The sequence below is a fragment of the Pangasianodon hypophthalmus genome, chromosome 17 (genome assembly GCF_027358585.1).
Source record: "Pangasianodon hypophthalmus isolate fPanHyp1 chromosome 17, fPanHyp1.pri, whole genome shotgun sequence".
Classification (NCBI taxonomy): domain Eukaryota; kingdom Metazoa; phylum Chordata; class Actinopteri; order Siluriformes; family Pangasiidae; genus Pangasianodon; species Pangasianodon hypophthalmus.
Genome location: NC_069726.1, coordinates 8,166,509 through 8,454,866, shown reverse-complemented (window position 1 = coordinate 8,454,866; position 288,358 = coordinate 8,166,509). Strand labels below are relative to the sequence as shown.

The following is a 288,358-nucleotide window of genomic DNA, read 5'->3' as shown; positions in this document are numbered from 1 at the left end:
AATCTGGGATGATGCTCATGAGGTCAGAGATGCCAAGGATAAATTAGTCCTAGAGTTCACATTCACAAAGCCAGTTCTGTCGGTGCGCATGAGGCATGACAAGTAAGAACAAATCAAGTCTGTTTTATGTGGGATGTTTTATGTGGGATGTCTGATGTAAGACTTTATTTCAGTGTACAATGATGTGGACATATGGTTAAATTTCTTTATCTGATTTTATGTAAAGAATCATCATTGTCTTGAAGAACAGGATCTATGTATATAGTTTCCCAGACAACCCTGTGAAACTCTTTGAATTTGACACTCGAGATAATCCAAAAGGTATTTTTCTTTTTTTATTATAATTCATGCTTGCATTTAAACCAATCTTGGGTAGCTTTGGGTAGCTTTTATATCTAAAGCATCCAATGTTAACTTCTCTTAGGTCTATGTGATATGTGTCCAAGTTTGGAGAAGCAATTACTGGTCTTCCCTGGACACAAATGTGGTAGTTTACAGTTGGTGGTAAGTACTCTGTGTTCTGGACCATATTTCATGGATTAAAATACATGTGTTATCTGTTGTGTGTTTGAAGTAGTGATGGGTGATAAAAATTTTTATTAATGATAATCAGCTTAGGGTATTCAAATTGAATAGCTTAGTTTCTATTTTCCCATCAGACTTACAATGAAATAGGTAACAAAGTCTGATTATGCGGCATGTAGGTCTAGCATAAAACCAGCAAGTAACAGCTTCTTGTTGCATGCTCACTTGGAGGAATCACATTTTGACAATGACTGTCAAAGTCTAATCAAGTCTGATCAAGCGCAGTTAAGCCCAGATGGCAAACTGTTGCTGCTCAATGCTGACAAAGTCTGGAAAATCTACTAGGTTGTTCCACAGTTTGAAAAGAACACCACAGAACAGGGGTGAACAAATCAGTAGCATGAGCACCCAGAACAATATTTGGACATTAACAAAGTTATTGTTATTTTAGCTGTCTACCACAGTATATTGGATTTGAGCTTAAATAATGAATATGAGCTCAAAGTTTTAGCTTTAATTTGAGGGTATTTACATCCCAATTGGGTGAACAGTGTAGGAATTAGAGTACTTTTCATATCTGTACTTTTCTTATCTTCTTTTTAAGGAACCAAAAGAAATTTGACAATTGAATGCCCATCTATTCCATGGGCTGGAGCATGTATGGCTGCCAGTGGCACTGGTTCCCTTGTATTTATTGATGAAATAACTGTTGCCAAAAGCAGGAGGATGAATTCAGAAGTGTATAGGGATCTATTATTTGTTCAGATTCAGCCAAATGCTTCAAAACTCATTTTTGGTGCTCCACTCTGCAAATGGGCAATGAGCCCATGCATACAACAAAAGCATGCCAAGACCTTTTTAAAGCGAAGAAGTGGAATTTTCTGCAATGTAATGTTAATCACTTGACCTGAATCCAATTGAGCATGTACTTCATGCTGAATTCAAAACTGAAGGCTGAGCCCCCAAGAACAAACATGAACTGAAGACAGCTGCAGTAAAGGCCTGGCAGAGCATAAGGAGGGAAAAAACCCAGCATCTGGTGATGTTTATGGATTCCAGAATTAAGGCGGTCATTGAATGCAAATGATTTGCAACAAAGTATTAAAAATGACAATTTAATGTATTAATGTATTAATATTTGTATTCTTCTGAATTCATTCTGCTGCTTAGCTTACATCATCAATAAAGATTAGTGAGTCCATTCCAGAGGCAGACATGCAAGCCCATGCCATGACACGACCTCCACCGAGCTTGACCTCCACTGAGCTTGACTTATATGTTTTGCATCATTAGCAGATCCTTTCTTTCTCCACACTTTGGCCTTCCATCAGTTTTGGTAGAGGTTAATCGTGGTTCCAGAACTTTTGTGGCTCATCTCTGTATCTTCTCATCTTCTTTGTGAATTCCAATCTGGCCTTCCAGTTTTTACTGCTGATTAGTGGTATGGTATCTTGTGGTATGGCCTCTATAGACCATTTCAGCGGCTATTCGTTGGTTTAAGGAAGTGACGTCTTTGTTCTTTGGGCGTTTCTGGTTAGTTGTCGAGCACATTCAAAACAACATCGGGAGGTGCTTTATGCACAGTAAGATTGCAATAATCGTGCGATTAAAAATGTCAACATTTGAGTTCCATAGAACTCACCTACCTTTGGAAATTAAAGTGTTTATATTCCCAAAAGACAAAACACAATGTGACGCCTGGATTGCAGCAGTGAAGTGAAGGCTGGATACTGACTAGCAACTCTAGGATATGTATCACACATTTTATCTCTGGTAAATAGGTTTCTGAATGGGAAGATCTTTAAACCTAGCAAATGTTCTCCTTATCTTCAAGGACCTAAAAAGCTTGCTTGGTGAGACTGGTGTCACTAGAGTAGAAGTGATGGGCTCCCTACTATGAACTGCTCTCTGTCTGACAGGCTTGTTAAAGTCAATGCCTGCCACATGGGTTTTTGCATTAGAATTATACAAATAAAAGACACTGTAGCCAGCACTGAATTGCATGCACCTCTTTTTGTTTGTTCATGACCACACACAGGGCTCATATGTCACAGATGGAGCGTTCAAACCCTCTCTCACACACTATTCCACAGCAACAAGGATCGCAGCAACATGGCTACAAACTTCACCTAACCTAACCACAAACATTTCAAAACGTATGAAATAATGATGTATATCATATGTAATAATGGCACATCGCATGTAGTTTACTAGCATAGTTAGCAATGTAATTTATTATTTGCATAAATAGAGACTGACACAGCCACGCAGTGCAGTGCAGTGTCCACTAATAGCCTCCCCAGTCATCTTAGTGACGAACCATGCAGAGTACGTTTTTGACACTGTTTGACTCGCTCCAGCTTCACCAAACAGAAGACAAATGTCGTCCACATTGTACCGCCAAGGAAATAATTGTAAGCATTCAGACTGCGATACGCACTTACCGCATCTCTCGTGTAGATGCACTCAAACAGATAATGGTAAACATCTGAACAAGTTACTTCAGGTAAACGTTTAATGTTCTCTGTGAAAATCTGTCGCCTCAAAGTCTTATTTAAGGGGTCCGGTAATGGCACTACATTGTTTATTTTCAGCTTTTGTAAATACCTTAACTGTTCAGTTTTAGCTAGACCTAAAAAGTACACGCTAGTCATTTTGTTTTGAGAGGTCTCTGATCGATTTTCCTTCTTTTCTTAGCTTCAAAATAGCTTATTTTCTCCCATACAGAGCTCTCAGGTCTTCATGTTGGTTTATCCAACTCAACTGAAACGGGTCTGTCCTGGACTTGCAGCTTTTGCGCGGTCGAGATCAAGTTTAAGCCTTGCGGCCTGTGGGCGTGCATGAGTGCGTTTGTGTGTGTCTCGCAAGCTCCACCAACTATATCGCTCTCTCTGTTTGGTTATGGCAGTTACTAAATGCACAAATAGACACAAAAATAAGTAGACATGTGGTAATAAGACACAGGTGAGAATCACCATGTGTTACCTGCTGGTTCACCCCACCTCCTCTCTGTCCACTGCTGATGCTCAACCACAGTGCAGTATACTGCCTTTGCGATTTCTTTGAATGAAAGTCAATTGCATAACATTATCTGAATAAAAATAAGTCTCACAAAATAATTTCTCAAACTCCAAATTTAGACTGTATGTGCATATTTTACATGGTGGATCTTACCATAATAATTATAAGAAAAAGTAGATCTCTTGTCGTAGAAGCATGAGCACCCCTGGTTTAAACAATCAATCTAACAGGGCATACCTGGGCAACAAGAAACTCCTGTCAGTCACATGTTCCAATATTTTTGCTCACTTGAAAAATGGGTGGGTTCAAACAAAAGGTGCCATATTCTATGTTGTTTAAAACACAGATGTAAATATCAGGAAATGAAAGCTGACATTCAGATCTATCATTTCATATTCATCTTTAGATCTTAAAACAAAATATCTTCAGTGTATAGCAGTTCTTGGCCTCCAACTTTACCTGTCAATATAGCCATAGGCAGTGTTCCTTCTTTTCCACACTACTGTATGTCAATGGCTGCATTCTTTTTCAAATGATATTCTAATCATATTCCTTATATGAAAATATAAGGAATATGATTAAAATACCCTTAAAAAAGTGTTGTTTCTCTCTTCTTCATAGGACCTTTCTAACACAAAACCTGGTACATCATCTGCACCATTCACTATCAATGCTCATCAGAGTGAAATAGCCTGCTTGGCTCTGAACCAGCCTGGCAGTGTGGTAGCCTCTGCATCACAGAAGGGTACTTTGATCCGACTGTTTGACACTACTACACGCGATAAACTAGTGGAGCTACGAAGAGGAACTGATCCTGCCACATTATACTGGTGAAAGTTTTTATATAAAGATTAACAGCCGTATTCAGAGTTGTATTATATACAAGAAGAGAGGAGTTCATACAGAAATTGCACACATCGGTATTTAGATGTCAGTAGTAACTACAGACTTAAGTGCTATTCAGACAGTTGCGTGAGAGTTGAGCTTGTCGGGGGGATTTTGCCTAAAACAAAGGTATGTCTCAGTAATCCACAAGTCTGTCCTTAATTTTAATCCAATTTTCTTGCAAGAGACCAGCTTGAGGGAGGAGCAATATTATGTCTAGCATCACTGTCTGACAGGTGGATGTAACAAAAATAAGTCACAATGAAATTTATGTTTTGGGCATTGTAAAAATACACTCAAACTGTGAAATGCAATTTGAGGCCAATATTAAATACATAATACAAAGCACTTTATTAGGAACACCTGTACACCTACTCATTAATGCAATTATCTAATCATCCAATCATGTGGCAGTATGCAGATATGGGCCAGCAGCTTCGGGTAATGTTCATATCAATCATCAGAATGGGGGAAAAATTTGATCTTGGTGATTCTGACAGTGGCATGATTTTTTGTGCCAGACGAGCTGGTTTGAGAATTTCTATAACTGCTGATCTCCTTGGATTTTCATGCACAACAGTCTCAGAATGGTGCAATAAGGAAAAAAACATCCAGTGAGCAGCAATTCTGTTGACAGAAACGCCTTGTTGATGAGAGAAGTCAACAGAGAATGGCCAAACTGGTTTGAGCTGAAAGAAAGGATACAGTAAGTCAGATAACCACTCTGTACAATTGTGGTGAGCAGAAAAGCATCTCGGAATGCACAACATATCGAACCTTGAGGCAGATGGGCTTCAACAGCAGAAGACCATGTCAGGTTCCAGTTCTGTCAGCCAAGAACAGAAGGCTGAGGCTGCAGTGGGCACAGACTCAGCAAAACTAGACAGTTGAAAATTGGAAAACTGTAGCCTGTTCTTTTGAATCTTGATTTCTCAGATGGTAGGGTCAGAATTTGGTGCCAAAAGCATGAATCCTTGGATCCAACCAGTAGTCCAGGCTGGTGGAGGTGGTGTAATGGTGTGGGGGATGTTTTCTTGGCACACTTTGGGCCCCTTAATACTAATCAATCATCACTTGAATGCCACAGCCTATTTGAGTATTGTTGCTGATCATGTGTATCCCTTCATGGCCACATCTTCTAATGGCTACTTCCAGCATGATAATGAACCAAAGCAAAAGTTGTCACAAACTGGTTTCATGAACAAGACAATGAGTTCATTGTTCTTCAGTGGCCTTCCCAGTAATCGGATCTGAATCCAATAGAACACCTTTGGGAATGTGGTAGAATGGGAGATTCGCAGCATGAAAGTGCACCTGAAAAATCTGCAGGAACTGCATTCATGTCAACATGGACCAGAATCCCAAAGGAATGTTTCCAACATCTTCTGGAATCCATGCCATGAAGAATTGAGGCTGTTTTGATAGCAAAGGGAGTCCCTACCCAGGTTTAGTAGAGTATTCCTAATAAAGAGTTCGGTGAATGTAAATATGATCCCGTTAATTAATAGTATTGTCCTTTTAAATTTACAAAAAGTTCCAAAATTATATTTAATTTTTATCTGAATGTTTGCTGTCTATCTGTTCGTACATCATCATATTGGTCTTTATTTTTCCATTTTTAAATTGTCGCTTGCTTTTATTTTACACTGTGTTAATAGCTGACAGCAAAGTAAAAGAAAAAAAGAAACGAGATCTGCTTCTTTAGATTGTATATTCTTTCTCCCAATTGATTTTGGGATTAAAGGCAAGTGGTCTATATGCTGCTGATAACCCCATCTCAGACACCTCTGCTCAAGCCCTCAGAGGCATGAACTGCATGTGGGTAATCTGAACTGAGAGCCTAGAAATTTTACCTAAATATTTGATTATGGCCCAAAGGGTATATGTCAATTTCTATGTGCTGACACTGAAGTGACTTTAAATTTGATTCATACAGAAACGTATTGATTTATTATTTATTGTAATAGGATGTTTTTTTAGTAGCCTTTCTGTTGTTGAAGCCTTAAACCTTAATTTTTTTCTTTACTACTTTGTTAAATTAAATTGTTCTGTTTTGAAATATCTCAAAACACCAAAAAGATCATTTGTCCAATTTTTATTAAACATATTTTTCTTTCAGTATCTAAGCTGTTCTTGTTTTTCCATGAAAGTTAAGTGTTTTATAAAACTGCTTGGATAATAACAGTTGCCAGTTGCAAGAGGTATTGCAGTTGGTTGCCAGTTCAGTATAATAAAGTGGACTGCAAAGATGTGTATAAGGGATATGCAACATTACCAGCTTTAATGTTATGTAATTTGATACCATTTTACTATAAACAAAAATGTGGATATTGAACACAAGTGTGGTTTTCAGAATAATAGAATTTTAAGGAAAAATTAAATGTTGCTTTGTAGTGTCAGATGGTTGATTGTCTGTTTTACACTTTTTACAGCATCAACTTCAGCCATGACTCGTCCTTCCTGTGTGCTTCTAGTGACAAAGGCACTGTTCACATTTTTGCACTGAAGGATACCAGACTGAATCGGCGCTCTGCGTAAGGCCTACATTGGTTCTATACAAGTGTAAATTGTCTTTAATTAGTTACTTAACTAAATGTAAAAAAAAACAATCAAAAAAAAAAAACGTTAATTGTGACAATGGTTTCCATTTCAGTTTGGCTCGGGTAGGAAAAGTTGGGCCAGTTATTGGACAGTATGTAGACAGTCAGTGGTCTCTGGCCAGTTTTACTGTGCCAGCTGAATGTGCTTGCATTTGTGCTTTTGGGAAAAACACTTCCAAAAATGTCAACTCTGTCATTGGTGAGTCAATTATCTAAAGAGAACTCCCTTTATCTCTTTTAGTGATTATGCTGAGAAAGAAATCTCCATGTTGTTAAAGTTTCTTTCTCATCTCTTTCAGCTATCTGTGTTGATGGAACATTCCATAAATATGTCTTCACCTATGATGGAAACTGTAACCGGGAGGCTTTTGATGTGTATCTCGACATCTGTGATGATGATGATTTCTAAGGAGGAAGTTGACATTGTGTTTAATTTATTAAGCTTCAATTTTAAATGTTTAATGGTTTATATACAAAAAAGAGAAAAAAAAAAAGAAAATTGTGCTTGCTATACCTAAACTTCACTAAGCCTTAAGTATAGTTGTAGATTGTCTTTTAGGGTTACGGAAATCGACTGTGTAAGCAAATCTAAGGCATTTTGTGCAAAGTGAACAAAAATGATTTCTAAACCATTTTTCTGTGGTGAGTAATAATACAGTGCAATTATTAAACCAAAATTTTGCACCTTTTTTTTTACGCTATCCCTAGTGCAGCCATTATGCTATGCTGAGGACCATCATTTATTCAAGGAGAATACACTGTGTTCCTCTAAAAGAATATGAATCATTATATACAGTGGATATAAAAAGTCTATGTACTGTTAAAATTGCAGGTTTTTGTGATGTAAAAAAATGAAACCAAGATAAATCATGTCAGATCATTTTCTAGTTTTAATGTGATGTAGCAAGCAACAAAATTCAAGTGAAAAACAAATACAAAAGGTTTAGGGAAAAAAACTTAGAATAACCTGGTTGCACACCCTTTTATAATGGGGCTCATAATTAACCAATCATAGTCAAGCTCGTGTTCAGTAATTATCATACACCTGTCATCAGTAAAGTGATTCTGATTAAGCCCGGATAAAGATCAGCTGTTTCTGTAGGATTTTCTTGACTTCTTGGTTTCATACTACTGCTGAAGCCATGGTCAACAAAGAGCTTACAAAGAATACAGTATATGGGATCATTGTTGAAAGGTATCAGTCAGGAGAGGGGTACAAAAGAATTTCCAAAACATTAGATGTACCATGCAACATCATGAATGCCATCATCAACAAGTGGAGAAAATGGGGCACCACAGAACAGGATGCCCCTCCAAAACTGATGAAAGAACAAGAAGAAAACTTATCAGGGAGGCTGTTAAGAGACCTACAGACCTACCTTGAAGGACCTGTAGGAATATCTGGCAAGTACCGATTTTCACAATTTTGTTGGTTGCTGCATCACATTAAAGGTGGAAAAAGATCTGATATGGTTTATCTTGGTTTCATTTTATAACATAAAAAAATTGAATGTGTAAATGTATGTAGGCTTTTTATATGCTTTTTACAGCTTTGAGTCATCTTGGGTAAATCTCTACAAGCTTTGCACACCTAGATTTGGGCAATGTCTCCCATTCTTCCTGGAAGATCCTCTCAAGTTAATAAGACTGAGTGGAGAACGTCTGTGAACTGGCATCTTCAGGTCTCGCCACATCCTATTGGGTTCAAGTCTGGGTTTTGGCTGGGCCAGGGACATACTGACATTTAGGATAGTGCACTCCTGTTATTTTTGCTAATTTTATTTTTAAAATCTGCATTGTCAGATAGAATGCACACTGTGGGTGATTGTAATTCTAATATTTGACTTATTAATATTTAACCATGATTAACTTTGTCACTGAACAAGATGCATGACCTCTTATTGGCACAGGTGCAACTTCTTATGTAATTCTTATGTAAGGAATAATGTTATTCTAATATGTGGTAACATAAAATTAATCCACACTTTTTGACCAGTCACATTCGAGAATGCAACTGTGTTGTGGTATAAAATCTTATAACTTTATAACATGTTCATAAACTGTATAAATGTTTATTAAATATATAAATGGTGTGAATTTTGAGAAGTTTCCAACCCTATGTGTATTCCAGGGCAGGATGGCAAGCTGTGTTTTTTGCCAAGCCCCAATGAAGCTCGATATAATCAATGTTCAAATTGCCTGGGACCTGATCATCTGTGGCAGACACTTAATTAGCCTTGCCCTAACTGCAGCATAATGCTGTTAGTGCTAAGCAAAACATGCCTTGCAGGCTATGGAAATACTGCTACAAGTTTCTGGTGCTAAACTTGGCACTGTTGTGTGAGGAATGAAACCAGCAGCAGATATGACTGTAGAGCATGCAAAGTAAAAGGTAAGATCCTTCACCGCATAGCAGTGGCAGAAACAGAAACAGGAAGAAGTCTCATGTTACCCAGATGAGGATGGGTTCCCTTTTGAGTCTGGTTCCTCTCAAGGTTTCTTACTCTTTTTGCCTCAGGGAGTTTTTCCTTGCCACTATTGTCTCTTGCTCATTAGGGATAAATGTTTTAATTAAAATTTTATATCCGAATTTTTGTAAGCTGCTTTGTGACAATGTCTGTTGCTAAAAGTGCTATATAAATAAAGCTGAACTGAATTGAATCAGGTGATCAGTCCCATGGAAGAGGAAGAACGAGTGCCACTACTGTGTAGAGGGGTAGAAGAGCTGGCAATGAGCATGGGCTAAATGTACGAGCTCTTCCCAGTAATGGAACAGCACAATGATGTACAGAGCTTTAGGGTGCCTGGTACAGCTGCCTCACAAACCCTGATGTGCTATCAGTGGCTGCATCTCATTCTCTGGGGTTGAGGAGAGTGCTGGTAGCCCACCAGTGGAACAGTCTGAAGATAAATGTGTAGAGGAGGAGCACAGTGTACTGAACAAATACTGAACATGCTGCTCACTGGCATTAAGGCTACCTTGGCAAAATTAAAGCAGTATCCTTCATCCAATATGGCTGGACAAGTGCATTTTTTTAGTACATCCACCCAAGTGAGTGACTAGGCAATGGGCACAGAGATCCTACAGACAACACTTTCAAGCTAAGGAGAAAAGTTTGATTGGCTCAACTGCTCCGCTATAAATAAAACATTCCTTGGTTAAATTGGAGTCTCCTCCAATGTCCTCCATGAGAAAAAAAGAGGTTTTTATGGACCTTAAATTGACAATACTAATAACTAATTATTAGTCACATTGATGAATTTAATATTGGCCTCAAATGGCTTTATATAGTTTTGTCACATCCACCAAGGACATTGCATAGATTCTCACCATGAATCCTGTTCATCACAGAAGACTGCTGGAAAATGTGAATTCCAGAGATTTGAGATCTTTAATTGGCAGTGCAAGGACATCACTGGCTCATACAACAGCTTCAGAAGATTTCCTCAGTCATCAAGGAACTGTTTAGAGTCTGCCAAGGTAAGACACTGCCACTCAATAAGGCTTTTGTGAGTAGCCCAATGCAAAACACAAACTCTGCATGCTTAGACCATGTATGGCACAACCAGTTCATTTTCATGGCTCTCCAGGAAAATGCAATGGCTTTCTTATCTAGTGTTCCATCTTGTTTGTGAGCCCTCCCTAAAGCAAGGAAACCCATCTGTGGCAGATTCAGCAAAATTCCCAAACCCAGCTACAACTCAAACTGTGCAAAAAAGCCCCTTGAAACTAGCCCAAAATAGCATAGGAAAACATTTTCTTTCTTAGGAAGGAAGGAAGAGGAAAATTTTTCTTCTTTTTCTCAGTCTTTACTTGGGAAACAACAGCGCAGTTCTGAATTTAGACAGACATTATACATGGAATCTGGCAACCCTTCACTAAAAGGACAAAGACCAAGTTCATTAACTGACACGAATAGGAGGCACACAGACCCCTGTTAAATTTGCAACCAAGATAAATCAAGTCAGATCTTTTTCCACCTTTAATGTGATATAGCAACCAACCAAGAGACCTACAGCAACATTAAAGGAGCCACAGGAATACAGTATCTGGCAAGCACTGGTCACTCTCTGCATGTGACAACAAGCTCTCATATTCTTCACATATCTAGGCTCTGGGCTATGGGCTAGGGTGGCATCCAAGCCCATAAAACAATGTGACAAAATGTGTTATGGTCTGATGAGAATGTATTGGGCATAAAACTAAAAGATAGGGTTGGTGCAAAAACAAGACAGCTTAAAACCCGAAGGACACAATGCCCACGGTGAAGGATGATGGTAGCAGCATCATGCTATTGGGCTGCTTCTCTTAGGCAGGAACTGGGGCCCTAGTCAACATAAAAGGGGATCATGGATAGCTCCAAATACCAAGCTATTTTGGCACAAGACCTGTAGGCCTCTGCTAGACAGCTGAAGATGGAAATTCTTTTGGAATAGCCCAGTTAGAGCCCAGATCTATCGAAAAACTCTGAAATGATTGAAGAGGGCTGTGCACAGGATTTCTGCAATTTGATGGATCTGGAGCATTTTTGGAAGGAAGAGTGGAATAAAATTGCCAAATTAAAATGTGCTAAATTGGAAATCTCTTACCCAAAAAGACTGAGTGCTGTATTACAAGCAAAAGGTGCTTTAACAAAGTATAAGTTAAGGGGTGTACATACTTGTGCAACCAGGTTATTGTAAGTTTTTTCTTCCCTAAAATATTTCTATATCATATTAAATATGGAAAAATATCTGATATGAATTATCTTGGTAAATCATATCTTGCAAATTAACCTGGAATTTTAACAGAGGTTTGTAAACTTTTTGAATCCGATGTGTGTACAGGACTAGGACTTTAACTAACTTTATGCCTATTTAGTTACAGTAGTAGATCTTTATAAGTTTTGACTTTCATTTATCAGGCCAAAAAAATAAATGCCAAATTAAACCATCCCAACTTACCGGACTTCCCTATATACCTGAATTCACCCAAAGTTTATATGGAAGTTTTAGGTAGCACAGGACTTTTGGTTTGTTTTTTGTTTTGCTCTACTAGTTCCACAGGTTATAGCTACAGTGGCATGCAAAAGTATTTAATCCCCCCTGGAATTTATCAGATGTCTGAATTACAAATGATAAATACACATATTGTTCGTGTCAGTATTTTTATTGCAAACTCATGTTCATCTTACAGTTAATTTCAGTGAAGCCAAAATTAAGTTTTGGTTAACAGATATTTCAAAGAAAATCTGACAAATGCTGCTTGCATAAGTATTCAAACCAAGTGCCCTGGAAGCTCCATATGAAATATTAACGAGAACACAACTGATGTAAAATTGGCCTTCACCTGTGAAACATAAAAACTACTTAAATTTTTTTGATAAAAACCCCCTCAGTTGTCAAATTGATTGACAGACTGTCACCCTGAAGTCAGTCAGAGAAAATGAAGACTAAGCAGCATTCTAAGGAAGTTAATGATAACTTCAAATCGAAACAATGAATAATGAAACTCAATGAAACTCAAATAGAATTTCATAACTTGGGAATAGGGTACAAAATTATATTCAAGGGGCTGGACATCCCAATAAGCACTGTTGGATCAACAGTAAGCAAGTGGAAGCTGCATCACAACACTACCTACACAAGGCCATATCTCAAAACTGAAAGTGCTAAAACAAGATAGACTGGTGAGGGAAGCCACAGTGAGGCAAAAAAAGTCACTATGAAAGAGTTACAAAGTTCAGTGGCTGAAAGTGGACTGAAGGTGCACCAGGCACTATTTCAGACCTTTCCATAATTCTGGACTATATGGCAGGGTGACTAGAAAGAAACCATTATTCAAGAAGAGCCATATGAAAGCAAATCTGGAGCCAAAAAGCAGGAGTGTGACCAAGTGAAGATGGGTTAATGTTTCGTGGTGTGATAAAACGAAGATTGAGCTGCCTATGTGTGGCGCAAACCTAACACAGCCCATACCTCAATTAACACCATCCCTACAGTGATGCTTTTCATCCTCAGGAACTGGACATCTTGTCAAAACTGAATGGAGAATGAATAGAGCAAAATACAGGGAGAAAAAAAGGCTGAAAAATGTTGCAACTTACCATGCAATTAACAATAGTGAGCAACAAGTAGCTTGTGTTGTTTGTAGTTTGTCTATTGTGGGTGTGAAGCGAGTGCTACTGTTGTCGCTTGTGGGTGCGTACTGTCCATCCAGTGTTTTTAGTTCTGATGAGAAAGGATAGTAGCCAAAATGTACAGCCTATAGCACACAATTTACTACAGTTAATGATTACCACATTTACTTTTCTTTAAAATGTATTTAAAATGTATTCACATATTTTAATAAAGTGAAAAAAGTGTGAAAATTGGTTGTTTGATGTATGAAATGTGCCAGGCTTTGTATTAGCTTTGTTAGCAGATTAGCAGAGAAAGCTAACTGTACTAACTACAAACGCTCCATAGACACCAATGATCTCTGCTACTTCCTTCCAAGGTTTATTTTTGTTCATAATTTCTCTACACATATGTAATGAAAGGTTGTATATGACAGGATAAGATGAAACCAATAGAAAAAAACATTTTTTTTGTCTATTTTTTTCCCCAAGAAATTAAGGATGTGAAAGCGGAGATGAGAAAATGTCATTCCACACGCACTATAGAACTGATCTGAGAAATCATTCGAGCCAATCATTTGAATTTGTCACTTTACAGCATGATATATTCTGTATCTTAACTCTGTCGTCGATTCGTCTCTTGCCACTGGTGCTGAAATCGTGGTTCTGCTTTGCAGAGGTTCATAGGAAATTAATGGTCGTCTGTCACATTGTCACTCGCTAGTTTAAATGTAGAGTTATTATTATTTAGCACTTAATCCAAAAAATTTGAATTCTGAAAGAAAATACCTGATGTCACCAAATGTTCTTGTTCTTTATTCAACAGACTGGTTACGTTTTAATTTTAACTGGTAACATTTTTTTTGTCTTGGGTTGAAACAAGTATGATGAACCATATTATGAAATATTTATGTAATGTTCAAATCTCAAATGTGTTTATATGCACATATCAGTTATTTATTTATTTGTTTGCCTATTTGTATATTAAATCACATCTTGCTGGGCTTTAACTAGATGTTCATTCTAGATACTCAACTACCCCACATTGGATTGTAGAGTGCATCCACAGATTATTTTTTTTAATAGGTTGTTTTAATAGGATGTTTTTCTCCACAATTTACTTTCAATACTGGTCCAAGTAATAAGATTTTTATTACATAATCATTACAATATTTTTAAATAGCACAGATTTAAATGAATGTAATCTGGGCAAATTTTCTGTCAGCATGTTCCATTAGTTTCACGGTAGAGCTGGTTGTCCAAATGCATCCATAGTTTCCATTACAAGTGCCAGGTGATCTAAAAACGAGCCTACTGATACACGAAGACTGCGAGCCTCAACAGCATTCCATTTTCTGAAAATGCATCAGGAAGTTTCTGGTCACATGCAATAATATCCACATAAGACTACAAGTTATACATGAGTTAGCTTAACTGCATTTACAGATAAATAACCAGATGTGTTAGGACTGAAACAGAGTGACCTCCAAAATTATTGGCACCCTTCATAAAAAATTATCAAAAAATAAACATTACACACGATAATTTAAGATTTCACTCAAACATGACAAACTATAGATCTTTATCTTAAACAATTAGAACTACTATAATAATTGTATTTTCACTCCAATATTTGTGCCAAAAGTACTGACAACCCTAAGGAATATGCTAATAATTTTATATTTTATAATCCTGATTACCCACAGTAAAATAAGGCAGTGGGTCATTAATCCTTTGAGGCTATCTTGTGGCTGGTGGTTGTAAAGGTTGAGGGTATCAGGAAATTGCCAGTACCAGGATACTTCAGCACAAAATGTGTTTGCCTCTACCATGATGTTCAGATTTGGCTATACACAGAGCATTCAGAAAGCTTGTGTTCTCCTTCCTTGTGTTGCTTACCTTAGTGCAGCTTTTGACAGCACTCATCAGGCTAGTCTCCTCAGTAGACTAGAAAATGTTGTAAGCATTAAGGGAACAGCCCTCTCCTGGCTCAGGTCTTATTTGACTGATCGTTATGAGTTTATAGATGTAAATGGTGACTTTTCTACCCATGCTAAGGTGAAGTTTGGTGTTCCACAAGGCTCTGTTTTAGGTCCACTGCTCTTTTCTTTACATATGCTACCTCTGGGCAAAATTATTCGTAAACATGGTATTAGCTTCCACTGTTATGCTGATGACACACAGTTGTATGTTTCAGCAAAGCCAGATGACAGACACCAGCTTAATAAAGTTGAGGAATGTGTAAAGGACATTAGACACTGGATGATTTTTAACTTTCTTTTACTTAATTCTGACAAGACCAAAGTACTTGTATTAGGAGCACATCAGCTAGAAGTAAGCTTTCTGATTACATAATATCTCTGGATGGCCTTTCTGTTTCATGTGCAGCAGTAAAAGACTTTGTTGTGATTATTGGCTCCAGTCTTTCATTTGAAGCTCATATGGATAATAGTACTAGAATAGCTTTCTTTCATTTCAGGAATATTGCTAAGATAAATATAATGTCACTACATAATGCAGAAAAATTTGTTCATGCTTTTGCTACCTCTAGGTTGGATTGTTGTAGTGCCTTGCTGTCTGGATGTTCCAGTAGATGTATAAACAAGCTCCAGTTAGTCCAGAATGCAGCAGCGAGAGTCCTTACTAGAACCAGAAGATATGACCCTATCACCCCTGTATTATCCATGCTGCATTGGCTCCCAATCAAATTTTGTATTGATTATAAAATACTACTGTTGATCTATAAAGCACTGAATGGTCTCGTGCTGTAGTATCTGAACGAAATTCTGTTTTTTTTTTTTTTATAATCCGCCATGCCTACTTCGATCAAAAGGTTCAAGCCATTTGTTGATACCTTGAATAGTGAAGGCTACAGCAGGGGGAAGAGCTTTCTCTTACAAAGCCTCACAGTTATGGAACAGCCTTCCAATTAGTGTTCAGGGCTTAGACACTGTCTCAGTGTTTGAGTCTAGTCTGAAAAAATATTTGTTTAGTCAAGCCTTTTGTGAGTAATTTTTTTCTTTCTTAGGTAAAGGAGCAGGTCTGGAGGGTTCACAGGCACAGAGTGCTGTGGTGAACTGGGATGTCTGGATGCTGACACACACACACTCTCACGTGTTCATTCAGGTTTGTTGATGGTGGAGTGGCTGGCCGCTTTATATCCCAGGGCACCCTCATGTCTGTGTTGCCTTCTGGCTCTCCCTTTTAGTTATGCTGTCATAGCTAGTCTTGCTGGAGTCCCTGCTTGCACTCTGCACACAAAGTACATTGTCCTTTATGGGACAAAAGCTTACCTAACAATCTCTCCCTCTCTCTCTGTTGAGCTACACATGCTACTCCTGAGATACCAGTGATCCTGACCCCTTCTGGACTCCGGCACTGCAGAATCCATCCTGATGCCTTACTTCTGGTTGGAGTTCTCATCGGTTGAGATTGCTTGCTGCTGCTGGGGGTGGAGGGACCACATGGACGGACCAGAGATCATTGGGATTGCTGGGGATGGTGCCATTTGGGGGCCATGGAGATGGCTTGGGGAGTTTTACTGTGATGGCTTGGGACTGTGATTGCAGTGGTGGCTTTGGGGCTGTGGTTGCCGCGAGTGTACTCAGGTGTCCATCAGTGGATAGGTTCAACAAACGAGACTTCATGCGTAAACTGTAATGAATTTACTCGTTGCACAATTGTACTATTTGTCCACATAGTATACAGTTATAGAAGGGATTTATTTATAGTTGCACTATCCGTTATCACCCAGATGAGGATGGGTTCCCTTTTTGAGTCTTTTTCCTCTCAAGGTTTCTTCCTCATATCGTCTCAGGGAGTTTTTCCTTGCCACTCTGGCTTGCTCATTAGGGACAAATTCAGATATTTACAATTTATTTTGATTTAATTTGAATGTATTTATTTCTGTAAACCTGTTAAAAGGGCTATACAAATAAAATTTAATTGAACTGAATACAGCAAAAACATTACAATTGGCCTTGCCATTCCAATACTTTCAGAGGGGACTGCATATATAAAAATAAGTATAATCTTACCTTCATAGTTCTGTATGTACACAGTTTGTACCCTTTCAGCTTACTAGAAGGGGCTTTGCAAGTATTCTTACATATCTGACGAACATCACTAATATTCATCATCAGAAGCGCTTGCAGGCACTGACTATGAAATACCACCACTAGGAGTGTAGTGAAAGACCCGGAAACACAATACTTAAAAACAGTAGTGTTTGGGCAATGAGCCCCTAAACCAAGGGTTTTTCTCTTTTCACTATTTCCACTGTGTAGTGCTCCAGTTATGCAGGAGCTACAACCATTGCCACCTGGGCCTGGCCATTCTCAACTTGCCCAACTTCAGCAGTGACAGGCCAGGGGGATATTGGCGATATTGTTATTGGGGGCCCCCCAAACCTCAGATTTTTTTGTTGAAAACCCAGCTTTCTTTATCTTTCTCTCCTTTATTACTTTTTTTGAGACAAAGGAACTACTCATCATCATAATATACATTACCTGAACTGTTTTCATTAGGTTAAATATTTTTCCTTGTGTGTCCAATAGGTTCCAATCATCTGATAAGGACCTACCCTTTCCATTTTGATTTAATGTTGACATGTTTCTGAATTTGTGGTGTTTCTGGTTTTGATGTTGTTTCCTAATTTGCTCTTTTATTTCATGAATAAAAAAATTGAGATTTGTGAATAAAACTACATGATGTCCCTGTATGCCTGAGCTTAAAATATCAGCCATCACATATGATATGTTCATATATTCATTTCTGCTCATTTTTCTTAAGGGTGCCAATAATTCTGGAGGGCTTAATATACTTTGTATTTCATAGTTTTATAGTCAGCAGAAGCACAGTGGGCATGAAAAAAAGAGGCAAATGAAAATCTACAGGATTAGCCAGGGCCATGGGAAGGTGTTTTACACTGGGGCTGCTGGCATTTTAAGCAGCATACATGTGGAGTGAGCTATGATGTCACACTCAAATAATAGTCAAATAATTTTTTTTCTTTTAACAGAGATTTTGAATTAATTGCACCACAGTGCAATTTAAGTCTCAAATCAGAAGATTAATTTCCTATAGCAGCATGTATTTGAAATACTCCTCTGTCCTGAAGACTGTAGTCTCCAGACATTCCATAACATTAAATGTAACTATAAACAATTAAAAAGCAGTGTTCATTAATAAATTAAAAATTATCATTGACAAAATGCTGTGGTATAAGAAGAATGATATCTCTGATATACAAACTCAAAAACTTCTCAAAATACTCAACTTTAAAGTTTGTTTAGCCTATTTCTTTATTTGTTTGTCTATATTATTATTATTTTAGCAGTTACAGCTGTCCTTGCAGTTAAAGGAATCTTGAAAGTCAGGGGTGCTGCAGCACCCTCAGCACCCCAACTTCCCATGCCCTTGGGTACAGCTTCCTACAATTTTCAGTCCCAAGAAGACACTTTATAGACAATCAAGCAACACTCATTCTCTTCAACAGTAAAAAAAGAAATTGTGACATATTAATATTCAGGAATCCTTTTTGAAATGCATGCTTCAAGTCTCTGTTTGTCTGAGAAAAATAATTAAAAATAATGCCTGAGCTATGAGTTACTTCTACCTGAAATTTTGATTCTGTATTTACAACTTACACAGATAGTGCATTAGCTGAAGCACTCAGAGTTCTTATGGTACCCCCTGTCCCTGGCTCACGATCAGGGGACAAGGACTGGAGTGCAATGGACACCTCCCTCTGTGAAGGAAAGGGAACTTCTATAGTTCTGGCATACTGTAAAGGAAAAGTAATTCTTATATTATATGATTATAGATATCAAGGCTATGCTGTAAACATGGTGGCAGTTAATAATGTGAGAATATAGACCATAACAATCCCAGTCCTGGTTCTAGTTAAGATAGTTATGGTTACTTTACTCACAAATACCTTAAGCTTCCAAGAAAATTCTCATTTAAATATATTAGGGATTAAGATTTCTACAAAATATGATTAAATAAATCACCACAAGACTTAAACTCAATATTTGAAAACTTTCCCAGAAAACGATGTACCTGCTTAAACTTGAGATTCATTCAACAATTTCAAAATCTTTATGCACTGAAACAGGTGTAATAGAAGAGGGGGGAAAAACCCTGATGATAAGCTACTGAAATGTAGTCTCGTTGTACACACTGTTGTTACAATTGACCTCCTGGGATTTAACAGAATTTTTTTCATTTAAAAAAATGACGCTAAAAAGAGTGGAGGCTAATTGATTTAAACATTTCTTTCAAAAACTTTAGGACAATGTCAAATAATGTAGTCTTCCTATCTATACTATGAACCCTATTTTTTCCATTTTTGCTCTTGCAGATATTTTACAAGTAAACTATATGGCCAAAGGTATGAACACACCTGACCATAACACCCCCAAACTGTTGCCACAAAGTTGGAAACACACAACTGACTAGAAGATGAAAGGTGTAACATTAAGATGTAAGTAGCCTAGCCCAAACCTGTTCCAGGATGACAATGTCCCTGTGCACAAAGCAAGGTCGATGAAGACATGGTTTACCAAGTTTGGTGTGGAAGAACTTGAGTGGCCTGCACAGAACTGTGACCTCAACCCCACTGAACACTTTTGAGATGAATTGAAATGCTGACTGCATGTGAGGCCTTCTCGTACGACATCAGCATTAGTTCCATCACTAATACGCTCATGGCTGAATGGGCAGAAATCCCTGCAGCCATACTCCAAATTCTAGTGGAAAGCCTCCCCAGGAGATTATTATAAGAGCAGTGGTTTAAAATGGATTATTATTAGAGCAGTGGTTATTATAAGAGCAAAGGGAGACTAAATCTATAATGGGATGTTCAGCAAGCACATATGGATGCGATTGGTCGGGTGTCTACATACTTTTGGCAATATAGTGTATCGTTCCTGGCCTATTAAAAAAACTTTTCTCATGCTACTTTGGCCAAGAAGTCAGTAGTTTGCATGATATCTCGATGTGTTGAACTTGAAATGTAATTGAACTTAAATGGATCTTTTGAAGTCTGCTTGGGCACAGGGGCATTTAACGCTGGAACAGGTTTGGGCTAGGCCCCTAAGTTCGCTAAAGCATACAAAGACATTCCACACAATTGTCTTCTCAAACTTTGTGGCAACAGTTTGAGGTGGAAGGCCCACCCATATGAATGGGATGGTCAGCTGTTCATGTACCTTTGGCCATATAGTGTACACAAATATGACCGTAACTGTGTGATATAAGGTCCCCTCTATGGCCAACTCTTGTTTTTGTTATACACTGAAGACATCTGTGTTTGAGATCAAAACATGAATATGAGACAATAGACCAGAATTTCAGGTTTCATTTCTTCATATTTACCACCTAGATGTGTTAATTTTCAAGTGATCAGAAATACTGGAATATATTTTTAATCACTTGAAAATTAAGTGATCAAAATCACTTAACAAACAACCCCCAAAACAAACAACTAAAAGAAGCTGTGGTACAAGCCTAGAAAAGCATCACAAAAGAAGAATGCAACAGTTTGGTAATGTCAGTGGGTCACCAGCTTGTTGCAGTTATTGCAAGCAAGTGATATGCAACCAGATATTTGGTGTCATTTACTTTAAGACTATTTGTCCCAATACTTCGCTCACCTAAAAATTGGGTGGTCTGCCACCAAGGGTGCCATGTTCTAAGTGGTGTAACACATCTAGATGAAAATATCAGCAAATGAAACCTGAAATTCTGATCTTTCATATCATTCATCTTTTGATCTCAAACCCAAATGTCTTCAGTATATAGCAAAAACAATACAATTGGCTTTGCCATTCCAATATATTTTGAGGGGATGGTATGTGTGCCTCAGTCACTGAACCTGAACCACTTTGGCAAAAAAAATCAGTTATTCTCTCTAGTGTGTAATTTATTAATAATAAACTGTTTCTGACTCTCTGTTTTCTGATGTACCTTCTTATCTGTGGGCAAAAGATAAAAATGAATTTGCTCAGATGAGGAATGTGAAACCTCTTGAAGTTATGCCCAAATCCTCTTTTTGACCTTTCCATGCTCAATATTCTGTCTAAAGAGGCGAACAAGGACTTGATAACATCCACGCATCTTTATTGAAGTGTGGTGCTTTCATTCATTGTGATTCCTCATCTCTGAATTCTCTTAGCCATAAAAAAAAAAGAAAAAGAATTTCATTTGATCCAGGGCCTACACTTTGTTTACATTAAAGGCAAATAGTACTATAGCTTCAAGGTTATTGTGACACACATAGTATATTTTTTACTGAACACAGTTTGGAATTGTTCCAGCCGCCTCAGGGCAGTATGCTGATCGTTGACGGCAACGTCGAAGAGCAGTAAAACACTGACACCATATCTCTACTCTATTTTCAAACAGAAAATGGCAAAAAATGTTCAAAACTCAAAACTCAAATTTTCAAATGGTTACAACTTGTTCAACACCAAGTGAAATCTAGGTCATATTCTGAATGCTCATGGGTGCACCCTAGATCCATCTTGCATTTTGAGCATTTTGTCCTTACCTAAGCCCATCACACCGGCTCAGGTAATGACTCTTTTGGGTAATTTGGATGATTCTTATAGTGTCCCACTTGACTGTCTGATGGTACTTTTGCTACTAGTTTCAAATGAATACCTGACATTTCAGATTTTCCTGACCCTATTGAAACATAGGAAGGACTATGTTTCAAAAGTGGGGTTAATTCAGTACAAAAATACTTTTTTTTTTTTTATTATTTATTATTGGTGTGCAGCAGGTTTTTTGAGTTTTGCTGTACAATTTTGTTTAAAGTGTACAGTTTGCAAGTCAATGAATATAGGAAAATCTAACCCCCTTCTTTCAACCTGCCCCAGCTGCACCATTTGATCACCTGATGATGAACATCACTCAAATAATGCCATGTCAAGGTTTTAGTTATTGTTTAGTGACTGTGGACATGTTTACATGTCTAAATAACCTGAATGTTTCCCTTGCAGGACCGGATGCTCAGACCATTGCAAAATGCCTTCTTCTTTTAGACCGATACAGTCGCTGTTCAGACAATAATACATTCAGTTGACCCATCGAGATAACTATAACGATGACACCTTTCCTGATCTAATTCTGTCCACCTGGCAACACCTTCTGATTGACCATTGTAACTGGTACCATTTCTAAACTAACACAAACAAACTGAGTAAGAGACAGTTGAAGAGATATGGATCTAGACTAATATTGACTGTAGTGTACAGATTTATGGTTATTTCCCTTCACTTAAATCATTCTATTCTATTCTGGTCAACAGGTAGCTTTATAGAATCCATGACTAATGAGCAGAACACCACACTGATCGTAGTTTCCATGCGGCACATGGATGGCAAGTTTTAAGTACTGTGGAGCATGAAACTAAACTGTGGAATGGTGTTTCCCATTACACTCACAGTTTTATATTATAGTCCTTTTGATTTATGTATTAGTCATTTTGTGTTGATTCAACTTTTGGTGTCATTTTTTGATGCTGTAGATGTTAATTTGCTGTTTACCTTATTATTAGGGTTGATTTTAGGATCAAAGTGGGGAAATATAGAATAATAATTAAATGTGAATTATAATTTCATTTATGATTATAAAATGCACTATGCAAAGTACAAACACTTGACCTTTTACATAAGTCAGTCTTTCCCTGTCTTCCTGCTCTTAGAGATGGACCAAAAGCTCCAGCCTCGACTGTACAATAAGCCATGTCACTGGCGCCAGGGTTTTCTAAAAACACTGACATAGTGGACACACATATTCTCAGAGATAAACACATCCTGCAGCTGGGCAGGGTAGAAGATGGTACGTTAGGAGTAACCAATGGGCACAGAGTTCTTTGTTTGAATGTAATCAAACAAAGAGTGGGATGTCTCATTCATGTCCTATATATAAGATGTTTATAGAATCTGTTATTGGATATTGCAATAAAGGAATCACTTGATGAAGAAAAGAGTCTCTGTTTTAAAGTGCATTACCACCACAGTTGCCACCTGCAAAACAGTCTGTATAAGCAAATCACCTGCAAATCACTTTGTATAAGCATATCGCTTCCAATTTCTGATAATATGATTAATATGTGAACCCATCATTTGCAATATCTTCAAAACTGTAGTGTCAAATTACTCATAAGTGTTTGTTCATCAATAATTTTCAAAAACATGCTGATATTTATTTGGTTACCATTTATATGGATTATGTCCATGGCTCTCTTTTCATTCATTGCATGGCAGAACTTAATTTACTCAAACAGCTATAACACATGATGTATTAAGGGGATTTGCACAAAATATGAAAGGCATATTCAGGACTAGATTCTGAGGGTGTCTGCTAAGGTTGGGGTGTGGACACCCTTACAGGGTGGGATTAAATTCAGATATCTGTATCTCAGGAACCGTAAGTCTGGTCAAGTTTAGCAACCCTAGCAACTCCCTAGCAACACATTAGCAACATTAGTTAATTAATTTCGAATCAGCTTAAGTTGCTGAACAAATGGCCTCACATTTGTCTCAAGAATATTGTGGTATAACATGGAGTACATCGTTGTCTCAATGACTGCATGTTTCCCAGGTCCTGTGGCTGCAAAACAATCCCAAATCATCAATTCAGTTCAATTTTATTTGTATAGTGCTTTTAACAATGGTCACTGTCAAAAAGCAGCTGTACAGAAATATATAAATTTTGGATATAAATTTTTAATTTATAAATTGATCCCTAATGAGCAAGCCAGAGGCAACGGTGGCAAGGAAAATCTTCCTGAGACGATATGGGGAAGAAAATTTGAGAGGAACCTGACTTAAAAGGGAACACATCCTTATCTGGGTGATACCGGATAGTGCAATTGTAAATAATTTCCCTTCTATAACAGTATACTATAGTCAAAAATTGCAATTGTGCAACCAGGAACTTATAAGCTTATGTGCAACTTATGAATATGAGCATCAGAGTCATTTATGAATTCATTATAGTTTTAACTTGAGGTCTATTTTGTTGAAATTATCAATTATCCAATGATGGCATACTTGACAGTTGACATGAGGTGTTTGTGGTGATATGCTGTGTTTGGTTTTCGCTAAACATGGCGCTGTGCATGATAAACAAACAACACCTTTGTCTCATCAGTCCAAAGGATATTGTTCCAGAACCTTTGTGGTTCAGATACAATTTTGCAAACCCAATTCTTGCTGCCATATTCTTTTTGGAGAGAAGGGACTTTTTCCTTGCCACCCGTCCATGAAAGCCATACTTGTTTAGTCCTATGAGTCTCCTGTTTGACTGTGCTGTCATGAACATAAACATGTAATGTGCTTACAGAGGCCTGTAGGTCACATGATGCAGCTTGTGGGTTTTTCTTTTTATCTCTGAGCATTAAACAGTCTGACCTTGGAATGAATTTGCTGGGATGCCCACTCCTGGGAAGATTGGCAAGTGTCTTGAAGGCCCTCCTTTTGTACACAATCCTTCTCTCTGTAGAATGGTGAATTTCAAATTGTTTAGAGATGACCTCATAACCCTTCCCAGATTGATGAGCAGCAATAATTGCTTCTTTGTTGTCATGGCTGATGTCCTTTCTTCTTGGCATGATGTAGACACACACCTGAGTGCTCCAGAACACCAAACTGCCAAAAGTTCTGCTTGTATAGAGGTACTTTTTGATGACTAACTAATCTTGTGCATTTCTTCAATTGCTCTCTTAATGACTGTGGAATTAGGAAGGTCGTACATATTTTTTTTCCCCCAACTGGTTTCTGAATGTTGGTTTATTTTTTAGGAAAAAAATAACTACATATTGAGATCTGTTGTGTTTTTTTTGTTGTCACCTGAGGTTATATGATTGTTTGAAGTTGGTGAGGACTACCCCATTGGTATTTATCCTATTTATTCTATTTATTTTATGTTCCCTGACACATAAAAGACAGAATTGAAGGAGGGTGTACTTTCTTTTCCCTATGATTGTATACTGTATATACGTCCTTTGTCAACTGTATCTAGAGATATTTATGTTTTTACATCATTCATGTTTGGTTAAAAATCTGTCAAATGCTGAAATACACTCTCAATTGCTGTTTGGCACTTTCGCCATTAAATTCATTTGGTTTATGGATGGACAATCACTAGACTGAGCATGCATTCCACCTACAGAAGATGAAACTGAAGGGAGAAATCCCCCAAAAAACAAAAAATAACTGAAACAAGCTGTGCTACACACCTGGAAAAGCATCACAAAAGAAGAATGCAAAAGTGCTCATGACATGCAGATGACATCACAAAAATACCCATAACGCAATTCTTCTCACTGTGATATGTCACATATGCTGCAGTAGTTTTGATTACACTCAGTATAATGGGTGATGTACACGTGGTGCGCACATAACATCATTAGCATACCCATAATGCAATTCTCCTCATTGAGCCAAGAGTTTTAATGTATCATGTGTCTATGTTGCAGTTGTTTTGTGATTCCACTTATTTTGGGGGTTAATCTGCATGTGATGTGCACATGGCATCACTAAAATACCCATAACACAATTCTCCTCAGTCAGCCAAGTGTTTTGATATGTCACATGTTTTGTGGCGACGTGATGCCATGTAGCCCATGTTGTAACCCTGTCTTACTACTTATTTCTCAATGAGTGTGTGGGGGAAATTTGATCTGGAATTTCATGACACACATGTGGGAATGGCGAGAAAATTAATCGCACACACCTCCTGCGAATTCAGAGCAATTTGAGGTATGATCTATGGCTGTGGGTGACATGGTACGGGACTAGGTAGGTGCCGAAGATTTTCTATGGAGTAAATCTAAACAGTGTTTGCCTGTTTGCTTCTCTAGACTCATTTTACATTAGTTCCGTTCAATTAAATTTTTAAATTTATGAATTTATCCCTACAAGAGTTTATTAGTGTGTATTAAGAATCCTGACGAGAAATTCCATGCAACATGCACATGGGATCAATTCCCAAATGTGACTCCTGATTCTCTGGACCAAGCCAAACACTTGGACACGTCATTCATGTCTGTGTCATTGATGGTGTGGGAGTTAGAGGGGGTCAAAAAATTTCCCATTATTGTCTAAGTGGCTGGAACAACGCCATTTTCTGGACATTTCCGGCAAAAACTCTGAAACATGATGTGTATATGCCAGGTCTATTCCCTAAGATGTACAAGAGGATATGGGATACAAGCATGTCAGCCGAACGATGTCCAAGCTGTGACACCCGTGTTTTATTCCCCATTCATTCTTTATGGGCCTAAAGCCGCCGTTTTTGGCCACTTGCATGAAAAATGCACGTGGGAACGCTGAGAAAAGTAATAGTACACGTTTCCCAATGGGGTTGCACATTTTGAGGTATGTTTCCTTTTGGTGGGCAAAAACTGAGAGACTAGTTGTGCACCGAAAAAGTGTTCGGAAACTATAACAATAACTAGAATTTACATTTTCTGAAAAAAATGTGAGTGGTGCTTACCCGTGCAAAATTCAACATCAACATGCAGCTGCACATGCCAGTCAGTAGGGGAAGCTACATGTGTGTACATGTTTGTAGAAACATCACAAATTTGACCTACATCAGTAGTTGTAACAATTGTACTTAACTTGAGTTTTTAATATAATACTCTTTATGACAGCGAAACCCGTGTTTTATTCCCCATTCATTCTCTATGGGCCGAAAACATCATTGGGGGAGCTACACGTGTGTATGCGTTTGTTGAATCATAACTAATTTGACCTATATTGGTAGCTGTAATGATTGTATTTAAATTTGATTTTTAATATAATAGGCTTAATGGCAGTTCGAATACCCATAATGCAATTCTTCTTACTGAGCCGAGCGTTTGATATGTCACATGTCTATGTTGTGGTAATTATGTGATTCTACTTATTTGGGAGTTAACGTGCATGTGTTGTCACTATAATACTCATAATGCAATTCTCCTCATTAAGCCAAGCGTTTTGATTTGTCACATGTCTATGTTGCGGTAGTTTTGTGATCCAACTTATTTTGGGGGTTGAAGTGCACGTCGCCCATATCGCAGTTCTCCTCATTGAGCCAAGCGTTTTGATACGTCACATGTCATTGCTGTAATGTTGCTGTAATTTTGTGATTCCACTTAAAAAAAAAAGTGTCTGGTGTAATAATAACAATAACGATAACAATAATACATACATACATACATACATACATACAGTCAGGTCCATAAATATTGGGACAGTGACACAGTTTTGGTAATCTTGCCTCTGTACACCACCACAGTGGATTTGAAATGAAGCAGTCAAGATGTGACTGAAGTGTAGACTTTCAGCTTTAATTCAAGGGGTTTAACAAAAATATTGCATTAACTGTTTAGGAATTACATTTTTTACAGAGTTTCTCCATTTTCACAGGCTCAAAAGTAATGGGACAAACTAATATATTCATAAATATTAGGATTATTTTTATTACTTGGAGGTAAATCCTTTGCAGTCAATGACTACCTGAAGTCTGGACCCCACGGACATTACCAAATGCTGAGTTTCCTCCCTTGAGATGATTTGCCAGGTCTTTACTGCAGCCATCTTCAGTTGCTGCTTGTTTGTGGGTCATTCTGCCTTCAGATTTGTCTTCAGTAAGTGAAAAGCAGCTCAGTTGGGTTGAGGTCAGGTGACTGACTCGGCCATTTTAGAACATTTAATTTCCAAGCTCTTGGGCTGCTTTCACAGTATGTTTTGGGTTGTTATCCATCTGTACTGTGAAGCGCTGTCCTATCAGTTTTGCAGCATTTGACTGAATCTGAGCAGAAAGTATAGCTCTGTACACTTCAGAATTCATCCTGCTACTTCTATCAACAGTCACATTATCAATAAACCCCAGTGACCCAGTTCCATTGGCAGCAAAACATGCCCATGCCATAACACTGCCTCCACATGTTTGACGAATGATGTGGTATGCTTTGGATCATGAGCCCTTCCTTTCCTTCTCCATACTTTTCTCTTCCCATCATTCTGGTACAAGTTACTCTTGCATCAGAACTGGTCAGGCTTTTTTTAGAGGTTTTTTAGCAAAGTCTACTCTGGCCTTTGTGTTCTTGAGTGTTACCAGCGGATTGCATCTTGAGGTAAACCGTCTGTATTTACATTCATGAAGGTGGCTCTTGATTGTAGACTTTGACAATGATAGGCCTACCTCCTCCAGAGTGTTCCTGACTTGGCTAGATGTTGTGAAGGGGTTGTTCTTCAATAAGAAAAGAATTCTGCAATCATCCACTTTAGTTGTTTTCTGTGGTCTCCCGGGCCTTTTGGTGTTGCTGAGCTCGCCAGTGCATTCCTTCTTTTTAAGAATGTACCAAATTGTTGATTTGGCCCTCCTAAAGTTTCTGCTATCTCTCTGATAGGTCTGTTTTGGTTTTTCAGCCTAATGATGGCCTCCTTCACTTGCATCAACACCTCTTTGGACGGCATATTGAGAGTTCCCATGAACAGCTACCAAATGCAAATTCAACACTTGGAATCAGCTCCAGACCTTTTATCTCCTTAATTTATCATGATATAAGGAGGAAACAGGCCACAGCTGGCCGTGAAACTGCTTATCAGTCAATTGTCCCATTACTTTTGAGCATGTGAAAATGGAGGAACTCTGTAAAAAATGGCTGTAATTCCTAAACGGTTAATGCAATATTTTTGTTAAACCCCTTGAATTAAAGCTGAAAGTCTATGCTTCAGTCACATCTTGACTGCTTCATTTCAAATCCACTGTGGTGGTGTACAGAGGCAAAATTACCAAAACTGTGTCACTGTCCCAATATTTATGGACCTGACTGTAAATATAGGCAATTATATTAGTGATGCTTGCATTGCATAGCAAGTATCACTAATAAATATAGTTGCAAGCAGCAATTATGGGGCCAAGCACCACAGAGGCAAAGTAAGGTGCTAAGCAAGCATCAGAGCATGGTCATGAATTTACATATCAAGTTTCAGTGCAATAGGCAGTAGTGTTGCCCTGATAATGATCTATGTGAAAATTTGGGGAAGACTGGATAAATGGCCTAGGAGACAGAAAAGTAGGTTTTTGACATGACTCAAAGTACTGAGACGGTGCTAGTTAAAGTGGTAAATGTCTCCGATCAGGGTTGTGTCTCCTTGCTTGTTTTGCTTGACCTAAGTGCAGCATTTGACACCACAGATCCTTTTTTTTTTTTTTTTGGATAGACTAGCTCCGATCTTATTTGACTGATTGCTATTAGTTTGTAGATGTAAGTGGTGAGTCCTATATGCATACTAATTTAACATTTTAGTGATCCACAAGACTCTGTTCTTTGGCCCACTGCTCTTTTCTCTATATATTCTACCTCTGGGTAAAAATTATTCGTAAACATGGTATTAGCTTCCACTGTTATGCTGATGACACACAGTTATATGTTTCAGCAAAGCCAGATGAGAGACACCTGCTTTATAAAGTTGGGGAATGTATAAGGGACATTAGACACTAGATGCTGAGAAACATCCTCCTAATGAATTCTGACAAGACAGACTAGGACTACAGGCAGCTAGAAGCAAGCTTCTGTTTACATAGTAGGATTTTGTAGTCTCTGGATGGTCTTTCAGTTGCATCCTCTGCAGCAGTAAAAGACCCTGGTGTGATTATTAACTCCAGTTTCTCATTTGAAGCTCATGTAGATAATATTACTAGGATAGTCTAATTTAATCTCAGAAATATTGCTAAGATAAAAAATATAATGTTACTACATTATTCAAAAAACTAGTTCATACGTTTGTTACTTCTAGGTTGGATTATTGTAATGCCTTGCTGTCCAGATACTCCAGTAGGTGCATAAACAAGCTCCACTGCCAGAATGCAGCAGCCGGAGTCCTTACTAGAGTCAGAAGATATGACCACATCTTATCTACACGGCATTGGCTCCCAGTAAAATTTCACACTGATTATAAAATACTATTCTTGACTTACAAAGCATTGAATGGCCTCGTGCCAAAACACCTGAGTAATCTTTTGGTCTTTTATGACCCATCATGTCTGCTTTGATCAAACGGTGCAGACTCTTTGTTGGCAACTCGATTAATAAAGGCTACAGCAGTGGGCAGAGCTTTCCCATCCAAAGCCCCACAGATATGGAACAGGCTTTAAATATAAAAATTAATTTTGGGATTGCATAAGTGAATGCTTCAGGGGTTACGTGGGACAAATATTGAAGGTCTTATTAATGATTTGTATTGTTTTATGTGTCATGTTCTGTTGTAGTGTCCCTGTGCTAAAGCTTTCAAACACATGGTGTCATCCGCTTTTAGGAGTGATATTAAGCTATTGCCTTTGCTCACAGAGAATGAAGCTGAAGAAACTGATCAGTTTCCAGATATCTTTCCATTCCCAAGTGATTATGATCCTGTAGAGGACCACCATTAGAAATCAGTATTAGGGGATGTGAAGTTTCATGCTGTGAAGAATGACGCTCCACCAAACCCTAGTACCCTATATAAAAAAAATTATTAAAAATTAATGATCAAATGAGCGAACGTGTGGAAATAAAATATGCATTTATCTACATGGGCATTAAATGAAGATCAATAATCGTATCACAATCATAAAATAATCATTTGTATGAAAGTTGTTCTAAGTTGGTAACTAACACCCTTTTGGGTGTATAAGTGGACTTCTGTGTGTTTTGACATGGAAGGGTGTTGACTAGGAATGGACTTAGTTATGTGTGTGGAAAGATGCTAAGTGATGGGTTGCAAGCTTTTACAACTGTCTCTACAACCAGTATATAAACTGTTCAGTATATAAACTGATGGGCCTCTGCACATGTAACTGATTGGATTATGAACATAGCAGCCATGTTTTTTAAGTAATTCAGTGATGATTAAAAATCCAGTTACACATTTGCAGAACAATGCAGCAACTCCACTAGACTTTTGCTTCCTGATAAACAGCTATTTGAACTTAACTCCACCCCTTATCAATGACCATGCCCCACCCTTTGCAGACATACTGAAGAGCATGTACTGAACATCTTTCTAGTTCTTTCTAGTTCAAATCCATACATAAATTACAGTTATCTGACTAAACCAGCTCTGCCTCCAGCTGAAAACCTAGGATGAGTATGCAAAAGTAGGTTTTGCATATTATGCTAATTATATTAAAATTGGATTGGGTGGAGCTAAATGTTTCTGCAGGTGATCTGTGGAGTCCAAGCACTCTTCACGAATACAGCCCCCTGCAACCAGTTCTTGCCAAGTTATATAGAACAATAAAGAGACCATACATGAACATTGCATTTGAACTTAAAATCTTGTCCTGTACATGGCTTTTAAGTTTCGTGAGAATCCACACAAGCAATCATGAGTTACAGCTGTTTGAGTCCATTAGGTTACGCCTCGTTACAACTGATTTACTTACGATGGCCATATTATTTAAAAATGTCCATTTATTTTTGATCATTGTTGAGGGTCACACTCTGCATTTTTTACAGATTTTAGCTTGACACAAAATCTTTGAAGATAAACATATCCATCATTTTTGTCTTAGCTCAGGGATAGCTGTGTGAAGTGGCTGCTGAAAACTGATTGGCTGAAGGTGGCCATGTTTTTGAAGAATTCTGTGATTAAAAATTAAAAAAGTAGAGCAATGTAGCACACTAAATTTCAGCTCAATCGGACTTTTGGTTCCTGAGAACAAATTTATATGACTTAACTCTACCCCATTGATGACCCCAACGTATTGCAGACATCCTCAGAATATCGCAGAAGTTTAGTTCATATCCATATCACCAATCATGAGTGATTTACTCAAATAGATGCATGAAACAATTACAGTTATTTGAGCAAACTCAAAATGTTAAATTTGTTGGTTGCTGTGTGGCATTAAAGGTAGAAAAAGATCTAACATGGTTCATCTTGGTTTCATTATTTACATAGCAAAAACCTGCAATTTTAACAGAAGTGTGTAGACTTCCTATATTCACTCTAGCTAACAAGTAATGTAAGTCTTGGCCATCCAATATGTTATTCAGATATTCTGGACAGTTGTAGCAGTTACCAGATTCCATTTTCATGGAGACATACAGGTATGCTGTCCCTTTGTATTATTTTATTCAGATACAGACTGATAGATTTTTCCGATGTCATCACTGAATGGGTAAGGTTGCTTATAAAACACTCTATTTACAGTATTTTTTTAAATATTTGTTCTGGCGCATGCCTGTTACTGTGAAAGTAAAAACAATAAGTAACTGATAAAAATGCAACTGAAGTAAAATTGAGCTGAACAAATTACAACTGTATACACTGCATTTGACTGGATAAATACAAAAATTATGCTCATTATTTGTCACTACATTCAGCATTTATCATTCATAACTCAAAATATAAAATTAACATGCAGATAGTCACAGAAAGGCAGAAGTATTCTATAATAAAAAAAATGAAAAGTATGTAATTAAGAAAAAATTAATAAATCTAACAGAAATTATTTCATCATCATGTAACACTTTACTTAATTGTTTTGTTAACTCCAGGTAGGACCTGCATTACTTTGTAATAACATTTAGCATAGGTAATTTTATTTATTTTTTTTTTTTTACTTCTACCTTGTTCAACATTTGGCCTGAATTTAGGTTTATATTTAAAATCACTGTCTTGCATCAGTCACAAGTCTGTTCTGTGCACTGTTCAATTAACATTCATGGCCTAGAACATGCTTGATAAACATGGCTGTTTATCATTTCTTTTAAAATTCACTAGCAGCTCAATTTTTTTCTTTACATGCATTTTTATGAAATTCATTTCATCATTAATTAATTCATTCATTAATTATTTTTTGTTACTTTCACCTCTCATAGTCTGGATTACTGAGTCATAGACTGAGTGGTCTCTTTGCATGTTCTCTTCTCTGTTTTAACTAGCTAGTTAACATTAACCAGCTAGTTCACTACTGCTGGCTCTGTGCTCTGTACCCATGTTGTGGAACAGATCACACAATGCAAGTTCTGCTACACTGCGGTACCAGGGTTTGGGATGGGATTGTGAGTACTGGGAGGAAAATGCCAGAACAGAGCCTTTAAAAGAGCTTTTTCAAGCATTGCTATGCTCATCACACATAGCCAAAACTAATTTTTGGCATGTGTACTTTGTTCTCTGATCCATGTTTTTTGTTCTCTCTGCACAAAAAATATCAAACATGTCTTGGACTATACACCAGATTTGGAGGGAAAAGGAAAAATTGTGTTAAACTAATAGGACTATAATTAGTAGATGCCGTGGTAAACGGAACTGTTTATAAGCCAGCTTTCATCCTTCCAAAATGATAGGATTTTCATGAATAGTAAATTTCTTTTGTAAATGCTCCTGCACTCAATTTATGAGTAAATCCATCCATATATCAAGCTTGATAACTGAGACACTTTGTGGGTAAAATTAGACAGTGTAGCAACATAATGCTATAACGTGCATCACCTAAAATGAACAGCTAACATCACTTTTAAAAGATGGATAATATTTAGAATAAGATATGCCATTTTATTTTGATTTATAACCCTATTTTATGTTATCGCAAAATAAAAGTTCATAAAACTTCTTGTGCTTAGCATGAAATATGAGATTTTATTTGTGTATAAACACTGGTTTCACATTAGCATTTTGTAAACAATATACTTTATTGATACTCTATTTTTGTGTATTACTTTAATGGAATAAAAAATATTATTCTTTTTTTTATGTTTCATCTGTGCTTTTAATATCTGTGAATGTAAATATGATTTTTTTTCCCTGCAACTCCCAAAATTAAAAATATAAAAATGAGCTAAATATGTAATACAGTAAACACAACAACATAAAATTTAGATTGTACATTTGTGTACTGCGCACATAATAATGTACAAGAGTGTACGTAATACATCGCCAGTTTTAAGTGCATACTGAACCACCCTTATAGCTACCTTTAGTTTATGTACGTCGAGTCATGTGCGAAACAGGTTTCAAAACTTCGATTCAGTTAAAGAGCCACTGACTCATTTTGCTCGAACGGTTCGAACAAACCGGATCATAACTAGTTGTTAGCTAACTACGAATCTGTTAGCGAGTACGAATCTGCCGTGCCATACAAAATCACAAAACATAATAATATTGAAAGGATACAATTCGAACTGGTTGTCAGACATACCAGCTCTCACGCAGGACGCCATATTTAAGTATATAATCCTCGTTGTCGTCCTTCAGGCGATTCTTCTTCTTCTACTGGAGTTGGATTGCGATTGGCAAACAACAGTTACTGCCACTTACTGGAGGGGAGTGTCTTATTTGAGTTTTACTGGCCACCTACTGTGCTGGAGTACGGCGAGGATGAAGTCTTTAAAATATATTGTTTCCCTATATTCTATGCTTAATGCCACTATTCTTAATGATTTTCAAAATTGTTTTAATAATTTTACCATTACCTGATCTGGTATTCTATAAATTATCTACTGTGTATTCTGAACATCCTTCCACTTTTAATTCTCTTATAAATTTAATTCTTTCTTGTTCATATTTGCTAAAATTTAATAAAACATGTTCGGCAGTTTCCTTTTCCTGACAAATGTCACATAAATGCCCATTATGTGAAGTATTGAGTAAGTTTGGTATGACCCATTCTTAACCAAGCTATCATCACATCATCATTTAAATTATGAATCATATTATTTTGTCTCTATTTTGAGTGGAATGTCTTCCTTTTATCTCCCGATCTCATACAATGCTCTTTCCTTCTGAGTTTGAGAGACTAATACTTGTGTCTATGTTTTCTTTTTTGACAGCTTGTTTGGCTAGTTTGTAAATTCTATCATTACCGTTAATGCCTGTATAAGTGGAAACCTAAATGTATATGACCTTGGTATCTTGTTTCCTTATTCTGAGTGTATTAACGTTATTTCATAAAGGAAATCCTGACAATTACTGGTCATACCTGACATGAGACTGCACAAGGCAGAGAATGAATCACTACATACTAGAACTTTGTTTGGTTTGTTTTGCTCAACCCATTCTAAAGCCATCAAGATGGCATATAACTCAACAGTATATACACTTAGGTAATTTGAAGTCTGTCTACATATCTCACTGTCTATAAAACTCACTCACCAAATCTGTACTTTTATTTCTTGACTTGATTTGAAGTAGTTCCAAATCTACCACCAGAGTTTCTAGCATCCACACAGGGGTAACAGGCCATACTATAGTTGAGAAAAACTCCTTTCCATGCACTCCCAAGTCTCTTTCTGCTGCATCCCCTGTCCAGACAAAACTCTTTTGGTTGGATGATTATCTCCGTGCCCCCTCAAATTTATCCAGTAAGTTACAAGCAGCTGTTTCTGTTTCTATTTTCTTAACTATGTGTCCTACATTTCTCCCTATTTCCCACAAAGCCCCATCATCCGCAAAGTGATCTTACCATATCCATTTGAATATTAGAAATATATCATTTATCATCACATAAAATAAAGTGGGACTTACAACACTTGCCTGAGGTGTTCCATTCTCTACTACATGTTTGTAGACATGCAATGTCAAGGCTATAGGTCTGTAGTTTGTTGGCTTACTGGTATCCTTCCCAGGTTTCCTTATCGGGATAATTATTGCTTCCTTCCAGCTCTCTGGTACTCTTCCTTCTTCCCACACTTTATTAAATATCAGCAACTTCAATTCATTTCAATTCAATTCAATTCAATTTTATTTGTATAGCACTTTTAACAACGAACATTGTCACAAATCAGCTTTAAAGAAATATATAAATTTAGTATATAAATTTTAAATTTATGAATTTATCCCTTTATGAGCAAGCCAGAGGTGGTGGCAAGGAAAAACTCCCTGAGACAATATGAGGAAGAAACCTTGAGAGAAACCAGACTCAAAAGGGAACCCATCCTCAACTGGATGACACCGGATAGTGTGATTATAAATAAATCCCTTCTAAAATGTATACTGTATGGTCAAAAAATGCAATTGTGTAACCATGAAAGTTCATAATAGTTTCCACATGAAGTCTATTGTAATGATGAGTCAACAGAGTGAGGATCCATTTGCAGCTTTTAATAAAAGGTAGACACAGTTGTACAGGCGTGGTCGAGCAACAGCAAACAGGGTAATCAGAGGCAAGACAAAGCAGAGCAATCAGACAGACGGATGATCGGGGCAGGCAGCAAACAATCCAGAAACGAGAGAAAACAGTCAGGGTCAAACATAGTAATCCAATAAAGAAGGTAGTAACACTCAGTAATGTCAGCCAGGGCAAAACAAGACTTCGCAAAGAGTGAGTGTGAGACAGGGGCTTAAGTAGTCCCGGTAACAAGCTGCAGGTGAGCTCGTAATCAGTGCTAGGCAAGGGGTGATGGGAAATGGAGTTTAGAGGGAAAAGTCAATACTCGGGTGATGGTGACCTCTGGTGACGATCAGGGGGAGCCACAGAGGCTGGATTCGTTACATCTATTTTGTTGAAGTTATTAATTAATCCATTCAAACAGATTCCTTCCTCTCTCTGCCGCAGTCCAGCCTCCAGCATGCTAGTTTCTGGCTACACACTCACACCAGCAACTTCACCAGGACTGTACTTGCCACTTGGAGATCCTACCTAGCTCTGTCTCCTAACCTCCTTCTCAGTGATTAACCTGTCCTGGTGGGGCATGTGAACTGGGATGTCTTTTTAAATTTTTATTTAAATTATTCTAATATACATGAAAGAATTTACCTTTTTTTTTAACCTATTAAACAACTTAGCTGTTGTAAGACACTGGAGTATATATATCAGATGCACCGTTCAGGTAACATGTTGTTTTCTCTGAGAAATAAACTCCTTTACTTTCTGCATTGTATCTTGGTCGGGCTGGGAAACATTGCACTGTTGTAATGCTCCACTGTTTCTGCACATTCTCATTGGCCTGCACTGTGTTTCCTTGTGCTGTACTTTGCTACTGAGTGGTGTATTTCAAAAGCTCAATCTTGATATCCTCATTTCCTGTCTCCTGGATACTTCTGAAGGTCTCATTGCCTCTACTAGTTCCTGAATTTCATAAAACTACTGTCCTGTCCTTTCCTCATCTCACTGCTTTTGCCACTGTTTCTTTACCTCTATCTTAATTAAAATTTCAAATAATGTTTTAGAGAGGCAGCTCTTCATATTAATCACTTATGTCACTGCAGCAGTTTTAGTTAGTTTTAATTAATTGCTCTGCCATCTCAATCCCACCCCCCATTCTTCTATGGGCTGGTATGAGCAAAAGACCCAGTCCTATACCAGCTAAAAAAATATGTCACACGGACATCCCCCAAACCAACACTGCAAACATTCTGTGGATAATTTTTTTGTAGGTTTGCCAAAAGGTTAAGGGGACGTTCTTATAGTTCTCAAGTCCAGCGGACTTCCTTGGGGATGTTTGCGGTACATTCAACTAACCTTCAGGGGACTTATCAGTGGTGTTTGTGGTACATCCAGGGGACTATTTACGGCTATCTCTTAAATGTTGCATTTTTGACCATACAACTGCCTAGGATATTGCTGTATTATAGTACTATATTATTTGCAGCATAAAAATAAACACATAACAAGTGATAGGATAGAAACACTGATTATATATTAACACACACATAAAACATGCACTTTTGGCTCCTGCTGTTGCTAATCATTTGTTTCATTTCAAATCCAATGTGCTGAAAGACAGAGCCAAAATAACCAGAAATTGTGTCATTGTTCAAATACAGTGACCTATCTGTGTAAATACCAAACCAACTTTACACCAGTAGGCTAGACCAACACCAACAAGAATGTTTATAAATGTTATTGTATGTATGACTATGTTCTTTCGATGCCAAAATCCAATAAATATAATGTCAAAAAAAAAACTTTTACAGATCGAAGTCTTACCATTGGTTGGCTGTGCGGCATTTGGATGAACCAATCGGTCTGAAAAGGGATCCAGATGTATCGCTTTCCAAAAGATACCAACAGGAGAAAAAAAATGGTGTCCCAAGTCAGCAGAAGCAACCTGACCATCACGAGAAACAGAAAACTGTGTGCAGCAAGTCATGTTTATACTGTGTATTTGGACAATTCACTTGTGGATCAAGGTTCAGTGTGTTTTACTGGCATATGACCATGACTGCAATGAAATAGTGATAATTATGGGGTAATATCTGGAATGTGTGTGGAAATTAAACTCATAAGCCACTCTGAAGGCACATTATGAGGGACAGCAATTCACAAAAACAAATATGGCAGCTGAAATTGAGAGCTGATGCTGTTGCAACCATATTTTTCACTGTTATTAGTCACAGGGAGCCATAAACATGAGAAGTTGTGTAGCTTAAAATAATCACTGTATTCAATCTAACAGCTGTTTAAAATATGACTTCAGTTTTGTGCTTATGCACAAGCAGCTGGCCTAAGAGACTGTTTTGAATGCAAAGGAGAATGAATATATTCCACATGCCTTGGGGGATTTCAGTAACAAGACTTCTCTCCCTAGATCTGGTCCCACGACATGTGTAGCCATTTTTCTATTTCTTCCACTGCATTAATACTATCCCATGACACACACACACACACACACACAAAATGAAGACCAGTAGCTGAAAGCAAAGATGTTTAAATGCCTCTCTAGCTCAAATTAATTGTATTACATATTTGCCAAAATGTGGAAGAGAGCTTGTCTGGGTTATTGTTGGTGGGGTATGGTATTTGTACCCCACTACTTTTACAAATATACAATTTTGGTATTTCTCTGAAGCCTATAAGTATAAATACAGCCGTCAGTTTATTAGGTACACCGAGCTAAAACTAATACAGTCTAACAGTCCTGCAATAAATCCTACCTTCATGAAGGTTATATGCATCCACATGCTGACCTATGGTAAGTAAACATTTTTTTACTTTTCTGTTTCTCAAAGGATATGTTCTTTTGCAGGCTGGTTGTGAAGGAGTCTCCGCGTCACTCTCTTCAGCCTCATCTGCTTCTCCGACCTCTCTTTTTGAGAATGACACATCATCTTCTCCCCATCCTGCTCCTTGCTCATCTTCCTGCTCTGGATCTGCATCGTTCGGCATCACTGTGTCCTCTGGTTCTGACTGTAGATGCCTACTGTCGTTTCGACTCTCCCTGTCAACCGGCACTCCAACCAGGCTTCTCCAATCATCTTCACCATCTGAGCTGTCACAGTGCATCTGATTTTGCTGTGTTGATGTTTTTCCAACCTTTTTCTTGTTCTCTTTTTCAGGTCTTCCAGGAAGGTGTTCCTTTTCTACAGGTAAGTAATCACACGGGAGCAACAGATTTCTGTGCAGTATCCTTGTTTTCCCTTTCCAATTTTCAAGTTGAACTTCATATACTGGACTATCCTGGTACTTCCTCTGAGTGACAATGTAAACTTGCTCTTCCCAGAATGGTCTTCTAGAAGTTACGGACTAGTACCCTATTAACAGGGAGCAATTCAGCTCCATGCACTTTCTTGTCATACAGAGCTTTTCCTCTTTCCTTCTCTCTGTGCGACACTCTTGAGGCCAAGTTATAAGCTTCCATCATTCTCTTCCTCCAGCCCTCAGCATAGTCATGGTAAGAGGAGCCATGGTCTTTCGCTGGAACACCAAACATGATATCAATGGGCAACCTGGGCATATGACCAAAGAGGAGGTAATAGGGTGCAAACCCCGTCGCCTCATTTCTTGTACAGTTGTACGTATTCACAGCCTTTGCAAGTGATGTCTTCCAGTCGGCTTTGGCGGTCTCGGGCAAGGTCCTCAGCATTGCGAGCAAAGTTCGGTTAAACCACTCAACTTGCCCATTTCCCTGTGGGTGATACAGTGTTGTATGGAAGCCTTGCACACCACTGTACTCTTGCAACTTTGCAAACAGCTTGTTGTCGAATTCCTTGCCTTGATCATGGTGCAGCTTCGTAGGGAACGCAAATTTCAAAACAAAGTCTTGAGCGAACCGTGTAAAGTGGTCCATCACAACTAAAATGTATTCATAACCTCCTTTACATATCTCCAGATGTAAGAAATCAATGGAGACCAGCTCAAATGGATAAGTGGTGGTGATATTGGTCAGAGGAGCTCGGGTCACCCTGTTTGGACGCTTGCTTCTCAGACAACTGCAAACACGTGTGACATAGTGTTCCACTGCTCTTTGCATGTGGGGCCAATAAAATCGATCCCTGATCAAGTTCAACACTCGTTCTGCCCCTAGATGGCCCATGTCCTGATGTAACTCCTTATAAACAAGCTGGTGATATTTTTTTGGCAGGACCAGCTGATGACGGGTTGCTGTTTTACGGAACAAGAGACCATGCTCATCCAAGTATAGTCTGGCCTTTTCCCTCATCAGTCCTCGAGCCTCTTTGCCCTGGCTCCTGTTTATGTGCCGTGATTTCGATTTGAGACACATCAAGACTTCTCTGATCTCAGGGTCATCTTCTTGGGCTTTTCTCAGAACTTCCTTGGGGATCTCTGCAACTGATGTGAGCAGCTCCTCCTCCTGTTCTCCCGCCAGCACTGACTTAATGGTAAGTGGACACAACCACGGGCCTCTCTCCACATTTTGTACCATCACTGACTGAGTTATACTAACCATGACATCAGGGTGTATTTCTTCCGAGCAGGTTTCCAGGTACTGTTCCATTGACAGCGGCATGTGTGAGAGGACGTCAGCATCCCTGTTCGACTTTCCGGGACGGTACTTGATGGTAAATCGAAAATCAGCAAGTTCGGCTACCCATCTATATGTAGTGGCATTTAGCTTAACTGTTGACATCACATAGGTAAGAGGATTATTATCTGTGTACACAGTAAATGATGGCGCATGGAAAACATAATCTCTAAACCTCTCACATATGGCCCACTTCATGGCCAAAAACTCCAACTTTCCCGAATGGAGATGGTAGTTTTTCTCAGGACGGGTCAGGGCTCTGGATCCGTATGCTATCACTACTAACTTGCCTCCCTGTCTTTGATATAGCACTGCGCCGAGGCCTTCCTGTGACGCGTCACAGTGGAGTACAAAGGGTTCATTTAGATCTGGATACCCCAGCACGGGTGGATTGGATAAACAGTCAATCAACTCACAGAGGACCTTTTGATGCTCATCTGTCCACGTGACTGGATGTGACGATGCAAGCTGTCCCTGGCGACTTTTCCCCTTGCCCTTCCGCTTCAGCGGTACTCTTTCTTTTGGTGTTGTCGTTTCAGTGAGCAGCACATAAAGAGGGGCGGCCTTGCAGGAAAAGTTCTCAACGTACGACCGGTAGTAAGAGAGAAATCCTAATAACTTTCTCACCTCGCCAACTGTCTTAGGGGTCCTCTCCTTCAGTGCTTGGACTGGAGTGATGTCAGCCGGGTCCATTAGTTTAACACCATATTTCTGGTAACACTGCAACACCTTTCTAAGGTCCTGAAGATGATTATCAAATGTTTTTGAATGGACTAGGTTATCGTCTAAATAAGGTTGACATACCTCATCACACAGTTCTCTCAGACACTCCTCCATACTCCTTTGAAAGTCGGCAGGTGCATTTGACAATCCGAACGGGGCTCTCACCCATTCATATAATCCCCACGGTGATATGAACACAGTGAGAGGTCGGCTGGATTTCTCTACAAACCCCTGGTGATAGGCTTTGCCTTGATCGAGGACTGAAAACCAGGCGCTGCCCACCAAGCTGTCAAGCATGTCCTGTATACGGGGGATGGGGTGTCTATCTGGAATGGATGTCTTATTTAACTCCTGGTAGTCGCAACAGAGGCGGAGGGTTCCATCTTTCTTACGCACACAGACTACCTGCGAAGAGTATGGTGACTTTGATCTAGTAATCCATCCCTTATTCAACAAATCCTCCAGGTATTCTTTAACCTCTTTGTGCAGTGGCTTCGGGACAAACATGTATGTGTGCTTCACAGGTGTGGTATCGTGGAGGCGGATTTTTAGCTGTGTGAAGTGGAGTGAAGTGACTTGAGGCCAGGTATGGTGACCCATACTCGGAATTTGTACTCTGCATTTAACCCATCCAAGTGCACACACACAGCAGTGAATGAACACACACACACACACACACACACACACACACACGCCCGGAGGGGTGGCACCTGGGGAGCAGTTGTGGGTTTGGTGCCTTGCTCAGGGGTCTCAACTTCAGTTGTGGTATTGAGAGTGGGAGAGAGCCACTCCCCCCCACCTACAATCCCTGCCAGACCTGAGACTCGAACCCATGACCTTCAGGTTCACCTTCGGGTTGCAAGTCCGACTCTCTATCCATTAGGCCATGACTGCCCCCAAACTACTTGCATGACTTCTACGTCACCACCACTAAGCTTCTGACAACTCTTTCAAACTTTATTTTAAAAAAATCTGTTCCCTGATAAGGATCCACTGTGCTCTTTTTGTGGATGAATCTGCCTCTCACTTTTTTTGGGAATTTGACCCTGTTGCATTACTTTGGAGAAAATTCTGTTGGTTTATACATGTAGTAGATGAGTTTTCCTGTTCTGTGTGATGACATTCAATGTCCCTGACAACCTTTGTAGTCCCATTTAGCCACTTCTTAGCAGCTGCCTTTTTCAAGACACATAAAAGCTTTAAAAAACAAGTGGGGTATTACTGATGTATTTTATGTTGTAGAATAAAACATGAAAATATCTTGAGCTTGTGTTAATGACAGACCTTATTTCAGGCATTTAACCAAAAACCCATTCAAAAAAACCCATTGACTTAAGGACGATGGATACTTCATAGACTGGGAGGGCTATGGACCAGAAGAGAGGTATTAGGTCCTGACTCGGGACGTTCTTGACCCACTGCTCTGCCAAGAGTATCATACCAGGTATCCTGATAAGCCAGGTCCACGCCCAAGGGAAATTTATCCCTAATGAGCAAGCCAGAGGTGACAGTGGCAAGGAAAAACTCCCTGAGATGATATGAGGAAGAAACCTTGAGAGGAACCAAACTCAAAAGGGAACCCATCCTCATCTGGGCGACAACAGATAGTGCAACTATTAAAAAAATTCCATTATATAACTGTGTACTACATGGTCAAAAAGTGCAACTGTATAACCAGAGCATTCATTATAGTTTTTACATGAAGTCAGTTTTGTTGAAATTATAAAACTGTTCACTGATGGAGACTTCAGTGCAAAACAGTTCATGGCAAATTGCAGTCCTAAAGCTATCATAGCAATTGTAGTCCTCAGCCATCGTAGCACAACTGTTCATATCAATTGCAGTCCAAAGCCATCTTCATGGTTTCTAAGTGGTAGCATCCACAGTAATCTCATATATCTTTAAGCTTTGGTCTTGCTAAAGACTTCCTTGAGGTCCTGATACTCTGGTGTTACAGTTGGCTTCAGAATTCTCAACTGAAGTAGATGCAACCAGGAGCAATAAGGGCCTACAGTCAGTGGTTTAAACAGTGTGGGGGCGAGTGGAGATTGGTGGGTGGTGGGTATGCATCCAGGGGATCCCCAACAGCCATAGGAAAGTTCTTGGTGACTGACAAGGAGAGAGATTCTTTCCTGACGGAGGGTGCTGAGTCTGAGAAGAAGGGGTGTAGTGCAATGGGTTATGGAACCCCCTCTGAAGGGTCTCCCATGAAGGGCTTGGACATGCACGGGATTGCATAGTGGTTGGGTAGGCAGGTTCGGTTTCATGACGAGAGAACTGTCAGTGAAGTTGCCAGCTGCTCCAGAGTCAATCAGTGCTGAAACAGTAGAAAAACTCTGCACAGGTATAGCAAAATTTGGTGAGTATTAATGTTGTGGACACTCACCATTTTGGAGTGAGAGGGCTGGTTTTCTCACTCCGTGAAGTTTGAAGAAGACCTGGGTTTGGGTCAGACTGGGCATGAACTGAGTGCCGAGGAATGCCGCAGTAAAAGCACAACTTGAGATTCTGATGCCTTTGGCGTTCCACGCCTGTCAATTTATCTTTAGGCAGTCCATATGGTGCCATCCTCAGCAGCAGTGAGTGGTTTCCAAGTAATGAGAGCTCCAACCAGAAGTAGGGCATCGAGCTGAATCAGGCAGGTCCAGAGAGCAGAAGGAGTGAGGATCACTGATATAACAGGATTAGCACATGTAGCTCAACAGAGAGAGAGAGAGAAAGGGAGAGAGATAGAGAAAAACACAGATTATTAAGTAAACTACAACTCCCAGGGGACTACAACTCCCAGAACAGAGAGTGGCCTACAAACATGGCCACCGAAGACTACAACATCCAACAGCCATCACGAACACTCATTCCACCACAACAGCGCGAAGTATACACTCAGTGTTTCTTACCTGTTAATATCAAACCTTGATCTCGCCATAGTGTTTTCTGGTTACAATTCCTGCCCTGGTTATTTGTCTGGTTATATATGTCTTTGTGTTTTGCCCTGGTTACTCTGATTGCACATTGTCTGACTACTGCCTGTATCCTGAGCTTGATCTTGCCTTACATTTTGGATTTGTTTGCATGTTGTTTTAATAAAACTCTGAACCTGCAACTGTCTCTGTCACCTGACAGTCACTGATTTAATCACTCTAGAAATGTCTTGATGTTGAAAGACAGCTGCATGTCTGTGTTTGTACACCTAAAATGTGTTTGTACCAATTTGTGCTTTATATATTTACATTGCACATAGTTTATAAACAACACTATTTATTATAGGCCTACAAGATTTGTAGTTGGCAAATGAAGATGCTATGAATGGAGAAAATGAAAATCTTCAGTTAAATATAATGAACAGACATTGTAAAGATAGGCCAAAATCAGGTATGGGACACAAGACTAACAGTGTGTCAGTAGAGTTGAAGATTATTATAATATTTAATATTGTTGTCCCTAACCTTATTAAACTGTTATGACGGAGAAAGGTTATTAAGAAAGCACTGGGAAATATTTATATGAACAATGTGAACTCTGCATGCTGTATCTGAGGTGCCTACCTGGGCTGGGAAGCATAGAACTGAGAATTGTAAGCTGTCAGGTATAAAAAATGTTACATATAGTAATAACTCTGCTTATTCTACAGGGCTCAGGAAGGAGGATTGTGCCGGTGCAGCTGTTCAGTTTTTAAAGCCAAATATAATCTCTGGACATTATTTTCCATTACTTGCATAGTTTATATGTTTATATGAGTTATAGGTCTGTATATTAACTGATCTTTGTCTTGCTGGGAATTGTTATAGCAATTGTTTATAAGCTTTTGGCAAATAACCTTCTAATAATAATATTTTATTACCTTAATTGACTAATATTAGCATTGCTTTAATCACGTATGTTACGTCTTTGCATTCCAAATGGAGTTTGTTTACTGAACCCAGTCTTCTCTATATTTAAATGATTATCCTTATCCATTGTCGTGGAGAACTCTCTTAATCCAGAATAAAGAAGAAAAAACTATTCCAAAGTCAAGGGGTCTTGGATGCCAAAAATTAGACTTTATTGAAACAACCAACAAAGCCGAGATGTCTAGATCATCTGATTTACAAAGTCAAGGCCCATGCTTTTATACAATGCTAGAACAGTGAGCTCATAAGGTGGAGTTTTCTCATTTTTTTCTTTTAAACATTCCCTTGGCCTCTCGCCAGAATTGTTTCAGTAGCCCTGTACCTTCTCTTTAATTGTGGCGCAAGTTCAGCCAGTCTATTTTTTTTAATGTTTAAATTTAATAGTTTAACAATACACTGTTTAAAAGATCACAATCATGGCCACATATCACTAAGGTAAAGAGATACATACTTAATGTTGATTCACACACAGAGATACACTTGTAAAATCATATATTGTAAATGCTGATTCAACATAAAGTCTCACTTTCTCCATGATTAAAATGTACTAAATGTACTACATCTCTTATCATTTCTGATTATATCTTGTTTGGACCTGATGGATTATATAATAATCATACTTAAATCATACACTGATTAAGAAAATTCTACCATACATTCCCCCTTTGGGATTTTACCAAGTCCCACCTATCTCAAGAGAGCAATCTCACAATTCGGTTCCTTCATTTTACTCTATGATCACTTCCTTCTCTTACCAATGACCAAATCCTGAAACCTCTCTCTTGTGGAGTACAAGACCAAACCTCTCCCTCCACGTCAACATAATCAGTAGTAAAAATTCAAAGTCTCTTTTTCTCATTCTACTGGTGACATCTAACTGTTCACCTAATGCAGATAGTGCAGCATTAGTATAGTTGATGAACTGCTGTTGATTGTAGTAAATATAATTGATCCACTCTGCATTCTTATTAGGTGTTACCCAAATTAGTATGGATTCAAATACTGATTTTACTTCATACTTACTTTACTTCTAAGCCCTAAGAAACACTTCTCTTGTCAAAAATTTTATCACTGTTCCTGCAGCCTGATCTTTCAACGATACTGCCTCTACCCATCTGCTAAAACTGTCTTTTATCACCAACAGGTACCTTTTTCCTCCCACACTTCCTTTCACCATGTCCACATAATCTATTACCAAATGCTCGAAACTTCACACTCAGACAAAAAATTTTCCACCATTTCCTGTAAAAAACAATTTCAGATTTGGGGCTGTCTGGAAGTAATTCAATTCAATTTTATTTGTATAGCGCTTTTAACAATGGACATTGTCACAAAGCAGCTTTACAGAAATAAATGGATTCACAAAAAATATACTGTAAATATGTGAATTAGAATGTGAAAATAGATGACAAACACCATGGGCATAAGCAGAATCAGTATATATATTTGCAGTTTGACCTTTAGCTAATTGACACGCTGCTTTCAATTCAACTAATCGAGCAGAACATGGTTGTTCACAATGTTGTGAAATTACAGTCACGAAATCCTCATTCTGTTTTCTCACTACTGAGTACGCTGCATGATTACCCAAATGATATCTAAAACATGAGCCATCCACAAAGTAGTCAAAATCTGCTACTGGAATAGGCGTAGACTCTAAGTCTGTTTGGAGTCGAGCGAAGCCTAATGAATTTGCCACACAGTCATGAGGTTGTCCTTCATGCTCTAAAGGAACCATGTCAGCTGGATTTACTGTAGTACAACGTTTAATGGTAATGTCAGGGTACATCAAAAATGATGTGTAGGCTAAACACCTAGCCTGAGTCAAAACAAATCTCCCCTGTTCCAACAACTCCACTACCTTGTGATGTGTATAAATAATCACTGGATAGCCCATAGTCAGGGTAGATGCTTTCTCATATGCATAGTAGAGGGCAGCAAGTCCCTGTTGATAGCATGGATGATAGCCTTGTGCCACACTGTCTAGTTTAGTACTGTAGTACACAATAGGCTGTTTCTTTCTACCTCTGCATGTCTCCTGCATCAGTACTGCTGATGCATAGCCATCTAGCCTACTGGCTACATACAAGTGAAACTGCTTGGTGTAGTCTGGAGTGGCTAAGGCTGGTGCAGCCTGAAGCTCCTTTTTTAATGATTCAAAAGCTAACAATGCTTCACTGTTCCATATTAATGGTGAATGCAAGTTTTGATGTCCTGCTTGCCTCATGATTGCCTTTAAAGGAGCAGTATTAATTGCATAGTCCTCTATCCAGTCAGAGCTAAAACCTGTCATACCTAAAAAGGTCATCATTTGTCCTACCGTCTGTGGTAGTGGCGCTTTACTGATACCCCCTAGCTGGGCTGGTGCAATAGCTTTAGTCCTGTGTGCAATTAACCTCCCTAAGTACTCAACCTGTGGCTGACAATATTGTAGCTTAGTGAGTACTTTGATAGAATCTTGGTGGCATTGTTCCAAGGAGGTGGAGCAAATCACCAGATCATCTACGTATTGCAACAATGTGCTATCTATCATAAGATCTTCCAAATCAGCCTTGAGAATCTGATTGAACACATGTGGTGAATGTTTGAAGCCTTGTGGCAACCTAGTGTATGTATATTGCTTAACAGCATATGTAAAGGCAAATAAATGCCTACTTTCCTCAGCCAGAGGAAGACTGAAAAAGGCAAAACAAAGGCCAATTACAGTAAAATATTTGGCATCAGGAGGGACATTAGTCAGCTATGTGTGAGGGTTGGGAATCTCCGCTGGCCAATCTTCCACCACCTCATTAACTGCACGTAAATCATTCACCAACCGCCATTTTGATTTATCAGCTCTGATAACAAGTAATATTGGAGTGTTGCAGTAACTAACTGTCTCAGTTAGAACTCCAGCCTGGACTAACCCTTCAATGGTTTTTCTCAGGACACAATGGGTATTGTTGTTTTCACAGTAATTGAACTCCTGATCTAGTCTGGATCCTAATCGGGCTAGCAGATTTGACTAAACCTACATCAGTGACCATAACCTTGTCTCCGTCACATGTATCTGTGTTATCTCATTGATCACCACTTCCTGTGGGATTCCTGTCATGAGAGTGGTGCTCAGAATCTTAATGTATAATTTAGCAGTTAAGAAACAAGCTAGAGGATGTTTTGTAACACCCCATTTACATTTTTCTGCTTTTGCCATCATTGCACCTAAGTCTTTTGACTCCCAGTCTTTTCCCACATAACCCCAATGATTTTGTGCCTACATACTAAGGGAACCTTCTGCCCATTTGTACCATTCAACCACCTTTCTTCAATTGTTGGATCTCGTGATGGATCATATATCATTGTGCAGTGATACTTGGATTTTGGCATTTGTGCACCAGGAATCTGTGGCTCAATAAATTTTCCCCATTAATCAATTACCTGTTTTACTTCATTACTTACCTGTCCTAATCAATACACATTTGCCTTTGGCTTGGAAAGCAGCATTTGAGTTTTTATTCCCCTTGCATCTACATAAACTCCCTCTGAGGAACACCAAATTTGAAGTCCTGTTTTACACAAAGCATCACTTTCCAATAAATTAACAGGAGTCTTTCTGATACTAGAATGGGCAATGTCACCTTTTTGTTTTTGGTTTGCAGACAAACTGGAGCCATCATAGGAATTAGCTGCATTTGTCCCTAGAATCCTACTGTCTTTGCAAATTTCCCAGACATGGGAAGGTGAGAGGCATAATTTGGACTACACATGTGTAAGTGGCTCCAGTGTCTACCATCATGGATGTAGTTTTGACTTCTACTTTAACCTGCAGCATAGGTTCTTGATCAGCATCAGATGTTAAAATTGGAAGCTGACCCTCCCCGGTAGGATTCTCTGGGCACCCCTAGTACCCCTGATTTGGCCCACCCCATGGGTTCACTGGGCTTTGTGGAGGTTGTCGATAGGGCTGGGCCCATCCTTCCCATTCACCACCAGGTTGCTATTGCCATGGATTGGTGGGGCAATCATGCCTGTTATGTCCAGTCTGTCCACATCCCCAACATACTCTTCGAGGATGAGTATTGGGTCCGCCCCTTCTTCTTTGTCCTCTTAATGGTGGCCTTCTTTGCCAGTTCATGTTATTTGGATGCTGATGCAGATAATCAGTACAGCATACTGTTGTGGAACTGTGGAAGCCACTGGTGAACTTGGTGGAGGAGGCAGAGGTTCATTTAGAGGAGCCATTACTGCTGATGGTTCTTCCTCTGCTTTGTCTTTGTCTCTCACTGGAGCTTGAGTCTTTTTTTTATTTTTCAAAACTCCTTATGTGTCTTGGAATTTAGACCAACTACATCTTCTAGTTTGGCCTTGACAGGGGGCGGCATAGTGTCCACAATTGCATCTCTGCACAATGATGCCATGACAGGATCTGCTTCAGGATCCCACTCCAACTTGTTTCCACTTTTTCAATTGTCTTTGCATATAGGTAGTGGGGTTTTCTGTTTCTCTCAGTTGTTCTCCTTTCAGAGACCTGGGGTCTGTCCGGGACAGATACTCTGCTCTTAATCTTCGCCATAGTAGTGGACAGTGTCGATCAAATTGAGTTCCATCCATTGCTGAAGTATTCGCAGCCCCTTCTAGGTTAGTTGCTGTGAGGATCTCATTCATTCTTGACCCTCCTAAAACAAGGAGTGCTTTAACCAAGGAGATGGTGGTAGACTTTAGGAGGACTAAAACTTTGACTAAGCCCATAACCATCATGGGTGAGGATGTTGGAATTGTTAACAACTACAAGTATTTGGGTGTACACTTAAATGACAGACTGGACTGGAGGACCAACACTGATGCTGTGTACAAGAAGGGAATGAGCAGACTCTATTTTCTGAGGAAGCTCAGATCTTTCAATGTATGCAACAAGATGCTGGAGATCTTCTACCAGTCTGTAGTGGCGAGTGCCATTTACTGTGCTGTGGTCTGCTGGGGGGGCAGCATCAGTGCCAGGGATACCAGCAGGATTAACAAGCTTATTCGCAAGGCTGGATCTATCATTGGACACAAACTGGAGATGTTTGAGTCAGTGAGGAACAGGAGGTCACTGAACAAACTGCTCTCCATCATGGACAATCCGTCTCATCCACTCTACAACACACTACAGAGTCAGCAGAGCTCATTCTCCAAAAGACTCATTCAAATTCGTTGTCACAGAGAATGTTACAGGAGTTTATTCTTACCATTCGCAATAACATTGTACAACAGCTCACCTGTGTGTGACAGATGATAACACTTTCACATTACACTACTACAAGGAAGCTATCATTTAGGAAGCTGTCATTATATTCTACATTCTCAAGGTTCTTCATATTCATCATTATTCACTACCAGTTTTCACAAGTGTACTTATGTAAATACTGATGAAAATCTGGTTAAATCTACAACTGTGTTCCATATCTGCACTACTACATTTAATTTAACTTATTGTATTTTATATTTTATATTTTGTGTGTGTACGTGTTGTATCTTGCTACTGACCATGCTGACCATGCCAGCTCCCTCATGGATGTCAGGGAGGCAGGCAATCAGCCCATCGAGATCATGGTTTTTATAGGGTTATGCTTCTTATGCCGAAATAAGAGCTCAAGTTCCACAACAGACACAGGATTTTTGTGATATAACAGAAGAATACCTAGAGCCAGCATTTTTCTATAAGCTCTTTGTATACGGGATGTCTAGATTTCAACCGTACTACAGGTGTGGATGTCATGATTGGTCCCTGTATTCTGCTCTTTCCCATTGCCCACCTTCTTGGAGACGGTTCTCAATTATAGTCTGGAATAAAAGTCACTAAGATTTGTCTTAAAGTCAGACCCTCTACAGTCTCTTTCTTTTTGCTGAAAGCCAAGTAACCTTTCTTAAAACTATTGAGACTTCAAATTCAGTATTATTCAACTGTTTCCCAGTTACTCCTTTACCTCTTTCAAATCCCTGTTGTTCTTCCCAATCTAGGTAAATATCTACAGGCAATGGTATTATTACCCAGTGTAACTGATTTGACTCTGCTAGCTCCTCTAGTGTGTCACCTGGGATGGATGCCTTCCAATTTCTTCCCACTACTCCTTCCCAATCTACATAGGGCCACTCTTCACTTTCTTCACTCACTCATTTTCTAGATTTCTAAACTGTGTTATACTTCTCAGCAGTGAATTCTTCCTTTCCTCAGTTAAAGGATATCTTCTCCCCAATAAATCCTCATACTGATTCTCCTGTAATGTGTTCTTATTCCCTTTTGCTTCCTGCAATATATGCATTCTCCCATGATCCCTATTTTCTTCTTGAACATTCATTCACTGCACAGAAAAGATACTACTCACTATTTTTATCTTCTCTACACTCTTTTATCTTCATACTCTAGATAAAAGAGCTCTTTCCAAAAATAATTGAGTTAGTCTTCCACTCTATTACTTTTCCACTCTTATTTCTGTGTGGTTCTATAAATGGAAGAATAACGTCTCTCAAAAATGTAATGTCTCCTATCCTCGTATATACTTAATTCGCCATGATGAAGTCTATCCTCATGCCCATCAAAATAAAATAAATAAATAATTTATTAATAAAAAAAGTGACAAATATTAATTCTTTTCTCACTTCTGATCGCTTTTCTCAATATTCTACCTGTGAAAGGAAAAAATACATACACTGTGGGCTTTGTTGTGGTGTACACCAACACAAAAGGTACAAATCCTAGTGATCTTAATGAATTATGATCCTAGTAACATGGAACTGAAAAATAAAATATATGATACTTAGAGGTCATATGTATACTGTTCCCTATGTATACAGATTCATAGATTATTCAGCAGGAATCAAGTTTCCCTATCTGGGTTACAACAGCAGCAGTTAAAAAACTACCTGAACAATCTCTCACTCAGGATTAACACTCTCCTGACTGTTTCTGGCAGGACTTACACACACAGACACACACTCAGGCTCACTCACAGACACAGAGCCACACAAACTCAACCATATTTTTCTCTAAAATAATCTGCAGCCTCCCTTAAAGCACTTCTAAGAGCCAGTTACCTTTGGAGTTATTACTCTATACTGTCGTTCCGGACTTACTGCTTCATTAGTTGTCCAGATAATATGACCTCCCAAATGAAACACTATTTTGAGATTAGCTGTAATCCAGTTCCCTCTATCTTCTAGTATTGCATGAGTTTTAGCTTTTATTATCACTATACCACAGGGATATGTGAATTCCCTGTATAAGGTCAAATGAACATGTATTCTGCAGTCTGAGCTAGGAACTCCTTGTATACAGTAGATGTTATACAAAGACTTGGGGCTCTGTTTCTTTTTATGGTGATGTTTTCTTGGCATGAATGCAACTAAACATTCTTCTTATCTAAGTTACAATGACTACAATTAGGAGAATGACCAAATAATTTACAAAACCAGTTCTGTGATGAGTGATTATGCACAGGCCTTTGTTCTGGATCACAGCGGTAACAGTTGGGCAAATGTCCAAAGTATCTGCAGTACCAGTTTCTTGGCTGCTCGTTAGTTTTCAGCACAAACAGCAACTGCTGTTTTCTCTATCACATGAGAATCTTCCATATGATATTTACACACATGACAGCATATAAGTATACCTTTTTTTACTTACCTCTTTTTTCCAATAGAGAGGTTTTGATTCATACATTCACTTTTTATCTGCTCACTCTCACTCTCATCTCCTCACTCTTATTTATACAATAAAGACTAGATAACCAGATCAAAGCAAGACAGAGACAAACCAACAAATGACATGCAACAGACAAGAAATACACCTCTATTTTTTGCCTTTTTCTCTATGATTTGACACTTCTCTTAAGTGTATATGCCTCTTGCGTGACCTGCCCGTACAGACCTCCTCCCGGCACAGCGCCAACCACTAAGCTCTGCCTAGCACCTCTTTCCACTAGCACAGCAGCATACGGGCTACTGTTTTGGTGCAGTGCCAACCACTGAACTCTGCCCCGTATCACTTCTACTAGCACAGCAGTATGCGGGCTCACTATTATGTGCACCAAACCACACGGTGAGAAGTGGTATCCACAGGATTTTGCACGCTTCTTCTTTTATGCTCTTATCTCTTTTCTCTACTTGTCTTTACTCTGTTCTCTTTACCTTATTTATATATCACTGTTATCCATCAAGGCCCACTTAACAGTAATATATCCTGCATGCAGTTTACACCTTTTTGAGATCAAAAACCCCTTGCTTAATTTGGTTCTTTAATTTGGAGAAGCCTAAGAGTGCTCTTACCACCCCAGGCTGACTTACAGCGAACCACACAAACAACTTAAACTAGAAGCAAAAGCGCTTACCTTCATTGGCCGGCCTGTTTGTGCAGTCTGCCTTTGGTCAGCCTAGCTGTGGCCTTTCACACCTCCTGGCTCCTTTCAAGTCCTGCCGACTACACCAATAATTATGTCATAGAGAACTCTCTTAATCCAGAATAAAGAAGAAAAAACTATTCCAAAGTCAAGGGGTCTTGAATGCCAAAAATCAGACTTTATTGAAACAACCAACAAAACCGAGATGTCATCTGATTTACAAAGTCATGGTCCATGCTTTTATACAATGCTAGAACAGTGAGCTCATAAGGTGAAGTTTTCTCATTTTTTCTTTTTAACATTCCCCTGGCCCCTCGCCACAATTGTTTCAATAGCCCTGTACCTTCTCTTTAATTGTGGCGCAAGTTCAGCTAGTCTATTTTTTTTCTAAATGTTTAAATTTAATAGTTTAACAATACACTGTTTAAGAGGTCACAATCGTGTCCACATATCACGAAGGTAAAGAGATATATACTTTTTGTTGATTCCCACACAGAGATACTTATAAAATCATATATTGTAAATGCTGATTCAACATAAATTCACACTTTCTCCATGATTAAAATGTACTAAATGTACTACATGTCTTTAAATTTCTGATTATATCTTGATTGGACCTGATGGATTATATATCTACCATACCATGCAAACAGTCTGCTTTTGAACTGAGGCTTGTTATGTGTTTTATAAAATATGTATAAAGTATAAAGAAACATGGAAATAAATAAAGGCATAAAGGTACAAACAGCATAAATTAACAATACTGTTTTGGCACAATTTAGGAATTAATGTTGTATGGTGTTACATACAGTTTTTTTCCAATGTGATAAGGATTGGATGTGATTAGATGGAATCTTGAGTGACTCTTGCCTGCCATTGCATGGAGTTAAAAATTTATCACTTAATAACTTCATAAAATAATAGCACAGATGTGTCACAAATGACAGAAATGTAGCACAAATTTTTGGTGTGATTTGGATGATAATAGGGTGAGTGATGTCATAAGTTTTTCTACTGACATTACTGAGACAACAGAGAAAAAATGACTAAAACATATTAAAATAATATATAAAATATTAGATATTTCTATAACATGATTTGCTTCTGAAGTTGTATTTTGTAATTAATTATTCTGTTATGAAAATGACTTACCTATTGTGTTTTTTTTCAGTGAGTTGAGTATTTATCTTCCCAGTTCCTAATGATCTGCTCCACCTATCCGGCTTGCATCAGAAGAAATGGAAGCTTTTGCAGGAGTTTGCAACATAGTTAACAGATTCTTCAATGGGTGTAGTTTAGGCCTATTATGTATGTGGGCCATTAGTGACTATTAAGACCATGTTCTACCACAATTTAAAGGATATGATTGCTATGATTGCATATGTTTTAATATTTGTTCGTTATTTGAACCATGATCTATGCTCTAAATGTTGTGTCACATGTACAGCTCAGCATCAAATATTAAACATGTATGCGCTGGGAGCTTCTTACTAACTAATAGCATGTTCAAGGTCTAAAGCAGTGAGGTAACAGTGTGCTGGAAATCAGCATTTGACTGTTGTTAACATCCAGCAATAAATGACAATCAGGTAGTGGACCAAATCCAGACGTTTTTGAACTTTCGCTAAAGTGAACACACGTAACATTTCTTATGGGGCCAAACTAACACGTTGCTCGAATGTTCACTGAAGAGCACATAAATAACATTTCATACAGGGCCATGCTGGGACCACACATGGACGTTGGTAAATGTCCTCTAAAAGTATGTTTGCAAATGTTCCTCTTGGACTAAAATAGGACCTGCTGCTAAAGTTTGCCATGTCCTGAGAATGTCCTATAGGGAACATTATTAAAATGCCCACATAGGGATGTCCTATTATAGGACGTTGTTTGCTGGGATCATCTGTATTCTAAATAATGTCCATCTAATATCAGTTAAAATGTCTTTCTTACTCTCTGAATAGGAGTGTTTCAGAATTATAAGCGAGGAACATGAATCAGAGTATACATACACATATATATTCTATCTTCAATGTGATATAGCAACCAACAAAACTTTAGTGAAAAACAAATAGAAATGTTTTAGGAAGAAAAAACTTATAATAACCTGGTTGCATAAGTCTGCACACACCTTTACTAATACTTTGTTAAAGCACTTTTTGCTTGTAATACAGCACTCAGTCTTTTTGGGTAAGAGTCAACACTTAGCAACATAGCACATATTGATTTGGTAACTTTGTTCTACTCATTCCTGAAAAAATGCTCCAGATCTATCAAATTGCAAGATCTCCTGTGCACAGCCCTCTTTAAGTCATTCCACAGGTTTTCGATAGGATTTAGAGCTCTGACTGAACCACTCTAAAATGTTGATCTTCTTCTTCTAAAGCCATTCCTTTGTTGAATTGGATTTGTGCTTTGGGTCATTATTGTACTGGAAGGTGATATTTTTCTACTTCAGCTGTCTAACAGAGAACTGCAGGTTTTGTGCCAAAGTAGATTAGTATTTGGAGCTATCCATGAATTTCTCTAGCTTGATTAAAGCCCCAGTCCCAGAGCCCACTGCAACCTGAACATGGCCACAGTCATGCCTCTCCCCGATCCTTGTCAGGATGCCCAACGCCTTCTGGCCAAGCTGACTGCGGATGATGATGTAGAGGCCTACCTGCACTCCTTTGAATGGATTGCTGCCAGTGAAGGTTGGCCTAAGAGGGACTGAGCCTAGATAATAGTGCCCCTCCTCTTGGGGGAAGGTGGCTGCAACGGAGCGGCTGACAGCAAACAGGGTAAATGGGCAGGTTGCCATGGACAAATTCCTAAGGTCTCTACCGGCAGAGGAAAGCATGGCAGGTGGCATGTGGTCTCCTGGAGCCTCCAAGGAGATTGTTGAAGCAATGGCGTGTGCTCTGGCCACCTTGGCAATCGGCAGAGGAGAGCAGAGAGAGTTCTTCCCTAGCCTCTATGTCTATATGTCTACTCCTGGTTTGAGCCCTGGGTTTCACCTGTGAAGACTGCATTTGTTGTTAATTTGTTGTTGATGTATAAATTATGTAGTCCCTTGTAGTTCTTTGTTGTTTTGTGTCATCTTATGTAGCACCTTGGTCCTGGAGAAACGTTGTTTCGTTTCACTATGTACACGTCTATGGCTGTGGGATACAAGCAAGCCATTTTGAAGCTGAGAAAAGAGGGAAAATCAATGCCATTGCACATTGGTATAGCCAATACAGCTATTTGGAATGTCCTGAAAAAGAAAGAAACCCCTGGTGTACTAGCAACCAGACATCTAGCAGGTTGGCCAAGGACAACAACAGTAGTTGATGGCATAAATGTTGTGAGAGCTGTGAAGGAAAACCCCAAAAACAACAGTCAGTGATATCATCAGCAACCTTCACAGGGCAGGGTTGAAGGTATCACCATCCACTGTTTCAAAAAGACTTCAAAAACAGAAATATAGAGACCATACCTGTCAGTATTTCTGCTTGATCACTGCTTGTGCCTCCTTGTCTGTCACTGTGGGTCTGTTTTCATTTTGTTTTGCCTCGCCATACACTTCTAGTGGTGTATGAGGTCCCCCTGACAAACATGGAGTTGCTAAAGAGGATGGCCAATAGCTAACTCTGCAGGTGGCTTGGCCTGCCACATAGCCTGAGCATTGCAGCTCTGTATGGTGCAACAAAGAAGCTTTAACTCAGCAGCCTGGATGAGAACTTCAAGGTCTCCCACAAAAGAGAGGCACTGCAGTACCAAGACTGCAGAGACCATCCAGGTGTGGATAGGGAGGAATTGAAAAGCACAGACAAAGCACTTAGACAAAGGGCACTGGCTGGAGCAGTGGCAACTAGGCAAGCAGGATTTGGCTCCTTCCCACAATGCAGCTACGAAAAGTGTATTATTTTTGCCTCTGTGTTCTTTGGCTTTTCTAGTCCTGGGGGGTCATGCTTCTCTGTTGCATCCAGTTGAGACCTCCCCCTCAGCCCACACTTCAAAACCACCCCTGCCTCCCAGAATTATTGATGGTCAGCCAGCCTTCATAATTCACTGCCTCCTTGACTCTCACCAGGTCAGAGGAGGCCTGCAATACATAGTGGACTGGGAAGGTTATGGTCCAGAGGAGCACTCATCGGTTTCTGCCCAGGATATCATGGAGAAGGACTTCATTCAAGAGTTCCCTCAATGCTGTACTGATCATCTAGGAGGGAACATCAGGATATGTTCCTAAGAAGGGGGGATGCTGTGAGTATTTCTGCTTGATCACTGTTTGTGCCTCCTTTTCTGTTACTGTGAGTCTGTTTTTGTTTTGTTTTGTTTTGCCTTACCATGTGCTTCTGTTTATTGTGCAATGTGCTTTATGTTGACTATGTGCTTTTACTCCCCACCCCTGCCCTTTGTCCTTCTACCACAACTGTAGATAATTTTTAGCAAGCTAACTTTTCCTGTTTTTCAATTTCTGCTTCCATTTTTACCGGCAGTCTACTTATTTGTGTCTGTTTGTGCTTTCAGTGACTCCCGTAACCCATGAGCAAGAGAGAGACAGAGTGCGAGACAGCTTAGCAGAGCTTGCGAGACACACACGTGCACATGCTAAGAAGTGTGAACTTGAACCTGACAGAGCAAAAGCTGCGAGGGTTTTCTGTTGAGTTTTGAAAGGGTGTTGAAAAGTGAGGTCTGAATAAACATGGGCCTGGAGGTCAGTTAAGATTCCTCCTGTCTCTCAAGTCTTCCTCCACATCCTCATACACTGGCGGTCTACAATTCTTTTTCCAGGAACTTTATAATGCAGCAAGACAATGAACCAAAACACTGCCAACAGCAAAGAACTTCATTGGGGAAAAAGTGGAAGGTGTTAGACTGTGTATGTGCGTGTATGTTTGTGTGATCTTGTTAACATGCTCTGAAATAGTCATCATCATAGGAAGCTATTGCTGTCAATGGCCATGATAGTTATAACTTGCCAGAGTTGATAGACACCTCGCTAAACATTTCAGTGGACAAAATGAGCAATTAATGAGGACTTCACCTGGTCCCTCAACACCAGCTGCATAACAAAGAAAGTCCAGGAGTGTCTCTACTTTCTGCCAAGGCTGCGGAAAGCCCATCTCCAACCCCTCATCCTCACCATGTTCTACAGAGGGACTATTGAGAGCATCCTGAGCAGCTGCATCACTGTCTGGTTTGGGAATTGCACCGTCTCGGATTGCAAGACCCTGCAGCGGATAGAGAGGACAGCTGAGAAGATCATCAGGGTCTCTCTTCCCTCCATCACAGACACTTACAACACACACTGCATCCGCAAAGCCACCAGCATTGTGGATGACCCCATGCACCCCTCACACAAACTCTTTACCCTCCTGCCATTTGGCAAACGGTACAGAATTCGGGCCCTCATGGCCAGATTGTGCAACAGTTTCTTCCCCCAAGCCATCAGACTCCTCAACACTCAGAGACTGGACTGAAAACACACACACACACTCCACTGAACATCACCTCATCCTCTTTGCAATTTTGCACATCTCCGTATTCAATTTCTGCTGCTACAATATTTATTATATACTGTATATAAGCTTTATACTCTCTACCCGGCTGCTACTCCTTACGTTTACATTTACAGCAACTTATATTGTTACTCTTTTGCACTACTGTCATCTGATTCACTTTCTACTAGAACTGTGTACTAGTCAGCTCTGCACTGTAACTTACTGTGCCCATTGTCTTGTTTTGGTAGTTTTGTACTGTCTTGTGCTGTTTGCACATGTTTTTACTGTGCACTTAAATGTAAATATATGTAGTCTCATGTAGTTCTGGGTTTGTTTTATGTAGCACCTTGGTCCTGGAGGAATGTTGTTTCATTTCACTGTGTACTAACTAGCTGTATATGGTTGAAATGACAATAAAAGCCACTTGACTTGACTTGAGATTAAAATAAATCAACATTCAAATCAGCTAAATTCCTTACAAGCCTGAAGGGATAAACCCCCCAAAAACAAACAACAATTGAACAAAACTATGGAACAAGCCTGGAGAAGCAAAAGACAAATGCAACAGTTTGGTGATTTCAGTGAGTCGCCGGCTTGATGTAGTTACTGCAAGCAATGTATGCAACACATATTAAATAACACATATTGAGTGTTATTTACTTTAAGACTCTGTTCCAAAACTTTTGCTCAGAAAAAAATTGGGTGGTTTAACACATCTAGACCATCTAAATATCAGGAAATGAAAGCTGAAATTCTGATCTATCATCTCATGGTCTTCTGGGTCTCTGCATCTCTCCTCTATGTAAACACTCTAAATATTATAGCAGAGATATTTATCTCAATATATGTGCATATATGTCACTATATATGCATATATGTCACTATATATGCATGTGTGTCACAATATATATGCATGTGTGTCACTTACATGGGTAAGAGATGGCACCAGCATGCACTATGGGAAGAAGGCAAGTGGTTTGAGGAACATGACAAAGAGTTCAAGGAATTGAAAAGTCTCCAAATTCTCCAGACCTCAATCCAATCGAGCATCTGTGGGATGTGCTGGACAAACAAATCCATTCCATGGAGGCCCCACCTCGCCATTTACAGGACTTAAAAAAAATCTGCTATTGACGTCTTGGTGCCAGATACCACAGCACAACTTCAGAGCTCTTGTGGAGTCCATGCCTCGATGGGTCAGAGCTGTTTTGGTGATACAAGGGGGACCCACACAATATTAGGCAGGTGGTTTTAATGTTATGGCTGATTGGTGTATATGTTCATTATTATATTATGCAATCCTGAAATTGAGTGAGTCTTATCTGAAATCCATTGTAGGAAATTAACAATTTTGATTATGATGGTCACATTCTCCACTAAAATATGTAGGGAATTAGCTAGTTAGATGAGCTCAAATGGGGAAATTCTGCAAGCTTAATATTACAACAACTAATCATCTGTTCATCCAGCGATAAGTTGAGATTAGTGTATTTATTAATTGTGCATGGGATATTACCTCCGTGGCCACCAGAAATAATATTCTAAATATAGTGAAAACACTATATTAAGCAACAAGATCACAACATTAATAACAAGATCAACAGTTTAAGGCAGTAAATTATAAGCACAATTAGATGAGACTTTATTAGACTATTCTTAGACACAGAAACTAAACACATAAACACACACATGCACGCACAAAGGCCAAACAGAGAAGGGTTTTGAACCGAGAATGAATGAAATGCTGAATTTCTAGTACTGTATGCTATTTCTCAGACCATGTCCTGAATGAACAATCAACTGATCAATTTAAGCTTCTTTCCTTTCTTTAGAAGGTCTTTAAACTTTGTATTAAAAGCATCAGTTCAGCAAGAATCTGGAGGTGCTGTACTTGCATTTAAATTGCTCTAGATGGGGATTCATCAGCGGTCTGGCTGCTTTTGAGTGGTGTCTCGGAAGACCAATCAGAATAACGAATGGAGTGAAAAGCACACCCTGTGGAGTCTCGTACACAGGGTGCAAATGAGCATTGATGAGTGAAAAGGTGGTTCCCAGTGGTGCAAAGGCAGGAGTAAATGTAATCCTCACCATAGCACCTGGTAGCCATTGAAAAAAGAATTCATTCATTTAAAAGAACTTTAATCAGTACAAAAAATATTATAAAATCATGTATAATGTGCATGTACAATGTATTTAATAAGTTTCTCTTAGCTCTTGTAACCTTTATTTAACCAGGATAAAAAAACTAATTGAGATAAAATCTCTTTTACAAGAGCTCTTCTTTATCCTAGAAACATTATATACTAATTTTGGAAGTAAAATAAAATTGAAATAAAACGTAAAGCAGCCTGCAGTTCTTCATTCTGAGAGAAATTTTATATTTCATTGGCAAGCATGAATGTAAACGGTGCCAACCGGACATTTTGTCCGAACCCACAATCAAGACAGGCTAAATCTGGCCCTGGACCACACAAAGGAAATAGTGAGCCAAAATATCTTTAGCTCACACAAGCTTCCCTTTCTTGAAAGATGATGATAATAGGCTTACAAATTATTATATCTGCAATTAGAGGGGACATCCCCTGATTTTTACAAGAGGTGTATATAAAGATGTTTTATGTATTGTATGACCTACCTGCAATCTGTTTATTGCAAGGTCTTGCCTAATCTCTTCAGCCAATGGTTCAATTGTCAGCACAAACAGCAGAAATTACAGGAGACACCCCTGCCTTTTGCCATTTAGAGGAGGATAATTTTTGGATCTAAAACCATTAGTCAAGACTGCAGACGCTGGTTCATTATACAGAATACCTAGGCCAAATTGCTCGAGTACATGGAACAGACAAGAGCATTGCACTCCATCGAAAGCCTTTTCTGCATCCAGGGATAGCACTAGACCGTCAGATGCTAGTTTCTAGCATATCTGAATAATGTTCAACAATCTTCTCATGTTGTTTAATGAATTACAACCTTTAATAAAACAAGTCTGATCATTTTTTATGCTAGGTAAAATGTTTTCTAAGCATTTGGCTAAGATCTTAGATACAATTTTTAAAGCTGCATTTAGAAGTGAAAGGCAGGAGGTGTAGGAAGCAGTGTTTTTTGGGCACTTGCTTTTTTTAAATTAAAGAAATATTTACATCTCTTAAAGATGGGGGGGAGGGATCCAGTGGCAAAGGAGTGACTAAACATGTTCACCATAGGGCCCACTAAAAGATCCTGAAACGCTTTTCAAAGGCATGCAGGTATACATGAGACAATTGCTTTTAATTTCATCACTTTTCAGGAGGAATGAAGCATTGTTTCAATGCACTGTAATAGTACCAACAAATTTGTCCACATCTGTATGTAAAATCATGACCATGCTCTGATACTTACTTTGCCTCTGTAGTGCCTGGCCTCATAATTGCTGCTTGCAGCTATATTTAGGGGCCAAGTACCAGAGGTGCCTATGCACCTATTGTAATTGTCAACTTTCTTCTTCTTATTATTCTGCTTCTTCTTCCACTTTTGAGTCTAGGGCAGCTCACAGAACCGTACATCAGAAAGTTATGAAATTTGGCACACAGATGGTCTAAAATATTATCATAGCAAATTTGGATTTGCTATTTCAAGCCATCTAGCACCACCAACAGGTCAAATTTTCACTTATATTTATTCTAATAACTTTTGAACCGTAAGGGCTAGAAACAAAATTCTTTTTTCCTCTGATTCCCTGGCTTTTGCCAAGTTGATTCCACACCATGGTTTCAATTTCTGCCTGACTAGATTTTCTGCCATTTTGAATTTTCTGAAAAACCTACTTTTTCAAACTCCTCCTAGACCATTTGACTGCTTGCAGCTATATTGCTTCTTCTTCTTATTTATATTTTCCGCCATCTTTTTTTTCCCTACTCCTCCTACAAAATTTGTCCCATCATCACCAATTTTGGCATACATCAACTTAAGAGTAAGCCTCACAAAATGTATCAAAATAATTTAGAATAGTCAAGAGGGTTTGCCCGTAATGGTCAACAAATCTGATGGTGAAGCCGCCAAACAGGATATGAGGGTGTATCTCAGCAATGACTTTGCGAAATAACACAAAACTTGGTAAGCATCTTCGGGACCATGACCTGAGGCTATGCAACAAATTTTGTGAAAGCACCACCTACTGGTCAAAGGTTACAATAACATGCCAGAAATGCTTATGTCTAACTGGCATTTTTGATACTCCTCCTCCAAATTTTGTCCAATCTTCACCACATTTAGCTTACATCATCTTGATACCTGTTGAAACAATGCTGCAGTATTGCCACCCTGCTGCCCATTTATCCATCCTATACGTTTCCTCCTGCAGTCAGAGAATTTCACCACTGTCTATGGTCAAAACATTCATATGAGTGAAACTACAAATTACTCTTGACTGTCTTCGCCTAAAGTTATAGCTCTGCTTTCCTGTGATTGCTTAGGCAACAACTGTAGCAAGTCTGTGAATGTGTGGCTCACCGAGTCTGGGTGCTTGGCCCCGAAAATGCTGCTTGCAGCTTTAATCATTATTATTATTATTATTATTATTATTATTATTATTATTATTATTATAACTGATCTCGCAGACTAAACTATAGGTCCTACAGACATGAAACTTGGTCAGTACATTGTATTCCCTCATGCTACTCAGGCAAGAGAGATGAGCCTGATCGGGCTAATGGTGTCACTATAGTGTTTTACATTTTGACTCATATCTCAAATACTGTAAGTCCTACAGTGAGAATTCTTCTTCCAACTTCCTCTGTCTTATCTCCGCTTCTCTCTCCCACTTCTTCGAAATTCTTCGCAATTTACTTTTTTCCCTTTTTGGTATTTCCTTTTTCTTCAATTCTTGCCCTGCACTAATTCACCACTCTAGTACTCTAGTATAAGTACCTTCATTGGGAAATAACCCTCCTGATAAAGCAAAAAATAGTTTTATTTGGGCTGCATCCTACTGTCCCTGGCTTTGGTCATCTCTTTCATTGGTCCAGATACGGTTGGTGTTTTGTTTGAAGTGTTATCTTTTTTCTAAAAGGAGAACACAAAACAGGGATTACACAAAAACACATTTCAACAACACAGGGTGGCCACCAACACAACATGATGGTTTTGGTTGTCACGTCCAGTTTCTCTTATTTTCTTATTCTCTTTTTTTTATATATCTTTTTCAATATACTCACACAGGATATTGTTTACCCACACGAGATAAAGTGAAGTGTTTGATGTGTAGCCCACACAGGACAATCCCTTTCAACAAAGGAACATATATCCACACAGGATAATTTAAAAATGTTTCTTTCTGCCTCACAAACAGTTATTTGACACAGATTGGTCTTACCTTTATTTTGTCACTGTAGACAAAGCCCTCCTCAAAAACCATGGAATATATTCATTTCAATTTAAACCTGCCTCATGATGATACCTGAGCCTGAAATGTTGGAGTCCTACTGACTATGCCAAAAACTGTAGAAGAAATTCAATAAATTATGTAGCAACTCACAGCCTCAAATGGCAGAACACAGACATGGCAGAGGCAACGTTAGTACAAAAACACTGAGTTTATTTTCTGAAAGTGAGAGGGAAGTGGTGTGGCGGTGATGCAGGGGATGTGAGCGAGGCTGGCTTGTGGCATTGTGGGCTGTGTTGAGACGAGGCAGAGGGGCATCTTGCTGGGCTTTGTGGGCCAGGTGTAATGGCGTGGGCAGTGAGGTAGCGGTGGTGAGAGGTCAGGGGCTTTCCCTTGAGTGCCAGGGATGAGAGCTCTCAGCGTGGTGCAGAGGGCACGGTTCCATCATGGCTGTCAGCAGTTTCTGTAAAAGAGGTTAACCAGCATCAGTATGGAAACAGAATCTGCTCACCATGCTGCAGCCAAGGCCCCCTTTTATACTCCCTTGGATTCTCTGTGAGCATGAGGAGCAGCCATTGTCGTTAGCAGCTGCCAGCCGTGTTCTATTACTTCGCCCCGCCTCCTGGTCGTGTGCTCACTCGCCGTCCAAAACAGTGGTGTTGAAGTGGCGCTGTCCTTTCAGCACCATGCCAGCAGTCATGCGAGGAGCGTGCTGAGCTTTGTGCATGTGGACTGGTGGCCCACCGTCACAATCTATGCCAAATAACTTGAGCCTTATTGCAATCTTACAGATAGAGAGATAAGTGTACACACACAGTATACCTCCACTCATCTCTCCCTACCAAGACAGACAAACAGTTTATATACTGGTTTCGGAGACACAAGTTCAAAACACACATATAAATGTTCACATCCTACTCAGCACCCTTTCTTGTCAAATCACACCAAAGTCTACCTACACCTAAAATGGGTAGTTAGTTACCCACTTAGAACAAATTATTAAATCAAGTCATATGAATGATTAATTACTGACTGACCTTTGACTGCCATGTAGAGAAATGCTTATTTAGTTTCCACACTTTACAGAAGTAAAATTAAAATAAATAAGTATTCATCTTCCAGAATCAATACTTACTGCACTGTTATTTTGCAGCAATTACAGCCTTTAGTTGGCTCGGATATATCTCTATGAGCTTTGTATATTTTGATTTTGGCATTTTCTCCCATTACCCAATGAAAAATGTCTCCGACTCTCCTGATTTAGATGGAGAACATTGGTGGACAGCAATTTTCAGGTCATGCGACAGATTATCAATTGGATTTAAGTCTCGACTTTGACTTGGTCGTTCCAGAACAAAAACTTTTTTTTTTCATGCCATTCCTTTTAAGTTTTGCCCTGTGCTTTGGGTCTTGTTCTGTCGGGATGTAAATTTTCACCCTGGACACAGATTTCTGGCTGACTGGAACAGGTTCTCCCTTGACGGTAACAAGATTTCCACTTCCTCCTGCTGATAAACAGCCCCAGAGCATGATGCTACCACCACTGTCCTTGAGGTAGGGATGGTGTTACCTGGGTGTTGGGCTGTATTCGGTCTGCTGTATTTGATATTGTCTTTCTTGCCTGTGTGCTCAATTTGGAAAGATTTCTGAATTTGGTAGTGTCTGGGTTATGCCATATTTTTTCCACTTTGTTAAAATGGATTTCACAGAGTTTCTAGGAAAGTTCAAAGCATTGCTGAAATATTTTTTTTAAACTCTCACGAGCTTTTTCTAACAACTTTATCTCAAAGCTTCTTGGGCAGGTCCTTTGTCCTCATGTCAGAAGGACCAATCAAATCTGCCGTTTTACCTGCGAGACCTCCCAAAGTCAGTGATATTTAATGTGCAACCATACAGTTGGATACAAGTGGACTTGAAATTAATACAGATAGTACCATGTTTAACATATGTAGTGTGAGTGTGCAAGAGAATTAAATACTAGTACTAATTTAGATCGTTAAAAGAAATCGGGAGTGAGTACTTATCAATTAGTATAGTGCAATACCATTGGTGAATTCAGTGATAAATTAATGCTCGTCCATGCATATGTATCATCCCTATATACATTTCAGCTGCAATATGAATGCTCAGCAATAAGTGTGCAGGTGTGACCACTAAGGACTTTTTACAGACAACGGGCTTCATTTATCAAGCTGGATACAACAGATTTAATTTAAATTGGTATTCATGAAAATCCTGTAAATTTGGAAAAATGTTTTATCCTGCTCCTGTGTGTAAATTTACACATAATACTAACTAACTTGACAACTTGATCGACTTCAAATCATATAATATGCATGTATTACTGCACTTTTATATGTACATTATACTTTCAAGTTTAAATTGCTTCAACATTTTGCAGACCCCCTTATACAGAGCAACTTACAGAAGTGCTTTGGAAACTCCATTAAAAACACATCCTCAAGCTGGTTCAGTAGGTCAAGGACTATAAATACCATCAAGGACATTTTGTGAAACCCAGTCATTTTATATTGTGCCATTAATAACAGAATATGAAAAATAAAGAAAGCAAGCAAACACAAACCCAATAATAAAGACAAATAAAACTAATCACTCAATTATAACAAGAGAAGTGCCATCCTATAAATGGAGGACTGGGGCTGGTCTGTCTGGTCTGAGTAGGCTTATAATTGTTTAATTAAACAAAATCACCATTCTTACCATTGTCTCAATGTCTGTCTTTTTCAGTCACATCTGCAGAATTGGCCTGAGCAAATTATAAAAACAGTATGATTTATGTGTTTTAGATATGGCTAATGTGGACTTCAAGTTCAAGTTGAAAAAAAAAATGAAAAAAGTTGCTTTAACTAATGTGTTTGCTAAATATAACTAAAGATAAATCTCTCTTGTTAAAGTCCTTTTTAGGTTATTTTGTTTATTTTGATTTTATGTTCCTCAAGCCTTACCTATCTATTTATGCTTTTAAATCGTTCATATTATTATTTACAATAGGAGACTTTAATTTTATCCAAAGATTACTGAAATTCACCCGGAAGTAAAATGAGCTAGTTTGCCGCATGTTGGCATTGTCATGTGACCAATGACATCATAGTAAAGAGCTCGCCAGATTAGAGCAACTGTTTTTTTTCTTGTTTAAACGTTCAGCAAGTTAACAGTTTACTCAGGTGTTGTTAAACAAGTACGACAAGTTAAACAAGTTAACTAGCGCTATTTTTGAATCGGAATACGAAGCAGTCACGTGGTTGCAGGCGAACCGAAGCTTCGGACGTCATAGATCACGTGGTTATGGCAAAACGAATCAAGCTCCGGTACAGTGCTTCGCTGTGAGATGTTTCGTTTTTTATTATACAAGCTTCGAGGCCTTCGAACGTCACGTGTGTAGTTTTAACCACAATGAACAAGGAACAACATTTAAAACCTACAGCACTTACACTTTAAAAGAAATAACCTTTCCACTTTGTAATATCCCTGTGAAAAACATGATAACTTATTTGGGAGTCAAGAGCTCTGAAAATGCTAGTGCAATGGTTGACTTAAATTTTAAATCTGTTATTGAAAGTATAAAAAAAATACATAAATATAACTCGTGATTAATTAGAGATCTGTTTATACAGGGCAGAGTTATGTTAAGTAAAGCAGAAGGCCTCTCTTCACTTACTGTCCCAAAAAATATATGCTCACAAGTGGATAATAAAATTTTAACTTTATCTGGAGAAACAAACCACACAAAATTAAGAGAGATATCCTTGTCAATAAATTGTCTGAACGTGGGTTAAATGTTCTTGATTTTACTCTTTTTAACCAAACTCCCTTATTGTCGGTTCCAACCATCCATGTAAATCAAGATGGCTTAAACCTAACCATTCATCATGGCGCAGCATCGGGACATTACCTTATAAATATGTTATCTCTAATAAATTAAAGGAAATAAATTACAAAATTATTTATCAGTGTTATCCAGTAAATGCAGCCATCAGTAAATATAGCCATACTATAAGTGATAAATGTACCTTTTGCAACACATCGGTTAAAGATAATGAATATTTATTCTTTTATTGCCCTTTCTGTACCTCATTTTGGATTGACTTTAAAATGGACATAACAACGAAATTTAACGAAGTCTTCAATTAAAACCATATGATATTTTACTTTGTTTACAAAACCCAAATTTTTCTGAAAAACAAAATCACATCATTAATCTTTTAGTTATTTTAGCAAAGTTTTACATTCACAAGACAAGAGGAACTCAAAAAACCCTCATATATTACCTTCTGTAATACTGATCTAAAGGTATACTTTGAAACGCTTTCAAACATAAGAATACAAAACAGGAAACTTATGAAAACGGTAAAAATGCTAAAGTTTTTAAAATTCATGTAACTGCCCAAGCATTATGTTCTTTTCTATTGCTGTTGTTCCTTTTGTTAATTATTTTAGTTCACGTTCTCTTAACTGTTAAACAATGCAATTGACTTCTTTTTGCTTTGTATTTGACCATGTTACTGTAACAATACAATAAAGAAAGAAAGAAAAAAAACCCCTTACACTTAAAAAGAGCCGACGCGCTGCCTGCCCCCATTTTTGATTCTGACAGCTCCGCGGCGGAAGCAGTAGGTCATCCGGGTACTTCACGTTGTGCACGCAACCAAATAGCAGTTGTAGGAACACGACGCATGTGAGTAGTTACTGGGACACCAAGGAGACGAGTACACGTGAACTTCCAATTTGGTAAGTGCATTTTTATTATCGTAATACTTTCTCCTTTTCATCATACCTTTTATCCTAACTAATATGTTTTCCTTAGGTCTACATGTTGTATACTAACTTCATATCAGGCCTACTACCTTTCAGGCAACTGTTGTATTAGCTTGTGGTAGCTACAGTTGAGGCCAAAAATTTATATGGACCTAGGTTAAAGATATTCAATCTCAGTTTTTCACAACTCCACACATTTGATGTTACCATACATTTCTTTAGGCAAATTATTAGGCAAGTGATACCTCACATCAGAGATAATTTTAGAACAATCTTTTTAGAGGCAGATTTAATTCTGCATTAATTTACTATATCAGAATTTCAGTGGGTCAGACGGTTACATACACCACGTTGACTGTCACTTTAAACAGCCTGGAGATTCCCGAAATTGATGTAATGACTTTTAGAAACTCCTGACTGGCTAATTGTTATAATTAGGACTTAAATGGGAGGGCATCTGTGTCGGTAAAAGAGCATACCTTTAGAGCCTGTGCCTTTTTGAATTGGTACCATGGGAAATCTAAACAACTTAGCCAAGACCTCAGAAAAACATAGGTCTGGTTCCTCTTTAGGACCAATTTCCAATAAATGTACCAAGAGCATCTGTATAAACAACTGTATGCAAATATAAAAAAGATCAAAGAACTTTGGTCCAAAAGGTTCAGCTGAACCCCAAGACATCAATAAAGGAAATGTTGAGGGGGGTTGGAGGCATCAGGTGCCACATATATACAACTACCATTAAAAGCATCCCACATAACCATGAGGTGAAAAGATATCATACATGGAAGAAGTCCCTACTCCAAAAATTGTATTTAAAAAGCCAGACTGAACACCAGCCTTTTGGAGGAGGGTTCTCTGGACATTTGGGAGCATATATGGTCCCACTCTATACAGAGTAAAAGTACTCTGTCCACAGTGTTGAAACTTCAGTGTAAATAAGACACTGCGTTGTGTTAAAAAAAGAACACTTGCAGTGTAAAATGTTCGTTAGAGCTGTTCATAATTAACATTGGGGGTATTTAGCAATGTTATTTTATCCCTTTAGACAGCTCTAAGTAGTGTCATTAAAAAAGATTGTTATTATTTTCACAATTATAATTATAATTTATAATTTAGTTTATAATTATTTTTATGCCACTAAATGATTGTGCCTACACTGTTTAGTGTTACATTCAATAATTGTAAAATTTCAAATGTCCCAAACATGTCCTCATTAAAAATAAATTTATTTATTTAACTTTTTTTTTTTAATTTAAATGTGGCTACTTTAACAGTCATGTCCTAGATAATACAGTGCAATAGACTACATAAGCACGCACAGTTCCAGCATCCCGCCAATGTCAGTAGTAGACATCTTAAAATGAATTGCACATTAAACACAGTTACTTAAACAGTTATGCAAAAATCATGCCAATATATGACTCAATTTAGAGTATGGTTTAATGAAACAAAAGAAGCCATAAGAGATCTTCAAATCGGATGGTTTATAATAATTTAGGTCAGAGTGTTTCGCGTAGCGCTTGACGACAGTATGATATATCGACTATGTGAAATTGTCACACATACAGTCAAGTCCAGAAGTATTTGGACAGCGACACAATTTTCGAAATTTTGCTTCTGTGCTCCACCATAATGGATTTGAAGTGAAGCAATCAAGATGTGATTGAAGACTAGACTTTCAGCTTTAATTCAGGGGATTTAGGAATTACAGCCATTTTTTTACATGGTCCCTCCATTTTCACAGGCTCAAAACAATTGAGTGATAAGAAGTTTCATAGCCAGTTTCCTCATTATTTAATGACAAATTAAGGAGATAAATGGTCTGGAGTTGATTTTAAATGTTGAATTTGCATTTGGTAGCTGTTTCTGGGAACTCTCAATATGCTGTCCAAAGAGGTGTCGATGCAAGTGAAGGAGGCCATTATTAGGCTGAACAATCAAAACAGACCTATCAGAGAGATAGCAGAAACTTTAGGAGTGGCCAAATCAACAATTTGGTACATTCTTAAAAAGAAGGAATGCACTGGTGAGCCCAGCAACACCAAAAGGCCTGGAAGACAACTAAAGTGGGTGATCGCAGAATTCTTTCCTTGGTGAAGAAAAACTCCTTCACAACATCTAGCCAAGTTAAGAATACTCTGGAGGAGGTAGGCATATCATTATCAAAATCTACAATCAAGAGACACTTTCATGAACGTAAATACAGAGGGTTTACCTCAAGATACAAACCCCTGGTGACACTCTGTACAGATGGATAATGGCCCTAAACATACTGCGGAAGCAACCTGAAGGCTTCTTAAGGCAAAGAACTGGAATGTTCTTAAATGGCCGAGTCTGGTAAAACATCTCAGGGGAGGAAACTCAGCATTTGGTGATGTATGTGGGTTCCAGACTTCAGGCAGTCATTGACTGTAAAGGATTTGCATCCACGTATTAAAAATAATCCTTATATTTATAATTGTTAGTTTGTCCAATTACTTTTGAGCCTGTGAAAATGGCGGGACTGTGTAAAAATTGGCTGTAATTCCTAAACGGTTAATGCAATGTATTTTTTAAACCCCTTGAATTAAAGGGGTTTAAAGTCTTCACTTCAGTCACATCTTGATTACTTCATTTCAAATCCATTGTGGTGGTTTTATATATTTCTGTAAAACTGCTTTGTGATCGCGTCCATTGTTAAAAGCACTGTACAAATAAAATTGAATTATAGTGGTCTACAGAGGCAAAATTGTGTCAATTGTACTTATGGACCAGACTGTATCAGAGATATCGCAGGTATCGTGATAGTTTTTAAAAACATGAAAAAACATCAAATTTTATTTTATTTGTACAACCTTTTGTAGAAACTATGTTTTAACTTTTTATAAATATATGAAGCACCTGATTTGATTTTAATATTTTCTACATTTTTGACATTTTAACATGTTTAAAAGTTAGTTATTCAAAAAAGTTTTAAATTTTTTTCCACCTTTTAAGTGGTAAATTAATTTTTCATGGACAGTAAATAAATATATGGAATTTTTTTTATCTAACTGTTTTGCTGGCACTTTATTTGCAAACCTATGTATTGTGATACATTGTAAAAATATCTTCAAGTGTCATGATATTTTGATATTTTCGTCATATTGCCCACCCCTCAAGAGCTGATGTAACCACATAGTATACATTATTCTTAAACAACAATAGTTTTGGTTTGGCAAACAACTGGCAACTTCTCCACTCCTTGATATTTTCCATTATATTTAACCCATTTCACTGACAGCTCATTAGTATTTGAGGGGGAAAAAGTATCAAACTCAGTTCAATTTTATTTGTATAGTGCTTTTAATGATGGACATTGTGCAGTTTTACAGAAATAAATAGATTTAAATTAATTTAAACCAAAATAAATTGTAAATATGTGAATTTATCCTTAATGAGCAAGCAAGAGGCGACGGTGGCAAGGAAAAACTCCCTGAGACGATATGAGGAAGGAACCTTGAGAGGAACCAGACTCAAAAGGGAACCCATTCTCATCTGGATGCTAACGGATAGGGCAATTATAAATAAATCCCTTCTGTAACTGTGTACTATATGGATACATAGTGCAATTGTGCAACCAGTAAATTCAACACAGTTTTCACAAGAAGTCCGGTTTGTTAAACCTATCCACTGTCCACTGATGGAGTACTCGTGGCAACCGCAGCTCCAAAGCCACCACAGCAATCGCAGTCCCGAACCATCACAGTACAACTCCACGGCCCCCAAGTGGCACCATCCCCAGCAATCCTACTGATCTTCAGCATCTAAACATCCCAGTTCACCACAACACTCTATGCCTGTGAACCTACCAGACCTGCTTCTTTACCTAAGAAAAAACTATTCACAAAAGGCTTGACTAAACAAATATGTTTTCAGCCTAGACACTCAGACTGTGTCTGAGCCCCGAACACTAACTGGAAGGCTGTTCCATAACTGTGGGGCTTTGTAAGAAACCCCCTGCTCTACCGTCTACCCCCTGCTGCAGCCTTCACTATTTGAGGTACTAACAAATAGCCTGCACCTTTTGATCGAAGTAGGTAGCGGATCATAAAAGACCGAAAGTTCGCTCAGGTACTGTGGTGTGAGACCATTCAGTGCTTTATAAGTCACTAGTAGTATTTTATAATCAAAACGAAATTTGATTGGGAGCCAATGCAGTGTAGATAAGATAGGGGTGATGTGGTCATATCTTCTGGTTCTAGTAAGGACTCTTGCATTCTGGACTAACTGGAGCTTGTTTATGCATCTACTGGAACATCGAGACAGCAAGGCATTAGTGACAATACATTTCTTATCTTAGCAGTATTTCTGAGATGAAAGAAAGCTATCCTACTAATATTATTTACATGGGCTTCAAATGAAAGACTGAAATCAATAATCACACCAAAGTTTTTACTCTTGCACATGATGAAACAGAAAGGCCATCCAGAATTATGTAATCAGAAAGCTTACTTCTAGCTGCATGTGGTCCTAGTACAAGTACTTATCTCTTGTCAGAATTAAGTAAGAGAATTCCTCAACTTTAATAACTGGTGTCTGTCATCTGGCTTTGCTGAAACGTACAACTGTGTGTCAGCAGCATACTAGTGGAAGCTAATACCATGTTTACGAATAATTTTGCCCAGAGGTAGCATATTTAAAGAAAAGAGCAGTGGGCCTAAAACAGAGCCTTGCGGGACACCAAACTTTACCTTAGTATGCATAGAGAAGTCACCATTTACATCTACAAACCAATAACAATCAGTCAAATAAGATCTGGGCCAGGAGAGGGACGTCCCCTTAACGCCTACAACATTTTCTAGTCCATCGAGGAGAGTAGCGTTATCAATGGTATTAAAAGCTGCACTAAGGTCAAGCAACACAAGCAAGGGGACACAACCTTGATCAGAGGCCAGTAGTAGGTCATTTACCACTTTAACCAGTGCTGTCTCTGTGCTATGATGTGGCCTAAATCCTAACTGCTACATTTCATTAATGTTTTTCCTATGTAGTTATGAGCATAGCTGCTGTGCTACAGCCTTTTCTGTGATCTTGGAGATAAAGGGGAGGTTGGCCTATAGTTAGACAGCTGACAGGGGTCGAGCTTAGGTTTTTTAATCAGGGGTTTGAAAACTGCTAGTTTAAAAGATTTAGGTACATAGCCAGTGTTAAGGGAAGTATTGGTTATCTTTGGAAGAGGCTTGATTGTTTCTGGACTTATCTGTTTGAAGAAACATGTAAGTAAGGGATATCTCTCAGCAGTTGGGCCACAGAATGACTTTGTGGATGACTGTTGGTTCTCTAATGTGCTGTTCCCCTGAATTTTCTTTATTTTCCATGTCAAATATTTTGAAGGCTACTTTGAAGGCTGTAGAAATGTTCCTTTTAATGATTAGAAATATAATAAATGTATTCATTTACTTAGATATAAAACTAAGATAGGTTTAATAATATCAAATGCAAAAGTTGAGGAAAGTAGGAAAAAACAATAATTAAGAAAGGAGCTTTCATTTATGATAAATAAAGTGGTTAAAAACTATTAGTTTGGCTAGATACCTTTGTTTAAATAGTCAATAAGACTTGCAGTTTGAGGGCGTTTCTTTAAGCAAATGAATGTGGCCTTGCACAAGCACTTCAATTTAGAATGTGTGGGATTTATCAATGGCCATTGCGTATAGCTGTGTATACGCACGTGTGATAATACCTATTTTCAGGTTCTGGAACGCCTTGCCACTATCCATTAGACAAGCTTCTTCTCTTAATATCTTTAAATCCAGGCTAAAGACATTTTTATTTTCTAAAGCGTATGGCTGATGGGATAGCTGTATGATTTTATAACTTTTCTGTTTGTTTGTTGTGTGTTTGTTGTTTTTGATGTCTTGCTGGAAAGCACATTGGTCAACGGAAGTTGTAATTAATTGTGCTATATAAATATATTGTCATCATTGTCATTCTTGTGCATACGGGCAGTCTTGCGCACACGGGCAGTCTTGCGCACAAATTTGGAACTTGTTCTGCGCACGCTTTGATAAACGAGATCCTGCAAACCCCAACAAAGGCCTGTCCCAATGGCTGCGGTCAGGAAAGCGCCTCTGCGGTGACATGGCCAGGACTGAGAGGCTATGGAGGAGCTTCTTCCTCCAAGCCATCAGAACCCTGAGCTCCTGATCACCTCTCCAGCCCCTCTGCACAGGACACTTATGCACACACACACACACACACACACAGCACTAGCACATAGTTCACATATGTCTCATGGTTCATTTGCACAGGGCCCATAAACATACACAGACACATACATACTTTTTCATATATGTATTTTTTTGTATGCTCTTACATGTATTGTCTTGCACTTTCCCTTACCCCATACCAGGGTTATGGACATTATAAATTTTCTGTGACCCCTTTACCACCCTACTTAAAAAAAAAAAAAAAAAAAAAAAAGTCAGAACTTTTAAGTTTGAAGGGTAAATGAGAGTTTTTTTTTTTTTTTTTTTTTAAATTCAAACACTAACTGTAATAAGAAGACTGGTTGGTGTTGGTACTCAATAATTATCTAGAATAGTTCACAAGTATGAAATTTGAGACACACTGCTAGTGAGATTTACGAAGGTAGTTGGATGGGGAAATTTGTCCATCTTATTGCTGAATTCTTAAGTTAATGCAGTGTGTCAGGATAGTGTAAGACTAAAATAGCATGTACACTCTTCATTTAAATGTGGCTTAATTGAATGTGACTCCCAGTAACATTTCAAAACACAAAATCTGTTTTTATAGTTAGAGTGAGATTTCTAATTTTAATTTTTAAAATAAATAAATAAATAAGGCAAAAGAGGGTTGTGAAAAACCTAAAATCTCGAATTTGTAAATCAAGCAACCCCACATGGGGTCGTGACCCCTAGTTTGGTTAGCTCTGCTCTATACCCTACCAATAAACCTTGGAATCTTTGAGGTTTGAGGTATAACTACTGGATAGAAGACCACTTTTGAGTCCTGGGGTTGCCTACAGTTTTTTTTTTTTTTTTTTGTCCTGCTCTCTTTAGTGATTTTTTTTTGTTAATATAGTGAGCTTGCTATGTATTAATCAATATGATATTGTTTATTAATTAATTGTTGTAGGTCTAAATTTTGCTTAAATGAAATGCTTAAATTCATCATGTGCTCTCTCTCCCCAGACAGTGAAATTATGACCCGCTGGGCAAGAGCCAAAAATGTCCATAAACACAAATCAACAGATGCTGCATCATGGAGCCAACTAAGGGCAGGCATAGCAGGTAGAGGGAACTCTTCAGACAACCTTTTACAGGATGATGCATCACACTGTTGCCCTGATGGAAAGAGAGCTAACAAAAATAGACAACTTGACAAGAATGGGTTCATGGATTATATGAAGCACAAGAGGCAACCATTACCTAAAGGACGACGAGGAATGGCCACAGAGGAGCAGGACATAAGAGAAGTAGTAGCAATAGCTCTCAAAAAAAACAAAAGAAGAGAAAATCGGAGGATAAAGAGACAGGATGCTACAAAGAGCAACATGGTGTGTAGCTTAAGGAATTTATGGTGATGGAGAGTAGGGCTGGGTAATATGATAACATGACATCAATATTATGTCAACTTTTCTGAGATATTGTGAGTATTGTGATCTCTATTGATAACTGTTTTCTTTTAAACAGTTTTCTACCATTTGAATCTTTAAAATTGTAAAATGTAAAAAAAAAAAAAAAAAAAATTACAGATTGCGTTGCAGTTTGTTAGGAAACCTATATATTGTGATACATGTTGCATATCATAGAAATGTCTTAGCATATCATATGATATTTTTATCATATTACCCAACCCTATTCATGAGGGCATATTGCATTTGTGAATTTTGATGGATTCATACAAATATGTTTATTTGTTTGTAGATTTTTTTTTTTAACCCCTTTACTATGTCCAGGTGTGCTTTAACTGTAGGAAGCCTGGCCATGGATTGGCTGACTGCCCAAAAGCTGATGATGAGGAAATGGGTAGAGGGATCTGCTTTCGTTGTGGATCTACAGAACATGTGATCCAGAGGTGCAGAGCTAAAGTAGACCCTGCTATGGGTAAGAATGTAAAGTATTTTTAAGTAGTGTTATAGACAAATGTTGTGATAATTAATGTTTTAACTGTAGTTACAAATTTAAGTTCCATCTGATATTTGAGAGGCTTTAAACCAGCAGCAAACTAATGCAAAGCTAATTCTAAAAATGTCATTCAAATGGTCCTAAGTGGAACACACCTCCATCTTTGGTGTTTTTTTTTTTCTTCTTCTTCTTTTTTTTCCCCCTAAGTGAATCAGTGTCCAGACACAGCTGTTCACATTGTACTCTATTCAGGTTTGATCTGTGGGAGATTGACTTCCATATTTTACATTGTTTAGCATTCGCATACAGCCAAATGTAATTTAAAGTCACTTCAATTTGTCACCAAGCAGTGTTGTCATTTATTATTTATCTGATTAAGGGTCTGCAGGCGTATTATTGATGCATTTTCTGAATCGTTTTCTTTTTTTTTTTTTTTCCTTTGGAAAAACACTTTTATTGCACTGTGTACTAAATTATATTTTGGGGTTTTTGCAGGTGATTATCCATATGCCACATGCTTCATTTGTGGAAAGACTGGTCACCTATCCAGATCTTGCCCGGATAACCCAAAAGGACTTTATGCTGCAGGTGTGGCCTTAAACAAGTACTAAATTCATTTTTTGTTAAATTTTTTTGCACAGCCAGAAGGAAGTGTGTGTGTGTGTGTGTGTGTGTGTGTGTGTGTGTGTGTCAAGTCAAGTGGTTTTTATTGTCATTTCATCCATATATAGCTAGTTAGTACACAGTGAAAAGAAACACTGTTCCTTCAGGACCATGGTGCTACATAAAACAACACAGAACTACAAGAGACTACACATTACTACATAAAGTGCACAGTGGAAACATGTGCAAACAGCACAAGACGGGACAATAGGCACAGTAAGAGAAAGTATAGCGCCGACTAGTACACAGTTCTAGTATGAAAGTGTCAGATATAACAGTAGAAAGAGAAAGAGTGAGGCTTTCCTCAGCCTTGGCAGAAAGAAGAGACACTCCTGGGCTTTCTTGGATATGGAGCTGGTGTTGAGGGACCAGGTGAGGTTTTCCACCAGGTGAACACCAAGGAATCTGGTGCTCTTAACGATTGAAAGTACAGTCAGGTCCGGAAGTATTTGGACAATGACAGAGTTTTTGTGATTTTGCCTTTATATACCACCACAATGGATTTGAAATAAAACAATCAAGATGTGATCGAAGTGTAGACTTTCAGCTTTATTTTAAGAGGTTCCACAAAAATATGGCATTTACCATTTAGGAATTACAGCCATTTTCAACAAAGTATCTCCATTTTCAGGGGCTCAAAAGTATTTGGACAAAGTGACATAATTGTAAATATAACCATAATTTTAATACTTGGTTGAAAATCCTTTGCAGTCAATGACTGCCTGAAGTCAGGAGCCCATGGACATCACCAAGTTTCCACTGAGTTTCCTCCCTGGAGATGCTTTGCCAGACCTTCACTGCAGCCACCTTCAGTTGCTGCTTGTTTGTGGGTCTTTCTGCCTTCAGTCTTGTCTTCAGTAAGTGAAAAACATGCTCTACTGGGTTGAGATCAGATGACTGACTTGGCCATTGAAAAATATTCCATTTCTTTGCCTTCAAAAAGTCTTGTGTTGCTTTTGCAGTATGTTTAGGGTCATTATCCACCTACACTGTGAAGCGGCGTCCTATCAGTTTTGTAGCATTTGGCTGAATGTGAGCGGAGAGTATAGCCCTATACACCTCAGAATTCATCTTGCTACTTCTGTCAGCAGTCACATCAATAAACACCAATGAGCCCATTCCATTGGCAGCCATACATGCCCATGGCATAACACTTCCTCCACCATGTTTGACACATGATGTGGTATACTTTGGATCATGAGCTGTTCCTTTCTTTCGCCATACTTTTCTCTTCCCATCATTCTGGTACAAGTTAATCTTGGTTTTATCAGTCCAAATAATCTTATTCCAGAACATGGGAGGCTTTTTTACATGTTTTCTGGCAAAGTCTAATCTGGCTTTCCTGTTCTTGAATGTTACCAGTGGTTTGCACCTTGTTGTAAACCCTCTGTATTTACTTTCATGAAGGCATCTCTTGATTGTAGATTTCGACAATGATACGCCTACCTTCTCCAGAGCATTCTTAACTTCTGTTGATGTTGTGAAGGGGTTTTTCTTCACCAAGGAAAGGATTCTGCGATCATCCACTTTAGTTGTCTTCTGTGGTCCTCTAGGCCTTTCGATGTTGTTGAGCTCACCAGTGCTTTCTTTCTTTTTAAGAATGTACCAAATTGTTGATTTGGCCACACCTAAGGATTTTGCTATCGCTCTTATAGATTTATGTTGTTTTTTCAGCCTAATGATGGCCTCCTTCACTTGCATTAAGATCTCCTTGGACTTCATATTGGTAGCTCCAGTCAAACAGCTGCCAAATGCCAACTCAATACCTGATATCAACTCCAGACCTTTTATCTGCTTCAGTTGTCTTGAAGTAACGAGGGAATGGACCGCACCTGGTCAATTAACTTCTTGTCAGTCAATTAACCAAATAGCTTTGAGCCCCTGAAAATGGAAGTACTTTGCTTAAAATGGCTGTAATTCCTAAATGGTAAAATAAATATTTTTGTGGAACCTCTTAAAATAAAGGTCAAAGTCTACACTTCGATCACATCTTGATTGTTTTATTTCAAATCCATTGTGGTGGTGTATAAAGGCAAAATCACAAAAACTCTGTCATTGTCCAAATACTTCTGGACCTGACTGTATATTGTCAAATGAGTTATCCATCACCATATTCTGAGGTGAACAAGTGCATGTGTGGCATACATTAAGAGTACGATCCAGGCCTTCATGCTTGATCCCCATAGTGCGGGGCGGTGTGTCTGTTGTAGCGTGCGTGTGAGCATTTCTTTCCTGGGGAGGCTCTGCCAGGCTTACTGCAGCTTTCTTGCTTGTTCTTGGAGCATATCGCCTCCAGTTTTCCCTTCATCAAGTGAAATGAATGCTCAATTGAATTCCATTCGGGCAATTGTTTTGGCCATTGCCGAACATTGCACTTTTTTGTTTTAAAAAAAGTCTTGGGTTGCTTTCAAAGTATGCTTTGGGTCATTTGTCCTTCTGCAGTGTGAAGCATTATCCAATGAGTTTTGAAGCATTTGTCTCAATCTGAGTAGATAATATAGCCCTATACACTTCAGAATTCATCCTGCTGGTTTAAATACAAAAAAATCTGTTTCATTGGCAGCCATACATGCCCATGACATAAGATGAGGTGGCGTGCATGGGCTCATTAGCAGTTCCTTCTCTTCTACATATTCTACAGATTGACACAGATACCTTTAATTAAGGAAAGAATTTTTTTTCGGGCCTTTTGGGGTTTCTCATAATCCTATGTATGAGGTGAAGGTAATTCAGAAGCTTTTGATATATGGTGATGTTCCAGTCTAATGTGGCTCAGCATTTAGGGCTCTGGACTACTAATCAGAAGGATGAAAGTTTGAATCCCTGTACCGTCAAACTGCCATTGTTGGGTCCTTGAGCAAGACCTTCATCTGAATCTGAATCTTCATCTCAATTGTAAGTCACTTTGGACAAAAGCATCTGCCAAATAAGAAATGTATGTTTATACTTGTAACGCTTTTCTGGTAATATTACCAGTACTTTGTCGATGTAAGAAAAGCAAGCCATTTTCAAGCTGAGAAAAGAGGGAAAATCGATCAGAGCCATTGCACAAGCATTGGGCATGGCCAGTACAATAATTTGGAATGTCCTGAAAAAGACAGAAACTGGATGTACTAACAACAAGACATTGAGCAGTTCAGCCAAGGAAAACAGCAGCAGTTGATGGCAATAACATTGTGAAAGCTGTTTAGAAAAACCCCAAAACAACAGTCGGTGACATCACCAACAACCTACACAGGGCAGGGGTGAAGGTATCCTAATCCACTGTTTGAAGAAGACTTCGAGAGCAGAAATATAGAAGCCATGCCAATCGATGCAAACCACTCATCAGCAGTAAGAATTGGAAGGCCAGATTGGAATTCACAAAGAAATACAGAGATGAGCTACAAAGATTTCACATGCATTTCAACTCCTGAAGAGGAGACTGAAAGAAGAAATCCCTCAAAGCTAAAAACAACTGAAAGAAGCTGTGGTATAAGCCTGGAAAAGAATAATGCAACAGATTGATGTCAGTGGGTCGCCAGCTTGAAGTTATTGCAAGCAAGGGAAATTGGGTGCTCTGCCACCAAAGGTACCATGTTCTAAGTTGTTTAACACATCTAGATGTATGCATCTAGAAAATTAAACCTGAAATTCCGATTGATCATCTCATATCATATCATCTCATTTCATCTCAAACCCAAATGTCTTCAGTATATAGCAAAAACAAAAGAATTGGCCTTGCCATTCCAATACTTCCAGTATATACACTCGCCAGCTTTTTAATTAGGAATAACAAACTAATACTGGATGGAAAAATTGCTGGAAATTTGTCAGCTGCAAATTCATGCTGCGAATTTCCTGTTCTACCACATCCCATATGTATTGAGTTCAAATCTGGTAACTGGCGCTAATGAAATTCATTCACTGTGCATGATGACCAAACACCTCCACATTGGTCTTTTCAGTCCAAAGGATGTTGTTCCAGAACTTTTGTGGTTTGTTTAGATGTAATTTTGCAAACCGAAGTCATGCTCCATATTCATTTTTCCTAGCCACGCTTACATGAAAGACATACTTTTCCAGTCTTTTTCTGATTGTGCTGTCATGAACATAAACATTTATTTTGCTTACAGAGGCCTGTAGGTCACATGATGTAGCATTGCAGATATTTCTGAGCATTAAATGGTCTGACAATGGACTGACTTTGCTGGGACGCCCACTCCTGGGAAGACTGGCAACTGTCTTGAAAGCTCACCATTTTTAAACAATCCTTCTCACTGCAGAATGGTGAATTTCATATTGTTTGGAGATGGCCTTATAACCCTTCCCAGAATGATGAGCAGCACCAGTTGCTTCTCTTAGGTCATGGCTAATGTCCTATCTTCTTGGCATGATGTAGACACACACCTGAGTGCTCCAGATCACAAAACTGCCAAAAGTTATGCTTTTATAGAGGTATTAGTAACACCTGGCTGCTAGTAGGAAGAAGTAGGAAGAGTGTACTTACCTTTTCCCACCTGGTTTCATAATGTTGGTTTAGTTTTTTTGGGAAAAAATGAATACATTTTGAAATCTTTTGTGATTTTATTGTCAGCTGACTTTATTTTTTTGTATATAGAAGTTGGTGAGGACCACACAATTGTTATTCAGACCCTGATAAATAAAAACATAGAATTGAAGGAGGGTGCACTTTCTTTTTTTTCGTGACTGTATTTATACACCAGTAAAACAGGACATTTTTTGACAACAGTTCTTGGGGCCTTGGAGCTATTGAAAAATAATGATGCTATTTCAAGAATTACAATTTGTTTACATGTAAAATATTACTTAGTGTGTCATTAATTTTGCATTAAATTTGGCATGGGCCACCTTCTTCCATTGCTCCATCATCCAGTTCTGATGCTCATGTGCCCATTGAAGGTGCATTGAGCAGTAGACAGGGGTCAGCATGGCCAGTGTGTGTTCTGATACATATCAGTCATAGCCAGCATTTTGTGCTACAGTAGCTCTTCTGTGGGACTGGACCAGACGGGCTAGCCTTCACTCCCACACACATCAGTGAGCCTTGGGTGCCCATGACCCTGTCACCAGTTCACCGGTTGTCTTTCTTTGGACCATTTTTGGTAGGTACTAACCACTGCATACCGGGAACACCCCACAAGACGTGCTGTTTTGGAGATGCTCTGATCCAGTCGTCTAACCGTTACAATTTGGCTGTTGTCAAAGTCTCTCTAATCCGCTTGCCCATTTTTCCTGCTTGCCCATTTTTCCTGCTTCCAATACATCAATTTCGAGAAATGACTTGCTGCCTAATATATCCCACCCCTTGACAGGTGCTATTGTAATGAGATAATCAATATTATTCACTTCACCTGTCAGTGGTTTTAATGTTATGGTTGATAGGTGTGTGTGTGTGTGTGTGTGTGTGTGTGTGTGTGTGTGTGTGTGTGTGTGTATATATATATATATATAGAGCCCCAGTTCTAGCTGAAGAGAAGCAGCTTCATAGCATGATGCTGCTATTACTATGCCTCAATATCAAATATGGTGCTCTTGGGTGATAAACATATCTTTAAGAGTTATGCCCAAAATGTTCTGCCTTCATCAGGCCATAGCACATTATGTCACATGGTTTGGGGTGATTTACCTGAGCTTGGCTGTTTGTTCTTTTTTTTTCCGTATAAGAAAGAGCTTCCACATAGCCACCCTACCCCATAGCCCACACTTGAACAATACGAGAGATTGTTGTCATATGTGGACAGTGACCAGTATTTGCCAGATATCTCTGCAGGTCCTTAAATGTTTAGATCTCTTGAAAATTTTTGGATGCTTTATCACATTAAAGATGAAAAAAGATCTGACATGATTTACTTTGTTTTCATTTTTTTACATCACAAAAACCTGTAATTTCAAAAGGGCTGTGTAGAATTTTTATATCCACTGTATAACATCTTTTTTTTGTTTTGTTTGTTTGTTTTTTTCGCACAGGTGGCTGTTGTCGAATTTGTGGTTCAGTAGAACACTTCCAGAAGGACTGCCCAGACCATCAGACCTCAAGTGAGTTAGTTGTCCCTCAAATTTACTTGGAATTTATGCAAAAGAAGACACAAACTACATTTATGTTTATGGTGAGTTGGTCTAGTATTAGGGTGCTTTCACATATGCAGAGTTCAGTTAGTTGGAATTGATCTGTGATTGCACTTGGGTGTGGCCCATGAGACCACCAGAAGGTTGTGAGAAAGAGATTTGACCCTGAATCTACCGAACTATAGGAACTGGGGAAGGAAGATGCCAAAAATCAGTCTTCTTTTGCCCCCCTACTAAAAACATCAGATGAACTCTCCACTTGATTGAACTAATGTGGTGCCCTTGCTTTGTATCATAGTAAATAGTTCATATGTGTAATAGTAGTAAGTAATGTGGAATAAAAACTACCAGGGTATGTATAGTAAAAAAAAATTGCACTTTCACTTTTTGGCCAAAAGAGGGAGGGGGAAAAAAAAAAAAGACTGACAATTTTTAATAGGAAATAAAAGATTAAACAGGTCTACAATGAAGTTTCAAATCTAACAGTGAACAAATAATTTTATTGTTATAATTGTTAATTGGACAGTGATTTAAAGTGCTGTTTGCTTTGAATTCCTGCAGTGGTCAGGAACCATTCATGGTTTCACAAGGGGCATTAGAAAAATGATTTGTAAAAGGTTTATAATGAAAATGTACTGTCATGTTTCTTACTGTTCAATGAGTTTACCATGAGTTTCAATGTGTTTACAGCCCCTTTTGTTGTAATAAGACTTTTTTTCCTGTTTTTATTTTACAGTTAATAATAGGCGATAATTGACAAGTTGATTGTGTGTTTGTTTTTTGTGTGTTCTCAAAGTTCTCATAAAACTGGAATTGGAGCAAACGTGTAGTTTGTGGGGGGTGTTTTCCCCCTAACTCTGAGTATGGGTATCACCATCATATGTAATAGGTAGTGCATTGCCAGGTGGTGGAGAACACCAATAATCATGATCCATAGCCTTGTGCTATACTATTACATGTTCATTTTGTATAGACAACTCGTGTCAGTATACATATTGTCATAAGTATGGGTGAATTGGCACAAATACACAAATCCAGAATAACAGCTATTCTCTTTCTACAAACTGACCTTTTTGTTAGTTATGGCACCAGTATATGATCAAAAGGGTCAAGAAAATGTGCAACTGAAACTTCAATGTAATCAGAACAGCTCTGTACAGACAACACATCTGTTTTATTTGCCTCACACACAAACAGCTGGATTAGATAAAAGCATCTGCTAAACCCAACAGTGATTTAGTTAAATGGTATGTCTTCATTATGCTAAAGTGCAAAGAGTTGTTTGAGAGAAAAATACCATTTGTATGTATACTGTATGGCCAAAAGTATGTGAACACCTGACCATCACACTCGTATGTGGCCAACAAAAACCATGGGCAGTAACACGGAGTTGGTCCCTCTTTGCTGTTATAACATGCTCCAATGTTCTGGGAAGGCTGGGAAGTCCACATACTTTTGGCCACATAGTGTATTTGTTTAGCTTGATTTCTGATCATTCATGTCTGTATTTTTAAACTTTGGAAACAAAGTTGTATGTATTTTGAATGTCTTCTGTCTTGTAGCAAATTCCATCACACTTGGTCGCCTGTCCAACCAGATCAGTGCTGATCATGAGGATGTCAACGTTCCTGTGACGCAAGTGTCACTCAAGAAAGTCAAGGTGGTGGTGTACTGAGCAGAGCCAATCAAGTCTGAAATATTTGGCTCTGTTTTATGAGAAAATCAAAGTTTTTTTTGGAGGAGATTTTTCAGGTATTATGTATACTCTCCAGCCACTTTAATGGAAAAACATGTACATGTGCACATTCATTCAGTTATCCAATCAGCCAGTCATATGGCAGCAGCAGTCTGATTGTTATGTGTGAAACAACCCAGGAGATGATCAGTCTCTGAAATACTCAAACCAGCCCATCCAGCACCAACAACCATGCCACAGCTGGTCACTGAGATGATATTTTTCTCTGTTCTAATGTTTGTTGTTTACATTAAATGTTGCTCTTGATCTGTATCCACATGATTTAATGCACTGCACTGCTGTCCTTTGATTACCTTATTGGACCATTTCATGCATAAGCAAGTGAGCAGATTTTACTATTAAAGTGGCCAGTGAGTATATATGACCTATAGATATGACAGATGTCATATGACAGATGACAGATATGACAGTTAGTGCCTACCAGTCTCCTTCTCTCACCCCCGACCTCTCAGGTCTTGTTTAGCTTACCTGTCAATTTTCACTGTCAACTTCAATTGTAATTTAACATAAAATTTATATTGACAATTACATGTACAAATATATTTACTTCTTTAAAAAGCTTTTTTGTGATAAAGATCTACGTTAAATCAGTGTTTCAGCTTCATTAAACCTATGATGCTCCTTATAATTCCTGGACATATGAATGATTCAGAATACTTCAATTAAAGATCTGTCTCAAACAAATAAGCATTCTGTCTGATAATGTTTAGAATGATTTTTAACTGCAGAGATTTTTTTCCTAGGGTATGAGTGCAAGCTTGAATCCTATAGGCCTTCAAATAGATCTCTGTCCTCATTGTTGATGGTTTTATAAGGTTGTGCTCCTCTATTGCGTGAAAATGAGAGCAGGCTAATATTACAAGCTTCTCTGTACTGTAAATGTACTGTAAATTTATGCAAGCTGATTACTAAAGCAGCAGTTTGTCAGATTCTTTGCAATCAGTTACTAGTTAGCAACCAAATTTATAGGGTAATTAAAGTACAAGCATTAACAGGAAAGAAGAAAGTTTTACCAGCTCCATCTTGCTTTTTATTTTACTGCTGCTCATACACTTCTCTTTGCTGTAGTTTTCACGGTACCCTGTGAGTTACTTATATAAATATTATATACACTACTGGTCAAAAGTTTAGGGTCACCCAGAAAATTTCACATTTTCCATGAAATCTCATTTTTATTTTTATTCACTTTTTTATTCATCAAATGAGCTGTAAAATGAACAGAAAATGTAGTCAAGACAGTTCAATGGTTAGAAATAATGATTTTTGCTTGAAATAAGAATTTTGTCCTTCAAAAATCCTTTCTGCAAAGAATCCTCCCTTTTTGGCAGTTACAGACCTTTGGCATTCTAGCTGTCAATTTGTTTAGGTAATCTGAGGAAATTTCACCCCATGTTTCTTGAAGCACCTCCCATCATTTGGATTGGCTTGATGGGCACTTTTTATTAACCATAATGTTCAGCTGCTCCAACAACAGCTCAGTAGGTTTGAGATCTAGTGACTGTGCAGACCAATCCATTACAAATAGAATACCAGCTGAATGCTTCTTCTCTAAATAGTTCTTGCATAGTTTGGAGCTGTGCTTTGGTTCACTGTCCTATTGTAGGAGGGCTCCAATCAAGCACCATGCACAGGGTATGGCATGGTGTTGCAAAATGGAGTTATAGGCTTCCATGTTCAGGATCCCTTTTATCATTTATGAATCTCCCACTTTAACACCAACAAAGACCATCACCATTCCTCCACTACACTTGACAGTTGGCACAAGTGCGCCTCCGGCAAATTTAAAAAAAATTTTTTTTCTGCGTCTCACAAATGTTCTTTCTGATCCAAACACCTCAAACATAGATTCGTTTGTCTATAACACTTTTTTCCAATCTTCCTCTGTCCAATGTCTGTGTTCTTTGACCTATCTCAATCTCTTCCTTTTATTGGCCAGTCTCAAATACGGCTTTTTCTTTGCAACTCTACCAAGAAGGCCAGCATCCTGGAGTTGCCTCTTGACTGTCGGATGTTGAAAATGGTGTTTTGCGGGTACTATTCAATGAAGCTGCCAGTTGAGGACATGCGAGACGCCCAGTTGTGCACCGGGGCCTCCCACTTCTCTTTCTATCCTGGTTAGGGCCAGTTTGTGCCGTTCTTTGAAGAGGGTAGTATAGTTGTATGAAATCTTCAGTTTCTTGGCAATTTGTCACATGGAATAACCTTCATTTTTTAGAACAAGAATAGACTGATGAGTTTCAAAAGAGAGTTGAGAGCTGGCCATTTTGAGAGTATAATCAAACCCTCAAATGCTGATGCTCCAGATACTCAACTGGCCTAAAAAAGGCCACTTTTATTGTTTCTTTAATCAGCACAGTGGTTTTCAGCTGTGCTAACATAATTGTAAAAGGGTTTTCTAATGATCAATTGGCTTTTGTACATAATAAACCTCGATTAGCAATCAGAATGCTGTTGGAACACAGGAGAGATGGTTGCTGAAAATTACCCTCTTTATGCCTATGTAGATATTCCATTAAAAATTATCCAGTTTCCATCTATAATGTCTAGACTGTATTTTTGATCAATTTAATAGTATTTTAATTGAAAAAAATTTGCTTTTCTTTCAAAACCAAGAGAAATTGTAAGTGACCCCAAACTTTTGACTGGTAGTATACTTACAGGTGCTGGTCATATAATTAGAATATCATCAAAAAGTTGATTTATTTCACTAATTCCATTCAAAAAGTGAAACTTGTATAATGTATATATTCATTCCACACAGACTGATATATTTCAAGTGTTTATTTCTTTTAATTTTGATGAATGAAAACCCCAAATTCAGTATCTCAGAAAATTTGAATATTGTGAAAAGGTTTAATATTGAAGACACCCGGTGCCACACTCTAATCAGCTAATTAACTCAAAACACCTGCAAAGGCCTTTAAATGGTCTCTCAGTCTAGTTCTGTAGGCTACACAATCATGGGGAAGACTGCTGACTTGACAGTTGTCCAAAAGACGACCATTGACACCTTGCACAAGGAGGGCAAGACACAAAAGCTCATTGCAAAAGAGGCTGGCTGTTCACAGAGCTCTGTGTCCAAGCATATTAATAGAGAGGCGAAGGGAAGGAAAAGATGTGGTAGAAAAATAGTGTACAAGCAATAGGGATAACCGCACCCTGGAGAGGATTGTGAAACAAGACCCATTCAAAAACGTGGGAGAGATTCACGAAGAGTGGACTGCAGCTGGAGTCAGTGCTTCAAGAACCACTACGCACAGACATATGCAAGACATGGGTTTCAGCTGTCGTATTCCTTGTGTCAAGCCACTCTTGAACAACAGACAGCGTCAGAAGTGTCTCGCCTGGGCTAAAGACAAAAAGGACTGGACTGCTGTTGAGTGGTCCAAAGTTATGTTCTCTGATGAAAGTAAATTTTGCATTTCCTTTGGAAATCAGGGTCCCAGAGTCTGGAGGAAGAGAGGAGAGGCACAGAATCCACGTTGCTTGAGGTCCAGTGTAAAGTTTCCAGTCAGTGATGGTTTGGGGTGCCATGTCATCTGCTGGTGTTGGTCCACTGTGTTTTCTGAGGTCCAAGGTCAACGCAGCCGTATACCAGGAAGTTTTAGAGCACTTCATGCTTCCTGCTGCTGACCAACTTTATGGAGATGCAGATTTCATTTTCTAACAGGACTTGGCACCTGCACACAGTGCCAAAGCTACCAGTACCTGGTTTAAGGACCATGGTATCCCTGTTCTTAATTGGCCAGCAAACTCGCCTGACCTTAACCCCATAGAAAATGTATGGGGTATTGTGAAGAGGAAGATGCGATATGCCAGACCCAACAATGCAGAAGAGCTGAAGGCCACTATCAGAGCAACCTGGGCTCTCATAACACCTGGGCAGTGCCACAGACTGATCGACTCCATGCCACGCCGCATTGCTGCAGTAATTCAGGCAAAAGGAGCCCCAACTAAGTATTGAGTGCTGTACATGCTCATACTTTTCATGTTCATACTTTTCAGTTGGCCAAGATTTCTAAAAATCCTTTCTTTGTATTGGTCTTAAGTAATATTCTAATTTTCTGAGATACTGAATTTGGGGTTTTCATTAGTTGTCAGTTATCATCAAAATTAAAAGAAATAAACACTTGAAATATATCAGTCTGTGTGGAATGAATGTATACATTATACAAGTTTCACTTTTTGAATGGAATTAGTGAAATAAATCAACTTTTTGATGATATTCTAATTATATGACCAGCACCTGTATATAAATGTAGGATTCAGAGCATAGCCCGCATATATATCTGCATGGCCCGAAACTTTGTGGAGGCATTACTGGTGTTATTCTATGCTTTGACTAATTGCTGTAATTAATTTGTTAATAAATTTGACTAATTTGTCATCCTTTTTTAAAGCTCCGCTTTACTCCCTACTGTTCTCCTGTTACACATACCAGGGGCCCGTTTCAATAAGGAGGTTCAACCAGCTCTGAGTTTAAACTTGAAGTTAGTTCAATGAGTTAGTTCAATCAACTCTAAGTAGGTTGACTCTGAGTTAAGCGCGTGCACCACGACTGAAAAAGCCATGATCAATAGAGTGCAGATAGATATAATGAGTCACCATGGCAACAGCACCCGAAAAAAAGAAGTCTGCATATTTCTCTCCAGCTGAACTGGATGTGCTTCTGCAAGCGTATGGTGAGTACGAGCACATATTTCGAAAAAAAAAAAAACATTACAGCTACAGCGGTCAAAGAGAGAGAGTTAGCTTGGGAGAAAATAGTTGCTTGAGTCAATGTGTAAGTTTAAGTAATGTAATTACTATAATTTAATTTTCATTTGAAAAAGTAAGGGATTACTCTTAATGTTTCTGTAATTTAATGGAAGTAACTTGTGATGCAATTACATTAAATACAGATTTTTTTTTTTACGAATTAAAAGTGCAGTTTTGTGTCTATCCTTGTATTGTGGTTGAGGTTGATATGGGATTTAAAAAGCAATTAGTAATAAATAATCCAATACTTTTTAGGGAGAGTAATTATCACATTAATCTACTTTTTTTAGAGTAACTTACCCAACACTGCTGTAATAATATCAGAAGTCAAACTGGAAGAACCGTACATTATTGAGCCTAATTTTAATTTTCATGTAGGTGCAATCCTGCAGGCATAAAAAGAACGTGGCAGCAGCTCAAAATGAAATATAAAAACATAATTCAATCAGGTAAGGCATGAGCATATCATTGTTGTAGGCTACCTGACTTTACAAACATTTGACATATTAAATAACTAAATAGCATCCAGTGTCTTGCAGTGCAGCAGCATTTTTGAAATAGGTGTAATGCTGTTTTCACATGATTAAATGTTCATTCTTATTTGACTTCTACTCAGCCAACAGAAAGAAGGCAAAGGCTCGCAAAACTGGGGGAGGACCTGCACCACCACCACTCTCAAATGCAGAGGAAATGGCCCTGAGCCTGAACACTGGAAGGCCAGTGGCGGAGGGAATTCCAGGAGGGAGTTCATCAGAGCCAGTCACTCACCAGGATAAAAATGTCTTCATAAAATGTAAGAGGCCTACCTATATATTTTATTTTTTTTATATAGGCTATTTTTCATATGCATTTATTTCACTTTGGGTTGGGTTTTTTTTGTTGGTCCCAACAGGTTCTGATGGTAATATCTGCCTTTTGGAGCCTCCTGTCATAACAGAACCCCAGGCAGTTGTAAGTAGCCTACTAAATAAACTTAATTAATTAATTAATTAAGTTAATTATGATAAGTATATTATAAAGTGTACTCAACCAAATGCTAATCTTCACAGGAAGATGAGGATGATGAGGCCTACAGAGGTAATATTAATATAGTGTCTACACATCAAACAATCTACACATTCACATTTCTTCATATTTTTGTGTGGAGTAGCCTATAGAATCAGAGTTTATATTTAAGTATAAACTGATATTATTATCTCTCCTCCACCCCTCCAGAGTGTGGAAGAACAGCAGGAGGAGGGTCCATCAAATTCTGCTGCACAGATGAACACAGTTCAGTAAATGCCAGAGTTTAATTCTGTACAATTCATGAAGAACTACATAATATAACTCTAATCTACTGTATTTTCAGTTACCAGTTAAGGAGTTATATAGGCTTCATCTTATTAAAAAAATAGAAAAAAACAGCAAAGAAATTATATACTTGGACCGCCAGATCCAAAAGGCAGATCTGGAAATCGACATCCTGAAAGAAAAGCTAAAGGTGAGCGTATGGTCACAGGTGAATTGTATGAATTATTGGAAGAATTTGAAAATCTAACAGTTTTTTGTATTTGAAGGAAATAAAGAAGACCAAATAAATTATTGTGATTTGTATTTATTCATTTTGTTTCTCTTGTGGGTGCTTGTTGATTAATCTGAGAAGAAATTGCGGCATATAATATCTCTGACTACCCTTCCATCCTGGAAATCTGCAGGGTGGATGGGGTCTTCCTCGGGGTCTTGTAGGGCAGGGTGTTGCTCCCCTCTAATTATGGCAATATTATGGAGAACAACACATGCCGCAATAATGTCGCAGGCCCTCTCAGGGGTTACCCTGAGGTGACGTAGGCACTGAAAACGTGCTTTCAACAGGCTTATGGTCATCTCCACCTGGGCTTTCATCCTGCAGTGTGCCACATTGAAGTGCTGCTACGGGCCTGGTTCCGGTTCTGGGTAAGGGGTTATTAGTGTTGGTTGGCATGGGTAACCCCCATTTCCCAGCAGAAAGCCATCAATCTCTCCTGTAAGAAAGTTCACATTGCTTTAGTGCTGCAGAAGTGCCCCTGTAAGTGTGTAGTGTGTACATGCATTGAAATAACTGTATAGGGCATACATGTACTTACCACATTCCAGCCTGTTGCTCAGGGTCGACTCACGATACATTCGTGAGTCATGAACAGAGCCGGGCCACTTGGCCTCCACATTTGTGATGATATGTGCAGCATCACATATGATCTTGACAGTGCAAAGAAAGAGACATGTGAGTTACAGTATTGTGATGTAGTCTTTGACCATTAGAAACAGTAGGTTAGTCAGTGTACCTGCACATTAATACTGTGGATAGACCTCCTGTTGACATAGTCAGCTTCATTTTCGGAGGGTGCAATGATGGGAACATGTGCCATCAATGCATCCAACCACATTTGGAAATCCTGAGGGGAATTCTAATTATTAGGTTACTTCCAGAGGTCACAGAGACATGATGACAACTGATCATAATTTTTTAGAGTAGCCTCATTTAAAATGATTTCTACACCACTAATGCAATCCTGTGAAACTCCTCTTTGAGGACTATCAGGGGTTTGTGCCCAGGAAACACCACAAAAATTCGCAGAAAGCGATTGAGAGCGAGGCACACTTTCCTTACTGTTCTGCATACAGTGGCCTTACTAATATGCTCTGCATCCCCGATGTTATACAGAAAACTACCATTTGCAAAGAAACATAAAGCAACACAAAGCATCTGCAAGGATGTAAGAGCACGGCCACGATGGCTGATGTTTCTGATGTAAGGATGGATGAGATTATGGATATATTCAATTGACTGTCTAGAAAAATGGTACCGCTCAAATAAAAATGCATGAGGATATGCCAAAAAATCCACTCAGGGCCTCAAAATCCTCTCCCGACATAAATGTAACTCCCTGCAAATTAATGCAGCCTCCTCATCTACAGGATCCTCTACAAAAGGACATGACATTTTCACTTTTTAGACAGTCTGCAAGACGGAAATATGTGCAATGAATGAACGTACTGAAAGAATGAATGAGGTATTTAAACACCGCTTCCACTTTTAAAAAAGGGGAGGAGACTGAAAGAAACTCCGGGTTTAACGAAGAAAACCTGCCCCCGACCAGGTTAGGTTCACAGAGTAAGTTACCACGCTAACTGACTCAGAGTATAGGTTACCTCTCTTTCAGAAACTGGCTTGAATTACCCTGCTTTCTCGGGTTTGAGATACCTCCGCTTCTGAAACGGAAAACACAGAGTTTCCCACATTTCAGGGTTAACATACTCAGAGTTTTCACTTAACCTCCTTTCTGAAACGGGCCCCAGGTTTGTCATTATTGGTCAAAAATCCTAGGACTAGTTCAAAAAAGTAAGTTTGCATATTAGCAAATTAGCAAAATATCCATCAAGGCAAAAATTAGTAGACAGGGTGAATTTGGCAGAATCCAAGGAATAAGACAAAAAAAAATTTTTTAGTGTAGGCCTTACGGTTCTTGAGATAAAGGACAAAATGTAAAAGCTTGCGCTTGGTGTCACCATCAGGCCGATAATCTTTATTATATAATCTTTATTTGGCTGATTAGTGGTGGGAATTCTGCACTATGTGAGAAAAGTTGGTGTTTTTATTACTTATGGTTTGGGCTGCCTATCACGTTTTAGTGAAGAATCAGAAAAATAATAATAAATATAGCCGTAAGCAACAATCTGCAGGGTCAGTTCTTTCCAAGATACATAAAACCATAAGGAGACCACACATGAACATACTTCAAGTTTCTTGATAATAGCTCAATGCTAGTTGTTTAAAACCCATGTTGAAAGCTGATTGGCTGAAAGTAGCCATGTTTTTGATGTAATTCAGTAACAATTAAAAATCCAGTTACAGATCAGCAGATCAATGCAGCACACCAGATTTCAGCTCAATTGAGCTCTTGATTCCTGAGAAACAGCAACTTAACTTCAACCCCTATGTTAATATTAATAGCACCCCCAGAGGCCTATTTGAGTGAGACTGCAACAGCTAATAGTAGTTCTCTCCCTGAAACTTCTATTCAAGTTTCATGACAATAGCTTAATGGGAACCTTGTCAAATACCTGCTAAACCTAATTGGCTGATAGTGGCCATGTTTTATCAGTAATTAGGGATCATGAAAAATCCAAAGACAGAGTAGCACATGGTTGCACGCAACCAAATTCCAGCTTAATTGGACTTACGGTTCTTCAGAAACAGCTATTTGAACTTAAACTCCATCCCCTATGTATGATGACACCCCAACCATTGCAGATGTCCTTAGAACCTTGCACTAAACATGTATTTCCAGTTTGGTCCTAGACCATATGCCCAATCATGAATTACAGCTATTTGAGTAAACCAGCTCCACCTCCTTAGAATTTATTGATGTGTGGCAGCCGTGGTGTTTATAATTGTCATCATATTTCTGATAATCACTGAGTTACACACACTCCCAAATAGTTTGATAAATATTGTGAAGATTGGCTAAAAATCCTAGGACTAGTTTGCAAATATATTCAAATTATCATATATTTGATTGGGTGTGGCTAAATGGTAAATTTTCTGTAGTTTCAGCATTGGAATCAAGCTTTAAAAAAAGAAATTTCTTTCTACATCTTATTTTCCAAGAGATATGCTTGTTTTTGTGTGCAAAAATATGAAAGCACCCCAAAGTAGCCAATTTGAGGGAGATTGCATCAGTTATTAGTGGGTCACTACCTGAACCTACCATTTTACTGACAATAGCTCAATGTTAACCCTGTCAAATGCCTGCTGAAAGCTGTTTGGCTGATGGTGGCCATGTTTTTTAATTAATTGGGTCACCATCAAAAATCCACTTTACAGATTAGCACATAGATGCAGCATACCAAATTGCAACTCGATCAGACTTACGGTTCCTGAGAAACGTAGAATTGATTTACATGTGGTGGCCATATTGTTTATAAACGTCTGCATATTTTTGAACATTATTGAATTTGACACCAAATTTGTGTAGATAGGCCAAAAATCCTAGGACTAGTTTGCAAAAATAGGTTTTGAATGTTATGGAAATTAGCAAATAATCTAAGTGAGTGGAGCTAAATGGTTCTTGAGGCTGTTTTGTTTGGAGAACTCAAGGAATCAGTGGCAATAAGAATTATGTTCATAGTTCATCTTGCTTGCCTGAGTAGCAAGTAGGGAGTGCTACATGTTGACCAAGTTTCATGTGTCTATGACTTACAGTTTGGTCTGTACAATTTGTTTTATGGAAGAAAAAGAAGAAGTTCCTAACAATTACATGTGGGTTCCAGCACCTTCAGTGTTTGGACCCCTAATAATAATAATAATAAGAATAATAATAAGAAAAATCCTAACAAAAACAATACGGTTACAAGAACTTTGTGCTTGAACCCCTAATAATAATAAGAAGAAGAAGATGAAGATGAAGAAGAAGAAGAAGAAAAATCCTAACAATCACAGTAGGGTTCCAGAATCTTCAGTGCTTGGACCCCTAAAATTCTAGTGAAAACTGTAGGGTTCCAGGCAGAGCATGTGAGCAAAGCGGAGCAGTGTGACACACTCCAACAAAATTCCGCTCTGTGTGTGTGCACTTCACTCAATTGCTCATGGCCCGAGCGAACGTCCACTCGTGTACCCCTCACACTCACCGGTAAAACAAATTTTGCTCAAATCCCGCTCCAACATGAAACATGCTGATGTGAGCCAAATGTGGTGAAGATTGGACAAAATTTGGAGGAGGAGTAGCAAAAATGGCCATTAGATCTAAGCATTTTTGGCATGTGATTGCAACTTTTGGTGCTGCCACAAAATTTGTTGGATCGCCTCAGGTTATGATCTTGAAGATGTCTACCAAGGTTTGTGTCAGTGCGCAAAGTCGTTGCTGAGATACAGCCTCACTTCCTATTTGGCGGCTTCGCCATCAGATTTGTTGGCACATTATGGACAAACTCTTTGCACTACTCAAAATTCTTTTGAGAATTTTGCGAGACTTGTGATGTCACAGGGTGCATTGAATTCATCTTGACCCAGGAAATTTAAAATTTTGGACACAGGCTTTTAAATTTTGGACACATGGTTCAAAAGTTATGACCATAAATGTACTTCCAAATTAGGCCCAAATTTGACCCGATGGTGGCACTAGAGCATTGTCAACACTTGGCCCAAATTTGGTCAGAATGTTCCTTAGACCATCCCTAATCAGTGTGCCAAATTTCACGTTTTACCAGACAATTCTATGGGCTTCCATAGACACCCTAGCCAGAAGAAGAAGAAGAAGAAGAAGAAGACATAGAATAACAACAGGGTGCCTATGCACCTTCGGGGTTTGGCTCCTTAATAAGAAAACATAGAATTACAATAGGGTGCCTATGCACCTTCAGTGCTTGACCCCCTAATAATAATTAAATAATAATAATGAGAAGAAGAAGAAAATTCTAACAATTACAGTACATTTACAAACACATCCATATTAAACCGCTGCAAAGTCAAGTGAACTCACCTGTTACTTTGTTTAATCATATTTTTTTGGCTACCAGCTACAATGATGAGAAACAGAGTTGGCAAATCTTTCTTCTGTTCCTGTTAGAAAACTAACTAGAAAACTCTGAGCAAAGTAGTATCAAGATGACAGGCTGTGAAGTGTGTGAGGTTCACTGCAGGAGAAAAAGAAATCCAGATATGTTTTTTTTTTCCTTTCAGATAAAATGTCACATCTTCCCTATTGCTAACATCTTATTTTAATAATTTAAAATAAAATTTAATAATTTTCAGTGGAACTGTCATAAAGGTACGGCAATGCTATTAATATGCCAAGATTGGATGAGGGTAGAGCATGCCTTAATTGATTAAATCAACAAACTCGCCCCATCTCCGCTCTTAATGTTATCTGGCATCCACCCAAAATACATGAATGCGTCAAGCTTATCAATTTAATTGCACTCAGTGTTTTATTTTGTGTATTTCTTCATCCCTTGAAATTAATTTGAAATTAATTAGTAATTAATTTGAAATTAATTTCAAGGGGTACTCTACTGCACAACAAGAAGGAACTGCGGTTAAGCCAGCCGCTCTTCCTGAAACCTCCTACACAGAAAAAACAAAGAAACTTAACTTTTATACAATATGAAATTTAAATAAATAACACAACCAACACACAACCGTTCACAGTATTTGTGAGTATACAGGGTAAAAGTTTTTATATTTACACTTTTACTTTTAAATAATGGGCAAAAATCGATCAAGTTTAAGACAGTATAAATCATTAAGAAACTTTATTATTATTATTATTATTATTATTATTATTATTGTTGTTGTTGTTCTTGTTGTTGTTGTTGTTATAAATCTAACCATGAATAAAATTTTAAACAGTATAGATGGTTCATTTCACAGAGGAACACTTTGACACCAAAATATTAATTTCTTACTGCTGAAATAAAATTGGACATTTCAGATCTCAAACCCACTCAAATCAGTATACAGTGACCTACTCTATGCTTACAACAGAAATGAATTAGAAAGTAGAATTTTACTGTAGAAATTTAATTGAACCAGTAGGCTATTTTGATTCATTATAAAAGGGACATTTCAAATTGCTAGATGATGAAAACCACAGAAATCATTAGACAGTGAGCTCCTCTATGGTCCCAAAAAAAGATGAAATAATTTGAATGTAGAATTTTTAAGTAAATGCAAGATCTGTCAATATAATTGAACCAGGAAGCTATTTAGATTCACTATTTAAGGGAAATTTCAAATTAGTAGACAATCAATCCCACTCATATCAGTTCAAAGTGAACTACTCTATGTTCACAATAAAGATGAATAAATTATACTGTAGAATTTTTTAGGAATTGCTCCACAAAATCACTGGATCTGTCAATATAATTCTACCAGGAGGCACATTTAATCCAGTATAAAATGAACATTTCGAATTGGTCGATGATCAAACTCATATATTACAGTTCAAAGTGAACTACACTATGCTCACAATAAATAGCAATTGATTCTACTGTAGAATTGTTAAGTAATTGCTCTTCAAAATCAGTGGATCTGTCAATATAATTGAACCAGGAGGCTATTTTGATTAATTATAAAAGGGACATTTCAAATTGGTAGATGATGAACCTCACTGACATCAGTTCATAGTGAGCTCCTCTAGAGAGAGAGAGAGAGAGAGAGAGACAGAGAGAGAGAGATGATAATTTGTGTGGTATAAAGACTGTTGCGTTTAAACGCAGAGACTGATTTGGTTTAAACGGTAGGGTACAAGCTACTCTTTTGTTAGGGCGCTGTGGTAACATCGCGGAGCGTCTGTTCAGCTGATAAAGAAAATGTCCTAGTATTTGTAGGGAAGGGGATTCCTTTTTTTTTTTTGTACGAATTTTTTCTCATGTTTTGTGGTAGATAGGGAGGAAGGGCAGCGACCTGTCGTTATTTTTGCTTAATGCGTTTTTCTTTTCTTTGTGAGGTAAGTTAGTTTTGGTAAAAAGTTAGCGAATCTTTTTTTTGTTTGTTGTTTTTGGGTCCCGTTCCGGAGGTAATTGTATTATTTAATTAGTTATTTTCATTTGTTTTCTTTTATTGAAACAAATTAATTTGAACAAAGACTAGATTAAATCGGCGTTATCAAAACGCCCAAATGAATAACCTGTTGTCTTGAGTTGTGATTTTGAGACGAGATTTTTCCTTTTTTTCCTTTCTTATATATATTAGTACGTTTTCTCATACCCCTAGGCCTTCGGGAACGTAACGACACACACCCACACACAAGCACACACAGAAATACGTGAATGCATATTATAAAAAGTTTACAACATTAATACTAACCAAAAGGATAATATAAGAACAAGTAGAAAAGTTTGCTCTTTTACTACAAACACCATTAATGAACTAAATAATTAAGCAAATTTAAAAAAGAAACAAAATAAATTATATATTATCAAAATAGCCTCCTGGTTCAATTATACTGACAGATCCAATGATTTTGAGGAGGTATAACTCTACAGTAGAATCAATTCGTCTTTATTGCGAGCATAGAGTACCTCAATTAGAACTGATCTGAGTGGGTTTGATTGTCTACCAAAATGTCCCTTTTATAATGAATCAAATTAGCCTCTTGGTTGAATTATATTGACGGATCTTGTGATTTTGATGAGCAGTTACTTAAAGATTCTACAGTAAACTTAATTGATCTCTATTGTGAGCATAGAGTAGGTCACTGTGAACCGATCTGAGTGGGTTTGGTCCATTTCTAATACTTTGAAATAGCTTCCTGGTTCAATTATATTGAAAGATCTTGTGAGTGTGAAGAGCAATTACTCGAAAAATTCTTTAAAATACTTGAAAAATACTTAAAAATTCTATAGTAGAATTAATTAATCTTTATTCTGAGCATAGAGGAGCTCATTTTGAACTTTGATCGTATACCAATTTGAAATGTCCATTTTATACTGGATTGAAAAGTGCCTCCTGGCACAATTATATTGACAGATTCACTGACTTTGAGAAGCAAATACTTTAAAATTCTACAGTAAAATTATTTCATTATTACTGTGAGCATAGAGTAGGTCACTGTGAACTAATTTCAGTGGGTTTGATTATCACTACCAATTTGAAATGTCCATTTTATAATGAATCAAAATAGCCCCTTGGCGCAATTATAGTAACAGATCCACTACATCATATCGGGCCGCAGTATATTAACGCTCTCTTTCCGCTTTCGGTGTTATTACCGCTACGTGTCTAAAAACCGCGCCGCTGAATTGCACGAGCTGCTAGATTAACCGTTGTTTCAGGAAGAACGGATGGCTTAACCGCGTGGCTGCAATGGCAGAAAGCAGAAGACGCATTAAGTTGTTTCAATCCAGTAAACAATATTGAGAAAATATGACAAATTGATGACTTTCAGTATTATCAGCCTTGGTATTTACGCAGTAAGCACGAAGATGTCTGGAAGATATCTGGATGTCTGGAGTAGATCGCGTTCTATTTTAAGCGTCTTGGTTTAGATCGAGTGAAGGTCTCGGAGCTTCGCCTGTGTCATATGCTCAACTGATTTTTTATTTTTATTTATTTCCAAAAACCTGCGCGAGAGCTGCCCTTCACCAACGAAATTTACCTCAGGCTGAGCATCAAGGCTTAGCAACGCCGGAGGCAAGTTACTGTTAATATGACTTAAGTTTTATATGTTCGGTGTCTTGAAATCCGTTTTATGTAAGATTTTGCCTTGTAGCTAGTCTGTATCTTAGCAAATTAGCGTTAGCTAACTAATATCATATTGTTGAGTAGTTCATTTTGCTAACCTAGCATAAATCAATCAATCAATCAATCAATCAATCTAGTTTATATGGATCCTAATCTAGACATTCTGTCTAAAATCTGTTTTTGTAGGTAAAGCTATCCAGAATTATGTGCATGCATAAAGTGAGTTTAGGGACACTTTTACCTGACTGGATTAACACCAGTAACCCACTCTGAAAGTTGAATCGGATGATTTTAGGAAAAAAAAGGGGCAAATAGTGCCTATTTTGCGTGAGTCCGGTGAGTCTGTTCAGGTCTTTTTTTTAAAAAAATATGGGGAATTTAACGAGTTTTACATTATTTCCCATCTTATGAAAGTATGATCATTAAATGTACAGCAATGCAAAACTTTGCATCAAATTCTTTTCACAATCCCAATCTGCATGTGTGTCCTGCGCATGTGTGTTTGAGTCATAATGCACTCCTATAATACAATGGGTATGTAAGGAAACACAGTTCATCCTACAGATTTCAATAGGGGTGGGATTAGATTCAAATAACTGTTTCTCAGGCCTTAAAGCCAATCAAGCTACAACATCTTTACTTATTACATACCTCTGTATTGGGTTACTTTGTTACATTGAGCACATTAAGAGCTAAGATGTGGAGAGACTAAGTGAAACAATATGCATGTGGCAAAACCAATATTTACTAACGTTGTTGTCAGATGGTTTGCTCTGTAGGTTCATGCATTGTTTGATGCTACAAATTAGCCATTGAGTCAAACCCATTGTAGATTATTAATATTTTAAGCTGTTTGATGTTAACATAGGTATATTATTTAATATCATTTGTTTTCCAGATACTCAGTATTTAAATAAGGCAGTGTATTGTAAATTTGGTCCTGCTTTGTCCCAGGGAACAAAGTATAAAATGTTAAAAATTTGTATAAAAAAATTTGTATAAAAGTTTGATGCCAAACTTCAATTTTAAATTAAATAGTTTGCATAAGGGGAAAAGACGGAGGTATGATGAGATACTGCTCAGAAATCCAGCTGAACTCACTGATCAGATGAAGCTAAGAACTATCGGAACATGGCCTGATATTTTAATGAGCACAGTTGATTGGTATCTCACAGGACCTCCAGCCTGCTAAACCCATAAATACAGGGAACCTAAATGCAGCATTAGCTGCCGATATTAGCTACTATGATATTTAAACTCCCTGTGAAATTATTTACTCATAATCCAGTGCAAATCTACAGAGAGGTGTGGGTCTAACATAATAAAATTATCTTTAATTTGCTTTATGTATTTATTGTCACAAATTTTTTGTTATAGAAATCACACATTTCTGCATATGATGTGGTGATAGAAATGTCAAGCATGAAAGTACATACTGTATATAGTTCTGTAAATGATAAATCTATGAAAATATACAATTAGCACTACCGGTGTATCATACTATTGTATGGTTGAGGTTATTGTGTAAAAACAGGTTTGCGTAAAATGAATTTCAGTGATATTCAATGTTATTTGTATAGCACTTTTAACAATGGACAGTGTCACAAAGCAGCTTTACAGAAATATATAATTTCCGGATATAATATAATGAACAACTGTGTTAATTAACAGGTCAGCGCAATGCTGGGGTGCACTGTAAAACCCGATAAGTTAATATAACTCAAAACATTAGTTGAAACTGATTACATAAAAAACTTTAAGTGAGAATAACTTAGTTTTGTAAGTCAAAGAAACACTTTTTATTAAGTAACTTTTACAAATTATTTTTAATTGACACTAACTTGACTTTGCAAGTTATAGAGACAGTTCAAAATCAAAATCAAGTATTGTTAACGTGTACATATTAATTACATGTAACAAAAAGTAATTAGTTGCTCAGTAAAAAATTTTTTATGTCAAGTTTACTTGTAGTTTTCAAGTTAGATGAAGCTGTATACACTCTGCTGTAACTTAAAATTTTGCTTAATTGCAGCTCAAAATTGTATAATAGTACTTAAAATTTTTTTGAAACTGATTACATAAATTGTTTTAAGTAGCTTTAACTCAATCTGTTGATCCACACATTTTAACAAAAGATTAAATGACAGATTAACATAGGCAATTAAAATGCAAAATTTAAATTTAAATAAACCATTGCTCAAACACAAACTCACTCAAAAATGTTTGACTATTGGAAATAACATTCTTCACAAACAGTGAAACAGTAAGAAAAACTGCCTTAAAATTTTTAAAATCTCACTTCTAGAAGTTGACAACATGAATAAAATACTTGAGCACAGTATACTGTGATTCTGATATTGTTATTTATCGCGATTTTGTTTTATGATGCAGTATACAGTACGTTCTATCACCCAAATCCAATCACTTCTATCAGATCCATCAAAAGTTACATCAAAACAGTAACATCAGAAATTCAAATGACAGTGTTTTAAACATAGTACAAATGCTTAAGTAAAGGTTTTTGAGCCTCACTTCGATTTGTGTACAAATGGTGTGGGATATGTAATTTTATCAATGCATGATTCATGCATGTCGTTTTAGTGGAAAATCACTTAACAGACCGTTTGATGGTGAAATAATGATGGTGAAGACTGTCCTTCGTTACTTAAGCAAAGTGAATACCTTACAAATTCAAAGCACTTTCAAATGTGATGCTAAAGGTAAACATATGTATGTAAATAATCAAACAGGTATATTACCATAAACAATTCTGCTAACTGATAACCCACATGGACCTAATTAACTTACAGAGATCAAAGTAATGGCCAATTGTTGTTGTACTCCTTCACAACAATAATTCTTCAAGTTGAACATGAACACATTCATACTCAAATGTGAGCAATATAACATAACACGTTTAAAATATAAAACAAAACAAAAATACAAAAAGTGCAACTTCCATTGCTTTAAAGTATTACAAAAGTGACTGTAGTGCATGTGCACCATCTTCAAGTAACTTACTGTCAGATTACTCCACTGCAAAAAGGTCATTTTTAAGACTCAACACCCTGGGCCTCAACTTCCCATCATCTAGGCCCATCAAGACTTTCTGGATAAAGTCAAATGTGTTGGCCAGGTCTTTTGGGTAACTCAGATGCAGGACATAAATGAGTGCAAAAAGCATGATAAATGCATCAGCCAAGGTGGTGCAATCAATAACTACATTACCCTCAATCACAACTGCAATCCTCTCTGGGGAGAAGAATGTGGCATCTGTTGAATTGGTGTTGACTGAGAGGAGTCCAACTGGTATGTCATCTATGCCTGGTTCTTCAGACTGCGTGACCTGAAGATAAGAGGAAAGCTACCTTACTTACTCCAGATTGCCTATGCTATCTCCAAAAGGCTGTCTGCAAAAAATACAACAGTGACATAGAGATGAGTGACAAATTAAAAAACCCTGAATGCTTGAGCCTTATAGTAATGGCGTTCAAATCAAGTTTAACTGACTTACCTGGAGGTCATAAATCCTGAACAGCTGATCCAGAACGTCAGCTACTTTCCCTGTGCGAGCAGCCTTCTTCCTGAATAAGTTCTGAAGACGGGGGGCATGTTGGTCCAACACAGCATAGAAGAGGTTCTTCAGATTCATGTTTGTGATTCTGTGAAATTAAGCACAGATCTGCACGAAACATTAAATACATATTTTACATACATTGCAGATGAAAAAATCATGAAAATCATGAATTTATATATATATATATATATATATATATATATATATATATATATATATATATATATATAAATATATATATATATAGTATATTTATAATATACTATAAAGTACTGTGCAAAAGTCTTGGGCCACCATGAGATTTGTTGTTTTGGCTATGGTATTATGATTCTTAGTGTAAATTTAGCCAACAGCTTCTGTAGCTAAAGTGACAAATATTTAGTGTGACCGAATATGGAGAGGTCAAATAGGAGTGGAAGACTGTCAAAATCTGATGAGATGTTTCTCTGACTTTTTTCTTTGAGAGACTGACAGAAGTCAAGCAAGGACCTGGCTCAGCATCTGCCAAGTAGATGCTTCCACAGTCTCAGGAACCTTGATCAGGAATGGTCTTTGTGGAAGGAAAGCGGATAGCAGATAACCATTTTATGTGTTTCTAGTTGTTCTAATGTAAAAACTGAGAAATAAATTGCTAAAATAAAACAAATCTAATGGTGGCCTAAGACTTATAAATGCACATCTTTACACTACCACAACTCATATGCCAAGTTTTAAACCTGTATGTACATTTGAGTATACCTGACCAAGCTACCATTGACACAAAAGAATTACATTTATCTACTCAAACAGGTGTACTAAGGACAATATTTTCACCTGTCACTCCAGTTTAAGGGCAGGCCAGCATTCAAGAATGTCACCAACAGGCAGGTCATCATTGATGACCTCTTTCCGCTGCAGGGCAAAGGTGGTCTGCATTAACTTTGTGATCATGGGAAGATTTTTCTCACTTATCTGAACTTCGCCTACAATTTGCAGTCTCAATTGTTCAAGGCTCACAGCATTTTCACCTCTTGGGAAATTTGGAAGGAAATTCACTTCTGCCCTCTTTGGTCTTTTAATGTTAGTGTGGGGAGCTTGTTTGTCTGGGTTGTTTCTACTCCTCTTACCAGAATTTACCGCCACCTCATGAAATCCAGCCCGACTTAACTTGGTGCGGTAGTTCCCCATCTTAAACTTCAGACTGTTTTTCCAACCATACTACCCTGTCCGAGATCCTGGCTCTGTTGCTGAGTGACAAGTGCTTCTGCTACCATTGAAATCTCCTTATCATTGGGGTATGCTTTAAAACTGTGCATTTTGGCTGCAAGGGTTTCGAGGATATTATGTTTTTGTCCCCTAGATAACTTGAGAGTTTTCCCTGTTCTCTCATAACCAACATTTCCCTCACCAAGGATGAGTTCTACCTCATAAGAAAAAAGTGGGCACTGGAAAAACATCAGGCCATCTCTCAGTCCTGTCTGGAGTAATGGTATGGGGCAATATGATGGTGTCATCTGATGCTACTGAACTGGCATCACTCTCAGACCTTATAACTTCTCAGACCTTCTGTAGAAGCTCCTCAGTATCTACAAGGGAACATAGCTGCCCATCGAAATCTGGATCTTGGTATGATAAAACTAAAGTCAAAGTCTAGCTTAAACTTTTCTTTGATCATTGTTTTTAGCTCATCCACAGATGGTGGCCGTGAAGACAAAGTCATCTTCCTGAAAATGTCTGTGGAGGTATGGACATGAAGTAGGAAGTTTTGAGCTGCCATTTTCTATTATAAGAAAAGAAAAGAGAGACAGTAGATAAATGAGTAACATTTGTAACAACCACGATTTGTTCTGAATAAATTACATTAATTTACAGCAAATCTTCAGTCTCAAATGCATACTGTTTGCAATAAACAAAATCAGATAATTAGTCTTTCAAGGCGTATTGAGGTGGGAAGTTTCGTGTTTGTGATTTGTGTTCATTTTTTCCCCACAATTATCCAAGAGACTGTTCAGGTCCTCACCTAAAGAAACATTTTAATTCTGTAAGTCTCTGCCCATCAATATTGTAAGCTGTGAGACTTACTGTGTCATTTAGCTCTGACAGCTGATGCACAGAGAAGCTGCTTGATGATGTCAGCTCAAAGGACCTTAAGTGCTCACTGTACCAGCACTCGTAGTTCCTGCAAAGAAAGGAGGCAGAGTTGTTCACAAGTAGTATATTTTCAATCCTGCTGAACTTTGGAAGTCCTCCTGCCTGGCCTGCAGAAACAAACATTCCATTTGCATAGTCTGTTCCATTTATGGTGACCTTTGAGGTAGTATATATGTTTTGGCTATCTGTCTTTGTCTTTATGAAGTCTTTAACCACTTCTGGCAAAGTGGCAACTTGGACAGAAGTGACACTTGATGCTTGTGTGTGGGGTCTGAAAAATAATGGAGCACTGAGATGATACGCCATCATGTGCTGATGTCTGGTAGCGAGAGTTTTCAAGACATTGTCAATGTCAATGTCTTGTCAGCACTTCCAAAATTCAGCAGTGTTTCCTGACTTTAAGCTCCGACCCAAACATCATTATATTGAGCACTACCCAGAACTAACAAAGTGTTTTGGGCCTCTGGTTCACCTATGGACCATAAGGTTTGAAGGAAAACATTGCCCTGTCTGTGGTCACTTATTTTAGTCTGCATGTACTGGATGGATTCCTCCGTGAAAGATGGAGACAGTACCAGCTGCACAATTTCTTTCAGATCCATCAGTATGGCCCAAGCTTCATCTCTTTCAGGAACTTTACTTCCTAACATGAGTGGTAATAACCTCAGTAAAGTTGAATTTTCATGCCCATTCCCACCAATACTTAGTTTGGCTGCAAAGTTCTTTGGGATTTGTTGTGGTTTATCAAGCCTGTCGAAGTGCTGATATGGGAAGGTGCGTATTTTTGTGTTCAGAAACTGAAGAGTGAAATACTTAAGTCGAATCATCTCACTTCTGCACAATGCCAACTCAACTGGCACAATACCTACAAACAGGTCATGAAGTATATCAGGTGGGAAACCTGTGATGGGATGGAAATGCTGCAGCACGTTCCTGAGAACACATTCACCTTTAACACCAAGATGACTTGCATTTTCTCCTTGCACAGCTTTCTGCACATGAAGATCATGACAGGCTCTTGTTCTCATGCTAAACTCTCCTTCAGAAACTTCAGTGGATTGTATCTGGTTTGCAGTACAGCAACAGAATCTGAAGACATACTGTCCTCGAAAAGACTGCACAAAGTCTGCAAGACCGTGGGCAGCCATATTATCAGCTGCAACACACAAAACAGTTCTCCTGACACACAGTCCAAGAGTTTCAATGAAAATGCCATCTTGCTCAAGAGTGTGCAAGTCTTTCAACGAAGGTGACAGAACATTTTCATAACCACACTTTTGAAGGTCAGATACTTTGCATAGCAGAGCTAGCTGTATGACATGTAGGCTGGACCTATACTGACTGGGTATATTGGCAAGCAACCAATATACTGCACAAAGTTTGTGGATTTTTCTAGCTTTTCCTAAAGGATTAGCTAGTTCAATGTCATCAACATACAAAATCACTGACAATTTCAGCTCTCCAGCTGCTGACAGTAACTGACTTTCTTTAAAATATGTTCCATCTTCATGAGATATGTACATCCCGGGTGGAGATGGTTTAACTTCTTGAATCTTGTCAAGAAGATCTGTATTTTTAAACATTGTTTGGAGCATATGTAGTATTGGAACATACACTGCTGTGTGTCCACTGGAATCTACAGTATATTGCATTGGCATTACCAGAGGGTAGTTACTCCTCACAAATGTTTTCCTCCTCTTAGCAGTGGACAGCTCTGCACCTTCCATAGTAGCACTGACAAAGACATTACCTTGCATCATAGCTTCCACTAATTTATTGAGAGAATCAAACAGACTCTGGTGGATTATACTCAGGAGCATCAATCTCAGGAGACTTCTGAAAGGGACCAGCCTCATCACATTCAGCCTGACTCTGCATTGAGTGGTCAGCGTCTATCAAAACAATCTCATTCTTAAAATCTGAGACTTCACAATCTGGATGATTCCTACTTTTGTGGGCATTAAAAGAGGAATACACATTAGTACGGTAGTGACAGTTTTTAAATGGACAATCCACCATCTCGTGTTGTTTTAAATGTGTCCTCAAATGGCTGAGAAGAGTTTTTTCATTAAATGATTGCTTGAATCCACACACTCGACAGATTAATGACACACATCCCACCTGACTTTCACCATGCACAACTGTCTCAGAATGTAACCGTGTTAAGTGAATTTTCAAAGCATTTACTGACTGAAATGTGCAGACACAGTCATCATAGAGACAAGGTAATGGACTGACTGTGGAGAAACTGCTATGATGCAATATAGTTTTGTTTTGATAAAAGAGTTTGATAAAACTCTTTGATAAAAGAGTACAGTTACTTGAACACTATCGTTTTATAAATTAGATAAACATAAGTCGGTCTGGATAAGGACATCTGCCAAATTCCATAGGTGTGAGGTGTGTGGTGTGTGCATGCTGACCTGTGATGGACTGGTGTCCCGTTCAGGATATATTCCCACCTCATGCCAAGTGTTCCCAGGATAGGCTCAGGATTCACTGCAACCCCTTGCCAGAATGAAGCGGTTACTGCTCATTAGTTTCCTTTTGCTCAACTTTCTCCTGCCTAGTTTACATGGGAAAATGGGAGAATTGGAAATGTGCACAGTGACAAATTATTCATACCTTGCACATGAATATTATATAATCACAAAATTGGTTTTGAGAAAACAGTTAGAATTAGAAAGCAATCTCTGATGTTTTCTGGGTCTTTAAATAATCAAAATAGTGGTTTTAGACCATTAGTAATCTTAAAATTATCATTTTACTTGTGTTTTCTAACCACCCTTAAATAGCTAAAGATCTGATTCTAACTGTACATATAAGTAGTCATTAAATTCACATTGTTCTCTGTAGCAAATAATATTGTTCTCTGTCTCTCAATAATAGTTGTAGTGCTGACCATGCTGTAATCTGATTTATATGGACTTTCTGAAGCTGCAGATTGCAAAAACAGTGCAAGATATGTTAGACGCAGTGAATGGATTGTTTATACTAATAAGTATTGTTTACAATTATACAGGTCTTCTTGAGCTGTTTACTGGACTGATGGATAAACTAATTTGGGAGGGATTTATTATGGGTTTTGCAGTTACATGAACATCAGTACTGTGTAGATGAGCTTGGTCAGGGGAATCCAGTCTTATTCATAAAGGATTAGTGTGGCTGAAGGTTTTCATTCCAAACCAACAGGAGCACACCTGCCATAAAAACCATTGCCACACTGGTCCTTTGCTGAAAACTTGGGAATATTTTAGGTTGAGTTTCCTACAATCATGGGAAATTTAAGGTAGCCATTTACTGGCATGTTTTTAGTGGGAGGGATTTGTAGAACCCAGAAGAAACCCACATGGACATAGGAAGAACATGCAATGCTATGTACAGATAGTCCAAGGTCATTTTCAAACTGAGGACCCTGGAGCTGTGAGGCATCAATGCTACCCACTGCAGCACCCTACAGCACCTGAACAATTCCTTGGCCCAAACTAAAAGAATAAATTTCCTTATTCTTTAAGACAGGGGTTCCCTGACTTTGGTGGCCAGATGGAGGGAAAAAAAATTCATGGGCCACAGACTGACTGTAATGATACAATTTATCACCACTAATGCTGCATTTTTGTTCACCTCAGTAGGTGAGTTTTAAGCACTTTATGCTGAATGCTTGACTGAGTTGTGTAAAAGATTTCATTCAAAAGTAATAAATTAAATGGGAGCAGTGATGTTCCTGGGGGTGAAGAATTGCTGTCAAGTCTGGTGTAACTCTTGTTGTGGAGACTCAAAGCATGTTGCAAAGGTGACTGACAGTTATCTTGGACCTCAGTCAGATCTTGTTCTGTGTGTGTGTGTGTGTTTGTGTGTATACACCAATCAGCCATAACATGACCACCTGCCTATTATTGTGTTGGTCCCCCTTTTGCTGCCAAAACAGCCCTGTCCCCTCAAGGCATGGACTCCACTAGATCCCTGAAGGTGTGCTGTGGTATCTGGCACAAAGACGTTAACAGCAGATCCTTTAAGTCCTGTAAGTTGCGAGGTGGGGCCTCCATGGATCGGACTTGATGGCCAGCACACCCCACAGATGCTCGATTGGATTGGGGAATTTGGAGGCCAAGTCAACACCTTGAACTTTTTGTCATGTTCCTGCCAAAAGAGGTCACTTCCATTAGGGAATACCGTTGCCATGAAGGCGTGTACCTGGTCTACAACAATGTTTAGGTAGGTGGTATGTTTCAAAATAGCATCCACATGAATGCAAAGTTTCCCAGCAGAACATTGACCAGAGCATCATACTGCTTCCGCCAGCTTGTGTTCTTCCCATAGTGCACGCTGGTCCCATCTCTTCCCCAGGTAAACGATGCACACTCACCCGGCCTTCTACATGATATTAAAGAAAATGTGATTTATCGGACCAGGCAACCTTCTTCCATTGCTCCGTGGTCCAATTCTGATGCTCACCTGTCCATTGTAGGCACTTTTGGCAGGGGACAGAGGTCAGCATGGGCACTCTGACAGGTCTGTGGCTGCACAGCCCCATACGCAGCAAGCTGCAATGCACTGTGTTCTGACACCTTTCTATCATAGCTAACTTTAACTTTTCAGCAATTTGTGCTACAATATCTTTTCTGTGGGATCAGACCAGACGGACTAGCCTTCACTCCCCACGCGCATCAGTGAGCCTTGGGCACCCATGACCCTGTCGCTAGTTCACCGGTTGTCCTTCCTTTGACCACTTTTGGTCGGTACTAACCACTGCATACCGGGAACACCCCACAAGGCCTGCCGTTTTAAAGATGCTCTGTCCCAGTCATCTAGCCATCACAATTTGGCCATTGTCAAAGTCTCTTTAATCCTTACCCTTTCCAATTTTTCCTGTTTTCAACACATCAACTTTGAAAACCGACTGGTCACTTGCTGCCTAATATATCTCACCCCTTGACAGGTGCTATTGTAATGAGATAATCAATATTATTCACTTCACCTGTCAGTGGTCATAATGTTATGGCTGATCGGTGTATATATATACAGGTGAAGTCAAGGGGTAGGATATATTAGGCAGCAAGTGAACAGTATATTTCACTTGCAGTTAGTTCTTGAAGTTGATGTCTTGGAAGCAGGAAAAATGGGCAAGCTTAAGGATATGAGCAGCTATGAAAATGGCCAAATTGTTATGGCTAGACGACTGGGTCAGAGCATCTCCAATCACCGGTTCACTGGTTCTCCTTCCTTGGACCTCTTTTGGTAGGGTCATGGGCGCCCAAGGTTCATTGATGGGCGTGGGGAGCAAAGGCTAGCCCAACCGATCCGATCCCACAGAAGAGCTACTGTGACATAAATTGATAGAAAGGTGTCAGAACACACAGTGCATTGCAGCTTGCTGCGTAGCTGCAGACCAGACAGAGTGCCCATCCTGACTCCTGTCCACTGCGGAAAGCACCTGCAATGGGCACATGAGCATCAGATCTGGACCATGGAGCAATGGAAGAAGCCGGCCTGGTCTGATGAATCACATTTTCTTTTACATCATGTGGATGGCAGGGTGCGTGGGCATTGCTAACCTGGGGAAGAGATAGTACCAGCATAACCTATGGGAAGAAGGCAAATCGCGGAGGCAGTGTGATGCCTTCGCTTCCTGCGTATGGGGCTGCATAGCTGCAGACCGGTCAGAGTGCCCATGCTGCCCCCTGTCCACTCCCGAAAGAAGCTGCAATGGGCACGTGAGCATCAGAACAGGACCATGGAGCATTGGAAGAAGGTGGTGTGTGGGACGCACTATGGGAAGAAGGCAAGTCAGCGGAGGCAGTGTGATGACTTGGGCAAAGTTCTGCTGGGAAACCTTGGGTCCTGGCATTCATATGAATGTTACTTTGACACGTACCACTTACCTAAACATTGGTGCAGACCAAGACCACCCCTTCTTGCCAACGGTGTTCCCTAATGGCAGTGGCCTCCTTTAGCAGGATAATGTGCCCTGCCACACTATAAAAATTGTTGAGGAATGGTTTGAGGAACATAACAAAGAGTTCAAGGTGTTGACTTGGCCTCCAAATTCCCCGGATCTCAATCCGATTGAGCATCTGTGGGATGTGCTGGACGAACAAGCCTGATCCACGGAGGACCCGTCTCACAAATAACTTCTTGGTGCCAGATACCACAGCACACGTTCAGAGGTCTTGTGGAGTCCATGCCTCGACAGGTACGTTTTGGGGGCACAAGGGGGACCAACACAATAGATTATTGTGCTGTATTGCATTAACCGTTTAGGAATTACAGCCATTTTTACATAGTCCCTCCATTTTCACAGGCTCAAAAGGAATTGGACAAACTAACAGGCTGCCTGAAGTCTGGAACCCGTGAGTGTGTGTGAAGTGAACTGACTTGTGGCCAAGTATTGTGACCCATACTAGGAATTTGTGCTCCGCATTTAACCCATACAAGTGCATACACACAGTAGTGAACACACACACACCGTGAACACACACCCAGAGCAGTGGGCAGCCTTTTTTGCTGTGGTGCCCGGGGAGCAGTTTGGGGGTTCGGTGCCTTACTCAAGGGTCTCACCTCATCATGGTATTGAGATAGATAGATAGATAGATAGACAGACAGACACACAGACACACACACACAACGATCAGCCATAACATTAAAACCACTGAGAGGTGACGTAGATAACACTGATTATCTCATTACAATGGCACCTGTCAAGGAGTGGGATATATTAGGCAGCAAGTGAGTCAGTTCTCGAAGTTGATGTGTTGGAAGCAGGAAAAATGGGCAAGCATAAGGATCTAAACGTCTTTGATAAAGGCCAAATTGTGAGGGCTAGACAACTGGGTCTGATCATCTCCAAAACGACAGGTTGTTTGAGGTGTTCCCGGGATGCACCGGTTAGTATCTACCAAAATCGGTCCAAGAAAGGAACCAGCTAACCAACGTCATGGGTGCCCAAGGCTCACTGATGCATGTGGGGAGCGAAGGCTAGCCTGTCTGTTCTGATCCCACAGAAGAGCTACTGCACCACGGATTGCTGAAAAGGTTAATGCTGACTATGATAGAAAGGTGGCAGAACACACAGTGCATTGCAGCTTACTGCATATGGGGCTACGTAGCCTCAGACCGGTCAGATTGCCCATGCTGACCTCCTGCCCACCACCAAAAGTGACTACAATGGGCAGGTGAGCATCAGAACTGGACCATGGAGCATTGGAAGAAGGTGGCCTGGTCTGATGAATCATGTTTTCTTTTACGTCATGTGGATGGCCGTGTGCATCACTTACCTGGGGAGAGATGGCACCAGGATGCATTATGGGAAGAAGGCAAGACTGTGGCGGCAGTGTGATGCTCTGGGCATGTTCTGCTGGGAAACCTTGGGTCCTGGCATTCATGTGGATGTTACTTTGACACGTACCACCTACATAAACATTGTTGCAGACCAAATACACCCTATTCATGGTGATAGTATTCCCTAATGGCAGTGGCCTCTTTCAGCAGGACAGTGCACCCTGCCACATTGCCAAATTTTTCAGGAATAGTTTGAGAAACATGACAAAAAGAGTGCAAGGTGTTGACTTGGCCTCCAAATTCCCCAGATCTCAATCCAATCGAGCATCTGTGGGATGTGCTGAACAAACAAGTCCACTCCATTGAGACCCCATCTTGCAAATTACAGGCCTTAAAGGATCTGCTGCTAACGTCTTGGTGCCAGATACCACAGCACACGTTCAGAAGCCTTGTGGAGTCCATGCCTCGGGTCAGAGCTGTTTTGGCGGCACAAGAGGAACCTATGTGCCGCCAACATTAAATCCAACTGCCTAATATATAGGTTAACAAGAGAGAGTGGCTTAGCTGGCGGAGCTTGCAACACACACAATGCCTGAACTTGAACGAGGTGAAAGTCGCAATTTAGTGACAACCCCTTTTAAATCCCTCTGAATTCTGTGAAGAATACTAATTTTGCCAGTGTGCTGAAATCTTTTGCATTCACTTTTTTTTTTTGTCTTTGGTGCTTACGTGATAACGTAACCCAGTGCTCATACTAGGAACCTTTTTTTTTTTTTTCTTTTTCATATTAAAAATGGACAGGCCTGTTATAAGATTATGGCATAGTGGCTCATAATTAAGTCCAATTACTTTAAAATGTCTCCTTCTCATAAACTGTGCTGTTATTAATGGATAGGACTGTGGCTCTGTTTTCTGGTTATCCAAGTTCATCAGTTAAAGGGAATGCGTATACTGATCCTAAAAAACTACTTTAAAATTGTGCACTTTATGTTGATGCCATACAGTCATTCTATTGTATATCTGTCTTCCTTCCTGATATACAGCAGGTTCAACACACAGCTGGTATGATAAGGAAGCAAGTTCATCTAGATTCTACTGAGTCGGAAGAAGAGAGACACATAAAGGATAGCATAAATCTGATCAGATAGGGTATTCTAAACCATTTAACAATATAATTTTATACACTTTTTGTTTGTTATGAAAATAAATAAATTATTATATACTTAGTAAATAATTTCCATAGCCATTGCGTACATTACACATACATTGCATACTATTAAATTTTTTTAATAGTCATTGCATACTATTAAATTTTCATATATATATATATATATATATATATATATATAGATATATATATTAGACAGGCTCATAAAAGGTTATAAACACACATATATATATATATATGTGTGTTTATAACCTTTTATGAGCCTGTCTAATCGTTTGTATAGAAATAGATTCTTATTTATTTGTTAGTATAGTTATATTACAAGCAAGAGCAATATTTAGGGTATTAGAGACGTACTGAAAATCAACAAACGCCCTAAATAAGACATCTACCGGATGAAAACGGAGAGGTCGCGAATTTGTGCTTATGGAATACTTGGTAGTAGCTCGAAAGAAAAATAGTGGTATCACTCATCCCTACAATAAGGCCTTTATATGCGTTGCTGGGGAGTAGAGGCGCAAGTCAAGGGCTACGCGCACTTCCGTTTATGCGCACATACGTGCATGGGATGCCGTGATGTAAACAAACTTGTGAAAGTACAGTGGCCGAATTAACTCTCCGATGCAAGGTATCACTGTTTTTTTGTTTTTTTTAAACGGATTTGAATCTTTAACAGTTATTTTTTAAGAGTTTTGTTTGAAGAAGTTAGCGGTAAGTCAGTCAGACACTGGTAATTTTCCGACGGGCACCGGGAAGTGAACATGAGGAAAAAAGACTCAGCGATTGGTTTTAGCCAAACAGTAACACATAAATCTTGGATTATGAAAAATAACTAAAACTATTATAACATGTATAAAGTATCTGCTTTAGTCCACAAGAGGTTCTGCTCCGTGAGTACATTTCAAAATAAAAGTCTCGTCGACGCCACATTACTCCATAAGAGAAAATACAAGAATTGCAAGAAATTTTTTTTAAGACCGCATGTGCATCTTCACTACGTCGCCAGGAGGTCTCCGAAGGATTTTTTTCACTGCGGTCACGCCATTTGAATTTTGGAAAAGCTCGGTCAACTTATCAACTGTTTGTAATCGCTATACACGTGTACATTACATTTCACGGTAGCCAAAAAAATCGTGCAGAAAAGTCAATAATCTGCTGATAAATTAAAATTAACATGCCTGTCATCCTAACTGTAAACGCAATGGTGATGTGTGGTGGAAAACGTGTTTTAAAAAAAAAAAAAAAAGCTGAGTCGTGACGAAGCCCCAAGAAAGGCTCTCCACGTTTTTCATTTTCTCTTTTTGTTTATTCATCTTTATTATTAGTATTATGAACACTGAACAAACAGAAAGCTGTGTGTGTCAGGCGATTGCGTTGACTACACGGAAAGCTCGGCTTCGCCTACAGTTCCATTAAAATGCAGCACTGAAACGTTTAGCGTGTCTTTTGCTTGCTCCCAGAGCACGTAAAGCTCATAAAAATCTACTTTAACGCACTTTTACAGTTACAGGCCTGAGTGGTTACTGATACTGTTATACTGCAGTGAACTTAAAACACTGACCCAAAATTTTGGACTAAAATTGCAGTACAGTGGACAACAGCAACATGTACAACATATATGTATGAATGTGTGTGAGTATATGTATGTAATTACACACACACACGTACGTATATATAGGGGCGGACTTAACCATAAGGCAAAGGTCGGCAATTGCCAAAACCTATATTAACTTATAGTTAGGTTTTTTTTTGCTTTACTCAAATTATATATTTTTAAAACTCTATCGCTAAAATGGCATCAGAATGCTTCATTTTTAGTGTTGCTCAGGAGGGTGCACCCCTATTCCACTGGACTATTCTATTATCTCACATTACTGCACAGCTGCGGAAATGACAGACAGACAGTGTTCAAAGTAGATGGAGCGAAGTTCTGTGAAAATTAAGCGAAACTATCGAAGCGGGAGGAAAGCAAAAGGATTATAGCAAAGTTCCCAAAGGTAACAAGCTTTTTTTGTGACGCATACTGACGACGCAAAAGCTGAAGAGCAGAAAGAAGCCGAAGTCAATTCTTGCGAGACTACGTGTGCTAGTAATAGCAATGCTAGTGAGGACATCATCACTGTGTGAGGAGTGCTGAGAAGAAATTACAAGTAGGTCTTAGATAAATAAGGAGTGACAAAAGGGTGGAACAAGAGATGTGGAGGGCCCCATGTCTGTGTTTGCCTTGACTAAATCTGCCCCTGTATGTATGTGTATATATATATATATATATATATATATATATATATATATATATATATATATAATATAATATATAATGTGTGTGTATGTATGTATGTATGTATGTATGTGTATGTAACACCTCCAGAGTTGCAGGGTTTGGGGTTTGATTTCCGCCTCTGCCCTGTGTGCATGGAGTTTGCATGTTCTCCCCGTGCTTCGGGGGCTTCCTCTGGGTACTCTGGTTTGCTCCCCCAGTCGAAAGACATGCATTGTAGGCTGATTCGCATCTCTAAATTGTCTGTAGTGTGTGTGTGTGTGTGTGTGTGTGTGTGTGCGATTGTGCCCTGCGATGGGTTGGCACCCCGGATGGAATATACTAATCATTTAAAAGGTTTTTATTTAAACTTTGTAAAATTTTTGTTAATTGTCAACATTTTGAGCATTCTGACACTAACTTTGTCAGAACAGAACAAATATTCTAGTACTAGTTTTCACAAAAGTATGTTTCACATATGCAGATTACTTTAATTGTAGTGGACGGGGCATCAGGAACCGAATCAGAAAGAAATTTTGCGGTACACAGTATTTTCCAAGAGTTATACTTGGTTTTGTGTGCAAACATTTATAGCTGCCCCCAGTGCCCAGTTTAAGTGAGATTGCATCAGTTACTAGTGGATCTCTACGTGAACGTACCATTTAATTATGGCAACAGTAGTGCAATGGTAACCCTGTCAAATGCCTGCCAAATGGCTACTGAAATCTGATTGGCCAGTGATGACGAACTTTCTAAATTTCAGCCTAAGGTTCATGAGAACCAGCCACCTGAGCTCTGCCTCATGTATGATTACATCACAAACTTTGCATAGGACCTCAGAATCTTGTCTAAATTATCATAAATTTGAGTGGGCGGTGCTAAATAGTCCAAAAATTTTATAGTACACCTTAGGTTCCAAGAGATATGCTTGTTTTTGTTTGTGCAAACACTAGTAGCGGCAGTTTGAATAAGATTCTATCAGATAGTACTGTGTCCCTCCCTGAACCTATAATTCAAGATGTGATTGAAGTGTAAACTTTGAGCTTTAATTCAAGTGGTTTAACAAGAATATTGCATTAACCATTTTAGGAATTACAGGCATTTTTACATAGTTCCTCTATTTTCACAGGCTCAAAAGTAATTGGACAATTGCTTTATAATCCATTTCATGGCCAGGTGTGGCTTGTTTCCTCATTATTCTAAGACAGATTAAGGAGATAAAAGGTCTGGAATTGATTCCAAGTGTTGAATCAGTGAAGACAAAACAGACCTATCAGAGAGATAGCACAAACTTTAGGAGTGGCCAAATCAACAATTTGGTACATTCTTACTGGTGACCGCAGCAACACCAAAAGGCCTGGAAGACCATAGAAGACAACTAAAGTGGATGATCGCAGAAGTCTTTCCGTAGTGAAGAAAAACCCCTGCACAACATCTAACCATGTCAAGAACACTCTTGAGGAGGTAGGCGTATCATTGTCACAATCTACAGTCAAGAGACGCCTTCATGAATGTAAATACAGAGGATTTACCTCAAGCTGCAAACCACTGGTAACACTCAAGAACAGAAATTCCAGATTAGACTTTGCTAGAAAACATCTTAAAAAAGTCAGTCTGCCCAGTTCTGGTATTCTGGTACAAAATTCATTGGTCACATTAAACCAAAATTAACTTGTATTAGAATAATGGGAAAAGAAGATTATGGAGAAGGAAAGGAAGGGCTCAAAATCCAAAGCAAACCACATCATCTGTAAAACATGGTGGAGGCAGTATGTCTACCTGTTGAACTGGGTCACTGGTGTTTATTGATGATGTGACTGCAAATAGATGTAGCAGGATGAATTCTGAAGTGTATAGAGCAATGCTTTCTGCTCAGACTCAGTTAATGCTGCAAAACTGATAGGATGGTGCTTCACAGTACAGATGGATAATGACCCAAACTTTGCAGACGTCCTCAGTTCCTTGTACTGAAGATGTCTTTCACTTTTGGTTCAAATCCGTGTCACCAGTCATGAATTACAGCTATTTGAGTAATCCAGCTCCACCTCCTTAGAATTGAGTAATGGTGGCCATATTGTTTACAAATGTCAACATGTTTTTGATAATTGAGTTTCATACTCTGCTGAGTAGTTTGCCACCATAATTGTGAAGATGGGCCAAAAATCCTAGGACTAGTTCACAAAAGTAGATTTTGTAGATTATGCCAATTATCAGAAATTTAACTCTATAAACTCTATGAACGCAGCCCTGTGTCCAGATCTCATGATGTCATTTTCTCGGAATAACTCCAGAAAGATAGAAACAAACAGAGAAAACTGCACAAAAGAGTGGACAAGCTTTCTTTTGATGCCTAGTTAATGTCTGTATACCGAAAGTAAACAAGCGAGCTATCCGAGAAGCGAGCTTGCAGTAGATGAGGGAATGGTGGCAGCAAAAGCATGACAGTACATGGAGGACAAGCCTACAAAATAGGGCTATGAACTTTTTGTCTTAGCTGAATCCTCTAATGGCTACACAAATGATTTCTTTGTGTATAAAGTCCCAGGCTTGTAGGAACATGATCTAGTAGAGATGATTGGCTGGTCAGTGTTACTCAGCTGTATATTAAGCTGGAAGTTGCCATCATTCCAATTGTAAAGTTCTGATAGTAAATAAACACGAAAGTAAAATCATGTGTACAAGGGAAAATTATCAACTATCTTGTAAGGTTTGCAGAAAACAATCTGACTTTTTTTTTTAAAGCTTTTTTTTTTTTAAACTTGGTTTTCTGGAGGAATTCGTCATTCCATTATTCAAAATTGCTACAGTAGAAAAACATGAAAGTTATGAGTATTGGAGAAGATGCTCTTTAAATTTTCAGAAAACAGTTTGCTTTAATGATTTTTCTGAAATCGTGAATAGTGGCACATACAGAAGTGAACTGCCATTTATGGAGGATTTGGCTATGCCATTATTCTAAAATTCCTGCATGTCATGAGTACTGGAGAAGCTGTTCTTTAAGAATACATTACATTTTGGAGAAAAGGTTTTTTAAATTAATTTGATGGAAATTTAAATATATATAACTGAACATATAGTAATGAATGGCAATTTTGGAGGAATTTGGCCACCACAATATTAAATTTGTATAGTCAGTAGTACCTGTTAAACTCTTCTTCAGGATTCATGTAGAGTTTGATACAATATAATGTGATTTAATAAACAATTAACAATAAAAATTATAATTTACCAGCATAGTTTGGACTTTTCTGTGCAATAAGCAAAACATAGGCTCACTCTGAAAACCTTCTGAGGGCCAGCTATATTCTTTTTGGGACGTTAAACCACCCTTTTTCTCTAGCATGTGTGAAATTAAGCTGAAATAATGAGCGGGGTTTTTATTTTTTTTTTACTGCCACTTGCAAACTGGTTTATGTAAAACCTAATCTACATGTGCAAAAATATTACAGAGTCGGTAGGTTGATCAAGCATTTCCAAAGTGTGAATGGCATGACCACACTATCTTTCAGCAATATCTAACAGATATCTGTATTCACAATGAAATATGAATTACATAAATCAGCTCTTTTTAAGATGTTTATAAGATGTTCATAAATTATTGATGCATCTGGATTAAACAGGCCAGACATAAGCATATTATTAAGTTATTCTCCTACTGTCCATACAGGCTCACTACATTTACTAGGGTCAGAGCAGTGCATAAAATCCTGCAGATAAGGGTCAAGAGCGTCCATTAAGGTTCACATCAAACATCAGAATGGGGGAAACGTGATCTCTCAGTTTCTGAAATACTCAAACCAGCCCGTATGGCACTGACAACCAAACCATGATCAAAGTGACTGAGATCACATTTCTTCCCTAATCTATGTTTGATTCTAAAACTCTTCAACTATATGATTTTATGCATTGATTTTATCAATGTATATGTGTTCTTAAACAAAGTGGCTGGTGGGTGTAAATAAAAGCCTCTGAGACAGTTATGCCACTTTCTAGTGAGAAGGTTTGTGTTATAAAACTTTGGCCATTTTTGAGGTGCCTGGCATGTCCGAAATCTCACAAAACTTGGAACAAATATCAGAAATGGTGGTCATTATGTTCTGGCAAAAGCCTGGATTTGGAAGTGGGCTGGGGGCTCATTAGCACCCCCTTTGACATTTTTCTTATTTTTGCATGTTCATAAATAAGAAAAAGTGATATCTTGCACCAAGACATTAGCAGCAGATCACTTATGTCCTATAAGTTGCAAGGTGGGGCTTCCATGGATTGTTTTCCACCACGGATTAAGATCTGGGGAATTTGGAGGCCAAGACAACACCTTGAACTCTTTGTCATGTTTCTCAAACCATTCCTGAACAATTTTTGCAGTGTGGCAGGGCACATTATCCTGCTGAAAGAGGCCACTGCCATTAGAGAATACTGTTGCCAAGAAGGGGTGTACTTCGTCTGCAATGTTTAGGAAGGTGGTATGTGTCAAAGTAACATCCACATGAATCCCAGGACCCAAGGTTTCTCAGCAGAACATCCCACTGCCTCCGCCAGATTGCCTTTTTCCCATAGTGCATCCTGGTGCCATCTCATCCCCAGACAAGTGACGCGCACACCCGGCCATCCACGTGATGTAAAAGAAAATGTGATTCATCAGACCAGGCCACCTTCTTCCATTGCTCAGTGGTCTAGTTCTGATGCTCATGTGCCCATTGTAGGCCCTTTCAGTGGTGGACAGGGGTCAGCATGGGCAATCTGACCAGTCTGAAAGGTGTTCTGACACCTTTCTATCATAGCTAGCATTTACTTTTCAGCAATTTGTGCTTCAGTAGCTCTTCTGTGCGATTAGAGCAGACAGGCTAGCCTTCGCTCCCCACGCACATCAATAAGCCTTGGGTGCCCATAACCCTGTCACTGGTTCACCGGTTGACATTCTTTGGACCACTTTTGGGAGGTACTAACCACTACATACCAGGAACACCCCACAAGACCTACCATTTTGGAGATGTCCTGACCCAGTCGTCTAGCCGTCTAACCGTCTAGCCCAATATATCCCACCCCTTGACAGGTACCATTGTGCAAGATAATCAATTTTATTCACTTCACCTGTCAGTGGTTTTAATGTTGTGGCTGATCAGTGTATGTTCAATGATGGGGCATAATCACATGTACATGCCAAAAGTTTCTGACCTCTGACTAGGAAAAACCAAAGAAAACCACCTCAACTTGAAATTGCTACTTGGAAATTTGGGAAGGAGTTCAGCATGTGATGTCAACATGGTCACTCACAATATCAAATATTAAATTAATTTTGGCACAAAATACCTCCCATGCGTATGTGGTCTCATATTGGAATGGATTTACTGATAATATACCTTGGACAAAAAGTAACGTGTTCAAAAAGGGCTATGCCCCAGGGCATGGTGTCTAATGTATTTTGTATGTCAGGCTTTCACATACAAAATGTGAAAATTTTGTATTTTCAAATTTTAAAGAATACACCTGTACATTTTTAAAGAATACACCTATTTTTTAAAAATTGCATTATAATTATCCTTCTGACTGGAACATAGCTAAAATCCATTATAATTGCATTAGTGCCTTTTAATGGCCATGGCAGCAAATGAATCTGTAATTAACATATTAACATATCTGAGCTGTCTCACTCTTTTGAAGGGTCATTTGTATGGTTCATCCAATATCGGTACAACAGTGTGATGTGGGATGTATTTATTTTCTGGCCATTTGTCTCCGTTTCAGATGTCAAGTGGAGAAGAGTCAAACATTTCTAGCTACTACTTAGATGAGAAGGCTTTCCATCTCTGCTGCAAACTTTTCCTACAGCACTCGGGTGTCATCAGAGACGGATGGAGTTGGGCAGAGGTCAAGGTGTGGTAAAATATCCCTTTTCAGATAGGAATTTTTAAAGCAGACCTGAAAGATTAAATAACCTGCAAAATATAAGATGTCCAGTTTGCATGAACAGTGTAACCCAACTATTTCTCTGATTTAGGGTGGTGAAGAAGGCTACATAAAAAAGACTGCTATAATGCCTGGAAGATTCTGTTCTTTGCCTAACCATAAAGCTGATGATGGGATGAGTGCTCTGACAGGAGCAGTTGAGGTAAAAATCTGCAGTGCATTTCTGTGTTAATTTGTTAATGCTTGTTTGGGGCAATGGCATCCAACTAATTTTGAAGCAGAATGATACCCACATAAGCACAACTATGGCCAAAAGTATGTGGACACCTGGTCATCACACCCATATGTGGGCCTTCCCCAACCTGTTGCCACAGGGTTTATAGCACACAATTGTCAATTAAGAATTCCTGTTTACTGGAACTAATTGGCCTAGCCCAAACCTGTTACAGCATGACAGTGCCTCTGTGCACAAAATGAGATCCATAAAGATATGGTTTGCCAAGGCTGGTGTGGAAGAACTCGAGTGGGCTGCATAGAGCCCTCTCCTCTATCCTACTGAACACTTTGGGGATGAATTGGAACACCGACTGCACACCAGGCCTTCTCGTCCAACATCACTGCCTGACCTCACTAATGCCGTTGTGGCTGAATGGGCACAATTCCCCATAGCCATGCTCCAAAATGTAGTCGAAAGTCTTCCCAGAAGAGTGGAGGTTATCATAACAGCAAAGGGCTACTAAATATATAATGGGATGTTCAACAAGCACATATGGATTTTATTGGTCAGGTATCCACATACTTTTGGCAATATAGTGTACATCTTTTAGATGTCTGTGTGAAGTCTTTGGTCTTTTTTAGAGTGTTTGCTCATCTTCAGTAAGTTGCCAAGATGCCATTGTTGTCTCTTTCAGTTATGTTGAGCAGACATATTTACTATGTTATTTCATTATAAATTATGTGATTCAGCTTTTTTATTTCTTCATACATTGGTGATATGTCTGGTTTACATTTTTAGTTATTCTCCTCTAATACTGTCCTAATAAGTTACATTACTACTGTTTATTGCATGAATTATTATTATTATTTAATTATTATTAATAAAGCTACCTATCTTCCTTCCTAAATGCATTAAAATTAGACAAAGTATTTACAAAAACTTGAATGTTTTTCTTTCTTTTCACTGTTCTGTATGGAAAAAAAACTAACAATTACAAGTAACTCCAAAATGCATTACGCTTGCCCAGGCAAACTGTTTGATATAATATTGAAGTTGGGCATCATACAAACATTTTTAACACTTGTGCTGTGTTATCTTGGACATGATTCTTACAAAACATTACCTTAGTGGAAATAAGCTGTGACAAAACGATGCATGTTCAGTTATAACAAAGTACCCTTGTCTGTTAATTTCAGAGTGTCTGGGAAGCAAATTGTAAGAGATTAAAGAAACAATACACCAATGTTAACATCACACAGGTTAAAATAATAACCTACAATAGTATTGACTGAATGCCCACTTTGTGGAGCAAACCAAGTACATCACATAGGAAAACTTCTATTTTTAGTAGTTTTTTTATTTAATGCAAAGTGTCTTGGCAACTCTCAGCCAGAAATCTCCCACAGACCAATGCGTCCTCTCTGATGCGATGTTAGAAAAGCAGGGCAGCATGTTTCATAAAGATGAAGCTGATGATGACATGCAGTATTCCTGTGAGTACACAGCTCACTGCAGCTTGAGAGCCCGGCACAGCATCTCAACAGGTTTGAGGTCTGGACTTTGACTTGACCTTTCCAACACCTTGATTTTTTTACTTTTTTTGCCATTCGGATGTCGATTGCTGGTGTGAATTCATTAAATTGAAAGTGAAAGTAATTGATGGTCAACGAGTTCAGCTCAACGTTGCGCTCTCCTTCCCTTCTTCTCAATTATTAAGGATAGGTTATATTGAGTGATGCAGGACACTCAAACTAAAGAAGAGATGACCCAGTTATTGGTCCCGAAAAGCCATGCGGCTTCTGTTCCATGAGGCTCATCATAATCCCATGGCGAGGTAAAACAATGAACCATCTAATGACTCATTTTTATTGGCCGGGCATTCGCAGCGATGTTTACAGGTGGTGTCGTGAATGTCAGCTGGTGAATCTGCCGGCCACCCCAAAAGTGCCATTGCGCCCCCTTCCGTTAATAGAGGACCCCTTCGAAAGAATTGGCATGGACCTCATTGGGCCATTACAAAGGTGCCCACGAAGATATACAACATGATATCGGGAAGCAGTGCCTCTGCGCCACATCTCAGTGTTGTGGAGGCACTCTTCCGTGTTATCTCCTGAGTTGGAATCCTGAAAGAGACCCTGACTGACCAAGGCGTGACGTTCATGTCATGGACACATCACATTTGCACCAGCATTCAACATCTGTAGACGGATGGGCTGGTCGAATGGTTTAATCAAACGCTTATATGATTCCTAAGTTCATTAACAATGCAGGGAATTGGGATAAGTGGCTCGAGCCCCTGTTATTTGCAGTGCGAGAGGTCCCGCAAGCCTCCACAGGGTTTTCCCCATTTGAATTGTTGTACAGGCTCAAGCCTCATGGTGTCTTAAACGTCATTAGAGAAAATCGGGAGGAGGGCCCTTCTAACAGCAAAAATAAAATTCAGTATGTTCTTGACCTGAGAGCAAAACTCCACAATTAACACAGGAGAATTTGCTACAGGTGCAAGAATGTCAATCGTGGCTGTATAACAGGGGTACTCAGCTGCAGGAGTTTGTGCCGGAAGATAGCGTACTTGTTTTACTACCTATGTAGACCTCCAAATTACTCGCAAAATATCAAAGACCCTTTGAGGATACATAGTCAGGTGAACGGATAGAGGCAATGTACTTCAAATATACCATCTCAATCTCCTCAATCTGTCCTGAGATCCTTGAGACAGGTGGGACTCACAGCAAACCCAAAGAAGTGTGCAATTGGGTGGGTGGAAGTATGGTATCTATTTGTCCCCAAATTAATAAGACAGCAGCAGTTTTGGCCTGCCCAAGACCCAAGACCAAAAAGGGGGTGAGGCAGTTCCTTGGACTGGCTATCTTTTATAGAAGGTTTGTAGCTAATTTTTTGGATATCACCAGCCAGGTGACTGACCTCACTAAAAAGGGAGTGCCAGATCCGGTCCAGTGGACAGAGCCATGTGAGCATGCTTTCTTCCAGGTAAAAGTGGTTTTATATGGGGGCCTGCTGTTGCATTCACCTGACTTTTCTCTCAGTTTTGTTCTGCAAACTGATGCAGACAGAGGGCTGGGGGCCATTTTGTCCCAGGTGTTGGAGGGAGAGGAGCTCCCTGTGCTGTACTTCAGTGGGAAACACGGTGAGGGAGACCAAGTACAGCACCATCGAGGAGTGTCTGGCCATCAACTGGGTGGTCCTCACCCTCTGATGCTACCTGCTGGGGTGCCCTTTCACCCTGTGTTCTGATCACTCCTCACCTGTGCAGATCACTTTCTGATATCTGGCACTTCTGAGTCGGGCGTTGGGGGTATGTGGCAGCGGGGGTGTGGACAGAGAGAAGGCAGGTTGAACCGGCTAGTAATGCGTGATGATTCTCACCTGTGCCTTATTAGCCCAAGTTTACTTGTGTGTCTGTCTGTGCTTTCGAGGCCTCCCCGTAACAAGCCAGAGAAAGAGAGAGAGGGACATATGAGCAGCACAGACCCATGTGTATGCGTATATATAAGTGCACAGTAAACTAAAATCGCTGAAAAGTGAAAGTAAAAGAGTAAAGGAAAATAAAGAGCTCCCTTTGAGTTGTCGCAAGCCTGCCTACCATTTCCTCATTTCCCTCCGAACCCAAAAGGGAATTGTTACAATGTGCTAATAAGATTAAATGAATAAAACACAGAACTAAAAGTTTGTTCTAAAATTGTAAACAGACTAAAACAAAATGGAATAAAATAAGAGAACTTGAGAGAATAGAAATGTTTTCAAGTGGGGTTTCGAGCTGGAGGTTTTAGTAAAAAAGCCTGGCAGTAGTATTCTAAACCAGCTCCAACAAGAGAGAGAGAACTAACTCCTATATAAAAGGAGTTACAATAGTTGAGATGAGAAGAGATAAAATCATCTATCAGTATCTCTAGATCTTTAAAGCTAGATCCCTTTGAGCTTAGCAATCATTCTGAACTGGAAGAAACTTCTCTTTACCATGGAGTTAATTTGTTTGTCAAATTTAACCCACTAGTCAAAAATAACACCATGGTTCCTGGCATGACTATGAACATGAGCTGATAAAGACCCAGGAGCATTAGCTAAAAGGCTAGTGCAGAGCTGCCAAAAACAGCAACTTCCATTTTGTGGCAGTTCAACTGAAGGTAGTTTTCAGACATCCATCTTTTAATCTCCAGGGGACAGTCTAACAGCATGGACAAAGAGCTGTGATCACCAGGTTTCAGGGGAAGGTAAAACAGACATCAGCATAAAAGTCGTAGGACACATTGTCCTTCTAGCAGATGGAGTCAGGAGGCAACATGTATAATGAAAACAAAATTAGGCTTAGCAAAAAGCCCTGAGGCACCCCACATGTTACTGTTGCCAAGGATGATGAGAGGTTGCCTAACCTAACTGAAAATGTCCTGTCTTTAAAATAGAAGGCAATCCAATTCAGTGCTGTCCCACGGACACCAACACAATGCTTGAGATGATCAACAGTATCAAAAGTAGCTCTAAGGTATAGCAGGACCAAATTGGCACGATTCCTAGAGTCTGCTGCTATAAGTCGGCCATTGGCTACCGTTAGCAATTATTCTTAATAGATTCTTAGTAATGTTACTAATCTTATTAAGTCTTACTAATCTTACCATGAAGTAAGATTTTTATAGATTCTGTGCTATGAAAGGGTCTAAAACCAGATTGGAATTTCTCCAGAATGCTTTTTTTCATACAGAAATGAAGAAAGCTGTAAAAACACCATCTTCTCTAAATCCTTAGAGAGGAAAAAATAAACTTGAATTGAATTAAATTGAAAGGAAGCTCTAGGTCTAAAATTCTCAAAGACAGAAGAATCCAGCCAGCAAAATCAAGGAAAATTGGCTCATCCCTCCATTGTCAGAGCAAAGACTTCAAAACCAGGCACTCATGTGGACTGTTTGCAGTTAAGAAGTATCTAGGTTGGGCTATTTTAAAAGAGGCTGAACAATTGCATGTTTGAAGCACTGGGGAAAAGTGTGGCTAACCAAAGAGCTGTTAATTAAGGCTAGAATACTGTAGCTGACAGCATGCCACACACTTTTATGTAGAAGTATAGGAACTACATCTCGAGTACAAGTTGTGGGCTTCATATGAAGCACCAAGTTGGTCAGAAAAGGCAGGGACACTGGCTCAAATTGGCTTAGGAAGACAGAACACCTGGAATACTCAAAAAGTAAAAGGTGTAGATGATATTAGTGCCCTTATTTTATTGATTTTAACAATAAAATAAAATAAAAAAAATCATCACAGGTGCTAGTAGTGGCATCTGGGAAGGTAGAGACCACAGGGGTCATGACTACACTGAATGTATTGAACTTTATGGACTATGCGTATGTATAGAGATCATGTCAGAGAAATACACTATATTACCAAAAGTATTCGGTCACCCATCCAAATGATCAGAATCAGGTGTCCTAATCACTTGGCCTGGCCACAGGTGTATAAAATCAAGCACTTAGGCATGCAGACTGTTTTTACAAACATTTGTGAAAGAATGGGCCGCTCTCAGGAGCTCAGTGAATTCCAGCGTGGAACTGTCATAGGATGCCACCTGTGCAACAAATCCAGTCGTGAAATTTCCTCGCTCCTAAATATTCCACAGTCAACTGTCAGCTTTATCATAACAAAATGGAAGAGTTTGGGAACAACAGCAACTCAGCCACGAAGTGGTAGGCCACGTAAACTGACGGAGAGGGGTCAGCGGATGCTGAAGCGCATAGTGCAAAGAGGTCGTCGACTTTCTTCACAGTCAATTGCTACAGAGCTCCAAACTTCATGTGACCTTCAGATTAGCCCAAGTACAGTGGCCGAGTACATGGCCGAGTAGCTGCATCCAAGCCACACATCACCAAGTGCAATGCAAAGCGTCGGATGCAGTGGTGTAAAGCACGCCGCCACTGGACTCTAGAGCAGTGGAGACGCGTTCTCTGGAGTGATGAATCACGCTTTTCCATCTGGCAATCTGATGGACGAGTCTGGGTTTGGAGGTTGCCAGGAGAACGGTACATTTTGGACTGCATTGTGCCGAGTGTGAAATTTGGTGGAGGAGGAATTATGGTGTGGGGTTGTTTTTCAGGAGTTGGGCTTGGCCCCTTAGTTCCAGTGAAAGGAACTTTGAATGCTTCAGGATACCAAAACATTTTGGACAATTCCATGCTCCCAACCTTGTGGGAACAGTTTGGAGCGGGCCCCTTCCTCTTCCAACATGACTGCGCACCAGTGCACAAAGCAAGGTCCATAAAGACATGGATGACAGAGTCTGGTGTGGATGAACTTGACTGGCCTGCACAGAGTCCTGACCTGAACCCGATAGAACACCTTTGGGATGAATTAGAGCGGAGACTGAGAGCCAGGCCTTCTCGACCAACATCAGTGTGTGACCTCACCAATGCGCTTTTGGAAGAATGGTCAAAAATTCCTATAAACACACTCCTCAACCTTGTGGACAGCCTTCCCAGAAGAGTTGAAGCTGTAATAGCTGCAAAAGGTGGACCAACATCATATTGAACACTATGGGTTAGGAATGGGATGGCACTTAAGTTCATATGTGAGTCAAGGTAGGTGACCGAATACTTTTGGTAATATAGTGTACTTTGCTCTAGCTGCTTTCACAGAGCTTTGATAGACACATGAAGAGTCTCCCAAAATCTGATTGGAGACTTCAAACTTGTCTTTTTTCATTTACATTTTTCATTGGTCTGAAAGGGGCCACAGAGTCCAAAATATCTGTATATGTAGCATTAAATAGTATAAAGAGTTCCTCTGTACTCAAGCTATGAAATGAGATTTTGGGGAGTAGTGACATAAGTATCTGAAAACTGGCTTTATGAGATCATGAGCAATGAGAAGGACAGGGTTTAGGCAGAAGAGGAATAGAAACATCAAATAAAGTAGGGTAGTGATCTGATAGACTGTCATCAACTGCCTCAACATTTCAGACAGTAAAACTAGATGATAAAACAAGAACTAGAATATGACCAAGCTCGTATGTAGGGGCAGTGACACTGACATAAATTACAAGAATCGATAAGTTGTAAAAATTCCCCAACCAGAGGCTTAGAAGGCCAACAAACATGGATATTAAAATTACCCAAGATCAGAATTTTGTTAGAGCTGGGTGCAAGTGCAGAGATAAAGTTAGAGAATTGTTGAATAATGTCCGTATTCAGCTCTGTATATGAGTGCACAGAGCAGAGAGTTAGACATTTCCAATCTGCATAGTTTTACTTCGAAGCTTGAGTACTTGTCGACAGGCAGCAACTCGCATTTAAAATGGCATTTAAAAATCGTAGCAAGACCACCACCTTTACCTCTACCAGTGATGATCTTGGCATGATGTAAAGACACACCTGAGTGCTCCAGAACACCAAATGTTATTAATAACAATAAAGTTATTGGAATGGGATGTTCAAAAATCATTTACGGGTCTGATGGTCAGGTGTCCACAAACCTTGGGCAATAAGTGCATTTGCTTAGATAAACAAATATGTATAGTTGCTGAAATCTAATTATCAAAAGGCAGAATCTAACATAAAACTGATTTGAAAACACAGATACCCATAAAACATAAGTTATATTAAACGTTAAATTACCTGTGGGCCTCAACACTCAGTCCAACCCTTGCATATACTAAAAATGAGACAAATAAATTATTGGTTGTATTTTTAGCTGGTTTTGTTGTTAGATATGATGCTAAGATGTTAATAAATCCCACTGTCATCACTTTTAGGTGCCTATACAAAGAAATTATCGTAAATTTGCCTTACCTGGTTGTGGGGACAACACACAACTAAACAAAAAGGAAAAATACAGGAAAGAACACGTTCACACATAAAAGGTCCCATATCCCACATTGCTTTTGTACAAGTCCACCTATAGAATTTCTGCGGCTTTATGTACAAGGAACTAATATTAGTAAATATTACATTAGTTAATTTTATCTGACCATTTTCCAGATGCACTATATGTCCAAAAGTATGACACATGACATGCCTATATGTGCTTGTTGAACATCTCATTGCAAAGTTGGTCCCCCTTTTGCTTCTGTAATAGCCTTCACTCTTTTGGGGAGACATTTCACTAGATTTTGGAATGTGGCATTAAAAAAAAGAGCATTAATAAGGTTGGGTTAGAAGGCCTGGTGCACAGTCAGCATTCCAGTTTATCAGTGTTCAGTGGGGTTTAGGTCAGGGCTCTATGCAGGCCACTCGAGTTCTTCCACACCAACCTTGGCAAACCATGATTTTATGGAGCTCAATTTGTGCACAGGGGCATTGTCATGCTGGAACAGGTTTGGTCTAGGCCCCTTGATTCTACACAGCTGTGTGCTTTCAACTTTGTGGCAACAATCTGGGGAAGTAACACATATGGTTGTGATGGTCAGGTGTCCACATACAGTCGGATCTACAAGTATTTGGGCAGTGACACATTTGTTTTTGTAATTTTGCCTCTGTACTCCACCACAGTGGATTTGAAATGAAGTACTCAAGGTGTGAAGTGTAGACTTTCAGCTTTGATTCAAGAGGTTTAACAAAAATATTGCATTACAGCCTTTTTTTTCATAATCCCTCCATTTTCACAGGCTCTAAAGTAATTGGACAAACTAACATTTAATTATAAATATAAGGATTATTTTTAATACTTGGGTGGAAATCATTTGCAGTCAATGACTACCTTAAGTCTGGAACCCATGGACATCATTAAATGCTAAGTTTGAGATTCTTTGCCAGGCCTTTACTGCAGCTGCCTTCAGTTGCTGCTTGTTTGTGGGTCTTTCTGCCTTCAATTTTGTCTTTGGTAAGTGAAAAGCATGCTCAATTGGGTTGAGGTCAGGTGACTGAGTTGGCCATTTATGATCATTTCATTTCTTTGCCTTTGGGTTATTATCCATCTGTACTGTGAAGCACCAGTGTTCTAAGCTTGTAGAGACGTATCCAAAAAGACCTGTAGCTGTAATTGCTGCCAAAAGGGCTTCTACAGAGAACTGAAAAAAGGGTCTGAATACTTTTTTTGTGAATAAGAGATTTCAATTTTTGATTTTTAATTATTTTTAAAAAATCTTTGAAAACTAAGTGTAGTTTTTCTCTAAGTGTAGCTTGGGTAAAAATGGCAGTTATATCCGCTCAAAATCAAATCCACAACACAAAGTGTGCAACAAGTAAAGGGGTCAAAATACTTTCTGAATCCTGTATGTGTTTGTGTGTATGTATGAGTGTTTGTATGAGCAATTTATTAGAAACACCTGTACACCTGCTCATTAATGCACATATCTAATCAGCCAATCATTTGGCAGCAGTGCAGTACATAAATTTCTACAGATACAGGCCAGCAGCTTCAGGTAATGTTCACATCAACCATCAGAATGGGAAAAAATGTGATCTCAGTGATTTTGACCATGGCATGATTGTTGGTGCCAGGGCTGGTTTGATCACTTTTTTGATCTGGAATAAGACTGGTCAAAATCACTGAGATCACATTTTTCCCCATTCTTTTTTGATCTAAATAAGACTGGAAAAAAGTAGCCATTAAAAAGTTGGGATCTTCAGCAACAATACTAAAATAGCCTGTGCCACTCCCTTTGAGAGCAAAGGGAGGCCCTATACAGTATTAGTAAAGTTTTCCTAATTAAGTGCTCAATATGTGTATGTATGTGTGTGTGTGTGTGTGTGTATATATATATATATATATATATATATATATATATATATATATATATATATATATAATGGATATGTATGGTGGGGGCCTCCATGGATCAGACTTATTTGTCCAGCACTTGTTGCTTGTTTGGATTGAGATCTGGGGAGTTTGGAGGCCAAGTCAACAACTTGAACTCTTTGTCATGTTCCTCAAACCGTTCCTGAATAATTTTTGCAGTGTGGCAGGGCACATTATCCTGCTGATAGAGGCCACTAACATTGCCCAGAGCATCACACTGCTTCCACTGGCTTGCCTTCTTTCCATAGTGCATCCTGGTGCCATGCCTTCCCAGGTAAGCAGCGCACATGCATCCAGCCATCCACATGATGTAAAAGAAAACATAATTCAGCCCAGGCTATCTTCTTCCAACTTTTGGTTTGTGACATGGTGCATTATTATTGGAAGTAGCCATTAGAAGATGGGAAATTGTGACCATGGTCACAGGCACATGGCACATGGTCAGCAACAATACTCAAATAGGCTGTGGCATTCAAGCGAAGATTCATTTGTATTACCCAAAGTGTGCCAAAAGAAATTCCCCACACCATTACACCACCTCCACCAGCCTGGACTGTTGACACAAGGCAGGTTGGGTCCATGGATTGATGCTCTTGACTCCAAATTCTGACCCTACCTTTTGTGTGCCTCAGCAGAAATTGAGATTCATCAGACCAGGCTATGTTTTTCCAGTCTTCAACTGTCTAGGTTTGGTGAGCCTGTGCCCACTGTAGCCTCTGCTTTCTGCTCTTGATGATAGAAGTGGAACATGGACTTCTGCTGTTGTAGCCCATCCACTTCAAGGTTTGACGTGTTGCACATTCTGTGATGCTATACTGCTCACCACAATTGTACAGATTGCATATCTGATCATTCTGTCATCTCAAACTAGTTTGGCCATTCTCCATTGACTTCTCTCAACAAGGCGTTTCTTTCTGTCCACAGAAATGCCATTCACTGGATGTATTCTTTATTGCACCATTCTGAGTAAACTCTAGAGACTTCTCTGCCTGAAAATGCCAGGTGATCAGCAGTTATAGAAATCAAACCAGGCCATCTCGCACCAACAATCAGGCCACAGTCAACATCAATGAGATCATATTTGTTTTGGTGGCACAAGGGACCTAAACAATATTAGGCAAGTGGTTTTAATGTTATGGCTGCTTATAATATTGGTGTGTGTGTGTGTATGTATAATATATATACATACACATACACATACACAAACACACACTCATCGAGCACTTAATTTGGAACTCTTTACTAATACTATGTTGGGCCTCCCTTTGCTCTCAAAGGGAGTGGCACAGGCTGTTTGAGTATCTGTTGCTGACCATCCCATCTTTTAATGGCTACTTTTTTCCAGTCTTATTTGATCAAAAAAGAATGGGGAAAAATCTCAGTGATTTTGACCAGTCTTATTCCAGATCAAAAAAGTGATCAAACCAACCCTGGCACCAACAATCATGCCAATGAAATAAAACAATCAAGATGTAGGCTTTGAAGTGTAGACTTTCAGCTTTATTTTAAGAGGTTCCACAAAAATCTGGCATTTACCATTTAGGAATTACACCCATTTTCAACAAAGTACCTCCATTTTCGGGGGCTCAAAGGTATTTGGACAAAGTGACACAATTGTAAATATAACCATAATTTTAATACTTGAAAATCCTTTGCAGTCAATGACTGCCTGAAGTCTGGAGCCCATGTTCTCAAAACTCAAATTCTGACTTTCCTCCCTGGAGATGCTTTGCCAGGCCTTCACTGCAGCCACCTTCAGTTGCTGCTTGTTTGTGGGTTTTTCTGCCTTCAGTCTTGTCTTCAGTGAGTGAAAAGGATGCTCTATTGGGTTGAGATCAGGCGACTGACTTGGCCATTGAAGAATATTCCATTTCTTTGCCTTCAAAAAGTCTTGAGTTGCTTTTGCAGTATGTTTAGGGTCATTATCCACCTGCACTGTGAAGCGGTGTCCTATCAGTTTGTAGCATTTGGCTGAATGTGAGCAGAGAGTATAGCCCTATACACCTCAGAATTCATCTTGTTACTTCTGTCAGCAGTCACATCATCAAGAAACACCAGTGAGCCTGTTCCATTGGCAGCCATACATGCCCATGCCATAACACTTTACTCCACCATGTTTGACACAATGTGGTATACTTTGGATCATGAGCTGTTCCTTTCTTTCACCATACTTTTCTCTTCCCATAATTCTGGTACAAGTTAGCAAAGTCTAATCTGGCTTCCTATTCTTGAATGTTACTAGTGGTTTGCACCTTGTTGTAAACCCTCTGTATTTACATTCATGAAGGCGTCTCTTGATTGTAGATTTTGATAATGATACGCCTACATTTTCCAGAGTATTCTTGACTTCTGTTGATGTTGTGAAGGGGTTTTTCTTCACCAAGGAAAGGATTCTGCGATCCACCACTTTAGCTGTCTTCCGTGGTCCTCCAGGCCTTTTGATGTTGTTGAGCTCACTAGTGTCTCTTTCTTTTTAAGAATGTACCCAACTGTTGATTTGGCTACACCAAGGTTTTATAGATTTATGTTGTTTTTTCAGCCTAATGATGGCCTCCTTCACTTGCATTGAGATCTCCTTGGACTTCATGTTGGTAGCTCCAGTCGAACAGCTGCCAAATGCCAACTCAATACCTGATATCAACTCCAGACTTTTTATCTGCTTCATTTGTCTTGAAGTAACAAGGGAATGGACCATATTTTTGTGGAACCTCTTAAAATAAAGCTGAAAGTCTACACTTCGATCACATCTTGATTGTTTTATTTCAAATCCATTGTGGTGGTGTATAAAGGCAAAATCACAAAAACTCTGTCATTGTCCAGATACTTCCAGACCTAACTGTGTATGTGTTTGTATGTGTGTGTGTGTGTGTGTATATATATATATATATATATATATATATGTGTGTGTGTGTGTGTGTGTGTGTGTGTGCTTTAGAGAAATTCAGCTGTAGATTTAGATCTTTAATAAACAAGCCAGAGGTGAGCGTGGCTAGTAGAAACTGACACAACATGAGGAAGAAAGCTTGAGGAAAAACAAGACTTAAAAGAGAATCCATTCGCATCTGGGTGACGGCAGAGAGTGGGATTATAAATCATTACACTATACAATTGTAGAAGAATTTAGGTACTATACTCACTATGCTCTACAGATTGCCAGTTTGCACCAGTTTGCACAAATTAGTGACCAAGATACATTGTACTATTGCATTAACTCCCACAACAAATGTCGAAGCACACGATCATAGGCCTTTTCCAAATCCACAAAACACATGTTGACTGGGTTAGCATACTGATCAACAAGAAATATAAATGACATAAATATAAATGACATAAATTGGTTCGATATTGCACTCTAGGGTGGAGTTTGATATATATTACAAGTATATGATATATACTGTATACTACAAATACTAAATTGGGAATTGAGCGCAGCACCTCACTCAACAGACATAGTGAGGCAGTTGGATGTGCAGAAGGTGGTAGGTGTGGCAGTGTGTAAGAGTCACTGACAAGTCTGATGGTCTGTGGATAAAAGCTGTTCTCTACAATCTTGTATTGCCTACAGGAAGTAGTATCAATCCTGTAGTGGTAGGAGTGTATACAGGCTGTGTTGTGGGCAGGTTCTATACATGATAATCTTGTTGGTTCTCCTGGAGACCCTGGTGTGGTAAATGTCCTCCAGTGGTGGGAAAGCTGCCCCTGTGAAGGTTTGAGCAGTTGTAACCACTCGCTGAAGAGCCTTGAGGTCCTGAGCATAGCATTGTCAAACCAGACTGTGATGCTGCTTGTGAGAATGCTTTTTATGGTACCACTATAGCAGTTGCTAATAATTTTGGCTGGCATGGCAAATTTATTTAGATGTCTCAGGAAGTCTAAATAAATTTGGCATGCCAAATTAATTTAGATTTCTCAGGAAGTGCTGGGACTTCCTCATTAGGTCTCTTAAGTTGTGAGATCATGTGAGATCTTCACTGATGTGAAGACCGAAGAATTGGAAGGTGTTCACCCTTTCCACCTGGGTTGCAGTGGTGTGTTCCCTCCTGTTTCATGAGTCAACAGTCATCTGCTTGGTTTTGTTGGCAGTTAGGGAGAGATTGTTGTTCTAGCACCATGCCACCAGCTCAGCCACCTCTGTTTTGTACTCTGTCTTGTCACTCCCAATGATCAGTCCAATGACTGTAGTATCATTTGTAAATTTAAGGATGCTGGTGTTGTTCTGGGAGGCAAGTTGTATATGAAGATAGTAGAGTGCATACGACTTAATACACAGCCCAGCCACATCCCAGTGCTTATAGTCCATATGCTGAATGTGCAGGTGAAGGTTCAGACTGACTGTTAGAAAGTCCAGGATCAGTTGCAGAGGATGGGCGTCAGTCCGAGAGTGAGGAGTTTTTTGTCCTAGGGTGTCTAGGATCTAGGGTGTCCGTTATGTTCTTCTGAATATGGGTCTTGATTAGATTTCAAAGCACTTCATCACAGTTGGAATCATGCAATCAGTTGATAATCATTAAGGCAGGTGCTCTTCTTTGGGAGTGGCATGATAGATAGATAGATAGATAGATAGAGAGATAGATAGAGAGATAGATAGAACTTGTCAATGCACAGTACAGGCACTCAGCAACGAAATACATTTTAACATTTTAGCATATACCAGAAGTGCAAATATTAGCACTGTACAAATTTAACAAAGTGCAGGTTGAATATATATATATACAGTCAGGTCCATAAATATTGGGACAGTGATACAGTTTTGGTAATTTTGCCTCTGTACACAGCCACAGTGGATTTGAAATGAAGCAGTCAAGATGTGACTGAAGCATAGACTTTCAGCTTTAATTCAAGGGGTTTAACAAAAATATTGCATTAACCGTTTAGGAATTACAGCCATTTTTGACAGAGTTCCTCCATTTTCACAGGCTCAAAAGTAATGGGACAAACTAATATAATCATAAATATTAGGATTATTTTTTATTACTTGGAGGTAAATCCTTTGCAGTCAATGACTACCTGAAGTCTGGACCCCATGGACATCACCAAATGCTGAGTTTCCTCCCTTGAGATGATTTGCCAGTCCTTCACTGCAGCCATCTTCAGTTGCTGCTTGTTTGTGGGTCATTCTGCCTTCAGATTTGTCTTCAGTAAGTGAAAAGCAGCTCAGTTGGGTTGAGGTCAGGTGACTGACTCTGCCATTTAAGAACATTTAATTTCCAAGCTCTTGGGCTGCTTTCACAGTATGTTTTGGGTTGTTATCCATCTGTACTGTGAAGCGCTGTCCTATCAGTTTTGCAGCATTTGACTGAATCTGAGCAGAAAGTATAGCTCTGTACACTTCAGAATTCATCCTGCTACTTCAATCAACAGTCACATTATCAATAAACCCCAGTGACCCAGTTCCATTGGCAGCAAAACATGCCCATGCCATAGCAGTGCCTCCACATGTTTGACGGATGATGTGGTATGCTTTGGATCATGAGCCCTTCCTTTCCTTCTCCATACTTTTCTCTTCCCATCATTCTGGTACAAGTTAATCTTGCATCAGAACTGGTCAGGCTTTTTTTAGAGGTTTTTTAGCAAAGTGTAATCTGGCCTTTGTGTTCTTGAGTGTTACCAGCGGATTGCATCTTGAGGTAAACCGTCTGTATTTACATTCATGAAGGTGGCTCTTGATTGTAGACTTTGACAATGATAGGCCTACCTCCTCCAGAGTGTTCCTGACTTGGCTAGATGTTGTGAAGGGGTTGTTCTTCAATAAGAAAAGAATTCTGCAATCATCCACTTTAGTTGTTTTCTGTGGTCTCCCGGGCCTTTTGGTGTTGCTGAGCTCGCCAGTGCATTCCTTCTTTTTAAGAATGTACCAAATTGTTGATTTGGCCCTCCTAAAGTTTCTGCTATCTCTCTGATAGGTCTGTTTTGGTTTTTCAGCCTAATGATGGCCTCCTTCACTTGCATCAACACCTCTTTGGACGGCATATTGAGAGTTCCCATGAACAGCTACCAAATGCAAATTCAACACTTGGAATCAGCTCCAGACCTTTTATCTCCTTAATTTATCATGATATAAGAAGGAAACAGGCCACAGCTGGCCATGAAACTGCTTATCAGTCAATTGTCCCATTACTTTTGAGCCTGTGAAAATGGAGGAACTCTGTAAAACATCCATCTCGCTTTTAAATTAATACTTTATATGGGATCAAATGAAATATTTGTGCAAATCTTTTTTATTCGTTTTAAATTAGATTAGTCAATACCAAAGGCAAAATTGGAACTATTCTAACAAAATTGGAACTATTCTAACAAAATTGGAACTATTCTAACAAAACTATTCTAACAAAAGATCATGGTGCAAAAATGAGTACACCCCAGTGAATGTGTTAGGAGAAAACATAAAATAAAATTGTAATTAACAGGAATTCACCAGTAAATAAGTCTAATCAATCATCACACAGGTGGCCACAGGATAATTGACAATTAAGAGTGGTATTTAAGAGAGAAAATCCACTCCCATATAATGCTGATAAAATGGCACCACATGGAAAAGAAAGAAAATAATTTCTTTGCACAAAAAGGTCAAGGTTATAAGAAAATTAGTAAAGCATTGCTAATACGTTTGAATACTGTCGCAAAAGTGATAAAAAAATTCAAAAAGGGTGGACTTGTGGGAAGTTCGCTGAGACATCCAGGCTGTCCTCGTCAAGAGCGTTTTGTGATGAGAGAAGTTGAAGAAAATTGCCATGCAAGTTCAGCACAGTTGACTAAATTAAGTCAAACTAGTGTGTGTTTCCCGTGACACCATATGACATACACTGCAGAGGAGTGGCATGCATGGCTGTCGTCCACGAAGGAAGCCACTGCTGAAGCCCATGCACAAAAAAGCCTGTCTAGAATTTGCCAGGGCTGATGCTGACAAAGGCGAAGACTATTGGGACTCTACTTTGGAGTGATGAGACAAAGATGTTTTTGGCTCTGATGGGTTCCAAACTGTATGGCGTCACAAGGGTGAGGAGTACAATGAAAAATGCACTGTACCAACAGTAAAGCATGGTGGTGGTAGTGTTCTTTTGTGGGGTTGCATGAGTGCTGCAGGTTTCGGGAGTTGCATTTCATAGATGGCTTCATGAATGCACAGATGTACTGTGAAATACTGAAAGAGAAGATGCTACCCTAGGTCACCAGGCATTCTTTCAACACAGTAATGACCCAAAACATACAACTAAGGTCACTGGTTCATTTCTGAGGAAGAACAGGGTAAAAGTGATTCAGTGGCCAAGCATGTCACCAGACCTCAACCCAATAGAACACTTGTGGGGAGTTCTGAAAAGACAAATTGAACATCATTCTCCATCCAGCACCCAGGATCTAAAAGAGTTCATTCCTCAAGAACGGAGAAAGATAGATGTAGCTGTATGTCATCAACTTGTTCATTCAATGTCTAGAAGAATTGGTGCTGTTCTTAAAAATCAAGGAGGCCATACAAAATATTAGATTAGGTTGAATTTGTTGTAGGGTGTAATCATTTTTGCAACACCTCATTTAAATTAAATGTATTATTTTTCTTATCCTAAACATGTTAGGTGACCACACTCTTATGTTAATAAAAATAAGTTTGTGCCACACTAGCTCTTCTGTTGGGTCGGACCAGACAGGCTAGCCTTGGGCGGCCATGACCCTGTTGCCGGGTTACCAGTTGTCTTTCATTGGACCACTTTTGGTAGGTAGTAACCACTGAATACCAGGAACACCCCACAAGACCTGCCATTTTGGAGATGCTTTGACCCAGTCCTCTAGCCATCACAATTTGGTCCTTGGCAAAGTCACTTGGATCCTTACGCTTGCCCATTTTTCCTGCATCAACATCAAGAACTGTTTACTTGCTGCCTAATGTATCCCACTCCTTGTCAGGCACTACTGTAATGAGATAATCAATGTTGTTCACTTTACTTGTTAGTGATTTTAATGTTATGGTTGATCAGTGTGTGTGTGTTTGTGTGTGTGTGTATATATATATATAAAACGTAGCTCCGCCCCCTATTTATGATCACACCCCAAACTCTGCATACCTCCTCAGGACTTTGTTGTGAAGGTGTTAGTCAAGTTTTGTTCAAGTGCATACAAAGAATCATAGGTTAAAGCTGTTTGTAAAATTACAAACAGCTGCTTAGACGCAGGAGTACGATACAAAAGTTTTTGCAGAATTTACAGGCTTTTCATGGATAACAAATTTTTTTTGTGTAAAAGCTCATACGAACAACTTATACTCACATTATTTAAAATGAAACCAAAGACTGATTATGTATCGATTAGATATAGAATTGATTAATAAAAACAAAATCACCACAATACTTTTAATATATAAGCTTTAGATATGCAACCAATGCAATAGGATGAATTTATTATTTTTAATAGAAGTTTGATTGCTTCTGGTAGTATTTTCTTACGAATGTGAGTAATTCACTGACACTAAGTTATAATAGACTCTATAGGCTGTATTCAGAGTTTGTTACTTGAATCCAAAGTTATGTCAATATTTACAGTTTTTTTCTTGAGTAGAGGTATCTGAGTTGGCAATACCACCTTCAAACATTAGCAATATCCCCAAAAACCCCAAAATAATATAGAAAATATAGCAGACTAAAAAAGCATATAGTTTTTTGTTTGTTATCAAATGTAATAAATGAAAGCGATACAATTTTAAAATGAAAAAAAGGATGATACTGTATATGAATGAGAAGAAGACAAGCATTGAAATAAACATCTAATAGGAGTCTAGTATATTGCCAAGATATTACTGCACGAATAGTCCGAGTTGTAATTATCTAGCACTAACAGCACAGTAGCAAAGGATATCTGTACATACCAATCACAGGCACTCGACTTATGTTCACCACCATATTGTGGATGAAGCAAATAAAAAAAAAAGAAAGAAAAACCCAGCATTAAAGCCACTTATACAGGCTAAAATAATCAAAAAGTTTTACTTACTATCAGAAAGTAGCCTTCCCTCTTTTCTTAGAACTATTACTTTCCTGAAAGCAAAGCAAAAGCGTGAGTGATGATTATCTGTAGTAGCATATTTAAGACAGTGTTAACAAATGAAATTAGTTAAACATGTTTTATTGTGTTTTTTAAAATCCATTTAAGATTTTCTTCACTTATTCATATTAATTTAATGGCACTACTGTCATTATGTTATGCAGTGGCCCCTCTGAGGGACGTGGCCTTGGACTATAGACCCAGCTACCAGGGCTCAAGGCTCATGTCCTGGAGAAAAAATTTAAAGTGTATACATTTAATGAATATAGCAATCATTTATTTAACCCTACAAAGGAAAATTTGCAGTGCCATCTTGGCTAGGATATTAATAACAATAAAAATAAGAATGAACTATCTCTTCTGCTCTCTTCTGTTTCTCTTTCTCTATCTAGCTGGATGATGAGGCAGCTGGGGGTTATTCAGTATGTGAGAGCCAAGTTTTAATGCACTATGAATACCATGTTTTGTACTCCTTCAGCCATCAGGTGCCTATACTCTACTTCAGAGCATCTACATTAGGTATGATGTTACCTCATGCAGATTATTTAATTTTTTTGAGATGAGTGTGTGTGTGTGTGTGTGTGTGTGTGTGTGTGTGTGTGTGTGTGTGTGTGTGTGGGTGGGGGGGGGGGGGGGGGGGCGGCGCTGATGTGCCATAGGATTTTTACAGTTGTCTTGATAGCTTGCATTTGCTCTGTACGCTCCCATTGTACAGATGGACAGCCTTTGTCCCTTCATGAGGTGTGGAGCAATATTCACCCAAACTACAGACAAAGACTACTACAAGGACCTTGGGATGCACTGACTCAACAGGTGATGGTCATCAGTACACCCACACCATTGTATTAACTGTGTTAAGATTCTGAGTCTTCTTGGTCTATGTTTTCATAAAAGAACATATTTGCCCTTTTATGAAGGTCTGAGCACAAAGGAAAAAATAATGAAATATATAATATGAAATATTCAAAGAATAAAAAGCTGAGCACATCACTGCTCGCCAACATTAATTTGATCTCATGGGGTTCTGTTTGATCGCACAGCATATGGCTTATTAACAGATCAACAAACAGTTTGTTTTAGAGCCTTGCAATTAAAGGTAACAAAACACTACTAATATTACTGTTAGTACTACTACTACTACTACTAATACTACTACTACTAATAATAATTATAATAGTAGTAGTAGTAATAACAACTAGAAAATGGCATTTCCTGAAGAAAATACAGAGTGATTGCGCAGCCAAAACAACTCCTAGTGCCTATGGTTTTGCAGGTGGTTCCAAGTTCTTAGGTGGTTGTAAGAGCATTTCAGCCCGATCAGACATATGGTGAGAAAAAGAAGCACTTGAACTCACCCATGTCCCCTAAGGGTGACCACACCCCAACTTTAGCACATGGCCTCAGAATCTAGCCCTGAATATGCCTTTCAAGTTGTGTGCATGTTCATCCAATACATCAGGTGTTATAACTATTTGAGTAAATTAAGCCCTGCCTTGGAGTGATTGATTGGTTGGCAGTGGCCATATTCTTTACAAATGTCCACAGATTTTTAATAATTATTGATGAACAGACTCTATTGAGTAATTTGACACCACATTTTGTAAGATCTAAAAAATTACAGTGGATAGGCTAAAAGTTTCAAAAAGCTAATTTTTGTTGCATAAGCAATGAATCAGGAGAAAAAAAGAATATTTGCTGTCCAGCTTATTTTACATGAGATATGCTTGTTTATAAGTGGGAATAAAATGAATAGCACCTCCAGGGGCCCATTTCTAAAGACAATTCAGCATTTTTGTGGGTCACTAGAGTTTTGTGATGATTGCTCATTGTTAACCCTATCTTTAGGGTTAGCCTGCTGAAACCTGATTGGTCGATGGTGGCCATGTGTTTTAAGCAACCAGGTTGTCATTAACAGTACACCTACATATGAGGAAAAAGATGCAGAATACCAAGTTTCAGCTTAATTGGACATACAGTACCTGAGAAAGTTTTTTGAAAACTGAAGTTGTCGGTCAAATTTTGTTCAAGTACATACAAAGAATCATAAGTTACAGCTGTTTGAGGGAGTTAGATTTTGCCCCATATGGTGGCGGCCATATTGTTCATAAATCTAAACATGTATTTGACCAGTTTTGAGGGAGAAACTCTTCTATGCCATATTATACCGTTTGTGAAGATACAACAAAAATTCTAGGACTAGCTCCCAAAAGGAGGTTTTACATATTATGCAAATTAGCAAAAAATCTACATGGTCCAAACCCTTTCCCAACTAGACCGAACAATTTGGCATTGGTCCCTTTTTCAAATCTCTAAAACTACAGGACTAGTGAGCAGACAAAATTTCAGCAGAAATAAATAAATAAATAAATAAATAATAACTAAGTAGTGCAGTTCCTGCAGAAACTGTGAGTGTGTTGCGATGGAAATCTTCAGCATTGACTGATTGTAATTAGCAGGGAGGAAGTTATTTATATTTGGGTTTAGGGCAATCAGACGTCATCAAGGTATTTATTTTGGGGATTTGGGGAAATTAGCAATCAGAGTAGTATTTATAGTATATAGTATTTATATTTGTGTACAAAAGTAAGGGGTAAATGTAATCTTGCATTTACTCACACAATTTTGTCATTATGACATTATATATAAACATAGACATGTATAAACAGAACTTATTGTGTTTGTGGGGAGGGGGAGCTAGTAAAAATTAATGTGGTTTTTGCTCTTCACATCTACTGCACCTGCTGTTTGGTCAATTAAAAGACAGGGCTTAGATATGATAGATATTGTAAATTAATTTCACAACAACTACAACTAAAAGAAAAACTGTCTCAAGGTAATTTCAGGTCAGCTTCTGTTGTTTTTAGTTAGCTTGGCATGTGCCCCCTTCTCAAATGGCATAATTAGGCTACTGTAACAAGCATTCAGTTTACCTATGTCATAAGTAACATGAATGTCTACACCATTATCTCACGGATTAATCTCATGTTCCAAAACAAATGCAAAAGCAAATTGTTTAATTATGTCACGGTTATGATAGTATCAGCCTTGTTAATATTATGTTAGCATAAAGAAAATGGAACCATGAGGGTTAATGTTAACATTAAGTTGGCATTTTGGCATGAGGAGCTCAACTTATGTTGTAATCATCAGCAAAATGGTTATGTTAGTAACATTAAATGAGTAATCCCAGAGCCCTAAAGTCAGTAACTTTTATACAAGTGGAATTTGTAATAACAAGTATGCTAGCTAATGTTAGACTACATGGAAATAACGTTAACACCTAATGTTATATCCAAATTGTGATATCTAGAGTTCACTAAATCAAAACAGCTCAACTTTATCAGGCTAATTAACAGTCCGACGTTTGACATGTTGTCATATAAGTCAATTACGGTATCATAATGCTACTGTAAGGGATTTTTTCCTTAATGCATTTGGGCAGTCAAAAACTGACCTCCCAGAGACGGCCCTCTTCAGTCTTCACTCTTCTCAGGTGTGTTGCACTTGCCAAGCACAGAATCCAGGCGCTTTTTTTTGAGCGTTTTTGACAACTCAGAAAGCATGGTTCTCATTTCATTCTCTGTTCTTGGAGACCCAGACCCCTCAAACCCCCCACCCCCCATTTCAAATACTTGTTGGATCTACATGAATCACACAAATGACCTATTTTGGATTCAAACTGTCGATTTTCACCAAAATGTGACCAGTTTGCATCCCTGGGTTTGGGGCAATTAGCATCCAGGGATATATAGTACTGTGCAAAAGTCTTATGCAAAGAAATGCTGTAATATAATTAAATGTTTCTACATTTTAAAAAATACTATAAAGATGAAACAAAGTCAATATTTGGTATGACGATCCTTCGCTTTAAAAAAAAATAGTAGTCTGAGGTACAATTTGTGCAGTTTTATACTGAAATTAGCTGTAAGTTTTACTGAGCTTCCTGCAGAACCAGCCACAGTTCTTCTGGGGACTTTGACTGTCACACTTGCTTCTTATTTTTTCAGCAAAACCCAGCAGCCTTCATTATGTTTTTTTGTCTGAAACGTGGTCTCTTATGTAATATACTGTTTTCTTTACTGACATACAAACATTTTTCTGTAACATTTAATTTTGTGCTGGAAAACTAATGTTTGGAAATCTAAAATGTTTTGTACTGAATCAGTAATGTAGAAGTCATAAAATAAAAATCTATAACAAAGTTTGTACTAAAAAGGGTGCCTAAGACTTCTGCACAGTACTGTATTTATTTTGGGTTTATGGGGCATTGAGCAGTCTGGGGGAAATTATATTTGGTCTTTGGGGGAATTAGCGATCAGGGGTGTAGTGGAAATTCACCTCTTCAAGAAGTCACTACCAACACTTGAATGTGCCCTTTACCATACATGGACTTATTTGTCATATGAAACAGATTATTTTTCGTGATCTTCCTTCCACATCCCATAATAGTTATTTTCTTTCTTACCTATCTACTGGAAAAAGGGAGTTCAAAACTGCAAGGTTGCTAATTAAGATTCCTCAATTGCTCATGTCTCTGCTATGTGATAAGGGTATAAAGCGAGTCTCTTGCCAGACTAACACACACACATTCACACACGCACACATCCTTGGGAATAGGTGCTTCTTCTCATGCAAGCATAAAACAATATTTGAACAGATATAGTTTACATCATGGAAAAGATCACCATAGGGTGATATTTATTTTGGGTTTTTTTGGCAATTAGCAGTCATGGGGTATTTATGGGTGTAGGGGCATTTAGCAGTCATTGGTGTATTTATCTTTGGGCTTTTGGGAAATTAGAGGTCAGAGGGATAATTATTTTGGGGTCAGGTTGTATTTAAATTTGGTTTAGGGCAATTAGATCATGTGACATTATTTATGGGGCATTAAATTGAGGGGTATATTTATTTTGGGGTTTGGGTGTATTTAGCAGTAATGGGGGATTTAGGGCAATTAGAAGGCAATTAGAAGTCAGGGGGCAATTGTATTTGGGCTTTGGGGCAATTAGAGATTAGGGGATATTTATTTTTGGGTTTTGTGGTCATTAGTGGGCATAGTGGTATTTATGCTTTTAGGTGAATAGATCGAGGATCAATTTTGAGAAGAAATGTCTGTCTGTGTCAAAGTACCCAGATGCCTGCACTGTGTGTGTGAGATTGTGACATACTGGAACTCTTAACTGACAAACAGTCTGTTTGTGTAATTTTAACAGGTCTCTTTTACAAATTTAGAACAGCAGGATTGTTGTTGGCTTAAAACAAATGTTCAAAACTCAGAACATTCATTATATCACTCAATTAATGACAAGATTAGTGGAAGATGACTTTCTTGATTGATTTGATGTTAAAAAAAATAAAATAAAATAAATCCATACATTTAGCGGGAATTGTTTGATTTATGGCTGTTTAAAAATACATAAACATTTAGTAAAAGCTAACGCTGATGTTGCTAGATTTTTTAGCAAATGAGACTATTAACTTGCCCTAGTGTGAAACAAATGCTAATACTTCAAAAATATGTTTCAAAATGATTAGATATTTCGCTGTTTTTGCTGTTTGTGTTTGATGAACATTTTAAACCTTGAATGTTCTCCATTAAAATGAATGAGGAAAGGAATAAGGATGGATAGAAAGAGAAGGATGAGTGCATTCTCTCTGTAATTTGACATGACTGGTTCTGGTGTACCCAGGTTTGACCATGTAAATTTTGGTTGTTGTAGCTTGAGAATTGAACAAATTAGAGCAGTAAAATCTCATGGGGGAAAAATTGGATGAAAAAACAAGTGTAGCAGGAGAACGGATGAATATTTCCAAAAGCTGTACACAAGCACATTTCTCTGGATCAGACCAGACCTGGTAGATTTGGATAAGTGTCAATATCTCGGAAACTGTAGGAGGAGATATGCACAGAAAATAAGGTGGAATAATAATAATAATAATAATAATAATGATAATTAGAATTTACATTTTCTGAAGAAAATGTAAGTGGTCTTTGCCTGTGCAAAATTTGACACTGACATGCAGCTGCACATGCCAGTCAGTATGCGTACACGTGTACCCTTTCATTGAAGCATAACTAAATCAACCTATATCGTTAGCTGTTATGATTGTATTTTACTTGACTTTTTAATAGAATAGGCTTTATGGCAGTGCCTTCGCATGCACGCGATGTCACTAGAATATCCATAACGGAATTCTCCTAAGTCAGCCGAGCATTTTGAAATATCACATGTCTATGTTGTGGAAGTTTTGTGATTCCACTTATTTTGGGGATTAACCTGCATGTGATGTCACTAAAATACCCATAATGAAATTCTGCACACTGAGCTGAGGGGATTATTATCCCTGTTGAGAGTATTGTCATTCAGTTCTCCTCATTGAGCCAATTGTTTTGATATATGACATGGCTGCAGTAGTTTGGTGATTAGACTCAGTTTATGGTCTGTTGGGTCCTGATACAGATTTCTCAATGAGTGTGTATTGGGGAAATTTTATCAGGAATTTCACGTGACTCGTATGTGGGGATGGCAAGACAAGTAATTGCACACATCTCTGGAGACTTCCGAGCGATTTGAGGTTTGTTCCGTTTCTGTTAATCAAGCGGTGCAGGACTAGTTATGTGCCGAAGATTTCCTATGGAGATAGTAAATCTAAACAGTGTCTCTGTTTGTCTGTTTGCTCATCTAGACTTGTTTTACATTAGTGTGTATTGCGAAACCCGACAGGATATTCCACGTGACATGCACGAGGGATCAGTTTCCAAATGGGATCTCCTGATTCTCTGGACCAAGCCGAACACTTGGACACGTCATTTATGTCTGTGTCACTGACGGCGTGGGAGTTAGAGGGGGTCCAAAATTTCCCATTACTATGGGGCCAGAATAACACCGTTTTCTGGACATTTTCAGCAAAAATTCTGAAACACAATGTGTATACGCTGGGTCTACTCCTTAATGTACGAGAGGATACGTGATACGTGCATGTCAGCCAAACTTGATGGTGGCGCAAATGGTACAAGACTAGTTACATGCCAAAAAAGTGTCCGGAAGAATAAAAAAAGAACTAGAATTTACATTTTCTGAAGAAAATGTGAGTGGTGCTTGCCCGTGCGGAATTCAAGACCATCATGCGAGGAGGTGGCGCTACATGTGTGTACATGTTTGTTGAAGCATAACTAATTTGACTTATATAAGTAGCTGTAATGATTGTATTTAAATCGAGTTTTTAATATAATAGGATTTATGGCAGTCTGAATACCCATAATGCAATTCTCCTCATTGAGCCAAGCGTTTTGATATGTCACATGCCTTTGTTGTGGTAGTTTTGTGATTCCTTTTATTTTGGGGGTTGACATTACATGACGTAGCATAGCGAGCACCACTATTAATCAGTATGTGCAATTATAATAGTGATGCTTGCATTGTATAGCAAGCAAAACTAATAAAAATAACTAGATAAGTAAAGATTGTCACGACAAACTTTGATGTTGGCTTGACAAAGCCAGTCTGAAAGTGTAAAATAGTTCAGTTCAGTGTGAAATCTGAAGATAATGTGCAGTTTTAAGAAAGAGAGACAGATGGATAGGGTGCCAATACTTGTAGAGTTGATTAGCTAGCTAGCATTGCAATGTCTATTTAACTAAATAAAATATATCATTCAACAAGTGCTTTCATGACATTATTATTCAACTCTGTAATGTTCATTTAACTGAATAAAATGTATAAATTAAACAAGTTATTTCATGCCATTTATTATTTGGGGGCATTCTACACCTGTTTATAATTTGCAAAAAAATCTTTGAATAAGTTCATTCCTCATGTGGAGCCTTCCTTCATCCTCCTCTATCCACTTCTGGGTCAGGCAGTTTTGCCATTCTGCACATGTTCTGCAAGACAGCTGTGGTTTGATGAAAAGAGCAACCTTGAAGGTAGCCTCCATTAGTGTAATGGCATCTCCATCTAAAACATACAAATAAATTTTATTCACTTTATCCATTTTGAGTTGTCTGTTTAGTTTAAATGCTTTCGTTTTGGAATATCTGCTCTTCAAAACACCAAAGAGACACTCCTGTCTGGCCCTGGATCTTTTATTTCCCTGGTTATGTTTTGATTGTAAACAGAACAAAATATAATAGGCAACCACACTGCTTACCTATTATCACCACTGCCATTACTTTATTATTGTTTGTATAGAATAGTTTGCAGGTTTTCATTCCAACCAAGCAGACGCCACACCTGAGTCTATTGAAAGCCAAGGTCAACTGATTAAACAGGTGGAATCAGATATTGCTCCTGCTTGATTGGAATGAAAACCTGCACCCACACTGGTCCTTTGTGGATAAGATTGGACACCCCTGCTATAGAATAATAGAATGCAGTACATGCAGTACACACCAATACCCTCTTATTAAAGATTTACAGCCGTATGTCGTACCACATTTCTGCTGGTGTTTGCTCATTGATCACAGGAGTTATCGGGAATGGCTGTAAAGGATATCTTGAGTCATCTAGCCAACCATTTTGCTAGCTTTCCTCCAGATATACATTGATGTCATTACAATAAAGGCTTTTGTGTTAAGGACTAACACATAAGATTATGAGGTGATCATATTAGTATACTGTCAGGAACAGCTAATAACAAAATATGTTAACTGTATTCCAATAAATTTATTAATGAGTTATAATGGTGTATATTAATCATAATTTTATAAATAACCTTTCAAAGCCCTATATTTAGTAATATAAATAGGCAAGAAATTAGTAACTAGGCACCAATAAACAAATGTTTAGGTTATAACTTCAATAATGTACTCAAATTTTTTTTAAGTAGTTTAATGAAAGCCATAATCTAACCCTAACATACCTTGTATTAAAAATGAAGGCATCATGTGTTGCCTCAGGCCACCTTGCCACCAAATGTCTTATAATCATATTGTGATCTCCCTATGGCCTGTACATTGAGAGCATGATACCCTTTTCAAAACACATACACTGCCTCATCCTTTTCACTAGGGGCTTTCATTGGAAACAGTGAGCCATCCACTAGTTCTATTAAACCCGGCATCCTACTTGGTCGGAAAAACTTGATGGGTTTTGATGGGTGAATGCTCCTCTCCCCTTGGAAACCGAATGTAGGCAGGCACTAAAGCACTAATTGCCTTGGCCACTTGTGTTAAATTTTTAGAAATGCCAGTTTGTGACATTTTTGCTATAGATGCGACCTCACTTTGAAAATCGCCTTTTGCAAAAAAAAAAAAAAACGTGAGCCAAGGTTTGTTGTTTGCAAAACAGTACACAAACTTTGATGGCACAGCAGTGTCTACACACAAGCTAATGTAGACAGTCAGTTAGACCACCAATGTCTTCAGCATGGGGTTCACAAAGAACATCCCAGTCACTTGTTTCAAAGCATCCCTTCAGAGTCTCCATAGCCTCAGGGACCACTTCCTGACTGAAAGCGCATTTCCTGAAGAACATGCAGTATGAATGCACAACCAAAGCAAGTTCGTAATATGCTAATATGTTGCTCATATGTTGCTAGAGCATTGCTAGGCCGTTGGGGCAAAGACAATAGTTGCTGTCCAGTTCAGTTAGTTTAAATGATCGCAGCTCCTTTAAGAGCACTGAGGAGAGTTGTCTTTATTTTTTTGAGTTTCTCAAGAACTGTACGTCCAGTCGAGCTGAAACTTGCTATACTGCATCTCTGTGCTAATCTGCAAGTGGATGTTTTATGATGACCTGGATACTTAAAAAAAACCTTGGCTGCCATCAGTTTTCAGCAGGCATTTGACAGGCGCTGTCAGGAAATTGAGCTATTGTCACGAAATTTGAAAGTATGGTTCTTCTAAGGACCCCCTAATAATTGATACAGTATCACCCTACTTGGCCTCTGGGGTGGGGTGTTATTCATGTTCGTGCACTTAAAAACAAACATATCTTTTGTAAAATAAGGGTTACATTGAAACGCTTTCTATCCTTAACCCCTAAAAATGTGCCTTTTGGACCATTTAGCTCTGTCCATTTTTGATAATTTGCTTACTGTACAAAACCTACTTTCGAGAACTTTAGGATTTTTGTCCTATCTGACCAATTTTGGTATCAAACTACGCAGCAGAGTGTGACCCTCAATATCTATCAAAAACATGTCAACATTTGTAAACAATATGGCTGCCAGATATCAATCAATTCTAATGAGGTGGAGCAGGCTTATTCAAATAGCTGTCAAGATTTGTCTTATGGATTTGAACCAAACTGGAAGTACATATTTAGGTTCTGAAAGGCTTATGGCCAATGTTTTTTTTTTTGTTTGTTTGTTTGTTTTTTTCCTCAGTTCTCAGAATCCTGTCCTGTATAGGCCTTTTTTGGAGGTTGCAAATCCACATAAGCAATCATGAGTCATGGCTGTTTGAGGAAGTTAGGCTCTGCCTCATTGAATTTATTGATATGTGGTGCCCATATTGTTTACAAATATAGACAATTAGACTTCGTGCTTTTACGCCTAAAAATCATATAGGGTTCCAGCTCCTTCGGTGCTTTGGACCCCTACATATAGCAATATGATCATTAAATGCATTCAATCTGTTGTTTCTATTTGTACTATGTACTGTGTTTGTACTATGACACCTATCACCACAACCTGTATCAGTAGTAGCCTACAGATACTAGATACTTAATATACTTTTTAATTATTAAAGACCAGAAACAAAAAATAAAAGTTAAAACAAGCAAATGTTTTATTGTCCCTAAGAAAGAACATGGTGAGGTTGCATATTAACAGTCGTGTGTGTGTGTGTGCAGGAACACCCTTTACTTGGCCAGCCCTTCTTTATGCTCCATCCTTGTCACACTGAAGAGTTTATGAGACCACTTTTCAAAATGGCACATGCCAAAAAGAGGTAATATTTCACCACTGCAACACTGTCTATATTACTAGTTATGACAGTTTCATCTGAAATGATCCAAACTGGCAACTTGATAAGAATTTGCAAATTTGTTTTTCCACAAAAATTCTTTTGTTGTTTATTTGATTTTAAACTGAAAATACTATTAATTTGTTCTTTTTTTTTTTTTTTTTACTGAAAAGCATTTGCCATAGGGGAAAAAGTGATTAAGAAACCATCACAATAATTACTGTTAAATTTAAAAAAAAAATTATTTTACTTTATTTGTACTTTATTTGACTCTTTAATTCAGGTTCATGTGTGTATGACAATGTGACAACAGTGGGCTCTCTGTCGGCTGCACATAAAAATCCTGCACAATTGGACAATTGCTCACAATTGGACAAACTAACATAAATATAAGGATTATTTTTTAATACTTGGATGCAAATCCTTTGCAGTCAATGACTGCCTGAAGTCTGGAACCCATGGACATAATCAAATGCTGAGTTTACTCCCTGGAGATGCTTTGCCAGGCCTTTACTGCGGCCGCCTTCAGTTGCTGCTTGTTTGTTTGGGTCTTTCTGCCCTCAGTTTTGTCTTTGGTAGGTGAAAAGCATTCTCAATTGAGTTGAGGTCAGGTGACTGACTAGCTAAGCGCACCACTCTCTGCTGGGCTTTGCATTCCTGGGTTGAGCAGTTTCCGTACCACACTGAGTCAGTAAACTTTCTATAGCCAAACTATAGAATGTTTTTAGGATCGCTGGGGAGACCCTGAACTTCCTCAGCAGTCTCAGATGGTACAACCGTTGTCTGTCTTTGTGAACCATTGTCTGTCGTTGTTGTCTGTGAACAGCTGTACTTGGATGTGATGAGTCCAGGTCAGGTCCTCAGAGATGTGTACTCCAAGGTACGTGAAACTGCTCACTCTCTCCACCGGTGTCCCGCCCATCGTGAGTGGGGTGGGGTCAGCAAGCTTGATGATAGAAGTGGAGCTGTGAGAGGAAATATAGTTGTGTGTGTAGGGAGAGTAAAGCAGGGGGCTCAGGACACAACCTTGTGGGGCTCCAGTGCTCAGAGTGATGGTCTTGGAGTTAAACTTTCACTACCTGGGGTCTGCCTGTGAGGAAGACCAGGACCCAGTCACAGAGGGGGGCATTAAGTCCAAGGTCCCTGAGCTTGGAGGCCAACCTGTGTGGGACTATGGTATTGAAGGCTGGGCTATAGTCCATAAACAGCTCAGCCTTCAATACCATAGTCCCACATAGCTCTATACACTTATAGCTCTATACACTTCAGAATTCATCCTGCTACTTCTATCAGCAGTCACATCATCAGTAACACCAGTGGCCCAGTTCCATTTGCAGCCATATATGCCCATGTCATAACACTGTCTCCACCATGTTTGACAGATGATGTGGCATGCTTTGGATAATGAGCCCTTCCTTTCCTTCTCCATTCTCTTCTCTTCCCAACATTCTGGTACAAGTTAATCTTGGTTTCATCTGACTAAAGAATCTTGTTCCAGAACTGGACAGGCTTTTTTAGATGTATTTTAGCAAAGTGTAATCTGGCCGTTCTGTTCTTGAGTGTTACCAGTGGTTTGCATCTTGAGATAAACCGTCTGTATTTTGCAATCATGAAGCAGTCTCTTGATTGTAGACTTTGACAACGATATGCCTACCTCCTTGAAAGTGCTCTTGACTTGACTTGGCTAGATGTGGACCACATGCCTGCAAAAAGCAAAACATCACTGAGCCACCGCATCCCCTCACTGCTATTGTCCAGCATGCAAGCTTGTGCTGTTCTCTAGGTGTACGCCACACATGTACTCGCCCACTCATTTGACCATATCACTTTATTCCTATCTATATAAACCAGTGTCTATGGTTTTTGTACCACTGAACTCTCAATGTGCATTTGTAATGAGGAGTTTACATGCTCCAACCCTGCAGTCCCCTCCAAAAGTATTTGAATGGCAAGACCAATTCTTTTGTTTTTGCTATGCACTGAAGACATTTGGGTTTGCGATCAAAAGATGAATATAAGATGATATATCAAGACATTTCAGGGTTCATTTCCTGATATTTACATTTAGAAGTATTAAACAACTTAAAACATATCACTTTCGGTGGCATACCACTCAATTTTAAGGTGAGCAAAAGTTTTGGATTGCAACATATAGACTTAAAGTAAGTTGAAATACTAAATAACACGTAATATGTGGTTGGATATCCCTTGCTTGCAATAACTGCATCAAGCTGGCAATCCACTGACATCCCAAACTGTTGCATTCTTCTTTTGTGATGCTTTTCTAAGCTTGTACTGCAGTTTCTTTCAGTTGATGTTTGTTTTGGGGGGTGTCTCCCTTCAGTCTCCTTTTCAGGAGGTGAAATGCATGCTCAGTTGGGTTAAGGTCTGGTGAGTCTAAAACCTTCCACTTTATGTTCGCTTATCCGTTTTAACAACAAATGCAGTCTTCACAGGTAAAAGCTGTGGCTCAAACCAAGAGTAGACATTCAAAGCTATTAATTGTAATAAATCAGTCTAACAGGGCATATGGTTGTTACATATCTAGATGTAACATATCTAGTTGTAAATATAAGGAAATAAAAGCTGAAATGCCAATCTATCATCACATTCAGTCACCTGAAGAATAGTTGCTCTTCTATTTTCCCTTGCATATCACACTAATTATTGAGGACATTGAATATGTGCTATCACACACAGTTTTCAACCCTGTTTACTAGGGGTGAAATGCAGTAACTCTCTCTTTATCTGTTTAGTGCTCCAAATATCTGTATTCAGACTTAAACCTGAATTTTGTCTGGCCAAAATGTGGAAGTTTTTTTTATTTTTATTTTTTTATTTAATAAGAACCCTACCACTAAGGTAAATACTAAAAAGAACAGTGGTGTGACTCCTGGCTCTGACAGTTCCTCAACCTAAGATACCTCACACGATTTCATAATTTATCCTAACTAGAGGTGTGTGAGAGACGTTTATTTTTAAACCCTTATCACTTGTTTATTTATTTATTTATTTTTATACTTGCCCATGATATTTTCTAACAAATTGGGTTGGTTCTAATTTTACAAAATTTTACAAAATTAGCAGTCTAATTTAAAGCACCATCACCCTGAGGAGGCAGGTGCTAAGGTTGCTGGATTGCAGCATCCATTAACATGAACATAGTCTTTTTGTCCCACAAGATTCACCTGTGACTGCTGGTTTTTACCTGCATGAAAGTACAAACCTTCTGTTTTCTCTCTCGTGACAAACTACAAACAACTCCAAGTAGGACTGTACACCTGAGCAGGAAAAGATAGTGTTCACTATTATTTCTTTCAAAGTTTTACTGTGTTGTTACTGTAATTTGAAGCTACAAACTTTTCATTGTCTCCTTCCAAATCTCCTTCCTTTTCTCATTGATCTCTCACTTATCTTTGCATGTGATCTCACTTTGTGTTTACTAACATGGTCACGCAGTCAGTGATCTCCATTTATGTTGAGGAAAAGTAACCAAACTTTGTAGCATTATTCCCATTAAGGTTATGAGGTTTGGAACTTATGTCATCACTGGAAATATTTTTATATTTTCTAGTACTGGTCATCCACCATGTGCAAGTCTTTTCAAGTCTTTCAAAGGGCTAGTGGTAGCTCAGTGGTTAAGATGTTGGCCTACTGATTGGCAGGTCGTGAGTTCAAATCTGAGCGCTGCTACTGCTGGGCCATTGCGCAACTCAACTGCTCAGTTGTATAAATGAGATAAAATGTAAGTCATTCTGGATAAGGGCATCTGCCAAATGCCGTAAATATTAAGCCCCCACCATATTTCTAATCCCTATTGTTTTCCTTGTTTCATATACCAGGAAGCGTGGCCACATATCTCATGCACACAAACACACAAGCTCTAGACCAGAGTGTGCATCCACGCACAGATGTGTGTGCTCTCTCTTTCCACTGCACACGCACACATGCATAGTTCAGCTCGGTTCAATCTATTTGTATAGCGCATTTAACAGTGGACATTGTCACAAAGCAGCTTTACAGAAACATATAAATTCAGGAAATAAATTTATAAAAATTTTCCCATGCACACGTGCACATTCCTTTCCTCTATCTCACAAACACGCAACTCTTCTTTGTCTGTCCCTATTTAGAATTAGGTTCACAGTTAATTGGTATTTATTCTTTTTTCTTCCAATAAATGCTATATTATTGAACATCTTGGTGTCTTGTTGTTATCATTTTGATACTGCAAGATGCCAAACTATTCAGAATTAATTTTAATTAATTTAATTAAAATTAAAGTCAGTGATTATTGTTTTCAGCTAAAATTGAAGTTTTAATCATTTTGACTTATTTAAAAGTTGGTCATTTTATTTTCTAATTAAAATTCGAAACTTTAAAAGGAGATATTCTATGAGACTGATTATATAATGAGACTTTGCATTTCCAGTGCTTCCTGTATAAAGAGAACCATTTCCTTTACACCTGATACTAAGCTCTAGTCTCAACCAGATGTCCTGGTAATCTTTCTGGCAAGCTTTCATATCTGTATTTGTGTCTGTTTAGAACCCATTCATTCATTCCGAAAGATGTATTCATATTTAGTTACATCCAGACTATTTACTGATTTTTCATATTTCCCATAGGAGAGTCAAAAATCTTCCAAAAAAAAATAAAATAAAACTTTTTGATGCTTAAAGGAAAATATATATTAAAAAAGTCTTATAATATAGCAGAATGGGGTATGGTGGTAAAGACAGTGAACAGTAAAAAACATAACAGTACATTTTCTATATAATCCTTTTAAGAAGTGCTTGACTGTCATAGTAGAGTGACAGAAAGTGAGGCGCTGCATCATAGCAACTATCAAGTGCAGAGTTAAAAACAGCTGCGCAACTGTCAGTCATAGTGGATTCACATAACGATTAGCTTATCTGTCATTTTCTTTCTTTTTTTTTTTTAATTAATTATACTGTTTTGGTATGTTTTTTTCATTCCACTGTCCAAATACGAAGCGCCTATGCAAAATTTGTAAACATTATAAATATTTATTTTTTGGTATTTTTCATATTCACCTGTGCCCTCTGCAATTCCCACATTTTTAATCTCTCTGCTCTGACCCAACATCACACACATTTCTGGTTTCATACAATCATGGCTTTCTCTCATTTTTTATGCAACTGTGGTATCCTGATATGGATTTAGACATGGGAGTTGGGACATACCTTTATGGGGTTTATGTGTCCCACTTTTCACCTTGACAGTGGTGTCTTCAGACTGGCTACTTGTAGCTAGCCCCCAAGGTCTCAAATATAGCCCTCTAAGTCGTATTAACTATAATTACATGTGATATACTACATCTCAAGCAGACTTGATAATAATAGTCTGAAATGTTCAAATTATCCAGCTATTAACTAAGGCATTACAGTTAACATATTAGCACTCTGTTAACAATTACTTAGATATGTAATTCGGGTGAGTAAACAAAAACTGTTGTTTGAATTACAAACAACTACAAAAATGAAGTTTTTTTTTTTAAACTCAGGAATGTGGGTGGACTACCATAATCATTTGAGTTCAAGCATGCACATTTATCCTGGGCAAGATAACTTGCAACTGTGTATACTTCAAATCAGATTTTAATAATTTTCAGTAATTTTCTCTGTCTCTTAGATCTTCCTACTACATCTGTAGTAATAGAGATGTTAAGGCACTGTTAAGTCCTCTGTGGTTTTCTGTGCTTTCTCACGTTCAATTCAATTAAATTTTTTTAAACTCCCTGAGATGATATGACGAAGAAACCTTGAGAGGAACCACACTCAGGAGGGAATTCATCTGAGTGACAACGGATAGTGCAATTATAAATAAATCCCTTCTATAACTGTGTACTACATGGACAAATAGTGCAATTGTGTAACCAGGAAATTCATTACAGTTTTCACATGAAGTGAAAACTGTTTTGTGAACCTGTCCACTGATGGAGACCTGAGTGCAAAACTGCTCGTGGCAACCGCAGCCCCAAAGCCACCACAGCAATCGCAGTCCCAAGCCATTACAATACAACTGCCCATATGAACCACAGTCCAAAGCCATCTCCACGGTCCCCAAGCAGCACCATGCCCAGCAATCCCAAAGTTCTTCAGGCTGTCCATGTGGGGCCACCCCCAGCAGCTGCGAGCAATCTCCAACTGATGAGAACTCTAACCAGAAGTAGGGCAAAAGGATGGATCAGGCAGGTCCGGAGAGCAGAAGGGGTCAAGATCACTGGTATCTCAGGAGTAGCATGTGTAGCTTGACAGAGAGGGAGAGAGAGGGAGAGATTGTTAGGTATGCTTTTTGTCCCATAATGATTAAGGACAATGTACTTTCAGTGCAAGCAGGGACTCTGGCAAGAGAGCCAGAAGGTAACACAGACATGAGGGAGCCCTGGGACATAAAGCGGCCAGCCACTACACCGTCAACAAATCTGAGTGAACACATGAGAGTGGAGGGGCGACAGCATCCAAACATCCCAGTTCACCACAACACTCTGTGCCTGTGAACCCTCAAGATTTGCTCCTTTACCTAAGAAAAAACTATTCAAAAAGGCTTGACTAAACAAATATGTTTTCAGCCTAGACTTAAACACTGAGACTGTGTCTGAGCCCCAAACAGAAATTGGAAGGCCGTTCCAGCAGATCTACCCCCGCTGTAGCCTTCAATGTTCAAGGTACCAACAAATAGCCTGCACCTTTTGATCGAAGCAGGCATGGCAGATCATAAAAGACCAAAAGATTGTTCGGGTGCTGAGGCGTGAGATCATTCAGTGCTTTATAGGTCAACAGTAGTATTTTATAATCAATGCAAAATTTGATTGGGAGCCAATGCAGTGTGGATAAGATAAGGGTGATGTGGTCATATCTTCTGGTTCTAGTAAGGACTGCCGCATTCTGGACTAACTGGAGCCTGTTTATGCACCTGGAACATCCAGACAGTAAGGCATCCACATGAGATGATGGTAGCCCCATCCATACCTGATTGCTTTGGACCACCCCTGTTCTTCATTGGTGAGCCCGGTGTTGGTGTGAACTCACATCAAAAGTGTACTGTGGCGGCAGCGTGGTTGAGCATCAGCTGTGGATGGAGAGGAGGTGGGTCAAACCAGCAGGTAAAGCAGGGTGATTCTCACCTGTTTTTATTAGCCCGAGTTGATTTATGTGTGTCTCTTTGTGTTTGAGCGAGAGAGGGACAGAGTAGTAAGTCAGAAATTGCGGCCCAATACACCCCAGTTCCGTGTGGAGGCCACCGTCCCAGAGAGCACAGATTGCCAGGTTGCAGGAGGAATTTTCCGATGTGTTTTGCCTCTACCCGGTCACACAAACCTCTTAGAGAACCACATTAATACTCCTTCATGGGAGTAATCGAAGGAGTTCCACAGTGACTGGAGCAGCCCGGTGGTCTAGGTGCCCAAGGCTGACAGATCAGTCCGTTTTTTGTGTGGGCTTTAGAAAAGTCAATGCAGTGTAAATTTGATGCATATCCAATGCCCAGATTGATGAACTGCTCAATCAGTTTGGCGCAGCTGGATTTTATTCAACACTGGATTTAACCAAGTGGTATTGGCAGATTCCCTCAACTCCAATATCTCATGAAAAAAAACGGTCTTTTCCACACCTTTTGGCTTACACCAGTTTGTCACATTTCCTTTTGGGTTGTTTGGGGCCCCAGCAATGGTTCAACGTCTCATGCAAACGCACAATACATATGCCACTGCGTATTTACGTGATATAATCATTTATAGTAATGATTCACAGCGGCATCTACATCTGAGGGCTGTCCTGAGATCCTTGAGATGGGTGGGACTCACAGTGACCCCAACGAAGTATGCAATTGGGTGGGTGGAAATACGGTATCTGGACTTCCACTTGGGTCATGGTCAGGTGCATCCTCAAATTGATAAGACAGCAGAGATTGCAGCCTGCCCAAGACCCAAGACCAAAAAAGGGGTGAGGCAGTTTTTGGGGCTGGCTGGCTATTATAGAAGGTTTGTACCTAATTTTTCGGATGTCACCAGCCAGCTGACTGACCTCACTAAAAAAGGGTGCCAGATCCGGTCCAGTGGACAGAGCAATGCGAGCAGGCTTTCTGCCAGGTAAAAACTGTTTTGTGTGGGGGGCCTGTTGTTGCATTCACCTGCCTTTTCTCTCAATTTTGTTCTGAAGACTGATGTGTTGGACAGAGGGCCAGGGGCCGTTTTGTCCCAGATGGTGGAGGGAAAGGAGCGCCCTGTGCTGTACAGCCGGAAACTCTAGGTGAGGGAGACTAAGTACAGCACAATCAAGGAGGAGTGGCTGGCCATCAAGTGGGCAGTCCTCAGCTTCCGGTACTACCTACTGGTGTGCCCTTTCACCCTGGTTCAGATCTCACCCCACTCCAATGGTTCCACTGCATGAAGGTTGCCAAATCACTCATTGGTATCTGGCACTTCAGCCAAATAAATTCGAGGTGGTCCACAGATGGCTGCTGGGGGGTGGGGTGGGGGGTTGATTTATGTGTGCCTCTTTGTGCTTTTAGATGGGTTCCATAACCCATGACCGAGAGTGTGAGACTGCTTGGCAGAGCTTGAGAGACACCCAGACACACCCACACACACGTACACACCCCAAGAAGCGTGAACTTGAACCTGACAGAGCGAAAGTTATGATTGGTTTTCTGTTGAGTTTTGAAAGGGTGCTGAAATGCACACACTGAATAAACACAAGCCCAGAGCTTCGCTAAAATTCCAACTGTCTCCCGAGTCTTCCTCTACACCTTCCCCCACCAGGGTTCTACATGCACTTAGTCAGTGTGTCTCTTTACCACTCTCCTATTCCCCAGCAGGACATTGGACCAGTGATCTTCTCCACTGTCCCTGGTATCCAAGTGGGTCCACAGCTAAGGTTGCATGTGTACACTGGTGTAGGATCTGAAGTGAACAGGCAAGGAAAGCAAAGAAGCCATAAAGCTAGGAATCCTGCTCCCAGACTTAGAGCAAGTTAATTACCGCTTGTTTACTGATTGCTGGATTTCAACTGTCCTGTGAACAATCAGCAAGTGACAGGACATCCCTGACCAGCAGATGAACCCTCTCAGCCAAGAGGAACCTCTTTCAAACTTATTGATCTAGGCCGTTGGCCAAGACCAGATGGCTCACCCAGCACGATGGTAAAACTGAGCTCAAGAGAGTCTCCATCCACATCTGAAGAAAGTCTCATCAACCAAGAGCTTTAGAAGTTCATCACGAGGAGATCACGCTTGCTCCGAGACTCCGCATCCAGACTTGTTCCTGCAAAGCCTCCAACTCTCGCCTTCGCACCGCTGTGAACCATTCATCAAAGTTTTACAACCTGCCCACGAGACTCCGCCGGGTTCGCGCCTCACTCTGTTTATCTTCCCCATTGGTCTTTCGAGACGCTACATAAAGCCAAGCAGACCACCGACCAATCAACATCGCTGGAAACTCCTGCCAAACAACAATGCAACGAGGGAATCCTGGCAACACAAACGCAAGTATAGTACCTCCAGATTCTCACTGAACTGGTGCATTTAATATAAGTTTAAAGCCCTTCTAAATGAAGCGGATGTTAAATTTAACTGATAAGTGATGGTTCATTCAGGTCATGGTCTGAGAAACTGCTAGAAACTCAGAATTTCATTCACTCTCTTTTCAAAGACATTTTCACCCGTTTACGTGTGTGTGTGTGTGTGCTTGTGTTAGATTATTACTATTCTAAAACACAGAAACTAAAGTCTCATCTGATTTTTAAAGGCCAGTATCTTGTGTCTCTGTGCTTCAAATTTATTGCCTTAAACTGCCGATCTTGTTACTGTGCTCTTAATATAGTGTTTCACCATATTTAGGATATTATTGCCGGTGGCCACGGATGTAATATCCCATACACAATTAATAAATACACTCGTTTCAACTTATCGTTGGACGAATAGTTGATCAGCTATTAAAAGATTAAGTTTACCCTTCTGAGCTGATCTGCTAATTTCCTTACATTATTGGTGGAGAATACATCAGCTTAACCTAAATAGCTAATTTCCTTACACTGGGTATCCTCCTGCAAAGCACCTCTCTTGTGCGTGTTGATGATGGTGTTCTTTTTAATTTAATTAACAGACCCTCGCTTTGCTGGTGACATCTGGTTGTATCAGATCAAGAGTCAACCTGAACACGGGTTTAATAGTTGGCTGCTGGCAGTTTCCTATCTCTTGACAGGTCTGATTAGTACTCACCAGTGCCTCAATTTCCATATCCATTTTTGGCCACCAGCAGTAGATTCTTGCAAGGGCTTTCATTTTTGTGTTGATAAAGGTATATTTGATGTAACTGCTGAGGCACTGCAGCTGTCCCTGGCTTTGGGTTGACGACCCTAGCACTCCACAGCAGACTGTTCAGCATGCTGCTCCTCTTTTCTGCTCACATTTGTAGCAAAAGCTGGATCATGTAGGTGTTTTGGCCATCCCCACTGTATGTATTCAAGTGGTCTGAACAGCACCATGTCTCGGTCCGGGACCCGAGATGACTGCATGTCTAGGACTTGAGATGACTTCATGAGTTTGGACTGCTTGAAGGATTTCTGCTTCTCTGCACCCCAACTCCACTTAACCTCCTGTCACAGGACCTTATGTAGTGGGGCCAGCAGGCTTGACAGGTCTGGGAGAAACCAATGGTAATAGTTCAGTAACCCAAAGTAAGCTTTTAGGTCAATCACTTTATCTCCTGTAGTTTTTCTTTAACAGAGTATAACCTGTTGGTATTTATTTTGTGACCAAGGAACACTACCTCTTTGCTCTGGAACATGCACTTACTATGTTTTAGCTGGGGTTCCCTTTCCTCCAGCCTGCAAAACACTTCCTCCAGGTTCCACAGATATTCCTCATTGTTACCTAGGCTGGGCATCCTTAGCTACATAGATTTTGGCTGTAGTACCTTTAAGCTGCCCCAGCTCATCTTTGAAGACTTCACTTTGCCTCTTTAACACCTTTTCCAGGGAGATCTGGGGTGTGGTTGATTTACATTGTGCACAGCATGGATTTGTATGGCCAGCCACTGCAGCCACCCTTAGCCATTTAAGGTTGGCACTGTTCCTGCCACCACATTATCAGTAATGTCTTTGTTATGCATCCATGCTGCACTACGATCCAGGTCATCCCTTGCACATTTAGTCCCTCTTCAGTGTATGCTTTGAGCTTAATGGTTGAATTTTCTAGCTCTTTATTCATTCCTTTTTTCCGCAGGCTATTGCAAGTCATTTTTCTGTATCTATTTTCCTTTGTGTTTTCACCCTCCTCTGCTCAGTGTCTCCTGTATGAGCAGCATGGATGGTGGAACAGACAGACACCTCTCGTGTGTCCATCCATTTCACAAACACAAGATGTCCATCTCGAATCCACCTGATGGAGCCCCTCGCAGATTTTTTGGTGAGTGAGTTAGCTGCTTTCCGAGGGCAATCCTTCCTGTTGTCTCTGTAAGTCCCACATGCACCAAACTTCAAAGCAAACAAGTCTGTTAGAAGCTTGGGACTAGTGTAAAAATTATCCATGTATACATGGTACCCAGAGCCCAAAACTCTACGGTCCAACAGAGATGTCACAGCATCATATGACAGTCCATGGCCTGTGGGAAAGTTGTTCTTTCCTGTGTACACAGCAAAATCTACAGTATATCCATTTGATGAGTCCACAAGAACAAACAACTTGAAGCCCCACCTGGTTGGTTTGGCTTTCATGTACTGAGTCATTCCTGTGTTTGCTTTGCATGCCACCATTCTTTCATCCACTGCCAAATTTTGTCTTGGATGATAGATGGCCTTACATGCATGCCGGATAGTGTCCATGAGGGGTCTGATCCTGAAAAGACGGTCGTGTTCAGCTGTGCCTCTCTTTCGGTCATTGTCCTTGTCTGCATCTGGGTGACTCATGTGCAGATTCCATGAAATGGTGCGGTATCTGTCCCTTGACATGATTGTGGCAGGAAAAGGAACAGAGAAAACACTATCCTGCCGCCAGTAGTCTCTGATGGACCTCAACTTCACCATGGCCATGTAGAAGAGTAGCCCAATGTAACAGTACAGCTCACTGATGCTGACGTCTGTCCATTTATATTTATGGCCCTTTGCACGTGCCCTGGCAGCCTGAGCATTGGTGTTTCGACACAGAGTTGACACAGCAGTTGAAGAAAAAAACATTTTGAAGAGACTCATGGGAGTGTGTGCTTCACAGGGTCTTGGGTCTAGCTGTGGTCCAGGTTGCCGTGTGGGCAGGAATCTCAGAGCCTGTGGAGCCATGTCAACATCAGTCTCTGTGTTCCATGACAGAGTGGGCTGCTTATCTGCTTTGGCTCTCTTTGCCACAGGTTCTTTTTCACTGTTTTTCTCACGTCTGAAATAAAAAAAGTAAGCATTAAGTAAACAAATAAACTACATTATTAACATTATTGTGATGTTCACTGATACTAGTACTAATTTATAGAAAAAAAGAACACAATTACCACATAGCAAACATTTTACCATACAGTAAATAAATCACAAATTAACATCTGTAACTTCTGTTAAATAGTGAATGCACACTTGCTGTATAAGATTCTGAATGGAGTTGAAAACTGAACAATACCTGCGTCCACTTCCTGTGTGAGATGCAGGTGAAGGCGAGAGTGGTGTATTCACAGTCCTAAAAGAATGTTGTAAACAACTGTTAGCATTTATTTTTGGTATATGAATACTTGATGAGAAAACAGAATGCCAATAACAAAGAAACTATAGTCTAACACTATCAACCACAAATAATATTACCATATAGGTAATCTTTATATATATATATGGGTTACCAACATTTTAAATGATGAAGGTAATAATAAAGGGCTTTCTCGTCAGGACTGATATCCTTCGCTGGGTCCACTCGCTCTTCAAAATGCAAACGCTCGTCATCTGAGTCGCGCTCTTCCTCTGAGGAGAAAGTAATCTCTTCGTCGCTGTCCAGAACCAGCCGTAGTGCTTCTTCACCCGTGTAGCGTGCCATCATCCAAACGCGCAGAAAAAATTGAGTAAATTCTGTGATGAAGCTTGCCGTTTTATGCCATTTCTCGGGGGCGTGTACATAATTACCTGGCTCACCTCAGATCGTTTACATATGAACAGCGTGCTCACTGCGAGGCGGGATCACATTAGCGATAATGAGGTGAGACAGGAGAAACTGTACCACTCCTTACTTTCATACGGATTACATAAAAAGAGATTATTTGTTTTCGACTTGAATTGTTTAATTTAAAAGTAGACAACTCAAGCTTTCTATACATATATTTCTCATGTCTTTGAGGCAAGTATTCGCTGAGATTCAGGGTGTTTTATTTACGGGTCTGTGAAGAGAGGTGACAGAGACGGAGAAGACAGAGAACGCACCCTGTCTGTTTTCTTTATTCTACAAAAGCACAGCATTTTTTTGTTATTATGAGTGTATACAAATAAAAGTAGACCCTTTACAGATTCGAATGATGTATTGCTCTTATCTGTACGATCAAAACTGACAGAGTAATTTAAGTTCTTTTCGGCGTTATCAGGAGAAGATGCCACAAAACGCGCCAGCTCGTTGGTCGACCCCAGAGGGTTAAGTCAGCCTCCGAAAGTAACCAACACTGAATTTGGTCATCATTGACTCCACGCACAAGATGTTCCCTCAACATTTGAGATAAAAAGTCCCCATAATTACAGTCTCTTGCAAGTCTCCTGAGCTCTACAATGTAATCTAGAATACCTTCACCAAAACTTAGACTGCAAGATTTGGTATACTCGGACATACCTATAAAATGAGCCAGTTTACACTTGGGCCCTTTTGATTTCATGTCTTCTCTCATTTGGCGAAATGCAAATACTCTCACAAAATCTTAAATAGATGGCAAAAGAAACTTTGTTGCTGAGCTGTGAGTTCTGGGTATTCGTTTCTAGCTTGTATCCAGAAGGAGCTCAGATCTAGTTTGCAAAATGTCAACTGCAGGCTGCCATCAGATGCAAGTTCCACCAGCTGTGTTTGCAAATGGATAGGCAGTACAACGTCTGCATCGCTGGGGTCTACTGAAAAAGGATCATGAATCCACGCATTTCCAGCTGTTGGGTCATTAGGAAAATAATCAGAGAATTTGTTTGATAATTTGGTCAGGTGGTCTTGCACAATTCTCTGAATGTCACCGCTTATGTGAGGAATTCCTGCAGCACATCAGTGAGATTTGGAAACATGTCAACAATCATCTCTTGCAGTATTTTCTCCCACAATTTCAGTTTTCATTTGAATGCCTCAATTTTGTCAGCCATCAAGAAAACACAGCTGGTTTTACCCTGGAAGGACAAGTTTAGCTGGTTTAGCTGGTCAAAGATATCTGACATGTATGCCAGTTTCCCGATAAATTCGGCCTAATCGTGGTTCCAGGGGAGGCAGTTTTTCCTCCAGAAATGTGTGCACCTCTTGGTGCAATTTGAAAAAACGCTTCAATACTTTTCCTCGTGACAGCCACCTAATTTCACTGTGATACAGTAACTGGCTGTGGTCTGATTCTAGCTGGTCACACAAAGCTGAAAACAAACTGGAAAGCACATTGTTCCACACAAGATTAATCATTTTGACAGCAATGCTCATCATCTTTAAGGGATCTGACATCTCTTTCACGGTGTAAAAAGCAGTGCACCCATGTCACCTCAGGTGCCCTGTCCAGAATTTTCCACACACCCCCATCACGTTTATCAGTCATTGAAGCTGCATCATCTGTGCAAATCCTGATGCAGTTTTTCTAATCAAGCTCATTCTGTGTAAAATAGCCATCCAGGCAACAGAAGCACTCATCTGCTGTTGTCCGTGTTGGAATGTCGTTGCACAACAGTAGATCGTCATGCATCACACCTTCCCAGTTATATCGGATAAATGCAACGTTGATTTGTTGATTTGTATCACAAACCAGGGGCTTACATGCACAAGTACCAAATGTTGCTTTTCAATGTCAGTAATCTGTCAATAATCTGTCAGTAATCTGTCTGGACACAGTGTCATTGGACATTGGATTGTTTTTTTTTAGCGGTCTTTTCACCTAGTACTTCATCGCACATGTCAAAAGCACATGGGATAATTAGCTCTTCACCAATACTAAATGCTTTCTTAGTATGGGCGATATGAGCAGCAGCCAGGTGCCTTGATGGTGCCTTCAGTGTGCTTTTAGAAGCTGTCTTGAGTGATTCGATACTATTTTGTTGTCTTTGCAAGAGGGCACGCTTTCGTTAAAAAAATAAATAAATAAATAAATCCACACATGGTTTACCCACACATGTTGGTTTAGTTACTTTGAATGTGACGTTCAAGTTTGGATGGCTTCATTGTCTCCTTGGCCAAAACCTCACCACACTCAACACATTGTGGTTTTTTGTCCACAGTAAAACTGTACTAAAAGCCAGCTTCTAAAAGCACACTGAAGGCACCATCAAGGCACCTGGCTGCTGCTCATATCGCCCATACTAAGAAAGCATTTAGTATTGGTGAAGAGCTAATTATCCCATGTGCTTTTGACATGTGCGATGAAGTACTAGGTGAAAAGACCGGGTTGTACTTGCGAATGCATTTTGCTGCCTTCAGAGTAGAAGGAGTTTCTGAATCTACTATATGCTTTCTTTAAAAAAAAAAAAAAAAGATGCATTTTTCCAGACATAGAATTGTGTTCAGACATGTATTGCATGGAGCTAGCACAAACATAACAGCAATGCTACGTAAAGAAACCTTGATTGATGTCTATGATTGGACAGCTAATAAATGATGTCAGCCTTATTTCGGCCGTTTACGTAAACCTGGAGATATTAACACAATTTGACGATAGAGTCACTGTTGCCCTAAACATTGCAAATATGGTTCTATTCTAATTGGTAATTTGTACTTATGACAGAAAAGATCTCGGAACCCAGCAGACAATGATCCATGATCCACTTTTGGGTCGCAACCCAGTGTTCGAGAAACGCTGGATTAGCAAACATTAGCTAGCTAGCTGGTGGTAGCCCAGTCAGTCATGGCTCAAAGCTCTAAAATCTTTTTTTGTAAAACAGTAAAATGAATATACCTCTGCAAATTATATGACTGTAATTTAGCAGCATGTTTTACATGTTAACTAATAATGGTGTACTTACCCCTTTCAGCTAGCATTGTTCGATGCATTATTTTGTCAACTTGTCATATGCATGGCACCATGTACACTCCCAGCATGAAGAGTCTGTGAATGATTGGGGCAGCTGAGCAGCAGTTGCATTGTCTGACCAGCCATATCTACTCTGGCTCCAATTTTCACCGACTGCAAAAACGCAATCAGGATGGCAATTTTAAATTCAACTAAATTTAGACTTCAATTGGACTCAATTGCTCCATGTTGTCCACTCATGTATGCAGTATGTACATGTATAAAATTGAGCCTGATCCACACTAAAGTTTGGTGGTGCATATGTAAACATTATGAAAACCATCATGAACATATTAAGTACCAAGAAAACAAAATTTTCACACATATGCTATTAAGATTATGATAATGACTAGAGACAGTTTTAATGAGATTAATTATTGACTAGGGACATAGTTGTGGACATGGCAGGTATTATGTCCCTGTTTTTTTTTTTTTTGTTTTTTATTAGTTTACTGTGTCTTGTGTTTCGTGTTCCATGGTTATGTATTTGCTTGGTCAAAAGTATGTGGACACGTGACCATCACACCCATATATGTTTGTTGAACATTCCATTCCAAAACCATGGGCATTAATATGGAGTTGGTTCCCCTTTGCTGCTGTAAGAGCCTACACTCTTCTCGGAAGGCTTTCCACTAGATTTTGGAATGTGACTGTGGGGATTTGTGCCCATTCAGCCATAAGAGCATTAGTGAGGTCAGGAACTGTTATTTGGCAAGAAGCCCTAGCGCATAGTTGGCATTCCAGTTCATCCTACAGGTGTTCAGTAGGGTTGATGTCAGCCATCTCTGCAGACCACTCAAGTTCTTCAGCCTTGGGAAGCTATGTTTTTATGGACCATGATTTGTGCACAGGGGCACTGTCATGCTGGAACAGCTCATTCAGAACATTCTAGACAATTCTGTCCTGTCAAAATTGTGGCAACAGTTGGGTGTGATGGTCATGTGTCCACATACTTTTAGCCATATAGTGTACATGGTATATTTCTTCCTACTCTGTCACTGTGGGAATCCTGATCCTGATGCTTTGCCATGTGTTTGCCCATATCATCAATATTATAGAGTACTAATATTATAGGGTGTTTCTAGAATCCCAGTTATTGTGTCATCCTCTGTTCAGGAGAATGATGTGTTTAAATTGTGATATTTTTGTTTCCTCTGACCAATGATAAAATTAGGATAATAATACCATTTACAGTTGCCAGTAATTCCGAATGGTATGTGATTGTTAATATATGATAATCATTTTTTAAAACTAAGCATAATGCTTTTTTATGTTTAACTGTTGTGTTTCTGGTGTACTATAACTTTGCTGAAACTACATCACAACCTTAACAGCTTACTAAGGTAGTGTATATTTTTCCCATTTAATGCTTTATGTGTTGTTACAGGAAAGTAAACTACATTGCCACATGGCTGAGTGTGGTAGGGCCTGTGGTGGGATTGGATGTGCCGCTTAGCTATCACACAGCATTGATTGCTCCTGACTGACTCATTAACATCTCTCATGAACTGTTAGAGCTTAAAGATCAGTATGCTCCATCTATCCTCGCCATGCCTCTCATCATCTGCACATCTGGTGAAGAAGAGGAAAACACCACATGGGCAAGGCTCCTACAAGGCTTTGATTGGTTCGAACATTGTGTCAAAGAATTTACTCATCACCACTGACTAATCTGTACTTTCAAAATTTGCCTTTGAGTTATTTGAATCTGTAGCTTTTTTCTCTTATATCTTCATTTTGTCTATTTTTCTTTTTTCTTTAACAGACATGTTGAAATAAAATTTTGACAAAATTGACATCAAAATATTCCAGTTTACTACAACACTGTGACTTTACCTACAAAATGCCTGAAATTTTGATCTGTGACTTTACCTACAAAATGCCTGACTAAACAAATAGGTGGGGAGGAGGGTCTCATTATTGTTGAATTAACATTCCTAATGCTGTAATTAAATTTGTGTGTGTGTGTGGTTGCAGGGAACAAATGACAAATGATAAGAAAAAACATTGGCTCTGTTATGCTGTGTGTGTTCCCATAGTACACTAAAAGTCAATATTTCTACCCAGTCTAGAACAGTGACTTCCCATGTTCCACACATGACAACAGCAAGTCAAAAGGGCCATAACCTCCTCAAAATGTTGTCATTTAATGCAACCACAAAAAACAAAACAAGTAGACTAGATCTTTCTTGCCTTCTGAGGCATATGTTGTGTGTCACTAAGATACAAGAATACACCTGGATAAGTATAAAAAAGTGTCGTATATGCATTAATCACACTACAAAGGGACAGGCATTAAACATGTTAAGTAGACATTAATCAATCAAGCCAATTCTTTTGTTTTTGCTGTACACTGAAGACATTTTGGGTTTGCGATCAAAAGATTTCAGAATTTCAGCTTTCGTTTCATGATATTTACAGCTAGATGTGTTAAACAACTTAGAACATACAATACAATACATGACAAAGAGTTCAAGGTGTTCCCCAGAGCTCAATCCGATCAAGCATTTGTGGGATGTGCTGGAAAAAAGTCTGATCCATGGAGGCCCCACCTCGCAACTTACAGGACTTAAAGGATCTCCCACCTAATGTCTTGGTGCCAGACAACACAGCACACCTTCAGAGGTCTTGTGGAGTCCATACCTCGAAGCGTCAGAGGTGTTTATGAGGCTACACAATATTAGGCATGTGGTTTTAATGTTATGGCTGATCAGTGTATATCTTGGTAAAGAAGTGAATGCAGAAATAATTTTGGAGTAAATATTTGTGACACTCACTTTGAGTGGGAATGAGGAAACATGAGACAGGTCTTTTTATTCTTTTTTTTCTGGGAGCACTTTTCAGCGATTTCTACTTCATGGTCTCACCCACAGACAGACAGAGAGACAGACAGTGTCAGTTCAGTTCAACTCAGTTCAGGTCAACCCTCTCTTTGCGTCTGTATGACTCCCTCCCTTTATGTCCTCTACCACTGTCAACTGCAACACAAAACACTTATTAGAATAAATACCCACAGGTGCACATTCATCCAAACCACTAATTTCCCCTCTGCCATCCATTCACAAACCGGTGCTTGACCATGCCCATGCTACCACAATAGTAATTTCATGTTCAATTGCAATTGCATTGCAAATGAAGCAGAAAAAATATTTTGAATCATTGATTCATCTTCACCAACCACTTCATCCTCTTCAGGGTCTTGGTGGATCTAAAGACTATCCCAGGAACACTAGGAGCAAAGCAGAAATACAACCTTTGTGCAGTGCTTGGTGTCTACAATCACTTGAGTAAAGTGTCAGTCTTTTTTCCCCTATGTTTTCATGGAAAACTGTTTTCTTTTCATGTCACTTAATTTATACCTAATTCACCTTTTCTGTAATTAACCTCTATTATGACTAAGATGGCGGCGCGTGCACAACGAGAAGCTCAGCGTCTCTCCAGGTTTTGCAAATTAGCTATGTTTTTTCTAGTTATGTTAAGTTTGGTTGTTCGTCACAACCTTGCAATCACTTTATACAACCAACAAAATCTACTGGACATTTAACTTCGCTGCACAAACATTGCAGTGGATACGGCATTCAACTTCCATCTGCGACCATCAGAGATACTCTGGTCCCCGGACTCAAGTGAGCCGGCCAGTCTGACAGGAAGTGCCTGTCGCCGGCGTTGCGAATGTAAACAAAGACGGGGTAAGCGGTGTGGCCTGTGGGCTGAGCTAAAGCTCAACCCACATTGTCCAACACTTCCGAGCATCTTCCTTGCCAATATACAGCTAATAAGATGGATGAAATAAAGCTCCGGATTACTCAAAAAATGCTTTTGGACTGGAACATTATGGTTTTCACAGAAACGTGGCTTAATAGCACCACTCCAACCAACACAGTTGAACTAGAGGGCTGCTACATCTTCAGAGCTGACTGTGGACTCTGGTAAAAGCAAAGGGGGTGTTTGCATCTACGTAAACAGTTATTACTATTACTGTTATTATATAGTTATTACTAAGTCTCACTGTTCTGCTGATATCGAGTACGATTTTATCAAGTGCAGTGTCTGCCCCCTGAATTTACATGCATCACAATCGCTGCAGTATATGTACCCCCGGATGCTAATGCTAAGTTAGCCATGAAAGAACTTGTTGCTGTTATTACAAAGCTGCAAACAACACATCTGGACAGAGCTTTTGTCATTGCTGCTGATTGTAATCACACTAATTTGAGGATGGCACTCCCCAAATTCTATCAAAACATCTTTTGCCCTACAAGAGGAGACAAGTGTGTAGACACAGTAACCACCCATAAAATAATTGTAAAATAATAATAACCCCAACCAGAAGCCTTAGATGAATAAGGATATCCAACTCCTGCTGAAGTCATGTGACATTGCATTCAGATCTGGCGATCGGGAACCCTACAGCTTATCCAGGTCCAATCTGAAGAGGCGGATTAAAGCAGCTAAACACAACTATAAACTTTGGATAGAAGACAACTTCAACAACCACGACCCCCAACGCACGTGGGCAGGCATCCAAGCCCTCACAGAATATAAACCAACCAACAACACTCCCTCAACCAGTGATGTCGCATTACAGATGATCTTAACACCTTCTATGCCTAGGTTTGGTTGTTTGGTTCTGTGTTTCGATCGTGGAAACACAGAACCACCAAACAAACCTGAGCTCCCACCTGATGACCTGCTGCTCACATTCTCCACCAGTCATGTGTGCTCCGCCCTGAGCAGGGTAAATGCACATAAAGCTGTTGGCCCTGGTGGCATACCAGGCCAAGGGCTCAGGGCCTGTGCAAATCAGTTGGCTGAGGTCTTCAGCAACATTTTCAACTTGTCCTTGGCCCAGGCAGGACATGCTGCTGCAATGACCCTCAATGACTTCTGCCCTGTCGCTCTTACTCCCATCATTGCCAAGCGTTTTGAGAGGCTTGTCCTCTCTCGCCCTGAAAACATGCCCGCCCCAAACACTGGGCACATATCAGTTCACCTACAGACCCAACAGCTCAACTCAGGATGCAATCACCTCAGCTCTCCACTCTGCCCTGACTCACCTAGAAAATAGCAACACCTATGTGACCTATGTTCTGCCTTCAATACTTATTATGCCATCTAAGCTGATCTCCAAGCTCACTGATCTTTTTTTCATCAGCACCTCCCTCTGCAATTGGACCTTGAACTTTCTTATTAACAGACTACAGTCTGTTAGGCTTGACAACCACAACTCCTCCAACCTCATTCTGAACACTATTGTACCACAGGGCTGTGTGCTGAGCCCAATCCTCTACTCTCTCTTCATCCACGATTGCATACCTGTGCATGGCTATAACTCCATAATCAAGTTTGCAGATGACACCACGGTGGTAGGCCTGATTAGTGGCGACGATGAGACGGCCTACAGGGAAGAGGTTCAGCAACTGGCAGCATGGCGTGCAAACTTGCACTCAACACCCAGAAGACCAAAAAGATTATTATGGACCACCGGAGGACAAGGAGGGGCCATACACACACCCATCCACATCGACAGGGTCAAGGTTGAGTGTGAGACCAGTTTCAAGCTCCTGGGTGTCCATATCTCTGGTGATATGTCTGGTGATATCTCTGCTGATGGTGTCACAGTAGTCATTGTACTGTCTTGTGCTGTCTGCACATGTTTGCACTTGTGCACTTTATGTATAAATTATGTAGTCCCTTGTAGTTCTGTGTTGTTCTGTGTTTGTCTATGTAGCACCTTGGTCCTGGAGAAACGTTGTTTCGTTTCACTATGTACTAACTGGCTGTATATGGTTGAAATGACAATAAACTCCACTTGACTTGACTGAGGATCTTTCCTGGGCACTCAACAACTCTACCTACCCAACAGCGTCTTTACTTCCTTAGGAAACTAAGGAAAGCTCACTTATCCCCCCAGATCCAACTGAACTTTTACCGCTGCACTACTGAAAACATCTTAACAAACTGCATCACAGTGTGGTACGGCAAATTGCACTGTCTCAGATCAGAAGACCCTCTAGCGGGTGGTGAAATCTGCCCAATACATCACTGGTGTCCAGCTACCTTCCATCAAAGACAATCATCACATACGCTGCCTACATAGGGTGAGAAGTATAATCAAAGACACCTCTCACCCCAACCATGGTCTGTTTACTCCTCTACCATCTGGGAAACGCTACATTTCACTCAGGACTCAGGAACAGTTTCTTCCCATCATCTGTCAGCCTTCTGAATTCTGAACTCAGGTACATGACCATTATTACCTCATCCTGTTCTCAGACACTGAACTGTACACCCCATTCTGACCCATGTAAAAAAAAAAACTGTACTGTTCAATATTCATGCTGTTTGCACTCTTAAATACCATTTGATTCTTGTCATTTGCACTACCATTGTAACTTGCTGATGCTATCAGTATGGTCACCTAATGGTGGCAGAGGGGCAGTGGTAGCTCAGTGGTTAAGATGGACTTCTGATTGGAAGGTTGAGAGTTCATACTGCTACTGCTGGGCCCTTGAGCAAGACCCTTAACCCTCAATTGCTCAGTTGTATAAATGAGATAATTGTAAGTCGCCCTGGGTAAGGGCGTCTGCCAAATGGCATAAATGAAATAATGGTCACCAGATATATACACCTCATTTCTCTGTACAATGCACCTGGTACACCTTGTCATTTGCACTGAGCTGGTCTCTTTTCTGTACCTCATACCTTGCACATACAGTACCAGTCCAAAGTTTGGACACACCTTCTTATTCACTGTTTTTTCTTTATTTTTATTGTTTTCAATATTGTATATTAATACTGAAGACATACAAGCTATGAAAGAACACGTATGGAATTATGTAGTAAACAAAAAAGGTGTTAAATAACCCAGAATATGTTTTATATTTTCGATTCTTCAAAGTAGCCACCTTTTGCTTTGATGACAGCTTTGCAAACTTTTGGTATTCTCTCAGTCAGCCTCATGAGGTAGTCACCTGAAATGGTTTTTCAACAATCTTAAAGGAGTTCCCAGAGGTGTTGAGTACTTGTTGGCTGCTTTTCCTTCACTCTCCGGTCCAACTCATCCCAAACCATCTCAATTGGATTTAGATCAGGTGATTGTGGAGGCCAGGTCATGCAGCACTCCATCACTCTCCTTCTTGGACAAATAGCTCTTACATAACCTAGAGTTGTGTTTGGGGTCATTGTCCTTTTGGAAACCAAAAATTTCAAATTTGGACTTATCAGACCAAAGGACAGTTCTCCACTGATCTAATGTCCATTTCTTGGCCCAAGCAAGTCTCTTTTGCTTGTTGTTCTTCCGAAGTAATGGTTTCTTTGCCGCAATTTGACCATGAAGGCCCTGACTCACACAGTCTCCTCTGAACAGTGGATGTTGAAATATGTCTGCCACTTGAACTCCGAGAAGCATTTATGTGGGCTGTAATCTGAGGTGCTGTAAATCTGCGGTTTCTGAGGCTGGTAATTCTAATAAACTTATCCTCTGCAGCAGAGGTAGCTCTTGGTCTTCCTTTTTTGGGACGGTCCTCATGAGAGCCAGTTTCATCATAGCGTTTGATGGTTTTGGCGACTGCCCTTGGGGATACATTCAAAGTTCTTGAGATTTTTTGGATCGACTGACCTTCATTTTTTAAAGTAATGATGGACTGTCTTTTCTCTTTACTTAACTGAGTGTTTCTTGCCATAATATGGATTTGTACAGTACTTGTAATAGCACTAACAAGGCTATTGACTCAGTACCCACATTTCCTCTGCACAAGACAACTGATGGTCTAAAGCACATTAAGAAGGCAAGAAATGTCACAAATTAACTCTTGACAAGGACATTCCAGAAAACCATTCCAGGTGACTACCTCGTGAATCTGATGAGAGAATGCCATGAGTGTGCCAAGCTGTCATCAAAGCTAAATGTAGCTACTTTGTTAAATATAAAACATATATTTATATATATATATATATATATATATATATATATATATATATATATATATATATATATTGCTATTTGCACTTCTGGTTAGATGCCAACTGCATTTCATTGGCTCTGTACTTATACTCTGACAATAACATTGAATCTCATCTAATCTAATCTATTCTTTTCATGTGCTGTTACACTGTAGTCATTTAGTAGTCATTTTTCCCCAAAAAGTAAACCAACATTCAGAACCCAGGTGGGAAAAAATAAGCATATCCTATAATTCAGTAACATCTAGAACCACCTTTAACAACAATAACTTGCAATAAATGTTTTCTGTAGGAGTTTATCTGTCTCTGATATCATTTATTTTTTTGGAAATTTTGGCCCAGTCTTCTTTACAACATTGCTTCAGTTCATTGATGTTTGTGGGGATTCGTTTATGCACAGCTCGCTTAAGATCCCAACAGTGATTGAGGTCTGGACTTTGACTTGGCCATTCCAACACCGCAGATATGGGCCAGCAGCTTTGGGTAACCTTCACATCAACCATCAAATTGGGGGGAAAATGTGATTTCAGTGATTTTGACCATGGCATGATTGTTGGTGTCAGATGGGCTGGTTTGAGTATTTCTATAACTGATAATCTCCTGGGATTTTCACACACAATGGTCTCTAGAGTTTACTCAGAATAGCAGTTCTGCAGATGGAAATGCCTTATTGATGAGAGAGATCAACAGAGAATGGCCCAAACTGCCTTGTGTTAACAGTCCAGGCTGGTGGAGGTAGTGTAATGGTGTGGGGAATGTTTCCTTGGCACATTTTAATGGCCCGTAAATACCAATCAATCATTGCTCAAATGCCAAAGCCAGTTTGAGTATTTTTGCTGACCATGTGCATCCCTTCCTGGACACAATTTACGCATTTTGTAACGGCTACTTCCAGCATGATAATGCACCACGTCACAAAGCAAAAGCCATCTGAAATTGATTCAATGTTCTTCAGTGGCCTTACCAGTCAGCGAATCTGAATCCAATAGAACACCTTTGTGGTAGAATGGGAGATTCGGAGCATGAAAGTGTACCTGAAAAATCTGCAAGAACTGCGTGATGCAATCACGTCAGCATGGACCAGAATCTCAAACGAATGTTTCCAACATCTTATGGAATCCATGCCACAAAGAATTGACTGTATATATATATATATATATATATATATATATATATATATATATATATATATATATGTTTTTTTTATAAGGTGCACTTGAGCTGACACAGACTGCACAGACTCAGCATGCACAAGGACAGGAATCTGAGGCTATCATGTGCACAGGCTCACCAAACTGGACAGTTGAAGATTATACAAAAATCACCTGGTCTTTTTCCAGTCTTCAACTGTCCAGTTTGGGTGAGTCTGTGTCTAATAGCCTCAGATTGGGTGAGTCTGTGTCTAATAGCCTCAGATTTTTGTTCTTGGCTGACAGGAGTGGAACCTGATATGGCCTTCTGCTGTTGTAGCCCATCCACCTCAGGGTTTGATGTGTTGTGCATTCTGAGATGCTTTTCTGCTTATTTGAGTTACACATTGATATATATATATATATATATATATCAAACATAGATCTCTGACTCTGTGGCATGGTTCTTAGTGCTAGATGGGCTGGTTTGAGTATTTCATAAACTGCTGATCTCCTGGGAACTCCACACAGAACAGTCTCTAGAGTTTACACAGAATAGGGCAAAAAAACATTCTGTGTGTGGAGGAGGTGTGTGGAAAACTGTGGTGAACAAAAAAGGATCTCAGAACACACAAAACATCAAACCTTTTACAACAGAAGACCACATCAGGTTCCACTTCCGTCAGCCAAGAACAGGAAACTGAGGCTACAGTGGGCACAGACCCACTAAAGCGGGACTGTTGAAGATTAGAAAAAAAATTGCCTAGGTGATTGTTTAGGTGATCCTGTGCCCACTGTATCCTTAGATTCCTGTTCTTGGCTGACAGGAGTGGAACCCAATGTCTTCTGAGTTTCTTTTCTTTTTTTTGGAGACAAAGTTTTAGAAGATTTCAAAACCCAACAGAGGTTGTGATGTTGGACTTTAATGGTCCTTTATAAGTGAAAAAATGTGTAGTATCAAAACAAATGAGTTTTTAATGTCTCAAGTGGCATTTTTAAAAAATATTTTCGGCCTTTTCATTTACGAAAAGAAGTGTTATAATATTTCTAAAAATATAGTTGCAACTTGCACACAACTGTTGATCTCGTGTTTTTTTTTTTTTCCTTTTCTGTAAACACTACTGTTCGTTATCATTGCTATACCCTTAGGACTTGACTTAAAGACTTGGACTTTAGGATAAAGACTCGAGACTTGTCTTGGACTTGCATTTTATTATTTGTGAACATCTCTGATGTACACTCACTAAACACTTTATTAGGACACTACTAAAACCGGGTAGGGCTCCCCTTTGCTCTCAAAACAGTCTCAGTTCCTTCTGACATGGATTCCACAAGATGTTGACATAATGGCCTCACACAATTCCTGCAGATTTTTCAGGTACAGTTTCATGCCTTGAAGGTCCCATTCTACCACATCCCAAAGGTGTTCTATTGGATGCAGGTCCAGTGACTGGGAAGGCCATTGAAGAACACTGAATTCACTGCCATGTTAATGAAACCAGTTTGAGATGACTTTTGCTTTGTGACATTATTATGCTGGAAGTAGCCATTAGAAGATGGGTAAATTGTTGCCATGAAGGGATGCACACGGTCAACAACAGTACTCAAATAGGCGGTAACATTCAGGTGATGACTGATTGGTATTAATGGGCCCAACGTGTGCCAAGAAAACATTCCCCACACCATTACACCACCTCCACCAGCCTGGACTGTTGACACATCTGAGATGCTTTTCTGCTCACCACAATTGTACAGAGTGGTTATCTGAGTTACTGTAGCCTTTTCAATCTTTAATGGTTTTAATTAACAGTTTAATTAATGGTTACCATTCCTTGAAACAACATTGATTACTTCTTCACTAACAGTGTATAACAGGATATAATGTATAGACATCCTCACATACATCAAAAATACATGATGGTTCTGATGAGAAGGTTTTGGTTATGTAATGGTATTTTCTGTGTGTGGTACATAGCTGAATGGATTCAAACAGGTACATTTACCAGAAAATGCATAAATACTGTGCTAAACAGAACAAACAATCTAAAAAGAGCCTGGTTCCTCTCAAGGTTTCTTCCTCATATCATCTCGGGGAGTTTTTCCTTGCCACCGTCGCCACTGGCTTGCTCATTAGGGATAAATTCACAGTGATAAATTTAAATATTTACAATATATTTTTGTGAATCCATTTATTTCTGTAAAGCTGCTTTGTGACAATGTCCATTGTTAAAAGCGCTATACAAATAAAATTGAATTGAATTGAATTGAAAGGTTACAATTCAAAAGTTTTATTCAGACTGCAGCTACTCTGAAAATAAAATGGTGAAAGCCATGATGATGCAGCAACAGGCCACATAAGGACTTTTTCGTTCACCTGAAACATAATGGAAGATATAAAATAAAAAAATATAATACATAGTTTAATCACAATTCTTAACTATCATAGGCCATGCTCTCTCTCTGTCATGTAGCAAAAAAACATACCTATTCTTGCACATTTCCAGAATATTCCAAGAAACCTGTGAAAAAGTGTTTTTTTTTTTTATTGGGGCAAGAAACGAACACACGCTGCACCCTGCCTCCACACACACACCAGTAAAACTTCAGTGAAAAGTGTTTCAAAAGGCAAAATATAAATATTTTAAAATATTTTCTGCCAGATAGGTAGTGTCAGAACTGAGAATACTTATTGTAAGATGGATTAACAACCTTGGAGTAAAGACTCCAGATACATACCCTGTTTTGTTCTTATCAAGCAGACTTGGTGCTAGGGCTCGTATGTATGCACAAGTGCAGATAAGCAGCAAGATGACAGTGAGTAGACTCTGGAAATTGAATATGGCAGACTGCAAGAAATTAGAGAGACATGATTATATGGCAATGACATGTTTAACAACATTCTTACCTAACTATATTTCTCATGAAACAATAGGCAGGCAATAATGGTTATTCATTTACACAAATGAATAAAAGTAATCTATGGCAATTTAGCTAATGTATGTAGTATTTGCTATTATAAGACTACCATAAACAAAATATAAGGTTATTTAACTTATTTCTAGACATTTTTCAAATTAATTTGAAGTTCTAAAATTTATTCTGTTAGCAAATAAATGTTAAAAATGAGCAAAATTACCTGCCAATAGAACAAGGCTATTTCAATATATATATATATTTTGAAATAGCCTTGTTCTAAGCAGCATATTACATAAGAGACCACTATTCAGACAAAAAACATAATGAAGGCTGTTGGGTTTTGCTGCAAAAATAAGAAGCAAGTGTGACAGTCAAAGTCTCCAGAAGAACATCTCCAGAAGAAATGTTACAGAAAAATGTTTGTATGTCAGTACAGAAGGCAGCATATTACATAAGACACCTCTTTTCAGACAAAAAACATAATGAAGGCTGTTGGGTTTTGCTGCAAAAAATAAGAAGCAAGTGCAACAATCAAAGTCTCCAGAAGAACTGTGGCTGGTTCTGCAAGACGCTCAGTCAAACTTACAGCTAATTTCCTTATAAAACTGTAAGGAAACAACTTGTTAACAAATTGTACCTGAGATTACTATATATTTTTTAAAGCGAAGGATCGTCACACCAAATATTGACTGTTAAATTTATTACTGTTTACTGCTCTTTATGGTATTTTAAATGGTATTGTAGAAACATTTAATTTCATTATTTTTGAAGGCATCTTTGCTCTTACAGCATTTCTTTGCATGTGCCTAAGACTTTTGCGCAGTACTGTATATACAAGGACAGGTGAAGTGTATAACATTATCTCATTACAATGGCACCTGTCAAGGGGTGGGATATATTAGGCAGCAATTGAACAGTCAGTTCTCGAAGTTTATGTGTTGGAAGCAGGAAAAATGGGCAAGCATAAGGATTGGTGCAACTTTGACAAGGGCCAAACTGTGATGGCTAGATGACTGGGTTAGAGGATCTCCAAAACGGTAGGTCTTGTGGGGTGTTCCCAGCATGAAGTGGTTAGTACCTACCAAAAGTGGTCCAAGCGAGGACAACCAGTGAACCGGCGACAGGGTCATGGGCCTCCAGGCTCACTGATGCGCGTGGGGAGTAAAGGGTAGCCCGTCTGGTCCTATCTCACAGAAAAGCTACTGTAGCACAAATTGCTGAAAAACTTAATACTAGCTATGATAGAAAGATGTCAGAACAAACATTGCAGCACAGGATGCTTCGTATGGGGCTGCGTAGCTGCAGACCGTTCAGAGTGCCCATGCTGACCCCTGTCCACCACTGAAAGCACCAACAATGGGCACGTAAGCATCAGAACTGGACCATGGAGCAACGGAAGAAGGTGGCCAGGTTTGATTATTCATGTTTTCTTTTACATCATGTGGATGGCTGGGTGCGTTTGCATTGCTTACCTGGGGAAGAGATGGCACCAGGATGCATTATGGGAAGAAGGCAAGCCGGGGGAGGCAGTGTGATGCTCTGGGCAATGTTCTGCTGGGAAACATTGGGTCCTGGCATTCATGTGGATGGTTACTTTGACACGTACCACCTACCTAAACATTGTTGCAGATCAAGTACACCCCTTCATGGCAAAGGCCACTGCGATAATGCGGATAAGGATAATGCGCCCTGCCACAATGCAAAAATTTTTCAGGAACGGTTTGAGGAACATGACAGAGTTCAAGGTGTTGACTTCGCCTCCAAATTCCCCAGATCTCAATCTGATCGAGCATTTGTGGAATGTGCTGGACAAACAAGTCCAATCCACAGAGGCCCCACCTCGCAACTTACAGGACTTAAAAGCTTTGATGCTAACGTCTTTCGTGCCAGATACCACAGCACACCTTGAGAGGTCTTTGTGGAGTCCACAAATTAATTGACCAGGCAAAATCACAAAATCACAAAAACTCCATCATTGTCCAAATACTTCCAGACCTGACTGTATACACACACACACCCACACACACCCACACACACACCCACTCCAATCAGCCATAACATTAAAATCACCTGCCTAATATTGTGAAGGTCCCCCTTGTGCTGCCAAAACAGCTCTGACCCATCGATGCATGGAGTCCACAAAACCTCTGAACTGGTCAAAGTCACTCAGATCCTTATGGTTGCCCATTTTTCCTGCTTCCAACACATCAACTTAGAGAACTGACTGGTGACCTTGAAGTAACAAAAAAACCCTTTGCTATTTAGCAGGCACCCAGAAATGTACATTTTTGTCTATTTTCAGCTATTTCTGTGGTAAATACTTAAATATTATGTAAACTCCCCTGTACGGTCTCAGCAGCTCTTCAGGAATATTGAACTACATTCCGCAGTGTGCGGTGCAGATCTTTGAAGCACCAGCAGCTGATGTGTACGTGAAGCAACCTTCTCTCTCCCCGTGGTTCTCCATTCCGAGCGTAGAGTGCATAATAAATAAATTAAAAAACAATCTATGTGCCTAAACCGACTGAAACTTAGAAAGTAAGAAAAAGAAAAGCTAAAGAAATGAAAAGTGGCAGATATGTAAGTAGAAAAAACTACTATAGGTACTATAAGATACAACGTAATGTAAGATATAACGCCTCTCGAGACGGGAACTGCTGTAATAGGCTGCCACTAGCACTGTGCTATTTCGGATCGAATTGTAGATCTAATTGCCTGTATTTTCCGAGAAGATATTCTTTTAATAACAATAGTGAATGATCATGAATGGTGAAAACACATGCAATAAATGTATATGTTTTACAATATTCTTAAAATTAGTTAAATGATCTTTTTTTGAGAGCCAGAAGAGATTTGCTGCCCTCTTCACAGTGCATTGTGCAATGTAGTCCATGCAGGGCTACACTGATCTGTGGACCAATAAATGAAAACATATGTCTATTGTTTCATTCCCTTGTCCTGTTACCCAACAGTGGTAGCTTGGTGGTACTGGGGCTTGAACTCCTGACCCTCTGATCACTAACCCAGCGCCTTAACCACTGAGCTACCTTCAAAACTGAGGTCCCCATGTTAGCAAAGACACTGCACAGCATGGTCAGTAATGTAGTATACCGTCAAAGCATCAAGCATGTTAAGCATGCATGGAGCACATTTTCTAATGTCTTCCTGGGAGGTCATTTAAATCGTATAGATTATAGTTTATCCCCAAGTAAAGATAGATAACTTTACTTGGGGATAAACTATAATCTATATGATTTAAATAAATAGTTTAATTAATCAGCATTTTTTTCAGGTGGATTATAGTGCTACCTGATGTATTATATATTATATACTATATTTTATATAGTATATAATATATATTATATTATATTATATTATATACATATATATAAAAGGGGTGTCGCAATATACTGGTATTGACGATAACCGTGATATTCAAAGCATGAAATTTCGACAACGTGTTATTTTAGGGTGTGACAATATACCGTTATTGGCGATAACCACAATATTTTAAATGAACAGGACTCTTATGATAACACGACACGTAAATTCTCCAGCGCCAGTACCTGGTTGACCTCCCAGGTGTCAGTATTGCGCCTTAACGCTGACACCTGTCAAACAAGAAGACGACGCAGCGCATGCAGCTACTCCGAGAAGAATCATGACGTCCGAGGGGGAGAGTGAGAGGCTTTGTCCACACCCAAAAAAAAGTAAGCTCGCCAGTATGGGAGCTTTTCAGCTTCAAAGAAAACAGCTCCTTAGACAACCTAATCTGCAGAATCTGTCGGGCTACAGTCAGTGCGAAGGGGGGCAACACCACCAACCTTTTTACCCACCTCCGTGTCCATCACCCTGCGGATTATGCCATTTTACAGAGAGTAAATTGCGATTATTTTATTTTATTTTATTTTATTTTATTCTAATCATGGAATGGGAAATGTTACATTAACCTGTTAACAGCGGTTTTCTGTGTATTTATATTTAAATAAAGGGTGATTCAGGAAACATTCAGACAGTGTTTCGCTCCAGTTTGAAACCAGAGGAACTTAACATGCTTGTCTTCCTTCACAAAAATTTGCCATAGATTGAGAATGTAAGAAGTGAAAATGCATGTGCCCTATTTATCTGTATCCTTAAGTCCGTTGCATGGGTAAAAAAGAAAAACTAAATAAAGTAAAAAAATAATTTGACTGATAAAGTTTTTTCCCCAAAGGTTTCTATAGATATCGCGATATATCGATATGTGAAAAATGTGTGAAAAATCTAATATCGTGACAGATATATATATATAGCTACTATGTTTTAGTTGTGCACTAGAAATGTTTTTTTTTAAACACAACTTTCACAGAGAAAGTAGTAGTATAACTTTTTCCCTAATTATCATAGCAGTCCCATTTAAGCCCAGTTTGTTCATTTTAAAGCCCACTTTAATTGAGCTTTAATTGTTTAAATGAAATGCTCTTCCTTTTGGAACTTCAGTTTTAATTGTACTGTTGCCTAAAGGTGATTGATCACACCATTTTTAATTTTATTACTTTAGCTTATATGAGCAAAGCTTGTATACAATTAGTGGTTACACATAAGATGTCTGAATAAGCCTACATTTTAACATCACTTAATGTGCATCGTTTTTAACTTGCATTGAAAGAGATGATAATGAAACAGACAAATTATAGTAGCTGTCAAAAAACAGTAGAATCATGTTACCTTTACATAATAAAAAAAATTATTAAAATAAACTTTTCTGCCCTTGCTAGAAAATATGGAGTGGACAGGAAGTAGCTGACGGTGAGAGTGAAGACCAAAGGATAGGCATAGAAGACCTGCTTAAGCTCAGCTATAGAGAGGGAAATGAGACTGTCAGACAGTTGCGATTTGTTGTGATTTGCTGAACATAAAGGGAGCTCAAATTAACAAAAATGGGAAATAAGAGTCTGTAATGCAGGAGTGCAATGGCCAAATAACCTGATCTTCCTTCTTCCTCTTTATTATGCTGTATTGCAATCTGCAGTATCGCATGAGCCCTATGCTACCTAATGATGGAAGTTGTGTCATGTGTGTCAGATGTTTCTTGATAGAGGCCCAAACGCCATTTACTTTTTACCTTTGAGAAAAAAAGGTAGATGATGAGGAGGAAAGAAGGTTAATTCTCTGCAACTGCTGAACTTTATCTAAGCGAAAGTCTGTGTTACACAGCGCACAGCATTCGACTAGTTTATTCTACGGTTACAGCTCAGCAGGTCAGTGGTTCAAGCCCCAGCACTGTCGAGCTACCCACTAGCAAGCTGGGATATGTGAAAAACTGCATTTCATTAGCTCTGTACCTGTACTCTGCACAATGACAGTAAAACCTAATCTTAAAAAACAAACTGAATAAAGTTTGTGGAAAATATTGTTGGATCGACTGGAGTTGGACTGTTGGAATGATTGGAATGAATGGATTGATTAGAAGGTGATGGTTAGGGTTCAGGGGCCTTGTTTATAAAGAGTGCGTACGCGTATTTACAGAAGCTTTGACTCATGCTTAGATCCAGCCGCAACATTTTAGAAACAGTGGGAATTTGCGACTCTCTGTGGATAAGTAGAGAATTACAGCTAAATGTGCAAATCGCCACACTCACACTTTATACTTCATGTCAAATTATCCATAATAACTGCATAAAGACTACTTGGACATGTAAAGCATTAAAGCATAACAGCATTTTTATGAGTTTATTTATTTATTTGTGTATACTGGTTAGTTAGGCTATTTCTATGTATTGATATTTATTATTTCAATTATGTTCTGAGTTGGTCCCAAGTTTAGAGAGACTAATGTGCAATACCTGTCCACTTACAGGTCTTAACAACCCTTAGATGGGTTGGGAATATCCCATTCTTAAGCTCCTTAATCATGTCAGCCATACTGGTTGGCATAATTAAATTGACAAGTTAGTACATCAGAGTTCCGTACACGGTGAGTCAACACCGTAATCAAAGCTCAATTTGCAGCAATGTCTGGTTTCCCGAATGTAATCAGAGCAAATGACTCATGTTATTATAAGGGTGCCTAGTCAGAGTTCTGTCAACTGAAAGCAATTTAATTCTATAAATGAACAAGTCGTCTTTTTCAAAACCCACATAACGCAGAGGAGATACACTATAATGATGCGCTCTCCTGCGGGGGCGCGCTTCAGACCGCACCACTGGCCTCCTTATCAGGTGATGGTGTTGTCTGTATGCGACAGGTAGGTGATTTAGAGGGCATGTGCTGTGCTGTACAACAAGGCACACCAGAATGTGCTCCCCTATCCAACCTGATTAATCAATGCACATCTCTACCCACCAGATGAGCGTAAACCATTTATAGATATTTGTGGGCGGTAACCGGCAGGAGAAGAGGCTTTTTTTTTTTTTTTTTACCTATGCATATTTTCAAGAACACTGATTTATAAAGTGGAAACAGAGTGCAGGTGTGTGTATGTAAAATTTTATAAATCTGATTTTCTGGGGCACAGTGCCTTTTCAGCACCACTGTTTTGTAGAGTGAACAAGTGGAGAATTTGAGCACAGCTGGTGGCCAGTAAGGACTGCGGCAGCTCCTCACCCTCACAGAGAAGCCAATAGAGCAGGGTAAGCCGTCTCTCATCTGATGTTGTCTGCTTTCTGTCTCTCCGTCGATGACAGTGACAACAGCCAAGCTCACCTCCTGCATCATGCCGAGGGCTATTTTCCCCAGCACCCAAGGGAGCGCCACCAGATCTCGTCACCACCACCTGCCAGCCCAGGCCACTACGCCTGGCCCATGAAGCCCACTGAGATGCGCCTCCCTAGCACCTCCGCTCACACCACCTACACCGCCACCCTGCCACTATCCCCTCACCCTAAGAAAATAAACTCACCTTTGTTTTGCACCTGTCTCTACTGTATCTGTGTTCTGCCCATGGCTGCAGCAAGTTGGGCTTATTTGGAACATCCATAGGGTTAAATGGTACATTGGTTAGGTATAACCAATGGGCAAAATTCTTTGTTTGAATGTAACCAATAGAGTGGGGCAACATCTCACTCATGTCCTATATATGAGTCGTTTATATCATCTGTCGTTGGAGATGATCTGAGGTATTGGTCAGACTCCTGAGCCAAGAGTACTGCAACAAAACACTCATTTGATAAAGATCATTTGAAAAAAGGTGTATGTCTTAAAGGTGAAGTTCCACTGAACAGGTCACCACCTCATTTCATTTAAAATGGGTTTTATTCATAATATACAGTATGCACTTCAACACACTACTTCATCAAGCACACACTCATGTTAGCTACTGCACACCGTTTTGCTGAAAATCTTGACCTCTGACCCCACAGAACTCAATCAGGTGAGTGAATGCTTAGAGTCACTGTTCTAGGCCCACTAATCAGAGAGAACAAACTAGTATCCTGTTTTATTGATCATATTTGCACCTTAAACAGACCACCTGAAAGTTAGAACATACAATAAATGGTATCAAACTAAATTGGTAGTATTCCAAACTGCATGGAAGGAGAGTCTTCTTAGCTATAGAAAGGCTCTTACTGCTACTAGATCAGCATATCTCTCCACCCTAATAGAAGATAATCCTAGATTCTTATTTAATACAGTAGCAAAGATAAAGCAAAGGAAAAAGACCATCACAGAAGCACTAATGCACAAATTAGTAAACCTGTGGGGCCTGTGGGGCCTGTGGGGCCTGTGGGGCCTGTGGGGCAGTCGTGGCCTAATGGATAGAGAGTCGGACTTGCAACCCGAAGGTGAACCTGAAGGTTGTGGGTTCGAGTCTCGGGTCTGGCAGGGATTGTAGGCGGGGGGAGTGAATGACCAGTGTTCTCTCCCACCCTCAATACCACGACTGAGGTGAGACCCTTGAGCAAGGCACCGAACCCCCAACTGCTCCCCGAGCGCCACAGCAAAAAAGGCTGCCCACTGCTCCGGGTGTGTGTGCACTTGGATGGGTTAAATGCAGAGCACTCTCAATGACTTCTGGTCTACCTCCGTTGCTAAGGGGGGACACAAAGTGCTTGACCCCCTAAACTGCTGCTTGCAGCTATATTTACAGTGCTTGAAATATTTGTCATATTTACAGTGCTTGATTGTTATTCCTGATACTACTACTACTTATTCTTCGACACATTTCGGCAAACTAGTACAGCCTAAGCCGCTTAACGTACTGACCTGCTGAAGCTGCGTTTTGAAGCTCTGTCACAAGAGGTGTGCTATGTATTTTTGGTTTTCATAATATTTAGTTTTAAAATATTTAAGTTTAAAGTTTTGTCATAGACACCCATTAAAACTACACAAACAGACTTTTTGTCAGTGATGATTTCCATGACATTACAAAGGTCCAAACTCATGTACACCATGCAGGTGTGTGCGCTACACTTTGTCATCCATTTATCCTCAAAACGAATCCTTTGTCACCTACATGCCCAAATACCACCATGCCTGCTAATTTTCACAAAACCCAAAAATAAATGCCCAGCTAACCTGAAATTGCCCAAAAGTCCAAATATAATTGCCCGCTGACTGCTAATTGCCCTAAATCGAAAATATAAATACCTCAAATGTCTGCTAAATACACCCAAACCTAACAATAAATATGCCCCTGACAAATGTACTATACTTTTAATCTATTTAGCCACATTGGGCTAGCTAGCAAATTTTAAATCGAAGTCAACGTTAACGGTCACGTTGTTTAGTCTGTTTTGCCATCAGCTATATTAATAGAACTATGATTTAAATTAGCTTTTAAGAACTGTAAAGGCAACGATATTCTTCCAACTAACACTTTAAATAGAGAAAAGAAAAAAAGAAAGAAGGAATCCTTTTGAAAAAACAAAACAAAACAAAACAACGAATGCCTTACCATTCTGATAGCGTTAACCAGCCACCTCACACTTCCTGTGTATGGAGGAAATGGCGAAACTACAGGTACCTGTCGGGCGCATAGAAAATTCACAAAAAATGCGATATGAGTAGCTAGTTAACCAGTTAACTTAGAAACGTACATTTGACCGATACATAATACAATTATAATTCTGTCACGAGTTGGAGTATAACTTGAACAGCAGAATACAGTAATTCGCTTATTGTATTTTTACGCTCCATTTGAAAATTAATTCGAATCACTTTGCCATCGAGCCATTTAGCAGGTAAGTCATTACGGCTTAAATTCCACACGGTAAATTTGGTCTAACGCTTACGTGAGCAAAAACGCGGTACGATTCGTTCACCAAACGAAACAGTTCCTGATTCACAAGTAGCAAAATATGAGGAGGGTTCATTACTTATGACTTTTTTTTTAATGCTGCGGGTTACCAATATGGGGGAAGATTTATAATTTAGAACTATTTTAACCTTAACATTTTATCGTATGTCAGTAACGTGTAATATAATGCTGCTTTCGACTCGAGGTCGCAACTTGTAATTCCCAACCAGGACAAGCCGAAAAAGACGCCCCTCAACCTGAAAATCTTACGCGTCAACTTCGTAGTCTTTTCAACTCCAGTTCTTTCCCCGTTTACGGAGTGACAACAAATAAGCATGCCCGTGCACACTGGGAAATGTGTATACTACCCCTTCTCTAAATTTACATGAGTTTATGACAGCATTGAACTTTAGATCACTTAATATACAGACAACAGTAGTTAGTTACATCCATAACACTGAGCATACTAATCGCTGTTTTGAGATATTAGTTATCACTAACGTTATTTTAGCTTATTTAACCTACTCTCTATTGTCCGCTGGCTAGCTTATTGCTAAACTACTCGTTATACTCGTATTGTGTTGCTGTACTGCAATTTCAGTCCATAATGTTCAAGAATGTTAGAAGTTCACTAAAGTAGAACACTATCAGTAACCAGCAGTCAAGCCTGTAACTGTAAAAGGGCTCTTCAAATAGCTTTTTATGTGCTTTACGTGCTCTGACAAAAACAAAAGACACGCTTTCGTGGAGGCGTCCATGTTTTTTTTTTTTTTTAACCACTTCGTACATCGAACGTACCAGGGTGGGAAATTACGTTATTACTTGCAGATTACCACTTACAAGGCACCACGAACGCAGCGCAAGTTCCTTCCCCGTTTACGCAGTGACGTCAAATCAACATGGCAGCGCACAGTATCAGGAAATGAAGTAGCACTTCTTACCTTTAAAAATGGTTTTGCAATATCCTCAAGTGTTTGTCTGTTAATTTAGCTGGTGATGGAAAGTGCTCTTTCAGCTCTCTTCTGCCGTTTATGTCTTATATCACCTAGTGACTTTTTAGCTACTTTCCTTTGAAAAGAGTTGGTAACAGTGGTGCAGCTATCACAAAGCTAATATTGTATTGTATTGTATTGTATGTTCGAAGCTGTGAGAAAGGAGCAATCTAGTTAGAGCAACCTGTAACACAAAAGTAATCAAGACATCTGTGGTAAATTGCAACTCAGGGTGAGATGATGGGTAAGCATTTATTTGACTGTGCCCAGCACGTTATTTAAAGGCAAAAAACAAAATGAAACAGCAACAGAAACTTGGCAGCTTTCCAGCATCTCTGTCTGCTCTACTCAGCCAAGTTCACAAGTCATGCACGCACAAATACACTGGCCCTGCTCAGAGAGAGAGAAATGAGAGAATACAGCATGTTAAATAAGCGTTCACAAATAAGAGACAGGTGTACCATGTTAATTTGCTCATTCCCCTACATACTTCTGCAGCAGACTCCCACTAAACCATGCCCCCACCTGCCACAGTACCCCTACCGACTGACACAGGCCAGGGAAATATCCAGCTGTGGTGGAAATTCACCTTAAAACAGAGCCTCTTTTCTTTATCAACTGATTACTTTATTGTAATACTCATGGCTGGGGAGACTGACCTAAGATCAGCTCCAAAGACAGATCGTATAAACATCTTCTATAGGATATGAGCGAAATGTTGTCCCACTCTATTGGTTACGTTTAAACAAAGAACTCCATGCCCATTGGTTACACCTAATGTACCACCTTCTACTCTGCCCAACTGCAGGACGTGTTTATTTCTGAGAGTGTGTGTGTGTGTGTCAAGAAATTTAGAAATCTGAGGCACTAGCAATATGTGGCTTATCATTTAGTCAAGGTTGGAACTTTTGGTCCATCTTTGACGGAAGGAAGACCGAGATACACTGTCTATGCATGGTGTACTTTATGATCATTAATGAAATTATAATTGACATTTAATTATTATTCTCCATTACCCCACTTTGATCATAAAATAATCCTAATAATAAGGGAAACAGCAAATTAACATGCATTACATTAAAAAGCTGCCATACAATATAACCATACTCGGGCATTTACTCCATGTGCTCAATCCCACATGCCCAATGGAAACCACGATCAGTACAGTGTTCTGTTTTTTAGTCATGGACCCTAGAGAGCTACTTGACGACGATTTAAAAATAACTGAAAATCTGTGATTAGAGAAATGCTTAACAGTTCATGAAACAATATCTCGCTTATTTCCCCTAGCGTGAAAAGAAACCTAGCCCTAGTTTCTTAAAGTTGACACTGTGTGGTCCTTTGTACGAACGTTCTCTGATAAGTACAATTTGTTACTGAAATTTCTGGAGTGTGTAGGACTAAGTATAAAATTGTTACTTTCTTCCTATAACCAAGGAGGGAAATCAGTGCAGCCGAAGGTTAAATGCATGTTTGAACTTTACTTAATATCTGACTCCAATATTTGATTCACTTAAGTATCTGATTCCAATTATTTAGCTTTCAGTTAAGGTATTAAAGTCATAAAATCTTAATGTTCAAGTTGAATTTAATTACGTAAACAGCTTCATACTAAGCTTTCACTATAAAATGATGTTTCTGTGCCAGAGACTTTTATATAGTTTGTTTATTAAACAATTATTTGTTTAGCTCAGAGGTTTCTATTGACGTACAGGCTTAGGCCTTTCTGATTTACTTGTCAGAGGTTTTTATTTAAACTTGCAAATATTAGCTTTTTATACTAGCTTGTCAGAGGTCGCTTTCAAATGTGTCTAACTTATTAAAACTTCAGGTAGAAAACTATTTCTAGTAATCATACAAATCATGCGCTATTAAAGCACCATGCTTTCTCCAAAAGAACTACTGAGTATTTTAGAGGTAACATAATTACACAGTTTATTATAGAGTGCATAATACAACAATAACATGTAATAAGTAAAACTTATTACATTCTGTTGGAAACTTACAATAGAACGAATGAATGGACCTGTGTGGCTAGCATAGGATGCGAATGGAATTGCATTGGAGAGAGATCAGATGAGTCAAGATGGTAAAGGTCTCTTCCCCAAGAGCTTCCTTTTTCGTTCTAACTCTCGCACCCTACTTATACCCCATGCACCTCTTTGAAGTGTGACCAGAGTATCAAATGGGAGAGGCACAATGTGTTTTATGGCATGATGGACCCCCAGGGGACATTCACACGACAACGTTTTCAGCCAAAAACGTAACTTTTTATGCGTTTTGCCTGTTCGTTTACACGACAACAGTGTTTTGGGGACTGAAAACACATACTTTTGAAAATGGGTTTCAAAGTGCAAGTTTTTGAAAACGCCGCCGTTATCGTCTCCATGTAAACACCCTATACGGGAATCTTTGAAAACAGTGACGTCACGCGTGTAGTACGTGTTTGGTATGCAGACATGAGCAGTATGTGTCTATTGTAAAGGCAAGTGCGAACAAACATACACAACAATGGCGGAGTACATGGTAGTGTTGTTGCTGCTCGAGTTTGCTAACGCGTTTTTTGGCAAGATGGCGGATCGGGTGCATTACATGTTTTGAGCTCTCCAGGCTTGTCCCAAATTTTTTGTAAATAATTCCCCATCCAATCACCAAAATTTGCTCCTTTTGAAATGACAATTAGCAGACAATTGTAAAACACTGAAAATGAACGAGCACCATGAGGACTAAAAAGAATCTTGCTTTATCCCGCTGCAACGACGCTACTGACTGTCATGACTATGCGACGAAGATGGAAGATTCCACCGAGAAATTTAAAAGAAAAGACCCTTTCTCACCGTTAAAGAACACACCAACAGCTAAAAGGAAGGATACAGGGTCAGAAGGAAAAGAAGGTATGAATGCGGTCTTGGAAGCAATTAAGCAGCTAACTGATAAGGTGGATACACTCGGCACTCAGCTACAGCAGAACTCCATCATGTTGACTAACATAGCCAAGGCAGTAGAGTTCAACACGGCAGAAATCAAAGACTGCAAAACTCAGTTACAATCTTCTGTTCGCGAAGTATCGGCTTTAAAGAAAGACAACGCAGAGTTAATTGAACGTGTCTTAGAGCTTGAGCGATACAAACGCCGGTGGAATCTTAGGATTCGTGAGGCAGTTGCTGATCTACTGGTGAAAATTTCCCCATCGTGGTCCTCGAGCATCAATCACATCGTGGACTCAGTTCATCGAATAGGCCGACGTGAAGAAAACAAAACAAGGCATATCATTGTTCAGTTCACTCAGAGAATACACCGTGATGCGCTGTGGAGAATGACCAAGGATCACGCGATCTGCAAAGATCTTCATATCAGCTTCATCGAAGACCTCTGTAAAGCTGACAGGGAGACCCAAGCTGCACTGTGGCCCAAGATAAAAGAAGCAAGGAATGCTGGAAAACGGGCGTACTACTGAGATGGTGCTGGATACTTTAACGGACAGAAAATTACTTAGGAACATATATGAAGGTATATGTTCAAGCCAAAGGCCTTGATGTTTAAGGTTTGAAAAGACCTTTTCCACTTTAAATTTGTAGATGATAAGAACTGATTGGATGGAATTGTAGGAAATCATTATTTTTGTTTTGCAATGGTGAAAAAGCACACTTTATTTTGTTGCAAGACACACACTCAGAACAAGAAGATGAAAAATTTTGGGTAACCAGTGTGGAGACAAAATTATCTTTGATCATGGGTCCACTAGATCAGCAGGTGTGACTATTTTGTTTTGTAACTCACCTGGTAAATTAGTGACATCTAGATTTAGTAATAATGGTCACTGGCTAATTTGTGTCCTGAATATGGATGATCAGTACTATATTCTGGTCAATGTCTATGGTTTTAATAATGTAATTCAAAACAGTCAGTTGATCTCAGATGTTTCCAATGGCATTGAAAGCCTTAAACTCATTTATCCAACTGCAATTATAATTATGGGTGGCGATTTTAACATGGTTAGTGATGAATGGCTTGATAGATATCCTTCCAGGTGTTATCACAGTTCTTACAACCCTGTGTTAATAGACTTTTGTCGCACTCACAATTTATTAGATCCCTGGCGATTTAAATATCCTAACACTAAACAATATTCCTGGTTTAAACCAAACAATGTAGTAAAGTCCACAATAGATTTTTGGTTAATTTCAAGGTTATTAAGTTGAGTTTTAAACCTCCTGATGTTAGCCAATGGAATAAAGGGTACTGGAAATTCAATTCTAGTTTATTAAAATGCCAATCATTTAATGAGGGGACTAGGGCCATGGTCTCTAAGGTGATGTCTGATGAATCCATTATATCCTATATTTCTAAATGGGAGTTCCTTAAATTTAAAATGAGGGAATATTCAATACATTATGGAAAAACGCTCAATAGAAGTAATAGATTATCTGAAATTAATATTATTAAAGAAATAAATATCTATTATAATAAAACACCACCTAATAATAAGGATAAACAGAACCTACGAAATCTTCTAAACAAACTTGATGAAATTTATCTTCGTAAAGCTGAAGGGGCTTTTATCAGGTCCAGGGCTAAATGGATTGAGGAGGGAGAAAGTACCTCATACTTCTGTCGATTAGAGAAAAGAAGGCAAGAGAGACTTTCAATCAAAGCCTTATTGATCCAGGGCCAGATAATTACAGATCCAGCTCTGATAACAAAGGAAGTTGTCTCTTTTTACAATAACTTATATTCCTCAACCTTTTCCTTGGATGATGCAACATCCTTTTTCAATCATATTAAAGATCTGATTCCCCATATAGATGATGAATTTGTAGTGCTGTGTGATGCAGATATTACTTCTGATGAGTTGGATAAAGCAGTAGGTAGTTTGTCTCTAGACAAATCTCCAGGGAGTGACGGCCTTACTGCCAATTTTTTAAGGACCAACACTTTTGGTCCTTACTAAAGGAGCTGTTTCTGCTTATGTTAAAAGAAGCAACTGAGAATATGACATTCCCTCCCACTATGAAACATGGTATATTCACTTTAATTCCCAAACCTGATAAGGACCCCAAAATGTTAGATAACTTTAGGCCAATCACATTATTTAACACTGATTATAAAATTGTACCCCTTATATATGCTAATAGATTAAAAATGTTTTTACATAAGATTATCCGGTTTTATGAAGGGGAGATCTATACACAACAGTATTCGTTTAGTGTTTGATCTTCTGGATTACGGACATCTAATGGAAGACGATGGTTTTATTCTCTTGATGGACTTCTATAAAGCATTTGATTCAGTAGAACACCTCTTTATTTTTGATTGTTTAAAATTGTTTGGTTTTGATCAAGGTTTTTTTATTCGTTTTCAAATTATACAGAAAAAACAAAGGCATACAAAACTGAACTCCCCCATCCCCCAAACACCAGACATAGCATAAGAGTGCTATACATGATCAGACATCCGTAAACAAAGAAAATAATAATAATAATAAATTAACAATATGAAGTAAATATAAATAATATTCCCCACCTCCTTTTTTTTACAATACCATATCGCCTGCTTTCATTTCTTCAACAAAAGTTAAGAAAGGTTGCCAAATTTTATAAAATGCCCCAGTAGACCCTCTAACTGTATACCTAATTTTCTCCAGCTTAAGATGGTACATGACTTCCCTTATCCAGTGGCTGAATGTCGGTGGAATAGGGTCTTTCCATTTATTCAATATCAGTCTCCTAGCCAGAAGGGAACAGAAGGCCAATATTTTAATTTTCCTTTTACTAAAACTAATGTTTTCCGGGGCCACACCAAACAATGCAATAAATGGAGATGGCTCTACCACCTCTCCGAATAACCCAGAGAAGGTCTCAAAGATATTGGTCCAGAACATATGAAGTCTTGGACATGTCCAAAACATATGTAGCAGAGTTGCGGGAGCCTGCCTGCATCTATCACATGTGGGATCTATGTCAGCCTTAATCTTAGAAAGTCTGACTTTAGACCAGTGTAAACGGTGAACAATTTTAAATTGTATTACAGCATGTCTGAGGCAAATGGATGATGAAAAGATACCCTGTATTATTTTGTGCCAGACTTCCACTGAAATTAGTTCACCTAAATCTGTCTCCCAATTATTTTTGAGTAGATCTAAATGAGTTGAATCATACACACTGAGTAATTCATAGATTCTGCTTATAGCCTGTTTTTGGACTGATTTACATTCAAAAATTGAATCTAATAAAGAGATTGGAGGGCATGATGGAAAATAATTAGAATTCAATGCTACAAAGTTCCGAAGTTGCAAATACCTATAAAAATGTGATTTGGGAATGTCAAATTTCTGTACCAACTGTTCGAAGGATGCAAAATTTCCATCAATATAAAGTTCAGACAGTGAGACCAAACCCTTTCTAGCCCAAACCTCAAAGGCATCATCCATCATTGATGGAACAAACATGTAATTTCTAGCAATTGGTGCAGCCTGTGATACCTCTTTAAGGGAGAACGATCGTCTAATCTGATTCCAGATTTTAACTGAATGTACAACAACTGGATTAGAAGTCAAGCTAGAGATTGGTTGAGTAAATGGTATTTTAGAACACAGTAAAGCTACTAAAGAGGTGGACCCAACTGAAGCCCCTCCAGAACTGTCCAAACAGGGGCAGTGATGTCATTCTTTAACCAGAACATCAATGCTCTTATGTTGGCTGCCCAGTAATAATACATGAAATTTGGAAGTGCCATCCCTCCATTTGAACAAGGTCTCTGCAGTGTACTTCTTTTGATTCTTGGTGTTTTTTTGTTCCAAATAAAGGTCGATATCTGATTATTTAACTTGGAGAAAAAAGATTTTGTTAGAAAAAACGGAAGGCACTGAAAGATATACAAAAACTTGGGCAGTACACTCATCTTTACTGTATTAATTCTTCCACCCAATGAGAGACGGAGATGGTCCCAGCGCTCAAAGTCTTGTTTTAGATTAGATAAGAGAGGTGGATAGTTGGCCCCATATAAATCTTTATGATCATGCGTGACCCAAACCCCAAGGTATTTGAATTTTTTAGGGCTAATTTTAAAGGGAATTGAGCTTGAAGATAACAGACTGACCCCGTCACCAACAGGCATTAGTTCACTTTTCTGAATATTAACTTTATAGCCAGATATTTTGCCGAATTCTGTAAGTAGAGTCACCAATTTAGGGAAACTTGTCAGGGGTTGTGACAGGTATAATAACATGTCGTCTGCATAAAGCGAAACCTTATGTTCCAATCCTGCCCGCTGAATGCCTTTGATATCGGCTCTTTGTCTCAGAGCTAGAGCAAGTGGTTCCATTGCAACTGCAAATAGAAGTGGGGACAAGGGACATCCCTGCCTCGTGCCACGTTGAAGCTCAAAATAAGGAGATATATTATTATTAGTGCGCACAGCAGCCATCGGGGACGTATATAAAAGTTTAATCCATGATATAAGCTTACAACCAAATCCAAACCTCTTCAGTGTATTAAAAAGATAGTCCCATTCCACCCGGTCAAATGCCTTTTCTGCATCCAATGAAAGCACTACCTCCGGCGTGCCGGGTGGAGAGGGGCTATAAAGGATATTCAAAAGTCGTCTAATATTAAAGAAGGAATAACGGTTCTTAATGAAACCCGTTTGGTCAGGTGATATGATGGAGGGTAGAGCCCCCTCTAAATGTCGCGCGAGGACCTTAGCAAGCACTTTAACATCAGTATTAAGAAGGGAGATTGGACGGAATGAGCTGCACTCGAGAGGGTTCTTGTCTTTTTTGAGGATTAATGAAATAACTGCCTGACGCATGGTTGGTGGTAGGGATTTTGATGAAAGCGACTCTTCAAAAACTGATAACAATAAAGGGGAAAGCTGCTCTGAGAATTTTTTAAAAAAATCTGTTGGGAAACCGTCCGGTCCCGGTGATTTGCCACTCTGCATAGATCTAATTGCTAATGTTATCTCTTCCACCGTGAAGTCTTCTTCCAGTTCAGCAGCTGTCACAGGGTCTATAGAGGGGATACGTATATTATCCAAAATACTTCCAATGGATGAGGGTCGACACATGAATCAGAAGTGTACAGTGACTGGTAAAAATTTTGGAAACATGAATTAATTTTTAAGCTGTCAGTATTTTTTAAGCCCTGCTCATCATTGATTACAGGAATGGACTGATTGGCAATCCTTTGCCTCAATTGATGAGCAAGTATTCGCCCAACTTTGTCCCCATGCTCATAGCACACATGCCGTGATTTAGAAATGAGATACTCAGCCTGCCTTGTTGACAGGAGATCAAACTCAGTCTGCAGTAATATACGCTTTTTCATTGTATCTGCAGAGGGCGAATGACTATGTAGCCTATCTAGTTCCAGTATATCGTCTGCCAGCTCTTTAAGGCGTGCAGTGTTGCTTTTATTTTTATTTGCACAATATGAAATTATCTGTCCTCGTAGGTAGGCCTTAAGTGACTCCCATATAATTGAAGAAGACATCCCTGGCGTTTAGTAAAAGTTTCCTCTGACAGAAGCAGAGAATTAAGTCTCCAGGGACGGTAGCTGGACTGTGTATTAGGAATACGCATTTTCATATTTAGGGGACCATGATCAGATATAACTATAGCTCCGTAATCACACTCGGTAATGAGAGGAAGAAGTCTTTTATCCAGAAAAAAATTATCTATACGGGAATAGGTCTTATGGACGGAGGAGAAGAAAGAATATTCTCTGGAAGTAGGGTTGCGAAACCGCCAGACATCAGCTATGCCATATGATTTAAGAAAAAGTTTAATTGACCGCGCCGATTTAGACAGGGGAGCTTTTTTGAGCGAGCTACGGTCTAAGACAGGGGAGAGTGTGCAATTCGTGTCACCACCAAGAATAAGGTGGTGTGATGTCATATTTGGTAACTGAGAAAAAAAATGTGAAAAAAACGCAGGGTTATCCCAGTTTGGCCCATAAATATTGGCCAAGATGACTGGAAAAGAATAAAGCTTCCCCACCACAATAACATATCGCCCTAAGGAATCGGCCTCTACATTAGTCACAGTAAATGGCGTATTTTTCTTGATAAGTATGGCTACACCTCTGGCCTTTGAATGAAAGTTGGAGTGATATATCTGTCCTGCCCAACTCCCTCTAAGTCGAACATGATCCATTGTACGTAGATGGGTCTCCTGAAGGAATGCAATGTCTACATTAAGTTGCTTTAAATGTGCAAATATCTTTTTACGTTTCACTGGGTGGTTAAGTGACTTAACGTTCCAACTCATAAAGTTGACTGAACAATCATCTAACCCTTGGAAGTATTAATGACAGTCATATTAAGGGGAAGTAATTGTATATAGGAAATCTGTAAAAACCAAATGACAGCAAATGGGAATTAATGTGGACATCTGGCAAAATAAGTCTGGTAAGTAAACAAAACTGATAAACCCCCCTCCCCCCTCCCCCCTTAGCACCTACAAAAACATGGTGACCACAAAGCCCTTCAAAATCAAATCCACACATTAAGTGTTTATATTTGGGAGCTCTATAAAGCCAACAGCTCAGGCCCCCACCGAACCCGTCATACTAAAGTAACTCAAATAGCGCATTATGATATTATATCATAAGATCTGCTACATAACACAATAATAATAATAATAAAGAAAATTAAAAAATAAAGTAAGCAATGACAATGGCAAAAGCAATAACAATATTATACGCTTACCTCAAAATATAACCGAGCAACACAAGCTCACAATTGAGAATGAACAATATTATTTATCAAGAGATATAGGCAAATAAGAAAGGAAGTCTTAACAGTGCAGTAATAATAGAATCAGTGGCACTAACATCAACGTCAAGACTATTAAGATAAATACTGTCCCGTCAAAGTTGTCCATGAAATGAATCAGTCTCTCACTCACGACTGAGTGGTACATTCTTACCCCCTATGGAAGAAGCTAAAGATAATGCAAACAACCAGGTTGTTGGTCCGCTGGGGTATGGTTTAATTTGGAATAAGGTATAACCGAATAGAGCTCAGTCTCTGCATTATTTTCAATCCTCTGTAGGGATAATGTTCTTCTTGACATACCTCATTGCTTCCTCTGCATCTGTAAATACCTTTTCTTTACCGTCATATGAAATACGTAGACGGGCTGGGAATAGGATGCCAAACCGGACGCCCTGACGATTACGCAGCAATTTCCGAACCTCTGTGAACGCGGCCCTGGCCTTGGCAACGCTCGCAGTATAGTCCGGGAAAATGGCGATTGATTCTCCGTTGAATCTGAGCGGGGCTCGAGTGCGCGCACGGCTCAACACCTCGACACAGTCCTGGTAATAATGAAGTTTAGCCACGATGGCACGTGGTTTCCCATCCGATCTTCTTGGAGCCGGACTTCTATGCGAACGGTCCACAAGCACATCCTTTTCCAGTTGTAGCGTTTCTCTCAGCAACCTCGAAACCGCCACAGTGGCGCTTGAGCCATCTGTCTCAGCTACCCCCAGTATCCTGATATTGCACCTTCTCATCCTTCCCTCCATGTCTTCGCATTTTTCTTTTAGCACGGCCATCTTTGCTTTCAAATCAGTTACCACAGACTGTAAAGTTGTCACCTCGTCTGACCACGTTGATAGGCCGCCCTCAACCTCTTTTATCGTAGTCTTCATTTGATCTAACTCGGAGTGAATCGCCGCCGTGTTGTTTATTATTTCCTTTTTAACTGCTTGTATTTCGTTTTTAAGGGAACTGAACTCATCGGCAAGCGCACTCTTCAGCTCAGATTTGATCACTGCAGAGATGTCTGCTTTTAAAGAGCGAAGAATCTCTGATTTCAAGGCCACCGCGTCCATTTTCTCTGGACTGTCCCGCGGGGATGGGGTCGTTCGAGATCGGGTGACAGTAGAGCACGAAGACGAGGTGGCATTGGGCCTAGTGTTAGATGATGCGTCGTATTTATACTTGCGTAGCTTTTCCGCCATTGACCCGCATATCAGCTATTCGCTTATTTCAGAACCAAATCAGAGCAGATTTTATATGATGTTTTATAATGTCAGGTGCTTATTTATTTTGTAAAACAGGAGTTCGGCGAGAGCTCGAGCCAAACACGTCTTACTCCATTGCCATGCGAGAGCGCGCCCCAAAAATTGTTTGGTTTTGGAGATAAATTTCGAAACATTATAAAATCTCTTTATGAAAATTCGAATAGTTCAGTTTCTTTACCAGGAGGTACATCACCCAGATTTCCCGTCAATCGCGGCATTAAACAGGGTTGCCCTATTTCCCCATTTCTTTTTATTATAACCACAGAAATGCTTTCTATTTTCATCAGAAATTCAAACATAGCCCCATTAGACGCATTGGCTTGCCAATAATCATCAGTCAGTTTGCAGATGATACTACCATCTTTATGAAGCAGCTAACAGAGGTCCCCAAAATATTACAAACAATTCACACCTTCTCTAAAGCCTCTGGTTTAAAATTAAATTTGAGCAAGTGTGAATTAATGCCAATTCATCAATGTCTCTTAACCGAGGCTTATAATATTCAATTCAATTTTCAATTAAATTTTATTTGTATAGCGCTTTTAACAATGGACATTGTCACAAAGCAGCTTTACAGAAATAAATGGATTCACAAAAATATATATTGTAAATATGTGAATTTATCCCTAATGAGCAAGCCAGAGGCGACAGTGGCAAGGAAAAACTCCCTGAGATGATATGAGGAAGAAACCTTGAGAGGAACCAGGCTCAAAAGGGAACCCATCCTCATCTGGGTGCAACAGATAGTGCGATTATAAATCATTCCCTTCAATTATTGTGTACTATATGGACAAATAGTGCAATTGTGCAACCAATAAATTCATCACAGTTTTTGCAAGAAGTCCGGTTGGTTAAAGTCTATCCACTGTCCACTGATGGAGTCCTGAGTACAAAGGGGCTCGTGGCAACCGCAGCCCCAAAGCCACTACAGCAATCGCAGTCCCAGGCCATTACAGTACAGCACCCAATATGTGATCCCCAAGCCATCTCCACAGCCCCCAGGTCTCCAGCAAACCAAATGGTTCTTCAGACCGTCCAGATGGGGCCGCCCCCAGCAGGAGCGAGCGAACTAAATCGATGAGAACTCCAACCAGAAGTAGGGCTTCAGGATGGGTCAAGCAGCGAGGAGGAGCAGAAGGGGTCAGGATCACTGGCATCTCAGAAGTAGCATGTGTAGCTCGACAGAGAGTGAAGTGAAGTGAGTGAGGGGGAGAGAGAGAGATGGAGAGAGAGGGAGAGAATGTTAGGTAAGCTTTTATCCTCTAATTGTTAAGGACAATGTACTTTGTGTGCAGAGAGCAAGCAGGGACTCCGGCAAGGCTAGCTATGACAGTATAACTAAAAGGGAGAGCCAGAAGCTAACACAGACATGAGGGCACCCTGGGACATAAGTCAGCCAGCCACTCCACCGTCGACTAACCTGAGAGAACGCGTGAGAGAGGGGGGGCGACAGCATCCAAACATCCCAGTTCACCACAACACTCTATGCCTGCGAACTCTGCAGACCTGCCCCTGTACCTAAGAAAACTATTCACTAAAGGCTTGACTAAACAAATATGTTTTCAGTCTAGACTTAAACACTGAGACTGTGTCTGAGCCCCGAACACTAAGTGGAAGGCTGTTCCATAACTGTGGGGCTTTGTAAGTGAAAGCTCTACCCCCAGCTGTAGCACGCACTATTCGAGGTACCAACAAATACCCTGCACCTTTTGATCTAAGTAGGCGTGGCGGATCATAAAAAACCAAAAGTTCACTCAGGAACTGTGGCGCGTGACCATTTAGTGCTTTATAGGTCAATAGTAGTATTTTATAATCAATACGAAATTTGATTGGGAGCCAATGCAGTGTGGATAAGATAGGGGTGATGTGGTCTAGTAAGGATTCTTGCTGCTGCATTCTGGACTAACTGGAGCTTGTTTATGCATCTACTGGAGCATCCAGACAGTAAGGCATTACAGTAATCCAACCTAGAGGTAACAAAAGCATGAACAAATTTTTCTGCATCGTGTAGTGACAATATATTTCTTATTTTAGCAATATTTCTGAGATGAAAGAAAGCAATCCTAGTGATATTATCTACATGAGCTTCAAAAGAAAGACTAGAGTCGATAATCACACCAAGGTCTTTTACTGCTGCACATGATGAAACAGAAAGGCCATCCAGAGTTATTATGTAATCAGAAAGCTTACTTCTAGCTGCATGTGGTCCTAGTACAAGTACTTCGGTCTTGTCAGAATTAAGTAAGAGAAAGTTAATAAGCATCCAATTTCTAATGTCTTTTACACATTCCTCAACTTCATTAAGCTGGTGTCTGTCATCTGGCTTTGCTGAAACATATCCCTAAAACATCTAAAGTTAAATACTTAGGAATACTTATCTCAAAAGATTCCATTGAAAACGAATATGTGAACATGTTGAAAGTATTAGATAAATGTCAAATTAAACTTAACTCTTGGTTATTACGTGATATAAGCTTATTATTGCTAACCCTAGGTAGATTATTTTTGACTAAGATGGAAGGCATTTCAAGATTAATATATCCTGCACACACAATAGCCATTTCAAATAGAGCCATAAAAAAATCAACCAGGTTAACTTTGGTTACATATGGAAAAAGAAAACCCACTACATGAAAAGAGTAGAGATGACAAAAGATTTTAAAGATGGAGGTTTACAAGCCATTGATTTTGATTCTATAAATGGAACCCTAAAAATAAAATGGTTGAAATCCTTTGTACAACAACAATTTTTGGTTTCATATTCCCAGAAAATTATTTAAGAAATTAGGGGGAATAGAATTTTTACTAAGATGTGATTTCACTGTTCAATGTCTCCCAATTAAATTATCCCAGTTTCACCAGCAGGTCATGTTATACTGAAAGATTTTATATAATCATAACTTCACACCACACAATACACCATTATGGAATAATAGATATATTACGGTTAGGAATAAATCACTGTCTGAAGAGGACTGGATGGAGAAAGGTATTTGGTCAGTGTCCCATTTAATTGATAGAAATAATGGTATTATTTCATATGAAAATGTTTGTGTTAAATATAATTTAATTTGTAATCGGGCCAAATTTGAATCTATTACTAAAGCCATCCCTAAATCTATTGTCTATCTAATTAAGGAAATTGTCTCTTATTCTATCCCCATGACCCCGAATCTCCCACCGCTTTTGATTGAAGGTTGTGATTTCAAAAAAAGTCAACTTTCAAATAAAATGATTAGAAATGTATTTAACAACATTTCTTATCCTGTAGTAGTTTACAAAAGATACCATTTACAGACTTAGAATCAAATATTTAAAATTTCCTTTATCTCCCAAAATTAAAGAAAATGCATTTTAAAATTTTAAGTGGGATATATCCATCCAGTGAATACTTATGACTAAGATTTGGATTTGACTCTAATAAATGTATATTTTGTGATGATATAGAAACCATGGAACATCTGTTTTTTCATTGTATGTGGATGCTTTATGGTCTGATATTCATGACTGGCTTTACCCAAAGGTACCTCACCTTAAAAATTTCACTGTGAAGGACATTATCTTTGGACTTGTAATGAACAATAACAAAGATGACTTCCTTGTTAATAATATACTTCTGCTGGGAATATATTATATACACAAATCTAAGTACTTGAAAGTTAAACTAACGTTTTGTGCATTTTATTATGAGTTTATTTCTTATACAAAAGCCCTCAAAGTGATGAAAAAGAAAAATGCAATAAATCTTTTGTCCTTTATAGAAGAATATGATTTACAGGAAAAACCCTAGCCCACTTTTATGTTTTTTTTTGTTTGTTTTGTTTTTTTAATAAATATATATGTATGTATATTTGTTTTTCTTCATGTACCTGTTCTGTATATTCTAATCTAAAAAAGGTACTGATATTGCCATGTTGTTTGTACATGGCTAATTGCTTAATAAAGGGAAAAAAAAAAAGTTTGCTAATGCTTCTTCAGCAAAGTGTGGATTTACTTCACCAATATTACAACCAACAGCGCCAACTACTGGCCTGGCATACGTAATACAGCGTTTTTGTCCGTTATCGCGGATATGCGTAAACGCAAATCGTTTTGAAAATGTTGTCGTGTATACGTGAAACTTTTTGAAAACGCAAGAGAAAAACTTTTCTGTTTTTGACTACATTGTTGTCGTGTAAACGTAGCCCCAGTCAGGTAGGCTCACCCCAAGGTGTTACATGCTCATTTGTTTTCTGGGAATGAGTTTGTGAAACAATGGCAAAAGGTCTCCCCCATGTAGACTAGGTGGCTCCAGTATTATATGACCAGGTGTAGGTGTGTGTGTAAGAGACGGAGAAGCACACATTGCAAAATATAAAACCATATGCAGTAAATGCCATTTCGTGAACTTGTATGATACTTTTGATGTCACCACATAGTTCACCATGAAATACGAATTAAACTGATACCAAACATGCCATGATTTATTCTGCATAGTCTCTCTCACCAACATTCTTGATTATTTTAATCTGTCCAGTCCAGAATCAACTTACTGCTACAATTTATAAATCTATTACAAATCTCTCCTCCAGGACATCTGAATGTAGGGACATTGAATGGCCTGGAATGTGTGACAGTCATTGTAAGTCGAAGGGCAGTGATGTGTACAGGTGATGGTGTTGATAGGGCTGACCAGGACATGACCTCTGAAGACACGAGGCATCTTCAGCTGAGTGGAAGCACTGGTCACGAGTGTTGTCATCTGGTTTGCATGCTGTTGCAGCTAAAGCCAGTTGCCTGGTGTGGGCTCCTGTGCCCTCCCAGCAGGCAGTATCTGTCTTCTGAGCCGAAACTTACATTAGTGTCCCGTGGTACTCTTGTCCAGGAATTTTCAAGGTTTGAAGTTATTCATTACTCCATTTGCAGGATGCAGCGGGCCCCATGGCTCAAAGAGGTCCTCAGTCCTTCTGGACACTTCTCCTAGTTACTCCACTAGACATATATTACAAGTGTAAACTCAACAATGTGGTGAATATTTATTTACCTTTTAAATTATGTAATCATTTGGTCCCATTTGATAAACTGATCATTGAGAACAACACCTAATAAGTATATGGTGATTAAATCTAGAAAAAAATATGCTAAGGTTGTATAAGAGGGTATGCATTAGTACTGGTCAATATGACAACTTGGGTATTGATGATAAGTTGCTTCTGTAGAAACTGAACTTACATTTCACGCCAAAAGAGTTAATTTATGTCACAATAGACACCTTCAAACTTAAACAGCTCATGTATATTTTTCAGAAGTTACAGTAGAAGCAAACCTAAATGACTTTTCAATGTATGCCATAACACATAAAACAAGTCTCATAAATGTGAAAAAATAAAAGTAATATATAACATGATTTTGAATGACATTACTAGACTATACAGACACCCTCCGCAGGTACTGAGAAGTAGCCTAATACAGTCTAGCTTTAAATTAAATAGAAAAAAGGGAGGAAAAAAGCAAAAGGGATGCTGTAAATTTCAGAGACCTTTTCTATTGCAAATTTAGACATCCCTCTGTAGAAATAAAACAAAACCAAAATGATGTTAATGATGTTAATTCTTTTTTTTTCTTTAACTGCTATAAAAGTCTCCAGAGCTCCTTCTGGAAATGATGGGCACAGTGCAGGAATAAACATTGAATGGGATGCTAGCCCACTACAAAGGCATCACATAGACAAAGACAGACATCACAAGTTGTGAGCTGAGACTATTTATTATCCTGTTGCTCTCTTAGAGAATTTTAGGGCTTAGTTGGTGTTATTTATGGTAGAAATAACCCACACAGTGCCATTAGGTGAGATTAGAAAATATTCAGCATGGTTAACACATGGGTCTTGAAGGCTCTAATGACTACTTCAAGATTGTAGTTTCAGATTGTAGTTTTAACCTCAAACATTAGATTACTGACTATGGTTAACATTTACAGCTTTGGTAGGCCTAAATATTACAGATTTCCCAAATCCAGTCTTATGCAACAGTTTTAACTACTTTAGTCTGAATGTACAACAGTACATTAACAACTGGGTGGCACCTGTACTTGCATTAGTCTAAATGTACATTAAATGCATAAACATCTCTTAAAACTTTAGCTACATTAGGCTAAATGCACTATAATGCATCAACAACAATTCAACATCAGCTAAAGCCACATTAGTCTAAATGTACACTGCTCAAAAAAATTAAAGGAACACTTTGAAAACACATCAGATCTCAATGGGGAAAAATATCATGCTGGATATCTATACTGATATGGACTGGGTAATGTGTTAGGAACGAAAGGATGCCACATTGTTTGATGGAAATGAAAATTAACAACCTACAGAGGGCTGAATTCAAAGACACCCCGAAAATCAAAGTGAAAAAATTATGCAGTAGGCTAGTCCATTTTGGTGAAATTTCATTGCAGCAACTCAAAATGGTACTCAGTAGTTTGTATGGCCACCACGTGCTTGTATGCATGCCTGACAACGTCGGGGCATGCTCCTAATGAGACGACGGATGGTGTCCTGGGGTATTTCCTCCCAGATCTGGTCCAGGGCATCACTGAGCTCCTGGACAGTCTGAGGTGCAACCTGGCGGCGTCGGATGGACAGAAACATAATGTCCCAGAGGTATTCTATTGGATTTAGGTCAGATGAGCGTGGGGGCCATTCAACGGTATCAATTCCTTCATCCTCCAGGAACTGCCTGCATACTCTCGCCACATGAGGCCGGGCATCGTCGTGCACCAGGAGGAACCCAGGACCCACTGCACCAGCGTAGGGTCTGACAATGGGTCCAAGGATTTCATCCCGATACCTAATGGCAGTCAGGGTGCCATTGTCTAGCCTGTAGAGGTCTGTGCGTCCCTCCATGGATATGCCTCCCCAGACCATCACTGACCCACCACCAAACCAGTCATGCTGAACGATGTTACAGGCAGCATAACGTTCTCCACGGCTTCTCCAGACCCTTTCACGTCTGTCACATGTGCTCAGGGTGAACCTGAGGCGCCAGTGGCAGACCTGCCAATCAAGCTCCACGGTGCCGGGCAGTGAGCACAGGGCCCACTAGAGGACGTCGGGCCCTCAGGCCACCCTCATGAAGTCTGTTTCTGATTGTTTGGTCAGAGACATTTATACCAGTGGCCTGCTGGAGGTCATTTTGTAGGGCTCTGGCAGTGCTCATCCTGTTCCTCCTTGCACAAAGGAGCAGATACCGGTGCTTCTGATGGGTTAAGGACCTTGTACGGCCCTGTCCAGCTCTCCTAGAGTAACTGCCTGTCTCCTCCATGCTCTTGAGACTGTGCTGGGAGACACAGCAAACCTTCTGGCAATGGCACGTATTGATGTGCCATCCTGGAGGAGTTGGACTGCCTGTGCAACCTCTGTAGGGTCCAGGTATCGCCTCATGCTACCAGTAGTGACACTGACCCTAGCCAAATGCAAAACTAGTGAAAAACAGTCAGAAAAGATGAGTAGGGAAAAAAATGTCAGTGGCCTCCACCTGTAAAACCATTCCTGTTTTGGGGGTCGTCTCATTGTTGCCCATCTAGTGCACCTGTTGTTAATTTCATTAACACCAAAGCAGCTGAAACTGATTAACAACCCCCTCTGCTACTTAAATGACCAGATCAATATCCCAGGAGTTTAATTGACTTGATGCTATAGTCTGATTAAAAAGTGTTCCTTTAATTTTTTTGAGCAGTATATATTCAATACATAACTAATGGCAAGTGTTTCTATAAGAACATTTATACTTGTATTTGATGTAAGGGACTGCGATTTTAGCATTTTAGCTTATTACAAATATTTAAGATTGTTTAAGATAAAGTGGGTCTTTAACCAAGGCATCATCAAAAACAATGTTTAATATTAGGGGACAGCAAGCCCCTTTGGCAAAAGCCCTAAAAGTCTTGGCACTTGATTGAATAGAGCTGTGAGCTCACAAAGTGTTTTTTGCACAAGTGCATTTATCCAGTCTGGGTTATCAGAATGTATATCTTTGCACCTAAGAAAATAAGGTGGTGGATGTCCATTTCCTACAGACCAGCACTTTTGAATTGCATGGCCAATTTTGTGGCAGAACGAACAGAATTTGCCTTGCTTAATATGTGACTGGGATTGCACCCATTGGTTTAAACACACTTCTCTGGCTTTAAATTCTGGCTTCTTATCAACTACCCATTGAACTGATGCAATCTGGTGCTTATCCTATCTCATGCATCTTTCTATTTTGGATGCCCAATTAACTATAGATTTGAACGTGTGCGCAGGTGGATTTGCGCCCAAACACTGTTGCATATACAGATCTGCATTGTTTTAAAAATATCCCAGCAGAATCTGTTCATCTTTAGTTGGTTCAGCAAAGCCAGAGAATTACCTAAAGGTTATTCAAAGGTGCTCAGCAAATTCTTCAAATGGTTCCACATTGCAAAATATAAAACCATGTACTGTAAATGTTATTTTGTAAATGTGTATGATACTTTTTATCTCACCACATTGTTCACCATTAAAATACAGATTAAACTGATATCAAACATGCCCTGAGGAATATTTTGGTTAAACAAAATGCAAGTAACCAGATTTATTCCACGTTATCTCTCTCACCCACATTCCTGATTTAAATCTAACCAGTCCAAAATCAGCATACTGCCACAATTTATAAATCTCCTACAAGTACATAGCCATCAGAGAGCTCTAACTGCCAGCAAAGGCATCTACAGCCAGCATCAGTCTAGACTCGTAATTCTCCAATTGTCTTTGTTCTTAGGCATTAGTTTAGAAATGGTAATGTTTACAACAGTCGTTCAGGAAGTGTTGCTGAGTGGATCATAACTGCCAGGATACGGAAATAGATCAGGATGGTCAACATTGTTATAGTTATCTTGCTGGGTTAACTGCATGTGTTAACAGTGACTGCACCATCCTAGACACCAACTGCTGCAAGCATGGAATACAGCATGGGCTGGCTGCATGTGGTCCCAGTACAGGTACTTGTACTTGAGTGCTTCTGTCTTGTCAGAATTAAATTGAAGAAAGTTCATAAGCATCCAGTGTCTAATGTCCTTTACACGTTCCTCAACTTTGCTAAGCAGATGTCTCTCATCTGACTTTGCTGAAACATGTACAACAGTTAAACAGTGGAAGCTAATACCAGGTTTACGAATAATTTTACGCAGAGGTATTTTTTCTCTATATATAGAGAAAAAAGCACTGGGCCTAAAACAGAACCTTGTGGAACACCAAACGTCACCTTAGCATGCATAGGGAAGTCACCATTTACATCTACAAACTAATGACAATCAGTCAAATAAGACCTGAGCCAGGAGAGGGCCATTCCCTTAACTCCAACATGTTCTAGGCTTTCAAGGAGAATAGTATGATCAGTGGCGTCAAAAGTTACACTAAGGTCAAGCAACACAAGCAAGGAGACATAGCCCTGATCAGAGGCCAGTAATAAGTCCTTTACTACTTTAAACAGCTCTGTCTCTGTGCTACGATCAGGCCTAAATCCTGACTGATAGAGTTCATGAATTCGCTGATCTGATATGGTTATATTGTTATCTACATGGTTAGTTATCAAATTATCTGGCATTAAATTAATAGTCAGAACTTTTTGCATGATATTTTCAATTATGTCATTGAAAAATTCATGAAGGCAGTGCTACTACATAGTGATGATGTGCATGCTTCTGTGATGGTCTTATTCTTAGTTAATTTAGCTACAGTATTAAATAAGAATCTAGGATTGTTTTTGTTATCTTCTATTAGGGTGAAGAGATACGTTGATCTAGCAGCACTAAGAGCTTTTCTGTAGCTCAGGAGGCTCTCCTTACATGCTCTTTGGAATACTACCAATTTAGTTTGACGCCATTTATGTTCTCATTTTCAAGTGGTCTGTTTTAAGGTGCGTGTATGATTGTTATATGGGTGTGCTAGGTTTTTCTCTCTAATTATTTTTCTTTTAAGTGGAGGTACATTATCTAGAGTGTAGTGGAACATTGACTCTAAGCATCTTGGTGATCCACAAGTTGATCCACAAGTTGATAACTCTGGGAAATTGTTGATAAAACTGTGTGCAGTAGCTGTATGTACATTTGTGTTGCAAGGTGCATATATTATGACCTTGCAACAGAGCTTCAGACTGTGTAAATCTGAATCTTAATCTGAATGTTAGCATTAGATCAAGAGTGTGACCACCATTATGAGTGGGTCCTATTACGTTCCAATTAACCCCTACTGACAACGTGGTATGTTAGTATAAAGAATTTCAAATGCCTTGAATTTTTTTTTAATATTTCATTTTGAGTTTTTTGCATAATATACAAACTGAAGAATACAAAAGTATCCAAACAATACAACCATAACAACGCTAACATGAGCAAAGCATAACCATGGGTTCAATGAATTATTACAGGAAGAGCAATAATGGTATACTATTCAGACTTGAGGAAATCCATGAAGGGCTGCCATACAGTTTGGAATTGGTGATGAGATTTGGGCTCAAAGGAATGTACACATTCCAGTTGTATGACATGAAATAATTCACACAACCAAGCTTTGAAGCAAGGAGAGTCTGAAGATTTCCAGTTTAAAAGTATTATTTTTTTAGCAAGGATACTTGCCCATCAATAAAGGGTGCTGCTGGAAGCTTAGAAGAGTTTTTAATGTCTCAGAAGATCCCAGAATCGCTAAGCCATGATCTGGCTTAACCTCTTTTTGAAAGACTTTAGAAAAAAAAGTCAAATATAGCAGTCCAAAAGTTAAACAGTTTAAAAGTTAAAAGTTAAACAAAACCAAAACATCTGCGACAAGGACCCCTCTTCTGTTTTCCAACTGTCACAGACTGCCACAGATGATGATGAGGAGTACAGAGACCTTATCTAAAGCTTCATAGGATGGTGCGACAATAACCACCTTCAGCTCAACCAAGGAGCTGATGGTGGACTTACGGTGCATCAAGAGTATTTGCCTGCTTTCGAATCATTTGCCAGGAGTTTCTTGCCTGTGTCCAGATTTAAACTATACTGCTTTTTTCTGGTTTCATAAATAATTTCTAATTTCATAAATCACTTTCTTCTGTTGTATCTTTCACTTTTTCCTTCTGCCGCAGTTTCATTTTTCATTTACTCGAATAATGCTTCTGTTTTTTGCCTAAACACAGCAAGAGGAGGCCATCCATGTGGGATGTGTCTAAAATAATCTCAACAACCTATGACTAAGTTACGTTAAACACTCAACGTGGCAGACATTCAGCTTGTTCAGTGTGCTGACTGCAGGATGTTTAGTAATTCCTCCTCCGTCATTAGTAATAGCCTTATTTGTGATAACTTTATTTGTGATTAGTGAGCTCTCTGGCATTTTAGCCCTCACAGCGGGGTGGATGGGTGACCGCTCAGCGGTATAATCACAAAACTAACGCCAAGTCTCGCCCACAGGAACAGGTCTAACAGGTTTGCTCTCCTCAGTGAAGTACCCGCTGAGAAACCTGAAAGCGCTCTTGTTGTAGGAAACTCTATCTTATGGCATGTGAAATTTGCTAGGCCTTTAGGGGCACCAGCAGCACTGGTTAGGTTGTAGAACTTCCAATGTTGCATTTAATATGTGCGTACACCGATCAGCCATAACATTATGACCACTGACAGGTGAAGTGAATAATATTGATTATCTCGTTACAATAGCACCTGTCAAGGGTTGATATATATTAGGCAGCAAGTGACCAGTCGGTTCTCGAAGTTGATGTGTTGGAAACAGGAAAAATGGGCAAGCGTAAGGATTAGAGAGACTTTGACAACAGCCAAATTGTGATGGCTAGATGACTAGCATCTTTAAAACGGCAGGCCTTGTGGGGTGTTCCCAGTATGCAGTGGTTAGTACCTACCAAAAGTGGTCAAAGGAAGGACAACCGGTGAACTAGCGACTGGGTCATGGGAGCCCAAGGCTCACTGAGGCGCGTGGGGAGTGAAGGCTAGTCCGTCTAGTCTGAACCCACCGAAGAGCTACTGTAGCACAAATTGCTGAAAAGTTAAAGCTGGCCATGATAGAAAGGTGTCAGAACACACAGTGCATCGCAGCTTGCTGTGTATGGGGCTGTGTAGCCACAGACCTGTCAGAGTGCCCATGCTGACCTCTGTCCACTGCCAAAAGTGCCTACAATGGACAGGTGAGCATCAGAACTGGACCACGGAGCAATGGAAGAAGGTTGCCTGGTCCGATAAATCACATTTTCTTTTACATCATGTGGAAGGCCGGGTGCATGTGCATCGTTTACCTATGAGAAGAACACAAGCTGGCGGTGTGATGCTCTGGGCAATGTTCTGCTGGGACACTTTGGGTCCTGGCATTCATGTGGATGCTATTTTGACACATACCACCTACCTAAACATTGTTGCAGACCAGGTACACCCCTTCATGGCAACGGTATTCCCTAATGGAAGTGACCTCTTTTGGCAGGATAATGCGCCCTGCCACACTGTAAGAAATGTTCAGGAATGGTTCGAGGAACATGACAAAGAGTTCAAGGTGTTTGGCCTCCAAATTCCCCAGATCTCAATCCAGTCGAACATCTGTGGGGTGTGCTGGCCATCAAGTCCGATCCATGGAGGTCCCACCTCGCAACTTACAGGACTCTGCTGTTAACGTCTTTATGCCAGATACCACAGCACACCTTCAGGGATCTAGTGGAGTCCATGCCTCGACGGGTCGGGGCTGTTTTGGCAGCAAAAGGGGGACCAACACAATATTAGGCAGGTGGTCATAATGTTATGGCTGATCGGTGTATGTAATTAATGTAATTATTGCCACGTTACTTTTTAGTGCTGTCTGGTTACTGCCATCACCTAAGTGTTTGGTCTACTGCCCACGTTATCGCGAGACTCAATGAGGTCACCATGTCATGCCACGTCATCATGTGCCGATGTGGTTGTTTGCGGAAGTGAACAAAAGCCGGAGGAGAGCATGCTCAGCTGCTTAAGGCCAAATGCTTGAGGATTACTGTCATGCTTATGCACGGAAATCACTGCTGAGGAATACTGGTGGGACTATTTTTCCTTTTTTACTTTTTGGTTAACTGAGGCATTCGCCAACGGGATTATTCAACCCGGCGGGTTCAGAGGATCAATCACCACGATCATTTGTGACTGTAATCATTTGTACATACTTTTTCAACAGGACTTTTACACAGTGAGAAAGACTCAGTGCTGAGGATTTTTGTAAATACTTGGTTTCTATCTTTTGTATAATACAATACAAACTTCTGGACTTATTTTATGTTTGTTTGTTATTGCTCTTAACTGCACACTGCCGAACTACCGAGTCCGAACTAATTGTAACCAGTGCCTGTCAGGGGCGAGTTGTTACAAGGAGTATACCAGGAGCCAGGGCACTGGACATAGCAGGTAATCTTAGGGTCATAGGCAACCATAGGTTTTCAAAGTTAGTTTTTCATGTAGGAGCTAGTGATATACATCTTCGTCAGTTAAAGGTTATGAGTAACATTGTAGAGGTGTGTAAATTAGCAAAGGTGATGTATGATGCAGTAGTATGCTTTGGCTCCATCCCAATGCAGCGTGGAGGTGTAGCTTGCAGAAGGTTATGGTCACTGAACTGTTGGATGTCCAGGTGGTGTTCCAAAAACAATGTGAGCTTTATAGATAATTGGAGTAGTTTTGAGGGCAAGGCTGTCCACACTTGGAAAGTTGCAGCTCTCATTTCTTGCAGCATAGCTCATAGTCTCAGAACAGGCCTATTTCATCTGTGACAATCCAGAGCCAAGGCCAGGAAGCAGAGAAGCAGGCTAAACCAACTGTTGTCACTTAGGTTCCGCTATATTGAGACTGTGTCTGTTCAACATGTTAAAAAAAATGTAGAAATACTCAAAGTTTGTTTTAGTAACCTAATTAACGTAAAATTAGATCATACTGAATACACAGCCAGCACCTCTGATCTGAAGCTAGAACTGTTAAATATTAGATCTCTTACATCTAAAGCGCTTATTGTTAATGAAACTATTACTGTCAGGCGTTTGATATACTTTGTTTAACATAAACGTGGTTTAAAACAAATGAGCACGTAGCATTAAATGAAGCTTGTCCTCCCAGATCAGTTATATACAGTCAGGTCCATAAGTATTTGAACAGTGACACAATTTTCATAATTTTGCCTCTGAACACCATCACAATGGATTTGAAATGAAACAATCACGATGTGATTGAAGTGTAGACTTTTAGCTTTAATTCAAGGTGTTTAGCAAATATACTGAATTAACCGTTTAATTAATTTCAGCCATTTTTTGCAGAGTCCCTCCATATTCACAGGCTGAAAAGTAATTGGACAAACTAACAATCATAAATATTAGGATTATTTTTAATACTTGGATGGCAGAGGAGGAGGTGTTGCAGTTATTTATAATGATAATCTAAGCATGATACAAAACCTAGACATAAATTCAACACCTTTGTTCTTTATACTAACATATGTAACCACAAAAAATTGAGTCCACTCAGTAGATTCTGCTAATTATTATTTACAGACGCACAGGGCCATATTCTGAATTCCTTTTTGAATTTGCAGGTTTCATCTTAAACCTGTTTGTTTCTTTAGATAAAGCATTAATTGTTGGAGACTTTAATATTAATTTTAATATTCCGGAAGATCCTCTGAGAGCAGTGGTTGTGTCCATTCTAGATTCAGTTGGGGTTAATCAGAACGTAATAGGACCCACTCATAATGTTTGTCACACTCTTGATCTAATACTAACATTCGGAATAAATATATTCATAATTCCACAGTCTAAAGCTATCTCATATCAGTGTCAACGTCAACATTCCACTATACTCTAGATAATGTAGCTCCACTTAAAAGAAAAATAATTAGAGCGAAAAACTAGCACCCTGGTATAATGATCACACATACACCTTAAAACAGACTACTTGAAAATTAGAAAGTAAATAGCATCAAAGTAAATTGGTTGTGTTTCAAACAGCCTGGAAGGAGGGCCTTCTAAGCTATAGAAAATCTCTCAGTACTGCTAGATCAATGTATCTCTCCACCCTAATTGAAGATAACAAAAATAATCCTAGATTCATATTTAATACTGTAGCAAAATTAGGAATAAGACCACCACAGAAACATGCACACCATAAATATATAGTAGCGATGACTTAAAGAATTTTTTCAGTGGCAAAAATTGAAAATATCAGGTGAAAAATTCAGACTATAAATTTAAAGCCAGACAATGTGCTAACTAACCCTGCAGATAACAATATGACTATATCAGATCAGTGATTGGAATGTTTTACTCTCCTTCAAGAGACCGAACTAGTTTCACTAATTTCCCCATCAAAATCATCAACTTGTGTACTAGATCCCTTACCTATATGTTTCAAACAGATCATGCCAGAAGCAATCAAACTTCTAAAAATAATAAATTTATTTGAATGTACTAAAATAAGTTAAACTAGCAACTATCAACCCCCCTGATTAAAAAACCTGATCTTGACCCCTGTCAGCTGTCAATATCAGGCCAATATCAATTCTCTCCTTTATCTCCAAGATCCTCGAAAAGGTTGTAGCACAGCAGCTATGCTCATACCTACATAGGAATAACATTCATGAAATGTATCAGTCAAGATTTAGGCCTCATCATAGCACAAGAGAGCGCTTGGTAAAGTGGTAAATGACCTACTCCTGGCCTCTGGGTTGTCTCCTTGCTTGTGTTGCTTGACCTTAGTGCAGCTTTTGTCACCATTGATCATAGTATTCTCTTTGATAGACAAGAAAATGTTGTTGGAGTTAATGGAAGGGCCCTCTCCTGGCTGAGGTCTTATTTGACTGATCGTTATCAGTTTGTAGATGTAAATGGTGACTTCTCTACACGTACTACTTTTTTTTGCAAGTTTTTGCACATGTTTATACTTATTATATTATAATACTTATTATACTGTACATAGGCGGCTACTCTTATGTTTACACTTATGTTTACACTAATTCAGCTACTTGTACTCTTGTACTCTTTGCATTATTGTCACTAAGTTCACTTTTAAACAGAACTGTGTAGTGGTCGGCGCTGCACTGGGACTTACTGTGCCCATTGTCTGTCCCAGTAGTCATTGTACTGTCTTGTGCTATCTGCACATGTTTGTACTTGTGCACTTTATGTATAAATTATGTATTATCCCTTGTAGTTCTGGGTTGTTCTGTTTGTCTTATGTAGCACCTTGGTCCTGGAGAAACGTTGTTTCGTTTCACTATGTACTTGTATATGGTTGAAATGACAATAAACTCCACTTGAACTTGAACTTGAACTAAGGTAAAGTTTGGTGTTCCGCAAGGTTCTGTTTTAGACCCACTGCTTTTTTCTTTATATATGCTACTTCTTGGTAAAAATTATTTGTAAACATGGCATTAGCTTCCACTGTTATGCTGATGACACACAGTTGTATGTTTCAGCAAAGCCAGTTGACAGACACCAGCTTAATAAAGTTGAGGAATGTGTAAAGGACATTAGACACTGGATGCTTATTAACTTCTTAATTTTGACAAGACAGAAGTACTTGTACTAGGACTACATGCAGCTAGAAGTAAGCTTTCTGATTACATAATATCTCTGGATGGCCTTTCTGTTTCATCATGTGCAGCAGTAAAAGACCTTGGTGTGATTATTGACTTTAGGCTTTCATTTGAATCTCACATATATAATATTACTAGGGTAGCCTTCTTTCATTTAGAAATATTGCTAAGATAAGAAATATAATGTCACTACACAATGCAGAAAAACTAGTCCATGCTTTTGTTACCTCTAGGTTGGATTATTGTAATGCATTACTGTCTGGATGTTACCTAGACTGTGATCACAGGGCTTCCCTAACAAAGTCCATTAGGGCTTTTAGTCCAAAAGCAAAAGCACAGTTGGAGAAATATTGATGGATTCCCACATGCATTTGTGCTTGTTGTAATCATTTTGCCTTAAGCATGGTGGCAAAAAAAATTAATACAATTTCATTTATGTTTTAGATTTGAGCAACTACATTAGCCATGAAGGTCACTGTACGTGAAATATCTATAGCGTCTAAACCTGAGTGCACATTCTACCTCAAGTTAGAATGGGCCAAAGATCTGGGAGCTGGTTTTGTTGTACTGCTCTGTGATGGTGTCTCTGCATGGAGTGGAGAAGGTATATTATTTTACTGATATCGCATCAATTGCCTCAACCTAATTTCATTTTTCTCATCAACCACATTCATCCATAATTTTGTGTGCTGTCATTAGTATCAGAGGAGGACGTCAGCAGGGAGGCCCAAGAGATGGAGATGCCAAGAGAGAGGTATGTCCGTGACCTGCAGCTGATTCTGACTGGAGAGGGACAGGCAGACCAGAGCTACAGTTTTCATCTGGCACCTGAGCAATCCGGAAGCCCTATGTTAAAGCTATCTTACGAAAAAGTGCAGAGTGAAATGTCGGTGAGTGGTGTGCTATGGTTTGCTGATATCATGCTTTTTTTTATTTCTCTTGGGATAAGAGTTGAATTTGTATTGTTGAGTGTAGATGATTGTTTTCTGTTTTACTGTTTTGTTCTACTGTTTGGTGCCTTGCCAAATTATAGGGAGAGTATAAGATTTACAGATCTCCCTTGAACTTTGATTATGCGTCAAGAGTCTAAACAAAATAGTCCATAATTGAAGCAGAAATCTATATAGTTTGCAAAATTATTTACAAATATATAAGCTTTTGCAATATAATGTTATAATCTCTACACAATATTACAATACCACAATATCCAGTGATGTTGTCAATTATATTATATTACCAGACCTGCCTACCATTACCCATCTACACATATGCCAAAAGAGCAGTCTTTTTCTTCCCAATAAAAGTGGACCAGTGGACATGTGAATCTGAAATGATCTGCACAGGTGTTTTCAAATCTCCGATATTAACAGACACTTCTTGAGAGCTATGCCCCCTTCCCCCAATCTCACATGGTCTTGACACGCGGGGAGGTGCTGACATGCCTTTCTGTCAAGATAAATGGATGAAAAAGGCTCTTTTGGTTTTTGGTCGAAAGGGAAAAATAAAGGACAAAGATTGTAACCCAAAAAATGAATTAGAACTATGATGAAGTGTCAAATCTAACACTTTCCAAATAATGTTCATTGTGGTGATGATAATTAAAACTGTATATATCTTGAATGGACAGGCTGATCACACAAATCGTAGATAGCCAGAAAATGGGTCTTGATTTCCTGAACATGAATATGTAAGTAACCTTGCTATATGACAAACATGAAGGAACCTGTAGAAGAAAAACCCTTTGAGACATTTGACCTTGCTGTGACTTTGACCCTGTTCGGATCAATTTGAAAGTCTAGTATCTGTCCAACAATAATGCCATATAAATCCTACAAACATTCAACCACTCATTCTTGAGATGAGAGATGAGAACAGCAGAGAGGAAGTGGAAGAAATCGCAACTCGACACAGATCTTGTCTCCTACCTTGCTCTCCCATCCAAATTTTCATCTGAAGTGACTTCTGCTAAGACTGCCTTCTACAAAGAAAAGCTGGAATCCTCTGCACAAGATCCTCGGAAGCTCCACAACATCTTTTCTTCACTACTCAACCCTCCGGCTCCTCCTGCTCCATCCTCCCTGACTGCTGAAGACTTTGCCACTTTTTATGATGAGAAGATTGGAAAAATCTGCCAGACATTCACTTCTACTCCTACACTACACACTGAGGATTCTCCTTCTCATTCGCTGACACAGCTTTCTAAACTAACAACAGAAGAGATCCTGCAAATCATCTTATCCTGCAATCCTACCACCTGCCCATTGGATCCAATCCCTTCCACAATGCTCCAGACCATCTCTCAAGACCTCTTCCCCTTCATCACCACTATCATCAATGGCTCCATAACATCTGGTCATGTACCAACCTCATTCAAGAGAGCAAGGGTTATTCCCATCCTGAAGAAACCCACTCTAGATCACTCTGACATCAGCGACTACCGACCGGTATCACTTCTCTCTTTTCTTTCTAAAACCCTTGAATGAACTGTCTATAATCAGTTGTCTTGCTATCTCTCACAGAACAACCTCCAAGATCCCAATCAGTCTGGCTTCAAACCGGCACACTCCACAGAGACTGCCCTTCTGGCCGTCACTGAGAAGCTACATGCCGGTAGATCAGCCAAACTGTCTTCAGTCCTCATCCTCCTTGACCTTTCAGCAGCGTTTGACACAGTGAACCACAAGACTCTCTTGTCTTATGAGCCTAGGAATTCATGGTGCAGCATGGCAATGGTTTACTTCCTACCTGGAAGGTCGGTCATATCAGGTGACATGGAGGGGATCCACATCTGCTCCTCGCAGACTCTATACTGGTGTTCCACAAGGCTCAGTACTTGGTCCTCTCCTGTTCTCCCTCTATACTCAATCTCTTGGTGTGGTCATATCCTCACATGGGTTTTCATACCACTGCTATGCAGATGACACCAACTCATCCTCTCCTTCCCTCCCTCAGACACTCATGTTTTAGCTCGGATATCAGCATGTCTGGCAGACATCTCATCATGGATGACAGCTCATCAGCTGAAACCAAAACTGAACTGCTGTTCTTCCCAGGTGATTCATCCCCATCTCAGGATCTTGCAATCTCCACAGACAATTCTCTGATCTCGCCTTTGGTTACTGCACGCAACCTTGGGGTAACCATGGACAATCAACTGTCCTTCTCCTCTCACATTGCTAATCTGACACGCTCATGTCGATTTCTCCTTTATAACATCAGAAGAATTCGTCCATGTCTTTCCACACAGGCCACACAGGTGCTTGTTCAGTCCCTTGTCATTTCAAGACTGGACTACTGCAACTCACTCCTGGCAGGTCTGCCTCTGAGCGCCATTCGTCCTCTGCAACTGATCCAGAATGCAGCTGCACGATTGGTTTTCAACCTTCCTAAATTTTCCCACACCACCCCATTGCTGCGCTCCCTCCACTGGCTTCCTGTAGCTGCCCGCATCAGATTTAAAACACTGATGCTTGCCTACAAAGCCAAGAACGGACCAGCACCCACTTATCTCAAAGCACTTGTCACACCTCGCGCAGCTCCACGCTCCCTCCGATCCTCTAGCACTGCTTGACTGGTCCCACCATCTCTCAGGGTACAAGGAAGGCATGCATCGAGACTCTTCTCTGTTCTGGCACCAAGGTGGTGGAATGAACTTCCCCTAGATGTCCGAACAACTGAGTCACTGGCAGTCTTCAAATGATGTCTAAAGACTTACCTCTTCATAAAGTACGTAAGTTAGCACTTTCAAAAAAAAAAAAAAACCCTCCTAGTATTCCTAGTTTGTGACCTAGTGATCCAATATCAGAATGTATTTTTGATAGACTTCAAAGCACTATTGTAAGTTGCTCTGGATAAGGGCGTCTGCCAAATGCCATAAATGTAAATGTGTTGTAAATGAGTGTGAATGAGAATCTCTAGACAGATGGACGCATTGAAGGACGGCCAGACAAAATCATTACAAATGTAAACGGAAGTATTGTGATGTAATTTAAGAATCTAAGAATCAACAAAATATGCAAAACAGATAAAACTATTAATTAGAAGAAGCCTATAAGAAGAATATACATTAGAGTGAAGTTCTTTCTTCGCATATCCCAGGTTGTTAGGAAGTTGGGGTTAGAGTGCAGGGTCACCCATGATATGGCACCCCCTTTTTTTTTTTTTTTAGGGTTGAATGTCTTGCTCAAGGGCCCAACAGTGGCATCTTGGCGGTGCTGGGGCCTGAACCTCTGACCTTCTGTAATTCAGTGACCCAAAGCCTTTAACCAGAGGATAGACCACTTATATGCACAGAATACAGGCATTTATTTGAAAGTTTATTTTTATGGATGAATTATGTTGCCAAGTTGAAAACAAAATGAAATGAAGCACTTAAATACTTAAAGCAAAAATAAGGAAGGGGCCATCCCCAAACTGTTCCCACAAAGTTGGGAGCATGAAATTGTCCAAAATGTCTTGGTATGCTGAAGCATTAAGAGTTCCTTTCACTGGAACTAAGGGGCCAAGCCCAACCCCTGAAAAACAACCCCACACCATAATCCCACCTCCACCAAACTTTACACTTGGCACAATGCAGTCAGGCAAGTACCGTTGTCCTGGCAACCACCAAACCCAGACTCGTCCATCGGATTGCCAGACAGAGAAGCGTGATTCGTCACTCCAGAGAACACGTCTCCACTGCTCTAGAGTCCAGTGGCGGCGTGCTTTACGCCACTGCATCCGACGCTTTGCATTGCACTTGGTGATGTAAGGCTTGGATGCAGCTGCTCGGCCATGGAAACCCATTCCATGAAGCTCTCTACACACTGTTCTTGAGCTAATCTGAAGGCCACATGAAGTTTGGAGGTCTGTAGCTTGGAGAGCTGTAGTTGGCGACTTCTGCGCACTGTGCGCCTCAGCATGCGCTGACCCCGCTCTGTGATTTTACGTGGCCTACCACTTCATGGCTGAGTTGCTGTTGTTCCCAATTACTTCCACTTTGTTATAATACCACTAACAGTTGACCGTGGAATATTTAGTAGTGAGCTGGAGAGTAGAGGTCAAGAGCTTCAGTTGATGCTCAGATCAAACATCAGAATGAAGAAAAAAGTGTGATCTCTGTGACTTTAACTGTGGCATGGATGTTCATACCAGAAGGGCAAGTTTGAGTATTTTAGAAACTGTTGACCTCCTGGGATTTCACACACAACAGTGTCTAGACTTGACACAGAATTTTGGGGAAAAAAAAAAAAAAAAACACTGAGTGAGCAACAGTTCTGTTGGTGAAAACGCCTTGTTGATAAGAGAGATCAGAAGAGAATGACCAGACTGGACTGAGCTGACAGGAAGGATATAGTAACTCCATGTAATCACTCTTTACAACCTTGGTGAGCAGAAAGGCATCTCAGAGCGCACAACACATCAAACCTTACAGAGGATGGAAGACCATACAGAAGACCACATTAGATTCCACCCCTGTTAGCCAGGAACAAGAATCTGAGGCTATTGTGGGCACAGACTCTACTGCAGAAGCCTTGACTGTGCTCTTATGGTAAAGCACAGCTAGATTCACTGACAAAAATAAATCCGCTAGAAATCAAGCAGTTGCTTATAATGACAAAAAAAAGTAACATTGGCATTAATTTAGTTTCATATCTCTAATTTTCCCTTAGGAAAAAAGTGTTATTAGAAAAGGTAGCACAAGCAACTTAAAACCCCACTTGGCTGCTTCTCTGCTTGGCACCATACAATATATGGCCAAAAGTTTGTGGACACCTGACAATCTCACCCATATATGCTTTTTGAACATCCCATTCCAGATTTAGTCCCCCTTTGCTGCTATAATAACCTACACTCTTTTGGAAAGGCTTTCCACTAGATTTTGGAACTTTTGGCTGTGGGGATTTGTGCTCGTTCAGCCACAAGTGCATTAATAAGGTCAGGCACTGATGTCAGGTGAGGATCCCTGGGGTGCAGTTGGCATTCCAATTCATGCCAAAGGTGTTCAGTGGGGTTGAGGTCAGGGCTCTGTGTAGGCCACTTGAGCACTTCCAAACCAACCTTGGCAAACCATTTATTCATGGAGCTCGCTTTGTGCACAGTTTGGGGAAGAACCACATATTTGTGTGATGGTCAAGTGTCCACAGACTTTTGGCCATATAGTGTATATCGCCATAAAATATGCCTCCCTCCATGAGCTTCAGAGCATTACGAGCATTACAGACTTTTTCTTTTTCTAAGACTATATAGGCATGTAAAATATCACAAGATAATCACCAACCGGGAAGGACATCAGCTGTGTTTCAGCAACACATACCTTACTTTGCAAGGTTATCATATTGCTAGAGAATCTCATCACCTTTAGATATAGGCCAATCTTTATAATATTGACAGTATTTATAATATTGATCATTTTAATCTGCTGCCAACAGATTGTAACAAGCTGCCAAAATAACAATGTTTTCCTATCCTGGGAACAATTTATCCTCTTTTTGTTATCTCAGTTCAGGTTTGGCATGGTGGAACTGCTACCTGTGCCAGAGCCCACTAAAGTCATAAAGGAGCTCATTACATATGGCTTAGAGCGCAGTGCTCGCCTGCAAGCCAAGAAACACAACGTGTACAAGGAGAACCAGAGACTGAGGAATGAGCAGGAACACATCACTGCAGAGTAAATCATAAATAATATAGTTCTCTTTTTGATACCAGCCTTACTTTGTCCTAAAGGTGTTACAATACCTCAGAAGAAAATCCACTCTGCTTCTTATGCATACAGTCCCTTGCAAAGGTATTGGAGCTGTGTGGCCAATTCTTTTGTTTTTACCACACACTCAAGAGATTTGGGGATGAGTTCAAAAGATGAATTTGAGATGATGGACCAGAATTTCAGCTTTAATTTACTGATATTTACATTTAGATGTGTTAAACAACTTAGAACATGGCACCTTTTTTTAAACTCACACATTTTTCAAGTGATCAAAAATATTACAACATGTGACTGATGGGTGTTTCTGGTTGTCCAGGTGTGCCTTGTTAGATTGATTGTTTAAACAATGACTACCTCTGAATGCCTATTCATAGCCCTGGTTTTCACCTGTGAAGACTGTATTTGTTGTTAAAAAGCTGTAAGTTGTAATAAACAAATTTTGGCATAGCCAATATAACAATTTTGAATATGCTGAAAAAGAAAGTAACCACAACCAGATGTCGAACAGGCTGGCCAAGGAAGACAACAGCAGTTGATGACAGAAACATTGTGAGAGCTGTAAAGAAAAACCCAAAAACAACAGTTAGTGACATCACCAACAGCCTCCACAGGGCAGGGGTGAAGGTATCACAATTCAAAGAAAGCATAAATATAAATAGAGGCCATACCACCAGATGCAAATCTCTCATCAGCAGTAAGTATCAGAAGGCCACATTGGAATTTGCAAAGAAATACAAAGATGAGAATTTCTGGAACCAAGATTAACCTTTACCAAGGGGACGGAAAGGCCAAAGTGTGGGGAAAGAAAGAATCTGCTCATGGTCCAACTTGAAGAACTTCTTCATGCATCAAGACAATGACCCAAAACACACTGCCAACACAACAGGGGAAAAAAGTGGAAGTTTTTAGACAGGCCAAGTCAATCAACAGACCTAAACCCAATTGAGCATGCATTTTACCTCATGAACAGGAGACTGAAGGGAGAGCCCCTTCAGCGGTACAAGCCTGGAAAAGTATTACAAAACAAGAATGTAACAGTTTGGTGATGTCACTGGGTTGCCAAATTGCAATAATTAATTAATATTGCAAGCAAATATTAAGAGTTATTTACTTTAATTTACCTTAAGACTATCTGTTCCTATACTTTTGCTCATCAAAAATTGTTCTAAGTTGTTTAACACATCTAGATGAAAACATCAGCAAAGAAACCTGAAATTCTGATCTATCATCTTATATTAATCTTTTGATTTCAAACCCAAATGTCTTCAGTGTATACCAAAAACAAAATAATTAGTCTTGCTGTTCAAATATTTTTTGGAGGGGACTGCATTTGTCTACTATGAACAAATGTAAATGTTTCACACATTTTTATTAAACTCCAATTCTTTCTATATATATTAACATATCTTGCTGCCTGCCCTAGTTCAGCTTGTGACAGATTGTATCTTTAACAGGAAAGGAATTTTTTTTTTTTATTGGCGGCCTACTAAGTGCCACCTTGACTACAAAATCCTGATTATGACATTTTAAGTCCTAAATGTTTAGCTGTGGCAGGCTTACTATTAAGCCCATAAATTGCTCCCAACTCAGCTGATAGATGTTTTTCTTATGTTACCTCTTAGTGAGAACATTAGAATGCAAATTCTAGATGTTCTGTTTTATACAGATTTAAAACATACTTGTTTAACTTGCCTATTTATAGACTTATTTTATTAATTTATTTTTTAAATCTTAGACTATCATGATTACTTGTGTTTATTTTTTATATCTCCTTTTCTGTAGAATGGAGAGATATATCAAAGAAAAGGAGACACTGGAGAGAGAGCTGTACAACCGCTTTGTGCTGATCCTTAATGGGAAGAAGGCCAAGATCCGCACTTTACAGGAGAGGATCAAACAGCTACAGAATACTATACAAGAAGAAATGCACAGGTAAAGAAGCCTACTGGATAACCTACTGTATCCTTTACAATAGCAAATTCATGTACATTAATTTATGAATTATAATACCAATATTACACATCCCTTACCAGGCATGTTTCCTCCTTAGAGCTACAACCAGCCACATAATTATTGGCAGTCTTCATGAGAATGGGCAAAATTATTGTATAAAACAAATGATATACACATATAATCTGGTTTTCCACTTTAACAGTTGGAGAATCTGCTGCAAAAACATTATCTTCAGAACATTTTAAATAATATATATATATATATAAGGTGTGGCTAAATCATTGACACCGCTCAATTTCTTGAAAAAATCATCATCCTTGAAAATTTTCCAACTATTTTTGCTTTGATCGCCACTGCTTTCCAGTACCAATTTCAACACTTCCATTCTTGCTGTATATTCAGCACTTCACTAAGTAGAACTCATGTATATTAACTCTAATAGATAAGTATAGTGTATAGTATTGTATAGAGTAGTCTCGATCTATCTACTCTAATGAGTGTCACATACACACACACACACACACACACACACACACAAGCCAGTGGTGTGAGTGAGTCACTCTGGTGCTATGCCTCCTGTTATTGTAGCCCTTCACAATGTGTTCATTTTGGAAATTTATGTTGTCATAATGATAAAAAATACAATTGTCTAGTCTACGGCAGAGTATTCAGCTGTTGCAGACTAGACAATTGTATTTTTTATGATGTGATAAATGTGGTTTCAGTGACTCTGACTGTGGCATGGTCGTTGATGCCAGACGGGCTAGTAAATATTTCAGAAACTGCTGATCACTGGGGTTTTCCCACACAACAGTCTCCAGTTGACACAAAATGAGGTGAAAAAAAACATCCATTGAATGTCAGTTCTGTGGCTGGAAGTTCCTTTTTGATGAGAGAGGTCAGAGAAAAATGGCTAGACTGGTTCAAGTGGGAAGGAAGGGTATGGTACTTCAAATAACCACTCTTTTACTATCATGATGACCAGAAAAGCATCTCAGAATGCAGTTTTACAAAGTTCCAGAATGGTGTTCCTAATAATTTACATTTACATTTACTGTACTAATTGTAGCTTTGCACTCCTTGACATGATGGGAAGAAGCACACCACTGCAAACATAAACTGTTTTCTTTCAGATATGCTCTGCGCTCATCGATTGGGTTGGCTCTAAAACCTCTACATTTAGTGAGTCAATGTAGCTTGTTGTGGAATGAGACACTGCTTACTGGGATCCTTGTCTGTATTTGCAGCAGTGCTAGCCTCATGTGCAATTGCTATATCAGTTTTATGTACTGCCACAGGAGTTTTTGAATGAACATACTTTGGTACAGGCTTTTCATTTTTGTTCGGATTGTTATAACCCCTTGACAGGATGAAACTTGGATCATTTCTGGTTCTTGCCTCAGAGCAGACAAATTGCACAAAAAGGAGAATGGAGGAAAGCACATATTATGATCAGCTTTGAACTTCACACCTCATGAGATCCACTTTTCTTGAAGGCTGTGAGGCAATTTTTCCACTACTGGTTTAATACCACGTGCTGTATCGTGGTATGCTAGCCTCAGTAGGTATCTGTCAGCCTTAGCAGCACTCACTTCCATTAGTATATCTTCTAGCTCTCTGAGTTTAAAATAACATCTGTAAAATAGCGGGTAAATGTGCACTTACTCAGTATTATTCTCAATTGCGTTGAAAATTGAACGACACCCGCGTGCCCTCCCTGTGCTAGGTGCAAGTGTAAGTGAGAGTGATGCAGCCACAATACTTCAAAAAAAAAAAAAAAATTTGTAAACAATTGTTAGCTTCGGAGTTGAGGCAGTATTTTACAGTAAACACTGGTCATAAGCTAACAAAAACTAGGCCAATGAAATATAGTATAAATATTAATATTATTTTTATAGGCTATGACATTATTGATATACATACTTCTATTATGTTATACAGCATAACATTTAAATACTTGTTTTATAATACTTGTTTTTTTATACTTGTTTTATAATACTCACAATATAGTTGGGAAATAGCCCAACTAGTAAAAATATGTACATGCTTATCTAAAAATAACACGTTAACTGATGTAAATAAAAATAAATGACTTATTCATCAGAAATATTATCCACTCTTCAACACTCTTCAAAATTCAGCCGTTCATCATCGGAGTCGGGCTCTTCTCTGAGGAAAAGGTGAACTCTTCCTCACTGTCCAGGACCATCTGGAGAGCTTCCTCATGTGTGTAGCTTGCCATCATCCAAAAGTGATGAAAAGTCAATGAATCTGATGAAGCTTGATGCCATTTTTATTGCACTGATGGGGGGAGTTTACCATGTTTGCGTGGCTTGCACCGTATGAATAGTGCATGCTGTGGGTGGGTGTGTCCAGATCAGTGCTAATGAGCTGAGACAGGAAAACTGTACCTATCATTAGTTTCTTGCACATTACATAATCAGAGAATATTTGTTTTGGATTTAAATCAGTTCATTTAAAAGTATACATTTCAAGGTTTCTATAGACATGTTTCTCATGTTTGCGCCACAATTATACACTGAGTTTCCGTTCATTTTTGTGATGCGCTCCAGATAGAAGCTTATGGAGATGAATGCAGAGGAAAGTGCATCCTGTTTGTTTTCTGTATTTTATAAAAGCCCAACATTTTGTTTTTACTGTGAATGGACACAAATAAAAGTAGACCCTTTACAGTTTTGAATGATCTCTTCCTCTTTTCTGTATGACCATAAGTGATGGAGTATTTTAACTCGTTGCCATAAGAAAAAAATCTAAGTGATCCCGCCTGCACCTCCGTAGACTCATAAAGGTTAACTTTATCTCGGACTGTTATTTTGGGGGAGCTGTCTAGCTTTTGAAAGAGAGCCTGTTCGATGGCTTCTACAGCAACATAGCACTCTTTGAGCCTATTCTAGGCCATTTGAAGTGCCGCCGAAGGATCATTGATGTTGGCTGTGCAGATTCTCCTGATCTGTTCTGTTGATTTTTTTACCCAGCCATTTTAAGAGCAGATCTAACTCTTCGCTAGTAGAAATGCCCAGACCATTGATGGCATTAATAGAGGATGATTGGCATGTTCTATATGTTTCAGACCTATCATTGTCGTGGCAAATACTTCTGCAAATCAGAATAAGAAATATAAGTTACAAAGTCAAGGGGTTCTGGATGCCAAAAATCTATAGACTTTATTGAATCAAACAACAAAGCCGAGGTGGTCTGCAGAGCATCTGATTTACATAATCGTGGCCAATGCATTTATACAATTCTAAAACAATAATCTCATTGGATGGAGTTTTCTCTTTTTTCTTTTAATCACACATCTGCCTCTCGTCACAATTATTTCACTGTCCCCTTATCTTAGTTTTAACCGTGGCGAGAGTTCAGTCAGTTTATGTTTCAAAAACAACATTAGCCTTCACCTTAAAAACCTCCATCTTCAAGGTCACACCAGTCCGTTCTCACAGAAACATCCCTGCAGGACCACAGGCCTAGAGTCACTCTTCTAAATGCACTAGAAATGGTTCAGTGTAGTATATAAATGAAGCTCTAAAAGTTAAAACATGAGGTGATTTAAGGTCATTTTTCAATACTGTTGCATAGATACTGATTGATATAATACTGATTAACAAATGATATTGATATAGATAACAGGAAATTCCTCTATAAATCCCTCCTCTGGGGCTTATCAAGCCCCTACCAATGCCTGATCACGCCTTCTTCTTACCAATAACCAAATCCTGAAAACGCTCTCTTGTAGAGAACAGGACCAAACATCTCCCCTCACACTTGACTAGAAAGGAGTAAAAGATCCTGTCTCCCTAACTTAACTGTCAATAAACAAATCAACATTGTGTTTTAAGCATGAGCATGCATTTGGTTCAGCACTTGCCCGTGGTTGTCACGGTTATGTAGAGTAATACTGATTGTTACATAATTTCTCAAAATTGATTATAATATTGCTTAATCATATAATTGCTTACAATAAAAATCAATCAACAACAATCAACATAATCAGAATAAAGGCAAAGTACAAGACTTTCTTCAGATAACTTCTTCAACCCAGATACTTTGGGTATCGTAGAGGGTCACTCTTGAGGAGAGGTTAGGCTAGCACTTATATCCAGGGCCTGGCTCATCACATAACTACTTCCTCTTCATCCTCACTGGAGTAACTGGAATCCTCTTCTTCCTTCCCTTGCTCCGGAATCCAATCTGGCTTAGGCAGCCAGTCCGAAGTACAGTCTGAACTAGTGCCAGCAAACTCACTTGCCAGTCCATCATCATCAAGCATAGGTTTGCTCATAAGAGCCATCTGTTTAACAGTTGCTTGAACAAGAAAAGATCTTAATATGGGCACAACACAGCAAATCATTAGTCCTGCAACAACTACTACAATTGCTATCATAACTCCCACTTTTGTCAGTATAGCTCCCCAATTTCCAAACGATGAAAACCAATCCCAAGAATGCTGATCTCTCCCTGCATTTCCAGCTACTTCATGCCTTAACTTTTTCAACTTATTCATAGCTTCAGTAAATGCTCCTTCAGGGGCAGTGTTGTTAGGGATAAAAGTACAACATTGTTCTCCAAACATAACACACACTCCTCCTTTTTCTGCCAACAACCAGTCCAATGCTTGCCTGTTCTGCCATGTCATTATACTAGTAGCATCTAACTGTTCACCTAATGCTGAGAGTGCCGCATCAGTATAATTAATGAACCGCTGTTGGTTGTAGTAAATGTAATTAATCCACTCTGTATTCTTGTTAGGAGTTATCCATACCAAAATAGACTCAAATCCTGACATTATCTCATTTCTCGCTTTAAATTGTTCAGGTATTCCTCTAGGCTGGCCTATTGAGTCTATGTACACCTTAGGATCTGTCTCATAAGCTCTCTTTACACTGTGAGACTTTCTAGTTTTTTTTCAAGGAACTGATCATACCCCCAGTCAACTATCACAGTTCTTTGAATCAACTGTAGTCTAGTACAGATTCCCCTCCAATTTTTAGGTAAATTCATTCTTAAGCGTGTGCTTCCCTGCGCAAAGCCAAAAATGATCTGCTACTGCCTAAAATTGGTCAGTCAAAGCGCACCGCAATGGTGGAGTTAGAGTTTGATTCATGCAAGTGTCATCTAAGTGAGAGTTGGATAGTCATATTGGTGGTTACTGTTGCTAGTACGTGACCTTCAGACCACTGGATAAATTCTATGCGTCCGTAGAGGCGGGAATCCAAGTGCCACATTACTGCACAGTTACCTTGGAATTTACCCAAATCATGTCTCTTATATGACTTGTTAAAGCATTCATACTCCAAAGTGTAATCTATGTTATACTGCTGTGGTGTCTCTCTACGTTTTTTCTTTATTCTAACATCCAGTTGTGGGCACCACCCTTTCCATGCCTCTGTGTTATGCATTAAACTATAAAGCGGGTTGCCTAAATATGTTAAACACTCAGCTGGGCAATATGAGTAGTCTCTTCTATTATGCCAATTCTTTGCACAATATTGCCTATTGTATTCTGCACAATGTCTGTAATCAAATGGGGTCGGTACCACTACAACCCTGCTCAATGGAGAAGGTGAACATACCAAACAATTACCCTTATTCAAACTACCAGCAGTGTATTCAGCCCACTTATACCACTTATTATCTTACGCTACCTGTAACAATACATCCTCCGTTATCTCTTTTGCAGTGTCATTTAACATCTCATGTGTAACTTCTTGATACACAGGGATAACTAGTCTCTCATTGCCTTTACTCATCTGAGAGCCAGTCAAGGCTTGAGGGCCAGCTAAGGGCTGAGAAGTCAATTGTCGAGAATGTTGCTTGCTGACTAGTGGACGGGCCCGAGTCTGCGATATGTGTAGCAAGAAACTCATCAAGGTCACCAGACTCAATTGCACTTTCCTGTTCAGCCAGAGCTGACAATGGCTCCTCTTCTTCCCCTTCAGCAGGCACAGCAGGCTCATCACTTTCAGATGGAACATCAGATGCAACAGCTGGCTCATCTTCTCCTTCAGGTTCCGCCTGGGCTGAACCTGGTTCGCTGTCCCCTGCATGACTAAGGCCTGCTTCTGGTTCTCTCTCTCCTTCATCTTCTATTTCTCCCTGACTGCTTTCTGGGGAGTCTGCCACTAAATCTCCCTCTTCTTCAACGGTTTGACTATCTTCTTGTCCCCTGGGTCTAAGCCTACCCTTGTACAGTGATTCAAATGATACCAGGTAGTATTACCTTCAACTTGCACTGCTGTAGGTGTCGCTCTTACCACTCTGTATGGTCCTTCTCTTCTAGGCTCATTCCACTTTCATCTGAACACTCTTGGGTATACCTTATCTCCAGGAACAACTGGACACGGCACTTCAGCGTCTTCTCTTGGCTCCCTGCTTTGTTCCTGTGAACAGATAGTTTCATGTATTGCGGTTAGTTGATGCATGTAAGCTCTCAGTTCTATTTGTAGCTGCTCCAGAGGTGGTCCATCATAAGGACCCCTCAAATATGGCACAGGCATGGGTCGACCCATGAGCATTTCATGTGGTGACAGGTTGGTAATTCTATTGAATGACCAGCGCTCTCTCCCACCCTCAATACCACGACTGAGGTGAGACCCTTGAGCAAGGCACCGAACCCCCAACTGCTCCCCGGGCGCTGCAGCAAAAAAAAGGCTGCCCACTGCCCCGGGTGTGTGTTCACGGTGTGTGCGCGCACTTGGATGGGTTAAATGCAGATCACAAATTCCGAGTATGGGTCACCATACTTGGCCACAAGTCACTTCACTTCAATTCAGTTTTGTATCAGCGCATATCTTAAGTTTAGCCTTAAGAGTACCATTCACCCTCTCCACCATCCCTTGTGACTAACGGTGATAAACACACCCCAAACGCTGTTTTAAACTGCTGCAACACTGTTTTTACTGTCCTCTGAACAAATGCCGAACCATTGTCAGAACTTATCTGAGATGGTATGCCAAACCTAGGAATCACTTCTCTTGTCAGAAACTTAATCACTGTTCCTGCAGCCTGATCTTTTGATGGCACAGCTTCTACCCACCTGCTGAACCTATCTATTATCACCAACAGATACCTTTTCCTCCTACACTTCTTACCATGTCTACATAATCTATTACCAGATGTTTGAATGGTCCTTCTGGTACTGGTATGTGCCCCATTGGTGCTGATGTTCCCTTCCTGACATTATTCTGTGCACAGACTTCACATTCAGATATGAAATTATCTACCATAGCCTGTAGATATGGAGTGGAGACCAATAACCCTGTTGTTTTATTTTCCGTAATACCTCCCCCCTTCCACAGTGGTCGAAGCCATGAGTATCTGAAATTAATACAGTGAGAGGTGCTGTGGGTGCAATTATATGTCCTTCATGTGAACGCCATATACCATTTACATCTCTAGTAGCTCCTCTCTGATGCCACACTGAATGCTCATAAGCATTCGCCTGTCCCTGAATGCAAACAATATCATCCAAATTGGGCTCAGGCTGAATGAGTACCATTGGGGCCATTACTGCTACCTGGCACCCTGAAGCAGTGGATATTGCTGCAGACTTCACTAGACCTACATCAGTATCATGTCAGGACCACAAGTTAACTGGTACCTGTTTTTCCATTTCTCTCAACAGTTCAGCTGTCTAGGACTCTGAGTTGACTGCCTCACTCATGGACATCTGTGCTTTTTCAGTGATCACCACCACCTGTGGAATTCCTGTCATGAGAGTAGTACGCAAAAGTGTATTAGTTAAGTTTATTCTTGTACGTACGCTTCTATACAATTTGTCCATCTCTGTCAACAACTTCTCCTGCTCCTCTGGGATTTCCACAGGGGAGCTTTGCTTCTCCTCTTCACGATAACCACTTAAATCAGGATATTGGGCATAACTGTCTACTTCCTGTTCCCTTGTGGTCTGTCTGCACTGTTTTTTGCCTTTAAGAGTCTTGTGGGCCACTTCAGAAGGACAAGTGGTGGGAGGTTCCCCATCTTCATCCTCCTCCATGTCTATCTTCCCTTCAACTTGTACTGTTCCTTAATTATGGGAAGCTGATTTTTTTGGAGATGCATAAGGAGGTGATTCACTGAAAATTTTTCTCATCTTTTCTTCTGTCTCCTCATTATCTTTTTTCAACATTTTTCTGGCTTGTTTCATGCTTTTCCACGTATTTTCTCCTTCTGCTTTAAAATATGCAATTACTTTCAGCTCTTTCTCTCTCTTGTCCTCTCTCCCTTTACCTTTTGTCCTTGGCTTTGTAGTACTTTATCAGTGTTTCCATCTCCTCACACAGAGAGGTATCAAACGTTCCCTCCTCTGGCCACTGTGTTTTCTTATCTTTAGTTCTCTTTCTCCACTTCTTTGAGCACTTCTCTATAATTTCTTTACATAAGGGATATCTGGCTTTTAATAACTCTATGGGTGAGGATGCCATGATTGGTCCCTGCATTCTGCTTCTGCCTGTTGCCATCCTCCTTGGAGACGGTTCACTATTACAGTCTGGAATAAAAGTCAATAAGATTTATCTTAGAGTCAGCCCTTCTACAGTCTTAGGTTCATGTGGCTCAATAATTCTTTTTGCAGAAAGCCAAGTAACTCTTCTTAAGACTACTGACACCTCAAGGTCAGGGTTATTTAACTGTCTCCCAGTTACTCCTTTGCCTGAGTCTTAGTTCAGTGTGCTGTCAAAACGAAAAGAATAGCACTGCTCAAACAGCTCACTACGTCTGTACTGATATATACTCAGAAAACCCTGGTGATGGCTATGGAGATGCCCAGCAAACTGAAGTTGCATGCGACAAATATTAATTCTTTTACCACTTGTAATTGCTTTTCTCAATATTCTGTATGTAAACGGAAAAAAACTCCTCCACTGTCGAAGCATATACTAATCTAAAAAACACTAACCCTTGTGACCTCAAAGTATTCTGTTCCCAATAATGTGGCACTGAGAGACAGATTATGTGAGACTTAGATGTCAAACTAGTGCGGCTCTCAGCAAGCTCATAATCCATTCAACAAAACATGAGTTTCTTTATCAGGATCACAACGGCTACAGTTAGGGGAATGTCCAGTTTCTTGGAAGATTTTTGCTCCTAATCTCACCCTTTGAAGTACTGCTCTCCCTAATGTACCTCACACACACACACACGCACAAACTTGCACATACCCAAGGTCACAGAACCACACACTAAATCATGTGTAAATACACACTTAGAACACCATGCACCATCTAAACAATCATAATGGTGCTATATCTTTGGAACTATGATTTTATATGGTTGGACTGGACTTAGCACTATTAGTTGTCCAGATAATACTATCACCCAAATGAAATTCTATTATATTAAAAGTGGTTGCAAACCAATTCCCCTTATCTTCTAGTCTTGCATGAGTTTCAGCCTTTACTATTATTATACCACAAGGATGCACAAACTTTCTACATGAGATGAAATGAACATCTATTCTACAATCTGAACTAGGACCTTCTTGTTTCCAGAAAATGTTTATAACTGACTGTAACTGCTCTTGTTTAACTGATTCACTTTTCTTCTTCTTTCTATGATGATGTTTTTTATGCATAAATGCTAGTAAACATTCTAATCCAAACTGCAACAACTACAGTTATGAAAATGACCAAATAGGCTGTAAACTTAAACTTGCATTCACACACTGGGCATCATGCAGAGAAAAAAGGGGATGTGTCCTTCCTTTTTTTCTACATTGGATTCCAGGATTGCAGCCCAACTCCCACCCCTGCTGCTCACACTCACACACACACAAACACAGCAGCTATTCTCTCTCTCAAACGAGCATCTTCCACATGATATTCACACACACACAATTTACACCTTCACTTCCTGTCAACTTAATCGCACTTACTCTTATGTAAATAATAAAAACTCCCTATATTAGGACTCCAGGTGAATTGCCCCCTCCCAGTGGAACCTGTCAAACAAGGACACCTCTCCCACACACTCCCAGTCGAACAGTTTCTCTAACCACTGTACACCACACTTTTAGCAATATCAAGTGCCACAAGACCGAGATCCCTAGCACAGAGAATAACACTCAAAACAGAGCAACCAGTGCCCAACTAAATGTAACACCGAGTTGATAAATTCGAGCGTTCACTGTAGGATCTGTGTGCCACTTATGATATGCCTGATCAGTGACAGAGGGCTTACAGAGCACTTACAGCCAGCGCTGCGAATGATATGGTGTCAGATTGGCCAAGTTCAGCAGGAACTCACCAAGGAAAAAGACAAACACTCCAGAGCCCCCAATCAGGGACAACACTTAAGAAATAAGAAAACAGATAACCAGATCAAAGCAAGGTAGAGACAAAACAACAAATAACATACAAGACATACACCCCCTATATTTTTTTTTTTGTGTCTTTTTCTTTATAATTCACACTTCTCTTGAGTGTACACGCCTCTTGCGTGACCTGCCTATACAGACCTTCTCCCTGCACAGTGCCTTCGCTAAATCTCTACCCATTCCTCTTTCCGCTCGGGCAGCAGCATATGAGCTCACTGTTTTGATGCAATGCCAGCCGCTAAATCTTTGTCTAGTCCTCTGCCACTCAGCACAGCAGCATCATGGCCCATGCTTTTATACAATTCTAAAACAATAATCTCATTGGATGGAGTTTTCTCTTTTTTCTTTTAATCACACATCTGCCTCTCGTCACAATTATTTCACTGTCCCCTTATCTTAGTTTTAACCGTGGCGAGAGTTCAGTCAGTTTATGTTTCAAAAACAACATTAGCCTTCACCTTAAAAAAACTCCATCTTCAAGGTCACACCAGTCTGTTCTCACAGAAACATCCCTGCAGGACCACAGGCCTAGAGTCACTCTTCTAAATGCACTAGAAATGGTTCAGTGTAGTCTATAAATGAAGCTCTAAAAGTTAATACATGAGGTGATTTAAGGTCACTTTTCAATACTGCTGCATAGATACTGATTGATATAATACTGATTAACAAATGATATTGATATAGATAACAGGAAATTCCTCCATATCATCAAACTTTATAAGTCCTGTAGCCATAAGCTCATGGCATGCTAAGAACTTCGTAAAGTCAATAATATTGGAAGCTGGGTTTGATTTACATATGGCTGATAGTACTGCGGGGGGTTGGGGTGGATGGGTGGACTGTGGCTGAGATTGCCAAGCAGTGTTAGGAGGTTTGGCCTGCGGAGATGATTCAAAATCAAATCAAAATCAAATTAAAATTTTATTTGTCACATGCATAACCATACACAGTACGACTTGCAGTGAAATGCCTTGTATTACTGTTCCAACATAAAAAGAAAATATAGAAAAATATTATATATAAAAAAAATATATATACACCCAAAAATGTATATAAAGAAAAATATTAAATAAATGAAAAATATATACATAAAAAATATATGAAGGGATTTATATTACAAAGAAAAAATGTATAAAAGTACGAATAGATATATGGATGGTGGCAGGAGCAGTCCGACAGTACCGATATAAAGTGCAGGTATGTGCAGTTTAGTGCAAAATGTGCAGTTTGTGTGATGTAATGTGCAATATGTGCAATGTGCAATAACTGCAATACTAAATTGTAATACTAAAATAAATTAGTAGCGTTATGTATGTAGACGTAGGTGGAGGTTGGGTGTTTGAAGGAGATGTATGGATGAAGATGAATGATTCTTAGTCCGTAGTGTTGTACTTGTTGAAGGCCCAAATGGTCTGTAGGAAGAAGCTCCTCCCCCTTTCTGTATTGGCCTTTAGGGAGTGGAAGTCCTTCCCTGACTGCATCAGAGAGAAGAGTCCATTGTTCGGATGGTTGAGGTCTTTCATTATTTTCCTGGCCTCGTTCCAGCACTGCTTGCTGTAGATAGAGTGTAGGTCAGGGAGCTCTGTACAGCTGATCGCACCATCCTCTGTTGAGCCCTCCTGTCCTGCTGGGTGCTGGGTTCCATTTTAATATGAGAATTGTAGCCCCTGGGCTGGTTAGGGGTTGGCTATGGTGCACTTTGCTGAGACAGCTTTGCAGCTTCACTTGTGTTGGCCTGTGTGTCCGTTCTTGTGTATGGATAGCTGTCATGGCCATGTGAATTATTCACCTGAGTGACATCATGTGGGGTGGGTGACGACTGACCTATGTCTATCAGCACGAAACCAGTTAAGGAAGCAACTGTACTGTGTATTTCAGCCAGTTTTTTCACATACTCTTCTATTATATTATATCTCCGTCTTGTAGTTTGGCTGCTGCTTCAAGTACTTTAGCTTGTGCGAGGGCTGCTGCTGCCTCTTTTTCCAGATTGAGAGCTTCTAATATGGCTTCTAGTGTTGCCTTTTCAGCTTCTGATCACAACATTTCTTTTTTCATTGCTAGTTCCTTTTCAGCATATGATGCATGAGCACATGCAGCTTCTGCTTTGGCTTGTGCATTGGCAGCAGCACTGATTGATGAAAGGACATTTTATCTGATACTTTCCTGTTAATTTTCAGTGAGACAGAGTGAAGATAATGTAACTTTAGCCTGCATATCAGATTAGCCTAATAAACAGAAATAGCCAGCATTAGATTAGCTCAGCATTGACGTGGAAATAAAACTAGAATAAAAAGGTTTTATTTGTTAGCAATACTAGGAGTCAACATAACCATAGTTTCTGCCACTTGAGCCTGTTTCATGCTCTTAGAAACACACATGCAGTAACAGCGAATCATAACATAATCTAACAGGAGAATAACAACCATGACACATTAATTAGGAATGAGGGCACCTAGAAATCGACTCCAAAAGGTTTGACTACAGGTAAAATACACGACAAGAGGAGAGTTCAGGTTATTTGATGATGGAAATTAAATGCTAAGGGGATGTCTCTTATTGTTGAAGTTAGTATGGCGTTGATAACCCACAGGACACGTTACCCCATCAGCGTCAAAATTAAATAGCAAAATGATATGATGGTAAGATTGGGGTCTCATGGAAGTAAGTAGATCAATGAACATCAACCATTGACCTTAGCAGGTAATTCACTATAAGCAGTGCTTATATATCTGCTTAAGTACTTGAAGGGGCCAGAACAAGACAAAATTCATTAATTGATAACCAGTTTATCCAGGGACCAGGTTCTGAGATACAGCCAGATATTGACTGGGCTGTGAACATTGTCTGGTTTTGAGCGAAATGAGAAACACTTTTCAAATGATATTTATTAAGTAATATAGTGAAGCTACATAATGTCTTAAAATTTCACCTGAAGAGGGTGATCCACTTGGATGATTTTACATATCATGGAAGTCTAGATGGAGTGGTAATCAGTAACACTGTGAGGATGGAGGTATGTCTGATTACAGGATGATAAACCTGAAGAGCAACGCTGTTGTAACTGCTCGTGTAACATTGTGTCATTAAATGAAGAGACATCTCTATATAGCAAGGCACGTGTGTCAAAGACTGAGATGGCATGTCCTGCCCACACAATGCCAGTAGAGACACTCACTGGATGAGGAATGCAGACCTCAAAGCCTGGGAGCAGAGCATTCTGGGTTAATGTAAACAAGCCTGGAATGTATTTCCCGTATCAGCGTTAGAGCCTGACACAGAACTGGTTGAGTGATGACACCTTAATATCATCAAAAGAATAAATCTGAGTGGAAGTATTCCAAATCTCATTCTCCCCATTATATATTTTGAGAATTTCTCACCCCTTACCAAGACTATCGGTACCCGTAAACCCAGTACCTACAGTGCTGCTTGAAAGTTTGTGAACCCTCCAGACATGATCAGGTTTTGTGTAAAGAAAAAAATAGAATAACCTAATCAAATGTACATCCAAATCCCAATTTGTGAAGCAGACTTTCAAATGATGGACACAAACAAAAAAAAGGATATATTGTCATTATTTATTGAACAAAAGGGGTTAATCTCACAAAAACTGGAAATCTGACTTGTGCAGAGGTATGTGAAGCCTTTTATATAGTAGCTTGTGGCACTTCCTTTTGCAGCCATTACTTCAACCAAACGTCTTCTGTAACCACTGACAAGTCTCTCACATCTGTCTTTGGGGATTTTTGCCCACTCCTCCTGGCAGAACTCAGCCAGCTGAGAGAGGTTGGAAGGACATCTGGCATGTACTGCCAGCTTCAGGTCTAGCCACAACATTTCAATTGGATTGAGATCCAGACATTGACTAGGCCAATCAACAGTGTGAACCTTCTTTCATTTAAGCCATTCCTTGGTGGATTTGCTTGAATGCTTAGGGTCGTTGTCTTGTTGCATCACACATTTTCAGCCCAGCTTCAGCTCTCTGACTGATGGCAGGAGATTCTCTTCAAGAATTTGTTGATAGGTCTGAGAATTCAAGTTTCCCTGAATAATATGGAGTTGCCCTGGCCCGGAGGCAGAAAAGCAGCCCCAGACCTTCACATTTCCACCACCGTGCTTCACTGTTGGGAGGAGGTTCTTTTCCTGGAATTCAGTGTTGGCTTTTCTCCAAACATGGTGGCTTTGATTATGACCAAATAAATCTATTTTGGACTCATCTGTCCAAAGAATGGACTTCCAAAAGGCCTCTGGTTTGTCCAAATGCTCTCTGGCAAAGTTGAAACTGGCATCTTTGTTCTTTTTTGAGAGCAGAGGCTTCTTTCTAGCAACCCTCCCATAAATGTCATTTCTGTTCAATTTTCGTCTGATTGTAGACACATGTACATTTACCCCAGATGCTGCCAGAGAGGTCTGCGACTCTCTAGAGGTGATGTGTTACCTCATTTATTATTTTTCTGGTGCTTCTTTATGATAGTTTTGATGGGCGTCCACTTCTAGGCAGAGTTGTGGTCGTGTTGAATGCCGTCCATTTGTAGATGATTTGTCTTCCAGCGGATGGATGGAGTTGGAATCTCTTGGAGATGGTCTTATAGCCTTCCCCAGACTGATGGGCTGTCACCACCTTCTTCCTGATGTCCTCGGATATCTCCTTTCCTCTTGGCATTGTTTGACTACTTGGCACTACAGTGGTTTGGTTGGTTTCCTTTCTCTTTTAATCAGTGTTGCCCAACCACTTTCCTAAGGATGTCTAATTTGATTGGTCTGCTTAACTGATTAATTAAGCACCCAAATGTGTTTCACTTGAATCTGTTACCCACTTGACTTTACCAATGCAGCTGGGGCTTCACTTACTTTTGCACATACAATAATTCAATCTTTCATGTAGTTTTTTGGCTACTCACAAAATTCCCTCTAAACAAACATATGCAATTGATCAAGATACATCTGACATTTAATTTATAAAAAGCAGGTGGTGATAAAATAAGAAAATCATGGTAAAACAACAGAAAACTCTGAACAGCTCAAGGGGTTCACAAACTTTCAAGCAGCACTGTATATATTAATCAAAAAAGCCGATGTCTTGCTAAACTTCTCTCAGAAAAACCATGACCTTAATTTGACAGCTTAATGGATATGTCTCTAATCCTCAGATATAGACATTAGAGTGAGTGGTTATAGCACTGACTGAGCAAGTTATAGCTTTTACATGCTTTCCCACACTGTAGGAAAACTAGGCATCTTGATATTCCTAATAAAATAACCCAGAGGTCCAGTAGCTGCATATGTTTTGTTGTGTGATGTGAAACCAGTTTATGTGACTATATGGTAATCAGTGATACTGCCTGAAGGTGTTAATTAATGTATAGAATCAGTTTTTTGTGTTGTGATGTTGGCAAGGACGGTTGGGTCTTTTTTCAGTACAGTGCTCACAGGAGGCAGACAGAGTTGAAGCGCATCGTGGGGTGTATTAGGAGTGATTGCAAACCCGATGGATCCAGTAGGTTCTCTCCTAGCACCCGCACCAACTCCCAATACGCCTTACTTGGTTTTTCCTGTAGGACACACACATACACAAAAGACAGCAGTAAATTGTAGCAGAGACAGGGGCAACTTAGGTTTTTCCTTTTTCCCAAGCTTCAAAAAATATATTTTTTAATCTCTCCAAAATGTTTATTGAAAACAGACACATTTATGGATTTTTGACCAGATGTTTTAGGTTCAAATGTTGTTTAAAATTAGCACTGTAATGGGTTACCATCTCTCACTGCCTAACTTGGGTCCTGTCCACTGAGAGGAGTAGGAAGCGCTAATCGCATGTCATCCGGATCGTGTTGGACGATGATTTACACTTTTAGGTCATACAATGGACGGTTTAATGGGCGTGCCTGCAGCTGACAAAAAGGCACCAAATACCACCAAAGACATATCGTGAATCCTTGTATATCGTAGCAGTACAACCGGTAGGTAGGATGCAAGCATTAGTCAAAGCTGCAAGTTCAGCAGCTTCGGCTGAGAGATGATCAGGGAGACAACCCTGAGCTGTTACTGTGTGTAATGAGCAAACAGCCCATCCAGCACATCTGCATCCGTTCAGCACTTGGGCTGAACCATCTGTGAACAAGATCTTGTCTGGATTTTCCAGAGGAATCTCAGAAACGCTTGAAGGCGGTGAGTGTGAAAGCAACACCCAGTCATGATCACTCAATACAATCTCATCATGTGTATCAGACATTGCAGTCATCATTAACGATGAAGGATTGGTGATCTTGGCCCTTTGAAGGGTAATGTTGGGTGCTGTGTGACCATTGAGCTATTGTAATAACATGAGCCGAGGACAACAGAGAGAGAAAAGCATGTGGGCAGCGTACAGTAAGATGTTGTGTTAACACTAATGGAGCACAGGCAGTAACAGCTAAATAAGTGACTCAAAATCCAACTGCATGTGTAATTGTGAAATAACAATGATGCCTAAAATAGGAGGGCTGTTAATCCATTCTGCCGTAAGAGAGATGGCAAGTGACTTAGGACCAAAACACAAATGAACAGGTTCAGTTCTGTAAATATTAGAATATTCCCCCGTCACACCAGAAGTGACACTGCTAGTTCTATCTAGACAAATACCAAAATCTCTAGCAATCTCTGTTGGAATTATTGATATATGTGAGAAGGAGAAGGAGGAGGCGGAGGCAAAGTATCTGAGCATTGGGAGGCATGTTGTACCAGCTGAATTATTTGCCCCACCACCTCTGGTGAGATAGTCCGATCCAGTGGGTCAGGCTGGGAAACCCCTGAAGTCAGAGCACGTTTCCCAATCAGCTTTCTCAAGTCAGCCTTCTTCTTATGGCACACACGCTCCCAGTGCCCTTGCTTGTGACAGTTATGGCACTCATCCTACTGAATGGACTGAGTGTTTACCACATTAGCCCTTGTTTGTGGCAAAGTAGACACATTCATTTTCACATTCAAGTCCCTCTCATATCTTTGTATATTGTATAACTGAATTTTACTTGTTGTCTGAGTCAGGAATGGATCCGAATATTCTCATTTCTCTGGGATGTTTAAAATCTTTTGCCATCTACTTGCTCAGGACTCAGCAGCTGATGTAGTTACTTTTGCCTTCTTGTCCTTTTTCGACTTTGCCACTTTAATCACCATCAGGGCTACCCCAATGGCTGCAGGATCTATACTTCCAGCATGAAAATGTGCCATATCCCAAAGCACAGGTTGCCTCAGACCGGTTATATGATCATGACAATGACAATGATGTCTTAGAATGGGAGATTCACAGCATTAATATGCGGCCGACAAATCTGCAGAACTTATGTGATGCTATCATGTCAACATAGACCAGAATCTTAGCGGATCCACGCCACAAAGAATTTAAGCTGTTCTGAGCACATAGGGGAATCCTACCCAGTATTAGTATGTTGTTCCTAACATGTGATGTTCTCCTATCTTAGCCTTGGACTTTATCTGTATGGTCTTATGCATGTCCTCTTGCACGCAAACCTCGCTATAAAGGCCTGCTGTGTCCAACTTTAGACTATAGAATGCCTAGATTGTCTTCGTGCATGCAACAAACCATTACTTTTATTATAACCTGGCTCTTGGGCTCCTGATTCTTCAGTCATTTTACTATAGCTCTTGACCTGTGTGTGCTGCTGCCACATGATCTGATGAAAAAGATAATTAAATTGATTACTGTGTTCATCAAAGGTTTCCCTATTGCACTATATTTGATTCTACATTGTAATGACAATAAAGGCAGTCTAAAGTAGGGGTTCCCAAACTCTCAAGAGGGATGTAGTCCAGAGGACAAATTATTCTGGATGGAGAATGGTACAAAGCTACATGACAATGGGCTATAGAAACAAGGAGATAAGGTTGTAGCTGCTGCAAAGCTGCTGCCATATTTAGCCCATGTGAGGTCATCACCAGCAAATGATTTGCAAATGGGATTGCTAGAGAAACTCACTTTTCTTCTCTCTTTTGTTTCATTCAGTTATTTTATAAATTAATATTAGAATATTATAATATTCAAAAATATTTTGAAACGTTATGTGGAGTCATGTTCAGGAAAGCCATATTTAAATTAATATGTGCAGTTTATTGTTTTTCACTATCCTGACACCCTGCTCTAGTTTAGTTCAGCAAAAAAGTGGAAAAATTTCCTGGTCCATCTACCTACGCTAAACAAACTAGCATTGTGCTTGAAATCACATACTTATGTACTATTCTAGACTGTTACTGAGTACTAACACTAACTGGTTTTCTAGTGAATGTCACTTTTTTTTTTTTTTTTTTTATTGCAGGTTTTGACATTGGCAGGGTTTTCACAAATCCAAAACATCAATACAAACTGTGCAAATTTAACAAGTTAAATAAACAAATGATATGGGCAGAAACATAAGTTATTACTCAAGGGAAAAAAGAGAAATAAATAAAAATAGAAACAAACAACAAAAAAAAACAGTATAGCCATGAAAATACAGTACAATAGGGTAGTCTTTCAATCTTTCCACGCTAAATTCTGAATTCCCAACTTTAATAATCGTGTTTCTTCCACCCCAAGATAAATGAGAAAAGGGTCCCATACTGAGTAATTGACGGAGTTTGATCTGTTATCCAACATACAAGTATGCATTTGCGAACACAGTATAACAGAATTTGGAGAAGGTGAATCCCTTGGAATTTGAAGGGAAATTCTTGACTTATGCCTAATAAACATGCTTTTGGTCCGAGTTGTAATGGACAGCGGAATATATTCTCAAGTTCCTTTAGGACGCCCTTCCAGAATTGTTGGATCTTCATACAATTCCAAAAACAATGTATAAGGGTTCCCTCCAATCCTTTACATTTATTACAGAGATTAGATAATTTAGGGTTTATCTTATGCCTTTGGGCTGGAGTCACATGTAACCGGTGGACAATTTTAAACTGCATTTCCCAAGCAGAGTTGTTGGCAAGATAAGAGGGCATCTCGCATACAGCTTTCCAGTCAGCTACCTGAATTTCTTCCCCAAAATCCTTCTCCCATAACTCCCTAATTTTATCTGAGCTATCTGTATTTGAATTTATCAATATTCCATAGAAGAGTTTGGATGCTGACCGAGATGAAGTGAGTTTATTTAAATGCTATTCCAGTGGGGATACACAGAAGCCACTCGAGTGCATCTTAAGACTTTTAGTGACAAAGCTATGTATCTGATAGTATGTGAAGAAATGTTTTTTACTGAGATTATATTTTACAGCAATTTGCTCAAAGGTCATAAGCTGTTTATTTTCCACTACATCTCGTATGACACAAATCTCCTTTTCTTTCCAAAGTATTAGACCATCATTCATCCCTGGAGGAAAATCTGAATTGTTATGTAGTGGTGTCAGTAAAGAAAAATGGAAGTAATAACCTACTATTTTACAAGCAAGCCTCCATATTTTTATCATATTGCTAAGGATTAAATTACCTTTAATTAAGGCTGACAGTTTTTTTTGATGAAACATGCAATACGTTCCGTAGAGGAACACACCTGAGAGTTGCAGCTTCTGCACTGATCCAAGTTGAATTTGGGTCATTTATATGCTATTCCAATATAAAGCGGAGCTGGGCAGAAAGTTGGTATAACTTAAAGGAAGGAGCCGCTATTCCGCCCAGCCTGCTAGGCAGTGACAGGTAGCTATATTTTAATCTGGGCCTTTTTTTCTTCCAAATAAAAGAAATAATAAAACCACGCAGCTGTTTTGGGGCTCTGTTAGGAATGAAAACAGGTAACATTTGGAGTGGGTATAAAAGACGGGGTAGTATATTCATCTTAACAAGATGAATTCGACCTAATAAAGACAGAGGTAGGTTACACCCTCTATCTAGATCTAATTTAATGGTCTTAATAATTGGGGCAAAATTGTTTTGATACAAGTTATCCAGTTTTGGTGAAATCTTTATACCCAAATAGGTGAAGCCAGCAGGAGACCATTTTAATGGCTGAGAAACTGTAGAGTCATAGGAGTTCAAATTTTTTAAAGGCATTGCTTCTGATTTTGAAAAATTTATTTTATACCCAGAGAAGGCACCAAAACTGGATATCAGGTCAATTAAGTGTGGAATAGATTTTTGTGGAGAATCTAGGAAAATTAAGAAATCTTGTGTTTTTTTTTTTTCCTAAACAAAGTCCCTCAATAAAGGGGTTGTCTCTAATGGCCACTGCTAGTGGCTCGATAACCAATGCAAACAGAAGCGGTGACATTGGGCATCCTTGTCTGGTGCCATGTGGTAGAGAAAACTTAGGGGATTTGAGACCACTAGTAATGACATTTGCTGTGGGGAAAGAGTATAAAATTTTAACCCATTTAATAAATGTGTCTCCTAAATTAAATTTGGAAAGTACAAAAATTAAATATGGCCATTCAACCCTGTCGAAGGCTTTCTCCGTATCTAATGAAATAACAAAACCTCTTTTTGTACACTGATTTGAATGTTGAATTATGTTAAGAAGTCTTCTAACATTATGAGCTGATGATCTGCCTTTTACGAAGCCTGTCTGGTCAATATTAATTATTGTAGGAAGTATTGATTCAAGTTGGATGGCTAATATTTAAGCTAAGATTTTGATATCCATGTTAAGTAGGGAAATAGGGCAGTAGGATCCGTATTCCTCAGGACATTTGCCCTTTTTTAAAAAAACACAAATATTGGCCTCTAACATAGAGCTAGGGAGTTTACTGGAATTATATGAATATTGTATCATCTCATGCATTAAATTTGCGAGCAACTCTTTGAATTTTTTAAAGAATTCCACAGTAAACCCATCAGGTCCTGGCGCTTTTCCTTTAGGGAGACTGTTAATGCAATTTAAAATTTCGCTAAGTTCAATTGGTTTGTTTAGCATCTGTCTTTGCTCTTCAGCTAGTTCTGGAATATTTAGTTTTGCAAGGAATTTATTCATATTGTCACCTGAAGTGAGATCTGAATGAGAAGAGTAAAGCCTCTTATAAAATGCTCTGAAAATCTTATTAATTATTTTATTATCATGATGACAGGTGCCTTCTTTATCCCTAATGCTAGAGATGACCTGGGCATGGGATCGACAATGTAATAAGTTGGCTAGGTATATAGTTGGTTTATTGGCAAATTCATACATCCTCTGTCTAGCAAAAAATACAGATTTTTCACCTTTGCTGGTAAGAATTGCTTCTAAAGAAGTTTGTACTGTTTTGATCTCAGCCAGCAAAGCATCCGAGGGGCTAGTATTATATTTCATTTGGAGATCATGAAGAATTATTTCAAGCCTTCTCTGATCTGCCAAATGCTTCTTTTTCTGATTTGATACATAAGAGATGATTAGTCTCCTAATGTATGCTTTAGCGGTATCACAGAGTACATTGGGGGAAACATCTGGGGTTTTATTGTTAATAAGAAACGTCTTAGTTTGCTCCTTAAGATAAGATTCAAAATTTGGATCATGTACAAGCCATGAATTGAATTTCCAGGGCGGTGGATAGTAAATTTGATTAGATAAGCCTAGTTCAAGAAAAACAGCAGCATGGTCTGAAATTACAATATTTCCAATACTACAATCTATTACATTCTGAAGTGAAGTTTTAGGAGAAAAACAGTAATCTATCCTGCTGCCTGTTTTGTGAGCTCTGGAAAAAAGGTGTATTCTCTATTTCTGGGGTGTAGAGCCCGCCAGATATCCACAAGACCCAGCTCTTCACATGTCTCACTCAGGGCTCGTGCCCGACTAGAAGGTTTATCATTAGATGATAAGGATTTATCTAATTTAGGTGACAAAGTACAATTAAAGTCTCCAGCAATTACACTATGTTCACATTGCCATTCAGCAAATTTCGAAAAGACATGTGTAATTAGCTCATTAGACTGAATAGGGGGGATATAAACATTCATTAGAGTAATGGGTTGTCCAGCTAATATAACCTTGAGGAAGATAAAGAGACCTGACTTGTCATAATATGTATTTACATCTGATAGTGGTATACATTTATTTACAAGAATAGCGACTCCCCTGCTCTTGCTAGTAAATGACGATCCATACACTTGCCCCACTCAGTCACGCTTCCATTTAGCATGCTCACCATCTGTTAAGTGTGTCTCCTGCAGAAATGCAATGTGGACCTGTTCCTTTTTTAAGAAATTTAAAATCTTTTTCCTTTTTACTGGATTTTGAACGCCCTTCACATTCCAGCTGCATAGTTTTAATATTGATCTACTTGCTGCCATTAACACAAGAAGATTTATTATACCAACTGCCCTCATGTGTGTGAGATGCCCCTACACGATTCAATATATGTCTTATTAATTTACCAATTTTGATTCCCATGAAGAATGTACCAAAAAGGAGAAAAGTAGTAGATTTAAAGCAATACAATATACAGTATTGCGATTAGAGAAAATAAAAGAATAAAAAATATAAAATGGTCCTACCCTGCATATTGAACACAAGTGCAGAACTATTTACTTTTAACACCTTACAAACATTTTTATGTGTGTAAAATGGAAGTCTGACGCAGGTCAGTTTCACATTTGAGATCAATAGTGAAAGCCACTCTGTCTCGTTGGAAACATAACATGACCGGAACTTGCAAAGAACAAACAATAGATGTGCAGTTATTAGAACAGTTATTAGAACAAAATCAGAGAGTTTTGGTATGATTCTCGACAGTCTTCTTCTGTTTGCTTATATTAAATACCATTATAAGCAATATCACGGTTATATTTTTTTCTTTTTTCTCTCTCTCTCTATTCATCAACTCAATCAGACTCTAAACGAAGAATTGCCACAGATAAAACATTATTGTCCCATATGTAAAGTCTAGATGTACTCTTTTATGAATCAAAAACAAATGAAGATATGACTACAGACGTGGACAACTTAGCCACTGTGTCATTCAGGCGGGTGAGGTGTTGGGGGTTGATTTGGACAAGCTGTCCAGGCTGTCTGAAGAGTTTCACACGTCGTGTTGTACTCGGAGAATCGCTGGGTAGATCATGGCGAAGCTAATTCCTCGTTCGCGAAGTCGTTTCTTGACATTTCCGAATGCTTGTCTTTTTCTCACCACGGCAACGGAGAAATCTTCAAAGTTGGAGATATTGTGTCGTTTGTAAACCAACTGGCCCGAAGCTCGTGCAGCTTGCAAAATAGGTACTTTGTCTTGAAAATTGTGAAGTTTTAGAATCAGCGCCCGCGGTCTCTCTCCCGACTTTACTTGGTGGTTCTTGAACTCAATGTTCAGCAGATTGGGTAGCCAGATTTTGAGGAACGAGACCGGGTTGGTCCCCACCTCACCCTCGGGCAGGCCAGTTATTCGGATATTACACCGCCTGCTCCTGTTTTCCAGGTCGTCTATCATCTCCAGGGCCACGTCAACTTTAGCTTTCATCACGCTCAAATCCGCGTTGTCTCTTGAGATCGTATCCTCCACCACAGATATGCGCGTTTCAGCTTCAGTGATACCGGGTCTCCACCTCCTCAATGTGTGCTACAGCCGCGGACAGTTTCTCAAGTACTGGGTCAGTTTCATTCTCAAGAGCTTACATTTGAGCCTTTTAATTCCAGTAGTTTGTTCTTGCATTATTTGTTCTTAAGTGTATATCTCAAGAGCCAGTAGTTAAATTCAGTATAGGTCATAATATTTTCTCTGAGCTCTGATCATTTCCAAGAGCAAAGATGATTTCGCCTATTCTTATGTAGTGATTTGAATGAAATTATCAATGGAACTTCGTTGTTTTCTTTGTCTGAGAGTACTGGTCAATTTCTTTTTGCGTACAAGGCTGAAGACTCTAGCACGTATACACAAGGCTCAGGCATGAGATAACAATACCAATGAACCTAATACATGATAAAGAAAAGCCTTTTTCAAATTTGTAACAAAGCCTGTTTCTGCCTTTGGATTGATGTTGAGAATTGAGGTGGTAAAATTATGTTAGAGTAGTTAGGCTACTTTTAAAACCCATTTTGTTATATGTAGTGATGGACCTGGTATTTATTTTGCTTAACTGACAAGTGCAACAAGCAAAATCTGGCAACAAGCACACAGTTAGAAGTAGATTTATTAAGTATCTAAAGTGATTTATTAAGCATTAATTACTAAATTAGTCCATTTAATTTTGAATGGCATGATAATTTAGATAAAGTCACTAATTTTTCACTGTTTTGTATATAATCATAACTCATCCAGTGTAATGAGCCCTTTTGGGAAATAAAGAAATCAGGTCTGAATTTCTTGCAGATAAACATTAATTCAGTGGAAACTCATTTTTCATAATTACTATTAATAATAATAACATGTCTATGATGTAGGGTTTTTCATTGTTACCATCAACATTTTATATACTTGTTTATTTTATGCCCCTGCCACTAGGTAGTTACTGTTTTTTTTTTTCATGCAGCTATGTGCCTGTATGTCTGATATTCTTAGTGCGATATTTCGAAAACAAGTGGTTGAATCTTTTTAGGATTTATATGGAATTATCATTGTAACCAATAGATGAACTAATTAGATTTTAGAATTGATATAAAAACAGGTTGTTGGATTTTACCCTTTTTTTTTTTTTTTTTTAAATCTTTTTGGAAAAGATGCAAGCAGGCCAAAACTTGAAGTTGAAGAAGTGATGTCTGTGAGTGCTTGTAGTAATGGTAACTGGTGGTGATCCGTAATATAGATGATGCACAAACTACTTTCCATCTGAGGACTGATGCTATTGTTCCTGAAGCATATTAGGCCTTTAAGTGCATAGGCTAATGGAATGGGTGCCCAGTTGACTGTTAGAGGCTTGGAAGGAAAAGTCAGACATGGTTCAAAATATGGTCTCCGTGGCTTCCATTTCTCAGGTACTGTGACATACTCTCTTAAGGAGAATTGAATGGCAGTGAGTGGATAGGCCTCTGCAATTTGGGACAAAAGTCCACAAACCCAACATTGTAAAATGTTATCAGTGACTAATTCAGTGTGTGCATCCTTTAGAAATGACTCATAGTGGTACAACACTATGAGGGATAGAAACATTAGTAGTTTCATCATGTTTTTGTGAGTCAATATTAATCCCTAAATAGATGTTTAATTTATCTTACAGTTACCATCACATCAACAGAGGAATTCACGAGACTCAGCAATGCCAATGGTTACCTTTAACTCCTGCCCACAGTTATAAGTTAGATTAGGTTAGATTAGCCAAGGAAATGCAGTTAGCATCTAACCAGAAGTGCAAATAGCAATATGTCTGTATATAGCCTGAGTTCAAAATTTAGAAGGCTGACAGCTGATGCAAAAAAACTGTTCCTGAGTCTGCTAGTGCAATAGCGAAGACTCTTGTAGTGTTTCCCAGATGGTAGAGGAGTAAACAGACCATGGTTGGGGTGAGAGGTGTCTTTGATTATACTTCTGCGGTTCTGTCAGCTCTGAAGATGTAGCGGCTCTCTAGTTCAATCACATTGGTCGGCATGTTGCTATTAAGCCACGTTTCCGTGAAAACCATAACGTTGCAATCCAAAAGCATTTTTTGAGTAATCCATAGCCGTATTTTGTCGATCTTATTAGCCAGAGACCGTACATTGGCAAGGAAGATGCTCGGTAGCGTTGGACGATGCGGGTTGAGCTTCAACTTATCCCACAGGCTGCCCCGCTTACCCCGTCTTTGTTTACGTTCACAATGCTGGCGACAGGCACTTCCTGGCGGGCTCAGGACCAGAGTACTTGGGACCAGAGTATCTTTGATGGTAGCAGATGAAAGTTGAATGCCATATCCATTGCGATGTTTCTGCAGCAGTTTAATGTCCAGTAGATTTTTTCGGCTGTATATAGTGATTGCAAGGCTATGAAGAACAACCAAGCTTAACATAATTAGAAAAACATAGCTAATTTGCAAAACCTGGAGAGACACTGGGCCTCACGTTGTGCACACGCCATCATCTTGGTCTGTTGAAACCCAAAAGAGCACAGGTCTGTAAGTCTTACCACTCTACAGGGTGTCTCAGCTCCACTTGTCAGCGGACAAGTTAAACTTTCCCATTCTGTCCCTGATATGGTGTAATTCGCACAGCCTAAAGATCAATGAGATTACTGTGGATGGTACCACATAGAAACCATAAAGATGGCTGTGAATGTTCTTCCTTGGATAGCTTTAGGACTGCAATTGCTATGAACAGTTTTCAAAGTCTCCATCATTGAACAGCTGATAACTTCAACAAAACAGACTTCACATTAAAACTTTAATGTTTGACTCTGATGCTCATATTCACAAATTGCTCCTGGTTACACAACTGCACTTTTTGACTGACACTTTTTGACACTTTTGACTATAAGGGAAATTACTTACAATCCCACTATCTAATGTCATCCAGATGAGGATGGGTTCCCTTTTCAGTCTGGTTCTTCTCAAGGTTTCGTCCTCATAATCATCTCAGGGAATTTTTCCTTTGCTGTTTCAGACAACAGGTGTTCCATTTTTCTCATTTCATCAGAATTATTGCAGCAAAGTGGGATTTGTCACTGCCAAGCCAAAGATAAATTCAAAGATTATCTCCCACCTTGGATCTTAGTTCTCCTTGTTTCACAGTGCAGTTTAACTCACCGATTTAGACGTCTAACACACTTGCTTCCTTCAAGAGCAACAACTCTTTTTACATATGCATCACATATACAGTCAGGTCCATGATTATTTGGACATTGACAATAACAAAGTTATTGTTAGTTTAGCTGTCTAGAGAGAAGACAGCGTTAATGAGGGGCTCAGGCCAGAGATGGTTCACCTTACCATTACCGCAGGCCCCTTTTATGCTCTTCCGTTTTCTCATGGAGGGTAGGGAGCTGCTGCAGCCCTCGTTGGCTGCCAGCCATGCCTGATTACTCCACCCCTGGTGGCGTGCTCCCGTGCTCTCCACAACATCGGTGTTGCTGAAGTGGCGCTGTTCTTTCAGCACCATAGCAGCAGTAGAGTGAGGAGCGCTTGCTGGTTTATGTGCGCGGGCTGCTGGCCCGTCGTCACAGAATTAAAGTAGTTTTTATATGAGGCCCCCTCTTTTCACTTGTGATCACCTTAACAGAATTAGAACATAGTAATTTGTTAGTAGACATGAGAACATAATGGGCCAGAAAAGGCGTGGCACCCTTCAACAAATAATGAATGCATATTAATTTACCAATACCATCATTATGCTAAATATGTATATAAATATTTCACAAAATTTTCTGGAGGGCCTTCTCAGTGTTTAACTCAAATACTGTGTCTGACCCAGCTCCACATAGCACATTCACATTTACAGCATTTTGCAAAAGCCCTTATCCAGAGCAGTGTACAGAAATATATTGTAGTCTCCATCAAAAATACTAGAATAATATTCAAACACTATTAATAAGATTTCTTTCCAGTACAGTGATAAAAGAATGCTGTTCTATCCATCAAGGGCAGTAGGTAATATTGTGGTGTTTAAATTGCTGATCTGGTGATATGTCATTTTGAATATGCACTCACTATGATGTTTTGTTTTTTTTTTCTCCCAGATGGAAGAGAGGGGAAGCCTGTCATGGAGGAAATGAGCATGCAGATGAGAAACTTGAAAAGAGTGACTATGGAAACACCACAGATGAGGAAGGGGATGTAGATTCAAAAACTCAGAATCTGAAACAATCAAGCAATCAAGGTTGAGTAGCATTATATTTTACAGTTTATAGTCCTCAGAGCATATGCTTTATGAATATTTTGTATGTACAAGTTTGAGATCTACCCATGGCTTACTGCATATTACTTTATGTAATGGTTTAAAGATGTAATGCCTGCCACTTCAAGAGCCAGTGTGAAACCAGAATCCACCACCACTCCACACCAGCCTTTAGCATGCTCTCATTAACTTTTCTACTGATTCCACGAATTTGTTCTACACTATATGAAGGACACCTTACGATCACACCCATATGTGGGCATCCTTCCCCAAACTGTTGAAAACACATAATTCTATAGAGTAAATGGGTGAGATATATTAGGCAGCAAGTGAGCTGTCAGTTCTCGAAGTTGATGTGTTGGAAGCAGGAAAAATGGGCAAGCGTAAGGATCTGACAAAGGCCAAATTGTGATGGCTAGACGAATGGGTCACAGCATCTCCAAAACGACAGTTCTTGTGGGGTGTTCCTAGTATGGAGTGGTTAGTACCTACCAAAAGTGGTCCAAGGAAGGACAACCGCTGAAATGGCAACAGGGTCATGGACACCCAAGGCTCACTGATGCCCACTGGTAGTATAGGTTAGCCCTTCTGGTCCAATTCCACAGAAGAGCTACTGTAGCACAAATTGCTGAAAATGTTAATGCCGGCTATTATAGAAAGATGTCAGAACACAGTGCATCTCACCTTGCTTCGTATGTAGCCGCAGACTGGTCAGAGTGCCCATGCTGACCCCTGTCCACCGCTAAAAGCGCCTGCAATTGGCACATGAGCATCAGAACTGGACCATTTTCTTAAACATCACGTGGATGGCCGGGTACTTGTGCGTTCCTTACCCGTGGAAGAGACAGCACCAGGATGCATTATGGGAAGAAGGCCAGCCAGCAGAGGCAGTTTGATGCTCTGGGCAATGTTCTGCTGGGAAACATTGGGTCCTGGCATTCATGTGGGTGTTACTTGGACAAGTCCCACCTTCCTAAACATTGTTGCAGACCAAGTTCACCCCTTCATGGTAAAGGTACTCCCTAATGGCAATGGCCTCTTTCAGCAGGATAATGTGCCGTGACACATTGCCAAAATTGTTCAGGAATGGTTTGAGGAACATGACAAAGAGTTCAAGGTGTTGACTTGGCCTCCAAATTCCCCAGATCTCAATCCAATCGAGCATCTGTGGGATGTGCTGGACAAACAAGTCCAATCCATGGAGGCCCCACCTTGCAGCTTACAGGAAATAAAGGATCTAATGCTAAAGTCTTGGTGCGAGATACCATAGCATACCTTCAGAGATCTTGTGGAGTCCATGGTGGCACAAGGGTGACCTATACAATTTGGGTGGTTTTAATGTTATGGCTGATCAGTGTGTGTGTGTGTGTGTGTGTGTGTGTGTGTGTATTATATATATATATATATATATTTACAATTATATCATAAAAAAACCTGATGTTTTAACACTCTATATTTTATATATACATATATATATATATATATATATATATATATATATTAATGATGTCATAAAAAACCTGATGTTTTAACATCTTTAACCATCTAACATCTATTTATATATATATATATATATATATATATATATATATATATATATATAATGAGTGTTTGATGGTTAAAGATGTTAAAACATCAGGTTTTTTATGACATCATTGTAAAAAAAATAAAAAATAAAAAAAAAAAAAAATATATATATATATATATATATATATATATATATATATATATATATATACACACACACAAATATATATATACACACACACACATATGGTATGGTATCTCGCACCAAGACTTTAGCATTAGATCCTTTATATTTTATCATTAGATCCATTATATTATATATAAAGTGTTAGATGGTTAAAGATGTTAAAACATCAGGTTTTTTATGACATCAGTGTAAAAATTAATGGCATTGAAACTATGCCCATGGAGGCAGACATTACAGGAAATAAAGCAGCAGAGCAAAAATACAATGAGAATAAGAAACTGTGGGTTGTCACACTGATTTCTTATCAAAGCCATGTTTTGCAAGCACTGGAAGTGTCAGATGTACACCCCTGGTTAAAACAGTCAGCATCTCCTTACTCTTTATGACCAGTAAATACAATTAATATATGGCTGCTATTGGCAATTTCATATGTGTTACTTGTACTACTTAGTCTAAGTAACTATGAACTTGAATTGTGAAACTTGTAATGTTTTGCACTATTCAGTAGAAAGCAGAAGCATCAAGAATCAGTAAAGTTTAATTTTTATGAATTGCATTTTGGAAGTGCTGGCAAGCAACCCAATGGATGAGAGTCTAAATGATATTGCGGATGTGGCTCCAAGCCGCAAACGGCGTCAACGTGGTATTCAACCCTTGGAATCCCAGACAAAAAGACCAGCTCTGGAGCAGAGACAGACCTTAAGGTAAGATCCTCACACTTGCAGCTTAGTATATACAATATGCACTGAAGAATGTTCTGATGGTCATACTTCACTACATGAAGCAAAGAGCATAATCTTTACATGACTGTCTTGGGTAAGCTATGCATGAATAAAAACATTATTTTTCCAAACCTGCATAGGCATTTACTTTTCTACACTGCCAAGGCCCTGAATTAACTAAATAGGAGCTCTCTCTCTGTAGTTCATTTAAAAAGAGGAAATAAAGGAATTACCATTGCTAACAGTAGATGATCTGTTTAAAATCTAAGAAAGTAGACATTTGAATGTGTGTCAGGGAGGGCCATAATGGAGTCTTTTCACAGATAGTACAAGGATTCCTGGGTGAGTGTTTGACAGCCACACACAGATGGCATTGACAGTGAAGCATTCTTTTTTTTTTTTGCATAATTTTGAAAAAAGAATCACTGTTTTTTTTTTTGTTAGAAATTATTGATTTAAATGCCATGTCTTACCTAGACATTAAACAATTTGTCAGTCATAAATTTGCAGCTACATTCATTTGCTACAAAGTCTTAAGTTAGTTAATGTGTAATACATGTTTCCACAGACGTACCTCACCTCTATAGTTCAAAAAAGGAGGTTGAATCAAAACCAGTGACATTAAATATAGGAAATGTAGGAAAACTACAGACATTATGCTAGTAAATGGTGAAAGAAGGTGCAGGAAGAAGTGGAAAGATGAATCTGTCTATCCATCAGCTGATTTGCATCACATTGCTGCTCTGCTCCAGTTTGTGTGTTCCTGTATTAGAGAGATATAGCCAGTTTTGGGTTAAGCAATAAGTAAGAATAAATTCCTCATCAATTGAATTGACAAAAACAGCTGGCTCTGCTCAGGAACACAGAGGCCAGTGTAAGATGGCACATGAGCTTTATTGAAGGCATAGCTATAGCACATATCTCAAAAAGAAAAGAAAGGAAAAAAGAAAGAAAATACACCACAGGGCTTCTGGCCACTCAAATGGGGAAAACCATGTGGAGGCTTGCGACACCCCCAGACTGCAAATACTAGGGCTTCCAACCGTTTCATAGGGCTTCCTAATTTCGACTATCCTTATTCACAAACTTATGAATAATGTTCTTAAGTGTTTTATTAAAGCATTCCTCTACCCTGTCCACCAAACATTCTTGCAGATTGTCTTCTTTCTTTTTGACAACAAACTACTCCCCTCCATTAGTTCCTGCTCTTACAGCCCCATAGTAATATCTCATCAGTTGTTGTCGTTGACATCTTCCTCCCTCGTGTGTCCCTGGTACCCTCTCCCTGTTTCAGTTCATTTCTTCTCTCTAACCCTGATTTTGTTTAATTTCTAAATAACCATTTCGACCTTTTCATTTCTACTAATGTCAATCCAGATGTCTCAACTGGTGTGATATGAGAGTCATTCAAAGACTATTTGAGAGGAGAAATACTATCTTATTCTGCTTACCAGAAAAAGCTTGCCTCTGAGAGGAGTTCCTGTCTCTCCAGAACTCCTCAGAACTTCAGTCTAGATGAGTATACTCACTGGAAACCGGTTTCCCTTTATAATTTTTAAAGACATTTACAGACAAATTATCTCAGTTGTTTTTAAATATGTTTAATGAATCCTTTAATGTGTTACGTTTCCACTTACTCTATCTTACTCTATAAAGATGCCCTCTTCTGTGGTAACTTTCAGCCTCATTGCTCAGACTAATATTAGGCATCTACTTGTCCTCACTTTCTGATGTTCCAATCTTTGCCTTCTCAGCATCCAATGAAACAATTACGTAGAGTGGTGTTATTTGTTTTCACTTTAAGAAAATTTGGATTTGGCAACCAATTTAAACTTGGATTAGACTTTTATATGGTTCCCATGTAGTCTGCATTCGCACAAACAAAAATCAGTCCAATAATTTTCCTTTTGGTGGGGGGACAAGACAAGGCTGCCCACTCTCTTCTCTGCTTTTTGCCATTGCCATTGAGCCTCTGGCAGTGACTCTCAAGTTAAGTGCAATGTCTGGCATCTGCAGGGGAACACTGGAACATTGGCTGCAAATTAATTCTCCACAAAAGCGAACTTATGCTAATTAATGATATTGCCATAGCATATCCAGTATTAAATGTGGGCGTCCATGTGACCAAAAACTTTACAGACCTATTTGAACACAATTTCTTTCCTTTACTTCTTCTTCTAACCCAAGATTTCCACCGCTGTTCACTCCTTCCACTATCCATTGCAGGTAGGATCCTTAATATCCTTCCCAAATGTTTTTGGCTTTTCCAGTGTATTCCTGTCTTCATTCCAAAATCTTTTTTCCACATGCTTGATAGCTCTATTTCCCAGTTTATTTGGAACAAGAAAATTCCTATAATTCAGAAAATGATTTTGCAGAAAACAAAACAAATGGGTGGTCTGGCACTGCTCAGTTTTCTGTTTTATTACTGGGCAGCAAACACATATGCTCAATTGTTCTGGTCACAAACAATTGAACTAGACCAACCACCAACATGGCTTCAAATCAAGCATGTCTCATGTAAACTCTTTTCTTTATCCTCCCTCCTGTGTCTCTCTGTCATGTCATCACTTTTAATGTACTCCAGGAATGTTACTGTTAAAAATTGCCTTAAGATCAGGGCTCAAATCATACATCACTTAGGGTTTCAGGATACCCACTGTTATCCCCATAAATGCTACAACATTCTAGGTACATATCAGTCCCCTCCTTTTAATACCTGACATTGACACTGAAGCCCGGGATGAGGTATTGGACTGAGTCCAGGCGTCTTCTGTATGTGCCCATCATGGGCTTTTACAATACAAGGTGGTTCGTTCACGCACTGGTCCAAAAGCAAACTTGCCCTAATCTATCCCGACTTCAACCCCAACTGCGATAAATGTCATCAGTGCCCATCATTGTCCACATGTTTTGGACCTGCCCTCATTTATCCCCTTTATGGGCATCTATTTTCAATTCCTTGTCATCCATTGCTTCAGTAGATATCTGTCCTTCACTTATAACTGGGTTGTTTGATGTTCTGCCCAGAGATTTATCACTGCCGACCTATTTTGTTGACCTGGTGGCTTTTCTGACACTCTTGGCATCTCGTCCTAGTCTACTGGAAGAGCCTCCATCCTTCCTCTCAAACTCAGTGGATAAGAGATGGTTTACCTTTTATGCAGTTGGAAATTAAATTAGAAATAAGATTTGTTTTCTGTACATCCCTCTGTCCCTCTGTTTTAAGCATATGATATGTAGAAAATATATAAATATATTTTCATATATAAATCATAAAAAAGCATTCCACTAGCCTGTCAGTTTGAGGACAGTGAATACTGGTTCACACTTTACACTTTAATTCCCAATAATTTTAAAACTTGCATAGCATTTGTGATATAGATGAGGTACCATGATCAGTTCAGTTAGGATCCCTTTGGGGATACCAACTCAGGAGATTACATAAAACCATGCCTCAGCCATGCTCTTTGCTGATACTATTCACAGAGGCGCTATCTGTCCCGGTGTTGACTTGTCTAATGGCCCGACGAGGTCCATACCAAGTCTTGCGAAGGGGATCTCAATAAGAGGAAGTGGGCATGTTTGGGGTGGCCAGGGGATTCATCAGCTAACCTTTGCAACAAAAAGAATGCCCCACCAACAAAAATGGGCTGTTAACCAGTGTAGTGTTTTATGTTTAGGATTATTGTGAGCCATGTCGAAAAGGATTTTTGGTCCCAACAACTGGGTCTCCCCTCTAAGTGTACTGACTCACTCGGCATAATTAATTATATTAATAATTGTGAATCAGGGGAAAGTTAGCACCACCCCAGCCTGCACACTTTGACCATCTATCACCTTGACCTGATCAAATATATTCCTCGAATTATCATTGCATGACTGGTCCAGAGGGAAATCCATGAGTGGTTTGAAACCTTTGGTGGAACAAGTTTTGTGTGCTGCCTGAAACCACCAACGCCTAATTAAGGGATGGCTGTTCTCCACAGTTTCACCAGACCTGCTTACATCCCATTCCAGCTCTCTTTGACTTAGCCATGGCACCTTGGGAATTTGTAGAATGAAGGCAGACCTAGGAGAAGAAGCTGCCAGATTCTGGGGCGCCACGGGCTGCAGCAGCTTCTTCCAATGTGGCACTGGAGTCAGGAGTTTTGGAAGTGGGAAGGATGTCGTTCTGTGTCCCTGGGTCTACAGATGTGGACATGAGATCCTCAGCCAGTTGGACAGCTTCAGTCAGGGGGTCTGGTTGGTGGCACCCACTTCGACATCCCGGCCAGCAGTTAGGTGATGAACTGTTCCAATGCCACCTGCTCGATGATCTTCTCCAGATGTGCTGGGTCCAGTCTCAGCCAGTGCTTGAAGTAGAGGAGCTGCTGGGCATATGTGGATAGCCCACCATCTTCCTCCAACAGCAAAGATATGAAATCCTGGTGGTGTTCCAGCTTGGGCCCCTTGAACACAGCTCTCAGAATAGCCAAATAAGCCAGCTGTCTCTTGGTTGGCAAACTACAGAATACTCTCATTTAGATCATAATAAACCAAAGGTTTGCATGGCTACTGTGGTGCAGGACCATTTATTGATTTATAGGTCATTAGTAGTATTTTATAATCAATGTGAAATTTTACTGGGAGCCAGTGCATTGTGGATAAGATAGCAGTGATGTCGTCAAATCTGCTGGTTCTGGACTAACTTGTGCTTGTTTATAAAATTGCTAGAACATCCAGAGGTAGCAAAATAATACTAGTTTTTCTGCATTGTGTAGTCATGTGTATTTCTTATTTTAGTAATATTTCCAAGATGAAATAGGCTATCCTTGTAATATTATCTACATGAGCTTCAAATGAGAAACTGTAATCAATAATTGCACCAAGGTATTTCATTGCTTCATATGATGTAACTGAAAGGTCATCCAGAGTTACGACATAATCAGATAGCTTACTTCTATCTGTCTGTGGTCCCTTCTGGTGTCACCCAGGAGAGGACGGGTTCCCTTTTGAATCTGGCTCCTCTTATGGTTTCTTTCTCATCTCCAGGAGTTTTTTCTTTAATGTTGCCTTGCTCATTAGAGATCAAAATTTGGTGTCCCATCATCTGGCTTTGCTGAAACATATAGCTATGTGTCATAGACATAACAGTGGAAGCTAATACCATATTTACAAATAGTCAGTCAGTCAGTCAGTCAGTCATATTTATTTATAAAGCACATTTAAAAACAACAGCTGTTGGCCAAAGTGCTGTACAAAATTCAAGCATATACCAAAAATACAAAAGTAAACATAGAACACAGCAACAGATAGTACACTACAGTTATGCCACTGCGCTTACTTATGACCATATGCAACAGTAAATAAATAAGTTTTAAGAAGAGACTTAAAATCAGCACATGTTGGTGCAGTTCTTATATAGGGGGGCAAATTATTCCAGAGCTGTGGAGCGGCCACTGAAAAGGCACGATCTCCTTTTGATTTCAAGCGTGACCTTGGAACAGTCAACTGAAGACTATTAGTTGATCGAAGTTCCCTGGAGGCATTACAGTGGAACAGAAGGAGATCGGAGATATATGAAGGAGCCAGTCCATGCAAACCCTTATAAACAAACAATAATGTAATAGTACACAGAGTTAGCATATATAGAGAAAAGGGCAGTGGGCTTAGAGCAGAGCCCTGTGGAACAAGAAGTGCGATGAGGCATAAATCCTGACTGAAAAATTTTAATAATGTGATTCCGTTGCAAATATGAGCATAACTGCTGTGCTAACAGAGTTAGCATATATAGAGAAAAGGGCAGTGGGCTTAGAGCAGAGCCCTGTGGAACAAGAAGTGCGATGAGGCATAAATCCTGACTGAAAAATTTTAATAATGTGATTCCGTTGCAAATATGAGCATAACTGCTGTGCTACATTTTCGAGGATCTGAGATAAAGGGAGGTTTGATATTGGCCTATAGTTAGACAGCTGACAAGGGTTGAGGTCTGTTTTTTTAATCAGTGTTATTTAATCAATATTTTTAATAGAGGTTTGATTGCTTCTGGTAGTATTTGTTTAAGGAAATATGGAGGTAAGGGATGTAGTAGACACACTGATGATTTTGAAGAGGAAATTGAATAAATTATTTTGTACTGTTAGATTGGAGCAAAGGTTTCTATTCACTATTGATGTGGTTATATTGTTGTCAAGATAGTTCTACTCTGATTTTCTGTCTAATATTTTTAATTTTGACACTGAAAAATCTCATTGCTGTGGCATACGTTTGGTATATTTGTGCTATGGTGGTTTTGTACAGAGTTAACTTTGCTGTCGGTCGACGTGACCCTCAAGGGCCAAACAAATCCAGTAAGTACATTCATAAATCAGGTGAGAAAAACTGCAGCACTGGTAAAACTAACCATGGTAAGAGAAATTTAGGGCTTAATTTGTATTTTCCAAAGAGTGTGAATGGGTCCTATTACGTGCTGATTAACCCCTACTGATTCTAGAATGGACACAATCACTGTTCTCAGAGGGTCTTCCAGAATATCAAAATGATTGATCAAAATCACTTTCTACATTTTTGTTTAGCTTGGGGAACAGACACAGTCTCAGTATGTTGGAACCTGAGTGATGACTTAGGGCAGCTAGCAGACGGTCAGTTTAACCTGCTTGTCTGCTCCCTGGCCTTGGCTCTGGATTTTAACCAATTAACTAGGCCTGTTCTGAGATTATGTGCTATGCTGCAAGAAATGAGAGCAGCACCTTCGCGAGTAGGATATACACCATCCCCCCCTAACAGGCCAGGCTTGCCCTCAAAACTGCTCCAATTATCTATAAAGCCCACACTGTTTTCGGAGCACCACCTGGACATTCAGCAGTTCAGTGACCATAACCTGCCTTAAGCTACATCTCCACAACCTATTGGGTTGGGACCAGAACATACTACTGCATTGGACATCACCTTAGCTAATTTACACACCTCTACACTGTTACTCTTAGTAACCTCTGACTGACAAAGGCATATTTCATTAGCTCCTACATGAATAACTATCTTTGAGAACCTGTGCTTGCCTAAGACCCTAAGATTACCTGCTATGTCCAGTGCCCTGGCACTAGTGCTGCTGGTGCCCCTAAAGGCCTAGCTAATTTCATGTGCTGTTAGATAGAATCTCCTATAACCAGATCTCTTTCAGGTTTCTCAGCGGGTGCTTCACTGAGGAGAGCAAACCTGTTAGACATGTGAAGCAGAGAAGAGTGGTGCTCCCGTGGGTGAGCCTTAGCGTTAGCTTTGGCTTTTCGATTATGCCGCAGAGTCATCACCCAATCGCCCCACGGTGACAGCTCTAAAGCTGGAGTTGGGGAATTGCTAACTCCACCTAAGGCATCCAGACTTTCCCCTACAGAAACTGTGCTGCTCTCACTCTCGCTAACTCTTTGTAGAGGTTGGATGCGCACCTCTAATGCTGGAATCCTCTCCTTCAGAGAGCTAACTAATATACACTTCTCACAATAAAGCTATTACTAACGACGGAGGAAGAATGACTAAACATCCTGCACTTGACACACTGAAGAAGCTGTTTGCCATGTTGAGAGTTTAACGTACCTTAGTCAAAGATTTGTTGATCTTTGTCTTTAGACAAAAAAAAGTTATGATCGAAAAAATGAAAATGTGGCAGAAGGGAAAAGTGAAAAATACAACAAATGAAAACGATAGTGAAAAGTTATTGATGAAAAAGAAAAAACGGTATAATTCAAACACAGACACAGGCAAGAAACTCCCAGCAAGTGATTTGAAAACGGGAACATCACAGGAAAGGAATAATGACCATTGTGCAGTTTGCAAAAGAATGGTGTAGGAATCAGCACTTTTTGTATGTGCCTTTACTTTGTGCTTCTGTTAACATTTTATTAAGCAGTCAAATTACCTGTGTGTCATCTTTGTTTACCATATTCTTCTACTGTGTTGGGGTTGAATATTTTGTGTGTGTTCTTAACACTCTACTATACAAGGCTTGCTTTAAAAGATACCTGATTCTCATCAGGTGCTTAACTTAATTAAGGAACAGGTGCATAAATCACCTTAATTTTATTCAGTTATTATACTGCTGTGAAAAGTGCTTGTGTTATTCTGTTTTTAACACTAACTTGTACTAATTTTTTATTATCATGTTAATTACCATCCTTAATTTAAATGTCATTTTCACTGCACTTTAATTAAATTGCTACTTAACCATGCTTTCAAAACCTTTTATCTAGTCTTGACTTATTACATCAGTTCCTTTTATGTTAACCTTAAAACCCTTACTACAGTCAGCATCAGGTCAAATACTGGAATTTTTTTTCTTTGATGAAAGGGTCCAATAGTCCAGTCGGCTGTTCTTATTGTAACTGATTACTGTTAACAATTATGACCAGTTAAACATTCCACACCTATTTATCCTGATGCTGATTGTAGTAAGAGTTCAGCCAAATTTTAGAAGCAGCTTCTTAAAAATCCTCATTACAAGTTGTTGTCAAGTCTGTCATCTTTCTAGTATTGTGATGGTGCTTACTAACTCTAATTTTAGGAATGATCTGCTTGAAGAAGCCAAAGCAGAAGTGAGTAAAGTTCCATTTCAGCAGCCTACACAAATCTGTCCAGATCCTGATGACCTGTTTGATGACATCTAACTGCCTTCCATGTTTCTGACACATTTTTTAACTGTAGTTAATATGGACAAATGAATTTGTACATTAAATTGAGACTTACCATATATAGCCTAGATACTGAACATCCCTATACACATTTTAGCATTTGTATTTGTCATAAAACCCATAATAGAGTTGCTTGTATGTTTGTATATATGTGTTCTATGTTTATTGAATTCTCAAAAAGATTCCTTTCGTGTGGTCTCCTCTTTTTCACTATACATGTGTTAGCTGACTTGTTAATCATTTGTTAATTGTTAACCTCAATTATTGGTATTGTTTTGTTTCTTTTATTTTATTATATGGCTCAAACCACATGATTAGTATTTTAAAATAGTGCACCCCACATGGTATAGTAAGCATAAGTCACATGCACATGATGAGGTGAAAGTGTTGCTGTCATTTATGTAAGCATCACAGAAAAGTACAGTGGCAGTTTTACCTCCTAGGCTGAACACATTTTCTAGACTTTTTGTCTAAATTCTCATGTATTCTCTTTTTGCCTACTGACAAAACTGAAATTGATGGCATAATATTTTAATCCATTCTGGATTCTAGTCCTCCTTCACAAGTTTAATATCACCCTAGATGTAATTCTGACTTTCGGCTTCAATACTATCGAATGGCTTCTAAAATTATAGGGAAACAAATTTTGAACTATTTCTGACTTGTGAAACTTTATGGCCCTAATCATGTTTAATGGCGGTATTCTTAATTTTCTATATACTTTTATATCCACAATATCCATTTGTGCATCTATCTCTTGATAGTTCAATTAAATTCAGTGTTTCAATTCAATGTGTGTGTTTGTGTATATGTATATATATATATATATATATATATATATATATATATATATATATATATATATATATATATATATATATAACTTTAATCTTCCCTAAACTTTAATCTTCTTATGGTGAAGCCATTCTTTTGTTGATTTGGATGTATGCTTTGGGTCGTTGTCATGCTTAAAGATGAAGTTCTTCTTCATCTTCAGATTTTGTTTTGTCATCACAATATTTGTGCCAATATTGGTATTTGGAACTGTTCATAATTTCCTCCACCTTGACTAAGGCCCCAGTTCCAGCTGAAGAAAAACAGCCCCAAAGCATGATGCTGCCACCACCATGCTTCACTGTGGGTATGGTGGAGTTCTGGTGATGTGGAGTGTTCTTTTTGCGCCAAACATACTTTTTGGAATTATGGCCAAAAAGTTCAACCTTGGTTTCATCAGACCATAACACATTTTCCCACATGCTTTTGGGAGACCAAATGTGTTTTTGCAAAATTTAGCCAGGCTTGGATGTTTTTCTTTGTAAGAAAAGGCTTCCGCCTTGCCACCCTACCCCATAGCCCAGACATATGAAGAATACGGGAGATTGTTGTCACATGTACTACACAGCCAGTACTTGCCAGAAATTCCTGCAGCTCCTTTAATGTTGCTGTAGGCCTCTTGGCAGCCTCCCTGACCAGTTTTCTTCTCGTCTTTTCATCAATTTTGGAGGGATGTCCAGTTCTTGGTAATGCCGCTGTAAGATGCGACTAATAAAATGTCAGGAAAAGCCTACTAGAACAGCTGAACTTTATTTGGGGTTAATCAGAGGCACTTTAAATGATGGCAGATGTGTACTGACTCCTATTTAACATGAGTTTGAATTTGATTGCTTAATTCTGAACACAGCCACATCCCCAGTTCTAAGAGGGTGTGCACACTTATGTACTTATTTTGTTTTTTATTTTTTATTTACCCCCCCCCAAAAGATTTCAGTTTGTTTTTCAGATGAGTTGTACAGGTTATAGGTCACATTAAAGGTGGAAAAAGTTCTGAAATTATTTATCTTGGTCTCATTTTTTTTTAGATCACCAGAAACCTATATATATATATATATATAGCTCTGGAAAAAATTAAGAGACCACTGCAAAATTATCAGTATTGCTGGATTTACTATGTATAGGTATGTGATTAAAATGTAAAATGAACATTTTTGTTTTATTCTATAAACTGACAAAATAAAAATATTGTCATTTAGAGAATTTACTTGCAGAAAATGGTCAAAATAACAAAAAAAGATCGTGTTTTCAGACCTCAAATAATGCAAGGAAAACAAGTTCAAGTTCAAGTTTTTAAACAACACAGTACTAATGTTTTAACTTAGAAAGAGTTCAAAAATTTAAATTTGATGGAATAACCCTAATTTTCCATCACAGCTTCCATGCATCTTTGCATGCTCTCCATCCAGTCTTTCACATTGCTGTTGGGTGACTTTATGCTACTCTTGGTGCAAAAAATTCAATAGCTTGGCTTTGTTTGATGGCTTGTGACTATCCATCTTCCTCTTGATTATATTCTAGAGGTTTTCAGTGGGGTTCAGGTCTGGAGATTTGGCTGGCCATGACATGGTCTTGATCTGGGGGTCCTCCATCCACACCTTGATTGTCCTGGCACTGATCCTCCTGGCTCCTTCTGGATCTCAGCCTGGCTCTTCTTTTCTTCTAATTGATGAAGGGCTTTTTTCTAGCTTTGTACCGCTTCAGCCTGCCCCTAGGAGCCTGTTTCTAACCGGTCTCACCATGTACTTCACCAGCTGCCATTTGCCATCTTTTTGTAGGTCACTTGATGTCATCCTACAGTTGTTGAGTCACATTCGAATGAGTTGGCCATCATCCCGGTTCTCTGAAGGTGAAAGTCTGTCTGTAGACTTTCTGGGGACTTGGGGCACAAGGTGGAGGACACCCTGGACGGGGTGCCAACCCAACACAGGGCACAATCGTGCACACACACACACACACACACATACTGATGGACCAAGTAAAATTTTTTCTCAGGTAAAGGAGGCTCCAAGCAGAAGTACAGTGGGAGTGGACCAAGATGGGCCAGACAGGACTGGAAGGCAGGCATCTCATCAGGCAGCAGGAGTAATCTGAAGCTCAACAGATTTCCCCACACACGCCTATACCCACACACTACTCAATATGCATATTAAGACCACCCGATCTACACGGGATAACTTTGCTTTTGTTTCCACAGACTCATTCTCAGGAACCTAATTAAAATATGTAATGGGTTGAGAAAATGCCATTCATTTTTTTAAAGGTTCACTTAAAACAGCCAACCCCTATACATAATTTTTAAAATAAATAAATATTTGAGAACTATTGTAGTTAAGTGAGAACAGTTCATTCTCGTGGTATTACACCGCCACGCCAATAGGTGCTGCAGGTGCACGTGAAAGACGCGAGAGATTAATTCGCTCCCGGTCGGCAGGCTCAGTAATAAACTTGACTGCCACTGTGGAAAGACATAACATCTCTGTCTCTTAGTGTTTTTCACAGGTATGAAAATATTTCACGGAAATGTTCATTTCATTGTACTTATGTAAACGGAAATGTGCAAGAGTGTAATAGAATGTGTTTGAGTGAGTTTGGAAGTACGTGATAAGTCTTTTGATTCACGGAGGATTATAAAGAAAACAGCTGAAACATTAGCTAATCACTGTGTTTCAAGCACGATTCATGCTTATTTACATATGAGAGATTTTTTTTTACTGAAGTATAGAATCCATGTAGCACAAATTATATTGTTGGTTCAAGAGTGCTACAGAGTTACATTTCTTAGCGTATATTATATTCTCCATTCTGCGGCCATTATGAGGGTTTTCTGTGTGTGTGCAGGAGGAAAATGGCAGTAAATAAATGAAATGGATAATATTGAATTAATGTTTCTAATATAGTGAAATCTAAAATATTTACTTTAGGTTTTTCTGGTATATTGATAAGTGATATTTTGTATACTTTGTCAAATGTTTAAATCAGTTAGTTTGTGATGTCATCGTGTTTCACAAATGCATTTTGAGAATATTGTCGAGTCTTGAAATGTTGAGTTTGCAGAACTAAAAGAGAAATCATCTCAGTAATAAACTTGACTGCCACTGTGGAAAGACATAACGTCTCTGTCTCTTCATGTTTTTCACAGTTTATTCACTGATCCACAGTGCTCCTTGCCTGTGTATCATTTGCTTCTGGCACAGGCACCCCTAGGTCTGAGGCCTGTAACACATACAGTACCCTAGGGTGAGCTACTCGGCTGGGGTTCCATCCCGCTATAGAATACATTGCGTCTCTTCCATTTGGTATTCTGGTCATTGTACAATTCAAAGAGGCTCAGGGGTATAAAAAGATGCATTTACCACCAAGCATCCTATGCCTGCGACTCTGTCCATTGACTTTGTAAGTTCTCTTTATTTTTACCTTCTGTATATCGTTCATTTGTTTTTTGTGCCCATTTATTACTTTCACTAACTAAAAGATTATTCTTTATTCTTTTTACTTAGTGAAAGAAATAAATAACCCATTTATTACTTTCACTAACTAAAAGATTATTCTTTGGATTCAGTTAGATTAACCTGGTATGTTTGAGTCAGATAATTAAGTTATTATAAATTGGAATCAGATAATTAATTAAAAAGAAGAGAAAGAGCATTAGCTTTGTACACAATGGCTCAGGGAAAGGCTAGTGAAGTCCAGAAGCGAGTGTTTATGCAAATGTGGGCTGAGAGAGGCTCTGGTTTATCTGCTGACTGAAGATATAAAGTCAGGTCCATAAGTATTTGGACAATTTTCATAATTTTGCTTCTCTACCCCACCACAATGGATTTGAAATGAAGTAATCAAGATGTGATTGAGGTGTAGCATGGACTGTTGTTTCTTTGGGGCCACTTTGGATCTGGCAAGGATATTTGAACCTCTCCTTGGTGCTCAGTGTGGAGTTATGCCATGAACATAGACATAGGATGTCACTGACGCATCACAGATGATGTGCAATTCTCGTCTAGCTTTGAGCAGGTCCAGGGCACTTGAAACATAACACCTGTGTATGGTGATCAAAGGAAGATGCTGCAACTCAGATTCCCAGGACTGCCAGGCTTGCAGGAGCTCAGAGGAGAGGAGGGGGTCATCCCATTCTCATTACTTGACCCATAGCTGTCACACCAGAACTGTGGCTCTCATAGTGAAAGGAAGTATATAGTGCAATGGGTTGTACTGACTGGCAAGGACTCGATAATATATATATGTGTATGTGTAGACTTTCAGCTTTATTTTAAGAGGTTCCACAAAAATATGGCATTTGCCATTTAGGAATTAAAGCTATTTTCAACAAAGTACCTCCATTTTCAGGGGCTCAATGGTATTTGGACAAAGTGACATAATTGTAAATATAATCATAATTTTAATACTTGGATGAAAATTCTTTGCAGTCAATGACTGCCTGAAGTCTGGAGCCCATGTTCTCAAAACTCAAATTCTGACTTTCCCTCCTGGAGATGCTTTGCCAGGCCTTTACTGCAGCCACCTTCAGTTGCTGCTTGTTTGTGGGTCTTTCTGCCTTCAAATAGTCTTCAGTAAGTGAAAAGCATGCTCTGTTGGGCTGAGATCAGGCAACTGACTTGGCCATTGAAGAATATTCCATTTCTTTGCCTTCAAAAAGTCTTGAGTTGCTTTTGCAGTATGTTTAGGGTCATTATCCACCTGCACTGTGAAGTGGCGTCCTATCAGTTTTGTAGCATTTGGCTGAATATGAGCAGAGAGTATAGCCCTATACACCTCAGAATTCATCTTCTACTTCTGTGAGCAGTCACATAATCAATAAACACCAGTGAGCCCGTTCCATTGGCAGCCATACATGCCCATGCCATAACATTTTACTCCACCATGTTTTACACAATGTGGTATAATTTGGATCATGACCTGTTTTTTTTCTTTCGCCATACTTTTCTCTTCCCATCATTCTGGTACATTCTGGCAAAGTCTAAAATGGTTTTCCTGTTCTTGAATGTTACCAGTGGTTTGCACCTTGTTGTAAACCCTCTTTATTTACATTCATGAAGGCGTCTCTTGATTGTAGATTTTGACAATGATACGGCTACCTTCTCCAGAGTATTCTTGATTTCTGTTGATGTTGTGAAGGGGTTTTCTTCACCAAGGAAAGGATTCTGTGATCATCCACTTTAGTTGTCTTCTGTGGTCTTCCAGGTCTTTTGGTGTTGTTGAGCTCACCAGTGCTTTCTTTCTTTTTAAGAATGTACCCAACTGTTGATTTGGCCACACCTAAGGTTTTTGCTATCTTTCATAGATTTATGTTGTTTTTTTCAGCCCAGTGATGGCCTCCTTCACTTGCATTGAGATCTCCTTGGACTTCATATTGGTAGCTCCAGTCGAACAGCTGCCAAATGCCAATTCGATACCTGATATCAACTCCAGACCTTTGATCTGCTTCATTTGTTTTGAAGTAACAAGGGAATGGACCGCACCTGGTCAATTATATTCTTGTCAGTCAATTGTCCAAATACCTTTGAGCCCCTGAAAATGGAAGTACTTTGCTTAAAATGGCTGTAATTCCTAAATGGTAAATGCCATATTTTTTTGGAACCTCTTAAAATAAAGCTGAACATCTACACTTCGAACACATCTTGATGGTTTTATTTCAAATCCATTGTGGTGGTGTATAAAGGTAAAGTCACAAACTTTGTCATTGTCCAAATACTTCCGGACCTAACTCATTATATACATAAAATACATATATATTCCTCATTGTCACCTCCTGATAGGTTAATAGACAATGCCAGTAATGGAGGGTGTCAGGCACACAGTGCCAGCTTAGTACTAGGGTCATCTCTTGGGGGTCTGTCTGGGTGTAGGAGATCCATAGCTCGATGCTCTCTGATTGGGCCTCTTTAGGGAGATGGCTGAGAATTTGTTGCTCGCCCATTGGTGGATCTCAAATCCTCCTGAGCTCAGCAGAGACCTTAAATCATCAATCAGCTCATGGGCTTCAGCTGAAGTGGTGGTGCTTTGTAGGCAGTTGTCAACATAGAAGCAATGCTCAATTGATCTCCTTATCTTGTTGTCCTGTGAAAACATGCCACTATCGGGCAAACATAGCACAGCATGGGCTGCAGGTTGTGCTGATTGGGAGTACTTGCCAGTCATAGACATCAGGTGGAGAGGGTGCACTTGGTAACTGTACTCTGCTAGCTCAAGGTGGTTGAAGGCTCCCTGGATCCTGAACCACTTAGAGTGGTTAGTTAGGGTCGGTAGGCTGAAGGTTACAGAAGTGATATAGAGCATTCTGATGTCTTGGTGCACTGTATTTAGCTTCAGCTGTGCTGAGTTCCTTCTCGGGCTGAGGTGTTGTGCTTCAGCAGTGAGCAGGATAGTGTGCTCTGAGCCTTCATCAAGCACAGCATATGTCTCTAGAGCCTTCTGCTGGTGATGCAAGAAAACTTTGCCACCATTACATAGCTGAACAAGGTACAGAGTCTCTGCAGTGGATTTATAAAAACTGCTGCTCTCCTTAGTGGCATCCACTTTCCTGTGGTTGATGTTATGGAGCAAAGAAGGGTGTTTGCCTTGGAAGAGAGATGACAGGGCCTCTTTGTTCACGGTCCCTAGACACATGGAGGTGAGAACACCTCCAGAAACAATTGTTCTCCTTTTGCTCTGTAGTCACTGCAGAGCAGTGACTGAGGAAATGCTCGTCTGAGACACAGTAGTGGACTTTCAGTTCAGTGGGTGGCTTGGGCTGGGTTTAAAGTGTCTTGGTGATGATTCAAGATGGTGGTGTGGCAATAGCACGCAGTGGCCGCTCCAGATCCAAAATGGTGCTATTTTTTAACACGACTTTTTAATGGTACATGGACATTGGAGCAACTGGTGTTCATTGTATGTACCATCCCCAGACACTACTAAAGTACAGAAATAATGCAACAACCGACCTGCATGATGACCTTCTGGAGAAGCTATGCGATCTTGGCTTGCTGCGGGGACAAGTTCTCCAGTCCTTGGCATCGCCTGATGCTGGTGGCCGGTGGCTGGGGGAGGGGACGTCATAAGTATTGTGCGAGGAAACAGAAGTGCAAGAGGGCGGGGGTCTGTGCTTGGGTAAAAACAAACCCTAGCCGGCCGGCTCTCCCGTCCATCCTGCTCTCCAATGTCTGCTCCCTGGACAATAAATTGGACTACATCCAACTCCAGCAAACTACACAGCGTGAGTTTAGAGACTGCTGCATCTTTGTTTTCACAGTGACAGAGGCACTCTGTGAACTGTATGGGACTATCGGGAAACTGCAGAATGCACACCCTTACGGACTGTTAACTGTTGCTGGAGATTTCATCCATGCAAATCTCAAGTCAGTGCTCCCTAAATTCCATCAGCATGTGGACTTTGCAAAAAGAGTGGTGAATGCCCTGGATCTTGTTTTAAATTGCGAATTTAAATTTGTGCGAAGTGGTGACGACTCGGCAGCATAATCTCAAAGCCAAAGCTAACACTAATGCTCACCCACGGGAGCACCCCTCCTCTTGGCTTCACGTGTCTAACATGTTTGCTCTCCTCAGTGAAGCACCCACAGAGCTCTTTCCGGTATCTCCGGTTATGGAAGACTCTATCTTATGGCACTTGAAATTAGTTAGTCCTTTAGGGGTACCAGCAGCTTTAGTTATATATATGTACCGAGAGCCAGGAAACTGGACATAGCTGGTAATTTGTTGTGGTAATTTGTTTGTTTTATTTTATTTGTATAGCGCTTTTAACAATGGACATTGTCACAAAGCATCTTTACAGAAATAAATAGATTCAAATGAAATTAAACCAAAATAAATTGTAAATATGTGAATTTATCCCTAATGAGCAAGCCACAGGGGACGGTGGCAAGGAAAATCTCCCAGAGACAGTATAAGGAAGAGATCTTGAGAGGAACCAGACTGAAAAGGGAACCTATCCTCATCTAGGTGCTAACAGATCCCTTCTATAACTGTGTACTATATGGGCAAAGTGAAATTGTGCAACCAGTAAATTCATCAGTTTTTGCAAGAAGTCCGGTTTGTTAAACCTATCCACTGTCCACTGATGGAGTCCTGGATATAAAGGTGCTCGTGGCCACAGCCCCAAAGCTACCACAGCAATTGCAGTCCCAAGCCATCACAGTACAACTCCCCATATGAGATCCCCAAGCCATCTCCACGTCCCATCTTCAGGCTGTCCATGTGGGGCCACCCCCAGCAGCAGCAAGCGATCTCAACTGATGAGAACTCCAACCAGAAGTAGGGCATCAGGTTGGACCAGGCAGGTCCGGAGAGCAGAAGGGGTCAGGATCATTGGTATCTCAGGAGTAGTATGTGTAGACAGAAAGAGAGAGAGAGAGAGATTATTATGTAAGCTTTTGTCGCGTAATGGTTAAGGACAATGTACTTTGCGTGCAGAGTGCAAGCAGGGACTCCGGCAAGACTAGCTATGACAGGATAACTAAAAGGGAGATCCAGAAGGTAACACAGACATGAGGGCACCCTGGGACATAAAGCGGCCAACTACTCCACTGTCGACAAAACTGAGTGAACATGTGAGAGTTGGGGGGCGACAATATCCAAACATCCCAGTTCACCACAACACTCTATGCCTGTGAACCTTCCAGACCTCTCCTTTACCTAAGAAAAAACTATTCACAAAAGGCTTGACTAAACAAATATGTTTTCAGCCTAGACTTAAACACTGAGACTGTGTCTGAGCCCCGAACACTAAGTGGAAGGCTGTTCCATATCTGTGGGGCTTTGTAAGAGAAAGCTCTACCCCCAGCTGTAGCACGCACCATTCGAGGTACCAACAAATAGCCTGCACCTTTTGATCTAAGTAGGTGTGGCAGCTCATAAAAAAACAAAATTTCAGGTACTGTGGCGTGAGACCATTTAGTGCTTTATAGGTCAATAGTAGTATTTTATAATCAATACGAAATTTGATTGGGAGCCAATGCAGTGTGGATAAGATAGGGGTGATGTGGTCATATCTTCTGGTTCTAGTAAGGACTCTCACTGCTGCATTCTGTACTAACTGAAGCTTGTTTATGCATCTACTGGAACATCCAGACAGCAAGGCATTACAATAATACAACCTAGAGGTAACAAAAGCATGAACTAATTTTTATGCACCGTGTAGTGACAATATATTTCCTAACAATATTTAAGAAATAAAGCAATATTTCTTAGCAATATTTCTGAGATGAAAGAAATCTATCCTATTAATATTATCTACATGAGCTTCAAACGAAAGACTGGGGTCAATAATCACACCAAGGTCTTTTACTGCTGCACATGACGAAACAGAAAATCCATCCAGAGTTATGTAATCAGAAAGCTTACTTCTAACTGTATGTGGTCCTAGTACTTAATTCTGACAAGACAGAAGTACTTGTAAGAGAAGGTTAATAAGCATCCAGTGTCTAATGTCCTTTACACATTCCTCAACTTTATTAAGCTGGTGTCTGTCATCTGGCTTTGCTGAAGCATACAGCTGTGTGTCATCAGCATAACAGTGGAAGCTACCTCTTAGTATAGTATTCTATATTTATGAATAATAATGTTTATGAATAATTTTGTCCAGAGGTAGCATATATGAAGAAAAGAGCAGAGGGCCTAAAACAGAGCCTTGTAGAACACCAAACTTTACCTGAGTATGTGCAGAGAAGTCAGCATTTATGTCTACAAACTGATAACGATCAGTCAATTAAGACCTGAGCCAGAAGAAGGCCGTTCCCTTAATGCCTACAACATTTTGAGGAGAATAGCATGATCAATGGTATCAAAAGTTGCACTGAGGTCAAGCAACACAAGCAAGGAGACAAAACCGTGATCAGAGGCCATTAGTAGGTCATTTACCACTTTAACCAGTGCTGTCTCTGTGCTATGATGAGGGCTAAATCCTGACTGATATATTTCATGAATGTTATTCCTATATAGGTTTGAGGTTCTACTTCGTTTTATGGTATAAAAGAAGACTTGACCGAGAGAGGAGAAGAGCGAAAGAGAGAGAGAAAGAGAAATATGGAAAACTGCTGCGAATGCGTGCTCAAGAGAATCAGACCTACCCCGATCGTGTTGAGCGCAAAAGAAGAAGAAGAAGACAGGATGTCCGTCCATCCTTCATCTCCGGAAGAGAGTTACGCTGTTCCTTTGCCGCCTACCCCTCCCCCGACCCCTGAGTTCTCGCAACAGCTTTCACCCCCTCGCTCCGAGGAACCACGCTGGCGAGGATCCTGCGGGGATGGACGTTCAGGACACTCATTCGAACGAGAACTCACCCTGCAGATCGGATGACCCGTTGCGGACGTTCATCGACGACCCTGACGCACCGCTCTCATGCTGGTTGCAGAGGATAGAGTTTTTCAAATGTCTGGAATCAGCGTTGCTTCATTTACTCAACAAGGCTCTGATAATGTATGCCAAAGCCAAATGCAACGGCTGTCAGATCAGTCATCCTACACACGTGCTTGCTCGACCCAGCCAACGACATCTATCAGACTGGCTTTCATGGTGTGGTGCGGAAGCTGTGGAACCCGCTGTGGAACCCACTGTTCATCGAAGACATTGAGAAATATATGGACAGCTAAGGATTTTACAAGATGTGCAAGAGCGGCGAAATTAGGACGGCAACAGAGATTCTTTTGCTGGAGTATAGATCAGGAGGATCGATCTACGAGCGCATCTACCGAATGTACGATGATATCAAACCTGACGAGGAGAGAATAGAGCGTTTCACAAAGCTAGTCACAGAGTGCCGATATTCCTGTTTAACTTGATTTTATTCTATGCCATCATATATGCATTTATTCAGTGTGTTTTTTGCTGCTACCTCTTATATTTTATTCTATACTATTATATATTCGATTATTCAGTGTGTTTTTTGCTGTGCTGCTAACTATTATATACGCTTGTAGTTTGATTTTATTGCTGACACGTATATGTATATAGTTTTTGCACACGTGTGTTTGATTTTATTCTATACTATTATATATTCAATTATTCACTGCTACTGTGTGGTACTCTGGGTCGTTCAATCTTGGTTCAAACGTTGTTTATGATAAAACATTAATAACATTTGTGTGTGCATAAAAAAAGTTGAACAAAAAGTCTGAATAAAGAATCACGCCTTTCTCTGTGTGTATAAAAAAAAAGTTGAATAAAAAGTTGTAGTAACGCTGAGCCAACAGTTCTGTATCTTATGTCTTTATTAACAATACCTGAAGACATTGCTTTTTTTCTGACGCATGCGCCTGCTCGCTCCTCACTCCCGGCGAACATGAAAATCCCCTTACAACTAACTACTACTGCCATCTAGTGGGTAGGTGAACCATAAACCCGCTTTACTACAAGAGTCTGAATAAAGAATCTCGCCTCTCTCTGTGTGTATAAAAAGATTTCAAATCTCAATCCTCGCCTTTTTCTCTCATTTCGGTTCAGCCATGTCCGAGAAACGTGCAATGAAAAAAGTGTTTTACGATTCGGCCGACCCAGGTAGCTTCAGAGGGGTAGAAAGACTGCGAAGGGCTGTGCGAGACAAAAAGGGGAAGCCGCCATCTGTGGAAAGGGTAAAAGATTTTTTATCAGAGCAGGACGCTTATACTCTACACAAACCAGCCAGAATACATTTTACTAGAAATAGAGTTTTTGCCCCGCATCCCTTGAACCAATTTCAAGCCGACCTGTGTGATATGCAGGCTTTATCGGATTATAACGATGGGTACAATTATTTATTAACGGTCACAGACGTATTTTCCAAGAAAGTTTACATCAGAACTCTCTAAAGAAAAACATCCACGGAGGTGGTAAAGGCTCTAGAATCCGCTTTCTCCGAAAGCCAGACGCCTGTAAAGTTACAGACAGACGCCGGAAAAGAATTTTTTAACAAGGCTTTTGAGGGTTTGATGAAAAAAACACGGCATTGTGCATTTTTCCACATCCAGCGAACTCAAAGCTTCGGTGATCGAAAGATTTAAACATACTTTCAAAAGTCGAATGTGGAGATATTTCACAGCTAACAACACCTTGCGATACCTCGACACGCTGCAGGACTTGGTGAAAAGCTACAATAACAGTTATCACAGCAGCATTAAAATGGCGCCGGCTCAGGTGACCCTGGAGAACGTTGATCGAGTGTTTCAGAACCTTTACGGTAAGCTGCCACTCCGGAAGGCTAGATTGAAGATGGGTTTTGAGACGGGGGACCTCGTCAGGATATCGAAATTAAGAGGGGTGTTTGATAAAAAATACGAACAGAGTTTTACGGACAAGCTTTTTTCGGTGACCGAATGCCTCCCTCGCGACCCTCCGGCGTACAGACTGAAAGATTACGACGGAGAACCGGTCCGAGGCACCTTCTACGAGGCCGAGTTGCAAAAAGTAAAAACGGACGGCGACAAAGTCTACCGCGTGGAGGAGATTCTGAAAAGATGTACGGTCAGGGGCGAAAATCAGGTCTTTGTACGGTGGAAAAACTGGCCCGAGAAATTCAACAGCTGGATCGGAGAGAGCGATTTAAAAAATATATAAAAAACGGACGACGCCCGCAAGGGCTCATCATTTCCCAGTCACGTACGGGCCAAAGCACGAGGGTTTTTACATCACCCTGCCGTCCAACGCCAGCCTTGATGTTTTTAAAGATAACAAAATCTCCAGTTACCGCGTGGATCTGGCCCAGCATATCGATCTGGAAGGGGAATGGGAGGTCGCCTTGATGGAGATTTCCTATCCTCATACGTGGTATACCGTACCCGAAGAACGAGCATACTATGAATATAAGTTTAAACCAGAAACCCCAGAGACGAAGAGCAAGGTGCATCGTCACAAATTCCCGAAATAACCTGGGACAGTTCAAAATGGAGATGGAGGCTTCGTTTAGAAAAATCAACTCTGATATTTACCTGTCCTACAACAATTATCTGAGGAAATTCGATTTCCAAGTGGGCGGTCAGACTCATGTGCAGTTTTACCCACCTCTCGCTTACATTATGGGCGTGAGACCTGGAGAATGGGTCGAATTCGACAGGAAGCTGGCTGATTATCCCTCCGATCTACGAGCAGGGTTTTATCACATGTTCTGTTACTGCGACGCCGTTCGCCCTCAACTGATAGGCGACGCTTACGCCCCACTGATGAGGGTGGTTGACGTGCGGAGCATACAGGGACGTAGTCACGTTGCGTTTCGACCTGCTGTATTTACCGGCGAGCAAACGGCACATCGAGAACATAAAGGTCAAGATAAAAACAGATCAGAACCAAGAGGTATAATTCACCTTCGGGAAGGTCATCATGACGCTTCACTTTAGACCGAAAACATATGGTGTATAAATATATATAAAACCCATCATTTAACATGACCTTCATTCAATCTCAGGCCGTAGAGGACGAAGCTACGTTCGGGGGTGTCGGAGAATGAATTAAAAAATAAAATGGCTCGGGCACTAGCAATGGAAGACCCTCACAGATTCGTCCGTTACTACGAAAATCAGGCCGGAGGCGATTTAGGAGGATTTTACGGAGCCACTGTAATGTATGACCGTGGTACCGGCTCGATATTCTCAAAACTGTTTCGTTTCGTATCTCCCCTGATGAAAAAAGGGTTAGAGATAGCCAAACGCCATCTTAAAACGGCTGCCGCCTGTATCGCTACAGACGTGGTCAGTAGAGTCGTCGAGCTTCGACGATTGGAAAAAACAAGAGGGGTCAGGGGGCATCGCATGCGTTCTGTCTCATGGGAGCGCGCGACTCGGGATTCCGGCTGAACGTGCTGGGAGCCTCTCTCTTTGTGAAAAAAACGACCGTAGCGCCTGCCATGCGGTTAGGGCACGCGGTGGCCCTGATCAAAGCCAACACTCTCTATCCCCTCTCACACGTCATCGTGAAAACCTACTCTGTCCCTGCGAACTCTAGGATATGTAACCAGGAGAATCTATTTCTCGGAACCACTCCTAAATACGTGGTTTTAGGTATGGTGCACCATGAAGCATTCACGGGGAGAAGAGACCTGTCCCCATTTAACTTTGTACATAACGACGTAGAATACCTGGCTCTGTGTCAGGATGGCAGACAGATCCCTGCCAAGGCTTTCCAGCCCCAATTTAACAACATACAATCCGTCAGAGAGTTTTACAACATGTTCATGGCTACCGGGAGACCTCTTAAAGATATACCTCTGAGTATTACCCCCGACGATTTTAATGCCGGCTACGCTCTGTTCGCTTTTAATCTCAACCCGGCTGACGACAACGATGCGTTGTCAGTTGTATCGAGCGGTAATGTGAGACTGGAGATGAGAGTCAGAGTGCCTCTACCGAACACGACCATGCTTATTGTCTATGCTTGTTACGATTCTATTCTAGAAATAGACTCTAAAAGACAAGTGCTGGTGGATTATTACTAAACGCTAAGAAATCATGGATAATCTTCAGCTAGAGAGTCTTTTACGGCGTCTTTCAGGAAAAGTGTTTTGTGGTGTGTGGGCTTCCAAAATCTTTCCTTCTCTAAACGCTCCGAAAAACGCTCCGAAAACATCAAGTACCACACGGGTCAATTGCAACATCAGCTGTCTACCGTATGCGGTCATCACTGAATCTATTATCTTTACCACCGCGCCAGAGGCTTATCCTTCGAACAAGTATTGTCTCTGTACGACGAGGACGTGATAAAAAATGATATTATGGTGCGTGACTTTGTGAAAAAATGTGTTAACAATAAAACAATAACAATAAAAGCCGTTACTGTGGGGGACAGGTTTGTTGTTCTTTATCTGCTTATGAATACAACTTGTGAAAAATGAAAGACTGTACGCATAATGATTCGATTAATAAACTCTTTATTGATGAAATAATTGTCTCAGTCATTTATTATTATTGCGAATACTTGATCCATTGAGGGGACAGAACGATTTGTTTATGGCTCCCGAGCTTCTTAGAGGTGAGAGGTGCCGAGGGTGTGATCCAACGCGGGGATAACGATACCGAGGTCCTTTTACGATGCGTTTTTAAACCGATAATGGTACCCTCCTTCAGGGAGCGGTATTGTTCGCGAGCGTGCGGGTTATTTACCGAAGATAAAGGGACGTTCAGTTCCGATAGAGTATTCAGAAATTGCGCCCAACCGGCAGGAATGGGTGTTTTTTTCTTATAGGAGAGAGAAAGATGTTTGAATAAATTGATCATATGAGACCCTTTCGCCGTCTCACCCTTATAAACAAATTCCCCCTTCGAATTCCAACCCCCGCCGCTCTCCTTTAATTTCTCGTACGGTCGAAATTGACCCCGTCGGACGCACGCGCACGCGCTTCGAGTGGAAGAAGAGGAGGGGTGTGGGCCTCCCACACCGGCGGGGACCTGAGCCCCCTCCTCCTCGTCAACCTTCCCACCCTCTCCATCCTCGGTTCGCTCCCGTAACATCAGAGTGACTCTACGCTCATCTTGCCAATCCTGCTTCAGCAACGCCAAATTTCTCTGCAACAAAGCGTCGTATTTTTAAATTTTTTCATAAGAACTCAACCCCGGTTCGTTTAACACCTCCCTCATGTTATCGTTCAAATTGTCTTCGGCCGTTTCTCTGACCGTAGTTCAGTCCGTTTAACCGACGGGGCGAGACGAGAAACATTTTCTGAGCTTTCTTCAAAGTCATTTTATTATTTATTTTTTTTACTGTCTACTAGAGAGCCCTCCGATAAGATTCCCGATCAGAGGTATGATGGTCGAGAGCAAAGGTAAAAGAAACCCACCGGTCTGTTTCTTCAGAACCCTATGTTTGCTTTTTAAACAGGTTTTTTCATCCGCCAACAGCCTGATAATTTTTCTCCACTTTTTGAGTTTTTTGTATTGCGAAGGGGTTAAGGGGATGTTACCCTTGAGAAGGTTTAAAGAGATCTCGCACAGGGTTCTGAGGAAGTCGGGAGAGCCATGTTCGAGAATCTCTTTACATTTCCGGGGAGCGGCGTGGTACAGAGCCGCGAGCATGGGAGCATTCCTTTTTATACGAGCCATCATGACATACACGGTCGAGCGCTGGTGAGGAAGCAGACTGCTCCTCAACCTGTATCTGTCTGGGCACCCCTGGGTGAGGTCGATGATTAAATAGCTGTAAGCATCTCCGGTAGCGTCTTTGAAACATTCCAAGAAATAACCCTTTTGTGAGGGAAAGATCTGATGGGCTAATACGCTCACCTGTAGTTTATCCCGAGGGTTTTTAAACAATACCAGATAATTACTGTTCAGGCTAATGGTACGGTTGTGTTTACCTCGCTGAAACACGTTTTGAGTTAGCATCATGACGCTCATGTTTCTGTGGTGTCTGTACTGAGTGAAAATTTTAACCACTTCAGGATGTTCGGATGCTTGAAAGATAACGTCGTCCAGAATGATCAAATGGATTAAGTCGTGAGGAAACAGGTTTTCATCTTCGAAAGAATCAGGAAGCCCTTTGACAAAAAATTTTATCTTTTTATTCATATTGCAATTCATCGTACATAGTCTGGTAAGAAGTGTAGACCCATACAATGTTTTCGGGTATGACGTTCATGACATGTTCAGAACATTGAAGTACACTCTTTACAAAACAGGTTTTCCCACAGCCACTACGGCCAGCTATTATACAAGAGAAAGGACAGACGAACCTGTGTTCGAAATCTGTTTCTTCTATAACCTTGAGATGTGACATTTTATTTATTTGCCTCTCCAAAAAATAAAAGAAAAAAATAAACAAATAAATAAATAAAAATATAGATTAATATCCGAACGGCAGAGTAATACAGTCCGGAAAGAGTCGTCTTTTGTCGTATACAACCCGAAACTTTTTCTGAAATGTCGAGTTTTTTAACGAGAAACCCTTTTTATCACGAATTATCCCGTGCTGAGGGATCTTGATAGCGCCCTCCTCCCCTCCCTCCCCGGAGATCCTTAGGTAATCCTCCACCAGATCTCTGACGCTGTCAAAGTTGACCCTCTCTCAACATTCTAGGGTCTGTGTGATGCCTTTGACGCGCATCACCACTTTTTTTTTATTCTTTGTCTGATAGGCGTAACTCTTGGGCCCCGCTGCCGCAAACTCTTGTATGCTATCTCCGTCCAATAAAGGGTAAGAGCATGCGCTGTTAACGTATGGATACAGAGAGGTGACGTCTACGTAGAGCACCTTTTACCCGGGTCCCGCTGTGTGTCTCAGCTTAAGAGCGCTCGTTCGACCTCCGTAAAGAGCTGCGTGAGGGACCATAGGCTCTGGAGGATTAAATGTACGGAGAAACTCTTTGACGCGCTAGCAAGATTTTTTCATCTCGACCCACTCGTGTTCTCTCACCACCGTCATGCAGATGCCGTGTTCGGACTCTAACGTCCTCACTCTCTCCTCGCTGTTCAAACGCAATTCACAGAAACTGATGCCTCTCAACGGGCACATCTCCGCCGGGTCGAAACATGACGAACAGCCTTGGTAAAAGCACCCGTGATATTCCCACGCGTACTTTTCTCCGTTGATCTCGGCGTAACTGTCTACAAAAAAAGGTTCGATCTGCTTTTCCCCCATATTTAGAGCGTGCTGAATAAAGAATTTTTCTTTCGCCATGACCCATTCTAACCATTGGATGGACGCGTGCTAGAATCTTTTACACACCCGAGCGTAACCGTAGGGGCAGGTTATGGCCAACGTCTTAGGAGTCATATAATTTGTGATAAACACTTTCATGCAGGCTGACGCTATGGTGATCGAATCGAACGGGTCTATCCCCGTCTCTCCGAGAAACTGATCTCTGAATTTGACGCAACCCTGGGAAAGTATAATCACGTCGTTTTTACAATAACGCAGAGCTTCTTTCCTAAAGTTAAAAATGCCCCGCGCAGCCACGGTGTACCATTCGTGAAAATCTTGATGCTCCCTCTCCGACATGCGTTCTACCCCATAATCGGAGGCGGGTGGGTAGGGTCCTATGTACTCGAGACGTCCGGCTGAGCTGAATTTATGAGGAAAATACCCCTTGGTCTGATCGGCGAAACTTAAGGCTTTTGGGAAATTGCTAAGACGCATGGGTTGGAAAGACAGAGAGTCTATGAATTTTAGCTCGTAATGAGGGTCTTCAGAACTGAGGATTTTACTCCCCGTCATGAGAATACGCTGAGGCGATAACCCCTCTTTCAGCATACCTTTCAAAACCAGATAGCTGTCGAACCCTTTGGCGTTGTGAGCGATAAAAACTTTACGTCTGTAGCGCTCATTTCTGAAATACGTAAGAAAATGTTTAACACACCCATGACCGTAAAACCACTTCTCTTCACCTTTCAACGTTTTTGCATACACCAGAAAAGGTACGCGCATCTCAGCAGCGAACGTTTCAAAGTCATAAAAAATCAAATCGGGATGGTCGGCGCTCACGGGGAGAGGGCGAATGTAAGACCTGTGGTCGGTTTCCAGCTCCCTCCTTAACATCTCCCCACAGATTCTACATTTCGGCATAGCGCAACGATGACCATTTCCTACACGGGTGTTTGCTCCTGTGTTGTAACACCGACCGCATCTAGCACATTTTTTAACGAGCTTGCAGAGACTGACCGACCTACCCGTTACAAAGTTCCTCTTACCTTCTTTGCGACGGGCGAAACAAGCTGGGGAACGACATTTTCTGAGACAGTCCAAGCATTCTATGGGATCGTGCTCTTGCATGGGGCACTCCCTGTCGTTGCATATGTGACAGCAGCCTCGACAACTATGCGCATAGGAGCAATTAAAACCCTTGTAACAATAATTACAGACGAATCGCGTACCTATAAAGGCTTTGAGGTTTTTTATCCCTTAATAACGGTTATCCAGTAAAAACGAAAACAAAGATCGGGGGTACGGTCGGGGAAATCTGTTTCAAATGCTAGAGGGTGCTAGACGTACTGTAAAACACTACGATTTTACGTTCTAAAATGTCTTCGAATTTTCGCACATTGCTAAAGGTGACCCTAGACGGCTGCTCGTCCAGATCAATGGCTCGCTGCCACTCTCTAGCCTGTCTCTCGCACTGCCCGTCTGTGAAACTATCATTACACGCATGAGCTAGACCGACGGTGAAGCAGAGCTGATCCCCGCGGTCCTCTGTAACGTACAGGTGAAGTCTTTTTTTACGTATGATTTCACAATCTAAAGTTTTCTCCAACATATGTTTTCCACCACCTCTAGGGTTCCGCACCACCTGATCAGATCCACTTGTTCGCTCGCCGCAACCCCCGTGTTCGACTGTACTATCCGATCGAGCATATAGAATATTTTCACCCGTGCCGTCGGCGACTACCGACGCGTGAACTCTTACATATTCGCCACTTAACTGTACCAAGTCCCCCCTCCCAGCTACGACTCTCGCGTCGTCGACCAATTCCCGAATGAGACTGATCATGTTTTGATAAAACGTAGCGATATCAGACTCGTCCCCTGGGGGAGGGATTGTTAACACGCGTCTCATTTTTACGGCATTAAAATTCTCGTGCGTCGTGACATCGATTTCTCTTTCATCAGCTCCATATTCCTCCTCGTCTTCGACCATCCTGCATCCTCCTCCTAGTGGGACCCTCGTATATATAAAACACACCGTTAATCACGCTTTGAGATCCACGTCCCACTTCCCTGGTTGAACACGTGGGTGAACACGAGCGTGGTTCGGCTGAATCTGTAGGGGATTAGAAGAATGTTTAGTGACCTGTTTTATATATATATATATATATATATATATATATATATATAAATAATAAATATTGAAATAAAAGACATACCTGTAAACAACCTCTTCACTAGCGACAGACTCTTAATGACTAATCTCCGTCCCTTCGCTCGCCGGGGCGCGTCGCAGGCTTTTAAGATGGGTGTCACGGTTGCGACTTGCGCCCTCACTGGCCTCGGAGTTGTTGATATTTCTATTACGCCGTCTCTGCTTCTTGGAGGAGAGGACAGAACGCGGCGATCTCGCGAGATCGCTGGGGAAGCCCCGGTTAGAATCAAATCCAAATCATCGGCGAGACTGTCGCTTCCCGATCCTCTTGCAAACTCATCAGGATTAATACCGCGTGTAAAATCTGTCACGCGTAGTAAAAAAAAAAATGTTTTTCACCAGAGCTAAATAACAGAGGCCAAATACAAAAAAAACCCACAGAGACAGATACGGTACCTGGGTCTGTCTGAGTGAGGCCTCTAGTTCTTCCGCTGTAATTTTATTAAAGAGAAAAATATATTAAAAAAAGTACAGAAGGGTTAACATAAAAGAGAAATTAATAGAAAAGCTTACCCTGATACTCAGGCACCTGGTGAATTTCAGCTTGAACTTTTAAAGCTGAGAATACATAAAGTGTTTATTTAAACAATGTTTTTAAGAGAAAAGAAATACCTTATAATTTCAACAAGTTTTCTTACCATGAGCCATCATGTTGATCCCTGAATTTCTTCATGGAAAATGTTAGACTGTCTCGTTTCTTATATACTCTTCTTTTCCCACCGATACACCTGTCACAAGTTCTCGAGCAACCATACCTGACGCCTCATATCATCGCTTTAGATGGTGGAGGGGTAGACTGTCACGAACCG

General features: G+C 39.5%; 7 protein-coding genes and 1 long non-coding RNA gene across 22 annotated transcripts in view; 4 read left to right on the top strand and 4 right to left on the bottom strand.

Moving 5' to 3' along the window:
• The window catches only part of wdr45 (WD repeat domain 45), an 11,937-nt gene extending 2,809 nt beyond the window's left edge, over positions 1-9,128 (top strand). For both annotated transcript variants that reach the window (XM_026944002.3, XM_026944003.3), the window contains exons 4-10: positions 1-102; positions 227-321; positions 425-504; positions 4,168-4,376; positions 6,864-6,965; positions 7,085-7,230; positions 7,331-9,128. The exon at positions 1-102 is cut by the window's left edge and continues 4 nt beyond it. In XM_026944002.3, coding sequence (XP_026799803.1) covers positions 1-102; positions 227-321; positions 425-504; positions 4,168-4,376; positions 6,864-6,965; positions 7,085-7,230; positions 7,331-7,440 — 844 coding nt within the window. In that variant the 3' untranslated portion in view covers positions 7,441-9,128. The remainder of the gene's footprint in view (positions 103-226; positions 322-424; positions 505-4,167; positions 4,377-6,863; positions 6,966-7,084; positions 7,231-7,330) is intronic.
• Positions 9,129-14,262: 5,134 nt separating this feature from the next.
• Positions 14,263-38,209, bottom strand: LOC113544929 (EKC/KEOPS complex subunit LAGE3). 2 transcript variants are annotated; one of them, XM_026944007.3, is made up of 3 exons: positions 38,054-38,209; positions 18,778-18,914; positions 14,263-14,484 (listed from the first exon to the last, which is right to left on the bottom strand). In XM_026944007.3, exons 1-3 carry the CDS (start codon positions 38,180-38,182, stop codon positions 14,370-14,372), a joined length of 381 nt encoding a protein of 126 aa, XP_026799808.1. In that variant the 5' UTR covers positions 38,183-38,209; the 3' UTR covers positions 14,263-14,369. The 2 variants fall into 2 exon arrangements, with proteins under 2 accessions (XP_026799808.1, XP_053097027.1); XM_053241052.1 differs by lacking the exon at positions 38,054-38,209 and adding an exon at positions 34,300-34,434 and having other exon boundaries at positions 18,778-18,906.
• A 24,799-nt stretch (positions 38,210-63,008) lies between these two features.
• LOC128320950 (uncharacterized) lies at positions 63,009-69,284 on the bottom strand. The gene is made up of 2 exons (XR_008304532.1): positions 69,190-69,284; positions 63,009-67,390 (listed from the first exon to the last, which is right to left on the bottom strand). It is a non-coding gene; the product is annotated as an uncharacterized LOC128320950 (long non-coding RNA).
• Positions 69,220-86,688, top strand: zcchc9 (zinc finger, CCHC domain containing 9). Of its 2 annotated transcripts, none has more exons than XM_026944006.3 (6): positions 69,220-69,372; positions 76,578-76,942; positions 77,345-77,492; positions 78,009-78,101; positions 84,147-84,215; positions 85,808-86,688. In XM_026944006.3, the coding sequence occupies exons 2-6, from the start codon at positions 76,589-76,591 to the stop codon at positions 85,918-85,920; spliced, it is 777 nt and encodes a 258-aa protein (XP_026799807.1). In that variant the 5' UTR covers positions 69,220-69,372; positions 76,578-76,588; the 3' UTR covers positions 85,921-86,688. The 2 variants fall into 2 exon arrangements, with proteins under 2 accessions (XP_026799807.1, XP_053097389.1); XM_053241414.1 differs by having other exon boundaries at positions 69,239-69,372; positions 78,009-78,117; positions 85,808-85,878.
• A 13,974-nt stretch (positions 86,689-100,662) lies between these two features.
• On the top strand, positions 100,663-171,185 carry atg10 (ATG10 autophagy related 10 homolog (S. cerevisiae)). Of its 6 annotated transcripts, none has more exons than XM_034312469.2 (7): positions 100,663-100,912; positions 123,119-123,247; positions 123,372-123,482; positions 142,658-142,784; positions 142,981-143,078; positions 153,062-153,159; positions 170,769-171,185. In XM_034312469.2, exons 2-7 carry the CDS (start codon positions 123,119-123,121, stop codon positions 170,866-170,868), a joined length of 663 nt encoding a protein of 220 aa, XP_034168360.2. In that variant the 5' UTR covers positions 100,663-100,912; the 3' UTR covers positions 170,869-171,185. The 6 variants fall into 6 exon arrangements, with proteins under 6 accessions (XP_034168360.2, XP_026799809.3, XP_053097181.1 ...); XM_026944008.3 differs by lacking the exon at positions 100,663-100,912 and adding an exon at positions 115,592-115,744; XM_034312468.2 differs by lacking the exon at positions 100,663-100,912 and adding an exon at positions 115,829-116,006.
• On the bottom strand, positions 104,832-109,804 carry LOC128320857 (uncharacterized). The gene is made up of 2 exons (XM_053241200.1): positions 106,602-109,804; positions 104,832-106,299 (listed from the first exon to the last, which is right to left on the bottom strand). Exon 1 carries the CDS (start codon positions 108,524-108,526, stop codon positions 107,069-107,071), a length of 1,458 nt encoding a protein of 485 aa, XP_053097175.1. The 5' UTR covers positions 108,527-109,804; the 3' UTR covers positions 104,832-106,299; positions 106,602-107,068.
• Positions 171,186-180,748: 9,563 nt separating the features above from the next.
• On the bottom strand, positions 180,749-191,043 carry tmem167a (transmembrane protein 167A). The gene is made up of 5 exons (XM_026943735.2): positions 190,606-191,043; positions 190,269-190,337; positions 181,213-181,322; positions 180,961-180,995; positions 180,749-180,850 (listed from the first exon to the last, which is right to left on the bottom strand). Exons 1-5 carry the CDS (start codon positions 190,684-190,686, stop codon positions 180,780-180,782), a joined length of 366 nt encoding a protein of 121 aa, XP_026799536.1. The 5' UTR covers positions 190,687-191,043; the 3' UTR covers positions 180,749-180,779.
• xrcc4 (X-ray repair complementing defective repair in Chinese hamster cells 4) lies at positions 190,262-278,946 on the top strand. 7 transcript variants are annotated; one of them, XM_053241202.1, is made up of 8 exons: positions 190,262-190,333; positions 219,659-219,818; positions 219,914-220,104; positions 225,697-225,863; positions 227,682-227,831; positions 255,700-255,839; positions 258,137-258,275; positions 264,576-265,596. In XM_053241202.1, the coding sequence occupies exons 2-8, from the start codon at positions 219,680-219,682 to the stop codon at positions 264,760-264,762; spliced, it is 1,113 nt and encodes a 370-aa protein (XP_053097177.1). In that variant the 5' UTR covers positions 190,262-190,333; positions 219,659-219,679; the 3' UTR covers positions 264,763-265,596. The 7 variants fall into 7 exon arrangements, with proteins under 7 accessions (XP_053097177.1, XP_053097179.1, XP_053097176.1 ...); XM_053241201.1 differs by having other exon boundaries at positions 190,286-190,554; XM_026943731.3 differs by having other exon boundaries at positions 190,288-190,554; positions 265,456-267,138.
• The last annotated feature ends 9,412 nt before the right edge of the window (positions 278,947-288,358 follow it).

Bases quoted from the DNA above. Each gene is read 5' to 3' on its own strand.
- LOC113544929 (XM_026944007.3), bottom strand. From the start codon at position 38,182: ATGGTCAGGTTGCTTCTGCTGACTTGGGACACCATTTTTTTTCTCCTG. The intron at 18,915-38,053 runs GTAAGACTTCGA...TTTCCTTTACAG, and splicing joins TGCCGCACAGCCAACCAATG to TATGCCAGAACTATAGAAGT. The intron at 14,485-18,777 runs GTAAGTTGTAAA...ATGCATTTTCAG, and splicing joins TCAGCTAATGCACTATCTGT to AAAATGGAATGCTGTTGAGG.
- zcchc9 (XM_026944006.3), top strand. From the start codon at position 76,589: ATGACCCGCTGGGCAAGAGCCAAAAATGTCCATAAACACAAATCAACA. The intron at 78,102-84,146 runs GTGTGGCCTTAA...TTTTTCGCACAG, and splicing joins AAAAGGACTTTATGCTGCAG to GTGGCTGTTGTCGAATTTGT. The intron at 84,216-85,807 runs GTGAGTTAGTTG...TCTGTCTTGTAG, and splicing joins CCCAGACCATCAGACCTCAA to CAAATTCCATCACACTTGGT.
- LOC128320857 (XM_053241200.1), bottom strand. From the start codon at position 108,526: ATGAGGCTGGTCCCTTTCAGAAGTCTCCTGAGATTGATGCTCCTGAGT.
- atg10 (XM_034312468.2), top strand. From the start codon at position 115,965: ATGTATAAAGTATCTGCTTTAGTCCACAAGAGGTTCTGCTCC. The intron at 143,079-153,061 runs GTGATGGTCATC...GTGTGTGTGCAG, and splicing joins GGGATGCACTGACTCAACAG to GAACACCCTTTACTTGGCCA. The intron at 153,160-170,768 runs GTAATATTTCAC...GTGTTGTTACAG, and splicing joins ATGGCACATGCCAAAAAGAG to GAAAGTAAACTACATTGCCA.
- tmem167a (XM_026943735.2), bottom strand. From the start codon at position 190,686: ATGAACCCTCCTCATATTTTGCTACTTGTGAATCAGGAACTGTTTCGT. The intron at 181,323-190,268 runs GTAAGGCATTCG...AATTTCTTGCAG, and splicing joins TGGTTAACGCTATCAGAATG to TCTGCCATATTCAATTTCCA. The intron at 180,996-181,212 runs GTATGTATCTGG...ACTTTTTCACAG, and splicing joins CTTGATAAGAACAAAACAGG to GTTTCTTGGAATATTCTGGA.
- xrcc4 (XM_053241202.1), top strand. From the start codon at position 219,680: ATGAAGGTCACTGTACGTGAAATATCTATAGCGTCTAAACCTGAGTGC. The intron at 225,864-227,681 runs GTAAATCATAAA...CCTTTTCTGTAG, and splicing joins CAGGAACACATCACTGCAGA to AATGGAGAGATATATCAAAG. The intron at 258,276-264,575 runs GTAAGATCCTCA...GGTTTTGTACAG, and splicing joins GAGCAGAGACAGACCTTAAG to AGTTAACTTTGCTGTCGGTC.